Below are 288,358 nucleotides of genomic sequence, written 5' to 3'. Positions count from 1 at the left end.
CATTTATCTGGCACGGGTCTTCCTCAATACGACAAGATATTTTAAACACCATTTACAATGAAGTAATTAAAAACCAGAAATACTATAATTGCACATAGAAACCAGAATTACAAGTCTAATACATGAACACGAGCCAGATGCTTTGTTGACTGAACCTGTGACCAAGACGCATTGTCATTAAGGAAATGTGATTTTTTTTTTTTTTTACCTCCGTATATATTGACGAAAAATACACTGTGATCATTGCAACATCATCCATCTATACATTACACCAACCGAACAGCATCTACTGTCTCACCCAACAGAACAACAACTGCACACCACATGCTCTCACTAGTACTGCTCTCGACATCCTCTCAACAAGCACTCCCACGGCAACCTCTGAACTACTACTGCTCCAGTGGAGGCGGCGGAATAATAATCTTTGTCGCAATCTCTGGCGCTGTGACTCAGTGTAGCCACCTTTCAGAACATTAACGAGCTGCTCGTATAGCTCAATGTGTAGACGCAGGTGAGCCGGACACGGATCGAATACACGCAGCGAACTAACGACCGTTAGTCTGGATCACTGGCCATTCTTATTGTGGTTTTTAGATCGTTTCACACGCTCGTTTAGGCAAATGCTTGGCCGGTTCCGACCTCTGCCTCTGAAAATAAAACATATAAAACAAAGTTTTCACGATTCACAGACAGGCACACTACTTCCACCCCTCAGATTTACTGAAGACAGTGGCGAAAGGGAGAGCATCCGACCATAAAGATAAAAAAAGGAAAAAAATTAAATTGCCAAATCACGAAAGCGGAGGACGCTGTACGATCTTATAAACGCTAGGAAAGAGATGCAACGAAGCATTAGCGTCGACAAGTACTGCGTGTTTTCAACCATTAGCAACAAAGACTTACATGAAGAAACATTTGCAATGCAAAAGTTCCTGACAAGGAACAAATATTGACCAACTGCTAAGAAAGTGTAATTATTTCAGGGAATTTCGCCTAGATAACACTAGAAGCACGTGTTATTTGGGATTTCTTGTATTTTAAAAGGGATTAAAAACAAACCTGACAGCAATAAAATATTTATTTGCAATGGTAACCGGTTTCCGTCAGAATGTGACTATATTCGGACCATTCATACCATGAGGGCAGGCAATGGCGGTGAACTGAGCAGGTGTTGTGGAGTCACGAACGCCAACTGTTGTTCCAACCCAATGGAAAGGGTTAGGTTTGGCGAATGCCTGGAGAACGTTACCAGCCATAATGTGTAGTGTCATTGGGCCGCTGCTATCTATACTTATGACACGTCATATATACACTGAAGCGCCAAAGAAACTGGTATAGGCATGCGTATTCAAATATAGATTTGTAAACAGGCAGAATACTGCGCTGCGTTCCGCAACCCCTGTATAAGACACCATTATCTGGCGCAGTTGTTAGATCGGTTACTGCTGCTACAATGGTAGGTTGTCAAGATTTAAGCGAGTTTGAACTTGGTGTTGTAGTCGGCCCACGAGCTATGGGATACGGCATCTCCGAGCTGGCGATGAAGTGGGTATTTTCCCGTACAATCATTTCAGTGTACCGTGAATATCAGGAATAAATCTCAGACATCGTTGCGGCCGGAAAAAGATCCTGGAAGAATGGGACCAACGACGACTGTATAGAATCGTTCAACGTGACACAAGTGCAACCCTTCCGCAAATTGCTGCAGATTTCAGTGACGGGCCATCAACAAGTGTCAGCGTGCGAACTGTTCACCAATCATCATCGAAGGCCCATTCGTGTACCCTTGATGACCGCACGACACAAAGTTTTACGCCTCGCCTGGACCCGTCAACAGCGACATTGGGCTGTTGATGACTGGAAACATGTTGCCTGGTCGGACGAGTCTAGTTTCATATTGTATTGAGCGGATGGACGTGTACGAGTTTGGAGACAACCTCATGAGTCCATGGACCTTGCATGTTAGCAGGAGACTGATCAAGCTTGTGAAGGCTCTTTGTGTGGGGCGTGTGCAGTTGGTGTGATGTGGGACTCCTCATACGTCTAGATACGACTCTGACAGGTGACACGTAAGTAAGCATCCTTTCTGATCACCTGCATCCATTGTGCCTTCCGACGGACTTGGGCAATTCCAGCAGGACAGTGTGACACCGCAAACTTCCAGAATTGCTGTAGAGTGGCTCCAAGAACACTCTTCTGAGTTTAAACACTTCCGCTGCCCACCAAACTCCCCAGCATACCTGGGATGCCTTGCAACGTGCTGTTCGGCAGAGGTCTCTACCCCCCTCGTACTCGCCTCTCTCAGCTTGGCGCTTGTGCTTAAACCTGCCCTGGACACACCCGTTATCAATGTCCACCAAAAGGTGTCCAAATACTTTTGATCAGATAGTACATACTGAGTAGCTTTCGCTATCGTTTTTTGTGTTCACAAAGACTGCTGTCAGAATTTAACGGAATAACGAGTACGTAAATTTATTTTTCGGTACTAATCCATTCTTCCACACTTGCGTGCTGCTTTTATGTATTCTGCAACGTTATATGATTCTGTTGAAGTCTGGTTTTTAAAGTCCCATCTACTGTCGGCGTAGGACCTATATTTTTTTAATTGTTCTTTTATTAATATCCCCTTAAAATAAGTTCACCTAAGTCATATGTAATTAAAACCCAAGTGATACAGTGCCCATACACTAAAGCCATACTTTTGGCCAGTTCAATACAACGTAAAGAGGCAGCTGTGATTTGTTCCCCACCACGAGATCAAATAATTCACTTTTTTTTCAGTTGCCTGATATGTTACAAGATTTTCAATCGAGAAGCCTCAGCCGCTGCTGAAATCCGTTTCTCTTCATTGTTATCGTTAGTACGTAATATTTTGTCAATTTGAACTGCATAAAATTTTCCACGAATTCCGCTGACTTAAGAGAAAAATCAGCGTTACTTTCCTCAATGGCTGCAACTTGTTAGCTACTTGCTTTTTTTTGCGAAATGCTTCACGGTATGTATTGTCGTCTGTTATGTCCCTGTAATTATTTATTTGCGTGGTATCGAATGATGTTGGGAAAAACAAAGTACTCCGTTTCAAAATATGCTTCTTCAGTTCGGTAAATTAACAAAGTGCTTAGCGTACTCACCTCAAGCAAAACACACACAACAGTAATTTGCTATAGATCGTGTTGTAATATCTTAAATTATATTATGATTATGCCTATAAACCTGCAATAGTTTGTCGGTTCCTTAACAAAACGGAGAAGACGGCTCTGAGCACAATGGGACATAACATCTGAGGTCATCAGTGCCCTAGAACTTAGAACTACTTAAACCTAACTAACCTAAGGAAATCACACACATCCATGCCCGAGGCAGGAATCGAACGTGCGACCGTAGCGGTCGCACGGTTCCAGACTGAAGCGCCTAGAACCGCTCGGTCACAACTGCCGGCTCAAAACGGAGAAAAAATAGTCTTATGTAGTCTGGGACTTTGACAACCACACATGACAAGGCTCAACTTGCAACTACAAACCAGGTAACCAACGGCGTCAGTAGATATTTATCCAGGGATAGAAGCAATAAATAAACTTTAAAAAGTCGCTTATATGGATTTTGTGCTATCTGTAACACAGGGAGGCTAAATAAACTTTCGCTCCTTCAGCCAGTGTGGACGGAAAACTATTTACCGTACGGTTGCCTAACTTTATAAGAACGATGTTCAGAATGCTGCAGTATTTGCGTCGTTGGTAGTGTTGATGTCATGACTTGTCGTTAGGCTCCGGTACTGGTGCAGCGATGTAGGGTTGAGACACAAGCATCAGTGTGCATTATAGTTGCAGACAGCCAACATGGGTCTGGACTGGTTGAGCAGGGTGTGGTTTTACTCATAATGCTGTTTTGCCAAAACAACAGTAGTGCTGCTGCTCTTTACAGGTATCGCCCCACTGAAAGGCGGAGAGGTCCTCTTTCGGCACCTGGGTTGGAGAACGTTGTTCAGAAGTTCGTACTAACTGTCAGTATGCGAATTGCTGCTGGGAGAGGCTGACGGCCAGTTGCGGCACAAATTGTCGGAAATGTTATTGTTGCCACGGCTGAGAACGCTGGACGCAATGGCGATCTTCCAGCAGTGTACGAGGTGTGTCACGACAGTTGAACGTTCCATGGTCCACTGTTTGAAAAGTGTTGCGAACAATTGTGAAATGGAATCTCTATCCCTCACGAGGTGTGGTCTCTCAGACCGCGCGAAAATGTTCGAACTCGCTCTCCAAGGTCAGTTGTGGTGAAATGCTTCTATACTCCCCCTACCCTCCTTAAATTGCCAAGCCTACCGTGTTTTGTTGTCGGTTGCGTTATCGCCTTGTGTGTTTATTGTTGACACGTGTTACTGATAGGTGTCGGAGTCTCCTAGGCCGCGCCTCGTGAACTACGTACCTGTTTTCTTCAGTACGGTACTGTATAGCTCAAAATGTGTTGGCACAAATGTGTCATTTTTAACTTTCCTGACTTTGATGAAATTGTTAGTCGTCTATGGAGGAAGGTGTCAGTGATACAGATCAAAAAATAAACGAAAAAGACTATGATTTTACAATAGCCAGTGATCACAGCTCTGCCATCGAACAAGAATATCATTCAGAGGAAGAACTTCAGGAAAGTTTTGATGGGGATTTGTCTGTTTGTTCAATGAAATACTTAAAGTGTCTGTTAAAATCGAATGTGTTCCGAGTGGTGATAAAAATGTAGTTCCTTAGTCTGTCAGTTTGACAGACTTTCTTTTTGTACCTATCGGGTGGAATTTTTATGTGCAAATTTAAACCCTGGAATTTAGTTTTATTTTGAAATTTATTTGCTACAGAGATTTTATAATTTTTCAGAGTGTAAAATTCAGTATACTAACGTCTATTTATGTGTACTGTTTAAAAGAACCACTCAAAATTATGAGCTTTTTTGTGATAAACAGCAAAATGTTGCAGGCTTTGTTTAGTGCAATAAAATAAACTAGAAGCATTTAAACAACACTTACATAATTGTCAAAATAAATATTATGTAGCATAAACTAAAAATTTCAAATGATTTTTCCCTTTAATCTCGGTTTAAACACAGGGGTCTCAGAGACCCCACCTCGTGGTATACGTTACAGAAAAATCACCTCACGACATAAGGGCTAGCACGGTTCCAGATTGTCACGGATGCAAATGGTCGTTGCATTAAGCAACGTTTGTAACCTGGAATGTAAACATGGCAAGCAGTTAACAAATGTTATCCCGTGGAAATTACAAGGTGTTTCTTTCAACGGTTTACTCGTTATTTCTTTTCTACATGTTCTTACAAATGTTTCCACAAAGTTTCATTGTCCTACTATCATTTATTTTTCATAGGGCGCCCTCTGAAGTAGCGAAAGTTTAATAACATGTATAATCATATGTACGTTGTTGCTAAACATTACATTGGACCATGTCACTGAATTTATTGGACTCCTTTTATAACTTTATTTTTTATGTTGACTAGCACAATCGAAGTGTTGTGAAACCTACATTTTTGAGTTGTTCACGTAAAATGTAACTGAAGACTTGCATTCAGCTAGAAGAATGTGGTAAACCTCCCAAAACCACCCGCAAATTGGCTGACAGAACTGACTTAAAAACCTAGGAGGCCAAGAGATCCTTGCATATTGTGCAGCTGTGACAACTGGGTTGCAGAATTCATATCTGTATGATTGCATGATTCATTGGGTTGCATTCCATACAGTTCAACGGGATGCCAACTCCTGATGAAAGCAGCTTTTACGACATCGAAATTTCTAACATTGCTTCCCTTTTCTGCATCAAGCTTGGTTATTCTCTTCCCTGGCGTTGCGTCTAGATCCACACATGTAGCATAGATAAACACGCCTATAATATAAAATGGCAATATTCTCCAGTCTACTAAAATCGCTCTGCCACATAAAACAATATAACGTCTCCATGCCATCATGGGTCTCGTTAGCACATGAAGAAGGCATCAACTACTTGCCGTTGAATTGTTCTTGAGTGAAATGGAGACAAACACATTACAGCCAAGATTGATGCTTCTCTGCAGCTTGATAAGGGATAAACGAGAAAGTGACAAATGAAAAACGAGATGTGCTATTTCGAGATTGCTCTGTGGCGGTTCTCAGCAGACTTCATTGCAAGAGAGCCTCGAAAGTAGTAGCATCGCACCATGAAAACGCCACGTTTCTCGTAAACAGCTTGACAGACAAGCAACTTAAAGTTGCACAGTGATCGCACTCGGCCATTCTAAACATACTGTTTAGCAGAACTATAGAGTATTATTTCTAGAAAAGCACGAGAACTCTGTTACAAATTAAAAGTATTTATCCCAGATTCATGGGCGTCCACAGAAATTTTACCACGAGGGGAGAAGATCCAAAACTTGTCAGTTTTGATAGTTCCGGTTCGATGAGTTTGAAAATGTGTCGCCTCCCGTACACAAACCTTATTGTATCTCAAATGACTGAGATTTATCTTCTTAGGACTTTTAACATAGATTACTTTGGAACAAACACGGTAAGCATATGACAATAGTATATCTTTTAGCCTTATTGATTTGAATAGGGATGCCACTCTTTCATTTAACAACCTGAAATTACATTCTCTTATGATTATATCTCGGTATCCAAAGGGTTGTGAAGTAGAGCTAGAAAATACCCACAAAGATAATTTATTCATGCTCCCATAGCGTCTACATCTGTATCAGTGCTCTGTGAACCACTGTGATGTGCATTGCAGAAGGTACTTCCTTTGTAGACTAATTCCATTTCCCTCATATTCTACCAGTAAGTGGAAGCCTGCTATCTGCCTTACCCATGACTGAGCCTACGTGATCAAGCCATTTCATGTACCTTTTAAGTGAGGTGAAACTGAAAACTAAAAATCTGCAATAGGAGAAAAGTCAGAACGTTTGAGAAAATCCTTCTGTATATAGTGAGAAACGCCACATTTATATCCCTCGAAGCGGACAAGCATAACATGAATTTTTAAATATACTAATTCAACGTTTATACTATGTGTGACACTTTGTTTGCGTATAAAGTTTCACATCTGTTCATTTTAACAGATCTATTGCATTATTTTCATGATTTCTATTTTTTAGTGTCGGCTGAAACAATTTTTACTGCCGATTAGAACAATGTTTAATGTAGACTGGATCAATTTTTAGTGTCTAGTGGGACAACTGAAGTTGAACAAAATGTATTTTAAAAGCTACATATTTTGGGTCGGTTAGGTAAAGTGTATCCCAGGTTCGGTATACAACTAAACGAATATGGAAAACATCCTAAAACAATTCTCGAATTACAGAATGAAATTTTCACTCTGCAGTGCAGTGCGCACTGTTATGAAACTTCCTGGCAGATTAAAACTGTGCGCCGGACCGAGACTCGATCTTGGAACGAGGTACTGGCGGAATTGAAGCTCTGGGGACGGGTCGTGAGTCGTGCTTGGGTAGCTCAGTTGGTAGAGCACTTGCCCGCGAAAGGCAAAGGTCCCCAGTTCGAGTCTCGGTCCGGCACACAGTTTTAATCTGCCAGGAAGTTTCATCCTCAAATTGGCCGATAGAATCAACTTTTAGCGGTCTGTATCAAGATAATCCTCGTCTCTCCAGTCACACTGTTGTGCAGCATGCCAACTGGAATGCAGAATACATAGCTCTGTGACTGCATGGGGAGCTCTGTTGCACCCATAGACTGACAAGGTACCAATCCTGGTGACTACTTTCTTTTCGATCTTCATCCGTTTTTCCCCTTCTTCTAGCTCAGAAATAGGATCGCTGTGTTCTTAAGAGGGTACTCCAATAGTTCTGTTGTTAAAACAGAATGCAGAATCAGCAAACCATCATGGGTTTCCTTTTTCAACACACAAATGGTAAAGTACTGTCACGATTCCTTTGACCATCGAGGGGCATGGAGAGGAGGCATCTTTATGGGAACTGGGGACAGATCACTGCCATGTACAATGCTGCATCGTTGTGTCTTGGGAAATTGATGTAATCTGTGCACCACGAAAAGAGACCAGTTCCTTTTCAGTTTGGCAAGGTCTGAACGAGGAAGTGGCAGAGCATAGATTGTAGACTTTATTTCAGAGCAGTTCTGTAAAACTTCGTATCGCTTTACACTGCAAATCAACACCGAGACAGCAGCCACACCAGGGGATCGATATAACTTCTTGTGAACAGAGAGAAAAGTAAGAAAAACCCAAGCTATACAGTGATTGCTAAAGCTGCTGTGTTTTTCATCTCGATCGGCAGTATTAAATCTACAGTTTAGTGGAGTCATAGGCCATGACTGCTAGGAATTCTGTAATTAATAAAAAGACTGTACCTATATTCCAGGAGGGGGCAGTACCCCAATTTTGCAAGCACAGTGCTTGGGACAGATTACCGTGATTGGCTGGCAGACGGCTGCTTGCCACTCAACTTTCTGAATAGTCTTTTTGTATACATTAAGGATTAAAAATCCTCAAAGTCAATATCGCAGACAAATCTTATTGTGATTACTAGTTTCAGTTACATACGAAAGATATTCTGATCTAAGATATAAAATTGCACATAAGAATACAGCAGTCCTCAACAGCATATAAGAGCCAAAAGTTCAGATCTAGAATACAAAACTGCACATAAAATCACAGCAATGTTCAACTATATGTAAGAAAAAGGATACATACCATCATTACTGTAATTCCCATAAAGGCTTAACACATCGTCATAAAATTCTGAGTGCCAACATTCATGCAGACTGTATACATGCAATAATGTAATATATCAATCATTTACAATCAATTAGAACGAAGGTCATGAAACAGGAAAATTGTAGAATAAGATAAGGAAGAGGTAGTGTAAATGAGATACATATTTATAAAAGTTGAGTTATCCAGTGGAATAAGTATATCTGTAGTGAGATACAAGCCCAGCGGTTCATGTTTTTGACCAGCTGATTGCGTCAGTCAAGAGTCAATTTCGACACTGATTCCGCAAATTTTTTAAATCGTTGAAAATATTTACTCTCAGGTATCCTGTCGCCCCCTTGTAAATAGCAGAAAAATTCCTAAAAAATTACTTTTAGGGATAAAAATAAGATATAATACAAAATTATTCAAAAAATATTATGTGTTTCATTAAATACTATTCAGTACAAAGAATCACTTGCACAATGTAAAAATTGTGCTGCACTTTGTGTGTCATGAAGTAAATCCAGTTAACTAATCATGTCTAGTTTGTCAGTGATATTGCAATAAATATGAAAAATAGCAATATGGTTAAGTGGATCTTGTAACACTGTTGATCTTAAATAATACTTGAATGGATGTAAAAAAAGAAATACTTAATTCATTTGAACAGGATGATCTAGGAATTGTAATAAGCAAGTGAACAAAGGGCACAAACTCTGGAACTAATCCTCTTGCCTATCATATTTTTAAAAAAAAAAATACCCCAAAACTTCCATAAAGCTTTTATTTGTTCATTTTCTCTCTTCAAAAGTTGCAAAAACATCTCTCTATCGCTTACCAGCCTCTCTCCATCACAACCCGTTGTGTAAAATTTTACAATTTCATCACCATCTGTAGGATATCCGACAGCAAAGTTTTTCAAGGATTTAAAAAATTTGCAGAATCAGTGTCAAATCAACTCTTGAGTGACGCAATCAGCTAGTCAAAAACATCAGAATATAAATTTCTGAAAAGTTCTTGTAGTGTTTTGAATTTCATGTTTCCTTTATTACCTTGATGGGGCACTTCGGAGCTTTGTGCTGACACAGTTCAGGTGCATCGAGATTATGATCAGCAACAGCTTGATCACTTTTACGCCAAATTTCCTTAAAGTTAGAGTCATGAGAATCGCTTAAAACATCAATAACTGCTTCTGTTTGGTCATAAGATTCGATGGCATGTAGATTAGACTTATGTAATTCTGCTCGATGAAAAACTTCAATAGCCATTTAAATTAAAGTAGCTCTTGGACATTTGCAAATAACCGATACCATAGTATCGATTCTCTCTACGACAACAGTCACAATACAATAAAATTCTTAATCGTAATGTATAATGGAGATCAAAAAGTTTCCATTAGAAGGCTGCACAGTCCAGAATCGGTATACCAATTGCACAAAATCAACATCAGCATGGAGGCAATCATGCCACCAAGACACCAGGTTGAAGACACCCATTCGGTAACACACCAAGTCCTGCTATGTGATGAAGTCCATAACTACTTGCTGTACAGCTTCGTCCGACAGGGATCATCAACCATTCAAGGCTTTTTCTAAGGGAAGACAGTGGCAGTCTTGCACTGATATCCTTGTAAATCCATCTCTCTGTCATTTTTTGTTCAATCTCACTGAAATTTTGCACACTTGTGTATAGGGATCCAATATCCTTTAAATAATTTTTACAGAATTGTTAGTAAAATTTTAATTCTGTGAGAGAATTTTGAAGTTTTTGTTAAATTACTATTTTAAGGTACACTTTTTCATTATTTCCAGGCAAATTTGGCGTTTTTTCTATGGCAATATAATCTGCACTAATAAATCTACAATTAAGTGCAGTAACTTTTCGGTAAATTATTTCTATTATTTTCCGTGATATTTTGGATTTGAACTTACTATATTTTTAAATACTTTACCAGGCCTAGGCACTGTAAAAAACGATCAATATATTCAACCTCACACAGAGAATGACACAGTAAACTCTAGGTATAAAGTACAACTTGCTGAGGATGTGAAGTCTTCCCAAATTCCCATCATTAAACACTGCTGCAGCTTCCAGAGTATTCACTACCAAATTGGAAACAAATGCAGTCTTTGGACATCTCTTCCAAATAAAAGCACTGAAACTTTCATTTGGGTTCTGAATTTTGCCATGCAGACATTTTTCTAGCAGTTCTGGTGAATCCAGTGCTTGAAAAGTTGGTTTAATGGCCATTGCAACCTCATAAGAAAGGCTATTTTTATGACTGTAAGCTTCCTCCACTTCCTTGGTTTACCGAAATTTGCCCCATTCATTAGAACATGTTGAGGTGTAGTGTCTTGTCAACAAGTAACAAAACTGAATGGTCCGTACTGCCTTCCTCATACAATCCAAATCTGTGAGGTTATTTCTAACTGTAGCACCACAATAGACTTTCAGGCTGTCAGTTCTTTTCTTTGTCAGTCTGTTTTTACAAGGGCAGTTCAATAAGTAATGCAACACATTTTTTTTCTCGGCCAATTTTGGTTGAAAAAACCGGAAATTTCTTGTGGAATATTTTAAAACATTCCCGCTTCGTCTCGTATAGTTTCATTGACTTCCGACAGGTGGCAGCGCTGTACGGAGCTGTTAAAATGGCGTCTGTAACGGATGTGCGTTGCAAACAACGGGCAGTGATCGAGTTTCTTTTGGCGGAAAACCAGGGCATCTCAGATATTCATAGGCGCTTGCAGAATGTCTACGGTGATCTGGCAGTGGACAAAAGCACGGTGAGTCGTTGGGCAAAGCGTGTGTCATCATCGCCGCAAGGTCAAGCAAGACTGTCTGATCTCCCGCGTGCGGGCCGGCCATGCACAGCTGTGACTCCTGCAATGGCGGAGCGTGCGAACACACTCGTTCGAGATGATCGACAGATCACCATCAAACATCTCAGTGCTCAACTTGACATCTCTGTTGGTAGTGCTGTCACAATTGTTCAGCAGTTGGGATATTCAAAGGTTTGTTCCCGCTGGGTCCCTCGTTGTCTAACCGAACACCATAAAGAGCAAAGGAGAACCATCTGTGCGGAATTGCTTGCTCGTCATGTGGCTGAGGGTGACAATTTCTTGTCAAAGATTGTTACAGGCGATGAAAGATGGGTTCATCACTTCGAACCTGAAACAAAACTGCAATCAATGGAGTGGAGCCACACCCACTCCCCTACCAAGAGAAAGTTTAAGAAAGTTTAAAGCCATACCCTCAGCCGGTAAAGTCATGGTTACAGTCTTCTGGGACGCTGAAGGGGTTATTCTGTTCGATGTCCTTCCCCATGGTCAAACGATCAACTCTGAAGTGTATTGTGCTACTCTTCAGAAATTGAAGAAACGACTTCAGCGTGTTCGTAGGCACAAAAATCTGAACGAACTTCTCCTTCTTTATGACAACGCAAGACCTCACACAAGTCTTTGCACCCGAGAGGAGCTCACAAAACTTCAGTGGACTGTTCTTCATCATGCACCCTACAGCCCCGATCTCGCACCGTCGGATTTCCATATGTTTGGCCCAATGAAGGACGCAATCCGTGGGAGGCACTACGCGGATGATGAAGAAGTTATTGATGCAGTACGACGTTGGCTCCGACATCGACCAGTGGAATGGTACCGTGCAGGCATACAGGCCCTCATTTCAAGGTGGTGTAAGGCCGTAGCATCGAATGGACATTATGTTGAAAAATAGTGTTGTGTAGCTAAAAGATTGGGGAATAACCTGGTGTATTTCAATGCTCAATAAAACAACCCCTGTTTCAGAAAAAAATGTGTTGCATTACTTATTGAACTGCCCTCGTACCTCCCAGAGGCTTCCCATCCTCTAGTAACTTGCCTTTATTGCCTGCAACATGTCTTCTGAGTCGTCCACCCATCCTCTCCTGAATATAGCCTAAGCATTCCAGTTTTTCAATAATGCTGTCTTTTCTATAGGGCTGACTTTTAACTAATTCTTGAAAGCACTAGATCTCCATCTCCTAAATACTGTGTGTACCTTACTCCATACTTTCGCAAAGACATATGAAAATCTGTATCATACTAGCAGCTTCCATCCCACCAGCTGGAGTCTACATAATTCCTACTACAAACAGCTTTGTGAGCTTCTTGCCACTATGATTCTTTACTAGCATAACTATATTTCTTGTACAAGGAACATTCAGAACAATATTTAGACATCACCTTTAAGTATACTATTTTTCAGTGTTGAAGCTAATGACTGTTGAAACTCCATGCAGTGAAGTATAAGAAGTATAACTCTTCTTCATCCAGGAACTGCTACTGATATTGGTTGCATCACAATTTTCTTTAATTGATCCTTGGACTGCCATTTTCATGCTCTGTTCACTTACTTCGGCAATTGCATTAAGGAGAATAGTATTCACTGCAGTAAATTTTAGGGGAGTACCAGGCATGTTCATAATACCACATAAAAGGTTTCCACTATCTCTTCCAATCCCTATACACCTTAGTCCATAAGCAATATTGGCTTCATATATTCTGTTACTGGTCTTCGATGTCTTGAATGGTGTGTCATCATCACAGTCTCGACATAAAATATGCAATATGCAAACGAGACCTTCTCTTTTTCCATCATCAATCAAATCCACATTTCCTCCATGAAAAGAGCACTTGCAGGCTTTTCTAAGTGCCCCTGCCACCAATTCCAGATCCACAATTCTGAAACCCGTATTTCTGTCATGATTTGTTTCTTCTGACACAATGCCCTTCCCCAAGTTTTAGTTTAGATGCACTTGGAGAAAGCTAATGTTTGCATCTGTACGTCTGGCCCTAACTTCAACTTCAGTTTTTTGCGTTATGTTGGAAATATGGGACTTATTATATCTTTAAATACTTTACCAGACCTAGGCGTTATAAAAAACAATAAATATACTCAACCTTACACAAAGAATAACACAGTACATCCAGCTTCACTCAAATTCCATTAAACAGCACAAAACTTGTTTACAAAGCTCCACAGCCTTTTATACCACATTGCTTGCCTGCTAAGATCACAAAATGGCTCCACGGCCTTCTATACAACACTGATGTGTTGTGTACAAAAAATCACAGCCTTCTAAAGCTTCATTGTCCAGGTTCACAGGCAAAATTGGGCAAGAAAATTATTCCTCCACTGGGTACATTAAAAAATGGGCATGGCACATTACACTGCTTATGGTTTTAATTTTTTTATATCATTTGCAGTTCAAATTCCAAAGAAAAAAAATTGTGATAATAATCTCAATTATATTTATTTTCAAATAAGCCAATAAAAAAAATTGTGATTTTTTTCATGGTTTTTGCCACAGTCTCCCCTTAAGGGACCAAACTGATAATAACCACAAAGGCAGAGACCAGGATTACAGGGCGGTTGCTCGAGCGTCTCCCTCTTGAGATGGTGTACCAGCTGCATTATGACATTTGCAACATGGGGACAGTTTTCAACAGATATGCTACTCCATACACACTGTTCATCCTACAATAGATGTCTACCAGCATTTGTCCTTCAGCTGCAGGAAAAGAATAACAGCACTTTGGTCCCAGTTGGAAGCATTTGGTAATAACTTCGCCATAGCTCACTTTTCTGCGTTTACTGCACTCAGGTCAGTAAGACACGAATTCCACACTAATCCCTTTCCAACAAGTTGGTGCTTATACACCCGCATCAGTGTGGCATTGTGTTGCATAAACGCTGCAGCAACACCCCCAAACGGAAGCTTTTTGATCACTCTTTAAATTATACTTTGTTGAACAGTAGGTAAATGTTTCTTTTTCAACTTTAGTCTCCAGCTATTTGAACTGAGCAGAGTGCTTCGGCGAATGTCAGATGAAGTTCATTAAATCATTCATTGTTCCAATAAATTTTCTTGCTGGTAAAAGTTTTTCAGTCCCATCCTGCACAACGTGATAAAGATTATAAGCATCACAGTGCGCAAGCAATGCTCGATATTGCTCTTTGCGTATTTGTGAGTGCAATCACGAGACTTTGCCAGAAACATCTGATGCAGCATCGTAAATTGGTCTCCAAGATCTGAGAAATCTTGTGCAGGACTGAAATGTCTTTGAGAAGATTAAACAAAGCTACTGCCAAAGTACTAACCGCAGGATAAAATCCATTAAAATATTCATTTGCTGTCAAATCTTCAAAAACAAATCCAAGTCAGAGACTTGTTCACTTTGTGATACAGCACAAGTTTTAGCTGATGAAATCAAAAAATATTCAGCAGTTTTTGCTCATCCATATTTCTTGTCAAGACTGTAGTTGCCATCAGCTTGAAAAATTTAATTTTGGTTATCATTGTGAATCCATTTGTAACCATCTCTCTATCCAAGATTTTGATTCTACCACATCTGCTCAATCCTAAAAAAAAAAAAAAAACATCACAAAGTTGGAAATTGCACCATTGTTGGATCCTTATACTGGGAGCCCCCGCCTCGCCAGTGCCTTTAATATGCTAAATAGTTTCAGTAATGCTGTTCAATTGTGCATTATTTGTTTACACGAAATCACGTTGTCGACCGAACGACACTAGTAGGTTCGAGATTTTTTAATGCTTCAGTGCAATTAGTATGAAAAGAACTTGTTGTCTGAGTCCATATCCGTTCTGCTCCATGTTACCAGTTTAAAGATCCATCATCAACCCAAGCTTTCTTTGTTTTTGTGGTTAAATGTTGAAAGTGACTAACTTCTACTCAATTACTTCAGTATGTATTTGATAAATTCCTTTATTGTATCGTCCAACAAAAGCAATGTTCTGTGCTAATATGGATTTTTAATTTGTATTTCAGGTATAATATTAACCAAACAGATTTTTTTAAATTCTTTTTTTTATTTTTATTTTTATTTTTTTTTATTTTGCCTGTGCAATTTCAGAATCACAAATAAGCGTATTAATAATATATTTAATGCTATGATGTACTGTATCAGTTGACATTAACACCTTGCCCTTGGACAAGCACTTCATTCTTCTCAAATACACATGAATTACATACAATACAAACATACAGGAGTATTCCGTTGTACATTGTCCTGGACAGAAAATTTAATCCCACTGGTACCTAGACCTTAGGCAACAACTATGCCTCATCTTCACGGATGCACCCTGCATGACATGTAATTATGCATTTTGCATAATTTTATTCCTAGACATGGTATTGTCTGCCTTGTGGGAAATACTGTAGCGTTAGCTACAAATAAATACATTCCAATAATTAGACATTGAGTAATACACCATCTCACCCTCAAACGAAGATTACTATCACTTTCTCAGAACACATTGCAAGATATAATAATACCAAGTATGTGGTCCATGACAAATAGATTTTGAGTGATCTTAAACTGAGATACTTAATAGTTTGCAACCTAGCCCTCAGATGATTACCTTTTATACTACTTCACCTAACTTATCGCACCGAAAAAGTCTCTGCAGACTAGTTCCTATACCCTAGATATTGAGCAACATTAATATCTAGCCTCTCTGTTATTACCTTTATCCTTTATGCTCATACATAGATAGCAGAACATAACTAGTCATTATTCTATCTATCAATCCAATGTAGATGCCACTACGTATGTTAGTCATCATAACTTCTGAATAGTTTGCATTAGGACATTCAGCTGGACAGTTGGCTGTGGGGCATGATGGGAATTAGTATGTGCATGCATGGTTTGGTTTAAAGACAAAGTCCGCTTTCATTTGGATAGGTTCGTCAATAAGGAAAATTGGCGCATTTGCCAGACTGAGAATCCGCACTTCACAATCGAGAAGTCTCTTCACCATCAACTGGTGACTGTGGTGTGCAATGTCCAGTCATTGAATAATTGGTACGATATTCCTTGATGTCATGGTGGGTCTTGAACGGTACGTGAAGGTTTTTGAAGATAATTTCATCCTCAATATCCGAAGTGACCCCGATTTTGACAAGATGTGGTTCATGTAAGGCCGAGCTTGACCCCATTGAAGCAGGAGTGTTTGATGTCCTGGAGGAGCACTTTTGGGACTGCATTCTGGCTGGCTCTGGCATACTCAGAGGCCACTGGCATGGGGCTTGACTGGCCGCCACATGCTCTGGACCTGAACACATGCAACTTCTTTTTGTGAGGGCTGCATTAAAGACAAGGTGTACAGCAATTTCTTCAAAACCATTGCTGAAATGGAAACAGCCATTCATGAGGTCCTCGACAGCATCGATGTTCCGACACTTCAGTAGGTCATGCAGAATTTTGTTATTTGTCTGCGCCACATCATTGCCAATTATAGTAGGTATATCATACATGTCATTACCAAAATCTGAATATCTGTAGTGACATTCAAATGTTTAAGTGTGTGCACACCATAGTTTCTAACTAACTTACAGTTTTTCCACGTAGTTCAATAATTGTCACCCTGTATGTTCCATAATGGTGTATGTTAATGACATTCCCCATGCTTTTGTTATGAAGGCATGTAATCCGCTGTTATATGTTTTGCTGAGTTTCATTAAAATATCTTAAAACTGTTGCTATGGCCAGTAAACTTCTGTAAATTACCAGCTTGTGGAGTATCATACAGAAATAAACCAATTGGTTAATTAGCCTTAGGAGGCATTGATGGTTCTAATTATCTTATCAGTCTATGCCCTGTTCATTTGTTATTAATATGAATTGTACTGTTGTTAATCATTCAGCTATAAGTACATTTGTACCCTAGATTTCAACTAAATTTATTATATTATTAAGATCTTATGCAAATTACTACACTGATTGCTAACACCACCCAGCAATCTTTGCCTCAATTTAATGGCCGTTAGTTGCCTGTTCACTGCAGTACTGGCCACACACGTCTACATGATGCATATTATAAATGTTATATCACTTGTATGCTGTATTGGTCAACTGCAATGCTATCTTCATATACTGCTCTTCTCCAACATTGACAGTGTCAACAAACATGATTCTGAAGCATTGGTCACAAAGTAATTTCAGTCGAAATAGATTCACTGGCAGCATGGCCTGGATTTCTTTTACAAAAAATACTATTTTGCTAAACAATAAAAACAATCGCACACAAAAGTGTGACAACACATAGTTCCTTTGTCATTCAAAGATCGGAGGAAGGCAGGCACACTACCTCCACATACAATGTTGAAACCAACCTGGGGGTTAAGGGCAGCTATATCTCTTAAATATGCTACAACAAATCACCACGAATTTGGTCGTGATCAGATGTTATGCCACAAGCAACAGACAATGCATAATCAGCTCCCATGAAGAGAATAGGCAGCTGAAATCTTCATCATTGATGCCTTCATCCAGTCACTGCACAGCAACAGGGAGCTGAGTTCTGACTTATGATAACAGTAACTGTGGCAAAATGTATCCCTGTCTCAAATTTGTCTGGAGACTTCAAATTAATAGCTAACCACTGGCCTTTTCATATTCTTTGCAGGCTACTGTGCAGCTGCAAACATAATGGAACTTGGAAATTTGTATCATGTTCTGTCTATAATATATCAGTGACATTTCTCTGCAGGTGTCTCATTTGTCCTTCCACAGATTTCCACATTTGCTGAGTCACACTCCACACTCAGCTGTGGGCCAGAATGAATGAGTTCTCTTGAAGACTGATGGATAGGTGCCTAGGTGCTAGAGATGGATTGTGGTTGTGAAGTAATTCCTCATTTGTGCTTATCATCCTCAAGTTCAAACAGTAAATTGGCTGTACAGTGCCCAGTTTCTCTCTGTGACCACTCACTGGATAGCTTGCTCTTCAGCACCACTCTAGCAGAAGGAACTAGCTGGTTACTGGTATGTATGTTGTCAACCACCTATTCTTGGCCTTGCCACTGGGGGGAGGGGGGGGGGGCATTGTCTTGGTAGTTGATTGTGATTGAGGACACCAGTGCACGTGTCTGGCTTCTGTAGGAAGGAGGGGAGAGGGTGTTCGTGCAGCCTTCAGAAGATATATCAAACTTGCCGCAATCTGTCTAACCACCTTACCACGACAGCTTGACTTTACCATGAAGGCTGATGTTTTCTAGCAACTTTTGGAAATAAAGTTTTAAAAATCCATGCAGGAAGCAGCATTTTGCAGAGGTGTGCTGGCAGTGCCTGCAGCAGCAGCAGCAGCCGCAAACAGGCGATGAAAGTGCGTGGATTCTATACCTGACGCCGATAGGTCCAAATGTTGAAACACTTTTGTACAGCTTCTCAGAGTTTGTAGGAATTGAGGAATACTTTTGTAGAGCTTCTCAGAGCTCGTAGGAATTGAGGACTAGGCTAGCAGCTCTCGCAAGTGTAGGAGGCAATATGTTACATGTCGAAGTCTTAGTTGGGCAGATTTAATGCTGCAGCAAAATGGAAAATTAATCCAGGTCCACAAATACATTCCCAAGTAAATTGCAGAGCATATGTCGTGTAACTTGTCTCATGTGCTGCACATCAATGACAGTACATGGATACCGGCTGCAATCATGAATACAACTTCACACAACACCACAGAAGACCCAAGGACAAGGCAGAGGAAGTTTTGGCATCTCCCACTGAGCACTGTCTCCACTGGCGGAACACAAAGCGAGAATCAATGACACAGAATTAGCCCTAGCAATGCTGTAATGTGTGCTCCATTGTGCATTTGAATGATACCTTCTGACAAGGTAAGGCTTTTAAGAGTTCAAACATGACAGCAAGTAGCATCCGAACTTCCGCTGATAGTACTGCTCAAGAGGGCAATGCCTCCTGCCAGGACTTCTCATGAGTTTTATTCGACGTGTGCTGGAAAACACCTGCTATCATAGTAACATCACTTGTCATTAGGCCAGCATAGTTGGTCACAACCAAATGACTGAAGATGGATTACTGAAAGACAGACTCCACCTTCAGACAGGACACCGCCGACTTCCACCAGATGCCAAGACGACAATGTGTGTAGATGTCACAACTTTCTTCCCCAATAAAGCAATCATTTAAATGAAGTTGCAAGAAAGGAGATGGTTGTGTTATATGACTCTGGTTTCTCCAAGTTAATGCTTTCTTTGCCTCTCTCCTCTTCAGAACTCACTGACTACTCTAATCAGTTTCTTCATAAGCATTTTTCCAAACTAATTTTATGCAAGCTGTTCAGCTTTTGATGTCAGTGTTTAGTGGCGCCAAATTGTTGGCATAGAGAGCAGCACATGAGGCACATATGCAAGACTTCACCTTAAGGCTGAAGAATCCTGCAACAATGTTGATTTGGGGGTACTTCTATGAAAATGTCAGAATGGAAATTGTTTTAATTTACCAATTAACACCTCAGCGTTAATATACTTACCAATACCAACATCATTTCTAACGTTCAGGAAGCTGCGTAACTGTTACAAATCAGTACCACGAGCATGACCCACGTAAATAAGATAAAGTTCAGTAGTACAAAACATTTCAGCATAACATCCTACTGTTATCACTGTATCCACAGGACATGTATCACAAAACTCATGTCAGTTAGAAATCTAGAAAAACTGCATACCTCAGTGAGACCTGAGTTTATCCCAGCATATCAGATAACTTACGAGAATGCAGCCAGTTGTGGACTACGTCACCCGGCTACATTCCTGTAATTTATTTGCACCTATCTCCCTTTTGCCAACATACCCAGTCACTGTTACGTACAGTATTTTGGTGATGTTGACGTTTCTCTCTATCATATGAGATCAATTACTGTTTCACTTGAAATTTTTCAATCTAGCCAAAATAAACACCACGAAGATGACACATGGTCTTAAAAAGAGAGCACTGGATGGCAGATAGTAAGTTTGGTCATGTAAATTTCCTGGCAGAACTTCAAATACTCTTGAAGACAGATCCTATGAGAATTTTGTTGCAATCAATGAGTACTTCACACAAACACTACAGCATACATAAGAGGTATTAAAGCACGGACAATAACACAATCAGCTTTGCTCAGTTTGGAAATGGAACAAAGAATACTTAAATACTGGTTCGTATCACCTCATGAACAACTACATAATTCATTAACTCTAAAGCCACTGTTCACTCCACAGCATGGTGTAGGATGAATATCAATGTTGAAACTACAGTGACTATTACATTTCACAAAACGTATTTAAGGCTTCCAGATCTTGGTTCATTCCAGTTTTGATTTTTTTAGTGTTCATTATGTCAATCAGCCAATTTCCTCAAAAATTATAGAACTTACTCTCAGCCAAGTAGAGAGAAATGTGCACAGCAATTCCTGAACCTGTACATCAAATAAAAAAAACTAATGCAAATTTCTGAAGTATAAATTTGTATTTTTACACACATACACAGTACAATAACTTCAGAATTACTGATCATCATGTACATATTTGTCACAGTGACAATCACAATTTTTAAATTAAGTCTGAAAATAAATTTAATTATATGTCATATATCTTGGAGTTGCTGAGAATTTTGCATATGATTTTATAACTTTATTTACAGCCTCTAGAAAATCTTTCTCAGTTGCAACTTTTCTTCTTGCTCGGATTGCAAACATTCCAGCTTCTGTGCACACAGATCGTATTTCAGCACCTGAAAACAAACGAGGAAAAATACTTGAGTTAGACACTTCGTTTTCAATAACAGCTTTATAAAATTTCTGTCAAATGAATTTACACACCTGTGCTGTTTGGACAGAGTCGAGCAAGTAGTTCAAAACGAATATCTCTCTCAACACTCATAGAACGAGCATGTATCTTGAATATGTGTGTCCGTCCTTCCAAGTCTGGCAAGCCAAACTCCACTTTTCTGTCCAATCTACCTGGTCGCATGAGTGCTGGATCCAGAGTGTCTGGTCTGTTCGTGGCCATTAGAACCTAAAATATACTGTATCTTAGTGTGATACTATAAAGGAAAACTAGTAATAATTATACGTATAACCAACCACTTATGCCTAGAAAATTCCAAGTGACCTTGCAACAAAAAAAAAAGAGGCTTTCAATGTTACTTCAAAATAAGGTGTTATTGCGACAACTGAACAGAAAAGAGAGGAAAAGGGAACTATGAACATAGCATATTGTGTTGGATAGCATTAAGTCCTGTAGTAAGGGGATAAATCTAGCATATTACACCAGGAGCATAATCTTTTCATTTTCCTAGAATTATCAATTCCTGAGAAAGAATTCAGTGTTGAAAGTGTAACTTCTATCAGCCTAAGCATTCCATTACTAAATTTAAAGTACAGTTGTTCTGGGTGAAAATACACTTTCTGTGTTAAGTGACAGTATTCTTTCGCTTGGTACTGTAAAACTTAGCAATTCTTTGAATGGTTAAGGTTTTATACACCGGTGTAGAACTTCCCGGCACTTTAGAAAACTAATTCCAGAAGAAAAAGAGAAAAGCTTTTTGGAAAGATCTTTGATGTGCAGCAACATGTACGCGGCATATTTTCATATTATGATACGACCATACTTTTTTATTACGAAAGTATATACTCGAATTCAACCAAACACAGCATGTTAATTTCTGAAGCACTGAAATGAAGACTGCGAGGCGCTTTTTTTTTTTTTTTTGTGGTTTTAGGGCGCACAACTTCAACGGTCATTAGCGCCCAAACTACGTTAGGAATGCACCGCGAGGCACAAGTTTAAAACAGCAACGAAACGGAAAACACAATAAAAGACAGACTGACAGGCATAGGATTAAAAAAAGAAAACAGCATAATCAAATGTCCTTAGAGAGGGTCGTCAAATTGATAAAATGAAGAACGCGAGCAGCTGCTCGTGGGTCATCCGCTAAAATGGCTTCTAGAGGACATGGCAGGCCAAGATCAAGACGCAGTGTGTTAAAATCCGGACAGGACGTTAAAATGTGGCGGACCGTCAGCAATTGCCCACATGGGCAGAACGGCGCGGTGCAGCCGTCAGCAGATGGCGATGGCTGAACCGGCAGTGTCCAATTCGTAACCGGGCCAAAACTACCTCCTCCCGCCGAGAAGGGCGTGAGGAGGACGTACAAGCCACGGGAAGAGGTTTCAAGGCCCGAAGCTTGTTGTCTGTAAGTGCAGCCCAATCGGCATGCCACAGCGATAAAATGCGCCGACAAATGACCCTGCTACAATCTGACGAAGGGACACAACAAGAAGCTGTCCGAGGCTGGAGGACCGCAGCCTTGGCCGCAGCATCTGCAGCTTCGTTCCCAGGGATACCGACATGGCCAGGAACCCACATAAAGCTAACCGGACAACCGACGTCCACCAGCTGCTGAAGAGAGCGTTGGATCCGGTGCACGAAAGGGTGAACCGGGTACGGATCACTGAGGCTCTGGATAGCGCTCAGGGAATCGGAGCAGATGACATATGCAGAATGTCGGTGGCGGCAGATGTAAAGAACAGCCTGGTAGAGGGCAAAGAGCTCAGCTGTGAAGACCGAACAATGGCCATGGAGCCGGTATTTGAAACTTTGTGCCCCGACAATAAAAGAACACCCGACCCCGTCATTGGTCTTAGAGCCATCTGTATAAATGAAGGTCATATTAACGAACTTCGAACGAAGTTCGACAAAACGGGAGTGGTAGACTGAACCGGGGGTAACCTCCTTCGGGAGCGAGCAGAGGTCAAGGTGAACGCGAACCTGAGCCTGGAGCCAAGGTGGCGTGTGGCTCTCGCCCACTCGAAAGGTTGCAGGGAGTGAAAAATCGAGGTGTTGAAGGAGGCGACGAAAGCGAACTCCAGGGGGTAGCAGGGCAGAGACATACAACCCGTATTGACGGTCGAGAGACTCGTCAAAAAAGGAACGATAAGACGGGTGGTCGGGCATTGCCAGTAGCCGACAGGCATACCGACAAAGCAGTATATCGCGCCGGTAGGTGAGTGGCAACTCACCAACATCAGCATGAAGACTCTCAACGGGACTAGTATAAAACGCTCCGATCGCAAGTCGTAAACCCCGATGTTGTACGGAGTTGAGGCGGCGTAAGATGGATGGCCGTGCAGAGGAGTATACGAAGCTCCCATAATCCAGCTTGGAGCGGACGATCGACCAATATAGGCGAAGTAGGACGGTTCGATCCGCTCCCCACGACATACCGCTGAGAACAGGGAGGACATTTAGAGAACGGGTACAACGGGCAGCCAAATATGACACATGTGGAGACCAACTAAGTTTCCTGTCAAATGTAAAACCTAAAAATTTTGTTGTCTCCACGAATGGGAGAGCAACAGGATCGAGTCGTAAGGACAGTGGGAGAAACTCTTTGTAGCACCAGAAGTTAATACAGACCGTCTTCTCGGCAGAAAAACGAAAGCCATTGGCGACACTCCAGGAGTAAAGACGGTCAAGAGAACGCTGAAGACAGCGCTCCAGGAAACATGTACGCTGCGCGCTGCAATAGATGGTAAAATCGTCCACGAAAAGGGAGCCTGATACATCAGCTGGGATGCAATCCATTATTGGATTGATCGCTATGGCGAAGAGAGCGACGCTCAAAACTGAACCCTGTGGCACCCCATTCTCCTGGCGAAAGGTGTCTGACAGGACAGAACCCACACTTACCCTGAACTGTCGATCCATTAAAAAGGAACGAATAAAAAGAGGGAGGCGACCGCGAAAGCCCCATGTATGCATGGTGCGGAGAATGCCCACCCTCCAACAGGTGTCGTAAGCCTTCTCCAAATCAAAGAACACAGCCGCGGTCGGACGCTTCTGCAAGAAGTTATTCATAATGAAGGTCGACAAGGTAACCAGATGGTCAACAGCAGAGCGGCGCCTACGAAATCCACATTGTACATTGGTAAGTAGGCGTCGAGACTCGAGCAGCCAAACCAATCGAGAGTTAACCATTCGCTCCATCACTTTACAGACACAGCTGGTAAGCGAGATGGGTCGATAACTGGAAGGCAAGTGCTTGTCCTTCCCCGGCTTAGGAATCGGGACAACAATAGACTCGCGCCAGCATGCGGGAACATGTCCCTCAATCCAGATGCGATTGTAAGTACGAAGAAGAAAACCTTTACCCGCAGGAGAAAGGTTCTTCAGCATCTGAATATGAATAGAATCAGGCCCTGGAGCGGAGGACTGTGATCGGCCAAGTGCGTTTTCGAGTTCCCGCATGGTGAATGGGGCATTATAACTTTCACAATTCGAGGAGCGGAAGTTAGGTGGCCTAGCCTCCTCTGCCTGTTTGCGGGGGAGGAACGCAGGGTGGTAATGAGCGGAGCTCGAAACCTCTGCGAAAAAGCGGCCGAAGGCATTGGACACAGCCTCAGGGGCCACAACGATGTCATTCACGACCGTCAAGCCAGAAACTGGTGAGTGGACCTTAGTGCCAGATAGCCGGCGCAGGCTACCCCAGACAACAGAAGAAGGAATAAAACTGTTGAAGGTGCTTGTGAAAGCAGCCCAGCTGGCTTTCTTGCTTTCTTTAATAATACGACAACACTGTGCACGTAATCGTTTATAATTGATACAATTCGCCACTGTAGAGTGGCGTTTAAAGGTGCGTAAAGCACGTCGACGAGCACGTAAAGCGTCTCTACATGCTGCGGTCCACCAGGGGACCGGTACGCGACGTGGAGAAGAAGTAGGGTGAGGGATGGAATATTCAGCAGCAGCGAGAATGACTTCCGTGAGGTGTGCGACCTGATGATCGCAGCTTGTGAAGGTTTGATCCTGAAAGGTCGCCCTGGAAGAGAAGAGCCCCCAGTCTGCTTTGGAGATGGTCCAACTAGATGAGCACGGAGAGGGGGTATGCTGCAGGAGATGGATAACACACGGGAAGTGGTCGCTCGAATACGTATCAGAAAGTGCATACCACTCAAACCGGCGTGCAAGTTGGGGAGTACATATAGAGAGGTCTAAATGGGAATAGGTGTGAGATGTGTCCGAAAGAAAAGTAGGGGCGCCAGTATTGAGGCAGACAAGATTGAGCTGGTTGAAAAGGTCTGCTAACAGGGAGCCCCTCGGGCAGGATGCTGGAGAGCCCCAAAGGGGATGATGGGCATTGAAGTCTCCAGTTAACAAAAATGGTGCAGGTAGCTGAGCAATAAGTTGCATCATGTCTGCCCTGGTAATGGCAGACGACGATGGAGTGTAAACGGTACAAATGGAAAATGTAAAAGTGGGGAGAGTAATGCGGATGGCAACTGCCTGCAGGCCGGTGTGCAACGTGATGGGATCGTAGTAAATATCATCCCGGACCAGCAACATAACCCCTCCATGAGCCGGGATACCTACCACAGGGGGTAGGTCAAAACGCACAGAGGTGTAGTGTGCCAAGGCAATTTGATCGCATGGGCGTAGCTTCGTTTCCTGGAGGGCTACGACGAGCGGACGGTGCAAGTGGAGCAGCAACTTCAAGTCCTCTCAGTTGGAGCGAATGCTGCGAATATCCCAGTGAATAAGTGCCATCGTAAGAAGAAAAGGAAGATGAAAGAAGGGGTCACCTCGAAGGCCGCTGAGGGCCTGGCTTCGAGCGAGCACTGCCGCCGTTATCAGTAGACGAACAGTGATCATCCATTGGGTCTATAGGTTCATCGGCCATCTTGGGAAGATGGCCGGGAGGGGGAGCTTCCTCCGCCGGTGAACGGCCAGATGTTCGGCTACCAGCGGTGCAGCCAGGCGAAACGGATGACGGCCTGGGGCGGCAACCGCTGGGTGGCGCAGGAGAAGAAATGCGCCGTGGCGGAGAAGGAGAACTGTGCTTCCTATGAGCCTTCTTGGAAGGACGTTTGGTGGAAGTACCAGTCGAAGGCTGGGAGGTCGAGGTACGTAGGAAGTCTGCACGGGACGGTTCCTTCTTGAAGGCCCGTGCATCTGACTTCGGGGTCTTCGTCTTAGCAGAAGCTGATGAAGGGGCTGGTGTCTGTGGGGTGATGGGAGGAAGAGGAGACGTCGACCGCGCGATCTTAGCACTGGCAGAACGGACGACCGTGGTGCTGAAGGTCAGATCGCATGTCTGGGTTGCCACCTCCCTGGTAGTCCGAGGAGAGGTGAGGACAGTACTGTATTTCCCCGCTGGGAGCAGCGTGGGCTTCCTACTAGCCAATAGCTTGCGAGCAGCCGAGGTGGACACTTTCTCTTTGACCCGAATTTCTTGGATACAGCGTTCTTCCTTATAGACAGGACAGTCGCGGGAGGATGCGGCATGGTCACCCTGACAGTTCACACAACGAGGAGACTGAGGTGGACAGTCACCCTCATGGGCATCCCTGCCACAAGTGACACATTTAGCCGCATTGGAACAAGACTGTCGAGTGTGATTGAAACGCTGACACTGGTAGCGCGTAGGTGTCGGGACATAGGGGCGAACAGAAATAACCTCGTAGCCCGCCTTGATGCGCGATGGCAGCTTAACACTATCAAAGGTCAAGAAAAGTGTCCGGGTCGGTACAAGGTCATTGTTGACCTTTTTCATGACCCTATGGACAGCCGTCACGCCCTGCTCAGCGAGGAAAGATTGAATCTCCTCGTCAGTCAATCCGTCGAGGGATCTAGTATAGACCACACCACAAGACGAATTCAAAGTTCGGTGAGCCTCCACCCGGACAGGGAACGTGTACAGGAGTGTGGCCCGAAGCAGTTTTTGTGCCTGAAAGGCGCTCTCAGTTTCTAGTAATAAGGTACCGTTACGCAACCTGGTACAAGATTTGACAGATCCGGCTATGGCATCTACGCCCTTCTGGATAACGAAAGAGTTGACAGAGGAAAAATCCTTTCCGTCCTCAGATCGAGAAATGACGAGGAACTGTGGGGGCAGGCGGTAGTACTTTTGTCACTGGTGGCTGGTCATGTTTCCGTTTTTGGGCAGAAGTCGAGAGAGATGGAGTGAAATCCATTGCGGAGGAATCCCCCATGATTGCCAGTGTCTCCGATGGCGCGCTCCTTCCTTGTGGGGACCCTCTCAGAAGGCACTCCCGCCTTAGGTGAATGTTTACACCTCAGGTCACACCTCCCGTGAAACAGACGGAGGGACCAATCGGCATGGTCAGAAGGTATCAGCTCAGGCAATCACCCCTCCCTGGGCCTGGCCTTTACCAGGGGGTACGTGCGTGCCTTACATGTCTACACAGGGCGGGGAATTACGCGTTACCCCATCACCGGCTACGCGTGCGAACGCGTGGGTCGGCCTTCAGGCGCGCACAGGGAGGAAGGAAGAAGAGGAAAAAGAAGAGAGAGAGGGAGAGAGAGGACAGACTGTCTCAAACGCCGAGGCGGAGACCAGAGAAGGCAAGGAGAAGAAGGCAATGAGAAGGCAAGGAGAAGAAGGCAATGAGAAGGCAAGGAGAAGAAGGCAATGAGAAGGCAAGGAGAAGAAGGCAATGAGAAGGCAAAGAGAAGAAGGCAATGAGAAGGCAAGGAGAAGAAGGCAATGAGAAGGCAAGGAGAAGAAGGCAATGAGAAGGCAAGGAGAAGAAGGCAAGGAGAAGAAGGCAATGAGAAGGCAAGGAGAAGACAAGGGAAGGAGTAAGGAAGACAGTGAGGTGGAGAAGAGCAAAGAAAGGAACCAACCAAAGGAAGGAAGAAACGAGAAGTGAAAAAGCAAAATGACCGCAAATAGAGGTCGTGGAACCGTCCGTCTCCGGACGCAGGTGCTAACTACCCCCTTGAGGGGGAGGGACCCCTTTTAGTCGCCTCTTACGACAGGCAGGAATACCTCGGGCCTATTCTAATCCCCGGACCCGCAGGGGGTGAGGCGCTTTTGTAAGCCAATCATAGCTCTTGTCACGTGATCTCGCCAGCCGATGATTACAGATATTCAGAGCGTAGGACACATGATTAGTCAATCAATAGCAATATAACTGTTAAGTAGCGCGATCACACAAGTAGGAGAACATAATAGTTTAAATTAACACACATGGTGTAGCTACAAGAAAAGCTACGCTTTCATATATAATATTGGTCCTTTTTGAGTGTGTTAAGCTTTAAGATACATCACACAAAAGTGCCCGTAAAATTTTAAATCATACATAATTGTTTGGCCTTCTGGGGTCGAAATTCTACGTGGTTGACTCTCAAAGTGTTAAGCTTTAAATGAGAGTCAAACACTCTGCAATTTCATATATCTGAAGTACATTCTCAGATGTAACATAATTCATCCCCTGTAAAATGAAATTTACTTTTTAAGTAACATTTTTCAAAGCACCATTCGCAATATTTTCCTGCGACCTGTTAGAATTCATTTCGACAGACGTCAGGGCACGCCAGACTGGCGTCACTGTGCATGCACAGCTACAATGATGTAGGAAGCCCATATGTAGCATTAAGAGATCTTACATCATGTCAAACAAAACAGGATATCAGAGGCTACTCCAAGAGCATCGGAATTTCATAAACCACACTAAAATGCATAATTCGTATTTCCAGATTCCCAACGTGATATTAAGCTTTTCAGTGCGGTTTTCGGGATGCAAATTTTCTTGGAGTACCAGTACCGTAGTATCTCATGTTTTGTTCTTTATTATGGCATAAAGCAATACGTACCAGATGATGAAAACGTGCTCTTGATATTCAGCAAACTGTTTAAAATAGCCAATTGTGTGGGATGAAACATTTCACTACAAATAAATTGACTGCCTCTGTGGAAAAGATTAATAAAAGCCAAATTTCTTTAGCAACTCGACAAAAATAATTTCATTGTTTTGCAAGGGTCTTAATGCTTGAATACCAAAACTGTGGAAATAAAATAAGATCATAAAACTGAAACTAATAACACATTTCAGCTTTCTGTAATTATGTGAATGTATTTTAATTGACTTAATAGCTTCCGGCCACAGAAATCAGTTTTTTTTTGCTGTAAGCAAAAACATGGGTCACATGGAGACTACCGCCCTCCACAGTAAAACTCAGACTATCTTGCAGGCAGGAATCTGGCAGCTTGGGCATGCCACAAAATTTTCCCAAGTAGCATCTGGCTGCTTGTTGCAACTGCTGATACAGCTAACAGCTACAATTCAAGTAGCCAGAAAAGGGAGAAGATACTGCTCATACCTGACTCAACTGCTCATCACAAGCCAGCTGACAACTGTTCAAATGAACCTAATGCAAACAGTTGTGACATAACGCCCATCGGAAGCAGTTTGTTGTTATGAAGTATTGCATAGTCTTCGTCACAAAGCCTTTGACACATTTTGCTGTTGGCACTGTGTTTTGTTGTTGTAAATGGCACATTTCCTTTGCAACTTTTATTGTCATATTTTTCTCATTTATGTTTTATTGCAGCAGTATTATTCTGCAGTAGCGGGATATAGTAACATTCTTTGTTACGGTATCAGTTTTTACCAGTCAGAATTACAAAAATTTAACTGAAAACAAAAACAATGAAAAATTCCCAGAATTCTAACAAATTTCCAGGTTTTTACCAGATTTCCTGGAGCATATACACCCTGTGTCTAGTAATGGCATGCATTCCCATCATAGACTGCCTACTGACATGCTTCTGGTTTTAACTTAACTAAGTAAAAGATGTCAGAAAACAACCCAGAGAGGTTTTTGAACGATGGAAAGTGCAGGACGGAACAACAATAATATATGAATAGGGTAGACTGCTGCTCACCATACAGAGGGGAATTGGAATCACAGACAGGTGCAACAAAAAGACTGCTATACATTTAAGCTTTCAGCCAAAAGGTTTTCTTCTAAAGTCAACACACGACCCACCCACCCACACATTAACGCAGTTCTGTATGGTGAGTAACACTCTATTCCTTTCATAATAATGTTAATTACTGCTATTGTTGTCGTTTCCATTTGGATTACAGTGTACACCCCCCCTTAAAACTAACTAACTAACTAACTCAAAAACAGGGTGTAATGATGCAGTGCATTAAAGGAACATAATTTAGGAATTAAAATGAAAAAAAATCTACAATAAAATGTCATTATCTCAAAACTCTGAAGAAGAAAACTCTGCTTCTGGTAGTCTAACACCAAATATTCTTCACTACTGCTGTCACTAACTACAACTCTGTATTTGGGAAGCAGAACTCTCTTACCTACCTTTGCATCATTTGTGACCTCTCTCTGTTTACTCTCACTTTGTTATAGTCCAAAAAGCTGCCCAAGACATTATGCTGTACTTACTTTAATGTTACCCCTAGGATCAAAACCATCCAACTGATTTATAAGTTCCAACATAGTTCTCTGGACTTCATTATCACCACCGGCACCATCATCAAAACGTGCTCCTCCAATAGCATCAATTTCATCAAAAAATATAAGACAAGCCTTTTTGCTGCGTGCCATTTCAAACAGTTCTCGAACCATTCTTGCTCCCTATAAAAACAAATGATAACAGTGATATCAAATTTGAATGGCTGTTATTGATTGAAAATTTTAATAAAATTCACTGTTCAAGTTACAGCAGCTACACTGTGCCTCTTTCTAACTTGCTATGACAACAATGAAACAGGTGATAAAATCCCTGTCAATAAAACATTGTGACACAGGAAACAGTACTTGAAAATTATTAGCTGGTGAGAAAACACTGAACACTAAAAAGGTAATTCTGTTTACAAGGACAACTTTAACCTACATAAAAAATGCAAAACTTTCCCCCACAAAACGCCAGTACACTGATCATAATCTTAATTAACACCTGAAATTAGTACTACTCAAACCTTTTTGATAATTCCTGAGCTCAAATCACTCCACACCAAATGGTGTGCGTGTGTGTGTGTGTGTGTGTGTGTGTGTGTGTGTGTGTGAGTGAGTGAGTGGGGGGGGGGGGGGGGGGGGGGAGAGAGAGAGAGAGAGAGAGAGAGAGAGAGAGAGAGAGAGAGAGAGAGAGAGAGAGAGGGGGGGGGGGGGTAAGGTTTTGAAAGAGGGAATGGGATGGGAAGGGAAGAGAAGTATTCAACAGCTATGTTAGAAATATTATTGCTGAAAGTCTGAGACAAATGTGTTTGAAATGCATAACATTTAGAAAGTATACAAATTCAGTTAAGTGTTGAATGCCCCATCCCCAATACTGCCGTCACTCTATTCAACTCCAAAAACATTTTTTATTTTTATTTTTGGGAGCTGAAATTAAGTCGCATCCTTAACCACGCCCACGAATGAAGTGCCCCCTGGAACAAGTTTTACTCCCCTTTGGCATCGGTTTAACTTACTGTTTGTTATCACATTCATTCTGACAAAGACACTGACAAAAATTTTAAAAATAATAAATTCAACTATTTTTTATGTGCATGCAGCAATGCATCTGCATTCCACCTGTCAATGTTTCAACAGCTCTTAAGCAGATGTTTCTGTTCCTGCTGCTCATATTTTTAATGGAATGAAAGTACTGAAATGAGACTGCAGTATGAGACCCAGTTTCTCCCAGCACATACAATGTTCAAATAACTTATAGGAATGCAACCTGGTGATGTCCACAATCGCCAATATTTTGACAGGAACACACACTGGCATTTTCATGGCAAAAATTCACAGGGACGCTTATGAAGAAGTGTTAATGCCTATTCTCCATAGTCAATGGGCCACACCACGGATAATCTGCAAACCAAACAAAAACTTGAAACTGTGCTGAATTCAAAGTAATGATCAACGCACAAAGAAACTTATTCTCTACCAGCCCCAAAAGAACTATCAAAATCAGATCATGGCACCTCGCTCAACAGAATAAAACTGATCTCACAGAAGCATATATTCAAATGCTCTTACCATATGAACTGTGCTGTCATAATCACTTACTCTTTAAAATATCTTTAGTCCCTGCCATATTATAGCATTTTGAGGTTCAGGGCATTCCCCATTGCTCCACACCCTAACTATATTTTGGTCACAGGTGCTAATCCAGAGAATCACCTCTATAACCTCAAGATTTTGTTTTAGAGACTGGCAACAGGAGGACTACTTTGCAACAAGCGTAAGTGTTCTTTTATGCAGCCTTCCTTGGCATAGTATTTGCAGTGTGTGTTACACAAAGCACTAGGCAATGTCCTTCAGACATGCACGCATATCTGCAGGAATACACACTTTCGTGATTAATAGCTGTATGAAACGCATTCACAATTGGAAATACAATTACACTCCAGCTTCACAACTGATCAGCAACAACGAAAATTATCCCTGGACTGGAATTCAAAGCCAGATTTCCCACTTATCAACAGTGGTCATCTCTATCACTTGAGCTACCCAAGCACACCTCAAGGTCTACCCAAACTTTGATACATACTGGGTGCATGTCCCACACACACACACACACACACACACACACACACACACACACACACAGTTGCTGTGATTCCAAACAGGGCAATACTTTCGCTGTTATAGTCAAGCCTTTGTCTAGGCATGAATCGTTTCCATCTTCCCTTAAACATTTCACAAAGCCACAAGCGTCACCAAGAACCCAGTGCTACATCATCCTGTTCACAGTACAATACGGGTGGTCGGACACACCTCCCAAGCCAAATTTCATCCTTGTTGCCCACATTTGCATCAACTACACCAAAATCAAGGGGTTCTGTTGAGGGTCTCAGAATGAGTGCTACAACTACTGCATACTGCCCATCAGGACTTTAGCTGATGGAAAGTTTCATACAAGATGTTTGCTGACCAAATACTGAATGGGTCTGCCATTGTTCAGCCTGTCATGTCCATTATGCTGTATCTTTCAAGTGATTCTCTCCCTGGCCTGACACTGCAGAACTTGGAAGCACATCCACTTAGATTTTGATATCTCATTTTTGGGTTCCATGTTGCTGGACCATGCACCACCTGTGTCTTCTTGTCCAGCAGTTTCTGCTTTGTGCAGAGGAGACAGGGGGGCGGGGAATGTAATGGTGCCACTGGACGCTGCTATACGCAATAATGATGCGAGCAGCCAAGTGTGCACTGCCCAGGTGTTGTTATCCGATCTCTCTCTCTTCTTGTCTCCTGTTTCTTCACCCATACTGTATTTGACCGTATTTGTTCCTACCTACTCCTCAACCACAGATCCTCTTCTCACTCTACATGCACACCACTGTCTTTAACATTGCCAACCTAACGCCAACTACACTGCAACTTTGAGTTATTTTTCAGTTTTACACTATCTTTTCACCTATTTTCATATTTAATACAGTTTTATATTTTTATCTGTTGTCTGCATATTTGTTATGGGCAGCAAACTGATATCTTGTGCTGCAAATTCCAGCTTCTACATTGCACAACGTTAATTGCAATGACTTTCCCTCCTTTGGATATAGTCCACATTCTCACCTCTGTCATATTAACAAATCTCAATCACAACTACTTCTTTCAAAATTGATCATTTACTTATTACAGTGTTTTTCAATTTCTACTTTCTGTCCTCCACATTTTTTCCTCCTCAGATTCACCATACCTTGAGATTTAGAGCATTCACTTTCACTCGCACCTTCACAAAATCCAACACCCAAATTCCTTCTGAAATTCTGAGTAGCACTGAATACCTCTCAATGGGCTTAACTTAAAAATTGCCATCTCTTGGATCTCCCTTCTTTTCAATTTCCTCAGTCTCTAACCTTCACCACCCAGGTGCTATATAATTAAAACACCCAGACACCTCTCCTTAACCTACATCTGCTCTTTTGATAAAATCCTTTTGTTGTTCCAGATTAATTTTCTATATCCTATTTAATTTTCTACAGCCAATCTCCAAGACAGACCCATGCAATCCAATAGCTGTAACATTATACTAAACACCATCTGACAAAGCTATAAAACCTATACATACTTTCTATTTCCACTTAATAACACAAATTTTGATGACCTATTCTACCTCAAACAACTCCATAAACTGCTTCAACTTCACATAAAAAACAATGCTCTCATACACACTTGCTAGACTTTCAACACTACTTTCCAACTATCATTTAAAAACCTGGCCCCTAAAGAAGCCTAAGTGCTCTCTCAGGACCTTATATTCAGCCACAAACACAGGCTTTGTCATTCTGGATTTGTCAAGGGCTCGTTTCCAATGCCTCTTTATCCGTTACTAGCCTTTCCCCAGCATCTTCGCTCACATAAACATACAAAACATATATTGCACACATCTCCTACTGCCACACTGTGTCCAGCTCTTGTGCCCTGTCTCTGTCACCTAATCTCCATACCCTCTCTGTCTCTCCATATCATTATCCTCCCTCTTAGTCCATTTCTGTTGCCCTGTCTCTTTGAACATATTTTCCTCCCCTTCCCTCTGTCCATATCTTTTTCCCTTCCCTCTCTGCTTATCCTCCTGGGCCCTCCTGTTCTCTATACATCTGAAACTTTCCCCAGATGCCCATCCACAGATATATCCCCTGCAAAATACGTCTATAAAGCAGGCCACTACAACTGCCACAACATGTCAGGGGCTTGAAAACTGTTTCTTGCTTCTGAAACCAGGGCTGCATTGCAAAGCAGATCAGTAAGATAGGCCAATACTGTGCCCACACAGTATGGTTGGTTGGTTGGAGAAGGGACCAAACTACACAGTCATCAGTGCCTCCAACCTGAGATTAAGTAAAACCGATAAAATCCCGCATTAAAAGAGGGAACTACAACATCCATAAAGTGATAAACTATTGACAGGGAAGGAAGGAAAAGGACAGAAGACAAGGCGAGGGAAAGAAAGTGACTAATGACAGGAGCATGAAGGAAGAAGCAAAGGAGACAGAGATGCTCAGGGCATAACAGACCCCATGAGGAAAGGAGTGGGAAGGCAGAGGGCCAGGGTGAACCATCAAGCCCAGCTGAAGCCAATCCAGTCGGGGTGAAGGGGGGGAGCACGAAAGGCTGCCATCCCCTTCACTCACCGATAAGGTGGAAGGCCCCTCCCTTAAATAAAGTGATAAAAACCTCCATCACGAATAAAACGTAAAACGAGATCTGCCACTGAGGCATCATCAGCCAACACCAGGGGGAGAGATTCTGGAAAGCTAAAAGTCCGTCGTAGGATGGCTAAGTTGGGGCAGTCCAATAAGAGGTGAGCCACAGTCAACATCAATCCACAACGACAGAGAGGGTGGTCCTCACGACGGAGGAGATAACCGTGAGTCAAAAAAGTATGGCTGATGCAGAGGCGGCAGAGAATGACAAGAGGCCTTACGAGAGGCTCGTAAGGAGGACCGCCATGGAGTTGCAGTATCCTTAATTACCCTGAGTTTGTTCGGCGAAGAAAGGGTGCTCCATTCTGCATCCCAAAGGCCCAAAACCTGACGACGTAATGCCGAGCGAAGGTCTATTTTTGGAATGTCAATAGTGAGAGAGGGCCTGGTAGTAGCTAACTTAACCAGTTGATCAGCAAGTTCATTGCCAGGAATCTCAACATGGCCTGGGGTCCAAATGAAAACCACTGTGCATCCACGTTGAGCGAAGAGAGAAAGGGAGTCCTGGACAGCGATGACCAACGGGTGGTGAGGGAAGCACTGGCCGATAGCGTGCAAACCGCTCGATGAGTCACTCCAGGTAGTGAAGGATAGTCCTGAGGAGGAGTGGATATGGTCCAGTGTGCACAAGATGGCTACCAATTCTGCAGTAAAAACACTACAGCCATCTGGCAAGGAGTGAAGTTCCGTGTGTCGCAAATATGTGTAAGCAAAACCAGTGCGTCCAGCAGCCATGGAGCCATCAGTATAGATCACTTCTGCACCCTGAAAGGAACTGAGGAGACAGGAGAACTGGTGGCGAAGAACAATCTGAGGAACAGAATCCTTTGAATCAATTGAGAGAATCAAGACAGAGTTGCAGCCGAGAGACGCACCATGGAGGGGTACGTGTGTGAGCGGAGAAGAGAGGTGGTAAAGGCAATTGCTGGAGCTCAGAAAAGAGCGACTGAATGTGGACACCCATGGTAAGCCCACATCGTGGTGGCTGCTGTGGCAGGGTGAGCTCCGTGTCTGGATAGAGAAGACCATAATTTGGGTGCTTTGGGGTGCAGCGAATGCGGAGCACGTAAGATATCAGCTGTTGCTGGCGCAAAACTGGTGCCTCTGCAAGAAGGCTAGGTACGGAGCTAGTCCAGAAGGGACCAGTTTGCAAGTCGGAGCTGACAGAGGTGGAACTCTGTGGAACCCCATTTTCTTGCCGATGGGAGAGCTGTAGGAGGAGCCAACCTGGACCCAAAAAGAGCAATAAGAAAGAAAATTACAGATAAAAATGGGCAGAGCCCCACGAAGGCCCTATTCGTGAAGGGTGGTGAGGATGTGGTGGCACCAGGTGGCGTCATAGGCCTTATGCAGCTCAAAGAAGACTGCAAAGAGGTGTAGCCGATGGGCAAAAGCTGACTGGATAGCAGAGTCTAGGAGCACCAAGTTACCCACCATAGAGCGGCCACAGCGAAAACCACTTTAAGTCGATGACATACGGTCGCGGGATTCAAGGATCCAAAACAGCCGCCGACTCACCATGCATTCAAGGAGCTTGCAGAGGGTGTTAGTAAGGCTAATTGGATAGCAGCTATCCAACAGAAGAGCTAACTTCCCTGGCTTCAACACCGGAATAACAATGCTTTTCTGCCACTGGGTAGGAAATACTCCCTCACCCCACAGACAGTTGAAGAGTGTCAAGATACGACGGTGGCCAGCCACCAATAAGTGTTGGAGCATTTGGTTATGTATCCGATCCAGTCCAGGAGCCGCATCCGGACAAAGGGCGAGGGTGCTGGCAAAATCCCACTCACTAAATGGGGCATTATATGGTTCTGAGCAGCAGGAAACAGAAGAAAAAGGCAGTCGTTCTGAACGCTCTTTCAGGAGAAGGAACGTGGGGGTATACTGAGCCGATGCCGAAGCTTGAGCAACGTGTTGAGCAAAATTTTATGCCACAAAGTCCAGATTGGTAACACCACCACCATGTACGGAAATTCCTGCAACCCCGGTGGGAGGACGGTGGCCAAAAGTTCGCTGGAGTTTCGCCCAGACTTGCGAAGAGAGGGTGTGAGGTCCTATGGCAGCTACATATCATTCCCAGCAAATCCGTTTCTGAAATCTGATTAGGTAGCGGGCCTGGGTGCGGAGTCGTTTAAAGACCAGAAGAAGAGCAGTAGAAGGGTGCTGCTTGAAGTGTTGAAGCGCACGGTGGCGGTCTTTTATGGCTGCAGTCCACTAAGGGACTACCTGCCGGCAGGAGAAACGTGAAGAAGAACTGAAAGGATGGAGGCAGTCAAGGTCTGAGTAGATTCATCAACACTGTCGTGTGGCAATACGGGGAGTGGGGAGTAGAGGAGAAGGCACCCCAATCAGCCATAGATAGGGCCCACCTGGGAGGGTGACCGTGAGACACACTGAAAGAAGATCAAAACAATCGGGTAATGGTCGCTGTCACAGAAGTCATCATGGACGCCCCACTCAGTGTGTGGGAGCGCCTATGTTTAGTAAACAGAGGTCAAGCCCTGCCAGAACAGCTTCAACTGTCTTGCCCAGGGCAGTAGTCGTATGACTACCCCAAAGAGGGTTGTGGGCATTAAAGTCCCGTAATAACAGGAAGGGAGAAGGGAGTTGTTGAAGAAGGGTGGTGAGGGCATGGGATGTGGGCGGCCTGTCAGGTGGGAGGTAAAGATTACAGATTGTGACTGGAGTGGCCAGTTGGACCCTGACAGCAATGGCTTCCAGAGTGGTACGGAGGGGAACCCATTTACTAACAATGTCCTTGCAGACTAAGGTGCAAACACCACCAGAAACCCGCAAGGGGCCAATTCGGTTATGACAAAAAAAAAAATTCAAATGTGTGTGAAATCTTATGGGACTTAACTGCTAAGGTCATCAGTCCCTAAGCTTACACACTACTTAACCTAAATTATCCTAAGGACAAACACACACAGCCATGCCCGAGGGAGAACTCGAACCTCCGCTGGGACCAGCCGCAAAGTCCATGACTGCAACACCTTAGAGCGCTCGACTAATCCCGCGCGGCTCGGTTCTGACAGAAAGCGTGGAATCCACAGAGGGTCAGTGAGTAAGAATTGACAAAATGGGTCTCCTGGAGCGCAATGCAAGCAGCAGAGTAGAAGGAAAGATGCTAGAAGGTGATGCAAATATCCATTACAATTCCACTGGAGGATTCTCAAGCCGGAGTCCAAAATGGAAGTGATTGGACCAGAGTCAGTCACGCCATCAAGTCGCTATCCGTTACCGATAAGGATGGGGTAATATCCATATAGGTGGATACGCTGCCGATGTGGAGCAGTAGATCGCCTTTCATGGGGTGCCAGGAATAGGAGTCCTGGGAGGGAGCTCCAGTACCTGCGACTGCCGAAGGAGGGGAGCATTTCTCCGGCGGGGGAGGGGGAGCAGCACCTGAAGAGGGGGTATGGGTACTGAGGGGGAGGGGGTGGGAGAAGGGGGAGGGGAAGGAGGAGGAGGAGGAGGAGGCTGAAGGCATGGGGCGAATGGGGTGGGGCTGGGAAGAGGAGGGGGTAGGAGGGGGAATGGACGTAATTGAAGCAAATGTATAGGTCATAGACACGGGATGGAGCCGGTGATATTTTTGACGAGCCTCATTGTAGGTGAGCCGATCTAAGGTTTTGCACTCTTGAATCCTCCTTTCTTTCACAAACACCAGGCATGTAGGTGAGCATGGACAATGCTGTCCATTACAATTTATACACATGGGCGGGGGAGCACAGGCACTCCCCTCATGGAGGGAGCGCCCACAGTCACCAGAGGGGATCAGTGGTGCAGCGAGAAGACGTGTGTCCAAACCTTAAGCATTTAGAATATCTCATCGCTGGTGGAATGTAAGGTTTTACATCACACCGAAAACCATTACCTTGACCTTCTCTGGGAGGACATCCCCCTCGAAGGCCAGGATAAAGGCGTCCATAGCGATGTGATTGTTTGGAGGGCCTCACTGCACACGGCGGATAAAACGAACCCCTCACCGCTCGAGGTTAGCACGGAGCTCCTCATCAGATTGCAGAAGAAGATCTCGGTAGAAAACAATGCCCTGTACTGAGTTCAAAGGTTGGTGGGGCGTGACAGAGACTGGGACGTGACAAGCACGCAGGGTGTCACGTTGGGCAGCGGAAGATGTCTTTATGAGCAAAGCACCGGACCACATTTTACTCATCAATTCAACTTCGCCATACTTATCTTCAATTGCCTCCACGAAAAACAAAGGCTTGGCCGTGGAAAACTACCACCAAACCAGGTACTGAGGAAAAGGTTTAAACCCAAGTCAGTGAGCTTGCCCCTCCTCCCAGGGGGTGGCCAGGGAGGGGAAGACCAAAGGATCAGAAGGAGTGTCACGTCTGCTACCACTCTTAGAGACGGCCACAGAATGGCCAGGATGGTGAAGCTTTTGTCGCTTCATGTGCAAGACGTCCGCCCTAGTACCACCCACTCTGATCAGGGGCTCGCCCTGTGGGCGCCACCCAGCCACAGCAAGGGCCATGTGGCACAGCGGCCATTGCCGGGAGTCCTGGTGCCCCAAAATGATGAGCATCGACTCCTGGGCAAACACGAGGTATTAACAGCTCAGGTACTAACAGTGTGATCACTGTGGTGTCAGGGGGCTCAGCCAAGTGGGTTCTTAACAGCCCCACCACACGGACTGGTTACCATGCTGGTGACCTAGCAAGATGGGGGCCAGGGTACAAAGGGAAAGGGGAGGGGAGGGGGAGAGAAACCTGCACCATGGAAGCTAGGTAGGGAGTTCATTTCCAAATGGCTCACACTGAACGGAAAATTTTTGGAAATGGAGGTCAAACCCCACGGGGACCAAAAATGCCGAAAAGATGGATACAGCAAACTAAACAATAGCACAGACCAAAACAAAGCCAGGAGGATAGCCAGGTCAACAAAGTCCACTAAGAGGGGAAAAGAGGAGGCAGGGACAAACCAGCAAGGATAGGGAGGGAGAGGAACATGGATGGTAATACAGCCTTCAAAGGAATGGAAAGGAGGCTACAATAGCTCGGGCCCCATGCGCGCCACACACATACCCACAAAAGGACTTGGGCCCCCTGGGGGGGGGGGGGGGGGGGGGGGGGGGGGGGGGGCATGTAGTATGTCTGTTGTGCAGAGCGGCCTATATGCTAGGGAGCCGAGACAAACATGTTTTTGCCTATACCTCCACTCCCATTGGAGCTAGGAATTTATAAACCCTATAAGCTAATACTCTTGAGGGCTGCTGCTTCTGCACCAAACTTGGCTGAAATAGATTCTGAGATTTGGAGGAGATTACAAACAAACACACACACACACACACACACACACACACACACACACCTACCTTTTTACGTGTATAACACACGAAGTAAGTATTTCTTCAACATTTGTCTTTCAAACCACACCCAGTCAGAAATACATGACAAAGTGTGCTTGCCTCCCTTCCTTCCCATCCCCTCCTTCCACGTGTCCATCCACCGCAAAGCTTCCTATAGCTCTCAACCACAAACCTGGAGTAATCTTCCCCAATCAAATCCTTATCCAGTGATTTCAGCATCCCAGTTACACGAAATATAATAAAAAACAAGGGTTTCACAACACCCAAACTGCTGTGAGGAAATACCTGAGCCCACCTGCTTTCTGATACCTGTATTGAGAAACAGTACCACTATGATACCACCTTACAACAGTGTGACCAACAGCTCCTCAAAACTGACCTAAATCATCACAGCTGACTTCTTAATAATCCACAAATGGCAAAATCTTGTACATAAATCTTCTACTCGTTTCCATAATTCAGCATATAGTAAGGGTATCTATCTGTAGGGCATGCAGTGTGAATGATAACTGTTTTGTGTGTGTGTGTGTGTGTGTGTGTGTGTGTGTGTGTGTGTGTGTGTGTACGCACAGGTTCATTTTAACTTCTATTTTCATTATAAGGTCACCTTCAGACAGAAGTTCATAATAACTTATGAAGGATTCCCCTTAACTGGAACTCTTAGAGAATTCATTCATATTATGTTTGCTATGGAAAACTGCCAAACTCGTGTAATGACAAGAATTGTATTAGCTCAATAACAAACAATGATAATTTCAAACAGCATTCAGTACCAAAACTTTAACAACTATTAGGAAATAAAAACTCTTGAAGGTTCACCGATTAATTATTCATACTAAAACTGTGTAAAGTGCAAATATTAGTAAAATATTAAAACAGACACTAACCTCTCCTACGTATTTCTGGACAAGTTCGGACCCAATGACCCTAATGAAACAAGCATCTGTTCTATTTGCAACAGCCCTTGCACATAATGTTTTACCAGTGCCAGGAGGACCAAAGAGGAGGACTCCTTTAGGTGGTTCAATTCCAAGGTTTACAAACTTCTCAGGCTGAAAAATATATAAAATGCTAAAGATATAATTAAGTAAAAAATAACATTATGAAATAAAAAGCTTTATATCAACAATGAAACATTCTTTTACAAAGAGAATTTGTACTTCCAATATCAGTTTTATGTCAAATTCAAGCACAACTACGAAAGTTCACTTACATGCAATAGTGGTGTTTCAACAACTTCTCTTAATTTTTCAATTTGTTCTTTGCATCCTCCAACATCGCTATATGTAACATCTGGTTTCTCTTCAACTTGCATCATTGTGACTGTTGGATCTATCTTTGGTGGCAAAGGTATATGAATTTGATATTTGTTGCGATCCACACTGCAATAAGGAAACATAAAAACATTTTTGTGACTAAGTCAGTATCAGAATGTTGGCAAGTATCATTAAGCTTGACAACTGGCCTCAGTTTGATAGGAAACATGGTGTACAATATTTCTTCAACTACACCACATCTGGCTGATGCCATTCCTTGATTATTAGATTCCAAAAAGCTACCAAACTATGAGGATGTTGACTACTACATTCATCTCTTGTTCCATCCCAGATATTTTCTATGGGATTAAGACCAGGTGATTTACTGCATTTACTCGAATCCAGACCGCACTTGAATCTAAGCCGCACCTGAAATATCAGACTCAAAATCAAGGAAAAAAATTTTCCTGAATCTAAGCTGCACCTGAAATTTGAGACTCTAAATTCAAGGTGAGAGAAAGGTTTTACACCACCCCTCCAAATCGAAACAAAGCTGGTCCATCGTAACATCAAACAATTTAGATCAAATGGATGAAGATACAGCTACAGTAGTTTGGTTCGAGTCATAAGCTTAGCAGTTAAGCTTTGCCAGGTAGCCAATGCTGTGTGTCAGGCGCTCCGTCTGTATTTATACAGGTACCCTTCCTTTTTCACGTGCTTCATCTGGTTTGAAGCGATTGCTTACTTTGCTTTCATCTGATAAGTGCCATTCTCTTTGTTATAGGTGTTTACGTCACTAAGCTGAAAATGCATTATTGTACTGTGTCAAGCACTGTTTGTCGCACTCTGATAATGAGTGTTTACAACCTGTCGCCACTCACGGCATGGCTTGCCTTTGTGCGCGCTACCGCCGCTTACAATAAAAACAGAGGAATTGTCTCATTAGCAAAACAATGGCAAGAGACTGCTATCTGTTGTTACTTACACTGCTGCTTTCTTTGATAATGATCAACAAGAACCAAATAATAGACTGAGTGTGACAGAAGATGTTCTAAACGAGAATTAAGCGAAAATTTTTCTTTTTGAAAATCTTTGCAGGTGCCTGTTTAGTACATTACATTATGCACAGAAATTAGAGTCACCTTAGATTTAAAAAGCTAGTCAATTGCTGTGCTGCATTTCTGACTATTGTTATTCAGAATAAGAATAATACAAATATAAACATGACATGATATGTATATTCTTCTGTGTTTGCTGTTGTGTCACTCGTAGTTTATTAGGCAAACAGGATTTAAATGAGATAGCAGCAAACACGAAAGAATACATGGCATAATGTTTACATTCCTATTATTTTTATGGTGAAGAGAATACTGCATGTGATTCACGATTCGTAAAAGTTCCTATTAGCAACCATCTCTTTGTCACAGGTAGGAAAAAAATTCGGAACGTAGAGTTGGCCATATTGACATACATCCCAAACAGTCTTTCCAGTCAGATTTTCGTAGTAGATTTTTAGGGATGACTTCAAATGCAGAGTGTTGTTGTTGTTGTCTTCACTCCATAGACTGGTTTGATGCAGCTCTCAACGGTTTTCTATCCTGTGCAATGCAGAGTAGCAACACTTATAAAATAAGAATAACAACAACTTACAAATTAAATGCTGGAAATTAAAACAAAATTTTATTAGGTTTGTAAAATATCCTATATGACATGTTTAAAATATCAGTCACGATTCTGAATCACTTATCACTCGATTCTTTGTTGCTCATTTCTTCGTACAGAGCACCATCCTCTGTATCATCTAGTGCATTGGATAATGAACATTTTTTAAATGCTTGTTGCACAGTCAAATTTGGAACACACTTCCATGCATCATAAATCCATTGGCACACTTGCGACAAACTCGCACATTTTACTTGTCGTGTCGGTGTCAGTTGCCTGTCGCTTTTCGAAAGCCAGTCTGTGTACAAGTGTTTAAGCTAGTCCCCAAATGGTTTATTCAAACAGATGTCAAGTGGTTGCAGAATTGACATCATCCCGCCTGGAATTACTGCCAAGTCTGTTTTGCTTTCCTGTAATTTTTGTTTTACTGCAGGTGTTGTCTGGCCTGTGTACGCATCTAATACCAACAGACTGCGTAAACCAAGCATTGCGCCAGGACAACGATCCCACACGCATCTAATCCATTCCAGCACCATGCCCTCCGTAAACCACGCAGTTTCGTTTGCTCATACAATTTCAGTTTTTGGAAACACTTCCAATTTCGGTAAAGTCTTTCACTTGAAAACTATGAATGGGGGTAATTTATGCCCATCTGCTGTGCAAGCAAGCGTGACGGACATCCACTGTTTTTCACCCCCTGATGTAAGGACACTTGTGTCTTTCTTTCCTTTGGCATTAACCGTATAATTTGAAGGCATGTCAAAATATACAGGAGTTTGGTCAGCATTTCCTATCTGACCAATAAGGTATTGCTTTTCTGTGTGCCACCTAATTATAAAACGCTGAAATTCCACAAGTTTTTCTTCATAATTTTTCGGCAGCTTCCATGCAACCGAACTGAAGTTCACCTCAGAAGTGAAAAACCCCAGCACTTCATAAACAAATCAATCCAGCTGTGACTAGCCTTAAAATTTTAGATTTTTTGCTCTCTAGCAATTTCATGTGCTTAATTTTTAAAATTTTGGCATTCACAGGCAGGAATTTCTGACGCTGTTCATAAACAAATTCATTTAAAATCACTTCTAGTGCATGATATCGCCCACACTTTGGCCAACTAAATGCTTGTCTCTCTGCAGTTGCCCATCACCTGACATTGCTCTCTTCAGTCCCAAATCACAGACCTGCAGCACAATTAGAACTTTGTTCTGCAAAAGAAATAACTCTCCTCTTGAATTTGGCACTATAATGAAAGCGCTTCATTATGGTTCTCTAACACCAACAAGCACTTCACGAAATTCCATGAAGCAATAGGTGCCGCTACGTAAAATCTTAATGAGCCCCAGTGTATCAACTCATTCAACAATCCTAAAGCCTTGTGCATTGTTGGTATTTTTGTGTAAAGAAATTATTTTTGTTGCTATGAATATTTGAAAGGCTGCTACATACAAAGATGAAAAATACAGAATTTCTCTTTACTTCATTGGATAATGTATGAAAATGCAGTGGTTGAAACTCGCGGAGAAAAAAGCTCGTCTTCTACCTTTTTTAAAATTTATTTAGTGATGCAGAGGTTTTGGTGCCAGTATTTATCTTTGTTCACAATAAAGGATGGCAGCCAAAAACAGTTGCAGGATAGAATTTTTTTATTAAAATTCTTGACCAAGGTTTCGGTACATATAAATATACCTTCATCAGAAGTACATTTCCTGAATAGAATGACACATTCATTAGAAAAGCCATATCAACGAAAGTGAGAAACAGAAGCTTAAATAACGGTGAAATTGCTAAAGTAATACAGGCACACAATCTTTAGTACTTACTAAAATTACATCATGTACTGGAGAATAATGAAACAATTATGCCAAAAGGCGTCGTCAGTAATTAAAATATCATCTCCATTTGTACAACATGTGTAATGGGTACAGGATCAAAGCGAACAGTTTAACAATGTTACTTCGCCTATGAACTGTTGAGACACGAGTGTGAAGGCACTAAGGTAGATTGTTTCGCCGAGAGAGGGCACTTGCATGTGCCAGACTCGCGCATATTACAATCCATAAATACATACTTAAGCGCATCAAAATTATTAAAGGTTGTGTTAATTCAAACTTTGTCTTAATAAATAAAGCGTATGACGCCAATTAAAGACATTTATGTAAACTAGAAATATAGAACCAAATTTACCTGTGTCCTAGTGTCAAACGGATAAAGCTTGCGCTTGGAACATCTAACGAGAGAGGGCACTACTGTAATGCGCGAGAGTCTCGCGTAACGTAGGCAGTGAAATACATACTAGCGAAACACTCAAAATGTTATAATAAAACGAAACCATCTGTCTGTATGAATAAAACATAGTAGTCATTTGACCACACATACACATTGAAATTCATAATTAACAAACATCACAATATGTAGATCCCAACAAGATAGGAAAAGCGCATTTCACCGGCATCAACAAGCAAGAAAATAACTCCTAGTCAGCCAGACTATATTACATTAAGGCAATGAGGGGTTTGAAACTGTCTAAAAAATTTTTGTTTCGAAGCTGCACCTGTTCATTAAGAACAAAACCATCTTTTAGAGACAGATGCTTGAAAATCTCTAATTCTTCGAGCAAGTCTAGTTTGTCACCTTTATCAGCTTCATGAAGCAGCTCTACGTCGTCCAGTTCTCTTGGCGTGTGCTGTAAGAGCCATAGATGTTCAGCAAAGGTGGAATTATATACGTTTTCCCCATTTTTACCTAACTTGTGTTCTTTATACCTAACTTTAATGGGTCTACCTGTCTGCCCTATGTAATAGTTTGGGCAGTCGTTACAAGTAATTTTGTATACACCGGACTTAGTGCTGAGTTCTTCTCGTGCTCCAATATTATGAATTACTCTACGTTTGAGGCTATTATTTACGGAAAAAGCAACTCTATAACCGTATTGTTTCTGTAAAAGTCTTTTAGTCTTATATGAAACGTTCCCTAAAAATGGAATAGAAATAAAGTTATTACTCTCATAGCTTTTAGCCCTGTTATCTCCTAAAGTAGAAAATTTTACAGCTGTTTTTTTCTTAGCAATTTGGTCAATTAATTTAGGGTCGTATCCATTGTTAGTGGCTATTGATTTTAATAAAAATATTTCATTTTCAAAACAATTCTGTGCTAAAGGTGTGCTCACAGCGCGATGAACTGCAGAATGAAAAAAGGCGATCTTGTGAGTTTGAGGATGACAGGAATCTGCTGGAATAATATTATCAGAAAAAGTTTCTTTACGGAAAATGTCGAAGCTAATGGTGTTACCCGATAACTTAAGTTTCAAATCAAGAAAATTGAGTTCTCTCTCGTTATTTTGTATCTCTTTTGTAAATTTCATTTTCTCGTGGAAACTGTTGAAAACATGAAACAGTTGTTGTAGATCTTGGTCACAACCTTGAAATAGTATGAGTATATCATCAACATAACGAGCATAAAAAGAAATCTTATTGCCTAACGTAGGGTTGTTTTTGAAGAAATTTTCTTCTAGTGTATTCATAAAGATGTCAGCAAAGATGCCAGCTAACGGGCAACCCATGGCTAAGCCGAATGGTTGCTCATACATTTTACCATTAAACTGAAAGTAATTGTAATCTAGTACAACCTGCAGTAGTGACATAAGTTCCGACAACTGTAGCTCACTTAAAGTTTTATGTTGTCGAATGTTACCTTCAATAATCTTAAGAGTGATATCCACTGGAACATTAGTGTATAAACTTACGACGTCAAAAGAAACCAAACGAGAGGAAGAAGTGATCTCTATTGATTTTAGCTTGTTTATTACCTCAGCATTATTTTTAACAGAGTAATTGTTTTCAAAAACAAAGGCTTCTTTAATTTTAGTGTGTAAAAATCTCGCTAATTTGTGATGTGGGCTCTTTATTCCATTAACAATGGGACGAACTGGGTGTTGACTTTTGTGTACCTTAAACTGACTTCTAAGCTTAGGTGCTCTAGGGTTCATGTTAATTAAGGTTTTCTTTTGAAACTCTTTCATAAGATGTTTACTTCTCCTTAACGTATCTCTAATTTGCTTTTGTAACGTAGGGGTATGATCCTGCTCAATTTCAAATATACCATTTTCTTCGAAAAAAGCCAAAGTTTTAGCAATGTATTCACTTTTATAGGCTACAACAAGCGAATTTCCTTTGTCTGATTTAGTGATGAGAGCCTCATTATTTTTTAATTTACGGTTAATACTAGTAATAATGTTACCACCTCTTTGTTTTAAATCACTGTTTTTTTACCGACTTGACCTCTCTTTCTATAATTGCGCTACATTCATGAGCTATCCTATTTTGTTGGGATTTTTCAGTTTTTATGGAGTCAAGACCAACTTTAAGGTCAACAATCAAATTATCTATCACTTTAGGATCGTTAATATCAGGCATGAAATTGTATTTAAAACCTCTCGCTAGCATGGCGCTTTCTTGAGGGGTAAAGCTTATAGAAGTTTTGTTTAGTACTCTGTCGAAAAATTGGTGTTCGCAATTGACAGTTCTTTTTGCATGAACAACATTAGATTTTGGGGTAACATTTTCCAGTTTATGAAGTTTAAAATCATGTCTACACTGAATTTCAACCTTACGATTGTGTAACCACTCATTAACACTATGCCAAACACTGTCTACGTGAAAGTTAAAATAATCTTTAAAAGTTCTAGTAATATAGAGATACAAAGAGTAAGCTTCTTCATTTTATTTAAGCTTCTGTTTCTCACTTTCGTTGATATGGCTTTTCTAATGAATGTGTCATTCTATTCAGGAAATGTACTTCTGATGAAGGTATATTTATATGTACCGAAACCTTGGTCAAGAATTTTAATAAAAAAATTCTATCCTGCAACTGTTTTTGGCTGCCATCCTTTATTGTGAAGAATTTTAACAGTTGCTGCTGCAGCCATGTTTAAAATCTTGAAATATGTACCTGCCCAGGTTTCAAAGGCTGTTTCAAAATACATGGACATCTCATTTAAAATCCTGAAAACAGGTATGGCTATTGACTTCACTAAACAGTGTGAGAGACGCCATTTGACACCGAATTATGTGAAGGCTTTTATCAATGTGAAACAGTGTAAGAAGTTTCCATCTACTAAAGCTGAACTGGTGAAACAAATTATGAGTGACAGAATCAGTGACCTTTATAAGAAGAAAGATAAACTAAATGAAGAAGCTTACACTTTGTATCTCTATATTACTAGAACTTTTAAAGATTATTTTAACTTTCACGTAGACAGTGTTTGGCATAGTGTTAATGAGTGGTTACACAATCGTAAGGTTGAAATTCAGTGTAGACATGAATTTAAACTTCATAAACTGGAAAATGTTACCCCAAAATCTAATGTTGTTCATGCAAAAAGAACTGTCAATTGCGAACACCAATTTTTCGACAGAGTACTAAACAAAACTTCTATAAGCTTTACCCCTCAAGAAAGCGCCATGCTAGCGAGAGGTTTTAAATACAATTTCATGCCTGATATTAACGATCCTAAAGTGATAGATAATTTGATTGTTGACCTTAAAGTTGGTCTTGACTCCGTAAAAACTGAAAAATCCCAACAAAATAGGATAGCTCATGAATGTAGCGCAATTATAGAAAGAGAGGTCAAGTCGGTAAAAAACAGTGATTTAAAACAAAGAGGTGGTAACATTATTACTAGTATTAACTGTAAATTAAAAAATAATGAGGCTCTCATCACTAAATCAGACAAAGGAAATTCGCTTGTTGTAGCCTATAAAAGTGAATACATTGCTAAAACTTTGGCTTTTTTCGAAGAAAATGGTATATTTGAAATTGAGCAGGATCATACCCCTACGTTACAAAAGCAAATTAGAGATACGTTAAGGAGAAGTAAACATCTTATGAAAGAGTTTCAAAAGAAAACTCTAATTAACATGAACCCTAGAGCACCTAAGCTTAGAAGTCAGTTTAAGGTACACAAAAGTCAACACCCAGTTCGTCCCATTGTTAATGGAATAAAGAGCCCACATCACAAATTAGCGAGATTTTTACACACTAAAATTAAAGAAGCCTTTGTTTTTGAAAACAATTACTCTGTTAAAAATAATGCTGAGGTAATAAACAAGCTAAAATCAATAGAGATCACTTCTTCCTCTCGTTTGGTTTCTTTTGACGTCGTAAGTTTATACACTAATGTTCCAGTGGATATCACTCTTAAGATTATTGAAGGTAACATTCGACAACATAAAACTTTAAGTGAGCTACAGTTGTCGGAACTTATGTCACTACTGCAGGTTGTACTAGATTACAATTACTTTCAGTTTAATGGTAAAATGTATGAGCAACCATTCGGCTTAGCCATGGGTTGCCCGTTAGCTGACATCTTTGCTGACATCTTTATGAATACACTAGAAGAAAATTTCTTCAAAAACAACCCTACGTTAGGCAATAAGATTTCTTTTTATGCTCGTTATGTTGATGATATACTCATACTATTTCAAGGTTGTGACCAAGATCTACAACAACTGTTTCATGTTTTCAACAGTTTCCACGAGAAAATGAAATTTACAAAAGAGATACAAAATAACGAGAGAGAACTCAATTTTCTTGATTTGAAACTTAAGTTATCGGGTAACACCATTAGCTTCGACATTTTCCGTAAAGAAACTTTTTCTGATAATATTATTCCAGCAGATTCCTGTCATCCTCAAACTCACAAGATCGCCTTTTTTCATTCTGCAGTTCATCGCGCTGTGAGCACACCTTTAGCACAGAATTGTTTTGAAAATGAAATATTTTTATTAAAATCAATAGCCACTAACAATGGATACGACCCTAAATTAATTGACCAAATTGCTAAGAAAAAAACAGCTGTAAAATTTTCTACTTTAGGAGATAACAGGGCTAAAAGCTATGAGAGTAATAACTTTATTTCTATTCCATTTTTAGGGAACGTTTCATATAAGACTAAAAGACTTTTACAGAAACAATACGGTTATAGAGTTGCTTTTTCCGTAAATAATAGCCTCAAACGTAGAGTAATTCATAATATTGGAGCACGAGAAGAACTCAGCACTAAGTCCGGTGTATACAAAATTACTTGTAACGACTGCCCAAACTATTACATAGGGCAGACAGGTAGACCCATTAAAGTTAGGTATAAAGAACACAAGTTAGGTAAAAATGGGGAAAACGTATATAATTCCACCTTTGCTGAACATCTATGGCTCTTACAGCACACGCCAAGAGAACTGGACGACGTAGAGCTGCTTCATGAAGCTGATAAAGGTGACAAACTAGACTTGCTCGAAGAATTAGAGATTTTCAAGCATCTGTCTCTAAAAGATGGTTTTGTTCTTAATGAACAGGTGCAGCTTCGAAACAAAAATTTTTTAGACAGTTTCAAACCCCTCATTGCCTTAATGTAATATAGTCTGGCTGACTAGGAGTTATTTTCTTGCTTGTTGATGCCGGTGAAATGCGCTTTTCCTATCTTGTTGGGATCTACATATTGTGATGTTTGTTAATTATGAATTTCAATGTGTATGTGTGGTCAAATGACTACTATGTTTTATTCATACAGACAGATGGTTTCGTTTTATTATAACATTTTGAGTGTTTCGCTAGTATGTATTTCACTGCCTACGTTACGCGAGACTCTCGCGCATTACAGTAGTGCCCTCTCTCGTTAGATGTTCCAAGCGCAAGCTTTATCCGTTTGACACTAGGACACAGGTAAATTTGGTTCTATATTTCTAGTTTACATAAATGTCTTTAATTGGCGTCATACGCTTTATTTATTAAGACAAAGTTTGAATTAACACAACCTTTAATAATTTTGATGCGCTTAAGTATGTATTTATGGATTGTAATATGCGCGAGTCTGGCACATGCAAGTGCCCTCTCTCGGCGAAACAATCTACCTTAGTGCCTTCACACTCGTGTCTCAACAGTTCATAGGCGAAGTAACATTGTTAAACTGTTCGCTTTGATCCTGTACCCATTACACATGTTGTACAAATGGAGATGATATTTTAATTACTGACGACGCCTTTTGGCATAATTGTTTCATTATTCTCCAGCACATGATGTACTAAAGATTGTGTGCCTGTATTACTTTAGCAATTTCACCGTTATTTAAGCTTCTGTTTCTCACTTTCGTTGATATGGCTTTTCTAATGAATGTGTCATTCTATTCAGGAAATGTACTTCTGATGAAGGTATATTTATATGTACCGAAACCTTGGTCAAGAATTTTAATAAAAAAATTCTATCCTGCAACTGTTTTTGGCTGCCATCCTTTATTGTGAAGAATTTTAACAGTTGCTGCTGCAGCCATGTTTAAAATCTTGATTTATCTTTGTGCCTGCAAAGCATGCCTGTGTAGCGCTACATATATTCGACAGCAGAAGTTAGCTGTGGCGGCACCTACCAACATTTTTCAGAACTTCCGCTTACTTTGCACTCGATTCTAAGCTGCAAGTGGTTTCTTGGACTACAAAAACTGGGAAAAAAATGCGGCTTAGATTCCAGTAAATACGGTAGACCGCCAGTTGACGTGTGATAGGATACCTGAGCCATCACCAAGTCAGGAACATGTATGTGCAACCATGCAAACATGGCAGTCGTCATCTTGGAAGATGGGAGTGACCACAGCATAGTCACCCCGAAGACTTAGAAGGAAGGGGAACATTTGGTCACCAGGAATATTGAAATACACATTCTAATCTTCTAGTGTTTGAGATGCCAACACTGAGGTCTCACATCTAGCTTAGCACTATTCTGATTAAGAATTCACACACAGGTAAAAATAGGCAAATATTTCCAATTCAATGAGCAGGCCCTTTGTGCTAATGATTGTCACTAAAACAGTTCCTGGTATACTAGAAGAGTCTACACCAGCGATAGTCAAGCTGGTCCCTACTGCCCACTAATGGGCATTTCAGTTTTAGTGATGGGTGGAGGGCAGTAAGTGATTTAACACATTTTCATTGGGTTTTCATAAAAAGTTAACAAAATATTTGCTAAGTTGTTATTACCTTAGTTTACGGACTGTAAGATGCACTTTTTGCTTCGAAAAATTGCTTCCAAAATTGGTGTGCATTTTATACTCGAAATTAGTATAAAAATGTCCGGAGTTTGACTTAAAATTCCTGCCAGTCTTAAAAATGGCCATATTCTCAATGCCACAGGAAATCTCTATCTGGCAACACTGCATTCAACTCTTAACAGGAGTGCATCAACACGACGAACAGGGGTTTCAGGGATCCACAAGCTTGCAAACACTGTCTCCCCCCCCCCCCCCCCCTGCCCCACCATCACCAAACCAGAACACTGTCTTGCCTATGATGCATCACTGCAAGCTACAGTGCCAATGAGCTTTAACTGAAAGTGATTTTTGTTATCAGTAACAGTACAATATTTTTGTTAGCACCATAGCTAGTTTTGTAATGGAAAAATAAGTTACTCATATGATGGGGACCATAAACTGAAAGAAATCACATATACAGAAGAGCCTGGAAACAGAGCAGTTAAGTGGCATTTCAGCCCTCCACCAACATTAAAAACAATTCGTAACTGGCAGGCTAACTACAAACTAAAAAACAGAGGACTGAATGCAAAAGGCCGAAACTAGTAGATGACTATTGAAATGGATTAAAAGATACTATCAAAATTGCATCTGAATTAATACAAAAATGATTCAAATACACGCTCATAAGCTACAGTGGAACTTAACAGACTAGAAGGATGGAGTTGGTTGCTGCTACAGGTTTGTTAAGCATCATGAACTTAGCATGTGAACCAAAACCAAAATATCTCTGAAAACACCACAGGAGTATGAAGAGAAAATATTATCCTTCCATCACTTTATTATTCAATAATGAAAGAAAACCAATGTGGAACTAAGCCAGATAATGAATATGGACAAAACTCCTCTATCATTTGATGTGCCGAGTCACTGAACGGTTGGCATGAAAGGTGCTAAAACTAACTGTGGCCAGGAAAAAATGCACTATGCTGTTCTCATTTCATGATGTGCTGACTGTACTAAACTTAATCCAGTAATCATTTCCAAGTGCAGAACAATTCCAAAACTTTCTGAAATACCACCAGGTGGTGGTGTTCACGTGCTTGACAAGGTTGGCTTGATAAGGCTGGTATGAAATTATGGATTAACAGTGTGGGAGAGGTGGAAAGGTGTTCTTGTGCTAGATCAGTTCAACAGTCATTTGAAAAATTCTGTCAAAGAGAAATTGAGATACGGAAATACAGAGCTTGCTGTTATTCTGGGAGGACTTACTTCACAATTGCAATCTCTTGATGTCTTGACAAATAAACCATTTAAACTGTGTATGAGAGAGGAAAGTAACAAATAGATGATGGATGAAATCCAATATGAATTCACACTGAAGGGAGCTTTAAAATAACTCTTAATCAAAGAAGTGTGTCAGTGAATAAAACAGTCATGGTCTAGAGAGAGAGAGAGAGAGAGAAAGAGAGAGAAGACATTGCTAAATCTTTCAAGAAGTCCGGCATAAGTAATACTCTCAATGGCAGCGAAGACCATCTTATATATGAAGAGGATAACAATGAAGAAGGAAGTTCAGATGAAAATTTTCAGGGATTTTTAAAGTCAGTTCGGTTTTATAAACTAAGATTTTTTTTTAGACTGCCCTTGGAATTTAATAGTAAAAATGGTAAAAATGCTATTTTTAAAAACAGCCTAAAAATTGAAGTGCATCTTATAGTCCACAGTGTCATAGTCCTGAAATACAATATATGCTTCATCTTACTGTAACAAAACTTCAGAAACTTTATAAAGTTACTTCCCTATTTAATAAATCATTAATGTGGAACAAGTGAGCTGTTAGCAAATTTTACTACTAACAGGGATATAAATATGGTCAATAAGTAAGAAAGATTGACTATCCTTGGCCTACACCAATGATATTTTGACATATTTGGATTTCTGTTTGTGGGGTGTACTGAATGAGTACACAAATAGCAAAAACATTTATGGTAGCCTACAACACAAGGTCTATTCAACAGGTATTGGGCTCACTTCAAATAATATTGCTGCTTGCTGTTTCAAACATTTTGAACACATCACAACTACACAGTATTTCACCAAGACCCTATGATGAAATAAATCAACAGAAAATGTAAGACAAAATATAATTATGTATAAGTAGACAGATCATCAAAATTAATGAAAAATAAGAAGCACTGAGTAGCAGACAGGCATGCACACCAGATAATAATAATCTACACTTTCAGAGAAAGTCTCTTCAGAGCTAATTAACACACTCTTCTCAAGACACACATTTCAGGAGAAACTTTCTACTTTTAGGTGTAAACATGATTACTGCACTGATGTGGATGGTTCAGTGACAAGGCTGAAGATTGTCTGAAGTACTTAATGTAATAATCTACAGTTACCTACATATGTTTGTACAAAGAAGCAATAGAGCAGTCTAAGAAGATAATGAACATATATTCATGATAATCCTGATGTGACAATAAGCCGAAACTAGCAGACAATACCCTATTACTGCATATATTACAAAACAATAAAAATAATGGGTCTTAGGAAAAAAGTTGACAATACCAAGTAAAGGAAGCAAAACACAAGATGACCACCAAAAAATACTGGTCAAGAAGCTCCAAATATGAAGGGACTGTAACAGAAGCAAACAGTTCGTAAGTATTTTGTTATTTTATTTGTAGTTGTTACTTTTCAGCAACAGTAGTATATATTTTAGAATTAAATACAGTCACTTGCAAACCATTTGTGTGTCTCTTACCGGTTTTGACAAATTAACTAAATTTTATTCTGAAATAAATATTTTGTCAAAGACAGAAACAAAATTACCAAATATTTGCAGAAAGATAACACACATCCCAAAACACAATGAATAAGGTTTACATGCTTCGTATGAAGGTGTGGTCTATGTACTGCTAAGTTTTGCACAACACATCAGAATTACTGTTTACAATTGAATTTAAGAATTATTGGGCAAGTAGTATTCTGGCACTTAGTAGGTATAAATACCACATATTTCATCAAGTTCCAACAACATTTTGACACAGATTATACCATCAATTACTCTATCTTTATCAATTACACCATTTCAACATCACCTGGATCAGTCCCTGCGCAACAGTAAAGACTCTACGATAAAAGCAGAAAAGTAGGTATTTTTACTATGTGATGTAGATGTGGAGTGTTGCACTGCCAAGGCAGTTATGTCTTCACTTTAAGAAAAATCTTTGAAATCAATTTGTAAATCTATCTGAAGACCCAATAATTCAAATCAGATGAGCATGAAAGCAAGAAGCAGTCACTGTGGCAGAAGAGTAAGTGTATTTGAATATACTAAGCAATACATAGCAGTAAAAATGCAGTACTCCATCTGTCCTATTACTACTTCAGAACACTCCAGTTTTTCCTTCACGAGTCAGAACAGAGCTACTGCTAAAGTGCTAGCTCTCCTCTTTATACTCACAGCTAACAGTTTTAAACACTTCCATTTTGTACGAGCGTGTGTGTATACGTGTGCATGCGCGCGAGCGAGTGCCTGCATGCTCTTGCACCAACTTTAATGCTGAAGAATAATCTGATGAGTTAAATTTTAACAATCCTCAGTCAAAATCATGACCAAACACTATACTAAATTTGTAATTTCTAAATGTACTCCATTAACTTAATGTATGTATGTGTATGCACATACACAAAATTAATTTGTGAAAAAGATTTTTATAAATAGAACTGAAACATTCACCACAAAATTATTTTTCTTACCCAACTCTCATTCCTTCTTCAATGTCAGTAGGTGCCACTGAATCTGCCAAATCAACAACAAACTTCGCAAATTGTTTGACATTTATTATGTATTTTGGATCATCTGAATCAGCATTTATGATTTTTGTGCACCGTGCAACCTGCAAGTATTACAAATATTAAATCACATATTGTACCTGTATTAGTATTTGTTCATATCCCATTACAAAACATTTTTCAAATTGAAACTTAATTGTAATGCTAAAAGTTTATGTTAATGAATGAAAATAGTACTTGTACAACGCACTCAACACACATGACATACAAACCTGTTGGTGACATCAGTTAATAATTAACTGCAGATCTCCTCCTCGATTTCACATCATGTCGAAACTGTTTCTCAGTAGGACAGGAGAAGTCGTTACATCTGCACTATGTATGAATAGTGCAACAGTGACTTTTTATCACATTTATCTGAACATCACTATTTCCTTATTTCTTGTATAATTTTTCATGTATTCTAATGAACAGTAGTATGAAATCATTTGTCTTTAGTATGAAAATGTGACAATTATACTGTGCGTAATCTTTGTAATTCATGCATAGGTATTAAGATAGTAATCAATATTGAAAAGACAGAGGGAAGTCCCAGCATGACTGAATGGTATGCAAGCCAATAGAAAACATGTAACAGCAAGTAGAGTATGCACCAATTCTAGAACAAAGCAAGTAGAGGAGGAGGAAGCACGCAGAGTAACGACCTAGGATAAAGTTCACATAAATTATTCCGAACAGACCACAGATGCAACTGAGTAGAATTCTTAATGATATGGCATATATTTACATGCTCTGGTTTAATATTATAATGCTACGATGAGATTCAGAAAGTATGATGTGAAGAGCCACAGTTGTACCATTATCGTCAGCATCGTCACCACTGCAGCTTAATTCTTTGTCTACCTCCTGGCAAAGTAATGTTTCTGAATTGTAATATTAGCATTAACTAGTAGTTTATGATGTTTATTTAACATACACGTGAATCTGAACTTATTGTGTCAGGCCTATCTTATTCACCTAAGTCATATCACCCGAGTTAGTTTTCCATTCATGTTCCTTTACGCAATCTGAGATTTTGTGAAAGTGGAAATGCAAAAAATTAATTTGCTTTCTTCACTGTGTTAATTACTAAGTGGAATTAGTAGTTTGATCAGATATGCTTCACTTGTTTCAACTTCTCTGCATGCTCGTAAAAGGAAGTTACACAGTTAATACTGTAAAAAGCTTTTGCTTAAGATTTCTCAAAGAAGCACTGTTAAAAGCAATTTTGATAGTACACAAATCTGAGATTGAAAAGAGTAGTAAAACAGGTACTGCACTATGCCAGTTTAAGACCCTACAATTTTACCTGAAGATCAGACAGGTCTGCGTATAGTAAATTTTATTACTGAATATTGTGTACATATTTTCTACTCTTTCACACAGTGAAGGTGTTTGCAAAGGAGTGCTAAAGAGTATCTCACAGTTTAAGAGTCCCCATACTTCAACTATTTTTCTCATGATTACTTAGCATAAAGTCTCTACTTAATGTGTGTGTCAAGATTTAAACAATTCCTTTGAGTGGGAGTTTAACCTAAAGTGAAATAGTTGGCAATAACATATTGTAGGACCTCATATATACATTCTTGATTCCTTCATTAATCAGCTGTTTGTCACTGACAATACTTTGTTTCCACCTATTATGTATGTAAACTAAAGATTTGTTAAAATGTACATTAATGCACTATATTAGAGTTAGGGACATCACATGCAACTATCTTTGTAGCTCATTAGTAGTCTCGGTTGGTTAACCCTTTCACTGCTGTGAACATGTACACTCGTCCTGCTCCATTGGTCCCATGGTGGTGTGGACTTGTATATGGGTGCCCCTTGTTTTTCTACAGTGCTATTTATGTCTGTCTGCATCCTGAGTCACTGATATCTTACTATTGATCTCACTCCTTCCGACCTCCATTTGTTTGGCCCACAATGAAGGAAGTACTCAGTGGTAAGCAGCATATGGATGATGGGGAGGTTATTGATACGCAAGACATTGGGTCTGATGTCAACCAGTAGAGCGGTACCGTGCGGGCATGCAGGCCTCCCCAGTAAGGTGGCATAAGGCTGTTGCACTGAACAGAAATTACATTGAAAAATTAGGTTTTGTAGTCGTAAGATTGGGGAATAATATGGTGTGCTGGAATCCTGAACAAAATCAACCTGCTTTCAGAAACAAAATTGTTGCATTACTTATTGAATGCCCTCATAATTCCCCATTTGCAGGGACAAAGCGGCAAATCACACAGGACTGTCCATTGCGTATAAAAATCAACAACAAGAGAACGAAACAAGACATAGCTCTGCTCTCAGTTTTATTTAAAACTTCGATATCTTAGCTACATTTCACACATTGCAATGTTTTTACCTCTGCAAACTCTACAATTTTGTACAATGTTTTACCTCATTTTATGCGATGTAGTAGCTATGATATAACAAAAAGAAATTCAGTCCTTTATCGAGAGAGTATATCAGACTGTAATATGTGATAAAATCAAACTTTTCAATCATCAGTTTTCTTAAAATCGGATGGTAAGTATTTCTTTGAACATGCAGGGTGCATAACTTACTAGCTAGTGCAAGTTACTGAAACACATTCAGAGTGCTATTAATGATGCATGATTAGCATAATTGATGTTGTTAGCACTTTCTAGACTGTTTTTCTTGTTCTGCGTACCTAACTTGAAGAGGGTACACTGCATAGTGTTCATCCAGGAGTATTTTGAAGTTCATTACCATTTGTGCTGTGACTAATTACTCGATTTGAGCTAACTGTACTGATCATTATTATTGGCAAATTACTGTTTTGTCTGGTCAAAGAACCTCAATTCAAAACCCGTCATTTTTTAGTGTCTTCAGATACATTACTATACATCAGTTTTTCATCACTCAAATACTTAGTACAGTTGTGGCAGCTATAGGTGTGCAGTTCACACTGGACAAAGAGCCCCCCCCCCCCCCCCCCACACACACACACACACACACACACACACACACACACACACACACATTTTCCTTTGCAGGACTGTATTTAATGTCTTATCACTTTTCTGTGCACTATCACTGATAACTTCCAATAGTCTCTTGCACAAATAAACTACCACATAGAGAAACATGCACATATAGAAAATGAATGAAAACAGTCACACAACTGGCCTTAAGAATCATCAGCAAATGATTGGTAATCTGCAGTTGACGTAGCAGAGCAATGTAATAATGGCAAACAGAACAGAGCAACATTCAGCTGGTTTTTGCCATGTGTGTCCTCTTCACATATAACTGTTATTCTAATGCCAACATCAGTTAAGTATTTGTCATTTTGGGCCAGAAATCAAAACCATGGTTGTCAGTCTACTGGCTACTCTAATCTGATACCTACCCCATCTCTTCCTTTCTTGTCCTACTCTGGACATAACAATACATTAAATGTTGCAAGTAATCTGTTTCAAAAATTTTATCTTTGTCTGCTTCTACAATTTGTTCCTCTACTGCTCCTTCTAGCACTAAACATTCAATATTTCTGGAGATTTTATCATGTCGCATTATCTGTACTAATAATAAAACTGAGAAACCATATATATATATAAAAACAAAGATGAGGTGACTTACTGAACGAAAGCGCTGGCAGGTCGATAGACACACAAACAAACACAAACATACACACAAAATTCAAGCTTTCGCAACAAACTGTTGCCTCATCAGGAAAGAGGGAAGGAGGGGGGAAGACGAAAGGAAGTGGGTTTTAAGGGAGAGGGTAAGGAGTCATTCCAATCCCGGGAGCGGAAAGACTTACCTTAGGGGGAAAAAAGGACAGGTATACACTCGCACACACGCACATATCCATCCACACATACAGACACAAGCAGACATATTTAAAGACAAAGAGTTTGGGCAGAGATGTCAGTCGAGGCAGAAGTGTAGAGGCAAAGAAGTTGTTGAAAGACAGGTGAGGTATGAGTGGCGGCAACTTGAAATTAGCGGAGATTGAGGCCTGGCGGATGATGAGAAGAGAGGATATACTGAAGGGCAAGTTCCCATCTCCGGAGTTCGGATGGGTTGGTGTTGGTGGGAAGTATCCAGATAACCCGGACGGTGTAACACTGTGCCAAGATGTGCTGGCCGTGCACCAAGGCATGTTTAGCCACAGGGTGATCCTCATTACCAACAAACACTGTCTGCCTGTGTCCATTCATGCGAATGGACAGTTTGTTGCTGGTCATTCCCACATAGAATGCATCACAGTGTAGGCAGGTCAGTTGGTAAATCACGTGGGTGCTTTCACACGTGGCTCTACCTTTGATCGTGTACACCTTCCGGGTTACAGGACTGGAGTAGGTGGTGGTGGGAGGGTGCATGGGACAGGTTTTGCATCGGGGGCGGTTACAAGGATAGGAGCCAGAGGGTAGGGAAGGTGGTTTGGGGATTTCATAGGGATGAACTAACAGGTTACGAAGGTTAGGTGGACGGCGGAAAGACACTCTTGGCGGAGTGGGGAGGATTTCATGAAGGATGGATCTCATTTCAGGGCAGGATTTGAGGAAGTCGTATCCCTGCTGGAGAGCCACATTCAGAGTCTGGTCCAGTCCCGGAAAGAATCCTGTCACAAGTGGGGCACTTTTGTGGTTCTTCTGTGGGGGATTCTGGGTTTGAGGGGACGAGGAAGTGGCTCTGGTTATTTGCTTCTGTACCAGGTCGGGAGGGTAGTTGCGGGATGCGAAAGCTGTTTTCAGGTTGTTGGTGTAATGATTCAGGGATTCCGGACTGGAGCAGATTCGTTTGCCACGAAGACCTAGGCTGTAGGGAAGGGACCGTTTGATGTGGAATGGGTGGCAGCTGTCATAATGGAGGTACTGTTGCTTGTTGGTGGGTTTGATGTGGACGGACGTGTGAAGTTGGCCATTGGACAGGTGGAGGTCAACGTCAAGGAAAGTGGCATGGGATTTGGAGTAGGACAAGGTGAATCTGATAGAACCAAAGTAGTTGAGGTTGGAGAGGAAATTCTGGAGTTCTTCTTCACTGTGAGTCCAGATCATGAAGATGTCATCAATAAATCTGTACCAAACTTTGGGTTGGCAGACTTGGGTAACCAAGAAGGCTTCCTCTAAGCGACCCATGAATAGGTTGGCGTACGAGGGGGCCATCCTGGTACCCATGGCTGTTCCCTTTAATTGTTGGTATGTCTGGCCTTCAAAAGTGAAGAAGTTGTGGGTCAGGATGAAGCTGGCGAAGGTAATGAGGAAAGAGGTTTTAGGTAGGGTGGCAGGTGATCGGCGTGAAAGGAAATGCTCCATCGCAGCGAGGCCCTGGACGTGCGGAATATTTGTGTATAAGGACGTGGCATCAATGGTTACAAGGATGGTTTCCGGGGGTAACAGATTGGGTAAGGATTCCAGGCGTTCAAGGAAGTGGTTGGTGTCTTTGATGAAGGATGGGAGACTGCATGTAATGGGTTGAAGGTGTTGATCTGCGTAGGCAGAGATACGTTCTGTGGGGGATTGGTAACCAGCTACAATGGGGCGGCCGGGATGATTGGGTTTGTGGATTTTAGGTAGAAGGTAGGGGTGCGGGATGTCGGTGGGGTCAGGAGGTTGATGGAGTCAGGTGAAAGGTTTTGCAGGGGGCCTAAGGTTCTGAGGATTCCTTGAAGCTCCGCCTGGACATCGGGAATGGGGTTACCTTGGCAAACTTTGTATGTGGTGTTGTCTGAAAGCTGACACAGTCCCTCAGCCACATACTCCCGACGATCAAGTACCACGGTCGTGGAACCCTTGTCCGCCGGAAGAATGACGATGGATCGGTCAGCCTTCAGATCACGGATAGCCTGGGCTTCAGCAGTGGTGATGTTGGGTGTAGGATTAAGGTTTTTTAAGAAGGATTGAGATGCAAGGCTGGAAGTCAGAAATTCCTGGAAGGTTACCCCCGGAAACCTTCCTTGTAACCATTGATGCCACATCCTTATACACAAATATTCCGCACGTCCAGGGCCTCGCTGCGATGGAGCATTTCCTTTCACGCCGATCACCTGCCACCCTACCTAAAACCTCTTTCCTCATTACCTTAGCCAGCTTCATCCTGACCCACAACTTCTTCACTTTTGAAGGCCAGACATACCAACAATTAAAGGGAACAGCCATGGGTACCAGGATGGCCCCCTCGTACGCCAACCTATTCATGGGTCGCTTAGAGGAAGCCTTCTTGGTTACCCAAGTCTGCCAACCCAAAGTTTGGTACAGATTTATTGATGACATCTTCATGATCTGGACTCACAGTGAAAAAGAACTCCAGAATTTCCTCTCCAACCTCAACTCCTTTGGTTCTATCAGATTCACCTGGTCCTACTCCAAATCCCATGCCACTTTCCTTGACGTTGACCTCCACCTGTCCAATGGCCAACTTCACACGTCCGTCCACATCAAACCCACCAACAAGCAACAGTACCTCCATTATGACAGCTGCCACCCATTCCACATCAAACGGTCCCTTCCCTACAGCCTAGGTCTTCGTGGCAAACGAATCTGCTCCAGTCCGGAATCCCTGAATCATTACACCAACAACCTGAAAACAGCTTTCGCATCCCGCAACTACCCTCCCGACCTGGTACAGATGCAAATAACCAGAGACACTTCCTCGTCCCCTCAAACCCAGAATCCCCCACAGAAGAACCACAAAAGTGCCCCACTTGTGACAGGATACTTTCCGGGACTGGACCAGACTCTGAATGTGGCTCTCCAGCAGGGATACGACTTCCTCAAATCCTGCCCTGAAATGAGATCCATCCTTCATGAAATCCTCCCCACTCCGCCAAGAGTGTCTTTCCGCCGTCCACCTAACCTTCGTAACCTGTTAGTTCATCCCTATGAAATCCCCAAACCACCTTCCCTACCCTCTGGCTCCTATCCTTGTAACCGCCCCCGATGCAAAACCTGTCCCATGCACCCTCCCACCACCACCTACTCCAGTCCTGTAACCCGGAAGGTGTACACGATCAAAGGTAGAGCCATGTGTGAAAGCACCCACGTGATTTACCAACTGACCTGCCTACACTGTGATGCATTCTATGTGGGAATGACCAGCAACAAACTGTCCATTCGCATGAATGGACACAGGCAGACAGTGTTTGTTGGTAATGAGGATCACCCTGTGGCTAAACATGCCTTGGTGCACAGCCAGCACATCTTGGCACAGTGTTACACCGTCCGGGTTATCTGGATACTTCCCACCAACGCCAACCCATCCGAACTCCGGAGATGGGAACTTGCCCTTCAGTATATCCTCTCTTCTCGTCATCCGCCAGGCCTCAATCTCCGCTAATTTCAAGTTGCCGCCACTCATACCTCACCTGTCTTTCAACAACTTCTTTGCCTCTACACTTCTGCCTCGACTGACATCTCTGCCCAAACTCTTTGTCTTTAAATATGTCTGCTTGTGTCTGTATGTGTGGATGGATATGTACGTGTGTGCGAGTGTATACCTGTCCTTTTTTCCCCCTAAGGTAAGTCTTTCCGCTCCCGGGATTGGAATGACTCCTTACCCTCTCCCTTAAAACCCACTTCCTTTCGTCTTCCCCCCTCCTTCCCTCTTTCCTGATGAGGCAACAGTTTGTTGCGAAAGCTTGAATTTTGTGTGTATGTTTGTGTTTGTTTGTGTGTCTATCGACCTGCCAGCGCTTTCGTTCAGTAAGTCACCTCATCTTTGTTTTTATATATAATTTTTTTATATATAATTTTTCCCACGTGGAATGTTTCCTTCTATTATATATATATATATAAAAACAAAGATGAGGTGACTTACTGAACGAAAGCGCTGGCAGGTCGATAGACACACAAACGAACACAAACATACACACAACATTCAAGCTTTCGCAACAGACTGTTGCCTCATCAGGAAAGAGGGAAGGAGGGGGGAAGACGAAAGGAAGTGGGTTTTAAGGGAGAGGGTAAGGAGTCATTCCAATCCCGGGAGCGGAAAGACTTACCTTAGGGGGAAAAGAGGACAGGCATACACTCGCACACACGCACGCATTTTTCCCACGTGGAATGTTTCCTTCCATTATATATATATATATATATATATATATATATATAGAGAGAGAGAGAGAGAGAGAGAGAGAGAGAGAGAGAGAGAGAGAGAGAGAGTGTGTGAGTGTGTGTGTGTGTGTGTGTGTGTGTGTGTGTGTGTGTGTGTGTGTACACACATGCCAATCTTCAAAGCTACTAAACGAATTTACATATAATTTTCACAGGTAACTTGAGCATTGATTGGGGCAAGATACAGGCCTCATTTCATCTAAATCTGATCACAGAAAAAAAAAAGATATTGTAATTTAAAGTTTTATCTAAAACTGTATGCTCAGCTTAGTAGTTCGCAAGTTTGATCATGATGGCATAATACACCGAAGAACCAATAGATGGTGCTGTTTTTAACTTTGTGGCAGATGTTCCTTCAAAAGTTTACATCAGTGACAGAATAAATGCACAGTATTGTCTTTACAAATGCAAATAATGAATTTAATTGGCTAGGATATATGGAATAAATGATTTTGCTTTGGGTATTGAAAACTTAATGACATTGCTTTGCTTCAGTCTGCTCTGTAACTGTCTACTCAAAACATTTTGATTTCATTTTGTTTTTGATTAAAACATCTAGAAAATGCCAGAGTCTTCCTGAATACGTCAGAACGACGAAGAGACTGGGCACTATGGGGTCTCAAGAACCCACTGATGATTGTGAGAAAAGTCTTGCTAGGGCTTGAGAACATCTGGCTTTAACTCGCTCTTTGGGAAAGCAACGCACGATTGTTAATCTGAAAATGTCATGCATTATCTCTCTTCTCAGAATCTTTCACTCACAGAGACAAAGTTACTTCTCTCCAACATATCATAGAAGTGGTTATTTTGACAAGAAGCGGGGTAGGTGAGCAATTTTTTTTTTTTTTTAAATACTAAATCCTGCTTATCCCTAACGATTAACCATTTTGCTTTAAATGTGTACAATTCCTTGTGTCATGCCATGACCACAAACAAAGCACAAGGCCACACAATGCTTGTTGCTGGTATGGAACCTAATGTACATTGCTTTCACATGGCCATGTAGCACTCTGAATTGTTAGTGACACAAACAGGCTCTTCATTCACGCTGCCAATCATACTACTTCAAATGTTGAATAGAAAAAAGCTTTTTAAGTGAAAAATAAATTCCATATATGCGAAGTCTCACGCACTGCTATAAGTGAGTACCCAAACACCGGGTTTCTCAGCTAGTCCTATAACATGATTTACACAGACTATAATAAAACTGACTATGGTAAGATAAAATGCACTAACTGATCTCAAATAATATGAAATGACTTGAGTCCCAAGTTAAAGAATCGAAACCCAAAAATCCATTACCAACCAGCCATATGAAAATGTATAAATATCAACACATATGAACACTTTAGGTAATTACTACATTTGCTATGGACTTCTTAAAAAGAAAGGCAACAATAAACAATTGTTTGTACTTTCTTTTTGTAATTTACACACTTCAATAAAAGTTTGGAATATCACACAGTTTACTACAATGACTTCTTATATAAGATACACCCATTGAGGTTTGTACGATACCTTATTAACACAATAATAATTCCTTCTGAAAACAAGAATAATTTATGTTACTTACAAAAAAAATCATTACAAAACAAAGCAAGCTGTCTCCTAAACAAACATTTTGAAAACAGAAGCAGTGAAAATCCCTCTCTCATAAAGACGATTATCAGTGTTCAGTAGTATGTCCTCCCCACACACAGATGAGGTTCCATTCTGTGAGGCTTGCTCTGGATGAGACCATCAAGGTCCCACTCCTCTATGGCAGCTTAAGCGAGATCATGACGACTGTCAGGTGGATTCAAATGCTCCGCAATGGCCACCTTCAACAGGTCCCATGCATGCTCAATTGCATTCATGTTGGGGACTGTGCTGGCCAATGGATTCAGTTGATGTTGCACCTTTGAAGGTACCAAGACACGATGCAGTCTTGTATTGTCATTGACTAGGATGAAGTTGTCACCAACATCACGTCTTTAGGGCCTTACTGTCATTTGTAGGACCTCTTTGAGGTATTGGTGACCAGCTAAATTGTCGTACATGGGAACTTAGGGATCCACTGTCCCATCATTATTGCTCTCCAGAACATTACACTTCCACCTGCAAACAGATGGACTGTATTGGTGTTCCTGGTGTCATTTAGTTGTCCTCTAAACGCTAACATATCTAGTGTTTGGTCGCAAACCAGTCCTGGTCTCCTCAGCATACATGACATTACTCCATTCTGCAATGGTCTCATGTTGATCTGCAGGACCCTAGGTCCTTCGATTCCGTCGGTTCCATTTGCTTAGTGCCAAACTTCTCATTGGCCTCCTGAAATGATGCACTGTTTGGTCTGAGATACAAATATCCCTGTTGTCCCAAGAAGACATTTCCAATATTTATAGCAGTTGATGCTGGGCACCTGCGAGCTGACAGTTGGAGGAAATGATCCTGCATTGGTGTTATCATAGGAGGATGACCACTGCGAGGTCTATCATTACATTTACCATCTCTCTGTACTTTCTCCACATCTTAGACATACCACGTTGAGTGTCATGTAACCGACTGGCAAAATCTTGCTGTGTATGACCTGCTGTGTGTGAAACCACTATCTCGACTCTTATCGAAGTGTTGCATGCCTCTATGTGGCACGTTACTGCAGTGCCGAACACTAACAAAGTGAATGAAGCTGTTGTTGATATTGAACTGCTTGCTGTGTGCCGCTGTGGCAGCAGTATGTTTACATGACAGGGAAACTGCCACAAAGCATGCCAGTAGTAAACACCGTCCAGTATATGGGCTCTAACTGGATAATGCATGAAGTGCCCAGGTCAATGAGACCTCTAGTATTTTAGACTATATTTTACGATAGTACTCCAATTTTTTGTTGAGCGATGTATATTCCAAAGATGATTTTGCATGAATAGATTGATATAAGATAGTATTTCCTTTGCTACATGCTGTTATACATAGTTCTTCATTCTTGTTCAGTACAAGTATGGAATGCGAGCTATGTGTGTGTTGAGTTAGCATGGAGGTTCATCTAATTGTATTATGAAGTGAAATGCAATTACTAAAAATATATCTATTTGACAACAGAAACTCAACCAGAGCTCATATTATTTAAGAAAACAAAGCCCAGCATTCCCTAGATCAGTATACGAAGTTGCATTTCAGTATCTAACACCGACATGGATTACAAGCCTACAACTTTCAACAGCGAAGAATAATAATAGATACGCACTATGAAACTGCTGAAATAAATTCTACCATTGTTACCTCTCTCGACAGTGTGTCACTATCTCAGCATGCCAAGTTCTGTGAAACTGTGACCAGCTGCCCAAATTTAAATTTACTTCAAAATGAATGAATCGACTAGGGTTATAAGAGGGTGGTGACAGACTTTATTCCTCACCTTTTTTATAGTACTTTTTAATTTTGCGCTTTCTCAATCTACTTAAATTTTAACACTTTTGCTACATTTTATACCAAATGTTCATAAAATCTTCAGTTTTACCATAATCCAAGTCTACTTCTACATAACACAGAACATCACACAATGCCTTCTCCAATTCTACATCAATATTTGATAGCAAGACTCTTCTTCAACTGTGTGTAATTGCTTCCTTGTTTCAGTGATCCACTAGAAACAATAATCCTTTCTCTCTATCAGGTATCAGCTATACAGCAGTTATATTTAAAATTCTAGATGTACAACTCAAACTTCCTTGGATTCAGGATTTCATTAACTAGTTTGGAATACCCTTTAAATGTGTAAAACGCCCTCCATAGAGACTCAGATCCTTTATGTATGTTTCACTACATAATTTTTAATATAAACTGTAACATCTGAAACAAATGAGATACTTTTCTTAACAGAAAATGATATTGACGAAAGAACAGGCATGCAGACAAAATGACAACAAATATTTTCACATCTATGTCAAAAGTATCATCACACTGAATGAGCTGCTATGAAGAACAACTTAAACCCAGATTTTGAAATGGTTATGTGCCTTTTAATAATACTAATTTCTCCCAGGCCCTTTATAAAATGCCTATCTGTTTCAAGAGAAGACACATACCAAAATCTTTCTTGATACTTTTGAATGCGTCTGTGCTTTGGGAGAATACAAATACACCAACTTTAATGTGTTAAGAACTTTCTTGATACTTTAGCATTAAAGTAACACAGGTAAATATGCAGAAATTAATGTTTGCCAGAAGAGAGCAAAGTCTGATATCAAAGCGATTACTTTGTACATGTCAAAGATATACGGTAATTATTATTTACAGCACATATATTAAAAATTGATGCACAAGATGCAATTCAAAATTCAAAGTACTCAGTGAAAAGACAAAAACTGTTGAAAATAGAGCAATTACTAAAGAAGTCAGAAGTTCATATATATATTTTTTCCTACACAATTGCTATAGTATTCCAAACACTTCTGGTATAGTCAGCAGTTTCTTCAAAGCTTTGGCATAAATTTCTATCATGTAATATTTTAGCCAGTTTGCACAGAGTTTTGCAGTTTATACCTTTAATCAAAATGGTTTGAGGCAAGCCAGTTTCTGAGATGTTAGAAAAGATGAAAGTCACTAGGTATGAGAAAAAGCACTCTAAGGGCGAGTATACAAATCCCCTGTTGAAATTTTTTAATTGTGGGCACTATTGCCCCATAGTGCAAACAGTTTTTGACTGCTTATTGTTTCAGTCACAGTTCTCAACAAAGCTGCCAAGGAAACTTCTGGAAATTCTTGAGAAAGGTGATTTATCAATACTAAAGAATTTAGGAGTAAGAGACCACTCACCTAATAGCTATGACCAGCAACCAGCTGTCCACAAGAATGAATACTCATTGCCAAAACTTTGGCCAGGAACAAAGGTGACCACCCAGTAGCCCAACACAATGTTGAGCATGACATGCATGGTTTCAATGTCCACTTCACAACCCACACCATCTGCTTCTTTCCCTCCAGCACAAGCTTTTCTGAGCTACATAGTGGGGAGTTATCCTTATAACACATCCTTTGTTCCTGTACTACTACTGGCCTCAATCTCTGCTAACTCACTGTCCCCACACCCTCCAACCAATACTTCCCTACCTTTGTTTGTCTTGTGCCCTGTCACGCCTTCCCAATTCATGCCTCCATGTAATCTCCTTTGAGTGCTGCACCATTCCTGGTTTATGTTTGTCGCCTGCTTAACCCATGCATCTACCACCCCTCTTTCTCGCATCACTAGCCTGCACACCTGCGTCCTTCCTCTGCCCCTCTAGTTGTCTGTCACCAATACCCCACCCTTCCTGCCTCCCCCCCCCCTCCCCTCCCCCCCCCACTAATGAACACACACGACGATAACCCTTTCCCCATTAAATAAAATGATTCAAATGGCTCTGAGCACTATGGGACTTAACTTCTGAGGTCATCAGTCCCCTAGAACCTAGAACTACTTAAACCTAACTAACCTACGGACAAAACACACATCCACGCCCGAGGCAGGATTCGATCCTGCGACCGTAGCGGTCATACGGTTCCAGACTGTAGCGCCTAGAACCGCTCAGCCACTTTGACCAGCTTTTCCCCATTAAACCTGCCAAACTGCTAGCCAAGTGGACGCATGTGAGCGCGCGCGCTCGCTATTATATCCACCTGTGTGGCTTATTTCAAAGGTTAAGTGCCAGACTACACATCCTGAAGGATTGAGATTCTATTCCCAGTTGGACCTAGGATTCTTCTTCTTCACAGATCACTTCTGTCACATCTGGAAATGATTTGACAATGTAAAAATTGCCAAGTTCAAACATCAGAGGCAGGGTATATAGAACCATACGTAGTAAAGCACTTCTGCGATCTAACCAACCTTCAGGTTGAGGGTGGCATTATGTGTATTTAAAAATCTAATCCCTGATTGAACCTCACAAGACTGGCCAGAATGGTTGAAACTCACACATTCTGAAACAGTCTTGCAGAATCAAGCAATAATGAACAAGAAAGATATATTCATAACTTACTACGCTCAAATGAACTTATCACTACTGCTAATCACACTTCATACACAATCAATTCCTAGTTTCAAACTTCTCACAATAACCATCTAAAAATTTCTGACCAAGTATCCACTTTTGAGAATACAATAATGTACTTGTTCGAGACTTTAAGAAATGAAAGTGAAGGAAACAAGTAAAAATGAGACAAATCAAACAAAAAAATACAAAGAATATGGAACATGGTATGAAATATACTTCAATCCCAGAACTCAGTTACAAATGTAGATTTAGAGCTTAAAAGCAATTCACACACCTGCAATGGCTGTTCATTCTGCAACGTCTGTTTATCAGCTGCTAAGTCCCACAATGCTGGAGCTGCTAAACCTGTGTCAGATTCTTTTATTCCTGTCAGCTCATTGACACGTTTAATTATGGTCTGGATGTCATCTTCTACTGCTTTTATAGTTTTTGTATACTGTCCCTGGCCCTGAAATACAAAAAAGGATTCTCAGAGAAATAACAACTGGTAAGCCTTTGCTGACAAAAAACCAATGCAAGAATAATTTTAAGCAGATCAAAATGGAGGAAAACTGACTGGTCAGCTAAGTTGAAAAGGGCAATGAATCCTCACACTACACATCGTAAAATATCGTACCTAATACTTTATCAGGAATCTAGATAACCCATAAAACATTAAAACCACTTATCTAAATACAGGGCAAGCCATTAACTAGACAAATTGCTGCCTTTTTTTGTGAATACGAAACATAATCCATCAAAATGTGGTACACCAAAAGACTGTGCCAGAACTACACTTCTCTACGGTGAGGTACGATTACCACAGAGCAAAGAATATACAACACAACCATAGTACCATCATGACTGCCAACAACGCTGATACAATTTTTTGGGCACACAATGTATCAAGTCTTGGGCACCCATACCAAACAGTGGTGAGAGAAGTTTTCTTAAAATGACTGAATGTTTAAAGAGACCCTCTTGTTGCTGTGGTCTTTGGTCCAAAGACTGATTTGATGCAGTCCTCCATGCAACTCTATCCTGTACAAGCCTCTTTATCTCAGAATAACTACTGTAACCTACAGCCTTCTGAATCTGCTTACTATATTCATCTCTTAGTCTTCCTCTATGATTTTTGCCACTCATACTTCCCTCCAGTACGAAATAGGTGGCCCTTTGATACATCAGACTGTGCCCTATCAACAGATCCCTTCTTCTGGTCAGGTTGCACCACAAATTTCTTTTATCTCTGATTCCATCTGTCTTCTTTGACCCGCAACAAAATGATACTGTGGTGTGTGGCGTCACTATGGCACAGAGTTTCTGAGTTGGTTGTATTTGTAGATGTGTTGTATTTGATGGTGCCCTCTGGTGGCGGATGTGGACATGCCGAGTTTAATGTGTGGTATTGAGTTAGTTGGAGTTTTGGTTGTCATTGTACTAATATCGTTTCGAGTTTAGTAGTTGGCGCGGTAACGTGGGTTATGGAAGTGTTGAGCGAGTTAGTAGGGTTTTTTCTTGTTTGTATGTTTGGCATTTTTGTTAGGTCTGATTAGTTTGGTATTTGCTTTGTGGAAAGAAGTCTAATTTTTTTAATTGCATTTTTTGTTAGGTATGGATATTATAGTGAAGCTCAAAGTATATCATTACATTCTGAGACGTGAGATGATATGATGTCTGTCATACAGTTTCCGCAGATGTCTAGTTTTATTGGTTAATATGTTAGGTGGCAACAACATGAGGTTGATGATAGTTCTGGCAGCTCAGACCAGGGACATGTACATGTGACGTTGTCGGCCTGAGAGCGTGCATGCGTGTGGTGGCCAACCTAGGTGGTATTGTCAGAGGATTTTGTTGGTAAGAAATTTCTGTTTTGATTTTACTCTAGTAACTGTGATGTTTTGTGTGTTGTATATTTATGGTATGTTGATTGTGTTTTAATTGATGTAGTGAATGTAGGGTACTGGGTTTTTGAGTAGTAGGTTTTTTGGTTCCACCTTTTTGGGGTTGTAGCTCCCTGCCGCCGTTTGATAAGCAGCAGCCAGCAGCAAGTCTCACTCTTAGCTCACTTACTTGTATTATAGTTTAATTCTTAACTTCTTTGTGTGTTTTTGGGTACTTCCATAGTTTACTTCACAAATCTCGGGTGTATTATAGTATTTGAGAGTTGTAGCATCGCATTTTAGTACCCGTATAGTGTAAATTCGTGTAGTTGTCAGTCATCTGTTTTGAATGGCTTGTGAGATAAAAAGAGAGGAAAAAAATGTTAGGGATGGATAGGGACTGTGCCTGTTGTGTACGGTTTCAGGGGGAATTGACCACCGTCCGTAAACAGCTGGAAGCTGTGTTAGTCGTGATCTACAAGCTCCAGGCTATTGCCTTGGGCCACAGTGACAATGGGACACCCGAGGCGAGTGCTTTGGCACCTCTGGAACCTGTAGAATTTGCCAGGAATCTCTGATGCCACTGCGCCCTCTGATTCGGACATCCCTGCCAGACGGTGATAGGCAAACCATGGCGGGGTCACGAATCCCTGGGCGGAAGGCAAAAGTTGGTGCTGGCCGCAAGGCTGTACCCTTACACCTCTGTAACTGGCTTGAGGTACTGCCCACTGCTGAAACTACTTCTCAGCCAGCAAGGGCAGCCTCACCTGTTGCAGCAGTGGCCGGTCCTTCCTGAGAGGTCCAGACAAGTGCAGAGGGTGGGATTGCTTGTCATTGGGAGCTCCAATGTTAGGCGTGTGATGGAGCCCCTTAGGGACATGGCAGCTAAGGACGGGAAGAAAGCCAATGTGCACTCCATGTGCATACCGGGGGGGGAGTCACCAAGATGTGGAAAGGGTCCTTCCGGATGCCATGAAGGCTACAGGATGCAGCCACCTGCAGGTGGTGGCTTATGTCGGCACTAATGACATGTGTCGCTATGGATCAGAAGAGAATCTCTCTAGTATCCGGCAGCTATCTGAGTTGGTGAAGACTGCCAGTCTTGCTAGTGTGATGAAGGCAGAACTCGCCATCTGCAGCATCGTCGACAGGACCGATTGCGGACCCTTGGTACAGAGCTGAGTGGAGAGAGTGAATCAGAAGCTCAGATGGTTCTGCGACCATGTAGGCTGCAGATTCCTCGACTTGCGTCATAGGGTGGTGGGGTTTCTGGTTCTACTAAATAGGTGTCCACTACACAAAGGAGGTGGTTACACAGGTAGCAGGGGCTGTGTGGGGTGGACTGAGTGTTTTTTTTTTTAGGTTGGAAAGTCTCGGGAAAGATCAAAAAGGGCTCCAGTCTCAAAGGGTACAGGGCAAAGAAACGACGAGAATCGACAAAGCAATAGTCGGTATTATAGTTGTAAATTGTCGTAGCTGTGTTGGAAAAGTACCAGAGCTTCAAGCACTGGTAGGAAGTACTTAAGCTGAAATTGTTATAGGAAAGGAAAGCTGGCTACAGCCAGAGATAAAATTTGCTGAAATTTTTACAGAGGCACAAACTGTGTTCAGAAAGGATAGATTAAATAAAGTAGGCAGTGGTGTGTTTGTGCCTGTTGCTGGTAGTTTATCTTGTAGCAAAGTTGAAATACATAGTTCCTGCAAATTACTATGGGTAGAGGTTAAACTCAACAAATAATAATTGGCTGTGCCTACCAAACCCCATCTCAGATGATATAATAGTTGAACGGTTCAAAGAAAACTTTAATATTATTACAAATAAATACCCCACTCATACATTTATAACTGGTGGATATTTCAATCTACCCTCGATTTGTTGGTGAAAATATATGTTCAAAGCTGGTGGAAGACAGTAAACATCTTCCGAAATTGTACTAAATGCTTTCTCTGAGAATTACTTCGAACAATTAGTTCATGAGCCCACACGAATTGTAAATAGTTGCGAAAACACACTTGACCTCTAAGCCACAAATAATCCTGATCTAATAGAGGGCATCATGACAGATACTGGTATTAATGAACACAAGGTCATTTTAGCGAGGTTTAAAATCAAATCAATCAAAATCACTAAAAATAAACGCAAAATATATCTATTTAAAACAGCAGATAAAAATTCTGCTTGATGCCTTCCTAAGAGCGAGTCTCCATTCCTTGCAAGCTAATTATGTAAGTGTAGACCAGATAAGGCCCAAATTCAAAGATACAGTATCGACAGCAATAGGTAGATTCATACCACGTAAGTTAATGAGAGACAGGACTGATCCACCATGGTACACAAAACACGCCAGAACAGCGTTGCAGAAGCAATGAGAAAAGCATGCCAAATTCAGAAGGACGCAAAATCCCAAGACTGGCTATGTTTCACGGAAGTTCGAAATTTAGTGCAGACGTCAATGCGAGATGCTTTTAATAGTTTCCACAATGAAATATTTTCTCAAAATATGGCAGAAAACCCAAAGAGATTCTGGTCATATGTAAAGTACACCAGCGGCAAAAAGCAGTCAATACCGTCACTGCGCGATAGCGATGGAAATGTTAATGATGATGGTGTCACTAAAGCGGAGTTACTAAATACAGTTTTCCGAAATTCCTTCAGGAAAGAAGACAAAGTAAATACTCCAGAATTTGAAACCAGAACAGCTGTTAGCATGAGTGACATAAAAGTAGGTATCTTAGGTGTTGCAAAACAAATCACTTAAGAAAGGCAAGTCTTCCAGCCCAGATGGTATACCGATCAGGTTCCAGACACAATAGCGCCTTTCTTGGCAATCATATACAACCGCACACTTTATGAAAGGTCTGTTCCTAAAGACTGGAAAGCAGCACAGGTCAAACCAATATTCAAGAAAGGAAATAGGAGTAACCCACTGAATTACAGACCCATATCACTGACAATTTGGAGTAGGGTTTTGGAGCAAATTCTGCATTCAAACATTATGAATCACCTTGAAGAATATGACTTATTGATACATAACCAACTCGGATTCAGAAAATATCATTCTTGGGCAATCTTTATTCCCATGAAGTAATGAGTGCTGATGACAAGCGACCTCAGATCAATTCCATATTCCTAGATTTCCAGAAGGTTTTTGATACCGTTCCTCAGAAGCAGCTATTAATCAAATTGCATGCATATGGAGTATCATCTCAGTTGTGTGACTGGATTTGCGATTTCCTCTCAGAGAGGTCACAGTTCGTAGTGATGGACGAGTAGAACAGTAGTGATATCTGGCGTTCCACAAGGTAGTGTCATAGGCCCTCTGCTGTTACTGATTTATGAAAATGATCTAGGTGATAATCTGAACTGCCCCCTTAGATTGTTTGCAGACGATGCTGTAATTTACCGTCTACTAAAATAATCAAATGATTGATTCCAATTACAAAATGACCTAGAGAGAATTTCTGTACGGTGCAAAAACTGGCAATTGGCATAAAACAAACAAACCTAAGGGCTGTCAATTCAACTAAATACATAGGAATTACAATTATGAGCAACTTAAATTGGAAAGACCACACAGATAATATTGTGGGGAAAGCAAAACAAAGACTGCACTTTGTTGGCAGAACACTTAGAAGATGCGACAAACCCACTAAAGAGACAGGCTACATTACAGTTGTCCGTCCTCTGCTGGAATATACTGCGCGGTGTGGGATCCTTACCATGTAGGATTGACGGAGGACATCGAAAAAGTGCAAAGAAGGGCAGCTCGTTTCGCATTATCACGCAAGAGGAGTGAGAGTATCACTGATATGATACGCTAGTCGGGGTGGCAGTCACTGAAACAAAGGTGGTTTTCTTTGCGGCGAGATCTATTTACGAAATTTCAATCACCAACTTTATCTTCTGAATGCGAAAATATCTTGCTGACGCCCACCTACATAGGGATAAATGATCATCATAATAAAATAAGAGAAATCAGACCTCGAACAGGAAGATCTAGGTGTTCCTTTTTCCCCACACGCCATACGAGAGTGGAATGCTAGAGAAGTAGTATGAAAATGGTTCAATGAACACTGTGCCAGGCACTTAAGTGTGAATTGGAGAGTAGCCATGTAGATGTAGGTGTCAGTTTGTTGGTATACCTGTGGCTGAGCTATGTTCAAGATAAATACCCGACTCCACTTTTTGGGGTTGTAAGTGTTTGCTTTTTGGTATCGGTAGCTGCATTTCAGTATACTTCCCATTCCTGCGATTTTGTTGGTGTAGTGGAATGCTGAAATTTAATTTTTTTATATTATTTGTTTTGGGGTGGTGCAGTGTTTTGTAATTATTGTATATTTAGCTTGTCCCTGCCATAAATCCCCAATTTTCCACAGTTGACAATTAGTTTCATTTTTTGTCATTTTTATTTTTGTTCACATTTGTTGCATGTTTATGTAGTGACATCATTGCCATCATTTTGTATACAATGGAAGTAGCCATTTCTGCCATACTGATGACGTCTTAGGTCAAAGCAGACAGGTGGAATCTGACACTTCTGTAACACCATCACCTCTTCATTAGTTATGTGATCTATCCCATCTAATCTTCAGCATTCATCTGTAGCACCATATTTCAAAAGCTTTCATTTTCTTCTGTCTAAGCTATGTTTTACTTCCACACACATTTACACTCAATACAAATAAAGGGTGTATCAAAGAGAATCATCTGATTTGGCACATCCATATTTCTGAAACTAACAAACATACAATGAATTTTGTTTTTTAATGAACGGAAAACTCAAAGTTTTCTTTTTTTCGTACCTTTTCACAAGTGTTCAATACGCCCTCCTTGAGATGTACGACATATGTCAATGTGGTATTCTAACTGTTCCCACACTGCAGAAAGCATGTCTTAAGTTACAGCTTCCGCACCTGCCATTATGCGATGTCTCAGTTCATTCATTGTTGTAGGAAATGTAGGCACATAAATTGAGTCTTTTGTAAACCCCCCACAAGAAATAGTCACACACAGTCAGGTCTGGTGACCTTGGAGGCCAGTAATGGAAGGTTGAATCATTTGGTCACTAATCCTTTGATTTAAAAATTCCCACACTTCCAGATGGGAGTGTGGTGGTGCCCCATCATGTTGGTAAATGAAATCGTTCGAGTCAGTCTCTAACTGTGAGAAAAGAAAGTTCTCAAGCATATAGAGATATGTGCTTCCTGAAACAGTATTCTTGGCAGAGAAAAATAGACCACATGCCTTTTACTGTGGAACTGCAAAACACATTAAATTTTGGAGAGTCATGTTGTACAACTACATGTAGTTGTTCCATACCCCATAGCCTCACATTATAACAGTTCATCTTTCCATTTAAATTGAATGTTGCCTCGTGACTAAAAAGTAAGCACGGAAAAAAACTGTCATCCTCCATCTTTCCAAGAACAAAATTAGAAAACTCCACACATATTATTGTTTGTCACCTTCACGAAGAGCTTGCAGTAGCTGAATTTTGCATGGTATCACATGTAAATGTCAACGCAACACACGTCTGTTGGACATCGGGGGCACATTGAGCTGTCGAGTTGGGATGTCTGTGTCAGACACTCTGAGATGGCCCAGCGATTTGCCTTACACAAACAACCTGTTTCTCTGAATTGTTCATCCCATCGTCTAATGCTCTGTGTCAATAATCCACACCATACCGAGTACGAAAGTCACACTGTACAGCTATTTACAACCAGCACAACGCAAAATGTAGAACACAAAATGCTTTCGGTTGTCCCCACACCAGTTTTACTAGAACTGAAGTGGGTGCACACTGCTGCTACCTAGTAGGAACCATTTAAAACTGAATAATTTGCTCTTTTCAACAGCACATTGTTCACGCACATATCTCAAATAACATAATAGTAGTGACCTTTTTTAATCGGATGATTCTTTTGACGCATCCCGTACTTTCAGAAAAGGCTTCCTAACTCTTAAATCTGTATATGATGTTAAATTTTTCTTTTTCCGAAACACTTTTCTTGCCACTGCTAGTCTATATTTTATATCCGCTACTTCAGCCATTGTCAGTTGTTTTGCTGCCCATATAGCAAAACGCTTTTACTACTTTTAAGTGTCATTTTCTAATTTAATTCCCTCAGCATCATGTGATTTAATTCAACTACATTCCATTACCCTTGTTTTGCTTTTGTTGGTGTTCACCTTATATCCTCCTTTCAAGACACTGTTCATTCCCTTCAACTGATCTTCCAAGCCCTTTGCTGCCTGACAGAATTACAATGTCATCATCAGCAAACCTAAAAGTTTTTATTTCTTCCCCCTGAACAATTCCTACTCCACATTTTTCTTTGGTTTCCTTTATTGCTTCGTCAATGTACAGATTTAATAACACCAGGGATTGGGTACAACCCTGCTTCACTGCCTTCTCAACTGCTGCTTCCCTTTCATGTTCCTCTACTAGTAACTGTGTCTCCTATCTGTAAAAGTTGTAAATAGCCCTCCCTCCCTGTATTTTACCCCTGCTACCTAACAGAAACCCTGTACTGGAATAAAATATATAACATTTCCCTTGAAGTTCTTTTGCATAGACTTGTGGCCTTACACACAAACCTACACAAAACTTCGTGAAGCTAAATATGTGGCTGTGACGGAACTTGTACCAGTCACTACGATGGGGTAAAGTAATCCTCACATGTCTTCAAATAGGGTACAGTCAATTACTGCATGCCTTTACACTCAGGGGGAGGGTCTTTCATGTGTGATACCTGTTGCATGCCATCTTAATAGAGTGCATTTTATATTCTGATCAGACGGCAGCAGCAGACGTAAGTGGGCAGCCAACTTCTGTTTCAGGTAATGGTGAGTTTAGTGTTGCAAAGCTTTTAAAATTTTGTGAACTGTCTGAACTGCAGTCCAAGGTCTTCAGATGGAGGTAAATTGTAAACAATACATTGAACTGTCCCCTATTCGCAGCCTGATCATGACGACTTCATCCTGTCCACATGATTGGTCCGCTGCAGCTACACAGTTGGTTTCACTAACTGCAGCTTGCTGTCTCTCAGTCTGGTTAGGTTCCGTTGGAAGGTGAATCTGGTTGAGAGTTTGTGAAGCCAATGAATATGGAAAAAGGTAAGAGAATGATTTGTAGTGTAGTCTGGTGCCTAAGATGCACAATATTTGACACACTTTTCATTACACAAAATAAAACTAAGTTGTAAATTCAGGAGACTTAAACCTGATAATGAATATATATCTGACTACTATTTTTATGCCCACCTGTGCACATAAACTACAAAAAATGCAAGTGGAGTCCACTATGCAAGTTTTATCCCTCAGTCCTTGCCAATCATCATCCAACAGTTACACGGCTTTCTGACTCAGCGGTATGATGATAGCCTGCAGGTAAACTGTGCACTGTCACAATGGGTTCCCTGCAGGCCTCCTTAGCTGCTAGTTTATTTCACTTTCCCGGACTGTTACATCTCTTAGAACCTTGCAAAATGCTACCCACTTCTCCTGCTGTTCAAGGACGGGTAATTTGTCCTGTAGTAACTAGATAATTTTGTCTATTGGATACATCTGCTGCAGTGGTTAGCAGGCACTAAGTGAATCAGAGCAGGTGAGAATTTTTCGGCTTTGGTGTCACTTTGTTTGCTGCTATATCTTCAGGTTTGCAAACAGCTAACCGCTAAAAAATGTAAATTGCTTAGGGAGCTGACACCAGAAGACCGTTGTGGAAGACTAATATTAATCAAAGCTATCTATAACATTAAGCAGCACAAAGTAAGGACTGAATTGACCTCATTATTGAAACAGAACTGTTAGTTATGCATGAAAGATATACCAAGAATTAAGAGAAAAAAAGACACGAAAATTCTCTATAACTGGAGGTGAATGTGTGTTCACGATGCAGTACACTTGAGCAGTATTCAAAAATTGTTCACACTAGTGTTCTACATTCGACATTACAGAAGTATACGATTCCACCTGTTGCTTTGACCCACGACACCAATATGGCAGAAACTGCTACTTCCAGTGTATTCAAAGTGACAATGCCGTCACTACATACACAATAATGTCTCACTCCGGAAATAAATGAAACTAACAGGACAATGGCGAAAAATTCAGGGTTTAGGGCAGCGACAAGCTATATATATCACACCGCACCATCCCAAAACAAATATAAAAAAATTAAATTTTAACATTCCCTACACCAGCAAAACCACAGGAATTTCAAATTTCCCTTGCACTATATAGCTCAACCGCATCTATTTTTACCAAAAAAATCAACACCCACAACTCCAAAAAGTGGAACCAAAATCACAACAACTCTAAAACCCAGCCGACCTACCACGAATATACAACATACAAATAAATCAATTACTACAGAATAAAACCAAAACAAAAATCACTTACCAAAGCCTCCGGCAATATCAGCTATGTTGATCCCCCCCCCCCCCCCACCACAACCCACCCACCCACCCACACACACACACACACACACACACACACACACACACACACACACACACACACCAGCACCACATATAGATCCAAGCTGCCAGAACTCTCGTCAAACTTTTATTGTTGCCACAAACGTGACACCTAACATATTCAGCAATAAGACCGAACATCTGCATAAACTGTATGTCTGACATAATAAAATCACCCATCTCAGAATGTAATGATACACTCATGAACGTCACTGTCATATCCATACCTAGCAAAAAAGCAAATAAAAAATTGGAACTCTTTCCCCACAACAAACATCAAACTAATCAGACCTCACAAAAACATCAAACACATAAACGAGAACCCACCGAAAACACTTCCACAATCCACATTACTGCAGCAACTACCTAAACTCAAAACCATGTTAACATGATGACAACCAAAACTAACATGAACCCAATACCACACGTTTAACTCAGCACGTCCACATCCACCACCAGAGGACATGATCACACACAACAACATGACCTCTACAAACACAACCAACTCAAAAAACACTGTGCCATAGTGACATCACACACCACACCACCATTATGTCATGGGTCAGAGCAGACAGGCAGAATCTGACACTTCCATTAACTTCATATGTGCACCACACTTTCTTAAAATTCTGTCAAACCGAAGTCAACCATTCAACCTTCCCTACTACTGTCATCATGTCCCATTTCATATCACTTTGCAACATTATGTCTAGATATTTAACTGACTGTTGAGCATTACACTATTACTGCTGTATGTGAATATATACAAGACCATTTTTCCTACTTATCTGCATTAAGATACATTTTTATACAGTTAGCGTAAGCTGCAATTCATCACACAAACTACATCCACGTCACCTTGTATCCTCTTACAGTCAATGACAACTTCCTATAGGCTACAATACAGCATCATCAGCAAACAGCTGTAGTTGCTGCTCATCCTGCCTGTCAGATCATTTATGTACAGGGCTATTACAAATGATTGAAGCGATTTCATAAATTCACTGTAGCTCCATTCATTGACATATGGTCACGACACACTACAGATACGTAGAAAAACTCATAAAGTTTTGTTCGGCTGAAGCCGCACTTCAGGTTTCTGCCGCCAGAGCGCTCGAGAGCGCAGTGAGACAAAATGGCGACAGGAGCCGAGAAAGTGTATGTCGTGCTTGAAATGCACTCACATCAGTCAGTCATAACAGTGCAACGACACTTCAGGACGAAGTTCAACAAAGATCCACCAACTGCTAACTCCATTCGGCGATGGTATGCGCAGTTTAAAGCTTCTGGATGCCTCTGTAAGGAGAAATCAACGGGTCGGCCTGCAGTGAGCGAAGAAACGGTTGAACGCGTGCGGGCAAGTTTCACACGTAGCCCGCGGAAGTCGACGAATAAAGCAAGCAGGGGGCTAAACGTACCATGGCCGACGGTTTGGAAAATCTTACGGAAAAGGCTAAAGCAGAAGCCTTACCATTTACAATTGCTACAAGCCCTGACACCCGATGACAAAGTCAAACGCTTTGAATTTTCGGCGCGGTTGCAACAGCTCATGGAAGAGGATGCATTCAGTGCGAAACTTGTTTTCAGTGATGAAGCAACATTTTTTCTTAATGGTGAAGTGAACAGACATAGTGTGCGAATCTGGGCGGTAGAGAATCCTCACGCATTCGTGCAGCAAATTCGCAATTCACCAAAAGTTAACGTGTTTTGTGCAATCTCACGGTTTAAAGTTTACGGCCCCTTTTTCTTCTGCGAAAAAAAACGTTACAGGACACGTGTATCTGGACATGCTGGAAAATTGGCTCATGCCACAACTGGAGGCCGACAGCGCCGACTTCATCTTTCAATAGGATGGTGCTCCACCGCACTTCCATCATGATGTTCGGCATTTCTTAAACAGGAGATTGGAAAACCGATGGATCGGTCGTGGTGGAGATCATGATCAGCAATTCACGTCATGGCCTCCACGCTCTCCCGAGTTAACCCCATGCGATTTCTTTCTGTGGGGTTGTGTGAAAGATTCAGTGTTTAAACCTCCTCTACCAAGACACGTGCCAGAACTGCGAGTTCGCATCAATGATGCTTTCGAACTCATTGATGGGGACATGCTGCGCCAAATGTGGGAGGAACTTGATAATCAGCTTGATGTCTGCCGAATCACTAAAGGGGCACATATCGAACATTTGTGAATGCCTCAAAAAACTTTTTGAGTTTTTGTATGTGAAAATATCTCAAATAATGAAGTTATTGTAGAGCTGTGAAATCGCTTCAATCATTTGTAATAATCCTGTATATCTCTCCTACCTGCTTCACATGGTCCTCCCCGCCCAAGTATGACACCTATTTGATGTTCACCATTTCTCTGATGGCTCTATATAAATTTGTCCATATCCAGCCCACTAACTATGAACAGTACCTCAAGTTTGATAGCTACAATATCTCCATACTAAAACATCCCTCTCATATTGTCTGGCTATCTACGGACAACACTTCTGAAGCGTCGGACAATCCCTTGCCCAATATAGTGAAGGTCTTCTTAAAGCTTTCACAGAAACATATTACCCTCCAAACAGTCCACTAGTTGATCATCAGACATACATACAGTTTGTTCCATAAAAGTGGTATGCTGCCACCCACTCAATCTACAAAAAATTCCTATTGCATATGAATGCCACTACGCCAATCTCCTTGGCACATGGATCATATCCCTGTGTAGGATCCAGGTGCAAGAACTGTTCCATGCAACCACCCAGTATATCCTATACCTATATCATGACAGGTATATCCTACCATATCAGTGACAGGGCTACCTATGAAAGCAGTCACATCATACACTAGCTCTGACGTATCTTCTACATAGTATGTTTTATGTAAGCATGACTGCCCACAAACAATCCATACTAATGAATGGCCACCACCAAGCAGATCAGAGTTGACTACACAGCAAAGAAGTCGCTGCTGAATGTAAGGTACTCTACTCCAATGGCTGCTTCAGAATCTGTGTCATCTGGATCCTCCCCCTTAACAGCTGCCTCTCTGAATTATGTTGATGGAAACATGCTCAAAAAACAACCATGAATTTCACAATTCTCATGGTATCAGTCTCTAATATCCCCCCGTCTCACAATCACACTCAGCCCTCAGAAGCCATATGTATAAGTAATTCGTGCACAACTAGCATATTGAGTAACAGCTGTAATTTACTGTTATTCTGAGTCTTTATTTACTCTGATCACTCACAACAATCACAACACACACATCAGATATCAACAGCAAAGTTGACACTGTAAGCTTAAGCAAATATCAAGCGTCTTATTGACATACAACTCCCAGTCAAAATAAACTTTTTTAAGGCAGGTTTTTCAGCTGCATGACTAGTAAAAAGGTGTTACTTATAATAATTAGGTACCTACAAATCACATAATTTTATATAAATGGCTCATACACAACCAAATTTTATGACATAAAAATTTTGGTACTTACATATGTCTTCAGAAGTGCTATATCACCTTCATCCAGAGCTGCAACAGAAGACTTTTCTGTAGTTTCAAGTCTACTGCAATCTTTCGTATTTTATAATCTTTAGTAGTTAATATTCATAATTTATTCAGTCAATGATCATTTGAAAATGATGTATGATTTCACACACACACACACACACACACACACACACGCTTGTTTAATGAAGACAGGACAAGTGGTCAGCACTGGTCTTGTTGAAAGAACCATCCTGGCATTTATCGGAATTGCAGAAACCTTAAATCAGAACGGCTCAACAGATGCATTATCACATTCGTGTATACCCGAAGCACAATTCTTAAATTTACACATCCCTGAAACAAGTTGGCCTAATAACACGAAAAACAATTAACTAATATTCATTTTCTAGTAACAACTCGTGTCTCCTGTTGTCTTGAATGGCCTTGTGATGCTTAAAAGCACGGTAAAGGCTATTACTTAAGGTGTATAAACTATGGTAGAGCAGCATGTCCAGTCAGTGAAGAACCCAACTGCTCAAAATCTAAGCCTCTTGGCTTGCAGCCTTGCTTTTAAAACTTTACGGTATTTTTATACTTTTGCGCACAGAGCTTGTAAAAAATGATCAGAAACATTATAAACTGAACGAAAACCAACCATACATAAACTGAGCACGGATTCTTCTTCAACTTCACACTGCTTTAAAATGTCACGGAACACCAACACAGAAAGAGAGAAATCTTACTGACAATCGTCCATTTATTAAATTACACCCAACGTATGAAAGCTACACCAACCTTTAATCTCTTTCTCTTCTTCTTTTTCCTCTTTCTTCACCTTTCGCATGTCATCTCCAAGAAAATCTGGCATTATCCCTGTTTAATTCTAACCTCAACGAACACAACAAAATGACAATCCACTTCCAATACACACAGCTACATTCAAAGATGCTATACCTCAAAATCGGAAATGGGCAAAGCTCCTAACACATGGTAGTGCACACGGTAGAGCACTTCCGTTGCGCCAAAATGTAGTGGAGTTCGTTTTTCCGCCGGTTTGCGGATTGCCGTTATTTGCGCATGAAAACCGCATATACACTGAGTTTAGAAACATTTTTCTTTTTGCAGTAATGTTCCATACTATGTCCGCAATATGTCTGTATCTACGTTCGTTGCTCGTGTCCCCATCTACAACAGCGGCAAAAGTTTCACCACGTGTATGCCCATCGTCTCCACACCGAAGCTGGCAACAAACATTTCACGTTGTGTTGAAGTATTGTGTACTACGCTAACTTCACGGAAGAGAATGAATTAATTACATGTGGCGCTGCAGTAAGGCCAGTTCACACTTGCTGTCACATCACCTGAAAACATTCCATAAAGCCTTTCAAATGGTGGCTTTGTCACATGCCACGTCGTTGTCATGGTTTCTCGCAACTCCTTGGTTTCTAGAGAGAGAAGGTTTGACGGTGTCGTCGCCCAGTAGCATCGGAAGTTAACCTACTTTCCCCGCATTCACTCGTATTATAGCAGTAGATCAGATATCTGAAAGCGGAAGGTTACTTATGTTTCACAATAAAAGAACAGAGCTTACACTTACACTGTGCATAAATAAGCACATAAGTTGATGAACAACTACCATTAAACAACATTTTAAGTTAAAATGTTATCTCTGTTGAAACAGAAAAATTCAGTTATTTCTGACGTGATCAGTTATGCAAGAAAAAGTAATGGATAAGATAACAAAGCCCTATTTACTCACTTATAAATATTGTTTCATGTGTCTGTATGTATATATTTTCGCTAGGAAATAAATGTCGGTATTCTGAAATGTGGTTTCACTTATTAGTACTTTATCACACAAACTCATCAAGTACAATAGCGATTTTGATCGAGATAAACTTACGCTTCAATGTTCTTCTTTGGTATACCACTGTAGGAGTGTGCAGACAGCATCAGCTAAATGAAAAATCCGTACAATACGGACGTTTATTTATATACGAAAGCCGACTTAGGAATTTCCCCTCGTGTGAGACCGCTTGTTCAAGATCGAGTGTGTTATCATAATGCAAGAGCCATGAATTGTCTCGCCACATTTTCTCACAGGCACCACAATACGTCCTGACCGTACCATCGATTAACAGTTTGTCCTTGTGGCACGAATTCATGGAAGCTAATCCTTCAAATTCAAAGAAAACTATCAGCATCGGTTTAAGATTTGACCAAGCTTCTTTTGGTCTTGGAGAACCTATCCTGATCCATTGTGAAGACTGAAACTTGCTCTCAACGTCATACTTGTATACCTACCTCTCATCACCAGTTATGATTCTCTCAAGAAACATCTCGTTCTCATTCGCGAATCCAAAGCTCTTCACAGACTGCGAGGTGAAGGTCTTCCTGGTATTGACTCATGAGCCTTGGGACGAACTTGGCGGCAACACTATGCATTCCAAGATAATGTGTCAGGATTTCATGACATGATCCAACTGAATTGTTACATTCTTCTGCAATCTCTCGGACAGTCAGTATTCGATTGGCAAGCACATCTTCGTTCACGTTCCTGACATGAGCGTCGTCGGTAGCCATCAGCGGGCTTCATGAATGATGGTGAGCTTTAACTTCCGTCTGGCCATTTTTAAACCATGTGAGCCATTTGTAACACCCAGTATGGCTTAAGCACCCATTAACACAGGCTTCCTGCATCTTTTGGTGTGTGAAATTTATGATGAAAAGTGTTTTGATCAGTTTTCAAACTTAAAAAAGAAATCATGGCCACTGATGATGGAAAATCTGAACCAAGCTAGAAAAAATGGTGCAAGCGTGTTGAGTTGTCTAGCAGCAAAGAGCAGTTTAGTGAATTAATTAAAATTGCTCATTTTTTCTTTGAAGTGCCAGCATATAACACGCGTGCTGAGATGTTGTTCTCCTTAATACAACCAAAGTGGATAAAGGAGTGAAATAAGCTGACAGTTTAATGTGTAAAATTTTATTTGCGCCAACAAAAGGAACTTTTAAACAAGATTCAACTCAGTGAAAAATACACAAGGGGCACAGGATCTAAAAACAATACATATACTTGATGTGTAAGCTATAACCTTTTTATTTTGTTAATTTGTTATCTAATATAGCCATACGATATCATCATAAAAGTGAAGTAACAATGTTTCATTTGGCTGTCCTGAAATGGTTTAGTTTGGATCTCAATAGGAACATCACCGTCACTGTTTTGCAGCAATCGCACTTTCTTATCTAAAAAAGAACCAGTACTGATTACCTGGGCTATACTACAGGTAAGAGGGATAGTAGTCAAACTTCTTTTTTTTTTAAAAAAAAAAAAAAGCGCCTTTTTAGAACAGTTAGATATGATATCACATCAGCAGTCTTCGCCTTATTCTACCATTTTATCAAGGTCCAGACTAGAAGTCTGGATATCAATTCTGTTGTGGAAGTCCACATTTTAGGGTTTCGGGCTATGCTAAGTGTGTCAGAAGTACATAAAAGGATTCAAGAGTTGCATATGTCATGCCTACAATGAACAATGCAGCTTTTACTGGACAAACATTAGCTGATCATTTACTTATTTTAGAGATCTGTGAAACTACTTTCAGAAATGAATAGGTGGCAAACATGTTCAAGTTATGATAATTTACTAATTATCGTTTCACTTGTTTCCTCCTTGCTTTTTTATATGTGCATTTCCCTGCACCTTCTTCTTCTTCTTCTTCTTCTGTCTGTATCTTGTCATCACTTCTTTTATGAAAAAACAAAAGAATTCTATTATATGTTATTGAACAGTGGTTAAGTGAAGGTCGGTTGGACTTGTATGTACTGTACAGGATGGCAGCCAGTCAAGGAATATTTTAGGGAATTGGTCTAAAAAATTTGTTTTAAAGGCCCAGTCGAATCTTTACAAGTTTACTCCCAGAGCAACTTATGCTATGCCTACTTGACACAAGTTGACTGTCTTTCAGAACTGAGGCAGATCTGTCCAGTTAAAGCTGCTGACAAGAGACGCCTTGAGCCTTACACTGATACTTCTAGTGAATTCACGTCATCGGTTTTAGCCAATAGCATGTGTGGGTTACAGGTCACGCGTGTGGACGCTGGAGCATTCTGCAGTGCAGAGCACAGTTGCCTCTCTCTCTTGTGATCCAGACCTCGAGCAGAACAGATGTCTTTCATGGGAGGCAGAGCCTCTGGCTCTGCATTCCGTGAGTGGCCACCAGCATCAGTTAACATGAACTGCCTCCCCTTCCACTGCCCACTTCAATTAGTTGTTTGAGCTACTAGACTGGCCTAACCCTGGTAACTTCAGACCCTAGGCGTGCCCCTTCCATGCCGTACACTGAAATATATTCTCTTTATTTTACCTAATTTCCTGTACTGTCATTCAACAGGAGCCCTGGATGCCTACTTACAACTCCTGACTGCTCGACCTTCTGTACACTGTCATAATAAGTCGGATCCAACAATCATTTCCCCACTTCCTTGCCCATGTACATTGGAGTCAGTATCGCGATTCGTTCCCACCGATCTGTCCATAGGGTGGTCGTTTACTTTTAGTTCATGTCTGATGTTGTCAGTCAGTATTCACTGCTGTTATTGTGCCACGAGTCGAGCCTGTGTGCTCCAGCACGTTGGCTATGATGCCATGCCAGATGTTATATCTGCACATACCAGCACTTGGGGCACAGTCTACTGCCTGACTGTAGCAGCACACAGCACCGACACAAGCTCACTGAGTCACTGAGTTGCACCTCACAGTGCACATGAGTAGTAAGTGCGCTCTGGCGCTATTTGATGGTCGCAGCAGACCCAGCATCCCCATCACTGCCAGCTAACTCTGAGCCAGGTGCGGAAGCACGAAAGGAATATGCACGATATGCCCATGCCACTGCTGTGATTCACGGAGCGCAAGGTCCCCCTATCTATGGTCGGTGCAGTTTCCCTGCCACTGCCGCCGCCATCCAGTTGCGTATTACGCACCTGCATCACCCACTGACGACGCTCGTCCACTGAACGCAGTGTGGCAGGCCACAAAGCCTTGCCACCATGCACTGGCCAAGATACCCGCGCCGCCGGCTCTGCTGTTACTGCCGACCAGCTGCCTGGCCCACCAGCTGAGGCGTCGCTCCACCTTCACAATCGGTCAGCTTCCTGCTGCTGACTCTGTAAGGGTCCTGGTCTCAATGCTCTGGTGCATACTTTCAATGCCGTGCAGCCAGCCGCCAAGCCATACAGTCTGCTGCTACACGAGTACCACTCGCGTACGGCCCTCAGCCGCCGTGCATCCGCCACCACCGTCTCTCCCATGCATTGCGACGCAACAACTGTACTGTGAGTGTTGATATGTGCTGAGGCCTTGCAGCCATTTATCCACAGAAGAACTTAGAGATCAGTAAATTATAGTATAAATTTTGCATCTTACACAAGTATTGCCTTTTGTTTGGACGTGACATTATTTACAAGAACAATTTGAACTTTAAATTTTTGTGAGTCTAAATACTATGAGGTATGCTGAATGTGCATTTGTTCCTAGATAAGCCCCTCAGATGTATGTTGCTCGGATGTTAGTTTAGAAACACACTTCCATTGACCATGTGTACTGCCGTAAATTTCTTATCCTTGTTTTAAATTCTGGTGTCATGGAGGTATGTCATGCTTAGTCGTTGTGATGAGAAATTTCTTAAGGTATATTTTTCAGAGCTTTCAGTTAATCTCTGGGGATATGCAGCTTGCACAATGTGTTTAGCAACCACAAAGTCTCCCAGTCATTCATGGCATTTTCTTACATTTCGTTTTGGTGTCATGATCAACCTTTTTTTTTATTTTGTCTTTCCTATAAGCATCATTTCTGTGTCGTTCCTACTAACTGTTCCACATATGTGAGTGCTTTAAGGGCTCTGTAATGTCCTGTGCCACACCATATCTGCAACGTTTCCGAAATTGTTGGCGCACTAAATCGTTTTACATTCATGAGAGTATGTTTCTGTTGCAAGATGAGGCACAAACGCGAGACCACCGTTTAGGCCTTGTAAGAAAAGCGACAAACCCTTAGATTCTGGCAATCCTGGTAATGTCCATAGTTTATTACTGGTACTAGGTGACTTTAGGCCTCAAGTTCATAGACAGCCGTAATTACATGATTAACACTTGTGTTGCCGAAATCGATAGGACGCTGTGTGACATGTGGATTCTGGAACGAAAGGAATGAACTTTTTCTGCCTTCTCTTTCTCTTCTTCCTGCGTCTCTCTACATTCTCTTTCCCAAACTTTTATTATTTTTCTGTCCATGCCTTCTATTTTCCATAAGTGGTAGTTGCTTGACTCATTAACTCAGTGCACCAAGCTACGATGTATTGAGTGATAGGAGTTATAATGATGAAAGAGAATTTATCTGTTGTACCCCTGCAAGGTGATAAGAGTGGATATGATGACTTCCGTGTGTTAACCCCCAGAGGGCAGCGAAGTAATGTTGATATGATGTGATGTAAGATGTTGTTTTATAAGAAAGGACATGGCAACTTCCAGCTGTTCTCTTCCAGATGACAGCAAAGTTTTTTTTATATGAAGTGATGTATGAGGCTTTTTGGTTGGTTGGTTGGTTTTGGGGAAGGAGACCAGACAGCGTGGTCATCGGTCTCATCGGATTAGGGAAGGATGGGGAAGGAAGTCGGCCGTGCCCTTTCAGAGGAACCATCCCGGCATTTGCCTGGAGCCATTTAGGGAAATCACGGAAAACCTAAATCAGGATGGCCGGACGCGGGATTGAACCGTCGTCCTCCCGAATGCGAGTCCAGTGTCTAACCACTGCGCCACCCCGCTCGGTGAGGCTTTTTCATCAAGGTTATTGGTGAGCAGACAAAAGGTTCTGTGGTTAATGAAGTTGAAGGTAATTATGTTGGATTCGTGTAAATTGCAGTGAACACTTACTATGAGCAGAGACTGCATGACATAAACGTGTGGACTGGCACAGCTGTCGCCTTTGAGATAAGCCAACCATGCCCCTACACACTACCACTTCTCTCCCTCCTCTTCGTCTGGTCTGTCATAAATTAAGTCTAATTTTTATTTGACTTGTAAGTCATTTATTGCATGGGTTTTGAGTGTACTGAGAGTATTATATAGAGCACAAAATATTAAGTAGTTGTAAGTAATAGTTAATATTTTTTGTTAGAAGGAAGACACAGATGCATGCCTATTAGTATTATGTCAAAAATTTAGATATTTTTGAAGATTTCGAGGTGTTTAGAAGTACCGTCTCCTAACTACTGTATAGGTCTCTCTCATGTGATGAATTAAGCTATTCGCATTATTCAGTTTTGTTGTAGAATTTTGGTGTTGTGCTGTATTTTACTTGTAGATCTCTTTTATTGTCAAGGACTCTGTATTGTCTTTTGAAAGAATGCATTACATTTACCTTACTAAAGTTTTTCTGCATTGTTACGTTTTAGAAGCCTATGTCGTTGAATGTTTCATTCCATTGCCAAACCTAGAATCTGCAGCCTTCTTTTACCTGATGACCAACAGCATCACACTCCTTCAAAAATGTTTTGAAATTGATACCACTTCAGATTTATTTCGCATGTAATATATCCGAACGAAACGAGAATAACCATCTTTGAAAAGCACTAGTAACGAAAATTATTTATAGAGTCAATAGACATGGGCCCATTAACGTCTGCATTGATCAATTCTCTGACAGTTTGTGGCTAAATACATTACGGTGGGATTTGTCAAGAACGCATCCCTCACAAAACGATGTGGTATCAGGGCACTTAACTGATATACCGAAACGAGAGAGCACATCTCTTGTATGACATTTATCTTGACAACGGAGTCTCTGATGCCAACATTGTAGTTGTTCTTCTGAAGTTGCTAAGTTAATCTTTACTTGTGAATCTAGAGTACAAACTCTGATGTTCATAATGTATACTCAACCAATTAGTCTTCCTGTTGCAACTATTTCACTATGTCACAGAATGATAACACCTTTGTTATCACAAGTCACATTATATCCACGTTGTGTAGCGTGACAAACAGAGAAAAGTTGGTGTCTGACATCAGGTACATACCAGACATTTTGAAGCAAAGTAGGTGGCCACCTTTTATTTATGAATATTTCAATATGAATTCTGCCAGTCCCACGTGCAAAAATAATTTCTTTGCAAGCTTTCTGTACACATTGTGGAATCGGAAACTTTTCGAATGTAGCGAAATGCCGTTTATTTGATGAAATATGATGTGTCGCGCCAGAGTCCGAAATCCAAGAATCTGCACTATAAAAATTAACATGAGACTACAAGCTAGTGGCTAGAAATGTATCTGGTTTGCTGCTCACTTTTAGACCGGAACTCGAATTATTATTATTGTTAGTTGTCGCTTTTGCTTATTCTGCAGCCATGAGCTTTCGGCAGTTTTCGACAATATGTCCAGCTTTCTTGCAATACAGACATGTACAACTTTCGTTCTTCTTTGGCTTACCCCCCCCCCCCCCCCCTGTCGCAAATTTCTTCTGTTTTTGATGTTGCTCATCCGATTTTGATTTTGTGTAGAAAGCACCAGCTGCTTGTGTAAATAGTGAATTCTCAATCTAACGCAAATTCTCAATAAGAAGCTTTGTCGTCTGCTCAGGTTCAAGAACACAATACCAGGTTGACCTGTAAAACTGATACTCGGATCCTAACGTTTTGAATATGCGATGGTGGAGCAGCGAAAGGAGCAAAGTTACATTTGGATTAATTCTGTTCAGTTCACTGCACATGTCATGGAAAATGTTCGCAAGTAGCGACGAGTGTTTTGTTACAGACATGACGTCATCTTTCGACGTTTCTTAGAAACAATCGAAAACATATACAGTCGCTGCAATGACGATTGTTCATACAGTGACTTAAGGGTATCCCAAATTTCTTTTGCGTCAGTCTTCTTTCTTATATAAATAGCAGCGCCGTTCCAATGATACGAGTTGCCCAAGCATTATCCCGTTGTGTTGTGGGTAAATTTATGATATAATTTATAGCAAGAACACAACACTTTTAGGAACAGTGACCGTTTTCCTTTAATATCGGAAAGCTAGCATCAACAGCAACTTCTTAGAGTAAAACATCGAAAATAAAAGAAACTCTTAGGAGCAAAGAAAATCACACAACACAAAACCAAGCACCACCATAGGAAAAGACAGGAAACACACTGTTCTAATTTATGTAGCTTAACAGTATCTACCCTTGCACTCTGCTCAAAAAACCAATTCTATTCATAGTTTACGTGCCATTACATAACAAAACGTTTGCGTTAGTGCGAATGTCACATAATTCCAAGCATTCAACGGTCATTGCTAACGTGAACAAACCACACCTCTGCTGCTGTAAGCAAAATTGGACTTTCAGATCTAGCGTTGTGGGCACACCTTGGCAACTTGCAGTAATTTATGTAAATACTGCCTTCGTGCACTATCTAAGCAGCTAACGCATGGAAGCAGCTGTTGTTTCCAGATACGCAATACAAAGTCATTAGAAACTGCACTAGAATTAATCATAGTATATAGATGTCTCCAAAGTTCCGATGGATTTTTGCCATCTCGTTTTTCGTGATACAGCACTTGTTTAAGCTTTCAATTAGACAGTTTAGTCCAACTGGCAACTAAAGCCATGTTGAGAGTAAGCTAGGCTCGTTCGTGAGGTGGGTGCAAAATAATGTCCAAAACTGAAATGATTGCTCTCTGGTCTATTTTGATGATTGGCAGTGTGCACTACCCTTGGTCTTACATGATATGCTGCTGTGCATAAGTCTTCTCCAGAACTTGTGAAGACATGGTTATTTCCGATATATATATATATATATATATATATATATATATATATATATATATATCTTGTTTTTTCCCTTTTTTCCGTCTGTTCATATATCTTTGATGTTGTAGCGCATTTTTCGTTTGTCTTGTAGTATAGAGATAAAAGTTGTTTTCTTTTTTGTAAGTAGATAAATATGTTTAGAGTTTATTGACTGTGGAAAGCTTTAATTTCTTTGTTTATCGTTTACTGTAATAAGTTTGGTAGAAAATAGTTGTGTAAAGATATATGTAATTTACTTTGATGTTGTATAAACTGTGGGCGAGAGCAATGAGAGAGAACAATATCGAATGTCCATCCAACAAAGCGGGGGTGTGTTGCTGGGTAGCTAGAGAGGCGGACACATGTTTTACTTTGGGAGCCGTGACTTTTACGAGCTGGTGAAGACTGAGTTTAGTGGCAAGCGATGTACGTTTTTAATGACTGTTTTATATCAGGACGTGATATGATAATAGTGAGTGTAGAAACTGGGCGAAGTAAATTCTGAGACTGTGCCGTGAGACGAAGTAACTTTGACAATGCAACCGAGAATGGACGGTATTGTAGCTCTTCTCGCGTCCGTCGGCCGTCGTAATTTAATATATTATTATTGTTATTATTATTTTTTGATTGTTGCCGACTTACGTGGTGGGCCTTAATTATAAATGATATTTCAATCAATTTTGATTTCCGGTTGAATGCTTTTGTGAAGTTCTCCTTATTTACAATATTAATCTTAAATTATTTGTTACGTTAATGAATGTTGTACTCGCTGAATCTTAAAACATGAGCATACAAGTTGAAACATTGGAATAAACTTTTCATATTAATTTCCTCGGCTAGTCAGTTCACTTCAAAGCAAAAGATCTTTAGTTATTAATTACAATTGCAGCCCACACACGCGCGAGAGTATTTTTTCTTACATCCGTTAACCATTGCCATGTAGTCAGAGTCCTGGCTCTGGCTCTCGGCTATGGTACTGAAAATAAGAACCTTATAGCTACGTATTTCTGCAACTTCGTGCGGCTGTAAAGAAAAATTAATATTATGTTAATAGCGGGCGAGTTTTTCGCTTCCGCTAATTTTTCATAAGTTAATATCGCCACGTAATGGAGTCGTTGGCTGCATCGGCCGCTGCGATTGTTGAACTGTAAATTACTTGAATGCAGGTTAATTCAAGGAAGGCGGACATGAAATCGGGATCACCTCTTACAAATTAAAAGTGCACAATAACATTAAATGAGTATATATATATATATATATATATATATATATATATATATATATATATATATAATCTGCTTAACTCATACAAATATGCTTACATTTGCCAGCACTCGCAAGATGTCCGTCTATACACAATCAAGACAAGAGAAGAAGTGAAGTCGACTAAAAAATTAGCTCTTCTCGCGTCCGTCGGCCGTCGTAATTTAATATATTATTATTGTTATTATTATTTTTTGATTGTTGCCGACTTACGTGGTGGGCCTTAATTATAAATGATATTTCAATCAATTTTGATTTCCGGTTGAATGCTTTTGTGAAGTTCTCCTTATTAACAATATCAATCTTAAATTATTTGTTACGTTAATGAATGTTATACTCGCTGAATCTTAAAACATGAGCATACAAGTTGAAACATTGGAATAAACTTTTCATATTAATTTTCTCGGCTAGTCAGTTCACTTCAAAGCAAAAGATCTTTAGTTATTAATTACAATTGCAGCCCACACACGCGCGAGAGTATTTTTTCTTACATCCGTTAACCATTGCCATGTAGTCAGAGTCCTGGCTCTCGGCTATGGTACTGAAAATAAGAACCTTATAGCTACGTATTTCTGCAACTTCGTGCGGCTGTAGAGAAAAATTAATATTATGTTAATAGCGGGCGAGTTTTTCGCTTCCGCTAATTTTTCATAAGTTAATATCGCCACGTAATGGAGTCGTTGGCTGCATCGGCCGCTGCGATTGTTGAACTGTAAATTACTTGAATGCAGGTTAATTCAAGGAAGGCGGACAAAAAATCGGGATCACCTCTTACAAATTAAAAGTGCACAATAACATTAAATCAGTATATATATAATCTGCTTAACTCATACAAATATGCTTACATTTGCCAGCACTCGCAAGATGTCCGTCTATACACAATCAAGACAAGAGAAGAAGTGAAGTCGACTAAAAAATTAACAAAAGAGTGTATCTTGTCGTCTCTTTAGATCACTTTGTTATATTTCTTTGCATTCGAAACTTAGACAGAGAAGTTATTGTTTTAAGGCTACATGATAAAAATATATTATTCAATTTTTAAATGTCTCTTCTTTATAAATACTGTTTTTTTAAGTCTTTTCGTAATATAGCAATGGGGACACTATACTCAGTGTCTGTGAACTGAACTGCGCTTGTATTTTGACTGTGTTTTCGTACACTGAAGTACTGTGAACTTACGTATTTATTCGCGTTTCGATTAACTGTGCACATACGGACATCTGTAACAACAATTACATCGACCAGCCTGTGGCCTGCAAAACGCCACTGTAATCAGATTTGCAGCTTAATGAATACCACCGGCCGCCCGATTACGAGGAAAAATCATCAGCTGCAATCACATGACCGTGGGAGAAGCTCTTAACGTTTCACCAGGACCAGCCAGCTGCCATCGATATCGCGACCATCGTCACAACACACAAGATAAGATTTAAAAGCAGCGCTCTCCTCTCAAAGGCTCAAAATGGTGTGTTCTATGTAGACATTGTTGACTTTCTTCAGCAGTAGCCATTTCCCTTTTAATTATTTCCATTTCTTTAACATTTTAAATCCGCTGCCGCTGCATCTATAATTTTTATAACTTTTGGAGTGTATGTGTCTAAATTCGTGTGCCATAACATTCTCAGAAGTATTGTAATGTTTTGCAACTTGGACAAGGGCGCCAGCCATTAATTTCTCAAACGTCGACCAATGACAGTGAAGGTCGCTTGCTATTGGTGCTAACATTCTATAGTGGGTAATTCAAAGGTGGGTAGCTGTCAAACCACACAGGTTGTGATTACTTTGAATGAGAGTCGTGTAAAATTGTGGTTTTATCACTCAGCATTGGTATTCTTTTGTTTATCGATCTTAGAAGCGATTTTTTTTGGTCAATGTTATTAAATCTTACTTAATATGGTTATTCTATGCTAAACTGGGATAAATGCACGGTCAGATATTGTGTTGGGAAGTAAAATTTGGAGAAACGTATATTTAGATACGACATGATTTTGACTGCATTAGTTAACACGGTACTTTTCGGGTAGTTTGGCGATACTTACTAATAGGATAGAATCGCAGTCGTCACATAAGGCGACTGTGGAGTGACAGGACAGGGTATTTTGACGCTGTCTTAAAGAATTGCAATCTTTGGATCTCAGTTTCAAAATTTTGATAATTAGTGGAGTGGTTTGTTTGAGTTAGGATCAGAAAATAAACAAGATGACTATTAAAGAGGATGAACGTGTAGCCAGTTCTAAAGTGTAGGATGACATGCAAAGGGAAAATAAAGAACATGAGATTGCTATGGAAAAGGTGGAAAAGGATACAGTAACTAAGACAGTACCAGAGGTTAATAAAGATGTAGATGGAACAGGAGGGGTAAAGAGTAGGTTTGCTGTACTGTTAGCGGAAATGAGAGGAATGAAAGAGGGCCATAAAGGTTTAAGAGAAGATATAGAGGGTATAAATAAGAAAATGGAAGAGGCACATAAGAAACTGGAAGCTGCTGACAAAAAGGTGGATGCTGTTAGCAAATCACAAAAAAATATGGGAGTAGAACTAAAGAATTTAGATAGGAAATTTGGACAAAGGTTTGAGGATCTGAAAAGGGAACTTGATGATGGGATTGAAAAGAGGATTTCAAATATAAAGTTGGATATAGCCAAAGATTTTGACTAATTAAAGATGATGTTAAAGAGACATTTAAAGAAACTGAATTGGAGCTGATGGAAAAGCAAAAGAGCTTTAGGGAGGAGGTAAATGGAAGGGTAGATTGCTTGGATCAGAATATTGTAGCACAGGCTGATGTGTGTGATAAATGACAGACAGAAGTGAAGGAATATTGTGACAGAAATTTACAGTAACATAGTAAGAAAACTCAAGTAGAAGTCGAAAGAATCAGGGAGTCCACTTCTGTGATTGAGAAAAGAGTAGGAACTTTGGAAAGAAAAGTAGAAGATAGGAATTGTACAGCTCCATCTGCGGTAGTACATATGAGAGATGGTAGGAATTTTAATAATATAGTATTTGATCCTAAAGGCAATGTCCATCCAGTGGCTGTTGTGCATAGTTTACGAAGTCAGTTTACTGTAGAGTGGATTGACAGAGATACATTGAGGAGGGCAAGTGCATGTTTAAAGGGTGAGAGTTTAGATTGGCGAGCAGATGCACCAGATAGATATGTAGCTTTTGAGGATTTTGTATCAGCTTTTCTAGCAGAGTACTGGTCTAAAGAAAAACAGTGTGATGTAATTGAGGCTTTTAAGAAGGAACCATGGTATGATAACCGAAATAGGGAGAGCATGAGAGAATATTGTGAAAGATGGATCAATAGGTTGAAGCATTTGGACAGTACTTGGAGTGATCGAGATACAATAGAAGTATTGATGGGGAAGTTACCTCCTAACAGGAGATGTGGATTAATAGGGAATAATAATAATCTGAAAGATTTTCTGAATAGGGTGAGAGATGTGGATAGATGGCAGACAAATTGTTCTTTTAATGAAAATAGAGATTCTTGGAGGTACCAAGAGAACAGGGAACAGTCCAGTAGAGTGAATCAGGTAAATGTGAGAGGTAGGGGAGATAGAGGTCGAGGGAATTTTAGGGATAATGGTAAAGGTTATGATAGGAGAGGAAGTTTTAATACGGGAAACGGTACCCCACAAAAGTAAAGGCCCATGCTTGGGGGGGGGGGGGGGGGAGGGAGGGAGGTCAAGTATCAGGGCCTACCAATGTTGCCAGTTGCCACAATGATGTCAGATGTTTAGGGATGTGCAGCAATAGTAATACTAATCATGGTGATTGGGGGTGTGGAAGTCAGAACTTGGTAACTGAAGAGATAGGGCCCAAGATTAAGTGTGGAAATAATATAGAATCGAGAGGTTCATGTATGGAGGTATTTTCTCATATGTATGATGGTGTTACAGAATATGGAAAGGAGCAAATAGAGAGGGAGAAGGAGAATGAATTGATACAAATGGAAAGTATTGAAAGTGAGGAGGAAGAGACAAGTGGTGGTAGTAGTGACAGTCAAGGGGGAGAAGAAGAGGTACCAGAGGATACGTTTTTTTTGCAGAGTAATTTGCATAGGAGTAACGGCGAAGAGAACGGACCAGTTTCTGAAGTTATTGAGGGAGAGATTTCTACCGATTCCTTGAACCCTGGTGTAGATACTGATGAGGAGGAAAAAATTAATGTGTGTATTATTGGCAAGGATAAGGATGTGGCAACTTGTAGCGAGGAGGAAAAGAGTTTATGTGCAATTAGAAGGGAGTCAAGAGAAGAAGAAAGCTCAGAGATAGGTTGTAGAAAATGGGAATATGATAATATTGAAAGAGATTTGCTACATGAAGATGAAGATGTGGGGGATATTAAAGCTGGACAACCTTTTGTGAAAATGAAAACCTATGGTAGGGAACAAAATGCTCTTTTGGAAACGGGGAGTGAAATAAGTGCTGTATCAGAGGAGTTCTATAACTGTATAAAGGAAGGTAATGAGGTAATGGACGTACCTGTGTTGGGGTTAAAAATAATGGGTTCTACGGGCAAGTTGAGCAAAGTGGTCAAGCGACAGATCAACTTAGAATTTGAACTTGGGGGAATAAGCTTGGTACATAATTTTTTTGTTGTTCCTGGACTCAGTGTGGAAATTATCCTGGGCATAGACTGGTTGATAGAGTGTAAAGCAGGAGTAAATTGTGGGGATGGTTTTGTCACTTTTTGTAATGAAGGATTAGAAACAAGTGTGAAGTTTTGATGGAATGATAGTGGGTAGAGAGAGTTAGTTGGTCAGTTGTAAATGAGGGTGATGACAGTAGGAGTCAATATGGGAGATCTAGAGTTGGACTTGGATTATAGGGGTAGCAGAGAGGAGAGAGGGATAATAGAAGAATTGAAGAACCAGATAGACAAGGTAGAAGGGATTAAGTAAACAACAGAAAGAAGAGTTAAGGAAAATATTATGGATAAATAGGGAGGTATTTTCAGACAGACCTGGTAAAGTTAAGAACTTTGAGTGTAAATTAGATGTGAAACCACATGAACCCTTTGCAAGAAAGCCAATTTCTATACTATTTGCGTTGAGGGAAGCTGTATATAAAGAGATTGAGAGAATGGTAGACTGTGGAGTTATAGAAAGAAGCAACAGTGAATACAACAGTCCCTTAATAGTGGTGGGCAAGAAAGATGGTAGTGTAAGAGTGGTTATTGATGTTAGAGCTTTGAACGAGAGAGACCGATCACCCTGAAAATATGGATGGCGTATTACAGAAGTATTGTAATATGAACTACATGACTAGCCTCGATCTCATGGCCGGGTACTGGCAAGTTCCACTTGCGGAGGAGTATAGGAAGTATATGGCCTTTTTGGTAAATGGGAAATGTTACCAGTATACTGTAGTACCCTTTGGTTTGAATATTAGTATGTCCGTATTCATTCGAGCAGTATACCAAGTCTTGGGACCAGAGTTGAGTTTCAGAATAACTGGGTACGTAGATGATTTGTTGATTGCCACCGGGTCATGGGAGGAACATTGTAGTTTATTGGATGATGTGTTTCAGGCTTTGATAAAGGGGGCATGACGCTTAGACTTAAGAATTGTGAGTCTGTGAGAAAGGAAATAAAGTTTTTAGGTAGAATCTTGTCCACTACGGGTATCAAAGTTGACCCGGAAAAGATCAAAGCTGTTAAAGAATGTCCATCTGCGAAGAATCGAAAACAATTGAACTCCTTTCTCGGTTTATGTAACTTTTATAGAAATTTTGAATCAGGTCATGTATTTAACAATCCAAGTCTAAATAAGTTATTGAGTCCTAAAGTGAGTGTCAGGAAGCTTTTACGCAGCTTAAGGGAGCTTTAAAAGAGGATAAAATTTTACATCATCCAGACCTTATTAGATCTTTTTGTTTGGGGACTGATTCTAGTGGATATGGTATTGGAGTAGAGTTATTTCAGGATTTTGGGGAAGGTGGGAAGGAAGATCATAGAACAATTGCATTTCCGAGCAGGTCATTAACTAAGTATGAAAAGAATTATAGTGTGAAAAAAGAAGCTTTGGCAATAATCTGGGGATTTAGAAAATTTAGGGATTATCTGTGGGGAAATAAAACCATGATATATACTGATCATAGGACTTTGATATTTATCAAGAAATTTACATTGATGCGTACTAGGTTGACAAGACAGGTACCGTTCATGCAACAGTTTGAATTTGAAATCAAGTATGTTAAGGATACTCAAAATAAAGTTGCAGATGCATTATCCAGATTAACTTTAGGGTAAAATGGGGAAATAGGACAAGATATAGATGAAGAGGATGTGAAATTATTCTATATTAAGGGAGTTCAAGGGTAAAATAAAATAGAAAATATATGTAAATACATGAGGAGGTATCAAAACCATGATGAGATCTGGAAAATGATTAAGAGAGAGTTAGATACGCCAAATGGTAATGATAAACTGCCCAAATACTATAAAGTGCATGGTGGGATCTTGTTTAGGCGAACTAATGAAAGTTCAAAGGATTTGAAGGTGATTGGCCTAGTGACTGCATTGATGAAATCATTGACTACATTCATTTGAGTTTTGGGCATATAGGTGCAAGGAAATGTATACAGAAATTAAGAGAATGTGTGGCCTTTGACAACATGGTAAAAAGAGTAAATAACAGGATTAGGACATGTGATAAGTGTCAGAGAGCCAAGGTTACAAATCAGACATGCCAGCTTCCTATGCAGAATGTAAAACCTAATGATTTGATGGAGTTATTAGCTATCGCTTTCTACAGCCATTTGCCAAGGACAAAAGGAGGTTTTGCCTACATTTTTGTGTTAATGGAAATATTTTCTAGATTTATAAGGTTATTTCCTTTGTGTAACGCCACTGGTAGGGCGATTCTAACTAAACTTGAAAAGGACTATTTTGAAAAATTTGGTAAGCCAAAAGCAATACTTTCTGACAACGGATCCCAGTTTACTAGTAAGCAATGGAAGGAAGGTCTTACTGACCAGGGAATAGCGGTAATATATACGTCAACTTACCACCCAGCCGGGAACCTGGCAGAGCGCTATATGAGGGAACTAGGAAGGTTATGCCACACGTATTGTAGTAATAATCACAGTTCCTGGGGAGATGTTGTGGAAAATATTGAGGATGTAGTGAACACAGTGCCTCATGATGTAACTGTGTTTACCCGTATGAGATTATGAAGGGAGAAAGATCCTTGAGTTTTGTAGAGGAGAAGTTGTCGTTTCCACTGAGGGATGAGTTAAGTTGGAATGAGAAGAAGAAAAGACTGCGAGAATTTGTGGAAAAGAGGTTAGAGGAGAAGAGGAGACGGAATGATGAAAAATTAAAGAAGGTTGAAATTAAGGTGGGAGACTTGGTATTCGTGAAGACTCATAAAAAACCTAAGGAGATTAACAATGAGATATCAAAGTTTTTTGATGTGTATAAAGATCCGTTTGAGGTAGTGGGTATACCACATCCGAATGCTTATGATCTGGTGTATTCAAAGTCAAGAAAGAAGTTTGGTCTGAAGAATATAGTAGATTTGAAACCATATAAACCCAGTGTGTAGGTCCTCAGGGGATTCACTACACTAAGTGAATATGTGCCGTAGCATGCACAGGGCCCCGAGCTGTAGTAGTGCTATTTCCCTTTTAGTTTTCTGCACTGCTGTGTATTCTTTTACTATTCTTTGTATCTATCAAAAAACTCTTCAACTATCAATCTATCTAGAAAAGGAGTCAGTAAAGAATAACCAGATATGACTATTTTACCCAAAAGTGACAGTTTTCAGGATATTCATGAATTGACGGGGCTAAAGCCAAAGTGGTGTAAGTCACGTTTTTAAATTTATTGACTTATGTGCTGCAATACAATTTTGAAATATAGATCTCTTCAATGGAAAAATGGTGTAACTCACAGTTTTGTTCTTATCCCCATAGATGGCATTAGCAATTTAACTTGTGAATGAAACGGCCGCGTTGTTTACAGGCATTGTGGTGCAAGTCAGACTTTCGCCATTATTCCTCTAAGTGCTTCTAAGGTGTGCTTTCTTCCTGTGTAGTTTACATGTTTTGGTTAAGATGGATCCTCAATTTGATGAAGACACAAGTAGTGAACCCAGTATATTGCAGAATGCAGGATCTAGTGATGATTATGATCCTTCAGAGAATGAAATGTTTGGTTCTTCAGGTAAGTTTAACTCATGTAGTCTATCATTTGGCCAATTACGTTAGTAACACATTATCATGTCTTTGAAGTTTAACAATGACTGGCCTATAAACGTAATTTCACTGAAAATAATAGCAAACGTGCTGTGTGAGATAAACGATGTAACATAATTTCTGCAACACTATTCGTAAAAATAATAACAGCCTTGATACACAACCTCAAAACGTCGTAGCATAACATTCAGAAAATAACTATGAGTGTTTGTTTGGTTACAGAGGAAGAAGTGGAAATAACACAACATGAATTACCAAATCGAAGTAGAAAGAGGCAAAAAACGGGGAGTACGAAGCAGGAAAGAAAGAAAAAAAGAAATTTGGGTCAGACATATGAAACTAAGGAAGGGAGAAAGGTTCCTGAAAAGTCGTTCTCAAACATAAATTGCGAAACATTTTGGAATTTAGGTTCTTTTTCCTGTCAGAATGCTTTTCTATGTGGGTTAATTAAGCAAATAAGTCCCCAACACAGGCGTCCTAGAGATGGGTCAAGTTGCCAAAGTCAACCAGCAATTAATTTTATATTCAAGTTGATGGAACTAGTGTTAAAGTATGCAAAAAATATTTCCTTTAAACATTCCAAATATCAGATGGGTGGATGACCAGAGCTGTATAAAAGTTGAAAATGGGAGAGCAACCAGGATCGGACAATCGAGGAAGTGGGATACCCGTGAACAAAATCTCTGATGAAAGAATGGATATTGTCTGGAAGCATATTTCATCATTCCCCTCATACCAGTCTCATTATATAAGAGCTCAAAATCCAAACAGAAAATATTTATCCCCTGACCTTAATGTACATCTTATGTATAACTTATACAGAGAATACTGCAAAGAGGAAAAAATCTTACCTGTTAAAGAGCCCATTTATCGCAGATAATTCAGTCATGACTTCAACTTGCACTTTCATGCTCCATGTAAAGATACCTGTCCACTTTAGAAGACGCAATAGAAAGAAAGAACTTGGAAGTACAACACCAACAGTGGAGGCTGCTAGAACATCCATGAAATTAGATAAAGAAAAGTCACAGAAAGATAAATTGTATTATGCCTACACTTTTGACTTGCAGAAAACTCTACCATTCCCCAAACTGACCATTTCTGTGGCCTATTATAAAAGAAACATGTACTTATACAATCTTGGCTGTCATGAGCTGTCAACTGATATTGGCTTTATGTACACATGGGATGAGACAATGGCCTCACGTGGGTCACAAGAGATAGGTTCTTGTGTTACAAAACATATTACTACAAAAGCTTCAGCTTCAAAACATGTTGGACCATGGACCATAAATTTATGGTGAGTGGCCACTCCTATCTCCCTAATGATTTAGATTTTGGATCTATAGAATCCTATGCAAGAGGTAAAACAGTTTATGTTCCTGCTGATTGGTGCTTCATAATCGCAAAATCAAGAAGAAAGAAAGCTTTTATCGTTACGCAAATGTAACATGAAGCATTCAAGTCTAGGAAGAATCTTGAACAAGCTATTACAAGCAGAAAACAAAATGTCGCTAAAAAAACCAGTGTCGTGGCTTAATATGCAGTGGATTCGTATACTGAAGAATGAACCTTTTATGCTCTATTATAAGGAGACTCTTAATGAGGATTTTCCATTCTCCGCACTATGTCTACAGCCAGCCAAACCAGGACGGCCAGTTTCACTTGGACATATTGCTATGGAAAACCTATACCATGAACCAAGACCTGTAACCAAGGAAAAGAAAAGGGACATGCTAGATCTAAGAAAGCTAAGAAAGGATATTTCGTTGTACTGCTCTTAGTTATTTCCGAAATATATCATTTGTCATTAAAGATACATTTTGGTTTTATTTAAATTTACTGCAAATACAAGATTGGTTAAAAACAAAATGGTGTAAGTCATTTGGGCCCTTCAAAAGACACATAATTTTGTATTAAACTGTTTTCAATTATGAACACATTGAAACAATGACACCTTCCTGTGATGTAAAACACAAAAAAGTGGTATTGATTTCTTGTGGAATTTATTATAATGCTTCTCACAAAACCTTCTGTTTCTCAAAATGCATGAAACATGACTTACACCACTTTGGCTTTAACCCCCTCAATTAGAGATAGAGAAGTGGTTTGGAAATCAAGGAGTAGAGGTAAATTGTTTGTGAACTTGTTTGTATGGAAAGGTAGTAGGGTGCTGTAGGAATAATTTTGGCTTGAAGCTGTATTATTTATTCAGGAATAACAAGGAATGTGAGGTATTTGTTGCTGTGTAATTAAATCAATATTTAATAGGAAAAGTCTGTGATGCATAATAAGTATGGAATGGAGAATAATAAAGAAGCATGATGGTTTTGCTGATGTGGGTGGTTGAAAACGTAATATGTGAGTGCTGAAAGAATCAGGAATTTTGATGAACAGTGGTAAGGAAAATTATTAGGTAAATGGTGAAATGAGGAAGGAATAATTGCGAATAATAAACAGGCAATCAGGAATTAGTGGAATATGATGAGAAGTAGTAGGTGTAAGATTTAAGAGTAACGGAGAAGAAGTAAGATGAGAGGATAAGTGAGGAGGGTTATAGGTTGAAGTTGTTAGGGACCTTCCATAATGTAGTCAAGAGGACTGAGTAGAGTTCGGTGATATGGAGTAAAGTGAAAATATGTTTTGTGGTATCAGCAAACAACATGGAAAGTGATGGTTGATTTAGTGTTTTGTATCATGAGAAAATGATGGAAGGCTAGGAACTCAGAAGATATGCACAGCAAAGGTAAGCTTCAATTGGTTAACACCAGTGAACAAAACGAAACACGGTTTTATGGAATTTGTCCATAGCTAAATATATTTGCCCACTAACTATGACTAGAGGGAATGCTTAGAGGAATAACAGAGAACAAAAATTTTGAAACTAAGATACTTAATGAGTGTAGGACATGAGGTTTGGGTGATGAACCCCTTCCCCCTGTTCTTTTCTTTTTTTAAAAAAATCTGAATCAGAATTTAATGAACTGGGGGACATGTTTAAGGAGTATAGGATTATATTAGTCGCTATAGGGAATCGAATTTGAGTTGTAGAACCAATTATCAGCGTACATTAATATACACAACATTATGACAGACTCGATAATTAAGGGCCATAAATTATGTGTGGAAACATGACTTGTTACAAAGACTCAAAGCTGTGTGATAAAAAGTGATGTGTACAGCGAAAAATGAACTAACGAGATTAGTCTTCAGTTATATTGTATAAGTTTGCTGTAATTATTTGTATATAGGGGAATTTTTTCAAATTGTTACTGCTCATTCATTTCTTAGTGCTGTATTCAGAATGTAAAATGATCATTGATTTATTTGGTTTGCTTAAAGAAATCATTATTCTGTAGGAATTTTGTTGAATACTGTTTTCATGATTGTCAGGTAGACTAAATGTTATTAATTAATACAAGAAATTACTGAGGTGACATTTGTAAATAGAAACTTTGGATAATTCAGGTCAACATATACCAGAATATTATCTAGTTTTATGAGGTCAGTTGTCTCATTTGGGTCATGGACATTTTATCTTGAGAGGTTTTTGGGAACACCTCATGGTAAAATGGGGGGCACATGTGAAGATATCGTTATTTGCGATATATATATCTTGTTTTTTCCCTTTTTTCCGTCTGTTCATATATCTTTGATGTTGTAGCACATCTTTCGTTTGTCTTGTAATATAGAGATAAAAGTTGTTTGCTAGGTGTAATATGTAACTGGGAATTATTTCTTTCTTGGAAGCAGATAAATACGTTTAGAGTTTACTGATTGTGGAAAGCTTTAATTTTTTTGTTTATCGTTTACTGTAATAAGTTTGGTAGAAAATAGTTGTGTAAAGATATATGTAATTTACTTTGATGTTGTATAAACTGTGGGCGAGAGCAATGAGAGAGAGCAATATCGAATGTCGATCCAACAAAGCGGGGGTGTGTTGTTGGGTAGCTAGAGAGGCGGACACATGTTTTACTGTGGGAGTCGTGACTTTTACGAGCTGGTGAAGATTGAGTTTAGTGGCAAGCGATGTACGTTTTTAATGACTGTTTTGTACCAGGACGTGATATGATAATAGTGAGTGTAGAAACTGGGCGAAGTAAATACTGAGATTGTGCCGTGAGACGAAGTAACTATGACAATGCAACCGAGAATGGACGGTAATGTAGCTCTGTGTCTGTGAACTGAACTGCGCTTGTATTTTGACTTTGTTTTCGTACACTGAAGTACTGTGAACTTACGTATTTATTCGCGTTTCGATGAACTATCGGACGCCTATAATCAGTAACAGTCGTTCTGAACTTATGCGAACTGTCTATTGTGTGTGAGTACATTCCCGCCCAGGACGGTTTTTCGCGATCGCGGCACCCATAATACGAATTGACTTTCTACAGAATTCGCGGTCGCCAAGTTTTACAAACTGTGTATGGCATAAGTAAACTTAAATTGTGTGCGCCAGAAAAATTAAAACTGTGCACATACGTACATCTGTAACAACAATTACATCGACCAGCCCGTGGCCTACAAAACGCCACTGTAATCAGATTTGCAGCTTAATGAATACCACCGCCCGCCCGATCACGAGGAAAAATCATCAGCTGCAATCACATGACCGTGGGAGCATATCTTAACTTTTCACCAGGACCAGCCAGCTGCCGTCGATATCGCGACCATCGTCACAACACACAAGATAAGATTTAAAAGCAGCGCTCTCCTCTCAAAGGCTCAAAATTATCGCAAACAATTTTAATTTGTAATTTCTTTTCCTTTTGTCTGACATTCACATAACGTTTGTCTTCTTTAGAATAAAAGTGTTCTCCACGAAATGGTGTGTTCTATGTAGACATTGTTGACTTTCTTCAGCAGTAGCCATTTCCCTTTTAATTATTTCCATTTTTTTTACATTTTAAACCCGCTGCCGCTGCATGTATGATTTTTATAGCTTTTGGAGTGTATGTGTCTAAATTCGTGTGCCGTAACATTCTCAGTATTGTAATGTTTTGCAACTTGGACAAGGGCGCCCGCCGTTAATTTCTTAAACGTCGACCAATGACAGCGAAGCTTGCTTGCTATTGGTGCTAACATTCTATAGTGGGTAATTCAAAGGTGGGTAGCTGTCAAACCACACAGGTTGTGATTACTTTGAATGAGAGTCGTGTAAAATTGTGGGTTCATCACTCAACTTTGGTATTCTTTTGTTTATCGATGTTAGAAGCAATTTTTTTTGTCCATGTCATTATATCTTATTTAATATGGTTATTGTATGCTAAACTGGGATAAACGCACGGTCATATATTGTGTTGGGAAGTAAAATTTGGAGAAACGTATATTTAGATACGACTTGATTTTGACTGCATTAGTTACCACGGTAGTTTTCGGGTAGTTTGGCGATACTTAGTGACAGGGTAGAATTGCAGTCGTCACAAACTGCAAACTATATACGAGGTTATGCAGGTGCAAATGACAAGGCCCACATTTGTAATCGTGGCACAAGAGAAGTGCTTGAGCCAGTAGGCATAAAGTATATACTTTGTGAGTGCTCTTGCCACACAGACTATAGCACCAGAACAGCTAACTTCGTTACGTTTCGTTTGATGTTACTTCTTTGTGTAATGTGTGTATCCAATGATCTCATGGAATTGTGCTCATTTACTGCTGTACAGCCGAAGAAAGTTTCAATAACTCAATCTTTTGCTGCAGTTGCTGGATCTTACTGCCGATGGCGTGTAACCGTTCATGCTCATCTTCCATGAGAATATCGTATTAAAGGGCAAATTAAAAGCACTTTTCCAACGTGAAACAACTCTTACTTTGGTATCAATAGTTATGTAGGCGGAATTAACATTGACATATAAACATAATTGCTTTTATTTAACAGATCAGCCGGTACGCAGCTTGACAAGAATAAACATATCGCAGAGTTAACAAACACCAGTCTCAAAGAACAAATATCAAACTCCATGAATCAGTAACTTATTCTCACATGAGTCTTAATAATAGCCGACACACTAGGTGTCAAGGGACTGTCATATAAAGTCATGTCATACCGGGGTGTATTCGCACTGTGTGTGCTTATTCCTTTATCAAAAATACATTCCATTCCAAAGATAAGCTTGACAGTGCAGACATCCAAACTAGAACGAAGTTACCATAAACCAATGAAGACTTTCGACGCGAATCTCCTGGAAATTAACTTCTGGCGTTTACAAAACATTTGTTGTTGTTGTTGTTGTTGTGGTCTTCAGTCCTGAGACTGGTTTGATGCAGCTCTCCATGCTACTCTATCCTGTGCAAGCTTCTTCATCTCCCAGTACCTACCGCAACCTACATCCTTCTGAATCTGCTTAGTGTATTCTTCTCTTGGTCTCCCTCTACGATTTTTTCCCCACCACGCTGCCCTCCAATGCTAAATTTGTGATCCCTTGATGCCTCAAAACATGTCCTACCAATCAATCCCTTCTTCTAGTCAGGTTGTGCCACAAACTTCTCTTCTCCCCAATCCTATTCAATACCTCCTCATTAGTTACGTGATCTACCCACCTTATCTTCAGCATTCTTCTGTAGCACCACGTTTCGAAAGCTTCTATTCTCTTCTTGTCCATACTAGTTATTGTCCATGTTTCACTTCCATACATGGCTACACTCCATACAAATACTTTCAGAAACGACTTCCTGACACTTAAATCTATACTCGATGTTAACAAATTTCTCTTCTTCAGAAACGATTTCCTTGCCATTGCCAGTCTACATTTTATATACTCTCTACTTCGACCATCATCAGTTATTTTACTCCCTAAATAGCAAAACTCATTTACTACTTTAAGTGTGTCATTTCCTAATCTATTTCCCTCAGCATCACCCGATTTAATTTGACTACATTCCATTATCCTCGTTTTGCTTTTGTTGATGTTCATCTTATATCCTCCTTTCAAGACATTTGTGTGTCAGTAAATGATTAGAGAAACAAAAGAAATATTCGCAACGAAACGTACCAGTTCGGCAAACCGTGAAACTTGGTGTGTTGCCTCCTTGTACCCCCACTAAACCACGACTCACCTTGGCATTTTATATTTTGAGCCCATTAATGCTGTAATATGGAATTCAGTGAATCTGTGCAGCGTAAACATTAGGCACCAGTGAAATACGAAATGGGTATTCATAGCCCCACAAATCCCCCCCATGAACCATAGACCTTGCCATTGGTTGGGAGGCTTGCGTGCCTCAGCGATACAGATAGCCGTACCGTAGGTGCAACCACAACGGAAGGGTATCTGTTGAGAGGCCAGACAAACGTGTGGTTCCTGAAGAGGGGCAGCAGCCTTTTCAGTAGTTGCAGGGGCAACAGTCTGGATGATTGACTGATCTGGCCTTGTAACACTAACCAAAACAGCCTTGTTCTGCTGGTACTGCGAACGGCTGAAAGCAAGGGGAAACTAAGGCCGTAATTTTTCCCGAGGGCGTATGGATAAATGATGATGGCGTCCTCTTGGGTAAAATACTCAGGAGGTAAAATAGTCGCCCTTTCGGATCTCCGGGCGGAGACACCTCAAGAGGACACCATTATCAGGAGAAAGAAAACTGGCGTGGATCGGAGCGTGGAATGTCAGATCCCTTAATCGGGCAGGTAGGTTAGAAAATTTAAAAAGGGAAATGGATAAGTTAAAGTTGGATATAGTGGGAATTAGTGAAGTTCGGTGGCAGGAGGAGCAAGACTTTTGGTCAGGTGAATACGGGGTTATAAATAGAAAATCAAATAGAGGTACTGCAGGAGTAGGTTTCATAATGAATAAAAAAAAATAGGAGTGCGGGTAAGCTACTACAAACAGCATAGTGAACGCATTATTGTGGCCAAGATAGACACGAAGCCTACACCTACTACAGTAGTACAAGTTTATATGCCAACTAGCTCTGCAGATGAAGAAATTGATGAAATGTATGATGAGATAAAAGAAATTATTCAGATAATGAAAGGAGACGAAAATTTAATAGTGATGGGTGACTGGAATTCGCGAGTAGGGAAAGGGAGAGAAGGAAACATAGTAGGTGAATATGGGTTGGGGGAAAGAAATGAAAGAGGAAGCTGTCTGGTAGCATTTTGCACAGAGCATAACTTAATCATAGCTAAAAGGCAGTATGCTTCCTATACTCCTCTGCAAGTGGAACTTGCCAGTACCTGGCCGTGAGATCGAGGCTAGTCATGCAGTTCATATTATAATACTTCTGTAATATGTCATCCATATTTTCAGGGTGATCAGTCTCTCTACTGACTATGTCGTTCAAAGCTCTAATATCAATAACCACTCTTACACTACCATCTTTCTTGCCCACCACTATTAAGAGACTATTGTATTCATTCTTGCTTCTTTCTATAACTCCACAGTCTACCATTCTCTCAATCTCTTTATGTACAGCTTCCTTCAACGCAAATGGTATAGAAAATGGCTTTCTTGCAAAGGGTTCATGTGGTTTCACATCTAATTTACACTCAAAGTTCTTAACTTTACCAGGTCTGTCTGAAAATACCTCCCTATTTATCCATAATATTTTCCTTAACTCTTCTTTCTGTTGTTTACTTAATCCCTTCTACCTTGTCTATCTGGTTCTTCAATTCTTCTATTATCCCTCTCTCCTCTCTGCTACCCCTATAATCCAAGTCCAACTCTAGATCTCCCATATTGACTCCTACTGTCATCACCCTCATTTACAACTGACCAACTAACTCTCTCTACCCACTATCATTCCATCAAAACTTCACACTTGTTTCTAATCCTTCATTACAAAAAGTGACAAAACCATCCCCACAATTTACTCCTGCTTTACACTCTATCAATCAGTCTATGCCCAGGATAATTTCCACACTGAACCCAGGAACAACAAAAAAATTATGTATCAAGCTTATGCCCCCAAGTTCAAATTCTAAGTTGATCTGTCGCTTGACCACTTTGCTCAACTTGCCCGTAGCACCCATTATTTTTAACCCCAACACAGGTACGTCCATTACCTCATTACCTTCCTTTATACAGTTATAGAACTCCTTTGATACAGCACTTATTTCACTCCACGTTTCCAAAAGAGCATTTGTTCCCTAACATAGGTTTTCATTTTCACAAAAGGTTGTCCAGCCTTAATATCCCCCACATCTTCATCTTCATGTAGCAAATCTCTTTCAATATTATCATATTCCCATTTTCTACAACCTATCTCTGAGCTTTCTTCTACTCTTGACTCCCTTCTAATTGCACATAAACTCTTTTCCTCCTCGCTACAAGTTGCCACATCCTTATCCTTGCCAATAATAAACACATTAATTTTTTCCTCCTCATCAGTATCTACACCATGGTTCAAGGAATCGGCAGAAATCTCTCCCTCAATAACTTCAGAAACTGGTCCGTTCTCTTCGCCGTTACTCCTATGCAAATTACTCTGCAAAAAAAAAACGTATCCTCTGGTACCTCTTCTTCTCCCCCTTGACTGTCACTACTACCACCACTTGTCTCTTCCTCCTCACTTTCAATACTTTCCATTTGTATCACTTCATTCTCCTTCCCCCTCTCTATTTGCTCCTTTTCATATTCTGTAACACCATCATACATATGAGAAAATACCTCCATACATGAACCTCCCAATTCTATATTATTCCCACACTTAATCTTGGGCCCTATCTCTTCAATTACCAAGTTCTGACTTCCACACCCCCAATCACCATGATTAGTATTACTATTGCTGCACATCCCTAAACATCTGACATCATTGTGGCAACTGGCAACATTGGTAGGCCCTGATACTTGACCTCCCTCCCCCCCCCCCCCCCCCCAAGCATGGGCCTTTACTTTTGTGGGGTACCGTTTCCCGTATTAAAACTTCCTCTCCTATCATAACCTTTACCATTATCCCTAAAATTCCCTCGACCTCTATCTCCCCTACCTCTCACATTTACCTGATTCACTCTACTGGACTGTTCCCTGTTCTCTTGGTACCTCCAAGAATCTCTATTTTCATTAAAAGAACAATTTGTCTGCCATCTATCCACATCTCTCACCCTATTCAGAAAATCTTTCAGATTATTATTATGCCCTATTAATCCACATCTCCTGTTAGGAGGTAACTTCCCCATCAATACTTCTATTGTATCTCGATCACTCCAAGTACTGTCCAAATGCTTCAACCTATTGATCCATCTTTCACAATATTCTCTCATGCTCTCCCTATTTCGGTTATCATACCATGGTTCCTTCTTAAAAGCCTCAATTACATCACACTGTTTTTCTTTAGACCAGTACTCTGCTAGAAAAGCTGATACAAAATCCTCAAAAGCTACATATCTATCTGGTGCATCTGCTCGCCAATCTAAACTCTCACCCTTTAAACATGCACTTGCCCTCCTCAATGTATCTCTGTCAATCCACTCTACAGTAAACTGACTTCGTAAACTATGCACAACAGCCACTGGATGGACATTGCCTTTAGGATCAAATACTATATTATTAAAATTCCTACCATCTCTCATATGTACTACCGCAGATGGAGCTGTACAATTCCTATCTTCTACTTTTCTTTCCAAAGTTCCTACTCTTTTCTCAATCACAGAAGTGGACTCCCTGATTCTTTCGACTTCTACTTGAGTTTTCTTACTATGTTACTGTAAATTTCTGTCACAATATTCCTTCACTTCTGTCTGTCATTTATCACACACATCAGCCTGTGCTACAATATTCTGATCCAAGCAATCTACCCTTCCATTTACCTCCTCCCTAAAGCTCTTTTGCTTTTCCATCAGCTCCAATTCAGTTTCTTTAAATGTCTCTTTAACATCATCTTTAATTAGTCAAAATCTTTGGCTATATCCAACTTTATATTTGAAATCCTCTTTTCCATCCCATCATCTAGTTCCCTTTTAAGATCCTCAAACCTTTGTCCAAATTTCCTTTCTAAATTCTTTAGTTCTACTCCCATATCCTTTTGTGATTTGCTAACAGCATCCACCTTTTCGTCAACAGCTTCCAGTTTCTTATGTCCATCTTCCATTTTCTTATTTATACCCTCTATATCTTCTCTTAAATCTTTATGCCCTCTTTCATTCCCTCATTTCTGCTAACAGTACAACAAACCTACTTTTTACCCTTCCTGTTCCATCTACACCTCTATCAACCTCTGGTTCTGTCTTAATTACTGTATCCTTTTCCATAGCAATCTCATGTTCTTTATTTTCCCTTTGCCCGTCATCCCACACTTTAAAACTGGCTATACGATCATCCTCTTTAATAGTCATCTTGTCTATTTTCTGATGCTAACACAAACAAACCACTCCCAATAATTATCAAAATTTTGAAACTGAGATCCAAAGATTGCAATTCTTTAAGACAGCGTCAAAATACCCTGTCCTGTTACTCTACAGCCGCCATATGTGACGACTGCGATTCTATCCTATTAATAAGTATCGCCAAACTACCCGAAAAGTACCGTGTTAACTAATGCAGTCAAAATCAAGTCGTATCTAAATAGACATTTCTACACATTTTACTTCCGAACACAATATTTGACCGTGCATTTATCCCAGTTTAGCATAGAATAGCCATATTAAATAAGATATAATGACATTGACAAAAGAAATTGCTTCTAAGATCGATAAACAAAAGAATACCAAAGTTGAGTGATGAACCCACAATACACACAATTTTACACGACTCTCATTCAAAGTAATTACAACCCGTGTGGTTTGACAGCTACCCACCTTTGAATTACCCACTATAGAATGTTAGCACCAATAGCAAGCGAGCTTCACTGTCATTGGTCGACGTTTAAGAAATTAATGGCGGGCGCCCTTGTCCAAGTTGCAAAACATTACAATACTTCTGGTAAGTGTTATGGCACCCGAATTTAGACACATACACTCCAAAAGCTATAAAAATTATACATGCAGTGGCAGCGGATTTTGTAAAAGAAATGGAAATAATTAAAAAGGAAATGTCTACTACTGAAGAAGGTCAACTGTGTCTACATAGAATACACAACTTCGTGGAGAACACTTTTATTCTAAAGAAGACAAACGTTATGTGAATGTCAGACAAAAGGAAAAGAAATTACAAATTAAAATTGTTAGCAATAATTTTGAACCTTTGAGAGGAGAGCGCTGCTTTTAAATCTTATCTTGTGTGTTGTGACGATGGTCGCGATATCGACGGCAGCTGGCTGGTCCTGGTGAAACGTTAAGATCTGCTCCCACGGTCATGTGATTGCAGCTGGTGATTTTTCCTCGTAATCGGGCGGGCGGTGGTATTCATTAAGCTGCAAATCTGATTACAGTGGCATTTTGCAGGCCACAGGCTGGTCGATCTAATTGTTGTTACAGATGTCCGTATGTGCACAGTTTTAATGTTTCTGGCGCACATAATTTAAGTTTACTTATGCCACACACAGTTTGTAAAACTTGCCGACCGCGAATTCTGTAGAAAGTCAATTCGTATTATGAGTGCCGCGATCGCGAAAAACCGTCCTGGGGGGGAATGTACTCACACACAATAGACAGTTCGCATAAGTTCAGAACGACTGTTACTGATTATAGGCGTCCGCTAGTTCATCGAAATGCGAATAAATACGTAAGTTCACAGTACTTCAGTGTACGAAGACACAGTCAAAATACAAGCGCAGTTCAGTTCACAGACACAGAGCAACATTACCGTCCATTCTCGGTTGCATTGTCATAGTTACTTCGTCTCACGGCACAGTCTCAGTATTTACTTCGCCCAGTTTCTACACTCACTATTATCATATCACGTCCTGGTACAAAACAGTCATTAAAAACGTACATCGCTTGCCACTAAACTCAATCTTCACCAGCTCGTAAAAGTCACGACTCCCACAGTAAAACATGTGTCCACCTCTCTAGCTACCCAACAACACACCCCCGCTTTGTTGGATCGACATTCGATATTGCTCTCTCTCATTGCTCTCGCCCACAGTTTATACAACATCAAAGTAAATTACATATATCTTTACACAACTATTTTCTACCAAACTTATTACAGTAAACGATAAACAAAAAAATTAAAGCTTTCCACAGTCAATAAACTCTAAACATATTTATCTACTTACAAAAAAGAAAACAACTTTTATCTCTATACTACAAGACAAACGAAAAATGCGCTACAAGATCAAAGATATATGAACAGACGGAAAAAAGGAAAAAACAAGATATATATATATATATATATATATATATATATATATATATATCGCAAATAACGATGTCTTCACAAGTTCTGGAGAAGACTTATGCACAGCAGCAGATCATGTAAGACCACGGGTAGTGAACACTTCCAATCAACAAAATAGACCAGAGAGCAATCATTTCAGTTTTGGACATTATTTTGCACCCACCTCACGAACGAGCCTAGCTTACTCCTAACATGGCTTTAGTTGCCAGTTGGACTAAACTGTCTAATTGAAAGCTTAAACAAGTGCTGTATCACGAAAAACGAGATGGCAAAAATCCATCGGAACTTTGGAGACATCTACATACTATGATTAATTCTAGTGCAGTTTCTAATGACTTTGTATTGCGTATCTGGAAACAACAGCTGCTTCCAAGCGTTAGCTGCTTAGATAGTGCACGAAGGCAGTATTTATATAAATTACTGCAAGTTGCCAAGGTGTGCCCACAACGCTAGATCTGACAGTCCAATTTTGCTTACAGCAGCAGAGGTGTGGTTTGTTCATGTTAGCAATGACCGTTGAATGCTTGGAATTATGTGACATTCGCACTAACGCAAACGTTTTGTTATGTAATGGCACGTAGACTATGAGTATAATTGGTTTTTTGAGCAGAGTGCAAGGGTAGATACTGTTAAGCTAAATAAATTAGAACAGTGTGTTTCCTATCTTTTTCTATGGTGGTGCTTGGTTTTGTGTTGTGTGATTTTCTTTGGTCCTAAGAGTTTCTTTTATTTTTGATGTTTTACTCTAAGAAGTTGCTGTTGATGCTAGCTTTCCGATATTAAAGGAAAACGGTCACTGTTCCTAAAAGTATTGTGCTCTTGCTATAAATTTTATCATAAGTTTACCCACAACAGGTTATGGGCCCAGGTTTGAACGTTTCAGGTTCTGAGAATTATAGTATTCGTTTGCCAAACTGTTTTTCCATTTACTAGTTTATTCGTGAACTGCAAAACGTTTGGAATGGCAGACACAACGCTTCAGCTGAGTGATGATAGTAGTCGTACAAACACTCGCAAATTGTCAAGTGATGATCAGTGGGAAACATGGAAATGGCAGATTCAACTTTGTTTAAAGGAACATTCTCTTTATTCGATTGGAGATGTTATACGCCAGTGTCCGTCATTATCGGAAGGAGACGAACCGTCCAACGCATATCGGCGCTGGCAACGGGACAATGCTTGGGCAACTCGTATCATTGGAACGGCGCTGCTATTTATGTAAGAAAGAAGACTGACGCAAAAGAAATTTGGGATACCCTTACGTCACTGTATGAACAATCTTCATTGCAGCGACTGTATATGTTTTCGATTGTTTCTAAGAAACGTCGAAAGATGACGTCATGTCTGTAACAAAACACTCGTCGCTACTTGCGAACATTTTCCATGACATGTGCAGTGAACTGAACAGAATTAATCCAAATGTAACTTTGCTCGTTTCGCTGCTCCACCATCGCATATTCAAAACGTTAGGATCCGAGTATCAGTTTTACAGGTCAACCTGGTATTGTGTTCTTGAACCTGAGCAGACGACAAAGCTTCTTATTGAGAATTTGCGTTAGATTGAGAATTCACTATTTACACAAGCAGCTGGTGCTTTCTACACAAAATCAAAATCGGATGAGCAACATCAAAAACAGAAAAAATTTGCGACAGGGGGGGGGGGGGGGGGTAAGCCAAAGAAGAACGAAAGTTGTACATGTCTGTATTGCAAGAAAGCTGGACATATTGTCGAAAACTGCCGAAAGCTCATGGTTGCAGAATAAGCAAAAGCGACAACTAACAATAATAATAATTCGAGTTCCGGTCTAAAAGTGAGCAGCAAACCAGATACATTTCTAGCCACTAGCTTGTAGTCTCATGTTAATTTTTATAGTGCAGATTCTTGGATTTCGGACTCTGGCGCGACACATCATATTTCATCAAATAAACGGCATTTCGCTACATTCGAAAAGTTTCCGATTCCACAATGTGTACAGAAAGCTTGCAAAGAAATTATTTTTGCACGTGGGACTGGCAGAATTCATATTGAAATATTCATAAATAAAAGGTGGCCACCTACTTTGCTTCAAAATGTCTGGTATGTACCTGATGTCAGACACCAACTTTTCTCTGTTTGTCACGCTACACAACGTGGATATAATGTGACTTGTGATAACAAAGGTGTTATCATTCTGTGACATAGTGAAATAGTTGCAACAGGAAGACTAATTGGTTGAGTATACATTATGAACATCAGAGTTTGTACTCTAGATTCACAAGTAAAGATTAACTTAGCAACTTCAGAAGAACAACTACAATGTTGGCATCAGAGACTCCGTTGTCAAGATAAATGTCATACAAGAGATGTGCTCTCTCGTTTGGGTATATCAGTTAAGTGCCCTGATACCACATCGTTTTGTGAGGGATGCGTTCTTGACAAATCCCACCGTAATGTATTTAGCCACAAACTGTCGGTGAATTGATCAATGCAGACGTTAATGGGCCCATGTCTATTGACTCTATAAATAATTTTCGTTACTAGTGATTTTCAAAGATGGTTATTCTCGTTTCGTTCGGATATATTACATGCGAAGTAAATCTGAAGTGGCTAACAATTTCAAAACGTTTTTGAAGGAGTGGGGTGCTGTTGGTCATCAGGTAAAAGTATTGCGGTCTGGCAGTGAAGGATACTTAAATTGTAACGCGCTAGCTGCTGTGCTACGAGACACTGATGTTGAGTTTCGTCTTACGTGTCACGACACTCCTGAGCAAAATGGTCTTGCCGAACAAGCATGTCAACATAGAGTTGAATTAGCTCGCTCAGTGTTAACGTGTAACAAGTTACCTAAAGAATTTTGAGCTCATGCATGTGACACTGCCATTTTTCTACTCAATCGTAATGGGAAGCGTTGAAGGTAAAACACCTTTCGAATTGTGAACTGGCAAAGTGTTTAAAAGTTGTAGCTATCTACACATTTTTGAATTAAAATGATATGTTTATTTGCAAAAGAAATTTCGTTCTAAGTTCAATGAAAAGGCTACACCTGGCCATTTTATTGGCTAGGAGATTGACAAAGTGGTTACAAAGTGTGGATTCCATCAAAACATCGTGTGATGAAATCACGCAATGTTTATTTTCAACCAGGAAAGCTATGTGCAATTGGAAATTCGATTGAACTGGAATTTAACTCCGTACCTGAAGAAACGACAGAGAAAAGTGAATCTACTGTTGATCTGATTGAAACTAGTGACCAAGAATATTCGAACGAGTTACCAAATCGACGGTATCCAGTTCGTGAAATACTTCCCACAGTAAAATTTAGTGAAAATGAATTACGGTAACAGCCTCACCACACTCAAGAAGCAAATGCATTAGTTTGCCTGACAAAAGCAATCCATGAAGAGCTTGCACCAACAAACTTCAGTGAAACTATAGAAAGTAGTAATTCCAATACATGGTTTAATGCGATGAAACAAGAAAAAAAGGCATTTGAAGAAAATGATACCTGGGACTTCGTGGCACGCGTTGTCGATAATCGATGGGTACTTCATATTAAATATAAACATGATGGATCGATTGTTCGATACCGTGTTCGCTTGGTTGTGCGTGGTATGTTTCAATGTGCCGGACTTGATTATGGTGAAACTTTTCGTCAGTTGCTCGTTACGACGCTATTCCTGCTGTAATAGCGATTGCAGAAGAAGAAATTTTAAAACTTGGTCAATTCGACGTTAGAATTGCATTTTTATATGGTGACTTGGATACAGAAATATACATGGTGATTATAATTAAATTTTAACTTTCAAAACGCTGTGGAAATGCTGTGTAAATAACACCATTGGTCAGAATGACATCAAATTACAACGGAATATTATCGAAGCAGGGGGAAAGCGTATGGCAGAAGAAAAAAATAGTGTGGAAATTGATCAATAGATGGCGCTGTGTGTGTCAGAATACGTAAATGAAGACACCTGTCATGCTGACGACTTATTGAGGTTGGTATAAACATGCCAGGTACAGCGCTCGAAAAGACGCGTTCTTTTAGTGTGCAGCATGGTAGAGGGAGGAAATGAATTGATTCGACGTCAATGGAAGCAGTGGCCACAGCAATGCTGGAGGAGACGAGTGGTGATGTGCAAACGTGTAGTGCATGGAGAATTGTTCGAACATTGGACATAATTTTGAGCACAGTGCGTAAAATCCTACGAAATATACCTCTTTGCTACCCATTCAAAATTACCCATGTGTACGAGTTGCTTCCTGTTGACCTGCCAGCAAGAGAGACCTTTGCTTTAGAATTTCTTGCTCGCATAGAAGTGGACAAGGTTGGCTGTGGAAGATTTTGTGGACAGACGAATCCCACTTCCATCTGACAGGATATGTCAATACACAGAATTGTCGAATATGAGCAACGGAAAATCAACATGGAAATCAACCAGTATCACTTCATCCTGAAAAGGCCACTGTGTGGTGCGGGTTTATGGCATCATTTATAATAGGGCCACATTTTGTAGAAGAAACAGGTGCTTCCGGTCCTGTTACCTGTACCGTCACTGGTAAGTATGAGTGCCTACATCTACATCTACATTTATACTCCGCAAGTCACCCAACGGTGTGTGGCGGAGGGCACTTTACGTGCCACTGTCATTACCTCCCTTTTCTGTTCCAGTCGCGTATGGTTCGCGGGAAGAACGACTGTCTGAAAGCCTCCGTGCGCGCTCGAATCTCTCTAATTTTACATTCGTGATCTCCTCGGGAGGTATAAGTAGGGGGAAGCAATATATTCGATACCTCATCCAGAAACGCACCCTCTCGAAACCTGGCGAGCAAGCTACACCGCGATACAGAGCGCCTCTCTTGCAGAGTCTGCCTCTTGAGTTTGCTAGACATCTCCATAACGCTATCACGGTTACCAAATAACCCTGTGACGAAACGCGCCGCTCTTCTTTGGATCTTCTCCGTCAACCCGATCTGGTACGGATCCCATACTGACGAGCAATACTCAAGTATAGGAGGAACGAGTGTTTCGTGAGCCACCTCCTTTGTTGATGGACTACATTTTCTAAGGACTCTCCCAATGAATCTCAACCTGGTACCTGCCTTACCAACAATTAATTTTATATAATCATTCCACTTCAAATCGTTCCGTATGCATACTCCCAGACATTTTACAGAAGTAACTGCTACCAGTGTTTGTTCCGCTATCATATAATCGTACAATAAAGGATCCTTCTTTCTATGTATTCGCAATACATTACATTTGTCTATGTGAAGGGTCAGTTGCCACTCTCTGCACCAAGTGCCTATCCGCTGCAGATCTTCCTGCATTTCGCTACAACTTCTCTGTATACTACAGCATCATCCACGAAAAGCTGCATGGAAATTCCGGCACTATCTACTAGGTCATTTGTACATATTGTGAAAAGCAATGGTCCCATAACACTCCCCTGTGGCACGCTGGAGGTTACTTTAACGTCTGTAGACGCCTCTCCATTGATAACAACATGCTGTGTTCTGTTTGCTAAGAACTCTTCAATCCAGCCACACAGCTGGTCTGATATTCCGTAGGCTCTTACTTTGTTTATCAGGCAACAGTGCGGAACTGTATCGAACGCCTTCCGGAAGTCAAGGAAAATGGCATCTACCTGGGAGCCTGTATCTAATATTTTCTGGGTCTCTTGAACAAATAAAGCGAGTTGGGTCTCACAAGATCGCTGTTTCCGGAATCCATGTTGATTCCTAAAGAGTAGATTCTGGGTTTCCAAAAACGACATGATACGCGAGCAAAAAACATGTTCTAAAATTCTACAACAGATCGACGTCAGAGATATAGGTCTATAGTTTTGCTCATCTGCTCGACGACCCTTCTTGAAGACTGGAACTACCTGTGCTCTTTTCCAATCATTTGGAACCCTCCGTTCCTCTAGAGACTTGCGGTACACGAGGCACGAGCACTACCGGCGAGTAACTGCCGCCGCGCGGCCGACGTCCAGCAGTTGGTAAACAACAGCAAACTTCTCATTCGACTATGGCCACCAATCATGGCACGTAACACAAGAGCCAATGGACAACAGAGGTCACGTTCTCCCTCCACCGCAATAACCTATTAAAATAAAGTTCCCTCTCCTTCTTCCTTAAGTGACCAATAAACTAACTACCTTTTTAAAATTATGACGTAATGGCACGCGCAGTGAACACTAACAACAAAATATAAAGGACACTGCATAGCTAGAACGCACCATTAGACTCAGAAGAAGGCCGCTGCAATCGTGGCCGAAACGTTGGCTATTTTATAGCAGCAGTAGTTTTTACATTATGACGCGGTACCAAACCCAGAAAACTTTTATGTTTACTGACTCTGGCCGCGGAAGCCTACGCAATTATAATGTATTTTGACTTCTTATTTTTTATTTAAATGTTATTCAGAGCACGACGGTTTGATTTGGGGAAAAGTGTTGAAGTAAATAAATCAGAACTGTGTGTGTGTGTGTCCTCTCCTTTTCTCTCCTATGGTGCTGCTTGGTTTTGTGTTGTGTCAATTTATTTGATCCTAAGAATTTCTCTATAGTTTTACTCTATGAAGCTTTTGTTGTTGCTAAGTCATCTCTTCGATATTAAAGGAAAAAGACCGCTAGTGTTGTGTTCTTCCTATAAAATAATATCGTAATTTCACCCACAACACATACAAGAACATGTCAACCAGAATAGAACAGGACCAACATATGGCCTGTTACTGCCAGCATCAGCACACTATGCTGTAAGTAAAATTTTACCAATTTGACTGCTGTGATGGCCACGAGATCAGCAATTATCAATGTTCCACCTGAATACCAGTGACAAATACCCAGGTCACCTGAAGGCATGTCGCCTCACTGTGTCACTGCTTCGTGCTATACTCACTGATCATATCCAAAGACCTCCAAAGTCTATGTGCTGTGGCTGAATCGATTTTTATACTGGCACTTGTTTGAGACGCGTATCAAATAGGACTAACTGGGGATATTGAACGTATACAAAGAAGGGCAGCACAAATGGTCACAGGTTTGATTGATCCTTGGGAAAATCTTACAGAATTGCTGAAGAAACTGAGCTTGCAGACTGTTGAAGATGGACAAACTATCTCAAGAAAATCTATTAACAAAGTTTCAAGAACTGGCTTCAAATATACTACAACCCCTTATGTATCACTCACATAGAGACCGGCAAGGACGAGATTAAAATAATTCAGCACACACGGAGGGATTTAAACAATCATTCTTCCTGTGCTTAGTGCGTGAATGGAACAGGAAGAAACCCTAATTGCTGGTACAATGGGACATACCCCCTGCCATGCAGTTCACGGTGGTTTGCAGAGTGTGGATGTAGATATAGAGGGAGACTTCCATGCAGTTTAGGCATTATGGTTACAGATGGCAGCTCAGCAGCAAATATGCGAACTATAGCAGTACGTCATCTGTTCAAACGAATCTGATGAGCGCTAATTCTGCTGTGCAATACAGCGCCATGGCAGTTAAATATTTCTGCTAAAGTTTCTAGTTTGATTCATTTAATTGAAACTGGCTCAGAGGTCAGCACACAGCCTGCCTTGAGTGCAATTGACGTAACATTTAATGATCCTTCACTTTTATGGCTGTAAACAACTTTGTCATCCTCACTCATGGCCACAGGAATCTTATGAGTGAAATAGATTTTGCTGCTCTTTCCAGGTAGACTTTTGTTGTCACAGACATCACTCAGCGTGCCTTAGGTGCTGATTTTCTTTTACATTTAGCATTTACAGTGGACTTTTACAAATACATATTGAATAAATGGTATCAGTGGTAACAAAGCGATGAGAAATGAGGGCTATTCTGCAGCTGGCATGGTGAGAAGAGGCAACAATACAGGATGAGTCAAAAAGCATCTTACAACTTTGGAATAATTAGAAATTTATTGAGATAACATACAGAATCTGTAGATGCGTCATTTTCTAGCAAACAAACTCAAGTTTGATTCGTATAGTGCATTAAGCCGGCAACAAAAGTATCGCCACTGCTAATGGCGAACTGCAGTTGCTTTGTAGTTGCATGTGTGAGCTCCTAGTTTTCGGTGGCGCCATTTAAGTAGCGCAACTTTTGTCACGCCACAAAAAGTTGAACTTGGTTCTACTTTGTTGCGCCATTTTGCCTTCTCCACAATCGAATAACGTCATTCGATTGCTACCTCGCGGCTGGATTCAAACCTTTCTAGTGCGTATTCGTTCGCAGATAGTGCTTTTGTTTGTGCGTTTGCTATTAATATGTCGAAAAATGGCCAACAGCGACAATTATGAGATTCTTGGAGGTGTATCAAGAACGAGAATGCCTTTGGAACCACAAAAGCGAATCATACAAAGGCAGAAATTTGAGAGATGCTGCATTAATTGAAATAGTAAACAGTATGCGTGAATATGTATCTGGAACTGATGTAGTTACAACAAAATTAAAAATTCGAAATGCTTACATGAATGAACCTAAAAAAGTACTGAAATCACTTAAGAGTGGTGCGTCTACAGACGGTATTTATAAACCCAGCCTTGCTTGGTTTGAAGCTGCAGACCGGTTCTTAAAACATGTAGTCGAGACAAGAGAGACGAGAAACAGTTTGTTAAGTAATATTTTACATTTCTTATGTTTCCTAAACATATTATTTAGTAATATGTACAGCCGTTTAATCAGCTGAGACAGGTGACGCCATTTTGCAAACTGCGCAATTACGAAGAATTTGTGGCGTCCTGTGTGAACGGTAGCTCACAGCGCCACTCCAGAATGACTTGACTTGTGGCGATACTTTCGTTGCGTGTGTGAACTCGGCTTTAGTACCATATTCTGTCACCAGATGCACCAGTGTAGTGTTGGTGCAGAACATGCTCACTTGGTGCGAAGCGGAAACTCGGCTTTAGTACCATATTCTGTCACCAGATGCACCAGTGTAGTGTTGGTGCAGAACATGCTCACTTGGTGCGAAGCGGAAACTGTCTGGGCTCATAGAAAAATAACTTAAGGGGGTCACTATATAAGAGGTAAAGTACCAGTGGTTACAAGTGACAGAACACCAGTTTTTTTAGTGTAGGGAAGGCAAAAACAAAAGATGTTCAGACACAGGTTGAAAATGGCATTCACATTGATAAAACAAGCAGCCAGAAAGCAAATTTTAATGTACACAGTTCATGCAGACAGCCCGTGACTGAAACTAGAGACACCCCAAAATTGACAGAAAAATTAGGTTCATCCAGATAACAGATTGGGTACAAACAGTAGAGATAACACATACTTCAAATAAATCTAAACATTTACTAAAACACTTATCAGAACCAAAATACATTAATATAGGGGATCTGCACGGTAGCATATTAGGACCAAAACTGTTCCTGATATTCATCAATGAATTTCCCAGTAGTGTTACTCATGGTGAAAAAATCCTCTTCGCTGATGACAGCAATATTATAGTCACTGCGAAAATAAGAGAACTCCTTGCTAAGAAAGTAAATGAAACTCTCAAACAAGTTTATGATTGGTCAGTAAGTAATAAAGTTACATTGACCATAGGGCCTAAAGAAAACTAATGCCATGAATTTCTGTTTGAAGAGGAAAAATGACGATGTTAAATTAAATGTACATGGCACCTCTATAGACTGTGTAACAAATGCAAAATTTCTAGGAATGAATATTGGTTCTCAGTTGAAGTGGTGTGAACACACAAAGGTACTCGCAAATAGAATGTCATTAGCATGTTATGCCCTTAGAATCCTATTATCAGTGTGCAACATGCAGTGTCTTTTAGTTACATGTTATTCACATGTACACTCAATTCTTAGCTATGGCTTTCTTTTTTGGGGAACAAATGCACAAAATATGAACACAATTTTCAAACTCCAGAAAAGAGCCCTAAAAATAATAACCAAAAATACTAGTTGAGCTCATTGTAATGATCTGTTCAGAACACTGGGGATTTTAACTGCTCCATGTCAATGCATTTACCAGTCAGTTGTACACATCAAAAATAACATTGGTAGTTATTTCACAAACAGCTCTGTCCATGACCATGCAACAAGAGATAGACTCAACTTACATTTACCAAGAAGAACATAAAACTCAAAACAGCATTTTCTACCAAGGAATAAAATTGTACAATAAATTAGCAAAAGAGATTAAAGAAATTGCAAAAATAAACGTATTTAAAAAGGCAGCTAAAAAGTACCAGTTATGCAATACATTTTGAAGGATTACTTAGCTAAAACAGAGTAGGGGTTTTATAAAAATGTTATACAAATAAATAATAATAATATCCAGCATTCCACATAACACCTTCACTTTATGTTTTTTCCCTTCTTTTTTCCTTTCTAGAAATACTTACCCCCAAACTATGCAAGACAGAATACTAACACCTCTGCCTCTTACTGAGCTCAACATCTCACTCATTATGGAGGGATGCTGACTCAGTTTTTCAGGATAGCAAATGGGAAGTTGCGGTACAGAAAATGGCCCAGAGATCACTTGTGTGTGTGTGTGTGTGTGTGTGTGTGTGTGTGTGTAGTGTTGTGAAACAATGTGTGTATAGTGTGTGCAGTGACTGATAGTATACCAGGAGTAAATCTAATGATTGTCTCTAACTAGAAGTCTGTAAATATATGTGTATACAAATTAGCTTATTTTAAATTGATCTAAATTTGTAAATACTTTGACATTTCCTATATCCTTGTAAAAAGAGATCAATGGATGAATAAAGCTACTACTACTACTTTTACTACAGTTGTATTCAGCCAGTGCACAAAATCAGTTGTCCTTATTGCATCAGAATATCCAATGACTAAGGAATAAATTTAATGAGTTGCTTATCTGTGTTTAAGAATTAGAGATGAGCTGACCAATTGATGTACTGTGCCTCTCTGAACATTATGTAAGCACTGGTATAGATAATTTAAATTTTACAGGATTCAAGTTAGCTTCTTACTTCTGTAGAGAAAGAATGGAGGAGGGAGTTGCCACATTTGTCAGAAACTGTTTTGATTTCGAGAATATTGATATTAATAAATTTTTCTCAGAGCAGCGCTTAGAGACTTGTGCAACAAAGGAAGTATTTCATAATAATAAATCTGGAGATCTGTTGTCCCATCTCACAATAAAAAACGAGGAAATAGTGGTTGCTGGTAATTTTAATGTGGGTTTATTGAAAAGCTCTGTCAGTGAACAGTTATTGTAATCAGTAACACTGTCATTAAATTTAGTAGAAAATGTAAAGAAAAAGGAGTTGTTGCCATTTATGTTAAAAATATATCACACGTAGAGCACTGTAATTAATGTGCAGGATTATTGTTTAAAACAACATTTGGAAGTGTGTGACACAGAGAACTGTCCTTGAATAATTCCCATATATCAATAGTCACAGTATACAGACCACCTTCAGGGAACTTTAGTCTCTTTTTGAATAAGCTAGATCCTCTCCTAATATACATATTCAAACACAAAACACATGTGATGGTGCTTGGGAACTTCAATGTTAACTTTCTAATAAATTCTAGAGACAGATTAGACCTAGAAAATCTGATGTTCACATATAATCTGGTTTCTGTGGTTAGTTTCCCTTCTAGAATAACTTCGTTTACAAGCACACTGTTCGATAATATATTTATAGACCAAACCAAAATAGGTGATATGACTACCGGGCAAGTCATGAATGGTCTATCTGACCATGGTGGACAAAGTCTCACTATAAACAGTACAAGTATTTATGTGAATGATAGTAGCCCCAGTTGGAAAACAGTTAGGACAGTTAATGAAGAAACTATCCAGATTTTTAAATCATAATTCCAAGCCACAGACTGGGCACCTATGTATATTTTAGAAAATGCCAATTCCAAGTACAATTTTTTCAGCAATGAAGTGGCGCTGAGATTTGAAAGCACCTTCCCAAAAAGGATATATAAGATCTAAACCACAAAACATACCAAAAAGCCCTGGATAACCACTGGTATTAAGATTCTATGCAAAAGACTGAGCTGTACATGGGCACAAAAAATTTAGACAACCACACACAAATAAATCACTATAATAAATACTGCAAAGTACTACGTAAAATTATTTTGATGTCAATAAGTTTGTATCTGTGCTCCAAAATTAATAAATCTAGCAACAAAATCAAAACCGTATGGGAAGTGATAAAGACTGGTGCAAATTGCCCCAGTAGGTCCCAAAACATTGTTCTCAATAATGATGATAGACAGGTACAAAATCAAAATACTGTGGAAAAAATTTTCAATGAGCATTTTCTAAGTGTTGCTGAGAAAGCAGCACACAATGGCTCCTAAGAAGAAGCATTAAAAATACTAAAAGATCATTTCCCAAACTCCATAGAGCAGATGGGTATAGCCCCTATAACTGTGCAGGGAGTAAGAAAAGCCGTTATTTCTTTAAAAGCAAAAAATTCAACTGGTGTTGACGACATCCCAACCAAATTGCTAAAAGCCTGCTGCAATGAGTTCAGTGAAGTCCTAGATCATATATTCAATGCATGTCTCAAACAACGTATCTTCCCTGAAAGGATGAAATATGTTATTGTAAAGCCCCTCTAAAAAAAGAGGCAATGCCTCACATGTTACAAACTATCAGACTATCTCTCTTTTGACTACATTTTCTGAGGTTCTCGAAAAGCTAATATATGCCAGAATAGTCAGTCTCCTAGAAAAACACGCAATAATTAGTAAAAACCAGTTTGATCCAGAGAACGTATCTCAACAACTGAAGCAATATTTTCGTTTACGAATAATGTTTTGGAATACCTCAACAAAAAGACATTGCCTGTGGGTGTATTTTGCGATCTGTCTAAAGCCTTTGACTGTGTTAGTCAAAGAATATTTACAGAGAAAGCATGCCACTATGGACTCCGAGGACAAATGGGCATTTGGCTCAAATACTACCTACAGGAAAGACAACAGAAAACAGTGCTAGATAGTATCAATAGTCACATAGGAGGGGTAGAGTCCGACTGGGGAACAATAAAATATGGTGTTCCACAAGGTTCTGTCCTTGGTCCCTTGCTATTCCTCATATACACTACTGGCCATTAAAATTGCTACACCACGAAGATGACGTGCTACAGACACGAAATTTAACCGACAGGAAGAAGATGCTGTGATATGCAAATGATTAGCTTTTAAGAGCATTCACACAAGGTTGGCGCCGGTGGCAACACCTACAACTTGCTGACATGAGGAAAGTTTCCAACCGATTTCTCATACACAAACAGCAGTTGACTGGCATTGCCTGGTGAAACGTTGTTGTGATGCCTCGTGTAAGGAAGAGAAATGCGTACCATCACGTTTCCGACTTTGATAAAGGTCGGATTGTCGCCTATCGCTATTGCGGTTTATCGTATCGCGACATTGCTGCTCGCATTGGTCGAGATCCAATGACTGTTAGCAGAATATGGAATCGGTGGGTTCAGGAGGGTAATACGGAATGCCGTGCTGGATCCCAGCGGCCTTGTATCACTAGCAGTCGAGATGACAGACATCTTATCCGCATGGCTGTAACGGATCATGCAGCCACGTCTCGACCCCTAAGTCAACAGATGGGGACGTTTGCAAGACAACAACCATCTGCACGAACAGTTCTATGACGTCTGCAGCAGCATGGACTATCAGCTTGGAGACCATGCCTGCGGTTACCCTTGACGCTGCATCACAGACAGGAGCGCCTGCGATGGTGTATTCAACGACGAACCTAGGTGCACGAATGGCAAAACGTCATTTTTTCGGATGAATCCAGGTTCTGTTTACAGCATCATGATGGTCACATCTGTGTTTGGTGACATCCTGGTGAACGCACATTGGAGGTGTGTATTCATCGTCGCCATACTGGCGTATCACTCGATGTGATGGTATGGGGTGCCATTGGTTACATGTCTCGGTCACCTCTTGTTCGCATTGACAGCACTTTGAACAGTAGACGTTACATTTCAGATGTGTTATGACCCGTGGCTCTACCCTTCATTCAGTCCTTGCGAAACCCTACATTTCAGCAGGATAATGCACGACCAGATGTTGCAGGTCCTGTACGGGCCTTTCTGGATACAGAAAATGTTCGACTGCTGCCCTGGCCAGCACATTCTCCAGATCTCTCACCAATTGAAAATGTCTGGTCAATGGTGGCCGAGCAACTGGCTCGTCACAATACACCAGTCACTACTCTTGACGAACTGTGGAATCGTGTTGAAGCTGCATGGGCAGCTGTACCTGTTTGACTCAATGCCCAGGCGTATCAAGGCCGTTATTACGGCCAGAGGTGGTCGTTCTGGGTACTGATTTCTCAGGATCTATGCACCCAATTCGTGTGAAAATGTGATCACATATCAGTTCTAGTATGATATATTTGTCCAATGAATACCCTTTTATCATCTGCATTTCTTCTTGGTGTAGCAATTTTAATGGGCAGTAGCGTATATCACTGACCTACCACTGTCCTCAAATAAAGCGAGCAATTTTACAATGTTTGCTGATGACACAACTATTGTGATAGACAGTAGGGTACCCTCTGATCTAGAATTAAATCAGTAAACCTCAGCAAAACTAATTATATCCATTTACATTCTGGTCACAAAAGTCCACAGGAAATAAACATTATACGTGAGAGCCAGCAGACAGACAGAGTAGACTGTTTGAAATTCTTGGACATATATATAGATAGCAAGCTTAACTGGGAACAGAAAATCAACCAAACCCTGAAAACGCTTAACTCAGCAACATTTGCTATTCGGATAATCGCCAAAATCGGAGACATCAATGTCTCAAAATCTGCTTACTTTGGATACTTTTATTCACTTATGTGTTATAGAATAATCTTCTGGGGCAATTCACCACTATCGAAAAAGTTTTTTACAAGTCAGAAATACTTATGCAGTGAACAGTCAGTCTTCATCTGATTGGGAATTAATTACATGTAGTTTCCTCAAGGTTCCATCCTGGGCCCATTGCTTTTTCTTGTGTACGTTAATGACCTCTTGTCTGTTACATTGCCAGATGCTAAGCTCTTTTTGTTCACATATGATACAAACATTGTAATAAGTAGCAGGTCAAGTACAGATTTAGAAATAACTGCTAATCAAATTTTCACTGGCATTAATAAATGGTTTAAAGCTAATTCACTGTGACTGAAATTTGAAAAGACCCACTATATCTAGTTCAGAATCTGTAGGAGATTTCCTTCCAGTATGTCTGTAACATGGAGACATGCAGATCAAAGAGGTTGACTGTGTTAAATTTCTGGGATTGCAACTCGATAATAAATTCAGGGCATACCACAGAATTGCTGAAGCACCTAAATAAGTCTATATTTGCGGTGAGAATGATGTCAAATATAGAAGATACAAACCTAAAAAACTTGCATACTGTACTTTGCTTACTTTCATTCTATTATGCCATATAGTGTCATACTCTGGGGTAACTCATCAAACCAAGGAAAGGTTTTTAGTGCACAAAATCATGTAATAAGAATAATTTCGCCGGCATTCTTGGGCACACTTGTAGACCTGACTAAAGCTTCGACTCTTTCAGCCACAGAATTCTATTCAAAAAGCTTTACTCTTATGGTTTTAAAGGCAAAGTTCTATCCTGATTTCATCTAGTGAAAATCCAGATGTAACTCTGGAACACATTTGTGACAGCCCCAAAGTTAATGTGTTTTCTGCCTATAGAAAATGGAAGATGTGTGACCCTTTCATTTGATGAAGAAAACTGTCACTGGTATTGTGTATTTGGATATGCTTGAACACTTTTTTATTTCACAGATTGATTAAGATGATCATGTTGGGATAGTTTACTACCAGCAAGACGAGAAATGTAAATGTCGTGTGACTAGGGCCATCCGTTGGGTAGACCGTTCGCTGGGTGCAAGTCTTTTGATCTGACACCACTCTGGCGACTTGCGCATCGATGGGGATGAAAGGATGATGATTAGGAGAACACACCACCCAGTACCTGAGCGGAGAAAATCTCTGACCCAGACAGGAATCGAACCCGGGCCCCTAGGACTGACATTCTGTCCTAGCAGCTTTAGTTCTCCAGTACCTCGTCTCCTACCTTCCAAACAAGGTACTGGCAGAATTAAAGCTGTGAGGACGGGGCGTGAGTCACGCTTGGGTAGCTCAGTTGGTAGAGCACTTGCCCTCGAAAGGCAAAGGTCCCGAGTTCGAGTCTTGGTCCGGCACACAGTTTTGATCTGCCACGAAGTTTCATATCAGCGCACACTCCACTGTAGAGTGAAAATCTCATTCTGGAAACATCCCGCAGCCTGTGGCTAAGCCATGTCTCCGCAATATGCTTTCTTTCAGGAGTGCTGGTTCTGCAAGGTTCGCAGGAGAACTTCTGTTACGTTTGGAAGGTAGGAGACGAGGTACTGGCAGAAGTAAAGCAGTGAGGTCAGGGCATGAGTCGTGCTTGGGTAGCTCAGTTGGTAGAGCACTTGCCCACGAAAGGCAAAGGTCCCGAGTTCGAGTCTCGATCCGGCACACAGTTTTAATCTGCCAGGAAGTTTCATATCAGCGCACACTCCGCTGCAGAGTGAAAATGTCATTTTGGATGTAGTTGTCCAATGACTTCCTCACCACAAATGTCTGAATGTCTGAAATGTCACTGGAAGGAATATAGTGTTGGTGAGACTTTCAACAATATTATACCCTGGTCCAACTGACAAGAAGAATCTGTAAATGGCATGAATAAATCTATTTTTGAAATAGGAGTTTGTTGAAACAATACCAGAGAAGGAAGGTTGCTACTCACAATATATAGCGGAGATCAATTAAAGCTTTTGGCCATTAAGGCCTTTGTCAGCATTAGACACACACACACACACACACACACACACACACACACATATATATATATATATATATATATATATATATATATATATATATATATATATATATATGTCTGCTTGTGTCTGTATGTGTGGATGGATATGTGCGTGTGTGCGAGTGTATACCTGTCCTTTTTTCCCCCTAAGGTAAGTCGTTCCGCTCCCGGGATTGGAATGACTCCTTACCCTCTCCCTTAAAACCCACTTCCTTTCGTCTTCCCCTCTCCTTCCCTCTTTCCTGATGAGGGAGCAGTTTGTTGCGAAAGCTTGAATTTTGTGTGTATGTTTGTGTGTCTATCGACCTGCCAGCGCTTTTGTTCGGTAAGTCACCTCATCTTTGTTTATATATATATATATATATATATATATATATATATATATATATATATATATATATGATCTGCTTGTGTCTGTGTATGTGTGGATGGATATGTGTGTGTGTGCGAGTGTATACCTGTCCTTTTTTTCCCCCCTAAGGTAAGTCTTTCCGCTCCTGGGATTGGAATGACTCCTTACCCTCTCCCTTAAAACCCATATCCTTTTGTCTTTCCTTCTCCTTCCCTCTTTCCTGACGAGGCAACCATTGGTTGCGAAAGCTAGAATTTTGTGTGTATGTTTGTGTTTGTTTGTGTGTCTATCGACCTGCCAGCGCTTTTGTTTGGTAAGTTTCATCATCTTTCTTTTTATATATATATATATATATATATATATATATATATATATATATATATATATATATATATATATATATAAAAGCAACTTGCACACACGTCTGCAGTCTCAGAGGGCTGAAACCACATTGCGAACAGCAGCACCAGAGCATGATGAGAGTGGCGACTGGGTGGGGGTAAGGAGGAGGTGGAGGGATAGTATGGTGGGAGTGGTGGACAGTGAAGTGTTGCAGTTTAGATGGAGGGCAGGGGAGAAGGTGTGGAGGGGGGAGGGGGTAAGTAGCAGAAATGAGAGAAATAAAAAGAAATTAAAAGACTGGGTATGGCGGTGAAATGACGGATGTGTAGTGCTGGAATGGGAACGGGGAGGGGGCTGGATGGGCGAGGACAGTGACTAACGAAGGTTGAGGCCAGGAGGGTTATGGGAACGTAGGATGTATTGCAGGGAAAGTTCCCATCCGCGCAATTCAGAAAAGCTTGTGTTGGTAGAAATGATCCATATGGCACAGGCTGTGAAGCAGTCATTGAGATGAGGGATATCATGTTTGGGAGCAACAGCGTGTTCCACTTGTTTTTTGGCCACAGTTTGTCGGTGGCCGTTCATGTGGATTGACAGCTTGTTGGTTGTCATGCCTATATAGAATGCAGCACAGAGGTTGCAGCTTAGCTTGTAAATCACATGACTGGTTTCACAGGTAGCCCTGCCTTTGATGGAATAGGTGATGTTAGTGACCGGACTGGAGTAGGTGGTGGTAGGAGGATGTATGGGACAGGTCTTGCATCTAGGTCTATTACAGGAGTATGAGCCATGAGGCTTATGGCTGCATGAATGAGTAATAAGTACGATAAAAAGAAAGTTTGATGACAACATTTAAGCCAAGGAAAAGAAACAATGAATAACTGTTTTTCCTGTTATTAATCCAACTTGTTCTAAGCATGTAAGGCAATTGTATGTTGGTTACAATGGAATGAGGTATGTAGTGCAATTTTTAAGATACTGGTCTCAGATTCAGGAGGATAAAGGCTTATGCTGTACCCAACCACCCTGATGTAGGTTTTCTATAGTTTTTTGAAACCACTTCAGACAAATAGTGGGATGGTTCCTGCAGTTAAGGTCTTGGCTGACCACCTGTCTTCTACTCACTGATCACATGTATTTTCATATAACTGACATTTTTTTATATGTATTAATCTTGCAAATTATCTCTAATACTATACAAGTATGTCAGTGCAGCTGTGATTAGGATTGCTAAATTTTGTTAGGTGTGTATCTTCTAAGCCTGCTAGGGTGTGTAAATTATCTACTCTGAATTACGCAGAACAAAATTTTGTCACTCGGAACAGTGAACAATTGCACTCAACTCACTTATGAACAGTTGGGAAACATTTTACGAGTGTAAAATCATCTCTTAAAAGGGTAAAATAGTTAATGATGAATCAGTAGTGGAGCTATGTGTAACTACATACAATCTCTCCGAGAGTGCTCGAATATCAAGAAATAAAGAGCACTGTTGCTGGAACATCAGCTGTGGCAGTGTGCACAATTCCACTTGACAAACATGATGACAACGCACAGCAGACAACAGCAAATGACAATGATGTGTCACTACATCAGCCCCCATGGTGGAAGCGAAGGGTCACCTCTGAAACATGCAGGGAAATGCATGTGCTGTGTACACTGGCTGTGGAACTGAGTCAGACAGTTGCTGAGCCTGCAGTTGCAATTGAGTTGAAACTGTCCACTTGCAGTATTGGCCAACAATACATCGTTAAAGACATATGCTGGTTTGACATTGTCAATGGGGATATTTATAGTCTTGCTGTTGATGGAAATATCTAACATCCTTGCACCTCTTTGTAACACATAGTGTGGACCCACGTATGGGGCTTGTAGAAAAGATTTCACACCTTCTGTGCCTAGTGTAATGTGTGAACAGCTGGCCAAATTGTGTTACATATAACAGGGTGGTGTGCTGTGTCTGGAACATTGATGCGGATGAGAACAAGCAATGCCCTCTTGCAAGTGACACAGAAAGTCTGGCTGATCTTGCATTATGGACTACAGAGAATCGGTGTCAACGAATTCACCTGGAAGACCTTTGTTTCACTGCCAATGAAGTGTCTTGTCTGGTTTGTAATCATTTCATAAACTAAGTAACATAACTGGTAGAGCAGTTGTCCAAGTCATGTCATGACACATGAGAGCAACTCTGAGCGATTGATGCCTTCACTCTATCAGACTGTTGCTTGCTCGGTGGCAACTTGTGGTTTTATGATAAACATACCCACTGAAAATTGCAATCTCTTCAAATAACTCTTATTCAAATTGCCTTCTACGATCTGTTGTTATGTGCAGTGGACAATCAAATCTTGATAACCATGTGGACACAAAGGCAGAGGCTAATGTTTTCGTCGTGATGTCCAATGGTACTGTCTCCAGCCCTCAAGTGAAATGATCCATGAAAGCCAACAGGTATTGTTGACCATCTGATGGAGGTAATGGACCTGTGATGTGTCGACGTACATGCAAAAATGTGAAGTGATATTGGGGAATTTGCCCACTGGTGCAGTTCATAAAGTGGTGAGACACTTTGCTGCGTTGGCATGGCATACACATGTATATCCATTCATGGGAGTCCTCCATTCTTGACCAGACAAAGCATATCAATGTCAGATGGAATGTCAGACGTGCTCTGGGAACAGACAAGCTGTGTAAATTGTGGAAGGCTTGCTTGCAAAACTGAGGAGGCAGCAATGGTCAGGATCTTCCTTTTGAGACATCACAATATATTTTAATATCTGTGCTAGGGACACTAACAAGTTGCAACTGTAATGACAAGCTGTAATCGTTCAAGAAAGTGTGAAATTCTTGGTCAGTCTGTTGTGCCTGTGTGAGTGTGTTGACGTCAGTGCGGCTTGACTCATGAAACAGAGCTACCATGTTGTCGACACCACAGATGTGCCTGATGTTGGTGGTAAACTGGGTAGTAAATTACAGATACTTATATTGTCACAGTTGATAGTTATTGCTATTCCACCTGAACACATACATTAATAGTTTATGGCCTATATAGATAGGTAGTGAAATCTCTTGCTTCTGTTTGTGGCTGGAAGTATTTCATGGCTTTGTATACGGTGAGAAGTTCTCAGTCATGAGTACTCCACTTTTGTTATGATGATGACAGTTTATCAGATAAAAGACAAGCGGTTGCCAAAAGCCATCTGTTCATTGCTGTAATACAGCATCTATATCTATTAGGCTTGCATCAACCTCCATCGCTAAGGGTTCATCAGGCTTAGTATGTACATGGAGTGCAGTGTTTTCCATGCTTTGTTTAGCAGCATCAAAGGTGGAGCTCATTGCCTTAGTCCACAGCAATGGAGAGTTTCCTTTAATCTTACGGCCAGAATGTGCTACAGTTAATGGTTCTTGTAGCTCTGCTGTCCATGGTAGATACTGGCCATCCTGAGGAACCAACATAGGTTCTTGACAATGCTTGGCTCCTGTATTCTCAGAATAGCTCCAACCTTGTCTGGTAGGGGAAGGGAGCCTGCAGTAGATATACAATGACAGAGAAAGTAGATACAATGACAGAGAGAGTAGACTCCAGGTTGCCCAAATACATATTTGGCAGTGTTCAAAATGACACTGTATTCTTTCAACCCTATGAACAGATCACTGAGATGCTGTTGATGTTCTTCTTCAGTGGTTGAAATGATCAAGGTAGCATCAAGGTAGGTAAAGCTGAAGGATAGGATTGGATTGGATTGTTTGGGGGAAGAGATCAAACAGTGAGGTCATTGGTCTCATCGGATTAGGGAAGAATGGGGAAGGAAGTCGGCCGTGCCCTTTCAAAGGAACTATCCCAGCATTTGCCTGGAGCGATGTAGGGAAATCACGGAAAACCTAAATCAGGATGGCCGGACGCAGGATTCAACCATCGTCCTCTCGAATGCGAGTCCAGTGTGCTACCAGCTGAAGGATAGGCCTTGTAGTATAGAATCAATAAATCTTTGCCAGGTTTGAGTTGCATTGCAAACCAAAGGTCATAAACATACTCACGAAGAACCCAAATGGTGTAATAATTGTCGTTTTTAGTATATATATATACTGGTATTCGAGTGTAAGCCTTGGCACAATCCAGTAGTAGTGGTGGTGATGCTGCTGCTGCTGCTGTTGCTGTACTGCTGAATGGCTCTGCCACAGCACTAACTTGTGCAGAGGTGAAAGCCTCTTGTACACAGTCTGCAACTTCTGCAACAGCATCCAGTCATCCAGTGCCATCTCTGTTTGAGATGCTTTGACTGCCTTAACTTTTGGCAGTAGACGGTTGTTCCATATTGTACATAGCAGGTTATGAACAGTAACGATGTTCACCATGCTCTGCAAGTGCCGGAGGTACTGGGATGGCTTATGATCCATAATGTCTTCTTGTGAAGGGGCTACTCTTTGGATGAGGTCAGTTTTTAGCGTCCTACAAGAGTCTTCCACTGGTGCTGTTATACCTTAACTTCTGCAACATATTGATGGGCTAGTTGGCTCACTACCAAGAAAAACGTTGTTGAATCAGCAGAAATTCATGCATAATAAAAGCTTGCCTCCATTTGAGTGAACTACAGTAGGGGATTGTATGGCTAATCATAATACTCTGGGTTCTTCTTGCATAATTCTTTAGGCCTGAATTCCGTTGGGGTCACCAGTTGTCAGTGCAGCTATGAGGCAGTCTGCTCAGCTTTGTTAGGCATGTATCTTCCAAGCCTGCTAGAGCGTGTAAATTATCCACTCTCTGAATAATGTAGAACAATAACATTATTTATCAGAACAGTGAATGACTGCATTCATCTCATTTAGGAACAGTTGAGAGAAGTTTTACATGAGTGTAGAATTTTCCCTTAAAGCGATGAAACAGTTAAAGGTGAGGGAGTACTCAAGTTACATGTAACAAGGTAAAGTCTCACTGAGAACAAGTGAAAAGCAAGAAATAAAGAGCATTGTCGCTGCAACATAATCTGTAGCAGTGCTACAAGCCCTTTGAACCCAAATGGATACTGTCCAACTATTTTATTTTGTGAAAGGTGCCTTATGCTTCTTGCATGCACAATCTTTTTCAGTACCTTTAAGGAGTTGGTAGATAGTGAGACTGGTCAGTAATTATTAATAATCTGTCTTTCTACCTTTCTTGTATAGGGATCTGATAACAGCCTGGAAACAAACCCCATGACGGAGATCTAGTGCACATTTCACTGAATACATTGCATGTATGTGAAGAACAAAATTTTTAGTACTTTACTTGATATGTGTTAAGCCTGAGGGACTTTTTTCTTTCTTTAGGTGTTACTTACATTATTAATGTTTTTAGCAGAACAGGTTGTAATTGTACTTTGTTTGTTTGCATGAGGTATTTCTTCTTGCATATATTCTATTGATTTATCCCCTGAATTATCGATGACAATTTTCTGAGCTATGAGGGTGGTTTGAAAAGTTCTCAGTATTACCACGAGAGGTCAGCGCTAGTGCAACGAGCTGTTCACGTGATATTCATATTCATTCGACTGTTGCCTGTAAACAAGTGCCACATCAGTGCTCTTGGAAAAGAGCTGTGGCAGTGACGTAGCTCTGTTGTTGTTCCCGCGTAATGATTTGCGAAGATGGGGGAGGGGGGGGGACGGGGGGGTGGGGGGGTGGGGGGGAATCGAGATCCAAGCAGTGATTAAGTACTTTGTAAAGAAAGGTATGAAAGCAAAGGACATTCATGCTGATTACCAGAATGCACAGGGGGACTCTGCTCCTTCATATTCAACAGTTGCCAAGTGGACAAATGAATTTAAATTTGGTCGGGAGAGCTTACATGATGATTTGCACAGTGGTCGGGCAAGATGTGTCACTACTCTAGAAATCATTGCAAAAGTGCACAAAGTGGTCATGGAAGATTGCCAATTGAAAGTGTGTGAAAATACTCACGCTTCCCAGATGTCATCTGAAAGGGTATCACATTTTAACTGAAGAATTAGAGATGAAAAAATTATCTGCATGATGGGTGCTGCGACTCTTGACCCTGGATCAATAACGTGCTGTTGCCAAGGCAAAATTACATGAACTAAGGTGTGAATTGTTGCCACACCCATCTTATTCACCTGATCTGGCTCCGTCAGACTTCCAACTCTTCCAAAATCTGAAAATTTTTCTCGGAGGACAAAGATTCACTTCAAACGAAGAATTGATAGCTGGAGTTGACAACTATTTTGCACGCCCGGAGGAAACTCATTTTCAAGATGGAATCAAGGCACTGGAACATCATTGGACCAAATGCATTAATCTACAAGGAGACCACATTCAAAAATAAAAAAAAAGTTTCAGTGATGTAAGTACTTTTTTTCTATTCCATTCCGAGAACTTTTCAAACCACCCTCACACTTCAAGAAAGTGATTATTAAATACTTAGGATACCAGATTGCTTTTATTTATTATTTTACTAACTGCTTTAATAAAAAGGTCCTCACATTTCTAGTTTCTTTTTTTACTATTGTCCTTACAGATATAATTTTATTACTTGAATAACTGATTGCAGACATTAAACACAGAGTTTTAGATCTTTTAATCACTTTCCTTAGGACAGCACAGTATTTCTTGTATAATGTAATCAGTACTATTCCACTGCTTGTTCTCAACATTTCAAACGATTTTGCTTCTCCTGCACATGACCTTTTGATTGTAATTTATAGCTTTTTTGTTGTCTTATTAGTGACGTACTTCACCGTTTTCTTGGGAAAGCAGCTGTTAAAGATTGATAGAAAACTGACTATCAACACATTAAATTTGGAAGTGACATTATACCCATCCCCCACTCAGCTTCCTATAAGGCTGCCTTGAAACTTTCTTTTGCCTGTTCATTGATTACTGTGTATACCAAGTTCACTGATTAGGACATGTTTAGTATGGGTAGTTATGCATCATGGTGAGAGAGGCCATCGACTACTGGCTAAATATTTATATCAATGATTAAGTGTTCACTTATGAAAACATTGCCTATTAACATACTGCTTTCCTGTGTAACTCTAGTGGGGAAAATTGACAAGAGAAAACATGATGTGTTTCTTTTATGTAAATATTTCAGAAAATTAATATTAGAATCTCCACAGACTATAATTTGCTTTCTTTTGTCATCTAGGTTGCATAATAATAGTTCAAATTTTTGTTATAATATTTGAAAGTTTTCCAGTTAGGTTCTATATACCGTAATATTGTTATGATTGACTTTTCGGTAACAGCAATTCACAAATAAAAGCATCCAATTATTGGTATAAGCATAAACCACTGGTATCAATTGATTTGGGCTTGATTTCATTTTTACATACAACACCTCCTTTGTTCATTTTCCTACAGAAATGGGCTGCTATTTTATAGTCTTCTATGTTTAAAATACGGGTTCCTGTATTTTACATGCTGCTCAAGCAGATATAATACATCAGCTTCCTTTTGACAATCTACGTAATGTAAAAAGGTATGAAATTTGTTAACTATTTTTTTAGTCCTCTACAACTCGGACAGACAAAATATATTAAATTCGTTTTGACAATCTGTACTGTATAAAATGTAGGAGATTTGTTAATGTTTTTCAGTTCTCTAACATTCTGGTGTATAATGGTAAGGTTGTTCAAGGAAAGTTTCTTTTGTGTGTGTGTGTGGTGTGTGTGTGTGTGTGTGTGTGTGTGTGTGTGTGTGTGTGTGTGTGTGTGTGTACAGTAATTCTGCTATTGGTGACAGTGTCCCCTTACATTTTAAGCTATCAGTTCAGCTAATCTATCTTTCCCTTCCTGTTAAGGTGTTGGCAAGGTCTTGCACATCCCCATCTCCCTATAGCAGCAACTGTCACAACACTGATGTGAGTTCAACGCAAAGTCAGTAGCAACTCAGTTACTCTCTGGTTAACTCAATAATGGCTTCAATCATCCAGGGTTGATCGTGCCACCACAGAACGTCAACAAAGTTCACAACTATGTGTGATGTTGCAGCACTTAGCTACTCCAGGTCATTACAACACCTATATCTACATCTACATCTCCATTTCTACTCTGCAAATCATACTTAAAAGTCTGGTAGACAGTTCACTGAACCACCTTCGCAACAATTCTCTATTATTTCACTCGCAAAAAAAGTACTCCATCTTCAGGTCACAAGTGGCCCATCGGGACCATCCGACCACCGTGTCATCCTCAGCTGAGGACGCAGATAGAAGGGGTGCGTGGTCAGCACACCGCTCTCCCGGTCGTTAAGATGGCTTTCTTTGACCAGAGCCACTACTATTCGGCCGAGTAGCTCCTCAGTTGGCATCACAAGGCTGAGTGCACCCCATAAAATGGCAACAGCACATGGCTGCCCAGATGGTCACCCATCCAAGTGGCAACCACACCCGACATTGCTTAACTTTTGTGATCTGACAGGAACCGGTGTATTCACTGCGGCAAGGCCATTGCGCCCACTAGCAAAGTGCGCACAGGAAAAATAAACATCTATACCTTTCTGCGAGAGCTCCAATTTCAACCTATTTTATTATGATGATTGATTCTCTGTATGTAGGTTGGCATCAACAAAATATTTTCACATTTGGAGAAGAAATTTGGTGATTGAACTTTTGTGAGAAGATTGCGCCACAATGAGGACCGCCTTTGTTTTAATGATGTCCATTCCAAATCCTTTACAATGTCCATGACACTCTCTCCCCTATTTTTCAATAATACAATCAATTGCCAATTCTTGCACCATAAATCTAAACAGTTTGCAATTGGTTTTGATCTCTGGTGACTTTACTAGATGATAAACGACAGCATCATCTACAAACAACCTAAGATAGCTGATCAGATTGTCTCCTAAATAATTTTTACAGATATGGAACAACATGGGCCTCTAATACTACTTTGGGGAGCATCAGAATTCACTTCTGTTTTCCTCAATGACTTTCCATCAGTTGGTACGAACTGTGACCTCTCTGACAGGAAATCACAAATCCAGTCACATAACTGAGATGATATTCCATAAGTACGCAATGTGATTACAAGCTGCTTGTGAGGTACAGTGTCAAAAGCCTGCTGGAAATCTAGAAATACAGAATAAATCTGAAATCCTTGCGAGTGAAAAGCTAGCCGTGTTTCACAAGAACGATGTTTTCTACGTCCATGTTGACTGCGTCAATAGGCCATTGTCTTTGACATTGTATTCTCTATTCTTGGCCAGGCTGTTGCTTGCTCCCATATCTATCAATACCTAGTCGTCTTCTCTTAGATCCCTAGTCTGTGCCTCAATAGCCTCTACCTGTTAGTGTACTGACAGAAAGTAACTCATTTCAGAGCTTCTTAACTCAGTTAATCAACTTTTGTACTTTGTGTCACTGCAAGTCTGGAAGAGACATAAAAAGTACTTTGATTATTTTCATCAAATAATGTTCTTTGAAATTATGTTGCAGAATAACTAAGCTTAAAGAAAAAAAGTACTCATTGCTCAAAACTAGCAGTATGAATATCTACAATGCTTCTTTATAGTACCTTATACACAACTGTTTGAACTGTTACAGAGTCTAACTAAAGCATCACAAAATTCTTTCAAAAAAGTTGTTCTAAATTTGGAAGGAATAATAGATGGCAAATGGCTCTGAGCACTATGGGACTCAACTGCTGTGGTCATAAGTCCCCTAGAACTTAGAACTACTTAAATCTAACTAACCTAAGGACAGCACGCAACACCCAGCCATCACGAGGCAGAGAAAATCCCTGACCCCGCCGGGAATCGAACCCGGGAACCCGGGCGTGGGAAGCGAGAACGCTACCGCACGACCACGAGATGCGGGCAAGGAATAATAAAGTTTAAGTTACTACACCAAGAGAAAAACTGATGTGGATTATTATTAATTACAAGTGAGTTAGGTCACAAATTTTGAATCTGTTATCTAATGATCGAATATGGATGACAGACAGAAAGACTACACTGGAAAAATAACTGATGAACAAAAGTTTCTCTGGGCAACACCATTTATCCCAGAGAAATTGAGGTTTTCAAATCTCATCTTGTGCAGCCCCGAAAATCAGTCTTTCCTTCTCATTGCATCCACTAAGTCTCCCCTGACCTGGGGTTCTGGACAACTTTTTCAAACTCTACCCCTTTTCCTAAAGCTCACCAGTCCTTTTTGTTCACCCCACTTCTTTTCCCTTAAACCCTCCTGCCAGAACAAGGAGCCATTGGCTCCAAAAGCTTGCAACTTTAATACCTTTTATATTTGTGTTCTGCTGCGCCGCTTGGTGTGTAGATTTTTTATCCAATTACATTACATTTTCAAAAATGGATTATTTTTGTTGATATGTTACGTTGTAATGTACAAATTACTCATGGCACATATAACTAAAATAAACTACCACCCAAGTTAGAGATATAGTATAAATCTCCAACTTGACTGGTGCCAAATGTACTGCTCTCTTATACTGAAGACATGAATATAGCATGTGGGGTGCTGCACCACACACAGGTTCAAATTTCTGATGATAACATTAATCTGCGCCTGGCTGTGACACGGCACAAAAACCAGGAAGGGTGCTGATAGAAGCTCAGTGATATAGTACCAGATTACAGATCCAAATGTCATGGGTTCAGTCCCCAGTCATCAATCCTTTCACTTCTGGCAGTGTTTGCTAATCTGAAAAATGCAAAGTTGCACCACAGTCCTGAGTCCATGTTAAATTGTAGGTCCCCTTATAATTGGCTGGGTGAGACAATTCGAATCTTCAAGGAAGGCAACAGCATACCACCTGAAACAGGACCATGCACTGCGGGATTCAAACCAGCTTTCAGGTTAATGAGAGCTTCCCTTCTCTGCCTCCTAACCCTCAGTCAATCAATTTAACATTAAGCCCCACAAAGTGGGTCACTGGTCAGATTTCGTGGTGTAAATAGCAACTACTGTTTTCAATACTCCTGTTTATGTCACACATACTATCAGTATATGGGAAAATAAGTTTCTACACACCTTAAGCAAATAAAATCTGCAGCTTGAAAATAAATCAGCTCTTTAACAGTTCCGCAGCAGTATCACAGAGAGGTTTTTAAGTTTATCACATGGCTAAACATGAATGTTCACGTAAATGCCAAAATTTTGTACATAAAGATGAAATTATTTACATGTAAATTAAATGATATATTTTTAAAAAGAATTTCATATAAAAATACATTTGCATGCATTAATCAAGTCACATCTTTATTACTCCTTTCAAACTGTAGCACCACAACAAATATCCTCTTTGAACTCGATTTCCTCCACAACATCTGCAAGAAGGTTGTCGCTGCTGTCATTCAGTTCATCAAAGAAATCCTCCAAGGTACTTTGTGTTTTATCCTATTAACAAACAAGAAAGCTTTTTGAGTTTTCATTTCTTTAAGAGACAAATTCAATAAAAAATCTTGGAAATTTTAAGTAAACATCAAAACAGAGAGAGACAGACACATCACAATAGTGAAACCCAATTCAGAATCTTATCATAAGGCATTCTGTGCCTATATTACAGGCTCCGCACACCTAGGTGATAGAAGTCATGGGATATTGATATGCACATAACAGATGGTGGTAGTATTGTGTACACAAGATATAAAAGGGCAGTGCATTGGCATAGCTGTCATCTGTCCTCAGATGATTCACGTTAAAACGTTTCCGATGTGATTATTGCCACATAATGGGAATCAACAGACTCTGAACACGGAATGGTAGCTGGAGATGGATGTGTGGGACATTCCATTTTGTAAATCATTACAGAATTCAGTATTCTGAGATCCACAGTGTCATGAGTGTGCTGGGAATACCAAATTTCAGGCACTACCTGCCACCATGGACAACACAGTGGCCGACAGCCTTCACTTAACAACTGAGAGCAGCAGTGTTTGTGTAGAGTTCTCAGTGCTAACAGACAAGCAATATTGTGTGAAATAACCACAGAAATCAATGTGGAACATACAATGAAAGTATCCATTAGGAGAGTGTGACAAAATTTGGCATTAATGGGCTATGGCACCAGATGACCAAAGTGAGTGCCTTTGCACGACACTGCCTGCAGCGCTCGTAACCATATCGGTTGGATCCTACATGACTGGAAAGCTGTAGATTGGTCAGATGAGTCCCAATTTCAGTTGGTAGAGCTGATGGCAGGGTTTGAGAGTGGTGCAGGTCCCAAGAAGCCATGGGCCCAAGCTGTCAACAAAGCACTGTGCAAGCTGTGTGGGTTGTGTTCACATGGAATGGACTGAGCCCTCTGGTCCAGCTGAACCGATCACTGACTGGAAATGGTTATGTTTGGCTAGTCTCAGACCATCTGCAGCCATTCATGGACATAATGTTCCCAAACAATGATGGAGTTTTTGTGGTTGACAATGTGCCATGTAACTGGCCCACAACTATTTGTGACTGGTTTTTGAAGAACATTCTGGGCAATTCGAGCAAATCGTTTGGCCATCCAAATCATCTGACAGCATCCCACTAAATATTTATGGGGCATAATCAAGAGGTCAGTTTGTGCACAAAATCCTGCACTGGCAACACTTTAGCAATTGAGGAGTGTTTCTTCAAAACTTGATATATGCAACAGATACAGTTTTTCATAACATGTGTTTGTGTGTTTTCACCCCAGACAGATATATTTGAGCATTTGAATTTTTACATTACTACTAGATCTTACTGACATTAATACAGCATTGTAATGAAGTATATTAAAATTTAATTTTTATAACAGTATATTATGGAGTAATTTTTCCAGGTGTTTTTTTCCCCCCCAAAACTTAATAATTGCTTATAATTATTGCTGGTATCAGTTTCGTTGCCTTCTGTAATTCAGCGTATTTTTTTCTCACGAGTAATATTTTTATGTGCTGTAGTGTTTATTATATGTCTACATAGTTGTAAAATGCATATTCTTGCATATATTATTACATACAGGAGTTTTTTAATTTACAGTTTCTGGCTTTGTTGAAATCACAAACAATAACAGTACAAATATAGTAGCATAATATGATAATAGCGGTAATAACTATTTTAACATAATTGTTATCTTCTACCATTATTATCAATACTACATGAAGTACGAAATAAATACCACACAAAGTATTGTGTGTTACAATCACATTGTTATTGTCAAGTTTTTCCAGTTACACTGACACATTATTTGTCTAGAACATCTTTGTAAAACTTTGTATCCTCTGAAATTTCAAAATATTTTAGCAGGGCAGGGCAGAAACATCCTCCTTCTTTCCTTTGCTTATCGTATTTTGTTTTGCTAAAAAGCTGGATGTTAGTACTGTAGGATGGAATGGTTTCTTCCATCTCAGGGTGTCAACTTGTATTGGATCTCCAGTGTACGTATGACTTACTCGCACATTAATTATCTTCTTTGCTTTCTTGTGTGAGATGACACACTGACTGTACATTTTGAATGATAGCTTGGATGTTAGTACTTTCTCTCCACTACCTTTTAGATTTTTAACACTCCAGTCTGTGTTTAGAACTCTGAGAGTACCAAGCGCTTCTAAAATATCATGATATTCTTTAGGACACAAGATGCTTTTTGTTTTTCTGCAAGACTTCTCAATTCTACCATACACTTTGTCTGGAATCACATAGCTATGGCCACGAACAGGAATGAAGTGACAAATATTATTGAATGGGAGATAGAAAACAATCAAATGATGGCATCAATGCAGCCAAAGCAACTTGAGTGCAGAAGATTCTGTAGAAAATGATGCTTTTCCTTTTTTTCCCCTTGGTATGGGTCATAATGCCTGCCCAGTTGGCCGTGCGGTTTAACACACAGCTTTCCGGGCGCAAAGGAGCGCCGGTCCCCGGCACGAATCCGCCCGGCGGATTTATGTCAAGGTCTGGTGAGCCGGCCAGTCTGTGGATGGTTTTTAGGCGGTTTTCCATCTGCCTCGGCGAATGTAGGCTGGTTCCCCTTATTCCGCCTCAGCTACACTACGCCAGCGATTGCTGCGCAAACGAGTTCTCCATGTACGCGTACACCACCATTACTCTACCACACAAAATAGGGGTTAACTCTTCTGGTGTGAAACGTTCCCTGGGGGGGTCCACCGGGTGCTGAACCGCACAATAGCCCTGGGTTCTGTGTGGGGCGGCGGAGGGGTGATGGGGACTGCGGTAGTCGTTGTGGGGCTGTGGACCACTGCAGCTGTGGTGGGGACGGAGCCTCTCTATCGTTTCTATGTCCCCGGTTAACATAACATGGGTCATAATGCACAGATTGTATAACCATACTTGTCTAGCATAGGAAACCTCACTGACCGATAGTTTTGCAACAGGCTGGTTTCGTTGCATGTCAAAGCAAATCTTAATGACAGTAGGATTATCTTCCTTCATTATATCATAAAACCATTTTGCATGAATTTATGTAATCTGTGTCTCGTTCGTAGTTCATTTTCCTTCTTCTTCTTCTTCTTCTTCTTCTTCTTCATCCTTAATGGCAGTAGTTACCTCCTTATGATCCTTTCTTGTTCTGTCGCCTCTTCTCCTTTCCCTTGGCAACCTTCCTCCTTCACAGAACCTGCAAGTGGATAGGTTAACCTGTCCTTCAACATGCCAGATACTCCTTGGCAGCACGAACAGGCACCACTTCACCACTCCTTTTTCTAATGGTATACTTCACTCTCACTGTTTTCTTCCTTTTTTCATTCTGGGTGTCCACTACTCTGCACTGAAGTGAAGAAATATTAAGAAATTTTAACAGAAACTTATCTTGATCCATTTTATTTAATGATGTTATGTGATGATGAAAGTGGGAAATATCTTCATAGCAGAGTTCAGCAGCTTTGCATTCTTTCATTCCTGTAGCTTTTGAAGGCGAAACCTCAAGTCCATGATTGCATTTAATGATAGATTTCTTTTTAAACTTTTTGCTTTGCGTAGCAGGTCAATGTAAGCTCTTCATGAATCAGGATTTTCTCCCACCACAACATTCTTTGACCTGTATGCCATCTTTATAATCACAAGAACCATCATCCATTCTGTTTCCGCTTGCAATACTTCTTTGTAGACATACACAAGAGTGTCAAGTGAATACTTATCTAAAAGTAACCTGCAGGTGTTTTCATGACAATGAAATCTGGTTGCAACACTATTCCCACCAATATATATTGTTACAACAATGAGTAATATCACTTGAAGCAACCAGTATACTCCATTATTGTTAACTGCTTGCAGCAGAAAGAGACCCAAGACATGAGAGAGTGATTATATTGCATTTGTCAACTTTTTTATAATTGTAGGAATGCATTTATTGTGTTTTTCTAAAACCTTGTGATTTGGAGTGTTCATATACACAGCAGTATAGTCGACTTTTGTTAAAACTTGGTCCAGGGGTTTATGTGAAAGGTCAACATTTTGCCATTAACACACCTAACTCAATTTTAAAACTTTTGCGTATATTGAGTTTTGGAGGGGGGGGGGGGGGGGGGGGGGGGGAAAGCTCCTCAATTATGGGTTGCTAAAGAGGCAGCATGGCTCAATTTTTCTGCAGGGGACTTCCAACAACTTGTGGAGTCCATGCAGCATCAAGCTACTGCACTATGCCAGGCAAAAGGAGGTCCAACATTATATTAGGAGGTTGTTGTTGTTGTTGTTGTTGTCTTCTTCTTCAGTCCTGAGACTGGTTTGATGCAGCTCTCCATGCTACTCTATCCTGTGCAAGCTTCTTCATCTCCCAGTACCTACTGCAACCTACATCTTTCTGAATCTGCTTGGTGTATTCATCTCTTGGTCTCCCTCTACGATTTTTACCCTCCACACTGCCCTCCAATACTAAATTGGTGATCCCTTGATGCCTCAGAACATGTCCTACCAACCGATCCCTTCTTCTAGTCAAGTTGTGTCACAAATTTCTCTTCTTCCCAATCCTATTCAACACCACCTCATTAGTTATGTGATCTACTCATCTAATCTTCAGCATTCTTCTGTAGCATCACATTTCGAAAGCTTCTATTCTCTTCTTGTCTAAACTATTTATCATCCATGTTGCACTTCCATACATGGCTACACTCCATACAAACACTTTCAGAAATGATTTCCTAACACTTAAATCTATACTCGATGTTAACAAATTTCTCTTCTTCAGAAACGCTTTCCTTGCCATTGCCAGTCTACATTTTATATCCTCTCTACTTCGACCATCATCAGTTATTTTGCTCCCCAAATAGCAAAACTCCTTTACTACTTTAAGTGTCTCATTTCCTAATCTAATACCCTCAACATCACCCGACTTAATTCGACTACATTCCATTATCCTCGTTTTGCTTTTGTTGATGTTCATCTTAGACCCTCCTTTCAAGACACTGTCCATTCCATTCAACTGCTCTTCCAAATCCTTTGCTGTCTCTGACAGAATTACAATGTCATCTGCGAACCTCAAAGTTTTTATTTCTTCTCCATGGATTTTGATACCTACACTGAATTTTTCTTTTGTTTCCATAACTGCTTGCTCAATATACAGATTGAATAACATCGGGGAGAGGCTACAACCCTGCCTCACTCCCTTCCCAACCACTGCTTCCCTTTCATGCCCCTCAACTCTTATAACTGCCATTTGGTTTCTATACAAATTGTAAATAGCCTTTCGCTCCCTATATTTTACCCCTGCCACCTTTAGAATTTGAAAGAGAGTATTCCAGTCAACATTGTCAAAAGCTTTCTCTAAGTCTACAAATGCTAGAAACGTAGGTTTGTCTTTCCTTAATCTAGCTTCTAAGATAAGCCCTAGGGTCAGCATTGCCTCACGTGTTCCAATATTTCTACGGAATCCAAGTTGATCTTCCTCAAGGTCGGCTTCTACTAGTTCTTCCATTCGTCTGTAAAGAATTCGTGTTAGTATTTTGCAGCCGTGACTTATTAAACTGATAGTTTGGTAATTTTCACATCTGGCAACACCTGCTTTCTTTGGGATTGGGATTATTATATTCTTCTTGAAGTCTGAGCTTATTTCGCCTGTCTCATACATCTTGCTCACCAGATGGTAGAGTTTTGTCAGGATTGGCTCTCCCAAGGCCATCAGTAGTTCTAATGGAATGTTGTCTACTCCGGGGGCCTTGTTTCGACTCAGGTCTTTCAGTGCTCTGTCAAACTCTTCACACAGTATCATATCTCGTATTTCATCTTCATCTACATCCTGTTCCATTTCCATAATATTGTCCTCAAGTACATCACCCTTGTATAGACCCTCTATATACTCCTTCCACATTTCTGCTTTCCGTTCTTTGCTTAGAACTGGGTTTCCATCTGAGCTCTTGATATTCATACAAGTGGTTCTCTTTTCTCCAAAGGTCTCCTTAATTTTCCTGTAGGCAGTATCTATCTTACCCCTCTACATCCTTACATTTATCCTCTAGCCATCCCTGCTTAGCCATTTTGCACTTCCTGTCGATCTTATTTTTGAGACGTTTGTATTCCTTTTTGCCTGCTTCATTTACTGCATTTTTATATTTTCTCCTTTCGTCAATTAAAGTTAATATTTCTTCTGTTACCCAAGGATTTCTACTAGCCCTCGTCTTTTTACCTAATTGATCCTCTGCTGCCTTCACTACTTCATCCCTCAAAGCTACCCATTCGTTTTCTACTGTATTTCATTCCCTCATTCCTGCCATTTGTTCCCTTACGCTCTCCCTGAAACTATGTACAACCTCTGGTTTAGTCCGTTTATCCAGGTCCCATCTCCTTAAATTCCCAAACCATAATGAAGAAAATGAACATGAATTATAATCACTGGTACAGGATTTATAATTAACTTTGCCAAAAAGTGAATTGTCATTTTCTTTACTTCAACAAATAAGATAATAATAAATCCCCAATGAAGATAATAGATAATAAAGAAAATGTTAGTCTCTCCAATGAAATTCTGCCCTCAGCAAATATTGAAATTTTCTAAAGATTTGTCCTACCTGCTATCTCACGTCTGCCAGTCTCAGTCTCTCAGTCTCTCTCTCTCTCTCTCTCTCTCTCTCTCTCTCTCTGTGTGTGTGTGTGTGTGTGTGTGTGTGTGTGTGTGTGTGTTGGGCAGGGGGGTGGGGGGATTACACACATGCCATTCTTTTCAAGTTCAACAATATGTTTTTAACTTCAGCAAAATCTCACAGAACTTTTACAGTTCCCACATTATGAAGGGTAGTTAGGAGATAACAAGCCATGAACTATGTGCATGCACCTGACCTACTGTGTGGCTCAACACAGATGTTCGCAAAGCGGCTTCAATTTCCTCTTGCTTCTCACCTCAATGGAGGTATTTACTTCAGAACACTAATCTGCCAAAAGACTGTCCTAATTTAAGCTCCCAGATGGACACAGTACATTTCTGTGCTACTTATGGTTTATGAGGAGGTATTGAATAGGATTGGGGAGAAGAGAAGTTTGTGGCACAACTTGACTAGAAGAAGGGATCGGTTGGTAGGACATGTTCTGAGGCATCAAGGGATCACCAATTTAGTATTGGAAGGCAGCGTGGAGGGTAAAAATCGTAGAGGGAGACCAAGAGATGAATACACTAAGCAGATTCAGAAGGATGTAGGTTGCAGTAGGTACTGGGAGATGAAAAAGCTTGCACAGGATAGAGTAGCATGGAGAGCTGCATCAAACCAGTCTCAGGACTGAAGACCACAACAACAACAACAACAAACATGGTTTATGAACTTTAATCAGTAATAGTAGGTTTTTGATTAAGATCATATTCCACTGACCATGTGATTTTTTCTCAGTAAGATGGCCTGAATGACTATTCATACTCTTTTTCGACTTCATTTAAATCTTGGAGAGAAAGAACTTACGTATGGGAGAAAAAGAAACAATGTGTCCACCCTTTGCGGTCACAATTTGAATGTCATCCACGTAGTGCAAAAACAAGCATGTTTTACAATTTGTAAATTGTAAGAATTTTATTCAAATTCTTCCATAAGATGTTAACTGTTACACTGAACGAATGTCTGAGATTACTGAAAATTATTTATAACAATGTCATTTACAAACTGGGCACTCTGTCAGAATTTTCCAAGAAGTGCAATGATTTAAAAATCACAAGATATCCATAATGCTGAGAAGTTCTCATAGTTACAGATATGGTTCTTTTTGGGGCTACTGAAATACACAAAAAACATACCTACTGAAGTACACAAGAAAGGGATTTACAGAAATTACATGTTGATGTCCCTTTGTATTGTCAAAGCTCATAAATTTATTGCAGAGCAAATGTCTGCTGGTACAGATTTGCATGATCCACAATGCCCAACAGTTTGAACAGCACACACAAGGAATCCATGATTAAATTAGACGTTACAAAGGCTCAACGAAAAGCAACAGTCTTGTTTACACACTCAAATCATTTTCCCACATATAGATTTGTGAACAATAAAGTCTATTACATTCAAAACGTGCATTAGTATTTCTGTGGTTTACTGATTTTGACTGGGCAGTCATTTGCAACAGATGTTAAGGCCACCACTCATTACATGGGCTACTGCAAATGACTATGCAGTCAAAAGTGAAAAAGCCCAAAAAATTTTTGTTAGTCTTGATTGTAAAAAACTTTTTTTGTTACTTAAGTGTACTCACCATACATCTACATCAAGTATAAAAAATGTGAACATAACACGTTCATCCAATTTCAAGCAGATTTTTTGCTTCAATTGAAAGCAGCATGATGTTTATACTACATACACGGTTCAACAAGTTTACCACGTTTAAGACTGTGAGACACTACTTTTTCCCCTTACATGATATTATTTTCCTTCAGTTTTTTACATTTTTCAACTTACTCACTTCTTATTCATGTAGAAAACACTCTTTGAATTGAATCTTAAACAAGGCAGAGAGCTTTTACCACACTTCACAGTAGCAGTAATACTGTCAACCCTTATTCACTTCTTGTTTATGCCTATATTCCACTGGAACTGTAAGGAATTTTTGCTTTTGCTCTAACCGTGAGGAAGCTATCAGGTGATGTTGTATACCATGGCACTAAAACTTTAAAACATATTTTGGCAACTGGCATACAGGTTCATCAGGTTGTCAGTTCTCCTTAACAACAATTTGTCTCTTAACACATTGTAGCTTTGGAAGTGACTTTATCTTTTTCCTTTTTTTTCCATGTCCAGTCAACACAATGAAGACCTGGAACTTTCATAATATACAACACCTCACTGTTGTACCAAATGGGAACTACACAAGTATGGACAGTGTATATGGTATTGTGGAATTAGCAGTAGTAAAATGTTATCAGCTCGTGGGCTGTCAATGATTATCACTTAACTCACACTAGGGACAGACAGCAGTAATGTGCCAACAGTTATTATTGGGTCAATGTAATGTGACTTCAAGTTTTGGAAAGATTCTCAAGCAATATCATTATCTTCACATTACTAAATTGCAACTTAATTATTTAAGAATCAAAAAGTTGGAGTAGTGGACATGCCCCCGCATCCTATGTTCTTTGACTTGTGTTAAACTGGCATTCATATTCATATACATATATTAGCTGTTACGTGTCACTTGTAGATAGAACATGTTAGTTGGTTTAAAAACACACAAAAAGTTCTATGTGCAAAAGTTAGGAATTGAAAAATGTAATGTTTCATTATTACCTTCACAACAGCTGTGTCAGACTGCATGAAGCTGTCTTTACTTAAGCCAGCTTTATGGAGAACATCCAGTTTATTTTGGATCATAGGCCATAGATGATCATCTGCTGTCCCTTTAGCAATGAGGTACTGTACCAAAACACTGTCTCTCTGGCCAATTCTGTGAGCACGATCTTCAGCCTGAATTAAAATCTAGAAAGCAAAAACCAGAAAACTTTAACTCTCTGCTACACTCCAAAAACTGAAACTTCACACATTCTGTAATAAATACTCATTATACTGTAGTTTTTAGTTATGAAGTACATTAAAAAACATCAAAAATAATCAATTATTGATAATATAATGTAAATGGACAGATAAAAAAATCTACTCACAAAGTGGCAGCAGGCGAACACACACACGAAAGGATTTAACTTTTACAACCTTTGGAGCCAGTGGCTCCTCTTTCTGATGGAAGAGTTGAAGGGGAAGGAAGAGGGGTGAAGGAAAGGGACTGGAGAGGTTTACGGAAAGGGGTACAATTTAGAAAAGTCGCGCACAGCCCTGGGCAAGGGAGACTTACTGAACGGAATGAGGAGGAAAGACTGATTAGAATTTTAATTTTAGTACATCTGTACCAGTACAAGTGTTAGCATGCACCTGTTCACATTAAATAAGTATAAAACAGTGATAATCTTTTTGCTTCAAGAACAACAAAGCTACTAACTATGGTGTTGTATTAAACAACATTAAATATTTTACAAAGTGCAGTACACAAAGTGTTTGCTAACTTCGTATTTGTATATGAAATGCAGGTTAAGCTGATCTCAATTTCTACTAAATCAAATATCAGAAACATTATTTGTTCAAATATTTAGAAATATAACATTTAGCTAACTCATTAGCATTTGTGTATGACATGCACAAGTTTTTTCTGTGAAATAAGAAACAAAAGTTAGTTTTTTATTAAATAAATAATAAAATTCACATAATCACAATTTTTATTGAGTAACTACAGCCAAAAATCAGTGTAGATAAAAGAACACACATAAAAATATAAAAGTAACAAACAAATAAAGATCACAATGGATAAGTTTTGAAAGAGCCACAGAACAGCAGGAAATAGTTAACAGTTTGAAGGCAGCCTGCACTTTTTTCATTTGTATGCTATCAAGCAATCATCTGGGATGGAAATTGGATAGCCCTTCACACTGTATAAGTCCTGCTTATCACTCCAAATTTATGGAGAAGGAGCACTTGATCTTAAAACTCAAAGCTGATGTGGCAGTTGAACAAACGGAACTGGATATGTAAAGAGCTGTAGTTAGCAACAACATGATTAACGATACATTAGATAACTGGAACATCCAAAATGATGTAAGAGTCTCGAAGTAGTCTGCTAGCTTTAGCCTAGACATCTCCAACAGGAGACAATGGAGAAAATTGCACAGACAACCCAAGGAGTTCAGGAACACTTCAAGAAGACATGGAAAAAGTGCTACACAAGGTTAATAATAATCACAGAGTTAAACAGACTCAGATATACTTCTGCTAGGAAGTGACCATGAAAGAAGAGTTTCCAGATTAATACAGTTCTCCCTGGGTTCATAAGACCACGTAACTAATATTTTTAATCTGTGATCTAGGTTCTGGAGTAAGACAATAGTAAGGAAAATCTAGTAGTAATTATTGGGGGTAGCAGGGACAGTTTGGACTGCAGCTTCAAGTACGCAACTGGAGAAATCAGGCACATCACTGAGATTGCTCACAAAATATGAAGACTGTGTCATTCACTGAGCAATATGACATGTTCTGGACAAGACTAGATTCCATTAAGAAATTTGTGCACCATGACCACACAACAAGCACTGCAAACAAAGGAAGCTCCAGTGTAGGTCATACAAGCATTTCGATTTCAATCACAGTGGTCATTATCTTCGGTGCAAGACTAAATCCCATGGTATCATACATAATCATGCACAAAATGTAACACACGGATGTTCATAGTAAGAAAACATTTCAACTACAGGTAAGATTTAAATACCCATGTCATTTAAATGAAATATTCATCAAATATATGCTAATTAACACACCTAACTGTCATTTTCAAAAAATACATGCCTTCTCATTTCTAATCACATATCACACACAAAAATTCAGTTTTCATTGCAAACATAAATTTTTAATTACCAATCTTTTGAGAAAGATTGTCAATCAAGATTGTTTCAATAAAAAAAATTAGAAATTAAACTTTTTCAACCTCTATGTATTTTACGCTTCACAGAAATGCTCATAGAATATGTACCCACCATATAGCAGAGATACTGACCCGCAGATAGGCACAACAAAAAGACTGTCACTTTTGGCCAGTCAGGCCTTCATCAAAACTAGATCTCGATCTCTCTCTCTCTCTCTCTCTCTCTCTCTCTCTCTCTCTCTCTCTCTGTGTGTGTGTGTGTGTGTGTGTGTGTGTGTGTGTGTGTGTGTGTGTGTGTGTGTGTGAGAGAGAGAGAGAGAGAGAGAGAGAGAGAGAGAGAGAGAGAGACTGACGCAAACGTAACTCTCTCACACACGACTACAGTCTCAGACAACTGTTGCCACACTCCAAGCAGCAGCACCAGTGCATGATGGGAGTGGCGACTGGGTGGGGGTAAGGAGGAGGCTGGAGCAGGGAGGGGGAAGGATAGTAGAGTTGGGGTGGTGGACAGTGAAGTGCTACAGCTTAGACGGAGGGCAGGGGAGAGGTGGGGGGGGGGGGGGGGAGCGTAGTGGAACAGGAGAGAAGTAAAAAGACTGGATCCGATGGTGGAATGAGTGCTGTGTAATGCTGGAATGGGAATAAGAACAGGGTTGGATGGGTGAGAACAATGATTAATGAAGGTTGAGGCCAGGAGTTTTACGCGTATGTAGGATGTATTGCAAGGAAAGTTCCCACCTGCACAATTCAGAAAAGCTGGTGTTGGTGGGAAGGGTCCATATGGCACAGGCTGTGTAGTGGTCCTTGAAATGGAGGATGTCGTGTGGTAGTGTGCTCAGCAACAGGGTGGTTCACTTGTTTTTTGGCCACAGTTTGCCAGTGGCCATTCATGCGGGCAGGCAGCTTGTTGGTTGTCATGCCTACATAGAATGCAGCACAGTGGTTGCAACTTAGCTTGTACATCACATGACTGGTATCACAGGTAGCCCTGCCTTTGATGGGATAAGTGATGTTTGTGACTGGACCGCAGTAGGTGGTGGTGGGAGGATGTATGGGACAGGTCTTGCATCTAGGTCTATTACAGGGGTATGAGCCATGAGGTAAGGGGTTGGGAGCAGGGGTTGTGTAGGGATGGACGAGTATATTGTGTAGGTTCGGTGGACGGCAGAATGCCACTGTGGGAGGTTCAAATGGCTCTAAGCACTCTGGGACTTAACATCTGTCATCAGTACCCTAGACTTGAACTACTTAAACCTAACTAACCTAAGGACATCACACACACCCATGTCCGAGGCAGGATTTGAACCTGCGACTGTAGCAACAGCAGCGTGGTTCCAGACTGAAACGCCTAGAACCGCTTGGCCACAGAGGCCGGCCACTGTGGGAGGGGTGGGAAGAATAGTGGGCAGGACATTTCTCATTTCAGAGCATGATGAGAAGTAGTCAAAACTCTGGCAGAGAATGTAATTCACTTGCTCCTGTCCTGGGTGGTAATGGGTTATGAGGGGAATGCTCCTCTGTGGCCAGATGGGTACTTTGGGAGGTGGTGGGAGACACGAAAGATAAGGCACAGATCTGTTTTTGTGCAAGGCTTCGGTGACACCTTTGGTATAATTCGAGAGGGACCGCTCGTCACTGCAGATGTGACAACCACGGCTAGGCTGTATGGAAGGGACTTCTTGATATGGAACTGATGGCAGATGTCGAAGTAGAGGTATTGGTGGTTGGTAGGTTTGATATGGACAGAGGTACTTATGTAACCATCTTTGAGGTGGAGGTCAACATTTAGGAAGGTGGCTTGCTGGATTGACTAGGACCAGGTGAAGCAAATGGGGGAGAAGTTGTTGAGGTTCTGGAGGAATGTGGATAGGGTTGTCCTCACCCTCGATCCAGAATTCACAAAAATGTCATTAATGAATCTGAACCTGGTGAGGCGTTTAGGATTCTGGGTGTTTAGGAAGGATTCCACTAGATGGCCCATGAATAGGTTAGCACAGGATGGTGTCATGTGGGTGCCCATAGCTGGACCCCAGATTTGTTTGTAGGTAATGAAGGCATTACCTACAAACAAATCTGGGGTACGGCTTTGGGCACCTGCATGACACCATCCTCTGCCAACCTATTCATGGGCCATCTAGAGGAATCCTTCCTAAAGGCATTACCTACAAACAAATCTTGGGTGTCATAACAGGTGATGAATCTTATGTCAAAAGATTATGACCCTGAAACAAAGCAGCAATCATCACAATGGAAAATGCATCTTCTCCTACACTGAAAAAAGTTCAACAAGTTTGCAGCAACGTGAAGTCAATGCTGATCATTTTTTTCGACAGTTGGGGGAATAGTGCACAAGGAGTTTGTTCCACTTGGCCAGATTGCCAATAGGCGTTTTGCTGTGAGGTTTTGGGGTGACTGAGGGAAAATGTTTGGTGCAAATGGCCAGAGTTATGGAAAAAGAAAGACTGGTTGGTGCACCATGACAACGCAACCGCACACCTCGCTCGTTGCGAGGGAATTCCTGGCCAAGATCAACATGGCTATGGTCCCCCACCCTCCCTACTCACCACACCTAGCCCCCTATGATTTCTATCTGTTCCCAAAGATAAAAATCACACTGAGAGGGCAAGAAACTCAACTGAAGACATCCAAGTGGAATAATAAGGGGTCCTGAATACCCTTCACACTGCAAACTTCCAGGAGTGCTTCCAAAAATGGGAACAATCCTGGGATCGTTGCATACATGCCCAAGGTGACTACTTTGAAGGTGACGGGAGACATTATGAAGGAAGTATAGTTTTCTAATTTTTACAATGAAATTCTCTGATAATCTGGCTAACACCTTGTATGCCCGTGCATAAGTCTGTTACAGGTACCTAACAAGCACCAAGCAAGAAACTGAAAATCCTCTGATATTCAAAAACAAAATAGTCCTACAATTTACGAGAATATTTGGATTTAGTGAAGTAAATTCCTCATAACTCTGATATGTAATACAAACGGATCTTGATTTTGTCAGTATACAGACAACTGAAAGTGGTCTGTGTAGTTACGCAAGTTCTTCAGAACTGCAGATGAGTAGCAAAAGAAAAGGATCAGAACCTATTTTTGAAGTAGCAGTTTTTCTCCTAATATACGAGGGTGAATCAAATGAAAACCTTAAATATTTTTTAAAATATTATTTATTGTGCAGAAGTGGTACAAAGCTGTATCACTTTTCAACATAATCTCCCCCACGCTCAATGCAAGTCCTCCAGCACTTGGAAAGTGCATAAATTCCTTTAGAAAAAAATTCTTTTAGTAGTCCACACAACCACTCATGCACCACGTGGCATACCTCTTCATCAGAACAGAACTTCTTTCCTCCCATTGTGTCTTTGAGTGGTCCAAACATATGGAAATCACTTGGGGCAAGGTCTGGTGAGTATGGTGGATGAGGAAGACACTCAAAGTGCAGGTCTGTGATTGTTGCAACTGTTGTACAGGCAGTGTGGGGCCTTGCATTGTCATGTTGCAAAAGGACACATGACAGAAATCCACATTGCTTTGATTTGATTGCAGGCCGCAGATGATTTTTTAGGAGACCTGTGTATGATGCACTGATAACAGTGGTCCCTATAAGCATGTAATGCTCCAAAATGACGCCTTTTTTTGTCCCAAAAGAAAGTCAGCATAACCTTCCCTGCTGATGGTTCTGTTCGAAACTTCTTTGGTTCTGGTGATGAGGAATGGCGCCATTGCTTGCTCACTCTCTTCATTTCGAGTTGGTGGAAGTGAACCCCGGTTTCGTCCCCAGTAACGATTCTTGCAAGGAAGCCATCACCTTCTCGTTCAAAGTGCCGAAGAAGTTCTTCACAAGCATCAACAAGTCGTTCTCTCATTTCAGGAGTCAGCTGCTGTGGCACCCATCTTGCAAACACTTTGTGAAACTGAGCACATCATGCACAATGTGGTGTGCTGACTCATGACTAATCTATAAACATGCTGCAATGTCATTCAGTGTCACTCGGCAATTTTCCTTCACTATGGCTTCAACTTCTGCAATGTTCTGTGGAGTCACAACTCGTTGTGCCTGACCTGGATGAGGAGCATCTTCCACTTAAGTCACACAAGTTCTGAACTTCCTACTCCATTCGTAGACTTGCTGTTGTGACAAACATGCAACACCGTGCTGAACCTTTATTTGTCGATGAATTTCAATAGGTTTCACACCTTCACTATGCAAAAACCGAATAACAGAACACTGTTCTTGCCTGGTGCAAGTCACAAGTGGAACAGTCATCTTTATACTGATACTGCGACAGTATGTGTGCATCTGCACTATGCTGCCACCTACAGGCCATTCTGCCTGCTGTTTGTAGCACGCTTACCAACTTACAAGGTAACGGTGCAAAATTTTGATTTGTTATTACAAATTTAAGGTTTTCATTTGACTCACCTTCATACTTAAACACATATACAGTAATTTAGAAGTAATTCACATAACTGTCATTAGGGACATAATGTATGAATGAGAAAATGTAATCTTCACTGTAGTGGAATTGTAATTATCACTACAGTGGAAATACAATGGAAGTGGACAGGATATGTTCCCAGGCAAGTAGATAGCAGATAGATTAACAAAGTTCTTTGCTGGTTTTCAAGAGGTGCAAAAAGGCCTTGATGATGACCAAATGTAAGACAGGTACACATCATCAGATGACATGGATGAGCAACATTAATACTTTTAGTGGAAGAGTTGCAACATAAGACAGTCATAACAGATGCTGAAAATTAATATCTTAAAATAAAATTTTTGTATCTTCTTAAGCAATGTGTAATTATTTTTGCTACTGGTGGCAACAGAAGCTACTGGCCATTACAGCCGTTAAATAAGAAGAAAAATTCTACAATACAAAATGTCAAAAATAATTAAAAATTTGCAGTTTCAAGTATTTATGGAACTCTTACACCATGACTCATATTCGTATGTCAAATTCGTGTGTGTGTGTGTGTGTGTGTGTGTGTGTGTGTGTTTCGTGCATTTGTAAAAAGTAAACAATTGTAATTAACTTTTTAAGGAGAGACTATTGTGATACAAAAACATGAGTATTTGTTAATTTTAAATATAACACTCATTCTACCATCCAAACTATGCCCCAGGGGCACTAGCGCCTGCGATTGCCCAAGGCCACTGCCCTGGGCAAATTCGTATATTGTTACAGTGGCCAAGCCATGTCGCTTAGCTGACCGTGCAGTACACACACAGCACCCCACCATGCCGCCGTATGTGCGCTTGATACGGAAGACAGACTGCCATGCCAGCAGCAGTCAAAAGCATTGATAGGCCACAAAGCCTTTAGTCAACAGATGTAAGACTACAGTGGATTGAGAAAAATGGTCAACAGCAGCAGACAAAAGAAAAGAGGAGAAGTGGCGCGTCCGCACTATTTAAACCCGAATGGGAAATTAATTTCTTTTGTACTGCTGACAAAGATCAGTTCGAAAATTTGTCACAAGAGAAACACCAGTGTAAGCTTGAAGAACTGAAAGAAAATTTCGAGCAGCATTACAGTGAAGTCAGGCAGCTGCAGCCGGCCAAGACAGCCACAGCAACAGGAAAGTAACTGATTTTGTGACTTTTACGAGTTCCTAAGCAGGGGCAAATTTTGTAATATCATCTGTGTGCTTTAATTGTTTAGTTTCTTGAGTTTCTGCATGTTAATTTAATATCTAATAGCCACAGTTCTCACAGTTTCATTTGTGTTAGAAAGTAAACCGATTTTGTCACAGTTCCGATTCAGGGGTGAATCATTTAGTTTCACCTGAGTGCTTCGGTAGTTAGGTTTTTGAATCTCTGAGTATTAATATAATTTATTAGACAAAGTTCCTGCATTTTCGTCAGTGTCTACAGTAGAGTTCTGCAGCATGTGCCGATAGTCCGTTTATCTGGGTAGTTAAGTTTTCCATGATCTTTAGTATGGGTAGGGATGGGGATTGCTGTGTACGGATGCGAGCCGAGTTGGTGACACTTTGCTTTCAGCTCCAGGCTGTGATGGCTTTGGTTACACAGCTTGAGGCTGCAGTGGATGGGCACCACTGTTGTGGGCCGGCTATGGGTATCTAATGGACGTCCTGCACATCCGAGTCCTCTAATTGGTCCTCACAGTGGCCAGCCCAGTTACTGCTTGCACTGTGCTTGGCCCCTCACTGCAGTTGAGTGGGAGGTCGCCCTGGATTGTAGCAGGTGGTGAAAGATTTGCCAGGCAGCTGCACGTAAGGCCTGTCCAGTTTGTCTGACAAACAGATTACAGGTGCTGTCTGTGGCTGACACTGTCACTGAGACAGATGCCGTTGCCTGTCCTGTTTCAGAGGAAACCTCTCAGGTCTTAAGATCCGGACAATCAAAGAGGGTGGGATTATTGGCAGTTGGTAGTTCCAATGCACAAGGCACATTATTGGACCCCTTTAGGACATGGCTGCCAAGAAGGGGAAAAAAAACCAATGTGCCCTCTGTGTGCACACCGTGTGGAGTCATTCTAGACGTGGAACGGGTCCTCTCAGACGCCATGAAGAGCACAGGGTGCAGCCAACTGCAGATGGTGGCTCACATCAGTACCAATAATGTGTGTCACTTTGGGTCAGAAGAGATTCTCTCTGGTTTCGGGTGGCTAACAGAAATGGTAAAGGCTGTCAGTCTTGCTTGCGAGATGAAAGCAGAGTTGACCATTTGCAGCATAGTCGACAGGACCGATTGTGGATCTCTGGTACAGAACCGAGTGGAGGGTCTGAATCAGAGGCCCAGATGGTTCTATGACCATGTAGGCTGCAGATTCCTCGACTTGTGCCAAAAGGTGGTTGGGTTTCAGGTTTTACTGAATAGGTCTGGAGTTCACTAAATGCAGGAGGCAGCTACTCGGGTACCAGAGGCTGTGTGGCATGGACTGGGCAGTTTTTTAGGCTGGAGGGTCTTGGGAAAACACAAAAAGAGCTTCAGTCACAAAGAATGTAGATACAGGAACCATTGGTATAGAGTTGTATATTGCCGTAGCTGTGTTGGGAAAGTACCAGAGCTCCAAGCGCTAATAGAAAGCATTGATGCTCAAGTAGTTATAGGCGCTGAAAGCTGACTAAAGCCGGAGAGACAAGCTCAGCTGAAATTTTTGCCAAGAACCTAATGGTGTTCCGAAAAGATAGGCTAAACACGGTTGGCAGTGGTGTGTTTGTTGCTATTAGAAGTAGTTTATCTTGTCACAAAATTGAAGCGGATAGTTCCTGTGAGTTAATATGGGCAGAGGTCATTGTTGACAAAAAGAGAAAAATAATAACTGGATCCTTTTACCGACCTCCCAATTCAGATGATACAATTACTGAAAGATTCAAAGAAAACTTGAGTTTGATTTCAAACATGTACTGACTCCTAGGATTATAGTTAGTGGTGACTTCAATTTACCCTTGATATGTGGGCGAAAAAACATGTTTAATTCCGGAGATACGCATAAAACATCATCTGGAATTGTGCTAAATACATTCTCTGAAAATTATTTCGAGCAGTTAGTTCATGAGCCCATGCAAATAGAAAATGGATGTGAAAACACACTTGACTTCTTAGCAACAAATAATCCTGAGGTAATGATGAGCATGAAAAGGGGTACAGATGTGAAAACACACTTGACTTCTTAGCAACAAATAATCCTGAGGTAATGATGAGCATCAAAAGGGGTACAGTGATTAGTGAACATAGGGTTGTTGTAGCAAGATTGAATTTTGTAACCCCCAAATCCTCCAAAAATAAAAGAAAAATATACCTATACAAAAAAGCAGAAAAAAATTCACTTGACATCTTCCTGAGAGACACACTCCACTCCCTCCAAATTAGCAATATAAGTGTAGACCAGATGTAGCTTGAATTCAAAGAAATAGTATCAGCAGCAATAAAGAGATTCTGGTCATATATGAAGTATGCTAGTGGCAAGACACAATCAATGCCTTCTCTGTGTGATAGCAATGGAGATACTATCGAAGAAAGTGCAGCCAAAGCAGAGCTACTAAACACAGCCTTCCAAAATGCCTTCACGAAAGAGGACACAGTAAATATTCCAGAATTCAAATCAAGTACAGCTGCCAACATGAGTAACATAGAAGTAAATATCCTCGGATTAGTGAACTAACTTAAATCACTTAATAAAAGCAAGTCTTCTGGTCCAGACTATATACCAATTAGGTTACTTACTTAACAATCATACACAACTGTTCACTCAACAAAAGATCTGTACCCAAAGACTGGAAAGTTGCACAGGTCACGCCAATACTCAAGAAAGGTAGTAGTAGTAATCCACTAAATTACAGGTCCATATCATTAACAGCTGAAAGCAAGCGGAAACTACAGCCGTAATTTTTTCCGAGGGCATGCAGCTTTACTGTATTGTTAAATGATGATGGCGTCCTCTTGGGTAAAATATTCTGGAGGTAAAATAGTCCCCCACTCGGATCTCCGGGCGGGGACTACTCAGGAGGATGTTGTTATCAGGAGAAAGAAAACTGGCGTTCTACGGACTGGAGCGTGGAATGTCAGATCCTTTAATCGGGCAGGTAAGTTAGAGAATTTAAAAAGGGAAATGAATAGGTTAAAGTTAGATAGAGTGGGAATTAGTGAAGCTCGGTGGCAAGAGGAACAAGACATCAGGTCAGGTAAATACAGGGTTATAAATACAAACTCAAATAGGGGTAATGCAGCAGTAGGTTTAGTGATGAATAAAAAAATAGGAATGCGGGTAAGCTACTACAAACAGCAAAGCGAACTTATTATTGTGGCCAAGATAGATACCAAGCCCACGCCTACTACAGTAATACAAGTTTATATGCCAACTAGCTCCGCAGATGACAAAGAGATTGATGAAATGTATAATGAGATAAAAGATATTACTCAAACAGTGAAGGGAGACGAAAATTTAATAGTCATAGGTGACTGGAACTCGATAGTAGGAAAAGGAAGAGAAGGAAAAGTAGTAGGTGAATATGCAATGGGGCAATTTTGCACAGAGCATAACTTAATCATAGCTAACACTTGGTTCAATAATCATAAAAGAAGGTTGTATACATGGAAGAAACCTGAAGATACTAGAATGTATCAGATAGATTATGTAATGGTAAGACAGAGATTCAGGAACCAGGTTTTAAATTGTAAGACATTTCCAGTGGCAGATGTGGACTCTGACCACAATCTATTGGTTATGAGCTGTAGATTAAAACTGAAGAAACTGCAAAAAGGAGGAAATTTGAGGAGATGGGACCTGAATAAACTGAAAGAACCAGAGGTTGTAGAGAGCTTCAGGGAGAGCATTATGGAACGTATGACAAGAATGGGGGAAAGAAATACAGTAGAAGAAGAATGGGTAGCTTTGAGAGACGAAATAATGAAGGTAGCAGAGGATCAAGTAGGTAAAAAGAAGAGGGCTAATAGAAATCCTTGGGTAACAGAAGAGATACTGAATTTAATTGATGAAAGGAGAAAATACAAAAATGCAGCAAATGAAGCAGGCAAAAAGGAATACAAACGTCTCAAAAATGAGATTGACAGGAAGTGCAAAATGGCTAAGTAGGGATGGCTAGAGGACAAATGTAACGATGTAGAGGCGCATATCACTAGGGGTAAGATAGATACTGCCTACAGGAAAATTAAAGAGACTTTTGGAGAAAAGAGAACCACTTGCATGAATATCAAGAGCTCAGATGGAAGCTCAGTTCTAAACAAAGAAGGGAAAGCAGAAAGGTGGAAGGAGTATATAGAGGGTCTATACAAGGGCGATGTTCTTGAGGACAATATTATAGAAATGGAAGAGAATGTAGACAAAGATGAAATATGAGATATGATACTGGATGAAGAGTTTGACAGAGCACTGAAAGACCTAAGTCGAAACAAGGCCCCGGGAGTAGACAACATTCCATTAGAGCTACTGACAGCCTTGGGAGAGCCAGGCCTAACAAAACTCTACCATCTAGTGAGCAAGATGTATGAGACAGCCAAAATACCCTCAGACTTCAAGAAGAATATAACAATCCCAATCCCAAAGAAAGCAGGTGTTGACAGATGTGAAAATTACCGAACTATCAGTTTAATAAGCCACGGCTGCAAAATACTAACACAAATTCTTTACAGACGAATGGAAAAACTGGTAGAAGCTGACCTTGGGGACAATCAGTTTGGATTCCGTAAAAATGTTGGAACATGTGAGGCAGCACTGACCCTACGACTTATCTTAGAAGAAAGATTCAGGAAAGGCAAACCTATGTTTCTAGCATTTATAAATTTAGAGAAAGCTTTTGACAATGTTGACTGGAATACTCTCTTTCAAATTCTAAAGGTGGCAGGGGTGAAATACAGGGAGCTAAAGGCTATTTACAATTTGTACAGAAACCAGATGGCAGCTATAAGAGTTGAGGGGCATGAAAGGGAAGCAGTGGTTGGGAAGGGAGTGAGACAGGATTGTAGCCTATCCCTGACATTATTCAATCTGTATATTGAGCAAGCAGTTATGGAAACAAAAGAAAAATTCAGTGTAGGTATTAAAACCCATGGAGAAGAAATAAAAACTTTGAGGTTCACCGATGACATTGTAATTCTGTCAGAGACAGCAAAGGACCTGGAAAAGCAGTTGAACGGAATGGACACTGTCTTGAAAGGAGGACGTAAGATGAACATCACCAAAAGCATAACGAGGATAATGGAATGTAGTTGAATTAAATCGGGTGATGCTGATGGAATTAGATTAGGGAATGAGATGCTTAAAGTAGTAAAGGAGTTTTGCTATTTGGGGAGCAAAATAACTGATGATGGTCGAAGTAGAGAGGATATAAAATGTAGACTGGCAATGGCAAGGAAAACATTTCTGAAGAAGAGAAATTTGTTAACATCGAGTATAGATTCAAATGTCAGGAAGTCTTCTGAAAGTATTTGTATGGAGTGTAACCATGTATGGAAGTGAAACATGGACGATAAATAGTTTAGACAAGAAGAGAATAGAAGCTTTCGAAATGTGGTGCTACAGAAGAATACTGAAGATTAGATGGGTAGATCACATAATTAACGAGGAGGTACTCAATAGAATTGGAGAGAAGAGAAATTTGTGACACAACTTGACTAGAAGAAGGGATAGATTGGTAGGGCATATTCTGAGGCATCAAGGGATCACCAATTTAGTATTGGAGGGCAGTGTGGAGGGTAAAAATCGTAGAGGGAGACCAAGAGATGAATACACTAAACAGATTCAGAAGGATGTAGGTTGCAGTGGGTACTGGGAGATGAAGAAGCTTGCACAGGATAGAGTAGCATGGAGAGCTGCATCAAACCAGTCTCTGGACTAAAGACCACAACATCAACATCATTAACATCAATATGCAGCAGGATTTTGGAACATATACTGTGTTAGAACATTATGAATTACCTCGAAGAATGTGGTGTATTGACACACAGTCAACATGGATTTAGGAAACACAACTAGTTCTTTACTCACATGAAGTGCCGAGTGCTACTGACAAGGAATTTCAGATTGATTCTGTATTTCTGGATTTCCGGAAGGCTGTTGACACTGTACCATGCAAATGGCTTGTAGTGAAATTGCGTATGGAATATCATCTCAGTTATGTGCCTGGATTCGTGATTTCCTGTCAGAGAGGTCACAGTTTGTACTAACTGACAGAAAGTCATTGAGTAAAACAGAATGATTTCTGGTGTTCCCCGAGGTAGTGCTATAAGTCCTCTGCTTTTCCTTACCTATACAGACAATTTGGGAGACAAGTTGAGCACCCGTTCTAGGTTGTCTGCAGATAATGCTGCCATTTATCATCTAGTAAAGTCATCAGAAGATCAAAACAAATTGCAAAACGATTTAGAAAAGATATCTGTAAGGAGCAAAAATTGGCAATTGACCCTAAATGACGAAAAGCATGAGGTCATCCACATGAGTGCTAAAAGGAATCCGTTAAACTTCAGTTACACACTAAATCCGTCAAATCTAAAGGCTGTAAATTCAACTAAATACCTAGGAATTACAATTACGAACAACTTAAATTGGAAGGAACACATAGAAAATGTTGTGGGGAAGGTTAATCAAAGACTGCATTATACGGCAGGACACTTGGAAAATGTATCAGGTCTACTAAGGAGGCTGTCTATACTACACTTGTCTGTCTTCTTTTAGAATACTGCTGCGTGGTGTGGGTCCTTACCAGATAGGATTGACGGACCACATTGAAGAAGTTCAAAGAAGGGCAGCACATTTTGTATCATCGCAAATAAGGGAGAGAGACCGTCACTGAAATAATACAGGATTTGGTGTGGACATAATTAAAACAAAGGTATTTTTCGTTGCAATGGAGACTTCTCATGAAATTCCAGTCACCAACTTTCTCCTCCGAATGCGAAAATATTTTGTTTATACCAACCTACATACGGAGAAATGATCACCATGATAAAATAATGGAAATCAGAGCTCATACGGGAAGATACAGGTGTTCGTTCTTTCCGCCCGCTATACGAGATTGGAATAATAGAGAATTGTGAAGGTGGTTCGATGAACTCTCTGCCAGGCACTTAAATGTGATTTGCAGAGTATCCATGCAAATGTAGATGTGCTTCCTACCATATGACTCTTTATTATTTATAAAGATGATAAATAACACTATATTTTATAATCAGGTATGTTACTTAGCAATGTGCCAGTTATTGAAAATGGAGGTTGTCAGCAACAAGAAACATTTCTTTTCAGTTAATTGTTATATTTGGGTTGCATGAAATCATGTCATTTTCTAAAAAGCCATCACAAACGCTCACTTGTACAGCAATGTGTCATTAAGAGTCATCCTTTGTTTTTGTGTATTTGTGTTTTGATGGGTGGGAAAAGATATGTTGTAGTTTGATCTACATTTTCAATTAATTAAAATGTAAATATTCCAATAGATCAAAATTTATTTTGCAAGCACAGTTTGCTGTCCTTACTAGCGTCTATGACTGCTTTTCAGAGGAACTGGGGGAAAACACAACTAAAACCAACCTTTTTTGTTAGTTTTTTTATTTGGGTTTCACTGAATGAAACAATTAATTGTTAAAATTAAAATGCTCACTGAGAATTGCAAAAGCAGGGAACCATTTGCGGCTGTGAATGTCATCAAGGATTGCCTGGTCAACTTGGCGGCTTGTATTTGTCCAGCAGACCTCACAGAAAAATTTGAAAAAATAACTCTTTCATCTCAAACTGTTGCTTACTGAGTTGAAGATGTGGCCTCAGGTATGGAGCAGCAATTAATGGACAGAGCAGCAAACTTCGTTTCATTTTCTATCACTCTTGACGAGACCACAGATGTTGGGGGTATATCTCAGCTCATCATATTCATTCGAGGGGTCAACGACAATCTGTATGTCACAGAAGAATTTCTCAACCTTATACCTTTAAAAAACACAACCGCAGGTTTTGGCGTTTTTCTACCGTGGAAAATTTGTTCGAGTCAATGGGTCTCAAATGGGAACACCTGATCAGTGTAACAATGGATGATAAATACGCCAGAAGGGATACGCACTGGAATCCTGTGTTACATCAGGTCAAAAACGGCTGAAGTTGGCTGTTCCTTATTCGCAGCAGTCCATTGTCTTGTAGACCAGGAGGCACTTTGTGCAAAGATTGTCAACACAAAAAATGTTAAGGACATAGTTGTTCGAACGGTATCTTTGTTCACATGGACTCGCACATTACCAATTTAAAGAATTTCTGGCTGATATCGAAACAGAATACCCAGACATCTCCTACCGTGCTGAAGTAAGATTGCTGAGCAGAGGGAAGGTGCTTCATCAGTTTTGCTCCTTGATGAATGAAATCAGCACCCTTTGGAAATGAAAGGACGTCCAGAAGAATTACTTCGTGATCCAAAGTGGATGGCGAACTCGGCTTTTTTGTATGACCTAACTGGTCATTTAAAGACTTTGAACATTTCACTCCATGGCAAAAATCACTCTGCTGTTGATTTAGTGCAGACGATTCAAGCATTTAAAAAAATTCCTTTTTGGGAAAAGCAGTTGCGCATGAAGAATTGTGGACACTCCCCTACATTAGACAGCGTTAAAAAAGATGTGGATTTTTCAAATTATGTTCAAATCATTTGCAAATTATGATAAGAGTTTGGAAACAGATTTTTTGAGATAAGTGAGCTTCAGCCGGTCTTAGATATATTTGTTCACCCATTTTCCCTTTGGCCAGAGGACATCTCACAAGTGTTTCAACTAGAGCTGATTGACCTCCAGTACAATATCTGCCTGAAGGACTGCTTTCTTATGTGTAAAACTTTGGATGATTTTTAAAGCTGTTTTCCATGAAAGAAGTATTCTCTCCTGCACAAGCACACAGCCAAAGTTCTTCAATGTTTCAGTCCATGTATATTTGTGAGCACTTTTTCTCCCTTTATACCTTGCTAAAACTCAGCAATAAAAATTCGACTAATTCTTTGAGGTTAGCAGTCTCCCGGAATATTGTACCAAACCTAGACAAAATCATTTCCTCAAAACAGAAAAAGGTGTAAAATGTTAATTGTCTCCTTTAACAATGTTGATTGTAAGGATTAAAGGTCTTTATAACCTTAATTCTATTTTTTAAATAAATTTTCAAACTTGGTCAATTAAAATTATTGTGTCCAAAACAGCAAACTAAGGATCTGATGTCTAAGCTCAGAAAAGGGACACAAAAAGCTGTAGCACAAAGTACAACAAAAATATTTACTTGTAACTACTAACAGTAAGAATGAGATTTTCACTCTACAGCGGAGTGTGCGCTGATATGAAACTTCCTGGCAGATTAAAACTGTGTGCCGGACCGAGACTCGAACTCGGGACCTTTGCCTTTCGCGGGCAAGTGCTCTACCGTTTGGAAGGTAGGAGACGAGGTACTGGCAGAAGTAAAGCTGTGAGGGCGGGGCGTGAGTTGTGCTTGGGTAGCTCAGACGGTAGAGCACTTGCCCGCGAAAGGCAAAGGTCCCAAGTTCGAGTCTCGGTCCGGCACACAGTTTTAATCTGCCAGGAAGTTTCATATCAGCGCACACTCCGCTGTACAGTGAAAATTTCATTCCAGAAACATCCCCCAGGCTGTGGCTAATCCATGTCTCCGCAATATCCTTTCTTTCAGGAGTGCTAGTTCTGCAAGGTTCGCAGGAGAGCTTCTGTAAAGTTTGGAAGGTAGGAGACGAGGTACTGGCAGAAGTAAAGCTGTGAGGACGGGGCATGAGTCGTGCTTGGGTAGCTCAGACGGTAGAGCACTTGCCCACGAAAGGCAAAAGTCCCAAGTTCGAGTCTCGGTCCGGCACACAGTTTTAATCTGCCAGGAAGTTTCAGTAAGAATGAGACTCGCGCGCGCGCGCGCAACACTATTGAATCAACCTGTGCGTCAGAAAACTACAAAGTTCTTCTTCGATTCTTGTTTTGGATATTATTTTCTAAAGCTATGCAGTGATTCTGCCACAAGAGCACTAACTGTTACCTAAACAGTAAATTGTTTGCCTGTTGTACCACTCATCGACCACTTTTACAGAACTGCGGTTCCTCTGTTATTTTGTTTACACTGGATCTGACCAAGGGGACAGTCCAGCACAGAGCAGTGCTGTGCGCTCCCACTCACTCTGGAGCTATCTCTCTTGCTCCTATGCCGACACCAGCAACACACAGTCACATACAGGGCATTGAACTACACTGCCTTGCACCCACAGAGCATGGCCACACCTGCCGGGTGCAATTCTTGGATGAGCCTGTTTTAAACAATAGAAATATATCTTCATCAAAAATTTATAAATGAAACTATAACATGCTTACTTACACCAGGGTTCCAAAAAAGCTCTGCAAAAACGACAAGTTTGGCAGCTGTTAGAGTTATTCCAGCATTAGCTGCAGTAATTGACAAAAGAGCTGCAGAATAATTGTCATCAAATTGGAACTTGTCACATAAAGCCTTCCTCTCACTGGCTGTAGTTGAGCCATCAATTTTTATGTACCTGATAAAGGCAAATATATATACAAATTTCTGCCTTAAGATGTTTGTAGAAACAGTAGATAGTTTCAATTTGTGAAAATACTTACGAGGCTTTCTTGTCTTCCATCGTTTTTGAAAGACCATCCATCACAACCTTATGGTGAACAAAACAAATGAACTTCTTCCCAGCCTCTAGCAAATCGGCTATGTAATCCCTGAGGAAAGCAAGGATTATCAATCACTATGAATTCTATTACATGACTTCAATATATATTCTGGAAATATATTTTAGTTTAGATTCCAGAACATCTGAACGTAATTGTCATTTATTATGCACCTTATCTATTTCACAGATTTTCAATTTTCCTGTACAAATTATTGTCAAGTTAATGCAGAATGATTCTAAAGTCTCAGTTCATTAAAATGTGGCTGAAGCTATGAAAATCATACACGTTATCCTCTTTACAGAAGTTAGTTTTAATGCTCTCATGATGTTTAAACAAAAAGACAAACTTAAACATTCCTTATCACTGTACATTTTCAACTGCTCTTTAATGAGTCCACGTCTTAACCCCATTTCGAAATACACTCACTGGACAAAACAGCCCTTAATATTCTCTGTATACAATTAAATTCCTGCCATTATCTTTCATCAGATTTTAAGATTACTGTACTGTTTTTTAACTGTATAATATGTATAAAATTTCATACAATCATACGCTGATGTTTGAGTTGTACCTAGGACAGGGCTGCTGTTTCTATCAGTAGTAATACCACACAATAACCAGAATAAAATTTAAGTTCCAGTAGTCATATATTCAGGCATAGGTAAAAATGGGGTTCAAGGCAGGCAATCACTAACTGCCAAACAAAATATCAAGTGAAAAGTATAAGACACTGAACAAAGAAACAATTCTTAACACTGAAACACATTTAAGAATTTCACTTCTGATGACACAGTGGAAAATGGAAAAGCCACCATGACTGAAATTCCAGAAACTGATTTGAAGGCAATCAATAGACAGAAGATGAGAAGTGGTGAAGATACAGTGAAATGGTGCAGGAAAGAATCAGTAGACATCATACATAAGGAAGCAGTAATAAGGGAGGAGTGAAAGAACACAGAGAACTTCCCAAAAAATAGTAATAAATAAAAATTGTAAGGAAAGTCTGACCCTTGTTTATAAAGCATGGTTGGTTGTGGTCTTCAGTCCTGAGACTGGTTTGATGCAGCTCTCCATGATACTCTATCCTGTGCAAACTTCTTCATCTCCCAGTACCCACTGCAGCCTACATCCTTCTGAATCTGCTTAGTGTATTCATCTCTTGGTCTCCCTCTACGATTTTTACCCTCCACATTGTCCTTCAGTACTAAATTGGTGATCCCTTGATGCCTCAGAACATGTCCTACCAACCGATCCCTTCTTCTAGTCAAGTTGTGTCACAAATTTCTCTTCTTCCCAATCCTATTCAACACCACCTCATTAGTTATGTGATCTACTCATCTAATCTTCAGCATTCTTCTGTAGCACCACATTTTGAAAGCTTCTATTCTCTTCTTGTCTAAACTATTTATCATCCATGTTGCACTTCCATACATGGCTACACTCCATACAAATACTTTCAGAAATGATTTCCTAACACTTAAATCTATACTCGATGTTAACAAATTTCTCTTCTTCAGAAACGCTTCCCTTGCCATTGCCAGTCTACATTTTATATCCTCTCTACTTCGACCATCATCAGTTATTTTGCTCCCCAAATAGCAAAACTCCTTTACTACTTTAAGTGTCTCATTTCCTAATCTAATACCCTCAACATCACCCGACTTAATTCGACTACATTCCATTATCCTCGTTTTGCTTTTGTTGATGTTCATCTTAGACCCTCCTTTCAAGACACTGTCCATTCCGTTCAACTGCTCTTCCAAATCCTTTGCTGTCTCTGACAGAATTACAATGTCATCTGCGAACCTCAAAGTTTTTATTTCTTCTCCATGGATTTTAATACCTACTCTGAACTTTTCTTTTGTTTCCTTTACTGCTTGCTCAATATACAGATTGAATAGCATCGGGGAGAGACTACAACCCTGTCTCACTCCCTTCCCAAAAACTGCTTCCCTTTCATGTCCCTGGTTTCTGTACAAATTGTAAATAGCCTTTCGCTCCCTGTATTTTACCCGTGCCACCTTCAGAATTTGAAAGATAGTATTCCAGTCAACATTGTCAAAAGCTTTCTCTAAGTCTACAAATGCTAGAAATGTAGGTTTGCCTTTCCTTAATCTTTCTTCTAAGATGAGTCGTAGGCTCAGTATTGCCTCACGTGTTCCAACATTTCTATGGAATCCAAACTCATCTTCCCCGAGGTCGGCTTCTACCAGTTTCCCCATTCGTCTGTAAAGAATTCGTGTTAGTATTTTGCAGCCGTGGCTTATTAAACTGAAACTGATAGTTCGGTAATTTTCACATCTGTCAACAGAATTTTGCCTGTCTCATACATCTTGCTCACCAGATGGTAGAGATTTGTCAGGACTGGCTCTCCCAAGGCTTTCAGTAGTTTTAATGCAATGTTGTCTACACCCGGGGCCTTGTTTCGACTTAGGTCTTTCAGTGCTCTGTCAAACTCTTCATGCAGTATCATATCTCCCATTTCATCTTCATCTTCATTTACATCCCCTTCCATTTCCACAATATTGTCCTCAAGAACATCGCCCCTGTATAGACCCTCTATATACTCCTTCCACCTTCGTGCTTTTCCTTCTTTGCTCAGAACTGGGTTTCCATCTGAGCTATTGATATTCATGCAAGTGGTTCTCTTTTCTCCAAAGGTCTCTTTAATTTTCCTGTAGGCAGTATCTATCTTACCTCTCGTGAGATAAGCCTCTACATCCTTACATTTGTCCTCTAGCCATCCCTCCTTAGCCATTTTGCACTTCCTGTCGATCTCATTTTTGAGACGTTTGTATTCCTTTTTGCCTGCTTCATTTACTACATTTTTGTATTTTCTCCTTTCATCAATTAAATTCAGTATCTCTTCCGTTACCCAAGGATTTCTATTAGCCCTCTTCTTTTTACCTACTTGATCCTCAGCTGACTTCACTATTTCATCCCTCAAAGCTACCCATTCTTCTTCTATTGTATTTCTTTCCCCCATTCCTGTCAATTGTTCCCTTATGCTCTCCCTGAAACTCTGTACAACCTTTGGTTTAGTCAGTTTATCCAGGTCCCATCTCCTTAAATTCCCACCTTTTTGCAGTTTCTTCAGTTTTAATCTACAGTTCACAACCAATAGATTGTGGTCAGAGTCCACATCTACCACTGGAAATGTCTTACAATTTAAAACCTGGTTCCTGAATCTCTGGTTTACCATTATATAATCTATCTGAAACCTTCTAGTATTTCCAGGGTTCTTCCATCTATACAACCTTCTTTCATGATTCTTGAACCAAGTGTTAGCTATGATTAAGTTATGCTCTGTGCAAAATTCTCTTTCATTTCTTAGCCCCAATCCATATTCGCCTACTACGTTTCCTTCTCTTCCTTTTCCTACCGTCGAATTCCAGTCACCCATGACTATTAAATTTTTGTCTCCCTTCACTACCTGAATTATTTCTTTTATCTCATCATACATTTCATCAATTTCTTTATCATCTGCAGAGCTAGTTGGCATATAAACTTGTACTACTGTAGTAGGCGTGGGCTTCGTGGCTATCTAGGCCACAATAATGCGTTCACTATGCTGTTTGTAGTAGCTTACCCGCACTCCTATTTTCCTATTCATTATTACCCCCCCCCCCCCCCCCCCCATGAACCATGGACCTTGCCGTTGGTGGGGAGGCTTGCATGCCTCAGCGATACAGATGGCCGTACCGTAGGTGCAACCACAACGGAGGGGTATCTGTTGAGAGGCCAGACAAACATGTGGTTCCTGAAGAGGGGCAGCAGCCTTTTCAGTAGTTGCAGGGGCAACAGTCTGGATGATTGACTGATCTGGCCTTGTAACATTAACCAAAACGGCCTTGCTGTGCTGGTACTGCGAACAGCTGAAAGCAAAGGGAAACTACAGCTGTAATTTTTCCCGAGGACATGCAGCTTTACTGTATGATTAAATGATGATGGCATCCTCTTGGGTAAAATATTCCGGAGGTAAAATGGTCCCCCATTCGGATTTCCGGGCGGGGACTACTCAAGAGGACGTCGTTATCAGGAGAAAGAAAACTGGCGTTCTACGGATTGGAGCGTGGAATGTCAGATCCCTTAATCGGGCAGGTAGGTTAGAAAATTTAAAAAGGGAAATGGATAGGTTAAAGTTAGATATAGTGGGAATTAGTGAAGTTCGGTGGCAGGAGGAACAAGACTTTTGGTCTGGTGATTACAGGGTTATAAATACAAAATCAAATAGAGGTAATGCAGGAGTAGGTTTAATAATGAATAAAAAAATAGGAGTGCGGGTTAGCTACTACAAACAGCATAGTGAACGCATTATTGTGGCCAAGATAGACACGAAGTCCACGCCTACTACAGTAGTACAAGTTTATATGCCAACTAGATCTGCAGATGATGAAGAAATTGATGAAATGTATGACGAGATAAAAGAAATTATTCAGGTAGTGAAGGGAGACGAAAATTTAATAGTCATGGGTGACTGGAATTCGTCAGTAGGAAAAGGGAGAGAAGGAAACATAGTAGGTGAATATGGATTGGAGGGAAGAAATTAAAGAGGAAGCCGCCTTGTAGAATTTTGCACAGAGCATAACTTAATCATAGCTAACACTTGGTTCAAGAATCATAAAAGAAGGTTGTATACCTGGAAGAATCCTGGAAATACTAAAAGGTACCAGATAGATTGTATAATGGTAAGACAGAGATTTAGGAACCAGGTTTTAAATTGTAAGACATTTCCAGGGGCAGATATGGATTCTGACCACAATCTCTTGGTTATGAACTGCAGATTGAAACTGAAGAAACTTCAAAAAGGTGGGAATTTAAGGAGATGGGACCTGGATAAACTGAAAGAACGAGAGGTTGTAGAGAGTTTCAGGGAGAGCATAAGTGAACAATTGACAGGAATGGGGGAAAGAAATACAGTAGAAGAAGAATGGGTAGCTCTGAGGGATGAAGTAGTGAAAGCAGCAGACGATCAAGTAGGTAAAAAGATGAGGGCTAATAGAAATCCTTGGGTAACAGAAGAGATATTGAATTTAATTGATGAAAGGAGAAAATATAAAAATGCAGTAAATGAAGCAGGCAAAAAGGAATACAAACGTCTCAAAAATGAGATCGACAGGAAGTGCAAAATGGCTAAGCAGGGATGGCTAGAGGACAAATGTAAGGATGTAGAGGCTTGTCTCACTAGGGGTAAGATAGATACTGCCTACAGGAAAATTAAAGAGACCTTTGGAGAGAAGAAAACCACTTGTATGAATATCAAGAGCTCAGATGGCAACCCAGTTCTAAGCAAAGAAGGGAAGGCAGAAAGGCGGAAGGAGTGTATAGAGGGTTTATACAAGGGCGATGTACTTGATGACAATATTATGGAAATGGAAGGGGATGTAGATGAAGATGAAATGGGAGATACGATACTGCGTGAAGAGTTTGACAGAGCACTGAAAGACCTGAGTCGAAACAAGGCCCCGGGAGTAGACAACATTCCATTAGAACTACTGACGGTCTTGGGAGAGCCAGTCCTGACAAAACTATACCATCTGGTGAGCAAGATGTATGAGACAGGTGAAATACCCTCAGACTTCAAGAAGAATATAATAATTCCAATCCCAAAGAAAGCAGGTGTTGACAGATGTGACAATTACTGAACTATCAGTTTAATAAGTCACAGCTGAAAAAAAAAAAAAATACTAACGCGAATTCTTTACAGACGAATGGAAAAACTGGTAGAAGCGGACCTCGGGGAAGATCAGTTTGGATTCCGTAGAAATGTTGGAACACGAGAGGCAATACTAACCTTACGACTTATCTTAGAAGAAAGATTAAGAAAAGGCAAACCTACGTTTCTAGCATTTGTAGACTTAGAGAAAACTTTTGGCAATGGTGACTGGAATACTCTCTTTCACATTCTAAAGGTGGCAGGGGTAAAATACAGGGAGCGAAAGGCTATTTACAATTTGTACAGAAACCAGATGGCAGTTATTAGAGTCGAGGGACATGAAAGGGAAGCAGTGGTTGGGAAGGGAGTGAGACAGGGTTGTAGCCTCTCCCCGATGTTATTCAATCTGTATATTGAGCAAGCAGTAAAGGAAACAAAAGAAAACTTAGGAGTAGGTATTAAAATTCATGGAGAAGAAGTAAAAACTTTGAGGTTCGCCGATGACATTGTAATTCTGTCAGAGACAGCAAAGGGCTTGGAAGAGCAGTTGAATGGAATGGACAGTGTCTTGAAAGGAGGCTATAAGATGAACATCAACAAAAGCAAAACAAGGATAATGGAATGTAGTCAAATTAAATCGGGTGATGCTGAGGGAATTAGATTAGGAAATGACACACTTAAAGTAGTAAAGGAGTTTTGCTATTTAGGGAGTAAAATAACTGATGATGGTCGAAGTAGAGAGGATATAAAATGTAGACTGGCAATGGCAAGGAAATCGTTTCCGAAGAAGAGAAATTTGTTAACATCGAGTATAGATTTAAGTGTCAGGAAGTCGTTTCTGAAAGTATTTGTATGGAGTGTAGCCATGTATGGAAGTGAAACATGGACGATAAATAGTTTAGACAAGAAGAGAATAGAAGCTTTCGAAATGTGGTGCTACAGAAAAATGCTGAAGATTAGATGGGTAGATCACATAACTAATGAGGAGGTATTGAATAGAATTGGGGAGAAGAGGAGCTTGTGGCACAACTTGACTAGAAGAAGGGATCGGTTGGTAGGACATGTTTTGAGGCATTAAGGGATCACCAAATTAGTATTGGAGGGCAGCGTGGAGGATAAAAATGGTAGAGGGAGACCAAGAGATGAATACACTAAGCAGATTCAGAAGGATGTAGGTTGCAGTAGGTACTGGGAGATGAAGAAGCTTGCACAGGATAGAGTAGCATGGAGAGCTGCATCAAACCAGTTTCAGGACTGAAGACCACAACAACAACAACATATTAAAGCTACTCCTGCATTACCCCTTTATAAAGCATAATATCAGCAATACGAAAACATGATCTGAACTGAAATGAAAAAAAAAAAAGGTAAAACTGAAGCACTGGAGCATGAAACTGCAGTGCAGTGCAAATAATTCTTATGCTCCCAAATTTGACTGTGAAGTATTATGGATAGACAGTTGTAAAGTATTTGGCAACAGCTTCTTTTTTAGAGAAATCCTGATTTCATTTGGACTAGAATGGCATCTCCATCTGATTGAGGTGAGCATAAGGCTTTACTTTCCAACAAATATTTTGGACTCCGAAACAAGCAGAGATTGAAACATTCTAACATACACATATCATTTGACACGAAGACTGCCTACATGCTCTTTGATATCAACTTCAAACATCCATACGTTTTGCTTCTCACTGCCAGCACTAACAGTGGCACCAACACCAGGAGAACTCCACTGATGGGAGCTTGCTTTACAGCACGTTACTGGTATGTACCACCCACGAGACTTCAACATACAATATTATTATTTACACCCCCTAGCCACCTCTATTGTCCTTTCTCCACTAAATACTGTCATCTTTTACTCATCTATTCAACATTTGCCTAGATTACCATTTCCCATTATTAGCAATATAATGTTTTCACTGTTTTCTTGTTCTCTTGTGCCTCTACTGGCACAGCATGTATTTCCCACTTTAACTGTAAAAGAGTCCACTGCCTCCATTCCTTTCTTCTTTTTTCATAGAGTAAGAAACCTCTGAGCCTGAAAGCTCATGTTTCTGTCTCCTGCTTCTTCTGTCTGTGTTTGCTATCCTCCTGCTAATTAGTTTTTGTTCTATCTGACTACAGTTCCATTCTGAAGATCAAAGTTCTTCAGACAGGGTGTTTTCCTTAGTAGTGCTTCTATAGTAGTAATCCGATGATATGTGTGTAATGAAGACAGAACTTAAGTTTGCTAGCAATGGAAACAACTCTGCCTCTTTCTCACCTCATTTAATTACATCAAACTTCCTGGCAGATTAACCTGGCGTGAGTCAGGTCAGGTACGTCATACCCGAGATGTTTTGAAGCGCTGATTATTGAATGCCATTGTTGCCATACAAATCTTGCTGGCACAGTAGCTGGAGGTAAGGTAAGGGAGAGGCGGGCAAGATGCAGTGTTGAATTTATTGTTGCACCAGAGTCAGAGGTAGATACACGTGTGCAAAGGTGGAGGATATGTCACACCCAACCTTGTAGTCCGTGTTATATTTTCGAGCTGTCAGCAGGTTTATGAGAGATATAGTTATTTACATTATTCTTTGATTTATTTACAGATCTTATATTTCTCAAAATGTCTTGTGAAAAATATGAACGTCAGCTACAAGAATGACTATAAGTTTTAGGAACTGTTCAAATGCTACTTCCTGTGACTCCGGGAGTGAAGGAGAGTTTGACAAAGTTTCTCAAAGAAGTGAAGAAAGTGATTCAGAGTAAGAGGGTATTTTGGATGATTTAGAAGAGCCAAAATCTGCGTTAGTGGCTCCTAGTCAGTCACCTGAGGTACATGGGATATTTTTTATACTTCCAAAGATGGTACAAAATGGATGAAGGATTGACCTAGCAAAGTGTTCGTATTCATTCAGAGAATATTGTTACCAATTCTCCAGGTGTAAAAGGTGCTGCAAAACTTGCCAAAACAGAGACTGAATGTTGGAGTCTTTTTATAACAAACAGTGTGTTGAATACTGTACTTAGACATACAAAAGATCAAATAAGGAATAACATGGGAAAATATCCAGTAAATAAAGAGCAGTACCACATGAACAATGCAGATTTGGAGGATTTGAAGGTATTTATGAGACTTTTTAATGCAGTGGGCCCGCTCAGACAGACAAAACTTGAACGTGGTGTACAGATGGTACTGGAGTTGCAATCTTTCGCACTACAATGTCACTGCCGAGGTTTTACTTTCTCCAAAATTGTTTGAGATTCAATGATAAGAAAACCCAGGACAAGAGGAAAAAGACTAACAATCTGGCTGCTACAAGAGATATTTTTGATAATTTTGTTGAAAATATTTAACAGCACTACGTGTCTGAGAACCTTACTATTGATGAGATGCTGTTATCTTCCCAAGGGAGATGTCCTTTCCGTGTACACACGCCAATCAAACCAGCCAAATATGGCATAAAAATATATGCTCTTGTAGATGTGAAGACATTCTGCATCCTCAAATTGGAAGTATACTCGGGAAAACAACCACCAGCACCTTACCAGCTTAGTAATAAAGCATATGATATTGTAAACTGTTACTTGGAGCCAATAATGAAAACAAATAGGAATTTGACATTCGGTAATTGGTTTACTAGTTACCCCCTTATGCTCCATCTCTTGAAAGAACATTCATTGACTTTTGGCACAGTCCGTAAAAACAAGATGAGTGTACCTGAGATGTTCATAAAAGAAACAGAAGTATATAGTTATCGATTTGGGTCCCAGAATGACGTTACATTGGTGTACTACGTGCCTAAAAAACAGTTGTGCTGTTTATGTCAACTTTACACCATGATAAAAACATACACTAATCAACAGGTGATAAAAGAAAACCGGAAATGATTACTTATCACAATGCAACTAAAACTGGTGTCGCTGTCGCAGATGAACTAAGTGCCACTTATGATGTTGCTCGCAACGGCAAACATTGGCCTATGAAATCTTTTATGTATGCTCAATATGGCTGCCATAAATGCCATCACAGTCTACAGAGAAAATAACAAAGGTGAAAAAACATGCATGAAGCACCGAGATTTCATTCGTAATTCAGATTTGAATCTGGTAAATGACAGTCTTTGCATTAGACAAGAAAACATATGTCTTTCAAGGGAAATTCAAAAGACGATTGCTGATCAACTGGGAGAGAGAGAGAGAGAGAGAGAGAGAGAGAGAGAGAGAGAGAGAGAAACTGGTAGATATGTCAGGTGTATGTTGAGATCCCCACCAGGTCAAATTAAAGGAAGATGTCAAAGCAATCATTAGCAGTAGTTCGATCAATGTACAGGTATTAAGGAGATGCTTCATGAATTCAAATGGGAATCCCTGGAGGAAAGATGACATTTCCTTCGTGAGACATTATTGAGAAAAGTGAAGAACCTGAATTTTAATCTGACTGCCACCAATGTACATTTTGTGTGAAGACCACAAAGATAAGAGAATTTAGGGCTTGTACTGAGGCATATTGACAGTTGTTTTTCCCTCATCCTGTTTGTGAATGGGACAGGAAAGGAAATGACTACTACTGCACATGAAGGCTAGGCTAAAATTAGAACCAAAAAATCCATGGTCCAACCAAGATGTGATCCAGGGACCTCTCGGTTTACAGGCATGCACTTCACTGCTGGACCACCGGACCCGAAGTTTATGTGGATAGTTCATCTATGTGTTTCGACAAATGAGTTTGCAAGTATCAAAATAAGTGACATATGGCCTTTTCTTCTCATTGCATTGACTCAAAAGCTTAAATTATTTACACTACTAAGGGACCTTGGACCTTAGTACCCATACATATTATAAAAATGTATGTATGTGTGTATGTTCAAAATCTCCTCTTAAACCACTAGAACTATTTCAACCAAACTTGATAAACTTAACTCTTACTGTCAGACAACAATCACCATGGGGGTAAGAACCATCAACTTATCACAGTTCAGGAGATATGACATCACAAAAAATGTGATGCATACAGAACTCCTGCATGTCTCATGATATTTAAATTTATTACTTCTTTGCCATCAAGTCTATTCACAACATACTTTGCAGACAGTATCCACATATGCCACTGAATGTACCTACACAAATATATCATTGTAAGACATACAGCTCATGAGATATGGTGTCACAAACACTGAGATGCATGACAAAATGCTACTTCATGAATAAAGTTTTAATACATTCAAGGTCAGTTCACACTGACTGTCACATCACATCACATCAATTTGTAGCACTCCACTATGCATTTTAAATAATGGCATTCTTATTGGCCGTCATGTTGTGTCATGGCACCATCAAGGTTCCTCAGGAAGAAAGTTTTCATCAGCTGACATCATTGTCCATTGCTGATCTTGTGACCCTGAAGCTCATTTCCTCATGATACACAGCTGAGTGCTCTTCTTCCATACTTCTTTTCATTGTCCACTTCTTGTAAATTGTTTCAATCATCATTCCTTTTGCTAAAGTTTATAATGTTATAATGAATGATAGGTGATTAAAGCTGTGAGGAGCTAGCATGAATGGAACGATATGAGTGATTTAGGAGGTACTCAAATTCTGTTAGGAAAGGATTGAAGCAGTGAGGAAGCAGCATGAATGGAACAATATGAGTGATTTAGGGGGTACTCAAATTCTGTTACGAAAGGAGCATAGTGGAACAAATAAACATCTTAACCTTCTCATTTTGCACTGTAATTCTCAAGTGCCAGAAGTGCATATTCAATAGCAGAGGCATGTTATCAGGCATTTGTAATGTCTGATAAAGAAATGGGCTGAAAGCTTCAGACACTGCAAGTGGCAAAATGCTTTTTTTGTTAAGTATACAAGTACTGTATCACAGTTGTTTAAATATGTATTTGTGGCAGGCCTATTTAATGTTATATTTATCTCTGTATTTTGTGTGGAACACTTTTGCAAGCATCAATGGTCAATATTTATGATGTTTCACAAGCTAATGCCGGTACAAATAAGACACTTGACCTCTTAAAAGCCAAATACAAGATGTAAAAGAAATCCATAAATCTTGAAGGGGAAGGTACTGAGAGAGATGACTATTACAGAAAAATTTGTGCTGGACTGGCAACTAAACTTAGCCTTAAACAAATCAATTTTTCACGGGGTGTGATGGTACCTCATAACACTGTGTTACTCTTTGTAATTCCCTTCATAATGATATCACCTTTTGGATCCACAAACTTTTTTTTGCATTGCTTCGCACGTCTGTCTTCCTACTCTAATACACAACTACCCCTGCAAGTTGCAGAACCTTATGAGGCCAATAAATGTTATTTTCATACAAATGTGGACTCCAGCTACTGCTACTGCATTGCGTAAGTGCACTTCAAACATAAAAACAGTAGAGCATCATCTTGCAAAGACTGCAATTCCCGCTAGAAAACAGCTGAGGTCAGCCATGCGAGAAGTGAGGACAGCCTTATGAGTTGAGATCACATGACTTGAATGCCTCGATGTGACAGACAATGTGAATACACACTCCATGACATATTCTTTACTAATGAGGCTCTCCAACAGTCGAGGCAGCTTTAGGAAATCCCCAACTACTGGTAGCGCTTTTGACAGTTTTCAACTGCGAGGGGCAAACAGCTATTGGCAAAAACAATAGCTTTCTGTAAAGCTTTAAAGTGGCATTTCATAATTTCAAAGGTATTTTCACGAATACACAGAAATGAATTTTTTTTTTATATTGCTCTAGAAACACAGTTAGTTTTTTTCCATTTTTAATAGAAAATTGGCAAAATGAATCCCCAGCCAATGTCAAGGTTGTCAGTTAGTTTGACTAAAGTTTCAGCTTGATACCTCTATCCATTCCTGCAAAAAAGGAACCTTTACAGCAAGACAAAAAAGTGAGACATAATTACAATCGACAATTTTTGGTTTTTCCCCTATATCTGTATTGTAAAACCTGCTTCTCACCACATTTTATGATTATAGTTCAATAAGAAGTAACCTGTGGGTTCTGACGAGTGGTTTTCGAACTATCAAAATATGTGACATTACTGGATCTCAAACGCACTTACTTTGACGTTTAAATTTTTCACACTACCAAGGGATTGTAGGCCTTAGTAGGTGACATAAATTTACACTTGATACCTCTACTGTGCATTAGAAAAAGGGGTCTTAACAGTCAGCCAGCCAGTCACTCAGTCTGACAGATGGACAACAAAGTGATCCTATATGGGTTTCGTTTTTACCAACTGAGGTATGGAACCCTAAAAATGGTGACAAAATTAAAAACACATGAATTGTGTTCCTAAAAATATTTCTGAAATTGCGCTCAAAATACTTCACAGAATAATGTTCTGCTAGGGAGAAATTTGTAGGCATGGAGGTAAAGGATGACCTCCATGAAACCAACAGCAACTGTGTACAAACTCCTAGTCTGTTGCACCTCATAGTTCCAATTGTGATATTTTCAATGGCACTGATGTACTAGGAAGGCATTTTATAATGCTGCTGCAGTGTAATTTATTAGAACATGGACTCACCAATACAGTCAAATGCAGTACAAAGTCTTTCCTCATACGAAATAAAAAAGTGACTTCTGAGCTGTGACACTTGTCGCAAATAAGATAAATGAACTTCTAATTTCTCTCTTCATAGCTTTACGCGTAGTTAATTCAAACACAAATTGTTAGAAAAATTTAAATATAATGAAATTAATATCATATCAAGCATGTAATTTGGAATATAGTTAGCTAAATGTATTTAAAAGAGTGATGTACCATGAAGGAATCCGTATTAAAATCAATCCAATCAGGACAGTAACAGAAGAAATAATTATCAAAAGATTTCGAAAGAATTATTAAGTGATTTTCTGTAATAGTGTGTACCCCGAAGAAAAGACGAACTGAATTAACACATTACACAACTTCACAAACAGCTAAGTTCAACATTTGTTCTTCACATAAATGCTACGTTCTGCAACAAACAATCGGTATCTCAACATTTTTATGTTTTTCTGTTCTTCAATGCCTTATGTGTTATGGGGTACTATTCTAGGGTAACTCATCAGTTACAAAGAAATTACTGACTGCACAAATACAAGAAGAGTGAATAGTATGCAATGTAAAAAATGGCCCTCAGTACTTTATCACTGGAGCTACCGCAGACTCAATACATTTGTCTAGCTAATATATTTAAGCGATCAACACTGCAAGATCACAGGTTAACGTAAGTGCACAGTAAGCTAGTGTAAATGTGAGCTGCTGATACATTAATAACCAGTGCTGACTGCCACAATGTGGAGCGCAAGCATGCAAACGTACACACATTGTGTTGTACAGGTGCCGGATGTCAGTTTGTGGATGTAGTTCCATGCCTGTTGCACTTGGTTGGTCAAGATGGGTATGATTAATGCTGGTTGTGGATGACGCTGGAGTTGTCGTTTGAGGATGTCCCATTTGTGCTCGACTGGAGACAGTTCTGTTGACTGAGCAGGCCAAGACATGACGAAACTCTGTAGAGCATATTGGTTACAACAATGGTATGTGGGCTAACGTTATCCTGTTGGAAAACACGCCCTTGAATGCTGTTCATGAATGGCAGTAAAACAGGTCACATCACAAGATTGAAGTACAAATTTGCAGTCAGGATGAGTGGGATGACCACGAGAATGCTCCTGCTGTCATACAAAATCGAACTTCAGACCATAACTCCAGATGTGGGTCAAGTGTGAGTAGCACACAGACAGGTTGGTTGGAGGCCGTCCACTCAAGGCCATCACTGCCACCGGGGCAGGACCCGCTTTCACCAGGAAACACAACAAACCTCAACCCTGCCCTCCAGTGAGCTCTCGCTCGACACCACTTAAGTCGCAAATGGGGCTGATTTGGGGTCAGTAGAATGCACGCTACAGGACATCTGGCTTGGAGTTGTCCTCACAGTAACCGATTTGTAACTGTTTGTTGTGTCACTGAGGAGCCAACTGCTCCTAAAATTGCTACTGCAGATGCAGTGTGGTGCACCAGTGCCATATGCCAAACGTGATAGTCTTCCCTCGTTAGAGTGCCATGTGGCCACCTGGAGCCCAGTCTTCTTGCAACTATACATTCTCGTGACCACTGCTGCCAGCAATCATGTACAGTTTCTACATCCCTACTAAATCTTTCTGCAGTATTGCAGAAGGAACATCCAGCTTCTCATAGCCCTATTACAAGACCTTGTTCAAACTCAGTGAGGTACTGATAAAGGCATCTTTGTTGTCTTAAAAGCATTCTTGGCTAACATCAACTCCCCACGTCCTATCTCAAAGGTAACTAATGCTCATGACCATTATGCAAGTATTTAATGCAAACCTGATTTGCATCCACATAGTGGCGCTACTAGCACCAGTTTTTGCATTTGGCATGAAATCTGAACAGACATCACCCTTCAGATGTAGAAAAATGCCTACCAACTTTCATTTATGTTGCACAATTCTTTCTTGGTGTTGAAATTTTTTTCTGTCAGTGTATATTTTTATTGAAAATAGTATCACATGTATTATAGAAGACAAAAAGTTTACTTTTGCTTTTAAATTTTATTTTGTTTTCCTAGCAGCATGAGTAGTATTAAGGGCTAATATGTACAATTTTATTGAATCTAAGGCATTGTGCAATTTAATCATATGTAGATGGGCATATACACACAAATTGTGAATACCTAGCCTATAAACTGACTTGCTCAATGTCATTCTAATAGAAAAAAATAAGGCAACTGATCAATAGAACATTGAATCAATTAATTGACTAAATACATACTTAACAGCTTTTAGTTTTACATTCCCTGTGGCTGCAAAAAATGACAGAAGAGCTCCTCTCCTCTGCATGCCACTCAGTTGTTTGGAATGTAGTCTTTTTAACCAGCTTTCCACTTCATCACTCTTCATATTTATAGAAGAAGGATTCAAAACAACAACCTGCCTGTGAAAGCAAAAACCAAAATTAATATAACATCACTAGGGCTTCCTTAAATTTTACAAAGGAAGTACAATATTTGTTTACCTCATTTTTGAAGGCAGCTGGGTGATGACATCAGATTTCAAGCGCCTAATCATGAAACGATGTTCGAGCAGGAGCTGTAGTTCCTCCATGTTTGAAGAGCCACTGAAGTCCCAGCCCCATTTAGTTTGTTTACCTGCACAATATCTGATGCCATATGTTTGAAAACTGCAACAATCGAGAATAAAATTACTACTATGGTATGTTATGATCTAAACATTGCCTTAGGCATAAATACCGATACAGAGAGAGAGAGAGAGAGAGAGAGAGAGAGAGAGAGAGAGAGAGAGAGATTGTATGTGAGTGTGTAAACACTGCTTCTAAGGAATTTTATGTTATAATTAATTGAAGAGTACTGACAGAGAAGCAGATCTTTTATCTAAAATACACACACTTCCCACCAAATAAGTTGTATATAAAGGTACTATAGCAACCAGTTTTCCCCTTCACCATCATGCATATGTAGTACATCCAATGAAAAATGATGAAAATTGTTTCTCTAAACTAAATTTCACTACAGACACCATCATGTCTCAATATCTTCTCACATGCCTTTTTACTATTTATTATCCTTTTAGTCCGTGTATTCCTGCTTTCTGCAACTATCATCAGACAAGTTTGCCTGGTTATTTTGGTACTACTGGGGCATCTACAAGTCATTATATAGACAATAACCTCATCATGTATTTCAATGCACTGCTGCAAAACTTTTTCATCACCCTGTGACTGAGTGATGGGTTCGGTAATCACTCAAAGTGTTCTCTTCAATTGTAACCACGTACTTCAGTTAAGGCTCTCCTACAGGATAAAAAATAACAGTATATTTCTTTCTTCCTCCTCCTTTTTTTCACAATATACTTATACTATATTGAACTACTAAGTCATTACTGTCATCAGCATCCATAAATAAAGCCCAACACAGAACATTCTGTGTCATGAGTTAGAGACAAATAACAATTACTTATGGTAGAAGGTAATGACAGAAAGTACAAAATTTTAGAGGGGATAACAGAAGCACTGAGTTGTCAACAGGCACACACAAGAGAAAAAAACCTGACTTGCTTTTGGAATCATTTGTCAAGTTAAGAGTACACACACACACACACACACACACACACACACACACACACACACACACACCTGTGCCCCTACACATTGTACCGGCTGGGCACATAATGCCAGAATTGAGTTGCAGCGGGTAGACCAGAGTCTGGTGGCGGTTGTGTCAGGTGGGGTTGGAGTTGGGATTGGGTTGGGTGGGGTGGGTAGGTTAGGGGGAGCGAGAGTGGGAGTGGGAGAGAGGTGAGAGACAGGAACAGAGGCTGCATGTTGGTAGCTAGCAGCTTGGAGGGAGGCAGCAGTTTTGCTAGCTAGGAATGTGGGAGTGAGGGGTGGCAGACACATGGGCTAGGAATGTGATGCAAGGGCATCAGAGCCAAAGGGATGCAGTGCACAGTGAAGGTTACATGGAGACATGGTTTGGGAGGAGGTGAAAGGACAGAGGAAAGGTAAACTTTTGGGCGGAGGGTGTGGGGCCAGTGGGCTAACGGAGACTGAGGTCAGGGGGATTTACAGGAATGATGGATGTATTACAAGGATAGCTTCCATCTGCATAGTTCAGAAAAGCTAGTAGTGGAGGGAAGGATCCAGATAGCCCAAGCTGTGAAACAGTCACTAAAAACAAACATGTTGTGCTCACCATCTGGATGTCGTTCAGAGTTTGGCAGGGCCATTCATTTTTGTGGATAGTTGGTCGGTTGTTACATCAACATAAAAAGCTGTGCAGTGACTGCAGCAGAGTTTGAATATGACATGGTCACTTGCATTGGTGGCCCTCCCTCTGATGGGGAAGAGTAAGCCTTTGACAGGGCTGGAGTAGGCAGTGCTGTGTGGGTGGACTGGGCAGGTCTTGCACCTGGGTCTTTGACAGGGATTTGACCCCTGTGGCAAGCAGTTGAGTGGGGGAGTTGCATAGGATGGACCAGGGTGTTGTGTAGGTAGGGTGGCGAAGGGATACCACTTTAGGAGGAGTGGGGACGATCTTGGGTAGGATTTCCTTCATTTCTGGGCATGATGATAGATGAGATAATGAAAGCCTGGGAAAGGATATGGTTCAGTTGTCCCAGTGCAGAGTGATTTTGGGTGATGAAGGGATGCTCCATTGTAGCTGATTCTTGGATGTGGTGGGAGGATTAGGGATGTGTCAGGATGTGTCATAGGAAATATGTCAGTAGACTAGATTTGGAGGGTAGTACTGGTCTGTGAAGGCCCTTGTGTGACATTCAGCAGAATGGGCAAAGGAGTTCAAGTCACTGAAGATACGATGTACACGATTCACATGGCTGCATGGGAGTGATTTTCTGGGTGTGGGAGGTGGGTTTGAAAGGTGATCAAACACAGGTTGCATTAGGCAGACAGGTAAATCAGTGCACTAACTAAATGTCGTTGGAAGGTAAAAATGAACTCCATATCAGTCCTGGAGAAAACAACGTCATCAATCAATACACCTGAGGGCTTAAAGTATACATTGGCTGGATAACAAGTGAGACTGTGGCAGTCCATGGCAGCCCTTAAATCTGCTGTGGTAATCTGGTGCCAGCAGGTGTATCCTTCCACGTCACGCCTAGTAATTTAGCCGGATGTATGGATAATTACATCGAATAATCCCCTGATCTGTCCAGTGGGATTACAAGTCCAACTAGAGTGACACACATTACATTTTACAGAGATAGCAGTGGGGAACAAAATTTTCATGTTATCTGCAGCCTTCTATTCCTTTGTAATCTGTGTGTCACAAGAATGGCCAATGACCATGTATACACTCATATATTGAACCTGTCATTACATTAACTGTGTAACATACCAGACATTTTAGAAGTCACAGAAGCAATAATACGTTTTCCCAATGCTCCCTTCATTTTTATTTCATTCATGAATTTACCCTTAGTTTTTACACAACATAGTAATGGTGCTTTGTTACCTCTAGTAATCTAGCTACTGACTGAACTTTTTCCATCAGAATGCATCTGTAGTAAATGACTAATCCACTGCCATCAATTTCAAAGATTTAGGTGAGTGAAGAAATACTTAAAGATATAAGGATTACCCTTAACTTTTTAAATTATTTTAATCACAGCAATAGAGTATCTACTATCTTATCTGATGAAATGCAAAACCTGCCACCTATAGCTGACTGCTGCGAGATGCACAGACACATGATCAGAGACTTCCATAGCTTCCAAGCTACTACTCTTTTCCTAGTGTAATAATGCACCTGCATGATCCTGCCCAGTTGTGCACACACAACCACCACCCCCACCCACCCGGCTGTATTCTCTCTCTCTCTCTCTCTCTCTCTCTCTCTCTCTCTCTCTCTCTCTCTCTCTCTCTCTCTCTCTCACACACACACACACACACACACACACACACACACACACACACACACACACACACGTGCTTTGTAGCAGTAGCCACACTGACATTTTATGAGTTGATGCTTGGGCTGAAAGAAATGGGGGGGGGGGAGGTGGTAAGAGCGAAGGAAGAGGGAGGAGGGAGAGGGGGAGGGGATGGGGGAAGGGGGAAGGGGGGGGGGGGAGAGAGAGAGAGAGAGAGAGAGAGAGAGAGAGAGAGAGAGGCGGGGGCGAGAGAGGGAGGGAGAGAGGACGGGGAGAGGGAGAGAGGGAGGAGGTGTAAAATAAGTACAATATGGAGTAGTGCAGAAAATGTGGGAGTAAGAATATAGGAGAAAGAACAGCTTTAAACCAAGAGACTTACAAGAATGGAGGACAGTTGCCCCCTATGAATTTATGAGGAGATGCTGCTAGGGAGGAGGATCCAAATGGCACAGGTACTGAAGAGCTATTGAAATCATTGATAGTATTGTGTGAAAAATATTTAACAACTAGTATAGTAATGTTTGTAGTTAACCATAGTTCATAATGGTCATTCCTGCAGTCACACAACTGGTTAGCTTGTCAGACTCACATAGGACACTGCATTTTCAGGGTAACTGGTACAAAAATGTGACTGCTTTCATATATGGCACTACCTTTTACAGGACAGAAAATGCCTGCGACTCTATGGCTGTAAGAATTGATAGATGGGCTGACAGGACGGGTTTAATGGGGGAAAGTAGGGGGTGAGAGGTTTCGTACATGACTGGGAGCAAAGGTTGCAAAATATGGAACAAATTATTGCATTGGTTGAGAGAGCAGTGGACAACTATTTTGGGTGAAGTAGATAAAATTTGGGATACAATACATCATCACAGAGCAAGATGACATGTTATGAAGGCCACGGAGAAGAATGTGGTTAAGTTTTACACCACCTTGGTGATATCAGGTGATGAGTGGGTACTCATCAGTGTCTGCTTCACTGCAGCTTCAGGTTCGTTGATATGACAGAGAAAGTTGACATAAGAAAGCTGTTACTAGACTAGATGGATAGCAGATGTTTCGGCTCTGGCAAGATTATTCGTGTATCTGGCTAACTCCTGCTTCTCACTGCCAATGGTGTGTTTATATGTGCTAAGGCAGTAGGTCACATCCTTTTTAATGTGAAAAGGGTCACAGCTCTCAAAATGAGGATACTGTTGATGTTGGTGGGTTTTATGGTAACAAATGTTTTTATGGAGCCATCTGAGAGGCAGACTTCAACTTCTAGGAAGGCAGCTTGTTAAGTTGAGAAAGACCATGTGAAATGGATTTTGGGAGTAGATGTTGAGGTTCTGGGGAGACATGAGCAGAGAATGTTGTTGCCCTGAATCCAGATACAAAGATATCAATAAATATCAGCCAGATAAGATATTTTGGGTGCTGAATGGATAGGAATGATTTCTCTGTGCAGTCCTTGGACAAATTAGCTAGGCACAGTTCTATTGACTTCTTTGTAGTCTCATAAAATTTGTTGTGTGTAATACAATACTATTCAGATATAACAGTGTCCATAATAATTTCCATGGAAACAGCTGAGAGACAGATTAATGAGCAGAGAATACTGACCTCCAAATTTCATTTGGGAAAACCAAGTTTATAACGAACATAAATTCACCACCAAGGGAGCTTAACGTATAAGCACAGAAGACTGGCCTCCAAATTTCATTTGAGAAAACCAAGTTTATAATGAACATAAATTCACCACCAAGGGAGCTTGTAGTGGGCCAAGTCAAAATTAAGCGAGTTGTAAAGTTTAAATATCTCGGAAAATGGATAACAACCACCTTATCACAGAACCTTATCAGAGAATGAAGCCCTCATATCAAACATGAACAAAATGGAAATGGTGTTCCATTTAACCAAAAACATCTGCAACAAAAGATCAGTATCGTTAAATGCAAAGTTAAGGCATTACTGCAGTGTTATCTGTCAGGAGGTCTTATATACTTCTGAATGCCTAGCAATGAAAAAAAAAGGCCTAATCAAAAGACTGGAGGCCAAGGAAAGGAAGATTTTGAGAAAGATCTTAGGCCTAGCAAAGAGAATGGGAAATACATAAGATGTCATAACCATGAACTGTATTCCCACATAGAGAAGATAACCGATACCATCTGGAAAAGAAGGATTATGTTTTATGGACATATGACTTAAATGAGCCCTGGAAGACTCACCAATTGTATGAACTCACCAATTGTATGATCACCTACTTTCAGGAGAAGAAAACAAAATAGGCCTGGTTCACAGAGGTGGAGAAAGATCTTAAAGAAGTGAGAATCACCCATGATATCTTGGAGTGTGTCCCACTCAAGGAGAAAGTTATGGTGGGGCAGGGTTTCCAATAAAAGCCAAAACTAAAAAAAGGAAAGGCTTGGACCCAGGAGAGGAAGGAGCAAAACCCAGAACGAATGCAGGAGCACTGGGCAAACATCAGAACACGTCAAGCAAGACTGTTGAAACAATGTGGTCTAAAGATGGGCGATACAAAATGAATGAATAATACTGAGAATAGGCTTTACTACATTTAATCACAACTGGCTTTATATCAGAAAGGAATGAATAATGTAAGTACCAAAGTCTTTGATTGTTTGCCGGATGATGTATAAAGTGTGACTGACAGCACTGCCAAATTTGAAACTAAGGTATTAATGTTCATTTTGGATAACTCTTTATATCCCACAGGGGATGTTTTGTTTACTTCCATTATCAAATTTAATATATTTTTTCTTGTTCTGGGGGGGGGGGGGGGGGGTTTCTTCTGTAAGTGGTAAGCATTTGGCCACAGTTAAATATAAATTAAATTAATTCATTCCACCTCACCATAACATCCAAATGACCCATAAGACACATATATAACTAACTCCACCTTCGGCTGTCAATTAACATTGCCGAAAGAAGAAAATAGGCACACACACACACACACACACACACACACACACACACACACACACACACACACACACACAAAATTGGAAGCAATATAATGAGACTAAAGGTAGTACAATTTGTCCACAAAAGATCATTCCTGAAAAACAATGTCACTTAAAAAATGTTAGTAGCCAAAGAGGATTCCTTAGGTCAAGATCACACTGGACAGATAATACCAAAAGAGACTAATAAATTAAGAGACAGATTGCTGCATAGTAATTACCTCCAGAAGGCAAAATGTGTAACACTGCCTACAGACACAAAGTCTACCATCACACACACTACAGGTGAGTCACTCTCACCAGGGGATTTGAGAGTCCAGCCCTTCCTGTTTAAACCTTCCCCGACATATTTCTCTCCACTCCCAAAGGAAGGAACTATTAATTCTGAAAATTAGGTAGTGTGTCACTTTTACTTGTACACAGGTCAACTGGCACTGCTCCTGGAGATAAGTAATGACAAGCAACTCTGTCTTATAATTTACTAATTTTCTCAATTGGGTTTTTCTTTGACATAATTAAAAGTCCTGAAAAAAAGACAACTGCAGAAATGAAAAAAGCTATCATCAACATATCAGGATGAAAGTACATGATCAGCCAACTGTAGCTGAACATAACTGAACATAAGCCACCACCTTATTATGCTGATAAGACAAAAGCCTAAGCAGTAACACATAATCACAAGAGACCACCACCATTTCTCAGGAGAGTCCAAATTTTTCAATAATCTGTTAACCTGTTGAGAAACACCAAGCTGATGAAATAGAACATGCCACAATATGACTTTACAGTAACACTCAATTAACTTTAATTTTGTTATGAACTTTTACCATAAATGAACAGAAATTACTTCTTTCAGGATTAAGTTGGATGAAGTGGTCTGTATTATAACAAGGTTCTTATAGGGTATTTACAACTACAAAATGCATGTCAAGTGGAGTGGTGTGCAGTAATACAGGTGACATATTATGCAAGGAACACATGGAGACATGGAACTGCTGTAAAATTAAAACTCTCACCAAAACTAGCAGTTCATCATGTGGTGAAATGATGATCAGCATTCCATATCTCCCAAGTTTGAAGTATTTATGCTTTTTTTAAATAGCAGAACTGGCCTTGAATGTTTTGTGATTAGTAAAATGTCATGACTCGTAATTTTTTTCCTCCGCTTTTTTTCGATATATATATATATATATATATATATTGCATCCCAGTCAAGAAAAGGAAGTGCAGCTTTCGTTGTAAATCAGTTTTATAACTCTTAGTTTGTGCATACTATTTCATTGGACCCCTGATAGTCAGACTTTCATCAAGGAGCGCAAGGTAAGAATTAAAAGGCAGCAAAAAAACCGAACACCACACAAAACAAAGTGATGAAATATTAACTTGAGGTAACAAGTTTAATAACAAATTTAAAGCAACATGATGATGCCTCCAATTGGAAATCAACATTCATTCTCATATGACGAGGAAGAATAGGGCTCTGCTGGTTTTATGCTATTGGCATCCACCCAACAATTCTCTTTTTGACATTTGCACTGTGACCCAGTTAAATGTTTTGAGTGTTCGAAAAAGTACTTGAAATCATGTTCAAACAAATTACAAAGCTTTACCGTTGACAGTATCTACATACAAAAATAACAACTTTTGTTTTTTTCTTACATTTCAAAAATAAATAAATAAATAAAATAAAATGGTTCAAATGGCTCTGAGCACTACGCGACTTAACTTCTGAGGTTATCAGTCACCTAGAACTTAGAACTAATTAAACCTAACTAACCTAAGGACATCACACACATCCATGCCCAAGGCAGGATTCAAACCTGCAACCGTAGCGGTCGCTCGGCTCCAGACTGTAGCGCCTAGAACCGCAAGGCCACTTCGGCCGGCACATTTCAAAATTTTCATGTGATACAGTCGTATATTATAATCTACTAATCAAATACCTTTCTGCCCATATGAAAGAAATACAAGGACGTAAAATGAAAAACAAGCCAAGGTTGCAAATTTAACTTTTTTTTTTACTTGTTGACTAGTTTCAGGCTGGTACCCATTTTCAGATCATCCTACAGGACAGAAAATCATATTTACACTCATTTACAATGCAGGTATTACCTATTTTTTTAGCACATATCTAAAATACAGAAAATATCATCTCAAGACTATGTAACACATAGTTGAAATGGTCTACCTGAAAATGCAAAAAATGTGTCACAAATACATACGTATTATGAAGTGCAAATGAACAGTTACAGTGCATACCGGTAACTGGCAGTCTACTCCTCTTGCTGCCATAAGGAAACCTTAGGGAAGGGGATGCACAATCAGGATGTAGGAAACCTTTTTTATTTATTATTCTCCAACCGTAAAAAATACAACAATTAGTACCATAACAGTACAAGTCAACAATAAAATTAATACTTTTAAAATCTTTACCAAAAGCAGTCAGTTACTTAAAACCACTGAACATTAAAATATAGCAGTGCCACATAAAGTGCTTTTAACAAAGTTGTAAGCCAAGTTGGCACGTAAAAATGATTAAATGTGAACTACAACATTAGTATTAACAGAAAACAAAATAACAGTCCATTAAAAATTCCAACTCTTTCCAAGCATGAAAACTTTACCGTAACAAACTTAAACACACTAACAGGCATATAAGGTGGAAGTAGGGCTGTAGAGGGAGGGGAGGGGGAAGAAGAGAGAGATTGGGGGTTGGGAGGAGTATGGAGGGCTGGGAAAAGGGTTGGTGGGGTTGCAGGGAGGGGGGGGGGTGGAGAAGGGGAAATCAGTTGGTGGGGTTGGGGGGATGTAGAAGCATATAGATGAAGTCAAATGGGTAACAGGGCAAGGATGGAAATAACAGTTTTTCAGTATCAGTAAAACAGACTTACTGAAACTAGACAGCAAATGACTATTTGCCATTTTTATAATCAAATAAATAAGAACTAATATAGATTAATGGATTCAATAAAGAAACCATACACCATATGTTACTTAGATGTATCCAACAGATAATATATGCTAACAAAAAGGAACGCAAACAATATTTTTTTAATAATTTAGGAAGACAACAAAATTAACCAGTAAACCGAGATTCATAATCTGCCATACACATCATACCATTTTTATGGTTTAGGGTGCAAAACTGCTACGGTCATAAGTGCCCATTCTGTGGCTTAGGGAAGGGTAAAAAACCTAATGTTAAATCAGCAGCAATGGGAGCAAAACTCAAAAGGGAGGGAGGAAACTAAAAACGGAAGGAAATCTTAGAAAACTACTATTGAAGAGGGGTTGTTGTCCCCAAAACAAGAGCTTCAAGTGACCAATGTCATCTCACTGACACTGATAAATCCAAGGATGTGATCATCTGAGTGTATGTCATCTGCTAAAAGGGAAGATATATCAGGCGACAGCTGTAATTGAGCGTGTAGTGGATTTAAAATAGGGGCACTGAAGTAAAAGGTGTCTCACCATCCATGGTTGAGAGAATGGGGACAAAGCAGGGGAGGATCACCACTTAAAAGATGCCAATGGCTAAAAAGATAGTGCCCTATCCAGAGTCTAGATAAAATTTCCTCCTCCCGATGACGAGGCTAGGAGGAAGAGGTCCACGCACAGGGAAGAGGTTTTATGTCCCATAATTTATAGACCAATGTGTGCGCCATAAAAGAGCAACACAATGACATAAAACGCTCTGTAGATCGGCTAAGGGAACCACGCGTATAGTGCGCCGAGGAAGAGAGACTGAAGCCTCGGCTGCTATATTGGCTACCACGTTTCCGCGGATTTCAATGTGCCCCATGATCCAGAGGAATTCCACAGAGACGAGCCCCCCCCCCCCCCCCCCCTCCCAAGTGGAGCAAGTGGAGGCAGTCCTGAATCTGGTGGACCAGAGGGTGGACAGGATAAAGAGCTTGGAGGTTGAGGAGAGAGCTGAGGGAATCCGAGTCATGTAATTTACTGTAGCCGCTTATGACGACAGATGTATTGGACAGCCTGGAGAACAGTGTAAAGCTCCGCAATAAAAACCGAAGTTTGGGAAGTCGAAATCGATTAGGGGTGTCACCAACAATATAGGCATTCCCAACACCAAATGTGGTTTTTGAACCATCAGTGTAGATAAATGTGGCATACTCCATTTGTGCACATAGAGCAGCAAATTCCCTTGGGAACCTGACAGAGATCTCGGAGCAGGCAGGTCCGGGGTCGAAGCCAAGGTGGTGCCTTACCCACATTTGTCAAGAAAGTTTTAGGAAAGTGGAAGGAAAGAGAACATAGCAGTTGACGGAAGCAGACTCCCAATGGTAGTAGAGAGGAAGGTGGTCTGCACACCCTAAATCCAAGGAGGCGTCGAAAAAAAGGGCACGGGTCGAATGAGCAGGCATGGAAGACATGACTACCGTAACGACTCAGTAGGACAGTGGAGGTTCAGCAGTCTCAGCGTAAAGGCTCTGCATGGGGCTGGTGTTAAAAGCTCCAGACGCTAAATGCAATACATGGTAGTGGAGATAGTCGAGACGCTGAAGAATAGACGGCCGTGCAGAGGAGTAAACTATGCTTCCGTAGTCCAATTTCGAGTGCACTAAGGTGCGATATAGGCAGAGGAAGACCACTCAGTCCGCTCCCCAGGAGGTACCACTCAGAACACAGAGGGCGTTGAGAGATCGCAGACAGCGAGCCGAAAGATATGAAATGTGAGATGACGCGCACAGTTTTCTGTCAAACATAAGGCCCAAGAATTTGGCAACGTCCGCAAATGGAAGGTCAACAGAGCCTTGATGGGAAGGTGGAGGAAATTCTGTATGATGCCAAAAATTTACACAGATGGTCTTACGGGGAGAAAAGTGGAAGCCTGTTTCGATGATCCATGAATGGAGGCATTTGAGACATCCTTAAAGAAGTCATTCAAGAAGGCTGGTCGTTAAGAGTTGGAGTAGATCACAATATCGTTGACAAAGAGGGACCCAGAACATCGGGAAGGACACAAACCACTATTATGGATTTATGGCAATGGCAAACAGTACTACACTTAGCACGGGGCCCTGGGGCACCCCATTTTCTTGGGAGAAAGTATGGGAGAGAGTAGTGTTCACTCGCACCTTAAATGTGCGGTCTGTCATAAATTCACGAAGAAAAAGGGGTAGCCGACCTCGAAGGCCCCAAGAGAACAGTGTGCGGAGGACGCCTGTCCTCCAACAGGTATCGTATGCTCTCTCCACATCAAAAAAGATTGCTACCGTTTGGTGTTTCCTGCGAAAATTTTTCATGATGTAAGTGGAAAGAGCAAGAAGATGGTCAACTGCTGAACGATGCTTTCGGAAACCGCATTGTACAGGTGTTAAAAGATTTCGGGACTCCAGCCACCAGCCTAAACAGCAATTCACCATATGCTTCAAAACCTTACATACACTACTAGTGAGAGATATGGGGCAATAGCTAAAGGGGAGGTGTTTGTCCTTTCCAGGATCTGGAACAAGAATGACAATAGCTTCCTGCCATCTTCTGGGATACATACTGTTGGTCCAAATTCAATTATAAAGGCGAAGGAGGTAACGCACACTACAGTACGATAAATGCAGCAACATTTGCACGTGGATGCCATCTGGTCTGAGACGGAAGAGCGAGAGGAAGAGAGCGCGTGTTGGAGTTCCCGCATAGAGAAAACAGTATTATAGCTTTCGCTATTTTGAGAGGAGAAAGCAAGAGGTCGCACTTCTGCTTCTTGTTTCTTCGGGAGAAAGGCTGTTGGGTAATTTGTTGAGCTCGAAATCTCAGCAAAGTGTTGAGCCAAAGAGTTAGAAATTGTGACTGGGTCCATTAAGGTATCATGCGTGACAGTAGCCCAAAGATTGGGGAGAAACTAGACGTGCCAGATAACTGTCGAATATGACTCCAAACTACAGAGGAGGGAGTGAAGGTGTTAAAGGAGCCGTTAAAGAAGTACCAGCTTTCCTTGTTGCTATCGTGGATGATGTGACAGCATTGCACACGTAACTGCTTAGAGCGGACACAGTTGGCCAATGTAGGATGGTGGCGGAAAACACAAAGAGCACGTCTCCGCTCACGTGTCTTTCTGAAACTGATTGCTGACAAGCCCTAACGAGTCCTGCAGAGATACTTTCATAAATAAAGATATAATGGCAAAGCTAACCAAAAGATCTGATGGTTGTAGCTTAAGTGCCTTCAGGCATCTTGTGAAGCCCTCTGAATTCCGGATATGGTGGTTGTACTTGCCTATGAGAGGTCCAACATGTAGTAATTGTTTAGTCAGAAAATAGATAGGAGCTCCAATGTTGCTCACTACTGGGTGAAGAGTTATCTCATCCTTATGTATCTTCGGCACGTCATACAGTCTTTGGAGAACTGCAGCCTGCTGACATAGGCTTTTCAAGATTTTAGAAGGAACACTTTTCTTGAGAAGACCTGATTTTTTTTCCTCTGGATTTTGCCAGTTGGATCCTCTCTTAGTTTGCAATAAGCAGGTTCGTCAAGCAGCATCTCCATCTTGCTGTTGTATTCAGCTTGTGACAGAAGGACAGTGGCATTCCCCTTGCCAGCAGGTAAAATGAAGAGATCTTTGCCCGCTCTCAAGTCTCGCAGAGCCTTCCTTTCTGCTGAGTTGATGTTAAACTTTCTTTGTGGGGCTCATGTTACAATTTGGCACGTGTCCCTCCTAATTTCTTCCGCAACATCAATGGAAAGCTTCAAAATTGTCTGTTCTATGCTATGTTATGACATCTCAGACTGGAGCTGTCTGTGGTGTTGTTGCATAGTTCAAATCTTTGTCGAGCACTGTAACAGCTCCGTCGTGCAGGATTCTACCTGTGAGATCAACCCGGTGCTTCAACATGGTGCATTCCCTTCTTGCGGCTGGGCCAAAACACAAGCACACATTGGTATTTGTCGAGACTTGGCTTGTTGTTTTGACTAGATACTATGTCCCAATGTACCACCAGCTTTTCTGTAGACCGTGACATTCAGGAATGGTAAAATATCATCTTCCATTGTGAACTGTATATTCGGATGGAGTGAGAGCAGATACCGGAGAAACACACGTAATGTCTCAATTCTGTGGGGCCACACTATAAATGTATGATGTACCTACCACCAGAGACAGAAATGTTTGTGACTTGCCAATTGCAGTGCTTTTTCCTCAAAGTTTTGCTTAAAATAGTTGGTCACCATGGGAGACAGAGGACTTCCCACTGCAACACTGTACATTTGCTCAAAACACTGGACACTGAATAAGAAATAAGATGAGGTATGCACATGTTTAAACAGTACCACAGTGTCTTTCTCAAAGTGACTGCTGACAAGCCCTAACAAGTGTTGCAGAGATACTTTTGTGAATAAAGATACAACATCAAAGCTAACCAAGAGATGTGATGGTTGTAGCTTAAGTGTCTTCAGGAAACCTGTGAAGTCCTCTGAATTCCGGGCATGGTGGTCATACTTGCCTATGAGGTGTCCCAGCAGCATAGTAAGATGTTTGCCCAGAAAATAGGTAGGAGCTCCAATGTTGCTCAGTACAGGGCAAAGAGTTGTCCCATCCATATGTATCTTCGGTAGTCCGTACAGCCTTTGGGTAACTGCAGCTTGTTGGCATAGGCTTTTGAAGACTTTAAAAGTATTAGAACTCTTCTTGAGAAGGCTTAATGTTTCTCTCTTAGCTTGCTATAAGCAGGATCATCAAGCAATGCCTCCATCTTGCTGTTGTATTCAGCATGTGACAGAAGAACGGTGGCTTTCCCCCTGCCAGCAGGTAAAATGGTGAGGTCTTTGTTTGCTCACAAGTCTTCCAGAGTCTTCCTTTCTGCTGAGCTTGTGTTAAACTTTCTTTGTGAGGCTCGTGTTAAAATTTGCCAGACGTCCCTCCTAATCTCTTCTGCAAAGTCAATGGAAAGCTTCAAAATTGCCTGTTCTATGCCAGGTACGACATCTCAGACTGGAGCACTGCAATGGCTACATTGTCCAGGATTCTATCTGTGAGATTTAACTTAGTGCATCGACCTGGTGCAACCCCTTCTTGAGGCTGGGTTCTCGAGACAAGAAAAAATTGACATTTGTTGAGGCTTGGCTTGTTGTTTTGACCAGTCAGATAGCAATCAGGTGGCCAAATATTCAGTTCACAATGGAAGTGGAAAAAATGAGTTCACAATTGAAGTGGAAAAAATGACATATTTCCATTCCTGGATGTCATGGTCAGAAGAAAAGCTGATGGTACCCTGGGACATAGCATCTGGTCAAAACAACAAGCCAAGGTTCGCCACATATCAACATATACTCATCTCGAGGCCCAACAGCAAGAAGGAAATGCACCACACCAACACACCATGTTTAATCATGCAGGTGGAATCCAGAACATGACTGTTGCAGTGCTTGAGAAAGGTTTGAACTATGCAACACCACCACACACATCTCCAGTCTGAGATATCACATCTGGCAAAGAACAGGCAATTTTGAAGCTCCTCAGTGAAATTGCAGAAGAGACACCTATCAAATTTTAACCAGCCCTAGTGAAAGAGGATACGTTATACACGATGGGTACTGTACATGGTGTCCATGAAATTACTATCACTGCATCTGAAGATCTCTTTAAACTCTCAGCTATGTCCTGGGATAGCTGACTGGTAAAAACAACAAGTCAAGGCTTGCCACTTATCAAAGTATACTCAACTCGAGGCCCAACAGCAAGAAGGGAATACACCACACCAACACACCATGTTTAACCTCACAGATAGTATCGGGGACAATGTGACCATTGCAGGACTCAAGAAAGGTCTGAACTATGCAATACCATCACAGTCAGCTCCAGTCTAAGATGTCGCATCTGGCAAAGAGCAGGCAATTTTGAAGCTGCCCAGTGAAGTTGCAGAAGAGATTAGGAGGGACACTTTCGAAATTTTAACACGAGCCCCACAAATGAAGTTTAACATCAGTTCAGCAGAAAGGAAGGCTCTGCAAGACTTGAGGGCAGACAAAGACCTCATCATTTTACCTGATGGCAAGGGGAATGCCACCATCCTTCTGCCACAAGCTGAATACAACAGCAAGATGGAGGCACAGCTTGACGATCCTGCTTATTGCAAGCTAAGAGAGGATCTAAATGCCAAAATCCAGAGAGAAACATCAGGTCTTTTTAAGAAGAGTCCTATTCCTACTAGAGTCATTAAGAGCTTATGCCAACAGGCTGCAGTTCCCCAAAAACTCTACGGCCTACCAAAGATACTGGGCAACATTGGAGCTCCTACCTATTTTCTGGCCAAACATCTTACTACACTGTTGGGCCTCTTACAAGCAAGCATGACCACAATATCTGGAATTCAGAGGACTTCACAGGTTGCCTGAAGACACTTAAGCTACAACCATCACATCTTTTGATTAGCTTTGACACTGTATCTTTATTTACGAAAGTATCTCAGCAGGGCTTTTAAGAGCTTGTCAGCAGCCAGTTTGAGAAAGACACAGTGGCACTGTTTAAACAACTGCTTACCTCAACTTATTTCTTATTCAGTGTTCAGTATATTGAGCAGGTGGGCAGTGTCACCATGGGAAGTCCTCTGTCTCCCATGGCGGCCAACAATTTTATGTAAGACTTGCGGAAAAAGCACTGCACTTTTCAAGTCACAAACCTTCCTGCTTCCGGTGGTACGTACATGATACATTTGTGGTGTGGCCCCAAGGAACAGAGACATTACCTGTGTTTCTTCGGCATCTGCACTCACTCCATCCGAGTATACAGTTCACAATGGAAGTGGAAAATGATGGCATTTACCACTCCTGGATGTCTTGGTCAGAAAGAAAGCCAATGGTGCACACTGGGACAAAGTCTCTAGTGCAAATCAACTCACACAGAGCTGTATTTGCGGGCCACAAGTTGTCATCACCCTGCACAATGCGATAGTGTTTTACGTTCTCAAGTGCATAGAGCACTTGCAGTCTGAGATGCCAACAGTCTACCTGGTGAGCTACAATACCTAAGAATGATATTCCAACAGAATGGCTATTCTGACAGACAGATACACCACGCATTGCATTCTAAGCAAATTCAAAGCAGGGATGTAAACGAAGATGCGGAGACACCCATTGCAATGGTGTCCTTGCCCTTTTTTGGCAGCATATCCTCAAGAATAGAGAGAATCCTCAAAAGGCATGACATCAATTGTGTTTTTCAGCCACCAGCAAAATTGAGGAATTTATTGTGCTTTGTCTAAAATGGCTTAGGCCTTAGGAAACATGGCATGTGTACGATCCCATGGCAATGTGGATAAATCTTATATGGAACTACATGCTGAGTCATGAAAGAATGTTGTGTCGAACACCATAATACATGCCTGGGGAAAACTGAAAAATCAGTGATAGCAAAGAATTTGCCGAACATGAGGCACTATGTTTTCTGAAAAGACTGAAATTTTATCCCCAGCACCATATTTCTGGGACTGTGTTGTAAAGGAAACTGTAAATATCCACAGAGCAGACAATATTAACAATACAAGAGGGATGCAGGGTTTCAATTAAGTGCCACCTGGATCCAGCATTGGCAGCCATTACATCAAAAAAAGGGAAAACAATAACTTCTGTTTCGTGATTTGACACAATGCACTGCTGAGATTTAATTCGGCTTTTAACTACAGGAGTGTCGGCAGCATAGTCGTTGCCCACAGTGCCCTAGTGGCTCCAATCAGGAGGCACTAGGGGCACTGCTTTCCTTTAACTGTAAGCATTTTCCCACACATGCATATTACCTGCTCCTGGCATCATAAATTTCACCACCATTGTGCGCTTCTCATCAGTCACATCCTGCAGCAATGACAGCAGCAACTACCACCATCCAAGGATGTCTAGCAGTTGCATCGATGAAATATTATGCGATTTACAGAATACGATCTGGCAGCCAACACGAGAAGTGTATTTGCAACAGATCCATAGGGAAAGCCTGAAAAGTCTAATGTTGTTGATGTTTTCATGATTGTGAAGGGCACTTATGATAAGATTGTGTCCAGTCAATGAGCAGCAGCCAAAGATTAAGTACACACTGGAAGTTGAAGTGGATAGGAAATTGAGTTTTCTGGATCATCTTACTATGAAAAGTGATGAGAGTCTTGGCTTCTCTATTTTTCGGAAGCTAACCCACTCTAATGCTATACTATGCACTGATTCCACTCATCCCATTACACGTAAGGTAGCCTACATTCGTAGTATGGTAGCACGACTGTCGAGTTTGCCTCTAAATGAGGACCAAGTTAATAAAAGAGTTAAATATTTTGAAGCAGGTTGTGGTGACTAATGGCTGTAAGCAATTGCTGGTTTCCGTTTTGTGCAGAAAGGACAGGCAGATGAAACCACCGTGGACAGATCATACAAAAAAGTACGTAATGTTGCAATATAGGGGACTCCTTCCCAAAAAGATTTAGGATAGGATACCGTACAAGTGGGCAACTAAGGTATAAGTTGAAACATAGGCTCAGCAATTGTGGTGGGGGTCAGGGGGATGGTAAATATAATTCATCAGGCATATGTAAGTTACAATGCAGATCCTGCAAATCATTTTATATTGGACAAATGGGCAGAAGGTTTGTCATCTGTTTTAAAGAACATGTGGGCTCCTCTAATAGGATTGTGTTCGGAAAGCATTTAAAAAATGGTCACCGGGTTGGTATTAAAAATAACACATTTGATGATTTTGCAGCATGCATCAAAAGATATGCAGTTGGATATTTTGGAGGAACTTGAGATCTTGAAGAGCAAAATAAAGGAGCTGGATAAAATTCTGAACAACCAAGCCAATTTTCGGTTTAGCAAGTTCTTTGCTCTGTTTCAAAATGATGTATAGGTCATGTTCCCTTCCCTTACCACCAACCCTTGATCACAAGCTCCTGTACACCTGGTCCTCCCTCTCCTCAATTCCTCCCCCCCCCCCCCCCTCTCCTCCTCAGCTCTCCTTTTCTAATCTTCTCATAGTTACATTTTGTTCCCCAGGTTGATTGTCATGCACTGAGTTCAGTTTCTGTTCCGTTGCTGATATACTGAGGAGTATAACATTTTGATCTCTGGATGCACTATTGTCTGTGGTGCCTATATGATGCTGCTGGTTGGATACGGTTTCTGTTTTTGTTGAACTTTTACTCTGTATATGCGGTATGATGTGTGTTGTAGATTATGAAGCTCTGTTTACTGGTTGATTATGTGGTCTTCCTAAATTATTAAAAAAATATTGTTTCTGTTCCTTTTTGTTAGCATATACTATCTATCGGATACTTCTGAGTAACATATGATGTATGCTTTCTCTATTGAATCTGTTAGTCTATAGTAGTTCTTATTTATTTGATTACAAAAATGGCAAACAGTCATTTCCAGTCCAATTTCAGTACGTCTGTTTTTCTGCTACTGATAATACATCATTTCCATTCTTGCCATGTTGTCCATTTGATTTCATCTTCATGCTTCTCCACCCCTCCCCCCCTTCCTCCAACCCATTTCCTCACCTTCCATCCCCCCCCCCCCCCCCATTTATCTCTTATTGCCCTTCCCGTCCCTCTACAGCCCCACTCCCACCCTATATGCCTACGAGTGTGTTTATGCTATGTCTTCTCCCAGGAGGGCAAGTACATTTTTGGCGTTTTGTGGAAGACAACTTCATAGTTTTAATGTGTGTTTTTACCTAGAACATGTCAGAAACAACAGTTTTATCTTGATATATTTTGCAACATTTGTTAATGTAAAGTTTTTATGTTTGTAAAGGGTTGGAAGTGAAGAAGAATTTTTTAATGCCTTATTGATATTTTTTTAAAATACTAATGTTGTGGTTCACATTTACTGATCTTTATGCGCCAACTAGTCATACAACTTTGTTAAATGCATTGTATGTGGTGCTGCTATATTTTAATGTAGAGTGATTTTAAGTAACTGTTTTTGATAAAAATTTTAAAAGTATTAATTTTATTGTTGACTTCTACTGTTATTGTATTAAATGTCGTACATAAAAACAAGGATGAGGTGACTTACCGAACGAAAGCGCTGGCAGGTCAATAGACACACAAAACAAACACAAACATACACACAAAATTCAAGCTTTCGTGATCTACCAACTGACCTGCCTACACAGTGACGCATTATATGTGGGAATGACCAGCAACAAACTGTCCATTCGCGTGAATGGACACAGGCAGACAGTGTTTGTTGGTAATGAGGATCACCCTGTGGCTAAACATGCCTTGGTGCACGGCCAGCACATGTTGGCACAGTGTTACACCGTCCGGGTTATCTGGATACTTCCCACTAACACCAACCTATCCGAACTCCGGAGATGGGAACTTGCTCTTCAATATATCCTCTCTTCCCTTTATCCACCAGGCCTCAATCTCCGCTAATTTCAAGTTGCCGCCACTCATACCTCACCTGTCATTCAACAACATCTTTGCCTCTGCACTTCTGCCTCGACTGACATCTCTGCCCAAACTCTTTGTCTTTAAATATGTCTGCTTGTGTCTGTATATGTGTGGACGGATATGTGTGTGTGTGTGTGTGTGTGTGTGTGTGTGTGTGTGTGTGTGTGTGTATACCCGTCCTTTTTTCCCCCTAAGGTAAGTCTTTCCGCTCCCGGGATTGGAATGACTCCTTACCCTCTCCCTTAAAACCCACATCCTTTCGTCTTTCCCTCTCCTTCCCTCTTTCCTGATGAGGCAACAGTTTGTTGCGAAAGCTTGAATTTTGTGTGTATGTTTGTGTTTGTTTGTGTGTCTGTCGACCTGCCAGCACTTTCATTTGGTAAGTCACATCATCTTTGTTTTTAGATATATTTTTCCTACGTGGAATGTTTCCCTCTATTATAATCATATCATTAATTTGAACCCAACAATTACGTTTGTTATTGTTGCTGTTGCATTTCGAAATCCTTCCTGTCATCTTATTTTCTCTTTCTGTTTTTACCAGTAGTCTCACTTTGTATTCACCTTCCTCTTTTTACTGTAATACAATTTTATCCCGCCTATATATACTCAATAATACGTAACCCAGTTCCAAACCATAACCAAAAAAATTTTTATTTTCCGCTTTCAACACTACCGCTGCTATAAAATCCACCGTTTCTAGTTCAATAACAGCTGCTTTCACATATTAAACAACCATTTTGGCTAGTTCTAATAACTTTCACTTTATTTCCACTTCCGTTTTTCGCACATCACTGATCATTTTTAGCCGCTCCCCACAGGTTTTAACGTCATTATTTCTTCGTCAGACAATTGTTAGCCCCATTTTCGTAATCTTTCACCACAACACCACTCCTTTTAATACATTTACATGTTTTTTTCGAAATTTTCCCGAATTTCTCCGTCCTTTAACGTGTTTTAGCGGCAACACACCCACCTAACCTTTATGCACATCGCTGTCTACCAACCCAAGTTCACCACATGATCAACTTAACCAACACTTTTTCGCCTTTTTTCATACCAGATCTCCAGTTACTTTCTAGTTCACCCTTATCTCTCCCCATATTTTTATCTTTCATTTTCATTTCAACCTCATGTTACACTTTCCACCTTCTAATACCATGTCACCCTCACAACACCCCCACAACGACCCCATTAAGTTTTATTTACATTCCCTCCGCAAACATGCCTTCACCCTAGCCAGATTACGCTCGCATATTTTATTTTCTCAGGCTTGTCTGACATTTGGCATAAGCCCCAAAGGCCTCACACTTAAAGTTCCCATCTCTGGCTGCAACCCTTCTTTCCATCAGTTCCAAACTGAACAATCCATTGCCCTCACCCACTTAATCCTTCACCTACACATCAACTCAGCCAATGAACACACCCGTCAACTCCTATCCTTAATAAAAGTCCTCAATCTTTCCTCTCCCACATCGACACCGGCTATTCAGAGCATCCTCCTACAGTCCAACTGCAAATTAGAACAGCATGCCACCCTTCACCTTAAAAAACTATCCAATCTCCTGGTTTCCCACCTTCGGAAAGGCACCTCACTCACCCTTCACAACCTTTCCAGCAAACCTCAACCACCTCTCATTGCACACAAACCCAGTCTCTCCCATTTACTCAGTCTCCCACTTCCAGCTCCACTCCCACCAAAACCTCAAAATTCCAATCAACACAATCTGGTACCACAACACCCTAATTCAGTAGTTAACCTTTCCTCCAAACCTCTCTCCCAATCCGAAACCTCTGACCTATCCAAAGGCCTCACCTTCAGCCCCACTCCCAGATTCAACCAAACAGCACTCGTCAAAGATTTACTGTCCTACACTCGTACTCTCTGCTGGAAGTATCACTTTGCCACCAAGAAAAATGATCCTAAACCTACCCCTAATGATCCAACTCCCCAAGACACTATCCAAATTGAACCCTGCCTGGAACAGTTCCGTCCCCCGTCACAGCGGGACCCACCTCCTCTTCCTTAAAATCACCCTCTCCAAACCTTCCAGGAATTTCTGACTTCCAGCCTTGCCTCTCAATCCTTCTTAAAAAACCTTAATCCTACTCCCAACATCACCACTGCTGAAGCCCAGGCTATCCGTGATCTGAAGGCTGACCGGTCCATCGTCATTCTTCCGGCGGACAAGGGTTCCACGACCGTGGTACTTGATCGTCGGGAGTATGTGGCTGAGGGACTGCGTCAGCTTTCCGACAACACCACATACAAAGTTTGCCAAGGTAATCCCATTCCTAATGTCCAGGCGGAGCTTCAAGGAATCCTCAGAACCTTAGGCCCCTACAAAACCTTTCACCTGACTCCATCAACCTCCTGACCCCACCAACACCCCGCACCCCTACCTTCTACCTTCTTCCTAAAATTCACAAACCCAATCATCCCGGCCGCCCCATTGTAGCTGGTCACCAAGCCCCCACAGAACGTATCTCTGCCTACGTAGATCAACACCTTCAACCCATTACATGCAGTCTCCCATCCATCATCAAAGACACCAACCACTTTCTCAAACGCCTGGAATCCTTACCCAATCCGTTACCCCCAGAAACCATCCTTATAACCATTGATGCCACTTCCTTATACACAAATATACCGCACGTCCAGGGCCTTGCTGCGATGGAGTACTTCCTTTCACGCCGATCACCTGCCACCCTACCTAAAACCTCTTTCCTCATTACCTTCGCCAGCTTCATCCTGACCCACAACTTCTTCACTTTTGAAGGCCAGACATACCAACAATTAAAGGGAACAGCCATGGGTACCAGGATGGGCCCTTCGTACGCCAACCTATTCATGGGTTGGGTAGAGGAAGCCTTCTTGGTTACCCAGGCCTGCCAACCCAAAGTTTGGTACAGATTTATTGATGACATCTTCATGATCTGGACTCACAGTGAAGAAGAACTCCAGAATTTCCTCTCCAACCTCAACTCCTTTGGTTCCATCAGATTCACCTGGACCTACTCCAAATCCCATGCCACGTTCCTTGATGTTGACCTCCACCTGTCCAATGGCCAGCTTCACACGTCCGTCCACATCAAACCCACCAACAAGCAACAGTACCTCCATTACGACAGCTGCCACCCATTCCACATCAAACGGTCCCTTCCCTACAGCCTAGGTCTTCGTGGCAAACGAATCTGCTCCAGTCCGGAATCCCTGAAGCATTACACCAACAACCTGACAACAGCTTTCGCATCCCGCAACTACCCTCTCGACCTGGTACAGAAGCAAATAACCAGAGCCACTTCCTCATCCTCTCAAACCCAGAACCTCCCACAGAAGAACCACAAAAGTGCCTCACTTGTGACAGGATACTTTCCGGGACTGGGTCAGATTCTGAATGTGGCTCTCCAGCAGGGATACGACTTCCTCAAATCTGCCCTGAAATGAGATCCATCCTTCATGAAATCCTCCCCACTCCACCAAGAGTGTCTTTCCGCCGTCCACCTAACCTTCGTAACCTCTTAGTTCATCCCTATGAAATCCCCAAACCACCTTCCCTACCCTCTGGCTCCTACCCTTGTAATCGCCCCCGGTGTAAAACCTGTCCCATGCACCCTCCCACCACCACCTACTCCAGTCCTGTAACCCAGAAGGTGTACACAGAGCCACGTGTGAAAGCACCCACGTGATCTACCAACTGACCTGCCTACACTGTGACGCATTCTATGTGGGAATGACCAGCAACAAACTGTCCATTCGCATGAATGGACACAGGCAGACAGTGTTTGTTGGTAATGAGGATCACCCTGTGGCTAAACATGCCTTGGTGCACGGCCAGCACATCTTGGCACAGTGTTACACCGTCCGGGTTATCTGGATACTTCCCACTAACACCAACCTATCCGAACTCCGGAGATGGGAACTTGCTCTTCAATATATCCTCTCTTCCCATTATCCACCAGGCCTCAATCTCCGCTAATTTCAAGTTGCCGCCACTCATACCTCACCCGTCATTCAACAACATCTTTGCCTCTGCACTTCTGCCTCGACTAACATCTCTGTCCAAACTCTTTGTCTTTAAATATGTCTGCTTGTGTCTGTATATGTGTGGATGGATATGTGTGTGTGTGCGAGTGTATACCCGTCCTTTCTTCCCCCTAAGGTTAGTCTTTCCACTCCCGGGATTGGAATGACTCCTTACCCTCTCCCTTAAAACCCACATCCTTTCGTCTTTCCCTCTCCTTCCCTCTTTCCTGATGAGGCAACAGTTTGTTGCGAAAGCTTGATATATATATATATATATATATATATATATATATATATATATATATATATATATCAACAGTTTGTTGTGTCTATAGACATGCCAGCGCTTTTGTTCGGTAAGTCACCTCATCTTTGGTTTTTTATATATATATATATATATATATATATATATATATATATATATATATATATATATATATATATATATCAATGTAATATGTATGCGTCTGTTTGTGTTTCTATCGACCTGCCAGCGCTTTCGTATGGTAAGTCACATCATCTTTGTTTTATTTTCTGTATTTTAGGCATGCGCTTAAAAATTAAGTAATACCAGTATTGTACGTGAGTGTAAATCTGGTTTTCTGTCCTGTAGGATGATCTGAAAATGGGTCCAGACCCGAAACTAGTTATCAAGTAAATAAAAAAAGTGAAATTTGGAACTCTGTCTGGCTTTTAATTGTACTGATTAACAGAAGTTTCTGAGCTGCAATTTTTCCATCATGCTGGAAGTTCATAAAAATAACAAGGGTTGCAATTATCAAAAGACACTGTAGCATATCTACCTTGGGAATGCGTTATGTTCAATGGCAGCAATCTGGGTGTATAGCTCACATGGTCGGGAAAGTGCCGGAGTTCCACTTAGCAGCACTACTCTTCTACACCCCCTAGCTACAAATAATGCTGCCTTTGTTCTAGCTGTTTTTATGTTCTTCAAAAAATGTGATTCATCCTAAGAGGTGGAAAATAAAATGCATAATTAGTGAAAAAAAAACATAGATACGTTTCTCTCTCTCTCTCTCTCTCTCTCTCTCTCTCTCTCTAAGTATCATGCATTCAGAAATCTATGTAATTCTGTTACTGGAGGAAAGCAGGAAACAAAATAGATGGTAACACACAGGGATGCATACTTCTACTCATGGGAAGCTGCATAAAGAGAGATTCATCACAAATAAGGAACCATGCAACTGGAAAGAAACTAACTCTCATTACTTAAAACTGGATACAAAGTTTAAATATTACTGATTGGTAGTATTTTATATTTATACTTAGTTATCACTTTCTTCTCACTACATTAATTGCTTAAAAATTAAATCTCACTTGATACATGTACTTGTTTAAATTCATTCTATTAAGAAACTTTAACATCTTTTATTAAGCCAGATTATTTCCTTACTTCCTTTCTCTCTGGCCTGTGATCATGAATCTCCATTTCTTTCAGCTTGGCACTGTTTTCTTAAAGACTATTGCCAGCTGATGTTATAGTTCAATTCTTTTATCTTGGCGGCTCGCGCATGCCCGCCCAGACGCGGGAGATTGCTGCGTTGCCAGTTGCACACGACGCACGCGCCAATAGAAGCAGCGTCATAGTATAGCATAGTTCGCAAGCTTACGTTTAGGGGGGAGCGCGCAGTTGATGAAGTAAAGCCACCACGGCCGCATTAACCCTTTCGCTGCTACAAAGACGTGCTCCCTGCATTCCGCGCTGTGCGCGATTTTGTCACTGCACTGCTCGCCTGTGCAGACACATCGTGTTCCGACTGCTTTGACACTCTTATCAATCGATTCCACAAAAACTATTTGGGCCAAAAACCACTGCACGAAATTTTGGAGAGTTTGCAGAGGTAGAAGTCCATAGCGTACACTTTCCGTATGCTCGATTTTAGTTGCCACAATGTTGAGAATGAAATGTGGACAAGATACCCAAATTTCATATAAAATTTACTGTATAACAATATCTCATTTAATAAGTACGACATAGGTGTTGTATGTAGTATTGAGAAATATTCCGTCTTTCGCGACTGTAATAAAAGTATTATTTACACTGGACACGTTTGGATTTATTTTAAAGTACTTCAATCAAGGAAAGGTATGGCACATACACAATGGTACTCATGTTCTCTTTCTTGTTTTTGTTCCACAGTCGCAATTTTACCAATGGTACTGCAAAATATTCCTCTTCTGCAACTGTAATAAGGGGCTTATTTAGACCAGACGCGTTTCTCTCTTTTGAAGCATCTTCAGTGGACAGTATTTTGTCTCCTCCATTGCCAAGTCACCTTTTGTAGTTTTGTGCTGCGGTACCACAATATTCAACGTTTGTGTTGGCAGATCAGTGTTTTAGCAAATAAATGATGTTTGTGTGCGCCACACACAAAAATTATATTTGACATAGCTCAGAACACTTCACTGATAGACGGTATATTCAAGTCCTAATGTTTTTGTAAGTCCACAGTTTTGTTTAATGTATTTTGTCTACTTCCTTTTGATTGATTGAAGTGCTTTAAAATAAAGCCAAACGTGCTAGGTGTAAATAAAACTTTTGTTACAGTCGCGAAAGACAGAATATTTCTCAATATTACATATGACACCTATGTGGTACTTAAATGAGCTATTGTTATACAGTAAATTTTATATGAAATTTAGGTATCTTGTCCACATTTAGTTCTCAACATTGTGGCAACTAAAATCGACCATTCGGAAAGTATACTCTATGGACTTCTACCTCTGCAAACTCTTCAAAATTTCGTGCAATGGTTTACTAGATTTAATGCTGCATAATAACTGCGTTGAACATCGAAACACAATTAAGTCATTTATGGGGGGAAGGTATCAGTCAAGAAGATGTGTAAACATCAAATTTTTGGGCCAAATAGTTTTTGTGAAATCGAATGATAAGTGTGTCAAAGCAGTGGGAACACCATGTGTCTGCACAGGCGAGCAGTGCAGTGATGACAAAATCGCGCACAGCACGGAATGCGGCGAGCACGTGTCTGCAGCAGCGAAAGGGTTAATGAAGAGAGAAAGCACTAGAAATTTAAAAAAATTGCATTCAAACGAGTAAAATTCGCGAAGTAAGGCACTTCGATATTATTTTTAAATAATGAAAATATTAAGCACCACACAAGGTTTGAACTCATAACCTTCCGCGCAGCAGCCCGACACCTTATCCGTTACGCTAACGCACCACGTCTGACAACATAACGCCATTAGGACTATAACACGGCGTGCAAAATACTGACAAACACTGTTGGTGTGACTATGAATTACTCACGCTTCGTCGAAATACAATAGGAAATAAACAATTACCGCTGTTCTTTATTGCGAAAAAGTGGTTCGTGAGTGTGATACAAACACCTTTCCTTGCTGTTGCCTGAATTAGGAGTCTTATTGCTTGTTTGGTTTAATTAATTAATAGAATATGAAGCAATTGGTATAAAGAATGCTTTCTCCAAACTTTCTATAAAATAATGTCTGCTATCAAGACATTGCTTTTGTTCTATTACTTTATTTATGACTGAACGTTTCTAAAACTGAAGATACTCGTCCATGCTCTACACTTCAGTCGAGATGTGGCAACGTCGTCGTCTGTTCATTGGCTGACTGTGTTTTGTGACGTCAGATGCGCAGAACGAACCTAAACTTGGCAGCCAACATAAATGACGCGCACTTTAGTGTATCAGTTTACTGACCACTGGTTTAATTCAACTGCTATAACTAAAAGCATCAATAGCAACAATTTTTAACCGAAACAGCACAAGAGGTGTGTGAATTAGCTGTCTCTAAGAGCACTCTTCATTAATAACAATGAATGAACTGGTACAATGTTAAGATACTGGTATCACTTTTGGGAGTTGTGGAATTCATATACCAGCCAGGTGTTCCTGATTTATATTTTCCAAAATCACATAATCTGAATGCCAGTAGAGTTCCTTAAAAGGAAGGGGATATGGTGGATTTCTTCCCCATCACTGACCAGCTGAGCTGCAGCTTGGTCTCTGACAAACCTGACATTGATGCAGGTGCAAAACTTGTGGCATTATAAGCAGCTGGCTTGCAGGATGGCAGACACTGGCACGTATTTAACAGTGCGGATAACCAGTCAAGGTGGGGGGGGATAAGTGAGTAACCAGGCCAGGCTGGGTTTGGAATGCAAGGCATCCAAATGCCTAGGAGACCAGATTACAGCTTTTCCCTGAGACAATTGTGTGCATACTGACAAAGGAGGATTAGACAATGTCAGCTGCAATGGATGAAACTTACGATGAAATGTATATATTTTCAATGTAATTACACTACACACCCACACACAGCATAGAAAAACCACGTACACCAGAAAAATTCCAGCGATGAGATTAGCTCATTGCAGAGTCAAGTACAACTCCAGAATGAATATTGGTTTTAATTATGACAGATTATAAAATCAGTACCAATTAAACCAGTGAGGCAATTATAAGCATATGCTGCATCATATGGAAGCTGATGATCTCACTAAACACCACAACAAGCTACATTTCAAATCAGGCTATGGACGAGTTTATTACAAATTTATATACAAATGTGCCAATGCAACTAATCCTCCACTGTAACACGTAATATAAAGGCAGCATGAGTTTCCCAGATCTTTACCTAGTATTCCTAGTGGATGAGTAACCAAAATTTAATGTTTCATAAACATTTATAATTTCCCATAAGTTTTGTGGAGTTGCAAAACTGGATGCAGACAAGCATTCTGAACTTTGTCATAACTTTGATACTGAGCTGATATTTCAATGAAATGTTGCAAAATGACCACAATAATGTTGTTTTATAGTATCATGTATGTATTTGTAATTAGATTTACATTTAAATTGTGGTCATTATTTAAGTAACTAATTTGGATTCAGTAATGTGTCTTATTTTTATAAGATAATTGAAGTGCAAGCACTTGGAAATGCAGCTTCTTTTGTTTGTGGTTTATTGTTGGTATTGATGAGTGTGTTTTGGTAAAAATACTATACAGCTGAGCATCCACATGCGAGTTAAATACTTTAATATTTGAGTGGACTCTAGGTTATCATGGGGCTTACATTATTTGACAGTGTTTTACGGTGATCGATTTTATGCAACTACACAATCTTTTAATCTTCCTTACAGGATTTGAGGCAGATGTGAACAATTTGCTACAGTTAATACGTAAATTTCTGTCGTTGACAGACTTGATGTTTTTTGACAATGACTATTCAGTACAATGAATGTTAGCTTACATTGCAAGTAATAATGGAAAGAATGTGCTTTCGGACTTCGAATGTTTGCAGGGGCATTCCTGAATTATTGGGTAGTTAAATGAAATTTGCTTGCACTCATTTCTGTATTCAATGGTCTGTTCACATGACGTACTACAAAATTAATTACCGTTTAATTTTTTTATTTAAATATGCAATCCATGTGAGTGCATTATTGTCATTTGCGTGAACTTTGTTTAAATAAAGATTTAATAAATATTTATTTGGTTGAAAATGTAACATTCTGGTTTCATCAACATATACTAATCCTACGGGTTTTACCCAGTCACTGTGCTTATTTATTTCTATTTTTTGATAATTCACTTAAATGCTAGAAAGTGTTTCAAGTTTTGTGTTAAAATGTATGGAATTTAAAGCAAAGATACACAACTGACCCCTCAGATTAGTACAAATCAAGCCAACAGTTTATGGTCATGCATTTCCCATACTGACAGCAACCCATAAAACTGCTGGTGTGCTTTTAACTATTATCAGCATACCTTACAAAATTGCTACAGTTAATAAATTCCCAATTTTAAAATTTTAAGAGAAGAAATTGCAATATTTTTACACTACTTATGGGGCACAAATAAGCAAGCAGCAATATTTTACTCATTCAAACAAAAAAAAAAAAATAACAAATATTATCTAAAATAATCAAAAAAATTTCATTCACTGACATTAGTTATAGCATAATGAATACAATTAATATTTCTTCAGTGTGAGCTGGAAAGGCACGTGTAATGTGTTAGACATCAGCTTCACATCAAAGTATTCACAGACTGTTTGTCTCTAGTATTAACAGTTGTTCCCCCAAGTAAGTAATAGTGTGGTACTAAATGAACATTACAGAAACTAGCAATTACAAAAATAATAATTTCTATAAAATGAAAGTGGGACTATATAAAACAGACTGAATGCACAAAAAAGTACAACTAATACCTGATAAACAAGCACATACCACCCCCAAAATCTTGTTAAAAATAAAATACTTGCAACAGAAATTAAAAATTCCAAAGATAAAATTAACTGAGAGAGAGAGAGAGAGAGAGAGAGAGAGAGAGAGAGAGAGAGAGAGAGAGAGAGAGAGATCCAGACGTAGAGCAATTCAGATAATGTATGGGAAAGCATGGAAATCAATTATGTACAAACAGGATCATGAGCCCAGAGATGCTCAAATGATGTCAAACATGGGCCTATTTCTTGACCCAAAATTAGGTCTAAATGCAAGGTTACTCCTGTGGCTCATTCACTTCCCACTTTAGTTTGCTTACATATATCTGCACACCATAATGTTGGAGCAGCTTTCTCTCTTTGGTTTTCCATTTCCGGTAAAAGATTTCAGACACACTAGTTGGCTGTTTACAGCTGCACTGTGCTTACTTCTTTGACTCAAATTGGTCACAGCCAGAGAGCTAATTACTTACTTGTTAAAGACAATCTGGAATCACATTGTCATCTTTATTCTTGAAAGTGTACCAGTGTTTTGTGCGTTAGCAACATAAATAAAATTTGGCACAGATTGTCCCTATAGAATAAAACTAACTAGGCTGTGTACAATCTGAGATCAAGATACAAAAAATGCATGGCTTTACAGGACATTTAGTAGGCGAGTGTAAAATGTCATGTGACCTCAATGACAGTTTTGGTTAAATTGAAGACAGCTACCATAAAGAGATACTGGCAGAAGTAAAGCTGTGAGTACCGGGCGTGAGTCGTGCATCAGTAGCTCAGATAGTAGAGCACTTGCCCGCGAAAATCAAAGGTGCCGAGTTCGAGTCTCGGTCGGGCACACAGTTTTAATTTGCCAGGAAGTTTCATATCAGCGCACACTCCGCTGCAGAGTGAAAATCTCATTTTACAGCTACCATAATTTGAAAAAAACAATTTCATGTCAAGATATTCTAATGATAACAAAAAATTTTGTGGTTATATGTTGTGACTGTGATAAGACTTCGCTCTTACTCAGCAAGTAGAAATTTGTTCTACCTACTTCAGTATAATTACATGTATGCGTTCCTTTCCTTACAAATAAAACTTTAAATTATGTACCATCAAATCATACCAAAATTACGATTCCAAATCTTGACAGATTAAGGTCTTTGTGATGCCTCGCTAACAGGTCATAAGACAGTATCACAACTCTGGCATCACCAACGTAATCTTTTCCAGTGTTCATTACTTCGACATGGTGAAGTGGTACAGAGGGTAACCAAGACAGAACAGCCTCTAACCACAGATACCTGCAACAATCAATAAATGTGGTCATATCAACTTGTACATGCAATTATAAAATTACAAAGAGACGGGAGACAAAATTTCAGCACTGCTAAAACACAAACGAATGTGGAAACACTAATCCCAGCTTCCAAAACAATTAATTCTTTCCTCTACAATCAGAGTGGCCCACCTGTTGTGAGGATGCGACACAAGGGCATTTTCCTGTCAATCTTCACAACAGGCGTCCTGTCTGCCAGTTTGGAAATTAGGAGACGAGGTACTGGCAGAAGTAAAGCTGTGAGGACGGAGCGTGAGTCGTGCTTGGGTAGCTCAGTTGGTAGAGCACTTGCCCTTCGAAAGGAAAAGGTCCCGAGTTCGAGTCTCGGTCCGGCACACAGTTTTAATCTGCCAGGAAGTTTAATATCAGCGCACACTCCGCTGCAGAGTGAAAATCTCATTCTGGACTAATAAACTCATCAGAAGATCAAAACAAACTGCAAAATGATTTAGAAGAAATATCGGAATGGTGCGAAAAGTGGCAATTGACCCTAAATAACGAAAAGTGTGAGGTCATCCACATGAGTGCTAAAAGGAACTCGTTTAACTTAGGTTACATGATAAACGAGTCTAATCTAAAAGCCATAAATTCAACTAAATACCTAAGTTTTACAATTACAAACAACTTAAATTGGAAGGAACACATAGAAAATGTTGTGGGGAAGGCTAACCAAAGACGGCGTTTTTTTGGCAGGACACTTAGAAATTTAACAGACCTACTAAGGAGACTGCCTACACTACGCTTGTCTGTCCTCTTTTAGAATACTGCTGTGCGGTGTGGGATCCTTACCTGATAGGACTGACGGAGTACATCAAAAAGTTCAAAGAAAGGCAGCACGATTTGTATTATCACGAAATATGGGAGAGAGTATCACAGAAATGGTACAGGATTTGGGCTGGAAATCATTAAAAGAAAGGCGTTTTTCGTTGTGATGGAATCTTCTCACGAAATTCCAGTCACCAACTTTCTCTTCCGAATGCGAAAATATATTTTTGACACCGACCTACATAGGGAGGAACAATCACCACGATAAAATAAGGGAAATCAGAGCTCGTACAGAAAGATATAGGTGTTCATTCTTTCCATGCGCTATACGCGATTGGAATAAGAGAGAATTGTGAAGGTGGTTCAATAAACCCTCTCTGCCAGGCACTTTAATGTGATTTGCAGAGTATCCATGTAGATGTAGATGTAGATGAATTTGTGTTTGTGTCGGGAGAGAGCATAAGAAACTACAGTTGAACTATGTTTGATATTTATAGCACTGAAAGCATGCACACAGTACTTCCTGTTCTTTTTCAGTTTTTTTGAGCTTTAAATAATGATAAACCACAATACACTACATTCAGAAGAGCTCATTATTGAAACTGAAACATGATTCGTGCTGCCTTGTTGCTCGTCACAAGGCAAGCCCATTGCGCATCATATCGCATATTGTATCATCCCAGTGGAACACCAGTTTAACAGTGATAAGTGTCATGTTGTGCAACCTATATTGCTATGCATTGTGTCACGTTTTGTTATCATCTGTGAGAACTGCACCTTAGAATAGTACTGCAATACATGCAATACTCTACAGCACTAGAAATGTAACACCCACTTGCTTATCGAGTCACAACGAAGAATTACTGAAAAATATAATTTAAAAGCAAGATTTCTTGCAGACCTTGCTTTATTGTGGTGATAGAATTGTTTAGAGGACACAGCATTGAGGTTATTTTGGATAATAATTAAGTCTGCCAAGATGTAAGTGTTTAAATGACGAAGTATTAAAAAACTGTCCTCAAGTAAAAAATTAAATATTTTCCTAGAACTTCTTACATGAGAATACACACACACACACACACACACACACACACACACACACACACACACACACACAAGCTTGACATATAATCCATTCTTTAAAAAGGGCTTTGATAATCATTAAACAGCTCAAAGAAAAATATATCAATATTAACACACTACAGCAGTACACATGGCTGTCCGACAACCAAACTATAAGTGGGTGAACCAGCTACACTGCTGCACTACACAGTAACACCTATATTGTAAGAGCTTAGGCTGAAATGAGGAGAACTAACAAAATTTTAAAATGTACACCACACTCATCTAGTCATCAGCTAAAACAGATGGCACATCCTTGATTAAGTTTACTGATGCCAACTTGTCAGAGTATAAAACACACCCAGTTAAAATGTGGTATTCTGAAATGTGTAATCTACAGGCTGCACAAACTGGAGGATTCCCTCTGCAACTGGAAGAACTGCTGCAACCGGACAGTAGGTTTTGGTGAGCACAGCTTATCTTCTGTCACTTCCAGCCATTCTTCCTCTCAATGGTTTATACCCTTCTGGCTCAATAGTGAGGAAATACGAGGGCGGTTCAGAAAGTAACCTCCGATTGGTCACAGTGCGGGTTGTGGGGGGAGTAGCGACGCCATCTGTGCGTTCACGCACTCAACAGGTCAGTCGGCATCAAGCCGTGGTCGAGTGAACGTTGTACCTGCGCTAATTTAGTTTTTGTGGCAGTTTGAAATGTGTGCTGCAATAGAAAACCCCGCCAAATGTGAAGTGCGTGCTGTCATAAGGTTTTTTACAGCCAAAGGATATTCTGCAGCAGCTATTCATCGTGAGCTTTGTGCCGTGTACGGACCAAGAGTTATGAGTGAAGGAGTTGTCCATGAATGGGTACGTTTATTTAAAAGTGGACGAGAAAACGTTCATGATGAAGAGAGGAGTGGTAGACCATCATTGGTGACTGACGAACTCGTTCAGACAGTTCATGCAAAAGTTCGTGAAAATCGACGTTTCTCAATGTCGGAGTTGTCTACTGGTTTTCCACAGATTTCTAAGACTCTCTTGTACGAGATAGTGACAGCAAGATTGGGTTACCGTTAAGTTCTGTGCACGATGGGTGCCCAAAATTCTTACCGACCACCACAAAACTCAAAGAATGGCCTCTGCATTAGACTTTCTGTCACGTTATGAGGACGAAGGAGAACCATTGTTAAACAGAATCGTGACCGGTGACGAAAACTGGATTAAGTACGTGAACCCTGAGACAAAAGAACAATCAAAGATGTGGGCACATTCAAATTCGCCTACCAAACCAAGAAAAGCCTCGCAAGATTTTTCTGCCAGAAAACTGATGGCAACGGTGTTTTGGGATGCCAAAGGGGTGTTGTTGGTTGAATTCATGGAACGTGGTACGACCATTAATCAAGACGTGTACTATGAAACAAAAAAAGTTACGACGGGCTGTACAGAACAAACGCCGTGGTATGCTGACTTCCGGTATCGTTTTTTTGCACGATAACGCCCGTCCTCACTCTGCTCGCAGAACAACGGCCCTTCTTGAGTCCTTCAAGTGGGACGTTATCAACCATCCACCTTACAGCCCAGACGTGGCGCCAAGTGATTATCACCTCTTCATGCATTTGAAGAAATGGCTCGGGTCACAGCGGTTTGATGACGACGAAGAGCTCAAAGATGTGGTCACAGGCTGGCTCCAGGCACAAGCGGGTGATTTTTATGCAGAAGGAATTTCAAAGCTTGTGAAGAAATACGGTAAGTGCCTCAATCGCTATGGAGACTATGTAGAAAAATAGTGCAAAGATGTAGTTGTAAGATGTATATATTAAAATATTTTTATTTAACTTGGTGTATTTTTTAAAATCAACCGGAGGTTACTTTCTGAACGGCCCTCGTAGCTTGCACAGAAATGACAAATCTCTGCAGAGTGTCTCCCCTAACTTCCTTATGTGCTTTCTCACCTTCCTCATTTCCCTGGACAGACATGCCCTAGTACCCAGCAGAAAACTATAACCTTTCTCAATTCATGCAGTTGAATAACACAGTCTGAATTATCTGAATTATTTTCTCCACTGAATAAGATGTGAAATCATCTGGACAATCCTGAGGGACTGAAGAGACGAGAAAATTCTTCCCTCAATCACATCTAATTCTTCAGGACAGTATACAGTTTTGCACTGTAGGTTACGAGTTTATTTTATAAGTGAATCCTAAAAGAAAGGTCAGGAAAAACAGCTGAACTAACAAGAGAGTCAACCTGCTTAGATCCATGAGCCTACACTGAAATGAACTTGTTAAAAGATGATTTAGAAACACAAAATATGGTACATTTTTCAATGGGCATTGCAGAAATTTGCTTCAATCTTGGCATAAAATATTAATATTTGCAACTACAATTTCTAAAAGATAGCTCTTGCAGGAATCTAATAGAGCATCCGATGCTTGAAAATAATAATTAAAAAGTTGTTCCAAGTGAGCAACAGCATGGTGTACATGTGATTGCTGTAGGGAGAATGTCTTGTATACCTCCCACATCATGAGAAGTTGCTACTTGACAAGAAGTGATGGTTCAACAGTGTCAGCACAGAGGCTTGGAATACCATTTGCCAGTTACACGATGCGCAATTTTTTTCAATTACAGGCTTCATGTCCAATGGATATACTTTACATGTCTTCAGTGCAGTATTTTCTTTCCAGAGTCTTCTGTATCATCATGTCGTTGATCATTGCCGATTCCGCGCCGCATTTAGGGCCCATCTCCCACCCCAAGAGCAAGGGGATTGGTACAATTTACTTCACATCTAAAATGACAGATGTAATGTCACATTAAATTAGACATACCTAACTGAAGATGGAGTGACAATTAGAAGAGGCCAGTCAGAATAGTAATAATGAGCTATGCCGAGACCTTGAACAGTCTTTCCAAGTCCCATATCATCTGCTATGAGACATCTGCCTTTTCTTGATATTCCAAAACTGCAACATCACAAAGACAACAAACAGATTATTGTTAGAGTTATTAATAACAATTAAACATTAAAACTTCCTTTTACAAAACAATAAAAAAACATAGTAACGTCTCTTTCATATAATTTATCCCATTATTGGGGGTCAGGTGTATTCATAATTTTGCAAAATTTGCTGTAGGGTGTCTACTGTATTCATAATTTGGCAAAAGTTATTTATTTAACGCTGTGGCCAGATGCCCTTTGTATCACGACAGCCATCAGTTAAGGAGGAGAGTCATGTAAATTTTGTTGTCTCTGTTGTCATATTTTACCATGTATTGTATTTTATGAGGCAGAGATTGGGGATCAGCCCATCATCTACATAAACTGTCTAAAACTAGACTCAGGATGGCTAACTGAAAGTTAATAGTCTGTCTCAAGGATTCGATCCATGTTTGGTTCACATCCTTGGTTAGTGCACTGCATACTGAGCCATACGAGCCACTAGAGGTCAGGAATTTCAACAACACAAGGGTGGAAAAGAAAATCAGTTGTTGTCAGGGTGAAGTATGACCTGTTAATTTTCGTATTTTTTCTGGAAATGTATAACAAACCAACCTCATATTTGCCTTCATCATTTAAATGCAACCATAGAATATGAAGACCACGTTGTCATCATCAGTTTATTGGGGATAAGTCTGTACGTGTTCTCTGAGGCACATAACAAATTAGAGCTTTAAATAGTGATGAATCTAACATTTTATGCTAGCCAGTACCAGCAATCCATCTAAAATAACAGTTAATCAACCTATCTATGAAGAGCATTGACTTCTTTTTGTATGTGCACAGCCAGCTCTCTGTGAAAGTCAACACTGATGTTAAGAACAAAACTATCTCAAATGTGCTGAAGTTCCTTGGACTGGTTTGAAAAAGCATAGAAAGACCAAGACTGTTCATCAGATAATGACAGTAACAGGGGAGAGAAGGTTCTCTCTCTCTCTCTCTCTCTCTCTCTCTCTCTCTCTCTCTCTCTCTCAGCACAAAAAAGTTTCCCTTTACAATCTTCATGTGAAATACAACAGTTCCGAAAGAAGATCAGTTCATCCAAACACAGTTCATTTGATTACATTTACATCTTTTCTACTACTTTTAAATCTAGCCCCCAATCAGCATCTATGAACTGGCAAAGGTCATTTTAGTATTTGAATCATGGCAATGAATCCATTACCAAATTTCTTTCCTTTCTTGCACTTTGTGTCTTGTCTGATCAAGATTTGAAGTGGCTATTCCTTCCCTCTAGCACCTGCAAATGTTACACTTAATTTTTTCCTGATACTATAACCTGCCTTCTCCTTACCAATGAACTGCTTACAATACCAAAACCAAAAATTAATCTCTCTTAATTTACATCTGTGTTGGGTATATTGCAATTGTTCAAACTTCACCAGCAGGCAGACGGATACTTCTTTCCTGTTTCAAGCACTTTTGATTTATGACAATAACAAATGCTGAGTTACCGTGGCAACCCAACAGTCAGCAATCAGGTAGAACATCTCTAAATGGACGAGTGAGCAACCATGATGACCTTAGAGATTTTCTTAGAGACAACTGTACAATACTGGAATGGAAGGCGACGAGAGGTGGGGGGGGGGGGGGGGGGGGGGGGATTTGTAACATTCTGGGTATGGTCCCATCCAGTTCAAACTAAAAAATGAAGATACTAAAAGGGATCAGATAGATTATATAATGGTAAGACAGAGATTTAGGAACCAGGTTTTAAATTGTAAGACACTTCCAGGGGCAGATGTGGACTCTGACCACAATCTCTTGGTTATGAACTGCAGATTGAAACTGAAGAAACTTCAAAAAGGTGGGAATTTAAGGAGATGGGACCTGGATAAACTGACTAAGCCAGAGGTTGTACAGAGTTTCAGGGAGAGCATAAGGGAACAATTGACAGGAATGGGGGAAAGAAATCCAGTAGAAGAAGAATGGGTAGCTTTGAGGGATGCAATAGTAAAGGCAGCAGAGGATCAAATAGGTAAAAAGACGAGGGCAAGTAGAAACCCTTGGGTAACAGAAGAAATATTGAATTTAATTGATGAAAGCAGAAAATATAAAAATGCAGTAAATGAAGCAGGCAAAAAGGAATACAAATGTCTCAAAAATGAGATCGACAGGAAGTGCAAAATGGCTAAGCAGGGATGGCTAGAGGACAAATGTAAGGATGTAGAGGCTTATCTCACTAGGGGTAAGATAGATACTGCCTACAGGAAAATTAAAGAGACCTTTGGAGAAAGGAGAACCACTTGCATGAATATCAAGAGCTTTGATGGAAACCCAGTTCTAAGAAAAGAAGGGAAAGCAGAAAGGTGGAAGGAGTATATAGAGGGTCTATACAAGGGCGATGTACTTGAGGACAATATTATGGAAACGGAAGAGGATGTAAATGAAGATGAAATGGGAGATATGATACTGCGTGAAGAGTTTGACAGAGCACTGAAAGATCTGAGTCGAAACAAGGCCCCCGGAGTAGACAACATTCCATTAGAGCTACTGACAGCTTTGGGAGAGCCAGTCCTGACAAAACTCTACCATCTGGTGAGCAAGATGTATGAGACAGGCGAAATACCCTCAGACTTCAAGAAGAATATAATAATTCCAATCCCAAAGAAAGCAGGTGTTGACAGATGTGAAAATTACTGAACTATCAGTTTAATAAGTCACAGCTGCAAAATACTAACGCGAATTCTTTACAGACGAATGGAAAAACTGATAGAAGCCGACCTCGGGGAACATCAGTTTGGATTCCGTAGAAATGTTGGAACACGAGAGGCAATACTGACCCTACGACTTATCTTAGAAGAAAGATTCAGGAAAGGCAAACCTATGTTTCTAGCATTTGTAGACTTAGAGAAAGCTTTTGACAATGTTGGTTGGAACACTCTCTTTCAAATTCTGAAGGTGGCAGGGGTAAAATACAGGGAGCGAAAGGCTATTTAAAATTTGTGCAGAAAGCAGATGGCAGTCATACGAGTCGAGGGGTATGAAAGGGAAGCAGTGGTTGGGAAGGGAGTGAGACAGGGTTGTAGCCTCTCCCCGATGTTATTCAATCTGTATATTGAGCAAGCAATAAAGGAAACAAAGGAAAAGTTAGGAGTAGGTATTAAAATCAATGGAGAAGAAATAAAAACTTTGAGGTTCGCCGATGACATTGTAATTCTGTCAGAGACAGCAAAAGACTTGGAAGAGCAGTTGAACGGAATGGACAGTGTCTTGAAAGGAGGGTATAAGATGAACATCAACAAAAGCAAAACGAGGATAATGGAATGTAGTCAAATTAAGTCGGGTGATACTGAGGGAATTAGATTAGGAAATGAGGCACTTAAAGTTGTAAAGGAGTTTTGCTATTTGGGGAGCAAAATAACTGATGATGGTCGAAGTAGAGAGGATACAAAATGTAGACTGGCAATGGCAAGGAAAGCGTTTCTGAAGAGGAGAAATTTGTTAACATCGAGTATAGATTTAAATGTCAGGAAGTTGTTTCTGAAAGTATTTGTATGGAGGGTAGTCATGTATGGAAGTGAAATGTGGACAATAAATAGTTTAGACAAGAAGAGAATAGAAGCTTTTGAAATGTGGTGCTACAGAAGAATGCTGAAGGTTAGATGGGTAGATCACATAACTAATGAGGAGGTATTGAATAGAATTGGGGAGAAGAGGAGCTTGTGGCACAACTTGACTAGAAGAAGGGATCGGTTGGTAGGATATGTTCTGAGACATCGAGGGATCACCAATTTAGTATTGGAGGGCAGTGGAGGGTAAAAATCGTAGAGGGAGACCAAGAGATGAATACACTAAGCAGATTCAGAAGGGCGTAGACTGCAGTAGGTACTGGGAGATGAAGAAGCTTGCACAGGATAGAGTAGCATGGAGAGCTGCATCAAACCAGTCTCAGGACTGAAGACCACAACAAGTAAAGTTTTATATCTTGATATGTAACTGTATGAATATTACAGGTTTCCTACACTTATAACTATTTTAAACGGAAAGTAGAATGCAAGATTAAAAGGCATAAGCAAGCAACATATTAGTGAAAATACAAGGTTTTGTTTCTTCAAGGGAAATATGTGCAGGACATTCACACATGTTACAAACAGTAAGGGGGAACTGTTTTTCCTTCAGCACTGTAAAAACCTGGTTCTATAATTCTGAAACTAAACATTTCGCTGTTGAAGATGAACTCTGCAGAGCACAGCCAACAACACCAACAGACCCAGCAACAGTCTATACTACCCACAAGCTAATTCTTCGGGACCTGCAAAAATTGACTAAAAAGCAACGATATTGTACATCTCCTGGGAACATATTGTTTTCATCATTAACAATATGCTAGACATGGGGAGATTCCTCTGGAAGGGTGTTAAAATATTTGAACAGTGACCAGAAAGCATGAGTTGAGACATGTGAAGGCGTTTTGATTTATTTTGGTGTTACAAAAGAATTTTTGATTATGTAACAGACTGAGGGTGAAACCTAGCTGCATGATCGCAGAATCAAGGAACAGTTAAAAGAATGGCATCACAGTGAGTTCTCGCAACAGAAGTTCCACACCCTGAAAGTGGCAAAGACACTTTTCCAACGCCCTAAAATCTGCCAAGAAACTAGTCTGACAACCTGAAATCGGCAATTATGATGAAAAATTGTGGGGAAAAAAGAGCTCTTTTTGTTGCAGGACTTAAGTATTCGTCCTACGTTGTGGCTGCAAAGCTGAAGGCCTATATTTGCAATCAGCCAATTATCCTCCCATTCAGCTCTGACCTGGCCACATATGACCAGAAAAAATAGCTGCAACAATAATTTAACAAGTGCAACAGTTGGAGGGAGTGGAGGGGGGTATACGATCAATAAATGTGTACTGTCAAAGCTCTAATTAACCCAACTACTTTACAAGCCCCTTCCTCATACAGTATCACACACAAACAAAAAATGTTTATCCTCTATGGGCAGTACATCAAATTCAATTCAATAAGAAATATATCTTGTCCATTATAGATAAGGCAACCTTTGCCTTTCCACTATTGACTATACCAGATGACACAACTGAAATGTGATATTACTCACGCTTTAAAAATATCATTTGTTCGTCTTCATACAATGGCACCTCAGAAATTGATAATGTAGTTTCAAGGAACAATGTTGACATTTACCATACACAAGACTTTGTCAAACGGAATAGCTATAAACAAATGAGCTGGAAGTTCTTCAACAAATTCCCAAGAGCAGCCCACTTGGTTCCCTTACACACGTTTAAAAAATTTTTAGAAACTTCGCTAAAAGAGGATGAATTAAACCCAGTTGACGAGTATATGGAGTGTGGCTTTTCAAGAGTTGTGTCTTGAGGAGCTGTAATTATCAGTGAAATTGTATTAATAATCATACGATTACAATCATGCATTTATATATATTTGGAAATAAGTATACTAGTATTTTTCATTGCTTCAGGTAACTTTAAATATTGATAAACTGGAAACATAAGGCCCGTCCACACGTTACGATCTGTCTGCGCAAATGTCTGCGCACATCACATCTGCGCAGACAGATCGTTGCGTGTGGACAGAAGATTTGCACCAACCTGAGGTGTGTGCAAACCTGGAAGTTGGAGTTGGAGGTTTGAGCGAAACCTCTCAAATCTGTGGGTTCAAACCACATCTGCGCAGACAAGTTGGAGCGTGTGGACAGGAGATCGCCGCAAATCTGGCGCGAAACAGCTGTTTGCTCAGTCTAGTGTTTGCGTGCACAGGGCATTAAATTGTCTGATACTCGTCAGTGTTCTCAAGAGTTTGTAAGTGAATTCATTGAAATATGTAGAAACCACCCATGTTTGTGGAAGATTAAAAGTAAAGAATATAGTGACCGAGACAAAAAGACTGCAGCATACAATGCTCTAATTGAGTTATCCAAAGTTCAGAAATCTAGATCTGGTGTAGGAGTAGATCAAGTATACCAGCCAACGTTATGGTATTTTGATCTGCTTGGCTTTCTTAGTGATCAAGAAACGCCAAGACCAAGCAGGAGTACAATTGAAGATGAAATTGGAGTGTCAATGTTACCGCCAGCCGTTCATGAGGAGAAATTGCCCTTCTCATACAAGTATTTTTTCTCATAATATGAAGGGTTACAAGCTTTAAGAGATAATTATAAGTTTCGACATCCATCCGCAAATAATTTCGCCAGTCGTTAGGTTCGTCCTGCAACTCTCTCAGTAAATTTACGTGAGAAAACTGCTTTCGCTTTAGCAGCCACTGTCTACACCATTTTGCCCGCTTTCTCTGTTTACTGCGCTTGGTCTGAATGTTTTTTGCAACACAAGTTGCGAACACAGACCACAACAGAACTTCCTCCATTTCTATATTTCAAAATAACTGAATTAAATGTTTGACGTTTGCGGGGAGTGTAGTCGCTTGCCACTGATATTTCTTTTCTACACCGACAGATGGCGGGCGAGTAGTATATTGGGGTTTGTGTCGTGTGAACACACCACATTTGCAGCGATCTTTTGCATGTACAGACATCTGCACCGATGTCTGCGCAGACAGATCGTTGCGTGTGGACCAGGCTATATGACATTAATATGTAAATGAGTGTTATTACCATGCCATTGTAACTAAGCATTTATATATGAGTAAACAAGTGTCCCCGTAACCTACATATAGCTGCTAATACATGTACTAGGAACCTGCATTGTCCTCTGTTTATAAGAACTTTTATTTGCTCATAGAGCTGTACCATTAACTATAACTATGCCTTTCATGTCAACAAGGCCAATTTTGAAAAAAATTATCTAACAGCAGACAATAAACTTTCTAATTCTGTCTATGTGACGTGCTACTGGCGGCCTCTGACCAGAGCTTCACATTACTTGCAGGTGACACCCTCCCAACGATATCAATGGCTTGTTGGTCTGAAATAATGTTAACATCAGGTGAGGACACTAAAATATTAGTTCTTGCATTGATCTCATGTTGCCAAAATGCGTTAAATTCTGTTGTGGCATTGAGAAAATTCAAAATTTTCCATGAGCAGGGAGCTTTCCTTAATAAAAATGACATCCAAAACTCACGCTACTAAAAATTCATTTCTTTATAGGTATTCTAACACTTCAGATCAGCAAAGGATGGTAGTTTCATTATTGACAAAGGGCCTGGCTTTCATCTAGGTTATGATGACAGTCACATTCCTCAATAAACTATAAAATGGACACAGAGGTAACACTTACTTAATGTGACCCCACTGAAAATTACGCATCATCTGCAGTAGTATAGTCAATTGAGATTTCAAGGTTTGTGATGTCATGTCACAGTGTACCACTCAGTAGTCTGGTCACCTTCATGGCGTATGGTAAGATACATTTATAATTTATTTTTGCTCGCTGATGATTTTTAGGTAGTAGTAATTTAATACAAAAAAAAAACTAGTAAGTGCTTTGTCTATTTTTCTTTGCTGCACAAGGATTTTTTGTTGCCTGATGAAATCTTTATTAGGTTCACAGCCACATACTGCGAAAATAAGCGAGAGGCTGCATTCCACTGCTATGCCCATCATTTTAAGAGGTTAAAAAATAAATAAAACCATGGATGTAAGGTAAAATTTTCAATATCAGTCTGTATCTGTCCATGTTTGACCATGCTTGCTTATACACAAATGAATTTCATGGCACATATAGTACAGTTTCAAGTATTTACAGTATTTGAATTTCTGCAAGTAGACAGAATTCAGAACCCTTTATTTCTAATTATGCTCTCCTGGATACTTAAATGAAAATGGATTATTTTGAAAAGAAAATCCTAGGGAAAAGACAAAGCTAATAAGACCTCCGATTTTGCTGTACTGTGATGGAATAAATTTGTGATACATTATTTAATATTTTATGAAAAGAAGGATGCTGTAAGTGACATAACACTGAAAAGTACACTATCAATTATTATTATTATTATTATCTTCACTTTCTCAGACGCTAAGTCCGGTTAAAAATGGGGTGACGCGGACCTTGATCAAGCGTCACTTCCTTTTAACTGTACGGTATGTGTTATATTGCATTTAGGAACTTTCGGGTAATTGAACATGTATCAATAATTACGGATTTCTGTAGTTGTATATATATGTTTGGATGTAGCTGTATTGCATTGATGTACTGGTGGATATTGTGTGGTATGACTCCTGTAGTTGATAGTATAATTGGTATGATGTCAACTTTATCCTGATGCCACATGTCTTTGACTTCCTCAGCCAGTTGGATGTATTTTTCAATTTTTTCTCCTGTTTTCTTTTGTATATTTGTTGTATTGGGTATGGATATTTTGATTAGTTGTGTTAATTTATTCTTTTTATTGGTGAGTATCATGTCAGGTTTGTTATGTGGCGTTGTTTTATCTGTTATAATGGTTCTGTTCCAGTATAATTTGTATTCATCGTTCTCCAGTACATTTTGTGGTGTATACTTGTATGTAGGAACGTGTTGTTTTAAAAGTTTATGTTGTAAGGCAAGCTGTTGATGTATTATTTTTGCGACATTGTCATGTCTTCTGGGGTATTCTGTGTTTGCTAGTATTGTACATCCGCTTGTGATGTGATCTACTGTTTCTATTTGTTGTTTACAAAGTCTGCATTTATCTGTTGTGGTATTGGGATCTTTAATAATATGCTTGCTGTAATACCTGGTGTTTATTGTTTGATCCTGTATTGCAATCATGAATTCTTCTGTCTCACTGTATATATTGCCTTTTCTTAGCCATGTGTTGGATGCGTCTTGATCGATGTGTGGCTGTGTTAGATGATACGGGTGCTTGCCATGAAGTGTTTTCTTTTTCCAATTTACTTTCTTCGAATCTGTTGATGTTATGTGATCTAAAGGGTTGTAGAAGTGGTTATGGAATTGCAGTGGTGTAGCCGATGTATTTATATGAGTGATTGCCTTGTGTATTTTGCTAGTTTCTGCTCGTTCTAGAAAGAATTTTCTTAAATTGTCTACCTGTCCATAATGTAGTTATAATAGGAATGACTCCTTACCCTCTCCCTTAAAACCCACATCCTTTCGTCTTTCCCTCTCCTTCCCTCTTTCTTGATGAGGTAACAGTTTGTTGCGAAAGCTTGAATTTTGTGTGTATGTTTGTGTTTGTTCGTGTGTCTGTCGACCTGCCACACTTTCATTTGGTAAGTCACATCATCTTTGTTTTTAGATATATATGTCCATAATGTAGGTTTTTTTATTTCGATAAATCCCCTTCCTCCTTCCTTTCTGCTTAATGTGACTCTTTCTGTTGCTGAATGTATGTGATGTATTCTATATTTGTGGCATTGTGATCGTGTAAGTGTATTGAGTGCTTCTAGGTCTGTGTTACTCCATTTCACTACTCCAAATGAGTAGGTCAATATTGGTATGGCATAAGTATTTATAGCTTTTGTCTTGTTTCTTGCTGTCAATTCTGTTTTCAGTATTTTTGTTAGTCTTTGTCTATATTTTTTCTTTTAGTTCTTCTTTAATATTTGTATTATCTATTCCTATTTTTTGTCTGTATCCTAGATATTTATAGGCATCCGTTTTTTCCATCGCTTCTATGCAGTCGCTGTGGTTATCCAATATGTGATCTTCTTGTTTAGTGTGTTTTCCCTTGACTATGCTATTTTTCTTACATCTGTCTGTTCCAAAAGCCATACTTATATCATTGCTGAATCCTTCTGTTATCTTTAGTAATTGGTTGAGTTGTTGATTTGTTGCTGCCAGTAGTTTTAGATCATCCATGTATAGCAAATGTGTGATTTTGTGTGGGTATGTTCCAGTAATATTGTATCCATAATTTGTATTATTTAGTATGTTGGATAGTGGGTTCAGCGCAAGGCAGAACCAGAAAGGACTTAATGAGTCTCCTTGGTATATTCCACGCTTAATTATTATTATTATTATTATTATTATTATTATCATCATTATTATTATTATTATTAATGAAAGTGCTCAGAATGAAAATCAAATCTTCAAATTACAATCTAAACATATTTGGGAATAGTTGATCAGCATACAGAAAGTAACACTAGCTGCAGTGCCACAGCACTGGATTATCACTGGGCATGTGACAGTACCTTTTCCATTAGACGTTTGCAAGCAAATATAAGTCTTGGCTTCAGTTGTCTAAGTATGATTCCACAATGCATCGTTGTCGGCTGCAGAAAATGACGTGGTCCAGCGTGTTTCTCTCATTTTGGTGTTTCAAATACAGTTTCTTCAAATGTAGTTTCTTCTTTTCAGATAATACAAAAATAATAGTAACATAATTCAAAATTATTTATGGCGGCGACCTTCACATTGTTCCTCCATCAACACACACCAAGAGTTAGCTGGGCTCTATGGTTACGGAAAATCAGTTCCACTAACATGCAGAATCTTAATTTGAATTTTGGGTCAATTCAAATAAGAGGGCTTCATGCCCACATTCTACAGAGTTATCAATCAGAAAAAACCTACAGATTTACTTAACTTTAAGTAAAGTGATCTTCAATCAGAAAATGGTGTAACTATTTTAATTCTGAAGCAATGAAATCCAAATAAGTCTGACACACAATGAGCTTACACTAATTTGTTCAATCATCTGAGCTTGCAGTTCAGCATTGTATAACATGCAGGGAACAAAAACATCAGGTTTATCTCATAACTATATACAACCCCATGACATGCATGGAAGATACAAAATATAAAACGCATAATAAAGAATAATGAAACCAGAACACATGTATGTAAGACAGGGTACCTTCTGGTGTCTGGCATGAAATGACTGGCAGCGCTTTTGTAAACACATGCACATGACACTACATAACTGCATGATGTCACCACATCAGCCCCATAGTGGAAGTGGAGCATTACTCCAAACAGGGGCTAGAAAGTGGACATTGAAACCATATCTGTCACGACGTGTAATAGATGGCCAAAATGCATCACCAAATATGACACAAAAGCGAAAGTTGTCCATTGGAGCAGCTTCCGGCCAACAGGTGTAACAATCTATCATTGAAAGTATGTAACGCTGGATGTCATACAATGGCAACATATGAACATTGCCAATGTAGATATGATTGAAACAGGTTGTCATGATCGGACACGTGGGGCAGCGTATCTTACTCCATTGGCATTTCAGGTAACACCTCACTCATTCACAGCAGTCTCTCTGTATTCTCAGCAACATACGATTCGTTATTAGGCAAGAAGTCAAATGAATGCCAGGGTGACACAGGTCACATAGCATATTGAAGATGGCCCTTCTGAATACAAAAAGTAGGAATGACTGCGATTTTGACATGATCATGTCACGACACAACATGACGTCACTCCCTGGAATTTGGATAAGTTGGATATCCAATGCCAATGTTCCTGTTGATAAATGTCCTTGTAGTTCTTGATCTGATTGTTGAGCAGCAGCAAGTTTGGTATAATTGATCCTACTAGCAATGTTTCCGATATGAGAATCACAACCGGTTGAACACTTCTGTCAAATGCTGCTGGTGTTGCTCTGCCAATGATAAAAGAACTAAAATAGCGTCCAGGAAAGTGAAAGAAAAAGTTAGGCCCTGTAGCACTGAGTCAATGAAGCACTGTGATATTTAAGCAGCATTCCCGAGTCCAAAAGTCATAAATTTGATCTCCAACAGGTCAAGTGGAGTGATGACTGCTATCTTGCGAGTATCTCGTTCAGCTACACAGATCTGTGTGTACACTTCTATGCAGTCTAGGACACTCAAAGTAACTTGGATATCTGTCCGGTATTTTTCTGGCATTCAGAGCTCTGTGGCCACCATAAGGCCACCATACACCACCCTTCTTCGGGACCAAATGTAGTGATGAAGACCAGGGACTATGGGAAGACCACATTACACCTTTACAAATCACACTGTCAAACTCTGCCTTCGCAATTTTAAGACGATCTGGAGCCAAACACTGTGGTCTGCAAAACATGGAGGGGGGAGGAGGGGGGGGGGGAGGGGGGACCGTCGATCGCCTCGATGTATCGAACTCTGTCGTGCCTTACCTCCTTAGGCACTTCAAATGGTTGTGTCAAGAGCAGGGAATTCATGTGGCAGCTCCATGTACTTGCCATCTGCCACTTGAATTACTTAGGCTGTATGAACGGCCATGCCCCATTGAAATCTGGATGGTGTTACGCTTGCTGTGTTGTCAACTAGGAATAAGTTCTTCATGTCCAGCAGCAGATTGTAACAAGCAGGAAAGTTAGGCATGATGACAGGTTTGGCAATATCTGCAATGTAAAATCCCATGTGAAGGCTTGACGTAAACCACAGTCTAGTTCTAAGTGCAGACGACAGTACACTGTTTCGACCACGTTGTCTGCAGCGGTCAGACATAATAATATGGGCGCTTGCTTGCTTCTTACTCAACATAGTCCACGGATGCATGGACAAAATGGAACCAGTATCTACACTGCTCAGAACAATTAGGGGATCAGGTGAGATATCATACACAATAGACAGATGGTACCATATTTTATTCAGATATTGGTTACAATTATAATTTGTGTGTGATAGAGTACGATATTTTGCTGTCTCAACTCTTTACTTGAGGTTTACATGGCGTTTACATAGAGTGAGGCACCATGGGGCTACCACAATAGTGAAAGTCATTCTTGTTGCCCTCTAATGTGGTGTGTGATCACCTAGGACAGCCAGTACAGTTGCACACCTGCGTGGCATGGACAGTATGAGGTTATCAATCAGCTCTTGAGGGATATTTGGCTATTCTTCCATGAGTGCAATATCCAGCTCTGCAATCGTGGTGTGAGGTGCTGGTTTGGCTGTAATGAGTCTGCCAAGTGCATTCCAGTCATGCTCAATCGGGTTTAAGTCTGGTGAAAAGCTGGCCACTCCATTTGTACAAATTCCCTCAGCTTCAAACATGTTGTCCACCAGTGCAGCTCCGTGGGGACAAGCATTATCGACCACCAGATGACACCCTTCTCCTATGGCATCAAAAGGATGAAGGATGTTGTCTCTACACTTCTGAGCAATCAAAGTGCCAATCTGAACGGCACAGAGGTCCGTATGTCCGCCACTACTGACTCCTGCCCACACCATTCATCCACCACCATGATATGGTGATATTTCCTGCACATAAGCAGGATTGTTCCAAGTGCCACATTCTCTCCAGATGAGGAAACAATGACTGTCTGGCTGAACTCAAAATCTTGACTCATCTGTGAACTGCACTCAGTGCCGTGCATTACGACTCCAATCCTGATGTTGCACTGCCCAGTTTCTGCGGGCTAAACGGTGATGTGGTTTTCAGGGGACACACACCATAGGCCTCCGTGCGTAGAGGCCACATTCCTGAAGGTGATTTCGGACTGTTTGTGTTGATATTGTGTGTCCTGTTGCTGTCTGGAGGATGCATTGCAGCTGAGTTGCATTCAGCCTTCTGCCTCGACGGTCTGTTAACTGGAGATAACGGTCATCTCCTGCTGACTTTATCCATGAACGACCTTAGCCTTGCTTCTTTTAATGGTTCCTGTTGTCTGAAATCACATCCAGGTCCTGGAAATTACACTTTGGGACACTCCAATAGCTGTGTCTGTCCCACTTCCAACTGTCCTATGGCTCTCCATGCCAAAGCTTCAGGTAAGTCACATTGTTATTGCATTGCACTACCTGCTCACTACAATATCTGAACCCAACCGCTTGTGTAATTTGTTTGGCAGAATAAACACAAGTCAACACCAACCTCCTCTGCAGCAACTTTCCGTTATTACCACTATCTCAGTGATCATAATATTGTTGTCTCCACTCCATGGAACAAACAATTGTTTTGACCAGTGTATTAAATATTTCTGGCAGGGCAGCTGATCACTAACAAACAAGTGCAGAGACACTGATCAGCAATAAGAGGAGACCCCTCCTTCCGATCACCGGGGTAGGAAGTTGTGCATCTGCACACTTGCTTCCCAAATTTCTGGTGATACCAGCAGGTACATTGCTACTCAGGGTCAGCTGTGGACTAGGTCATCAATGATCTGCCGTGCGAGCATCAGCAGTATCAATTCTGGCCTCTGTCACTGCTCAGGTCATGTCAAGGTAACAGTTCACTGATTTGCTGCATCAACAGATCTATCTCGGCCACCTAGGCCTTGTAACCTACACATGAAACAGTTGGCGTTGCGCCAGCACACTACGTGGTGATTGTGCTGACAGGAGCTAGTGTCATCAAGTCTTGGATATCTGCCAACTCCACTACTGTGTCAAGGAGTGTGCCAGCCTGTGACGCTATGACTGCTTTGACGGATGATGGCAAACGACTGCTCCATATTGTGCACGGTAACCTGTCTGGAACAGTTCTCATATCTACTTTGCTTCTTAGGTGCTGCAGGTAATGTGAATGCTTTCTGTCTCCAATATCTTCCTGAGTAAGAACTTGAGAGATTCACTCTTCCTGTGATGCTGACACATGTCACACCAATTATGCTTTAAGCCAGTCATAGTAATTAGCCTCTGTCGGTGAGGTAATTATATCTTGCACTTCCATGGTGTACTGGTAGTCTAATGGCTTACTACCTGCACAAAGTTGGTAATGTCCACTGAATTAAAGAATAGAAAAAAATTGGTCTCCACCTGCACAAGCCACAAAGCTGGATTGTGTGGCCAGAAAGGTGGTAGTCTTACAGCCAGTTGTGACATGATGGGATTAATGTCAGTCATTTTACAAATCTCTTTCATATGAACTCATTAATCCAATGATACTATGCAGGTATATTGTGTGGGGTCACCACATTGTCAGTACAAGCTGTGCAGATTGTTGTTCAACAGTTAGAATCTGCATGTACTTGATACACTGAACCAAACTACACAAAAAGCCCCTCAGACAATTAATGGCAGCTTTATTGATCGCAGCTGCAGGAGATGACAAAAAATACAATGGATTGTTTAATCGATCTACACTTTCAATTCAACCTCAGATAACACGCAGGGAACAAAAAACATCAGATTTATCTCATTACTATGCACAACCTAATTACGTGCATGGAAGATACAAAATATAAAAAGCATAATAAAATAATAACAAAACTGAGCAACAGAAATCTAAATAAAACTGAAACACATATAACGCAGTGCCTCTGGTGTCCGGCACAAAATGTTTGAAAGTGTGGTGTTTGTAAACATATGCACATGACCCCACATGACAACACTACTTAATTGAGCAGTGGTGCCACAATTCCAATGAAAACTGGTAAGTTTGTCAACTTTTTGTACAGATCAAGACCAATACAAAGGAAAAGGCATTTCACAGAGAGATAAAAGAACACAAACTGCCCTTATACCACATCTGACTTAACTACGAGGGCCGTTCAGAAAGTAACCTCCGGTTGATTTAAAAAAATACACCAAGTTAAATAAAAATATTTTAATATATACATCTTACAACTACATCTTTGCACTATTTTTCTACATAGTCTCCATAGCGATTGAGGCACTTATCGTATCTCTTCACAAGCTTTGAAATTCCTTCTGCATAAAAATCACCCGCTTGTGCCTGGAACCAGCCTGTGACCGCATCTTTGAGATCTTCGTCGTCATCAAACCGCTGTGACCCGAGCCATTTCTTCAAATGCATGAAGAGGTGATAATCACTTGGCGCCAAGTCTGGGCTGTAAGGTGGATGGTTGATAACGTCCCACTTGAAGGACTCAAGAAGGGCCGTTGTTCTGCGAGCAGAGTGAGGACGGGCGTTATCGTGCAAAAAAAACGATACCGGAAGTCAGCATACCACGGCGTTTGTTCTGTATAGCCCGTTGTAACTTTTTTATTGTTTCACAGTACACGTCTTGATTAATGGTCGTACCACGTTCCATGAATTCAACCAACAACACCCCTTTGGCATCCCAAAACACCGTTGCCATCAGTCTAATGCAGAGGCCATTCTTTGAGTTTTGTGGTGGTCGGTAAGAATTTTGGGCACCCATCGTGCACAGAACTTACGGTAACCCAATCTTGCTGTCACTATCTCGTACAAGAGAGTCTTAGAAATCTGTGGAAAACCAATAGACAACTCCGACATTGAGAAACGTCGATTTTCACGAACTTTTGCATCAACTGACTGAACGAGTTCGTCAGTCACCAATGATGGTCTACCACTCCTCTCTTCATCATGAACGTTTTCTCGTCCACTTTTAAATAAATGTACCCATTCACGGACAACTCCTTCACTCATAACTCTTGGTCCGTACACGGCACAAAGCTCACGATGAATAGCTGCTGCAGAATATCCTTTGGCTGTAAAAAACCTTATGACAGCACGCACTTCACATTTGGCGGGGTTTTCTATTGCAGCACACATTTCAAACTGCCACAAAAACTAAACTAGCGCAGGTACGACGTTTACTCGACCATGGCTTGATGCCGACTGACCTGTTGAGTGCGTGAACGCACAGATGGCGTCGCTACTCCCCCCACAACCCGCACTGTGACCAATCGGAGGTTACTTTCTGAACCGCCCTCGTATTATACATATTTTCTTGTTTACACCCTTGTAGCTTCCCATTCCAGTATAGTATCATACTTTGACAGAGATATGGAGTAGGTTCGCATCTGACTGCCTGAAGAAAAGAAAGAAGCTTTTAGAGTTTAATGTCCAGTAGCTAACATGACAGTCACAAAAGATGGAAACTAGCTCAGTTTGGTAATACTGGTAAAGAAAATCGGTCATAATATGTTCATAGGAATCGTCGTATCATTTGCCGGGCCAGGAAAGCTTGGGCGAAACTGTGTCACTGTTGGCATAGTAATACTGTGTGCTGGTATTTTGTGACATTGTTTTTATCACTCAAGGAGTGACTTGGATGCTTACAATTAATACTCACAAATCTCTAACATCAGCAAGGAATAAAAATGAATCTGTTTCTGGATTTTCTGCACTTAAAAGCTTCTCTCTAACAATTAACTATTTGTCTCTCTATACCTACAATTGTGATTACAGTTGTCTGTACCTGTACTTTACTTCTGATTATACTTACTACTAACTGCTGCTGTACCACTATCACTGCAATAATAATAATAACAGTAATAACAATAATAATACTGGCATGATAACTGTATAGACTATGATGACAGTCTCAAGCAATTAAACCATTGGCAGGGCTGAAATTCAAAATAGGATATCACGCATTTTGCAAAATGCGTTTAAAATGCAGGTATTCTGATTCAAGTCCAGGTCTGGTACACAGTTTTAAATTACCTATTTACTTTCTGCACAGGTCTGACTCAGCTCTCATTAGTTACTGACAAAGGTATTACACATATTTCCACTCTCATTAGTCACTGGCATAGGAATTACAAATATTATCATTTCTTCTCTCTGTATTTGATTTCATCTGACTAATTTCCAAAAACCTATCATTCCACATTATTTGTCATCATTTGGTTAGCTTGTTACATCTTCTCCTACATTATATGTTGCCCTCCTTCTCTAGAGGAAAAAAAATTAGGTGCTTCATACATGTACGAGTGAATATTAGTTTATATTAAAGAGTGAAATAATCCGCTTGATTTCAACTTACCATATACCTTCTCTTTGAAATGGCATCAAGTTCTCGACTAATTGTTTATCTATTCGACTTAAGTCGATCTCGTAATTTACTGGTGCAGGAGGTGTAGATAAAAATGTCTGAAACATGAGAATGATCATTTAAGTTTTTACTACAAACATAATAATTGTCTTTTATAGTTTCACAATTATTTTTATTCAAAATGAAATCAAGAAAATATGAAACTTACAAAATTTTTTTGGCAGTGTAGCATTACATGACATTCATCGAAGCAATAAAAACTGTATTAGAACTGGCAAAATATCAATTTTAAAATACTGTTTAAAGGCTAGCATTAAGATTTTCCCAAAATTTCATATTAGTGCTGGACCACGACATTACTGAAGCTGTTGAAAAAGTTAGTACAACCAGATCGCAAAGAAGATGACATACTGTCCCTTACGCTGCAAAAGTTCAGCATTTTTTTAAAATCTTTCTGTATAGGAGACTCACAACTGGCTAACTGAAAGCCATCGAAACATGTGTCAGCACAAGAGGATACAGAAAGATCCCTTTCCCCTACAAAACTTACATTCAAATACTGATGAACGTCAGCAGAAGAGTAACCAAACTTCCGCAAAAGTAGGAAATCTGAAGAGATTCAGTACATTCAGTCTCAAGAAAGGAATGGAATACTGACTTGATGCAACAGTCAATCATCACCTTATTCCAACACGAATCAGTAGTACTGTTTGAGCAATATCATCAAATTGTAACAGTTTAGGAGCTACTACTCTGGAATCAGCTGTCTGCAACATCTACCACCTCAATACAACTAGGTAAGCAGACATCTGCATTTGTCACCAATTTCAGCTGCCCCACAGGTTTCACAATTGCACATATACTGTTGTGACCAACCATTTTTAAATGTTGTATATACATTAAGAACTGTATGTAGAGGTTTCACAAAACATTTAAGAATACCATTACGAGCCCTTGTACCACAGTGTTCGGAGAAGTAACCTCCAACTTCATCCCCCTTCAAGATAATGTTTCTGCAACTGACACACTAGACATTTGCTTAAATATCGGGATTATAATATTAAGATGTAAAAGCTACAGATAAGCTGAGGCTCAGGAGATTTAGATGTTAGCATGAGAAAAAAAGATCACAGTATGTAAAATTGATAAACTGAAATCATTATTAGAAAGTAAAGCACAAATTAATTAAAAGAAAAATAGCTGTCTGACACATTAGGTATGAATCCACAACAGTAAATGCAGGATGAATAAAAGAAATAAAAGATGACATCCTAAACACTTTCATTTAATTGTAGATATGATGGATTTACCATTTAATGAGTTAACTGGACCTGACTCCTTTACACAGTATACAATTTTGTAATAAATTATGGTCATAGGGAAAATGTGAAACAATGGGCAGCAAATTCTGGTTTAGACAGAACTACAATACATCTCATTATAGTTTAGGCAAATGAATAAGCAGAAATATACTGGAATAAGATATGAAAGTAACTGGGCTGGACAAGATGGCCTCCAAAAACTCTGCTGGAAAGAAGGAGCCTGCAGTCAATTCAAGGAGATTATGTATCAGACACCATACAAAGAAAACAAGGAATGTAAAGAAAAGATAACAAACAAGAAGTAATAAGCAAACAAAACAATGCAGGTATTAGATACAAATGTGGGGCCAAGTATGTATTCCACAATAAAAACAGAGTTGTGAGTAGTGCAACAAACTAGGGAAAAAACAATCTACAGAGCTGAATTAATTCCATGAAACTAAAAGGCCTTGCCACCAGATAAGGAATATCTTAAGTGATTATACTTACTTGACTTAGGATAAGGGTAGCAAGCTGAATGTTCCTCATAAGTACCCTACATATCAATGAGGTGGCATTGCTTTTAGAAGACCTCGTCAACATTACTAAGGTTGAGTCACCTCAAGAATGTCACAAGAAACAAGAGAAAGAATTAACAGGCAAATACATAGTGCAAACTCAGTAACAATCAAAGGAAGAGGGGCTCTCAGAGTATGCCACATGAAAATAGAAGAAAGGCTGACCATAATAGGATTATATACAGCTTCTTCTTCATCTTCGTCTTTTTCCCATTTCACTGTGGAGTTGGCATTGTTATATCAATGTTGCCAATTATAGTGGCAGCTGGTGACCAGATGCTCTTCCTGCTGCCACCATTCCCCCTGAGAAAGAATCTACGTACATCATCTGTCTGCATCTAGTGTAGATCTCAAGTACATGAGTGGTAATGGTTTCTAAGTTTGCATAGAGTGTAACTGAGGAGGAACGTGGATAACTGCTTGGAATTTACATTGTTAGATGTGGAAAACCACCTAAAAACTGTATCCAGGCTGGCTGGCTTACCAGCCCTTTTCATTAATGTAGGAGGCTGAGTCAATTCTTGGCTGGGTCACCTACCTGTGTCCCAGAAGAGGTGCATTAGTTTGTTTGGCTATCTCCAAGAATGTAGTATTACATACAGCTGAATAAGACCTATTCCACCAATTAAATGACAAGGTGACCTACATAGACAGAATCAGGTCTGAGACAAGTCTAATTCATGTCTTACAGTGGACATAGTTTACAAGCTTCATATACCATCTTCGGTTGTTATTCTGATATAAACATTACTTTATGCATCCAATTTCCACATTTGATATGTAAATGAAGATAATAAGGGAACACACAGAACCTGTGTCTAATGCCAGTGGAGCACCAAACAGGTTATGGTGTGACCTTTTACCACAGTGGCATCAAATTATCAGCTGTCATATAATGGTACTGCTGATTTACACTCTGTACCAGAGCAATGACTTCAATACCAATCGATGCTCTGCTCTTGGCAGCAGTGGAAAATGAAAGAAAGACAGAGAGAGAGAGAGAGAGAGAGAGAGAGAGAGAGAACTATGCTAGTCTTCATTATTTTCGATAGAGAATTCTATTTTGAGGGGAAAGGGTGGGGGGTGTTGTAGGTGATAAAGCATTCACTTTGGATACAGAAGCTCCACACATTAAAAAAAAAGTAGCTGTGGAACTTATGTTTAAAAAGCAAATGCTTTAGCAACTACACACACCCAAACACAATTCTCCTTCAAAGATAATGGAGAAGAGCATGAAGAAAACTCTGCTGTTCATCAGGCTGATTGACTGAACAAGATCTTGGTTAATACTTGATCATTAAGTGTAATATCCGCTCTCAATACCCAACTAATATGACAGAACAACAACACCCATCTTCGTAACGTAACACAGGTAGTGACTGAGGTACAACAATATGGAACTACGGTGACCTCCTTTTGTACTAGTCCACCAATGCTTAAAAAAGATATGTATGCCACCTCACAAAGGATACAATGTACTATGGGCACTTACATATCACTGGTTTTGAAGTGCCTAAATTTAAAATGACATACAACTTGCAGCAAGAAGGTTGGGAAGAAACGTTACGACAGATACCACCAGGGCTATACTCTGCGACCTGAGGCACCAAGACGATCATAGTTTACAAATTGAAAAAGTGGCAGGAAGTCTGTAGCATATCATTAAAATGCATTTCCATGGAAACTACTCCAACAATATCCACAGAATAGTTATCAGAAATTTTTTAAATTGTTTATGTGACTTAAGACACTGCTTTAAATCATGTACTTTTTTGCATGATTGTATCACAATCAGCAGTTCACTGTGTGCAATAGACTAAGCAACTTGAAACACCAATTTATTACTAATTCTACCATACCCTTGCACAAGAAAATACAATAAATTACAAAACTGGCACAGGCTTATTAAGAGATTATGGCATGCACATGTATTGAGTTAATTTCCATGTTAAGCTATAGTATCATAACACTGACTGTAAGGCAATAGTGCAGTATCACATTACTGCTAAAGCTTCACCTTATGGGAGCCACTGTAAAATCACAAGAATTTTATTTGTTGCCTTTTTATTATTAGGTGTTATTATGATCTGCTAGTATGAACTTGTTTTAATACTTTGATGTCCCACTTACACAATATTGTGCTGGTTGTGTGTAATGTACGCCAAAAACTAATAAATGTACAGATTAGATTTTTCAGCAAGAAATCTAGGCTATGTTAATGAGGGTATCATATACCACAAAAATGTCATAAGTCCCTTAATTTTGTTCTTGTAATAGTATTTGAAAGGACAGATAGGAGAAAACAAAGAAAATGATGAATTATAACCAACTAGTGACTGGATGTAATTGCCCAATGAGAAAATATAAAATTGCAGCAAATGAAGCAGGCAAAGAGGAATAAACATGTATAAACAATGAGACTAGCAGAAAGTGCATAATGGATAAGCACGTATGCCTGGAAGACAAATGCAAGGCTTCAGAAGCATGCATGACCAGGGAAAAGATAGGGGAATAAAATACAGGGAGCAAAAGACTGTCTACAACTTGTATAGAAACCACACTGTGGTTATAAAAGTTACGAGGACAAGAAAAGGAAGCAGTAATTGAGAAAGAAGCAAGGCATGATTGTGGCTTGTAATCTGTACAGCTATTATTCAACCTGTATATCGAGCAAGCCATAATGAAAACCAAAGATAAAGTTGCAAAAAGGAATCAGAGATCAGTTTGTTTTATTTTAGGGCACAAAAACAACTAAGGTCATACATGCCCATGTCAGAACCGTACAACACAATCGATGGAAGGAAAGACAGCTACAAACAGGGACTTTCTCTACGAGAAAGGGCCATAAAATACACAATAAAGACAACAGAGGTCCTGAAATAAAGATTAAATGTCCTTCGCCATACTGCTACAACGTATAGAAAGTAAAACATGATCAACAGCCTGCGCATCATTTGCTAAAACAGCGGATAACTCGGACGGCAAACATAAATTAGAATGTAAGTGGTTAAAGAAAGGGAATTTGGTCAGAAAATGACGAACCATCAAAGGCTGAGGACAATGAGCACAAAGTGGTGAGGGATCACCACCTAACAAATGGCGATGGCTAAAAAGACAGTGCCCAATACACAACCTAGCTAACATGATCTCCTTGTGGCGAGAGGGCTGAGATGAGATTGGCCAAGCCACTGGGAGAGGTTTAGCCCTCCAGAGCTTGTTCCCATGAATGGAAGACCAGTGTTGATGCCAAATTGACACCACCTGCTGACAGAAAGCAACACAGAGATGATCAGAGGGAATGGAAGAACCAGCGTGCCAATGTACGAGGACTGCAGCCTTGGCAGCATCAGCAGTCTTGATTCCATTCAGACCACTTTAACCAGGGACCCACATAAACATCACAGTGACTCCACGAAGAATGAGCAAGTGAAAGCTTTCCTGGACCCATTGCACTAAGGGATGGACAGTGACGGCACACAGAGGCTCTGAAGGGCACTGAGGGATGCGCCCCATACTGGTGATCAAAGGAGTCATCAAAGGAGGAGGCAAGGATGGCTGGCCAAGCATGGCAGACAAACAGCATGCGTATCTGCTGAGGACAAAATCATGGCAGTTTGACAATGGTAGTTCGGCAGCTTCTACATACAGATTCTTCAACTGGGCTAGTGTAAAAGACGCCACTGGCCAAACAGATGCCATGATGTTGGAATGTATTGAGATGGCATATGATGGACGGACATGCAGATGCATAAACAAAATACCCATAGTTTAGTTTCGAACAGACAAGGGGATTGTACAAACAGAGGAGGGTGGCCCAATCCGCTCCCCATGAAGTACTGCTGTGGATACGCAGGACGTTGGGGTACTGTGTACTCCAGCCAGCAAGGTAAGATATGTGTGAGGACCAAGGAAGTTTCCTGTAGAGCATGAGCACCAGGAATATTGTAGTTTCAAAGAAGGTAAGAGGAATACACCAAGATGTAAAGACAGTAGAAAAAACCGATTCATGGCCAGAAATTTATACAAAGTTTTGTCAGAGGAAAAGTGTAAGTCATTGTCAATGCTCCATGAGTAAAGGTGATTGAGACAACACTGAAGATGCACTAAGGAGGCAAGTCTGTGGAGAACTGCAATAGATGGCAAAATCGTAAACGAAAAGAGAGCGGGAGGCAGGCCATAATAGGGTTAATGGCGATACCAAAGAGAGCGACACTTAGTATGGAATCCTGAGGCACATCATTTTCCTGGACAAAGGTGTCCAACAATGCAGAACCCATACGTACCTTGAAAACTCGGTATTTTAAAAATTCCTGAAGGAAACAGGCCAGGCGGCCTCAGGAGCCCCATGTGTAGAGCACACATAGGTTAACAGTCCTCCAACAGGTGTCTTAGGCTTTCTTCAAACAAAAAAACACAGCCAAAGTCTGGCATTTATGCTGAAAAACATTCATGACATGGGTTGACAAAGTGACGAGATGGTCAACTGCAAAACAGCACGCTCAAAATCCACATGGTGCAGGGGTTAGTAAATTGCAAAACTTTAGCCACGATACCAGACAGTCACGAATCGTATGTTCCATCACCTTGCAAACACAACTGGTGAGAGAAATAGTGTGGTAGCTAGAAGGAAGATGTTTGTCCTTATGAGGCTTAGATATGGGTATGGCAGTGCTTCTCTGTTAGCATCTGGGAAACATGCCTTCGGCCTAGATGCGATTGCACATATGAAGGAGTAAGTGCTTGCCTGCAAAAAAAAGGTTCTGCAACATCTAAATATGAACACTGTCCAGTCCTGGGGCAGAGGATCGATGAAGTGAGAGCACGATCTAGCTCCTTCATAGTAAAAGCAGCATTGTAGCACTCATGATTCTGAGAAGAGAAGGGTATCGCCCTATCTGCCTCCACTTGTTTTTGACAGAGAAGGCAGGGCGATAGTGGGTGGAGCTCAAAATCTCTGCAAAATTGCGACCTAACGACATCATCTGTTACAGTCATGATGGAAACTGGGGAATGGACCTTGGTCCCAGAGAACCAAGGTTGGTCCACACGACAGAAGAGGGAGCGGAACTGTTCAAAGAACTACTAAATGAAATCCAGTTAGCTTTTTTGCTATCCCAAAGAATGCAATGACACCGTGCACACAACTGTTTATAACAAATGTAGTTTGCCATCGTAGGATGACAGTTAAAACCAGAGAGAACACACGTCCACATGTGAGCTGCATTTCAGCATGTCTCAGTCCACCAAGGGACTGGAACACAGTGCGGTAAGGATGAAATACGAGGAATGGAACATTCTGTGGTGGTAAAAATAATGTCGATACGGTATTCTATCTGGTCATCACAACTGGGGGAAAGTCATTCGTCGAAGGTCACCAGGGAGAAGTAAAGCCTCCAGTCCACCTACGAAAGCCACCATTTGGGTTTGACGTAGGTGGGGTAGAATCAGCAAACAGATAGCACACAGGAAATGGACTCTCAAATATGTATCAGAGAGAATGGACCACTCGAGATGACGGGCAAGCTGGGTAGTGCAGCACAAGAGTTCCAAATGGGAATGGGTGTGCATAGTGTCTGAAAGGAACATGTGTGCTCCAGTGTTCAGGTGGATGAGATTGAGATGGTCAGGAAAGAAGGCAACTCTCTGACAAGTTCTGGGAGAGCCCCAATGGGGATGGTGCGCATTTAAGTCACCGAGCAGCAAAAGAAGGTGAGACAGTTGCCGAATAAGCTGGAGAAAGTCTGCCCTGACGACAACAAATGACAGAGGGATGTAAATGGTACGAAGGGAAAAGATGAAGTGAGGAAAGAAAATGCGGACCACAACAGCTTGCAGGGAGATGGTGTGACTACGAGCATCATCTCAGATGAGCAGCACGACTCCCCCATGAAAGGGACTGCCATCCTCAGGGGGAAGATCAAAACAGATCAGAAAGAAATGCAAGAGGTCATGAGGATGCAATTTTGTTTCCTGGAGGCAGAAAACAAGTGGACACACACACACACACACACACACACACACACACACACACACACACACACACACACGGCCCAAGGATGACTCAAACCTCCGATGGGGGGAGCCGAGCAAACTGTGGCAAGGCACCTCAGACCCCGCAGCTACCCCACACGGCTGAAAAGACTCTCTGCTAGAGTGTGCAGAGCCTGGAGATTCCGATGTTTGTTGGCTGGAGGGACTTAAAAAGTGTTCAGTTTCTGGCCTGCTGGTAATGTAGCACGTGATTTTGCCATTTGAGGCAAAAACTGAGTGGCTTGTTGCACAGCTGGAGGAGAAGAAGACGGGGCTGCTACCATAACACTGGGCGATTTTACAAGTGCGGTGCTGAATTTGAGGTTGCATGTCTGAGTGGCCATGTCCCTCGTGGAGCAAGATGTAGTAAGAACGATATTGTAAGTGCCAGATGGTAAAAATCAGGGTTTCCAACTAGCCAACAACTTGTGAGCAACAGGGTAAGACACTTTTTCCTTCACCTGGATCACCTGCATGGCCTGCTCATTGAGATACACAGGACAATCTTGAGGGGACGCTGCATGGTCCTACTTGCAACTGATGCAACAGGAAGAAGGAGGTGGACAGTTGTCCTCATGAGAATGTCTGCCACAGGTTACACATTTGGCCAGTTGATGACAGGACACTTGAATGCAGTTGTAATGAAGACACTGGTAGCAGCGCATCGGGTTCGGAATGTACGGACGGACCGTGATAACTTCATAGCCTGCTTTGATCTTGCATGGAAGCACTGCTCTATCAAATGCAATAAACAGTGTGCGTGTGGGCACTAAGGATGCATCTATCTTTTCCATCATCTGATGGACTGCAACGACACCCTGATCAGAGAGGTAAGTTTGGATTTCTGCCTCAGTCAGACCATCGAGAAGCCTACTGCAAATAACATCACGTGAAGAATTCGGTGTTTGATGGGCCCCAACACAAACAGAATAGCCTGGAGGAGCAAAGCTACAAATAGTAGTTGTGTTTGAGAATCACAACTAGTCTCCAAAAGCAAAGTACCATTGCGTTAACGAGAGCAGGATTTCGCAGAGCCAGCAATTGCACCAACATCTTTCTGAATAATAAACGGATTAACCATAGCAATGGAATGGCCATCTTCAGCACATGAACCCACTAGGAACCAAAGTGTAGATGGGAGGGTCTTTGATTCATTAGCCTTATTCCAATTACATTTAGTAGATGTGGACTGAGAAGGAAATGTTTGGTTCATTGCGAGAAACTCCCCCATGATTGCCAGCATCTCCTGCACTCTGCAAACTCTACCTGTCAACCCAGGGCTGTGAATTACACGTTACCCAGGCACCTGTTATGCATCAGATGCATGGGCTGGCCTTTACGAACACACAAGAAGGAAGAAGAAAAAGAGAAACCTCAAATGCCAAAGTGGAGGAACGACAGAGAAGGGGGACAAAAAAGGAAAGAATGAAAAAACAGTGAGAGGGACTGTTCTGATATTGGTCTATGGAAAATGCAGAACACATTCCCAAGAACATCCCAGACATGTTCCCCAAGGGAGGGGAAAAAGAACTGCAAGAGGATAGACATGCAGCATGGAAAGAAAAAGATAGGACAAATGCTGAGCCCCATAGGAGCCAAGCACACACTTGCCAAAGAGTAGTGAGCCCCTTGGGGGGATTAGAGATCAGGGAAAAGAAGTGAAAACACTGAGCTTCCTGGATGATGTAATTCTCTCAGACACGGCACATGACTTTGAAGAGCAATTGACCGGAATAGATGGTGACTTTGAAAGAGGACATAATATGGATATCAACAAAAGTAGGACAAGGGTAATGGAATGTAGATGAATGAAATCAGATTATGCTCCCCCAAGAACCATGGGCCTTGCCGTTGGTGGGGAGGCTTGCGTGCCTCAGCGATACAGGTAGCCGTACCATAGGTGCAACCACAACGGAGGGGTATCTGTCGAGAGGCCAGACAAACATGTGGTACCTGAAGAGGGGCAGCAGCCTTTTCAGTAGTTGCAGGGGCAACAGTCTGGATGATTGACTGATCTGGCCTTGTAACACTAACCAAAACGGCCTTACTGTGCTGGTACTGCGAACGGCTGAAGGCAAGGGGAAACTACAGCCGTAATTTTTCCCGAGGGCATGCAGCTTTACTGTATGGTTAAATGATGATGGCGTCCTCTTGGGTAAAATATTCCGGAGGTAAAATAGTCCCCCATTTGGATCTACGGGCGAGGACTACTCAGGAGGACGCCATTATCAGGAGAAAGAAAACTGGCGTTCTACGGATCGGAGCGTGGAATGTCAGCTCCCTTAATCGAGCAGGTACGTTAGAAAATTTAAAAAGGGAAATGGATAGGTTAAAGTTAGATATAGTAGGAATTAGTGAAGTTTGGTGGCAGGAGGAACAAGACTTTTGGTCAGGTGAATACAGGGTTATAAATACAAAATCAAATAGGGGTAATGCAAGAAAGAGTAGGTTTAATAATGAATAAAAAAATAGGACTGCGGGTAAGCTACTACAAACAGCATAGTGAACGCATTATTGTGGCCAAGATAGACACGAAGTCCACGCCTACTACAGTAGTACAAGTTTATATGCCAACTAGCTCTGCAGATGACAAAGAAATTGAAGAAATGTATGATGAAATAAAAGAAATTATTCAGATAGTGAAGGGAGACGAAAATTTAATAGTCATGGGTGACTGGAATTCGGTGGTAGGAAAAGGGAGAGAAGGAAACGTAGTAGGTCAATACGGATTGGGGCTACGAAATGAAAGAGGAAGCCGCCTGAGAATTTTGCACAGAGCACAACTTAATCATAGCTAACACTTGGTTCAAGAATCATAAAAGAAGGTTGTATACATGGAAGAAGCCTGGAGATATTGACAGGTTTCAGATAGTCGTAGGGTCAGTATTGCCTCACGTATTCCAACATTTCTACAGAATCCAAATTGATCTTCCCCGAGGTCGGCTTCTACCAATTTTTCCATTCATCTGTAAAGAATTCGCGTTAGTATTTTGCAGCTGTGACTTATTAAACTGATAGTTCAGTAATTTTCACATCTGCTTTCTTTGGGATTGGAATTATTATATTCTTCTTGAAGTCTGAGGGTATTTCGCCTGTCTCATACATCTTGCTCACCAGATGGTAGAGTTTTGTCAGGACTGGGTCTCCCAAGGCCGTCAGTAGTTCTAATGGAATGTTGTCTACTCCCGGCACCTTGTTTCGACTCAGGTCTTTCAGTGCTCTGTCAAACTCTTCACGCAGTGTGATATCTCCCATTTCATCTTCATTTATACCCTCTTCCATTTCCATAATATTGTCCTCAAGTACGTCACCCTTGTATAGACCCTCTATATACTCCTTCCACCTTTATGCTTTACCTTCTTTGCTTAGAACTGGGTTTCCATCTGAGCTCTCGATATTCATACAAGTGGTTCTCTTTTCTCCAAAGGTCTCTTTAATATTCCTGTATGCAATATCTATCTTACCCATTGTGAGATAAGCCTCTACATCCTTACATTTGTCCTCTAGCCATCCCTGCTTTGCCATTTTGCACTTCCTGTCGATCTCATTTTTGAGATGTTTGTATTCCTTTTTGCCTGCTTCATTTACTGCATTTTTATATTTTCTCCTTTCTTCAATTAAATTTAATATTTCTTCTGTTACCCAAGGATTTCTACTAGCCCTCGTCTTTTTACCTACTTGATCCTCTGCTGCCTTCACTATTTCATCCCTCAAAGCTACCCATTCTTCTTCTACTGTATTTCTTTTCCCCATTCCTGTCATCTCCTTAAATTCCCACCTTTTTGCAGTTTCTTTGGTTTTAATCTACAGTTCATAACCAATAGATTGTGGTCAGAGTCCACATTTGCCCCTGGGAATGTCTTCCAATTTAAAACTTGGTTCCTAAATCTCTGCCTTACCATTATATAATCTATCTGAAACCTGTCAATATTTCCAGGCTTCTTCCATGTATACAACCTTCTTTTATGATTCTTGAACCAAGTGTTAGCTATGATTAAGTTGTGTTCTGTGCAAAATTCTATCATGCGGCTTCCTCTTTCATTCCTTAACCCCACTCCATATTCATCTACTACGTTTCCTTCTCTCCCTTTTCCTACTACCGAAATCCAGTCACCCATGACTATCAAATTTTCATCTCCCTTCACTATCTGAATAATTTCTTTTATTTCATCATACATTTCTTCAATTTCTTCGTCATCTGCAGAGCTAGTTGGCATATAAACTTGTACTACTGTAGTAGGCATGGACTTCGTGTCTATCTTGGCCACAATAATGCGTTCACTATGCTGTTTGTAGTCGCTTACCTGCACTCCTATTTTTTTATTCATTATTAAACCTACTCTTGCATTACCCCTATTTGATTTTGTATTTATAACCCTGTATTCGTCTGACCAAAAGTCTTGTTCCTCCTACCACCGAACTTCATTAATTCCCACTATATCTAACTTTAACCTATCTATTTCCCTTTTTAAATTTTCTAACCTACCTGCCCGATTACGCGATCTGACATTCCACGCTCCGATCCATAGAACGCCAGTTTTCTTTCTCCTGATAACGACGTCCTCTTGAGTAGTCCCCGCCCGGAGATCTGAATGGGGGACTCTTTTACCTTCGGAATATTTTACCCAAGAGGACGCCATCATCATTTAACCATACAGTAAAGCTGCATGCCCTCGGGAAAAATTACGGCTGTAGTTTCCCCTTGCTTGCAGCCGTTTGCTGTACCAGCACAGCAAGGCCGTTTTGGTTAGTGTTACAAGGCCAGATCAGTCAATCATCCAGACTGTTGCCCCTGCAACTACTGAAAAGGCTGCTGCCCCTCTTTAGGAACCAAGCGTTTGTCTGGCCTCTCAACAGATACCCCTTCGTTGTGGTTGCACCTACAGTACGGCTATCTGTATCGCTGAGGCACGCAAGCCTCCCCACCAACGGCAAGGTCCATGGTTCGTGGAGAGGAAAGTATTTTATGAAGGCGTTTATCTGAAATGTAATCCTGTACTGAAGTGAAGCATGGACTACATGCAGTTCAGATAAGAAGAGCACACAACTTTTTCAAATGTGACTCTGAAGAAGACTGCTGAAGATTAAATGGGCATATCAAATAATTAATGAGAGGTTACAGAGTTGAATGGAGAAAAAGGAGAAATTTGCGGCACAACTTGACTAAAGTATGGGATTGGTTGAAAGGGCACTTTCTGAGGCATTAAGAACTTGACAATGTTGGTATGGATGTAAGTGTGGCGGTGGGGTAAAAACTGTAGAGGAAGATCAAGGCTTGAATACAGGAAGTGTGTTCAAGTGGATGTACGATACAGTAGTCATGTAGATGAAGAAGGTTGCACAGGATAGACTTACATAGCGGTAACATCAAACCAGTGTTCAGACTGAAAATAACAACAAAAACATAAATATAAGAGAATGGTTATTGTGATTTAAGAAAGTATTCACTACATTCAAAAAGCTTAAGAATTCTATAGCAATTGGACCACAAGGAAAGTTCTTCATTACGTTGATGACGAAGTAGTATTCGAGTCCTCTCTACATGAAAATATCAATTGACAGGAGTTGTAGAGTGAATAAGAGCATGAAGCCTCTAATTACAAATAGATAAATGTGAGTTTCTCTAAATGAAGTAGCATATCCAGGATAAAAATTTTGACACTGTGATTAACCCCTTAGCTGACAATGTCGTGTGAGACATAGCATGCTGACCTGACCAAACATCTCCTAGACGTATCAGAGACGTGGTATGTTTACTGCGCCGAACAAGCGCAAGTCGTGTGAGAGACGTAGCGTACCGACATGGCCAAAGATCAACCAGATGTATCGGAGACGTGGTACGTTTACCGCGCCAAACAAGTGCATGTTGTGTGAGAGACATCATCGGTCAGCAGTGCCAAATGTAAACAGAACGTCTCTGACATGTTTCGGAGCTGATCGAGTACACGTGGCATACACAAAGTTTTCTTCGCCGCATTCAGACCTGCCAACATATCAAAAATACTTTCACAATGTTCCTGACGTGTAGCAAACGTGTTCACAAGGAAAGGGAGACATGTGGTGGCATAGCCAACAACGATTTTGCAGGATATTTTGACAGCGGCAGTGACAGTGGTAGTTATGTTTTACCTCCTGTATGAAAACAGGTGTAAGCGACTGGTGATGGAAGATGATACTGATGAAGAAGAGCAAACCTACCAGCAACAATCAGAGTCGTGGATGTGGCAAAAGGAAGACAATGAACCAACAATCTCAACGTATATAAAAATTCCCGGAATAAAGGAAGCAGCTTTACAGTACGTGAGTACAGGCAAAAGAGAATTAGACGTTTTCTATGTAATATTTAATAGTACATTTTGGGAAAACATCATAACTGAGACGAACAGATATGCACAAGACATACTGTACAATTAACACAAGAGACGAAAAATAGACCAAAAGTGGTCTCCTATCAGCTGTAATGAAATAAAAATATACATTGCACTATGTATAATCATGGCTGAAGGAAGGAAACCATACATTCAGATGTATTGGTCTAGGAGGGCCGCTATAGAAATGCCAATATTTAGGAAGACGATGCCATTCAGGAGATTTCTGCACATAAGTAGATTTCTGCATCTAGCGACTAACAGTTTAGCCAACAACACACATAAGCTGTACAAGCTAAGTCCAGTCATAGATATGTTCAATCAAACATTTAAGAAAGTGTACACAATGCAAGAAAATATTGCCATTGATGAATCATTAATGAAATTTAAGGGGCACTTATTCTACAAACAATTTAACCCATCAAAAAGAGTGAGGTTTGCTATTAAAATTTATAAATTGTGCGAGTCAAGTTCAGGATACTGCTATGATTTTAAGATATACATGGGTAGTGACAAACGTGATGCTAGTGGTAGTGCCTCTGAAAGTGTAGTTCTAAAACTACCACAGACGGTATTACACAAAGGGCATACTCTATATTTAGATAACTGGTTTTCTTCACCGAAACTTTTCAAAACTCTCCTTACCAATAAAACTAATGTGATTGGAACAATGCACTCAAACAGAAAAAATATGCCCACAGACTTCCTGAAGGCAAAATTAAAGAAAGGAGAATATACAGTGAGTAGTTGTACTGGAATATTGGCACTAAAATGGAAATATAAACAAGACGTTTACATGCTTTCCACAAAACATTCAACAGAAGAAATGATTGCCACAGACACACATCTCCGTAATGCGTCGTGGAAACCAAAATGTGTCATCGAATACAATACAGGCATGATTGGAATTGATCGCCAAGATCAGATGCTCGCATGCTTCCCTGTGATGAAAAAATGTATGAAAGGATACCGCGAGATATTCTTTTACCAATTTGATGTTTCTTTATTTAACATATACATTTTGTATTACAAAATACATTGCGGCAAATGATAGAGCTACGCAAAATATAGGATTTACATTGCAGGATCAGTGTTGAAAACTACACCTGTTGCGGAATATAATCAGAAGGGATGATTAGCATCCGGCGATATACCACAAAGACTGGACGCACAACATTGGGCACATTTTCCCAAACATATTGATCCAACACCATCAAAAGTAAATCCTGTGAGAGCTTGTGTAGTGTGCAGAAAGCATAAACGATGCAGCGAAACAACATGGGAAGACAAAAAGTGCAGGGTTGCATTACATGTGCCAGATTGTTTTGAACGATATCATAAAATCGTGTACATGTCATTGTGAAGACGTTGCGTTTGAAAATATGTTTGCCAAAGTACTAACGTAACAGGTCCCAGAATGTTTTGAACAAAATATTATACATTGCATTGTTGTGTATATTATTATTAAGATGTATTTCACCGATGTATGTTTGCTTATAAAGGGAAATAAAACGTTTGTGAATATATCGTTGCTTTTGAGACAATGAATGTTTCGTTTCCAATGGGCAACTATTTGTCATTATTTATGATACCTGTAGAAATGTCACGTTACTGGTACCTCACATACGTACTTACAAATCCGATGGGCATCTGCACGACTTCGGATGCCACCAAGCTTAGTACACCGCAGCCTTCGCGTGTGTAAGTGCCGGAAATCGTAAGGCACATCCATACCTTGCAGCCACTTACGGCTCACGCTAATGGAACTTAAATCGTAAGGCAAAGGGTTAAAATCAGATCCAACAAAAGGACTAAGAGTAATTACAATTTCAATATAAAGCAGAAGGAATTCATAAATTGACTGAAGAAGCAGACCTGCATCTGACAGAATCACACCATCTTATCGATCACCATCGTTACCACTTTCTTACTCTACAACACTACTAGCCATTAAGCAACTGCTGGAAGAGCACAATGTATGAACCACTCTCTCAGCAACCAAAGCAGTCATCACCACAAATGCATGATGGCTGCCCAAAAAACAAAATGCACCACAAGGATTGCAGGTTACCGTACTTAATGTACTCACATCTCAGTTAAAAAAAGCCTACTACTGTAAACCATTAGAAAAACATTAACAAGAGCTCTACAAGTAATAGAGACATGCATCCAGGCAAATCATTTACCTTTACTTTCACTAAAAAGAGAGCAAGGAGAGCGCCGTGGGAGGTGGGAGTGAAGGTTGGTGTACACAGCACATCAGAGGTATCGTAATCCAGCAACTTCTGTCCCTGTTCCTAATGCAAGTTTGTTTTCGAAGATTGCAACCACTGCCATCAGTTTGCTACTAGTCCCAACACAATAGGAAATCACCTACATAAATTAGCAATAGTTGCTCTTGGATTATAACACAGCCATCTGCAACAAGAGGGTTCCAAAGTTAGCATGGAAATGACCTCTAAAACACATTACATACCCCCAATTCCACGGAAGTCAATCACTCGTGAGTGGTCAAGAAGACATTGCCGGTTCCCAAAATGTGTTGCCATCAGTAGCTGAGGCAAGCAATGCCAAATGAGCCCAGATGAGATAAAACAGCAAAGGTGATGGGAAGGCACTTCCATAACCAAGACTCCAAATATCATTAAGTCAGGTTTTTTGTTTCAGTAAAATAATCTAGAGCATTTTGGATGATTATCCTTACTTGCCTGAGGCTTAAATCCTAATCCAGTAACTAAAGTATTTCTCCGAAAACTGCTCACTTGCTTTCTGATCATAACAACTAGGAAGAGCATCTCTTTAAACCAAGGCCCTTTGCAGCCGTTTAAGGTACATCCCTTCCTCCGACCTTGACACTTAGGATATGACAGCAGACTGCTTTTTATTTGCTTGTGTTTCTAAGCAAGTTAATTTATTTATAATGATTTTAAGTCCATACAAAGTCAGTGTGGCAGAAGATGTTAAGGAAATTTAGAGACATGATTTTTGTCCACCATGTGCTGCGAAGTGGTGTGCAGGGTATAACTATTAAAAACAGACAAAGAAAGCCCCAGGCTTGCCTTTCACCCCATCTGTGGATTCTTAAAAAAAGTTTAAGAGGGAATAATTCAGCATAGTTACTGTCACATCAAAATAAAGCACAAGTGCAGTAGTAAGTTGACTTGGAATAAAGGAAGTACAGACAACTTGCCAACAGTTTTTAGGACAAGCATTCTGAATGAAAATTCAAAAATATCACTCTTTCGTTACCTTTCAATCAAATTGATACTGCACAAACACAACTACTTTTCTTTGAAAGTTCCTGTTCCTAGGTGTTATGATTCACTTTTGCAGTCAAACTTTTTTTTTTGTTTCTGAATGTGATCATGGAATGAGGAAGACAATGAATTGTCATATTTACATCATTCCAAAAGTGGCTCTCACTGATGGAAAAAGAAAAATGTTGCACAGGGATGGAAATAGGATGAAATGTTATGATAGAAAATACAAATATAGCTATAAATGTGTGAAATAGCTGAAACGATGTTAACATGCAGACAAAGAAGTTTGTACATTTGAGAATGGAGGGGTTATTGTGTACGTGTTCCAATATCTAGGACTGGTATTTATCCTCAGGCTTTACATCTTTTCTCATGGAATGAAACACTTGGGACGTAGGCAGTTATCAATTTCTTGGATGGGGATGTTATTTTAAATTTAACATTTAATGCTGTTTAAGAACAGTAGGATTTGTGCTGACAGTGTTTCCCCTTTCTCTATATCTTCATGAACAATACGCAAACGGCATTATAGCCTATATGCACCCATCAGTATCATATGACTTACACAATTAAAATTAAGAAATCTGACACGCAGGCTGCCAAATTGGCATTAACTAAAGAAGTTTGTTCCCACTTGTCAGCCGTATTGATACAGGCATGAAACTGTTTAAATAAGTCTGCACTTATTATTAATTTTTTTAATGAATAATGCTGCCAAGGTTAGACAACCTATTTTTATTTACTGCAGTATTCCAAGTACTGGAATCATCAGATTTATAAATGAAATTAAAGTAGCATAAAAGTAAGAAATGTTATACATACACATATGAAAGCACATTGATAGAAATTGTAAAAAGCCATAAGAAACAAAATAATGTGGGAAAACTCTAAATATCCTACCCTTAAAACAATGTCTGGTAACTTTGATATAGACAAGTCAGGCTCCGCATCCAGTACTTTCAACAACAAATTGTGGTCTTTTATATGGAAACTCCATCTTTTGGAAGGTGCATCTGCAATTAATTACAATAATAACAAAGCACACATTATCCATATTATAACATCATCATACAATAAAAAGTAAGATTTTTAATAGAAATTGTTGTTTGGGTAACAATCAATGAAAAAGCTAAGAATTTTGCATCTCATTGGCATGTGGGCCATTAGAGATGGAAATGATCACCATGTTACAATCTCACAAAGTTTCAGTATTGCAATGGAAGCACAGTTGTGACTGTGCCACAATACTGATGAATCCTAAACAGAAAAAAGATACATCTATAAACTAAATGACACACTTCTCAAAAGTGAACAATTATTCATAAAATTTGCAGCTATAGCTGTAGTCAGCTGAAGAGAAAGTCTGTAAAATTGGTAATGACAAAAGATCCACATTAACAATGAATTTACAGTAAGAACAAAGCAATGTTTAGGTTGTATCAGGACTTCACCAACAAAACTGAGGAACCATAGGTCACATATACATGATTACTTTTTGTTCAAAAACCATCTTTTTAATCTTATGTTTATAAGTTATGCAGGCAAGAAAGCCACAAAGCTCTGAAAATAGATAGAAACAATCATACACAAATTACTTTCTATTAAAAGAATATTTGAATAACTTAATAGATGTCCAAACAGTATGACTTGAAAACTCTTTATTACATGTTTGCTGCTCCCACAGCAATAACCTTAAAACTCCTCAAATGACAAAATTTCTGCCATCAATGGTAGAAACTGATTGTAGTGCCTGCCTGGTGGGGGCAATGTGGGGGGGGAGGGGGGGGGGGAGCTATCAATCATGGCACGGTTCTATTTCTTGACATGGAATGTGCTTTGATTTGGACAATCAGCTCAGCTCTGGTAGCAACCGAAGCGATGTACACCACACTTGAGTCATGCAAATGTGATGGTCACACAACAGCTCGGCCTATCCAATATGCTCCAAAGCTGTCATTTAGCAGTGCTTCTGCATTGGCACTGAAATGAGAAATGGCTTTAACATGCTGGAAACAAAAGTTGCCATGCTCAATAAGTAGTACTGTACCCAGCTGTTTTGTAGATTTGGTATGCATAAATTGTGGGTAAGCTGCTATAGAAAATTGTACTATCAGATGTATAGGTTTTGCAAAACGCTTACACATCATTCCATGGCAAACAAGCACAGAAAACATTAGCTGGTGATACCTAACAGGTATGATGCCTTAATGTTCCATAGTGAGGAAGTCTTCCACTACGTAATTTACACTTGTAGACAGCATGAGCACCTCTTCCGGTCTCCTTCTCCTCACCATAATTCATAATTATATCAGTGAACCTAAGTAACTGGCAGTATATTATGAATGTTAATAACTGGTTAGGCAGACCGAAGATTTAGAAACAGCACTACAAAATGAGTATGATACACTGCTTTCATGACTAATTCACATCATTCCTATCTGTATCTACATTGTTGGCTGACAATTTGGATACTATGACACAGTATTGACTATTCCATGACATGAAAGCTGTTAATCTTTTGTTCTACTGCATCTCAGTGAAATGCTTGAGTGCCCAAACAAATGACAAAATTTACCTACATATAACCATTTTTGAGCCGTCAGTCTTCTGACTGATATGATGCAGCCCACCACGAATTCCTTTAATCCATTTTTAATTATTTATCTTAACAAATTACAGACAATGAAAGAAAGGGTTTTTTTTTGTTTCTTTTTACTTACCATATTTTGCACTTCCCATAGTTTTGAAAATGTCTATCATACGCTTATGGTAGCCAACATCTATAACAAACCTATCTTTTGAAACAAGTTTACAATATCCTGTAATTTTATTGGAAGATTGTGATTTGCCAAAAATGTTCTGATCATTGTCAGCACGCACGTTACTGTGGGCGGCATTATTAATCCACAGATCAGTAGAAGATGTACTGTTTTTATTTGAACTAGATTGTATGTTACCATAAAAAGGCAACACTGTTTTAACTCCTTGAAGTCTGTTATCTCCTGTTTCAGAAGCTACTCTCTTAGGAGATTGTGCTTCAGGACATGGAACGGTACTTGATGAACTACGCTTCAATGTATCTTGTCCCACTGTGACCACATCTGAAGCCCTTTTATGATGGGTATCTGAGAAACTATTCTTATTATTTTGATAAACAGTTGCTGAGGCACTCTGCTGGTTCAAAAGTTTACTTCTTCTCAGTTCCTGTGCTCTTCGTTTGTTTTCTTCAATTCTCTGCAGCTGTTCCGGTGTCAATGTGGCCATGTCTAACAACTGAAAAAAAAATTACATTTGCACACTTAAATATCGCTTGAATAAGTAAATACATCTCCCCTGCCCAAAAACCTAAATGAGTGCTAAGGTCCATGAAGTCACTGATTAATGATTGCGTAAAGGGCCATAAGACTAATAACTAAATGTAACCCAGCCCACTATCAGGAAATATTTTAAAAAATTGGCACCCCTGAGTTCATCTATTAAAAAAAAAGACTATATTACATGTGAATAGAAAGAACAAATAAAAAACTCAGAACATCATTTTCCACAAAGGGTTAAAACTATGCAGTTATTTCCCCAAGGAGATTAGAGATTCAACTAGAACACATTTATCTAAAGAAGCAGTCACTGGGTACCTCATAAATAATGCATATGATTTAATAACAATATCAAACAGGAAAATCCAGGATGGAATCGAATAATATTATAAAGAAGAAGGTTGCTACTCACCACACAGGATCGCTGACAGGCACAACAAAAAGATTGTCACAAATAAGCTTTTAGCCCTACGTAAGGCCTTTGTCAAAAATAGATCTCACACACACACACACACACACACACACACAAAATCATGAAAACACAACTCACACACACATGATTGCAGTCTCTGGCAACTGAAGCCATACTGTGAGCAGCAGCACCATTGCATGATGGAAATGGTGACTGGGTGGGGCTAAGGAGGAGGCTGTGGTGGGGATGGCAACGAATAGTATGATAGAGATGGCAAACAGTGACTTCCTGCTGGGGAGCACACAAGGACAACGTGGAGAGGGTGTAGTCGGGAAATTAGACAGAGGGCAGGGGAGAGGTGGGGAGGAGAGGGGGATAGAGGAAAAGGGAAGAAGTAAAAAGACTGGGTGCGATGGTGAAATGAGGGTTGTGTAGTGCTGTAAAGGGAACAGGGAAGGGGCTGGATGGGTGAGGACAATGACTAATGAAGGTTGAGGCCAAGAGTGTTCTGGGAACATAGGATATATTGCAGGGAAAGTTCTGACCTACAAATTCAGAAAAGCTGGTACTGGTGGGAAGGATCCATATGGCATAGGTTTTGAAGCAGTCACTGGAATGAAGGATGTCAAGTTTGGCAGTGTGCTCAGCAACAGGGTGGTCAAGTCGTTTCTTGGCCACAGTTTGTCAGTGGCCATTCATGTGGACAGATAGCTTGTTGGTTGTCATGCCCACATAGAAGGTAGCACAGTGGTTGCAACTTAGCTTGTAGATCACATGACTGGTTTCTCGGGTAGCCCTGCCTTTGATGGGATAGGTAATGATTGTGACCAGACTGGAGTAGGTGGGGGTGAGAGGATGTATGGGACAGGTCTTGCATCTACATGGATAAGAGCCATGAGGTAAGGGTTTGGGAGCAGGGGTCATGTAGGGATGAACAAGTATATTGTGTAGGTTCAGTGGACGGTGGAATACCACTATCGGAGGGGTGGAAAGGATATTGGGCAGGACATTTCTCATTTCATGGCACGACGAGAGGTAGTCAAAACCCTGGTTGAGAATGTAATTTAGTTGCTCCAGTCCTGGGAGGGGGTGGTGGGGGGGAGGGGGAAGGGGGTTGCTGAATTGCAAGGGGAGTGCTCCTCTGTGGCCGGTCGGTGAAACTTTGGGAAGTGGTGGGAGACTGGAAAGATAAGGCACAAAAGATTGGTTTTTGTACAAGGATGGGAGGATTGTTATGGTTTGTGAAGGCTTCAGTGAGACCCTTGGTATAGTTTGAGGGGGAATGCTCATCACTGCAGATGCGATGACCACGAGTGACTAGGTTGTATGGAAATGACTTCTTGGTATGGAATGGGTGGCAACTATCAAAGTGGAGGTATTTCTGCAGTTAGTGGGTTTGATATGGATGGAGGTACTGATGTAGCCATCTTTGAGATGGAGGTCAACATCTAGGAAAGTGACTTGTTGGGATGAATAGGACCAGGTGAAACAAATGGGCGAGACGGGACCAGGTGAAGCAAATGGGGGAGAAGTTGTTGAGATTCTGATCCAGATTGCAAAGATGTCATCAATGAATCTAAACCAGGAGAAGGTTTAAGATTATGAGTGTTTAGGAAGGATTCCTCCAGACGGTCCATGAATAGATTGGTATAGGATGGTGTCATGTGGGTGCCCATAACCATACCCCAGATTTGTTGGTAGGTAATGCCTTCAAAGGAAAAGTAATTGTGGGTGAGGATATAGTTGGTCATGGTGACAAGAAAGGCGGTTGTTAGCTTGGAATCCGTTGGGTGTTGGGAAAGGTAGTGTTCAATAGCGGTAAGGCCATGGGCATTAGGGACATTAATGTAAACAGAGGTGGCATCAATAGCCACAAGCAGGGCACCGTGTAGTAAAGGGACAGGAACTGTGGAGAGTTGGTAGAGTAAATGGTTGGTATCTTTTATACAGGAGGGTAGGTTCTGAGTAACAGGCTGAATGTGTTGGTCTACAAGAACAGAGATTCTCTCAGTGGAGGCACAGTAACAGGCCAAAATGGGGTCTCCTGGGTGGTTGGGTTTATGGACTTTAGGAAGCATGTAGGAGATAGGAGTGAAGGGAGTGGTAGGGGTGAGCAGAGAGATGGATTCCAGGGAGAGGTTCTGGGACGGACCTAAGGATTTGAGGAGTGACTGGAGATCTTGCTGGTTTTTGGAATGGAGTCATTGTGACTAGGTTTGTATGAGGATGTATCTGACAGCTGGTGGAGTCCTTCTGCCACATGATTTTGTATCTCATACTACGAACCCCTCCCAACCCCCTACTCTTTCTCCATTCTATCCCAGTTCACTCCCACTAATTCCACCTCATCCAGTCACATTGCCGTTGCCCTTCCTCATATTTATCCACACTCAGACCTGCTAACCACAATAATAAATACATTTTTATTATTTATATCTTTTCTTTGATCTCATTGTGGCCACACACCAAGTTTAGTGAGTTTTCGCCTTTCGTTATCATCGACTCCTTCAGATTTTATCTTATTTCCCTGTTTTGCATCCATTTCTTCCTCTTTTTCATACATAATTTTACAATATTTACGTATTTTTTTGTATTTTTTCCACCACCATGGGTCCTTGCTCCAGTTTCCTTATCCCTAGCCCAAACCCAGTCCCTTATACTGTTCCTGCATCATTGCTTGGCTCATGGAATCCCACAAAATGGCCTTACCATCAAATTACCCATCTCCGGCTGCGATCCCTCCTTCCACAATGATCTCCATCTGTTCAGATTGCGCTAATCCTTAGCCCTCACCAACAATGCCCTGCAAAACCATATCGGCCAAGCCCAAACCTCCTTGCAGTACCTTCTCTCCATCTGCAAAATTCTCCTGCTATGCAATCCTAAGTTCCTGGAACCCATCACACACACAAACTCCTGCCATCCAGGAACTAGAGCAACACACACAACAAGCTCTCCACCCTGCTCAATTCCTACTCCTGCCTTGGAGTACCAGCGTCAACCACCTCAACGACAACCTCCAAACCTCCCCCACGTCCCCTCATAGCTGACAAACCCTGTCCCGCAGGCCTACTATGAGGGTGGTTTGAAAAATTCTCAGAACAGAATAGAAAAAAAGTACTTACATAACTAAAACTTTTTTATCTTTCAATGTAGTCTCCTTGTAGATTAATGCACTTGGTCCAACAATGTTCCAGTGCCTTGATCCCATTTTGAAAATGAGTTTCCTCCAGGCCTGCAAAATAGTTGTCAACTCTGGCTACCAATTCTTCGTTTGAAGTGAATCTTAGTCCACCACGAAAAATTTTCAGTTTTGGGGAGAGATGGAAGTCTTATGGAGCCATATCAGGTGAATAAGGCAGGTGTGGCAACAATTCATACCTTAGTTCGTGTAATTTTGCCATGGCGACGACATGCGTCTGGGTGCGCGTCAAGAATTGCGGCACCTATCTTGCAGATAATTTTTTCATTTCAGATTCTTCAGTTAAAATGTGATATACCATTTCGGATGGCGTCTGGCAAGCACGAGCAATTTCATGCAATTTCAATCAGTGATCTTCCATGACCATTTTGTGCACTTTTGCAATAATTTCTGGAGTAGTGACACATCTTGGCCGACCACAGTGTGGATCATCATTTAAGCTCTCCCAACCAAATTTAAATTTATTTTGTCCACTTGGCAACAGGTGAATATGAAGGAGCAGAATCCCCTAGTGTATTCTGGAAATTGGCATGGATGTCCTTTGCTTTCATACCTTTCTTTACAAGGTACTTAACCAAGGCTTGAATCTTGATTTTTTCCACCTTCACAAAGCACTACGCGTGAACAACAACAGAGCTACGTCAACGCCACAACTCTCTTCCAAGAGCACTGAAGTGGCACATGTTTACAGGCAACAGTCCAATGAATATCACGTGAACAACTCGTTGCGAGAACTTTTCAAACCACACTCGTACATTTACCCTGCCCTCCAAAACCCCCTCCCACCACCACCACACAGAATCCAGAAACTAAACAGACCTGAAACACACCTTTCCTCCAGAAGCCTTAGTCCCACAGAAATATCAGTTCTTACCAGAAACCTCACCTTTTGCCCCACTCCCAAATTCAATCATGCAGGACTTGTTAAAGACCTTCTCCCAGTCCCTACAATGGAAACACTTTTTTGCCATCAGCCCTATCAATCATTCTACCAAAGACCAATGTTGAACCCTGCCTAACTCAGTTCACTCCTCCACCCAACTGTGATCGATCCCCACTGCCCCCAAATCACCCCCTATTAACTTTCCAGAATTTCTTAACCTCAAACTTTGCTTCACCATAATTTCCCAAATCAACATGCAAACTAACCTTACATTTGCAAAAAGAACTGCAGTCCACCTTCTAAAAACTGATCCTGACCCTATAATCCTACCTGTGAACAAAGGCTCCACCATTGTTGTTTTGAACCGCTATGATTACCTGTAGAAGGACTCCACCAGCTGTCAGATACATCCTCCCAGAAACCTCGCCACAAAGACCCCATTCCAGAAATTCAGCAGGATCTCTAGTCACTCCTCAAATCCTTAGGCCCAGCCCAGAACCTCTCCCCAGAGTCCATCTCCCTGCTTAACCCTACCACTCCCCGCACTCATATCTCCTAAATGCTTCCTGAAGTCCATAAACCTAACCACCCAGGACGTCCCATGGTGGCCAGTTACTGTGCCCCCACTGAGAGAATCTCTGCTCTTATAGTCCAAAACATTCAGCCTATTACCCGGAACCTACCCTCCTGTATAAAAGATACCAACCATTTCCTCCACTGCCTCTCCACAGTTCCTGTCCCTTTACTAGACGGTGCCCTGCTCATCACTATTGATGCCTCCTCCCTGTGCACTAACATCCCTAATGCCCATGACCTTACCACTATTGAACACTACCTTTCCCAATGCCCAGTGGGTTCTAAACCGACAACATCCTTCCTAATCACCATGACCAACTATATCCTCACCCACAATTACTTCTCCTTGGAAGACATTACATACAAACAAACCCAGGGTATGGCTGTGGGCACCTGCATGGCACCATCTGCCAATCTATTCATGAACCATCAAGAGGAATCCTTCCTAAACACCCGGAATCCTAAACCCACTCCTGGTTCAGATTCATTGATGACATCTTTGTGATATGGATCGAGGGTGAGGTACCCTATCCACATTCCTCCAGAACCTTAACAACATCACCCCCATTTGCTTCACCTGGTCCTACTGTAGTGTCACGGAATAGTAAAGAGTTGGAAACGTGGAATATTGTCAATGTTTTGTTGCCTATACCGAGAGCCAGAGGCGGTAGGTTAGCCAAGAGGTAAGAGGATTGCACATGTATCGGAATGAGTTGCCACGCAGGGGCAATGGCCTGGTTACACACAACAGGCCAGATAGAATTGCTTAGCACGCGGGTTAGTGTTAGACGGAGACTTTCGTAGAGTGTAAGACAGAGGTACAGCGTCAGCTGTACTGCATTACAGGGTTATTACAAATGATTTAAGTGATTTCACAGCTCCACAATAACTTTATTATTTGAGATATTTTCACAATGCTTTGCACACACATACAAAAACTCAAAAAGTTTTTTTAGGCATTCACAAATGTTCGATATGTGCCCCTTTAGTGATTCGGCAGACATCAAGCCGATAATCAAGTTCCTCCCACACTCGGCGCAGCATGTCCCCATCAATGAGTTCGAAAGCGTCGTTGATGCGAGCTCGCAGTTCTGGCACGTTTCTTGGTAGAGGAGGTTTAAACACTGAATCTTTCACATAACCCCACAGAAAGAAATCGCATGGGGTTAAGTCGGGAGAGCGTGGAGGCCATGACATGAATTGCTGATCATGATCTCCACCACGACTGAGCCATCGGTTTTCCAATCCCCTGTTTAAGAAATGCCGAACATCATGATGGAAGTGCGGTGGAGCACCATCCTGTTGAAAGATTAAGTTGGCGCTGTCGGTCTCCAGTTGTGGCATGAGCCAATTTTCCAGCATGTCCAGATACACGTGTCCTGTAACGTTTTTTTCGCAGAAGAAAAAGGCGCCGTAAACTTTAAACCGTGAGATTGCACAAAACACGTTAACTTTTGGTGAATTGCGAATTTGCTGCACGAATGTGTGAGGATTCTCTACCGCCCAGATTCGCACACTGTGTCTGTTCACTTCACCATTAAGAAAAAATGTTGCTTCATCACTGAAAACAAGTTTCGCACTGAACGCATCCTCTTCCATGAGCTGTTGCAACCGCACCGAAAATTCAAAGCGTTTAACTTTGTCATCGGGTGTCAGGGATTGTAGCAATTGTAAACGGTAAGGCTTCTGCTTTAGCCTTTTCTGTAAGATTTTCCAAACCGTCGGCTGTGGTACGTTTAGCTCCCTGCTTACTTTATTCGTCGACTTCCGCGGGCTACGCGTGAAACTTGCCCGCACGCGTTCAACCGTTTCTTCGCTCACTGCAGGCCGACCCGTTGATTTCCCCTTACAGAGGCATCCAGAAGCTTTAAACTGCGCAAACCATCGCCGAATGGAGTTAGCAGTTGGTGGATCTTTGTCGAACTTCGTCCTGATGTGTCGTTGCACTGTTATGACTGACTGATGTGAGTGCATTTCAAGCACGACATACGCTTTCTCGGCTCCTGTCGCCATTTTGTCTCACTGCGCTCTCGAGTGCTCTGGCAGCGGAAACCTGAAGTGCGGCTTCAGCCGAACAAAACTTTATGAGTTTTTCTACGTATCTGTAGTGTGTCGTGACCATATGTCAATGAATGGAGCTACAGTGAATTTATGAAATTGCTTCAATCATTTGTAATAGCCCTGTACATAACTTCGCATAAGTCTGCCATAAGAACACCTGTCGCAAGAACACCTAAGGGGCGAGTACGACAGATGAATCAGCAGTATAAGTGGAATGAATGTGTTCATAACAAACGAGCATGATGTCAGGACGTTGCTCGTGCTTCCTTTAAATACGCCAGCTTTGATAGCAACATGGCACTCGCAGTTAGACTTGCAGTTAGATGTGTACTGGGTCGCTGCGTAGCGCTCAGCTCGGTGATCAACATGTTAATCTTTATTAAGGAGATATTGCAGTAAGGGTGGCCCATCCAGCAGCAGACATGAGGGGAGAGTACCAGCTCTGATCCTCTCTGCTGCCACTGTCAATCATCAACCCAGGATTAGCAGACATCGCGGCAGACTCGCTTGCCGCCAATGCTGACCACATCAGTGAGCCGTCGTCGAGATCGTGCGGGGCCTAGGCCCTGTGCAGCCGCCGTCACAACCGGGTGAGCCGACGACGCTGGGGAATTGCAGCCAGTCCACCCGTCCACTGCAGACGAGCCACCAGGAGGAGCAGGGAAGAAGACGGGGTGGGATAGAGTACACTCCGCACTACAAGAACGCCTCTTATGCCGACAGCGCCAGGACTCCAACCAGGAGCCTCCTACGGGCAGAGGCCTGCTGTCCGCCACCGAGCCGGCCGGCGAGCCGGGTGCCGCCAGCCAGGCATGGCCGAAGTAAGGGCATTCTATCGCTACGTCACAGCACGTGGCGCTGCGCTAGCAAGACTAGTGCGGCCCGGAGCTGGTGTCATCACTCCGAGTCAGCGAGGACTCGGGGAAGGTCGTTGATATCACCAAGCTCAGCTAGCCTGTGTTACGCAGGCCCCATTGTACTCGGCAGGAATAAAGGTGTCATGAATTAATAATGTTTCTTTGGCTTTCTGACACGTTCACAGTCATTTCCCAGCGTCCTGTCAACTGGAGAGGTCACCGCTCGGCTTCCAGTCCACCGTAGGCGACCGGGACCACCGGGGTGCCTACACTACTCAAGCCAACAAGCCACCTCCCTAAATGTTGACCCTCACTTCAAAGATGGCTACATCAGTACTTCCATCCATATCAAACCTACCAGTAATACCTCCACTTCGACAGCTGCCACCCGTTCCACACCAAGAAGTCCTTTTCATACAGCCTAGCTACCGATTGTGATGAGCGGTCTCTCTCAAAATATACCAAAGGTCTTACTGAAGACTTCACAGACCGTAATTATTCTCCCAACCTTATACAAAACCAAATCTCCCATGCCTTATCTTTCCAGTCTCTCACCACTTCTCAAAATCTCACTGTCTGGCCACAGATGAGCATTCCCCTCGTAATTCAGTACTGCCCAGGACTGGAGCAACTGAATTACATTCTCAACCAGGGCTTTGACTACCTCTCGTCATGCCCTGAAATGAGAAATCTCCTGTCCACTATCCTTCCCACCCCTCCCACAATGGTATTACACCATCCAATAAACCTACACAACGTACTTGTCCATCCCTACACAACCCCTGCTCCCACCCCTTTACCTCATGGCTATTATCCCTGTAGTAGACCTAGATGCAAGACCTGTCCCATACATCCTCCCACCACCACCTACACCAGTCCGGTCACAAACATTACCTACCCCATCAAAGGCAGGGCTACATGTGAAACCAGTCATGTGACCTACAAGCTAAGCTGCAACCATTGTGCTGCATTTTATGTGGGCATGACAACCAATAAACTGTCTGTTCACATGAGTGGTCACCAACAAACTATGGTAAGAAACAAGTGGACCACCCTGTTGCTGAGCACACTGCCAAACATGACATCCTTCATTTCAATGACTGCTTCACAGCCTGTGCCATATGGATCCTTCCCACCAGTACCAGCTTTTCTGAACTGCACAGGTGGAAACTTTCCCCACATCCCCGTAACCATCCTGGCCTCGACCTTCGTTAAGTCATTGTCCTCACTCATTCAGTCCCTTCCCTGTTCCCTTTACAGCACTACACAACCCTCATTTCACCATCGCACCCAGTCTTTTTACTTCCCCCTTTTCCACTATCTCCCCCCCCCCCCCCCCTCTCCTCTCCCTTGCCCACTGTCTAATCTCCCGACTGCACTCTCTCCACCTCATCCCTGTGCACTCCCCAGCAGTACTCCAATGTTCGCCACCCTTACCCTATTATCCCTCCCACTCCCCGCCACAGCCTCCTCCTTACCCCCACCCCGTCACCTCTCCCATCATGCAATGTTGCTGCTGCTCGCAATGTGGCTTCAGTTGCCAGAGACTGCAGTCAAGTGTGTGTGTGTGTGTGTGTGTGTGTGTGTGTGTGTGTGTGGTCTATTGTTGACGAAGGCCTTACTGGATGAAAGTTTATTTGTGACAGTCCTTGTGTTGTGCCTATCTGTGACTCAGCACCTCTGCCATATGTTTAGTAGCAACTTTCTTTTTCATAATATTAACCCTTTAACTGCTCTGGATGTGTTAACGCGTGCGCCTTTGTACCTGTCCCTGTGTGCTCTGAACGTGTTTACATGTAGACACGTTCAGAGTACCAGGTAGAAGTACTGGTGGCACGCGTAAACACGTTCAGAGCACACAGGGACAGGTACACAGGTGCATGCGTTAACACATCCAGAGCAGTTAAAGGGTTAATAATAATAATAGTAATTGTAACAGTATATGAAACAGCAATAATAATAATAATAATAATAATAATAATAATAATCAGTGATTGCTAGTGAACAATATTAATGTCTCAACATTCTTCTGAGATCAACATACCTATCGTGCTGACTCACTTTTTAGAAACACAGATGAGAAGAAATGGTAGAAGGAACAGAGGTGTTGCAGAATGGTCAGGATCCTAAAGTCATCTGTAAACATGTGGGGTGTGTGCAGTGAACAATGTTGAGAGACTACATGAGAGTCTACAATTCTTTTTTTTTTTTCATTCAAGTTAACTTCTTCCAAGTGTGTACAACATAAGATAATTTTACAATAGGTATGATCAATGAGATAGTGCATTTGTTAAGATAGATTCTGGAGGATGGGCATTTACTGTACGTCAACAAGACGGCGACCAATGATCTGTCCTCTCACCATTTCACAGGTGTGCACATTCATATGCCTGGATATGGCACAGGAAAGTGTGATAGGACCCATGCTATTCATGGCATGGCAGACCATATTAACAGTAAGCTCAGACTTTTTGCAGATGATGCATTTATCTGTAACAAAAGATACTGGGAAAAAGCAATTACTCTACTAAGGAACTTGCTTACAAAGGACTCACACATCTCATCTTAAATTATTACTCAGTGCGTGAGAGACATCCCACAGAGAACTAACAAGGGAACTGAATGTATCTAAGAAAGGTTCAGATGATCATAGGTTTCTTACATCAACAGGAGAGTGCCACTGAGACTCTTTAAAGATAGACATCAATTTTCTCCGAAAGCCTTCTTACAAGTTTCAAGAAACAGTATTAAGAGAGTAATCAAGGAATATACTACAGCCTCTAGTATATCACTCCCATAGTTATCATGCAGATGATAGTAGGCTAACTACTGTCCACACAGAGATATTTAAGAAAGCATTCTACCCACAGTTTGAAGAAAAAAGAATACAAAGTAAAATAGGGAAGTGGTCTCTGCCACAAACTTCCCAATGATTTTTCAGAGCACAGATGCACACATGACTGATGTTTTCCTTGTAAAGAGTTGATAGTTCCTATATCATTGCAGAATGATCCTCTGTAAGAATAAATCACCACTGCCACCAGGACTACTGTGCTACAACATCATGAGACCCCCCCCCCCCCCCACACGCACACACACACAAATTGAGTGGGTGCCCCTGAGATGATAAATTCTGTATTACACTAGATTTCAGCTTACACGCCAGTCCACGTACACATAAAAAAACTAATTTCTTAAACAACCCCTCATTCTTTTGAAGTACAAGAAGTATATGCATGGCAGTATTCATTCCACTACTCTTAGCTGCAGAAGTGTCATGAAGAGGACTGGTCACAGGATTGTCTGTTGCTTGGGGATTGATGCCCCTTAGATGTCACACGTGTCCTAATGGGAGGTTTTAGTTGAGTTCTACAGAGCTCACTTTGCTTCCAATTACACACAGATTAAATCATAAGGTGGCTATTCGTAAAGTAAGTTCTATTTATTTAAAAAAAATGTGAATGAAGTTACAGAATTTGTTTTACAACACTGCAAAAGTACACACTTTAATTTATTTTTCCACATAGTTTCCAGCTGCACTGAGACATCTGTTGTAGCATGTGAAGAGCTTTGACGTTCTGCAATCACAAAATTCTTTCGCCTTTGACTGAAGCCATCCTACAGCCCTGACTTTCAACTCTCTGTCATTGCCAACATAAAAAAATATTAAGGTAAACTAGGGGGATGATAAAGTCAACAAGCATCCATTTCACTGCCACTTGCTTAATTGCATTGATCGCTCAACTGGTGGTCGTGATTCTGGATGTGGGGCATTAAACAGCTTAGTGATCAGTGTCCTTACAAAGAGTCAGCAAGCCATTCTTTTGAGGGGAGGGAGGAGGGGGGGGGGGTGGTGTAAAGGGACCAAACTACAGGGTAGGGTCACCAGTCCCTTTTCGCTGACGCAAACAATGTTCAAGATAAAACAACTCCCAAAATTCGTCTGGGAAAGTAAAAGGGTGTAAAAGGAGTGGGAAACCACACCAAAGGAGAAAATGAAAGAAATGTACAAAAAAAGGAGGGTGTACACAACAAGGAAAAATAGAGGAGGGTTTTAAAATCATAGAGCAAATGGTCTGGGCTGGCTGATCACAAGAATAAAAAGGACGAGCCAGCCACTCTGTAACACACTAAAATGTCCATCCTAAAGGGCAAGGTGAGATGAGCACACATAGGGAAAAGACGAAAACAAGGCAAACAAAATGCAAAGAAAGGGTGACAGAGAGTTAAAATGGAGGAAGAGTGGAGGCCTTGGAGAGAAGGCTAGACACCCACCCTTAGATTGCCTGATAAAAACCCCACAAATAAAACATAAAACTACATCTGCTGTTGAGGCATTGTCATCCAGCACCATAGGTAGCGTGCTGGGAAGGTTAAGAGTCCACCGCACAGTGGCTAAAATTGGGCAGTCCAACAAGATGTGGACAACAGTCATATGGGAGCCATAGTGACACTGAGGTGGGTCCTCACGATGGAGAAGGTGACCATGTGTTAGCCACGTAAGACCAATGTGGAGCCAGCAAAGGACAACAGATTCCCTGCCAGTGGCTCACATGGATAACCGCCACACATTCGTTGTCTCCTTGATAAGACGGAGTTTATTTGGCATCGCAAAAACTTTGCGGCAGAAGACCAATCGCAAATCTGTTTCCGCCAGGCCAATCTCCAGAGATAGTTTACTGGTAACTGTTTGGCCAGGTGGTCAACAAGCTCATCCCGACATGTCCTGAGGTCCAAATGAAGGTCACTGAACGTCCACTGTTGCAGAGGACATAAAGAAATTCCTGGATAGGCATTACCAAAGGATATCGAGGGAAGCACTGGTTGAGAGGTTGTAGGCTGTTTAAGGAGTCAGGAGGACACACTGACGCAGGAGCGGATATGCTCAAGAATGCAATAGATGGCTACCAACTCTGCAGTGAAAACACTGCATCCTTCCAGCAAGGAGCGCTGTTCTGTATTGTAGTGTAGTGTAGGCGAACCCAATAGACCATCGACCACTGATCCATCTGTGTAGACTATTTCTGAGCCCTCAAACTCACTAAGAAGAGAGAGAAATTGCCAGTGGAGGGCTTGAGAGGGAAAGGAGCCTTTTGGGCCGTGCGATAGGTCCACCGAAGCCGTGGCTGAGTTATGAACCATGGGAGTGTACGTAAGTGGTAGAGGGGAAGCATCGACTTCAGTAAGATGCAACCAGACATGGATTTCAAGGGGATTCCCAGTTCTGGGCCGCCTTTGTGGGAGACGTATTACTGTTTTCGGGAAAATGAGATGGTAGTTTGGATGGTGATCCTGGAGCAGTGTGTCTGGCCGCAGACAAGCTGACTCCCATTCCCACACAGAGAATAGAAAATTGTAAACCTTCCCATTATACAAGAAGAAGTGGGGCCTTGTCATCTCCACAGTCCTATGGAACATCTGAAAGTCAGGAGCTTGTCTGGGTGACACAGTGACAGCAAAAACAGCTAAAATCTGAGCCATGTCTTTAGGCGTGTCCACCAAGACCCCATTTCTCAACAAGGCCATAAGGTGAGGTGTAGTGCACTTCCTGAAATCTGCCTTATTGAGTCCCAAACACATGGAGTGAAAGTGGACAGATAACTGGAAGCTACAGATTCCTTACAGGACTTCCTCTTCTATTCTTTTATCACTTGCCTCACTTGTGCTCTTGAAAAACATGAAGGCACAAAGGTTTTCTGTAGTTGGATGGTGTTTGAAGTGCCATCTGAGGTGGTTGCTAGATTGGGTTCCAAAAGGTTCCTTCTCCTCTCTTGTTTTTCATGAAAGTGCTATTGTAGATTAGTGCCTGTTGCTATAATTAAGAGCCTTCTTCTTGAGTGGACTGACCAACCGAGATCTTTTTGTGTATGTACTACCTGATGTTACACCTATCCCATCAGGAGCAGATGTGAATTAATGTCATTCCATAAGGATCCCAAGAGCCACTAGGGAAACAAGCATTGACCCAGGTAGGGCCCTGGCTTGTTAGCCTTACACAACTGGAAAAGTAGGGGAAGGGGGGGTTTGCAAGTGCCTCAGAGGTTGACCTATTGATTTACCTCAACAGCCATTCACCCCATCAACATGCAGCACACCATAAGACTGAGGTTTTTCTTGGATAGAGATGTGTATCTTCCTTCCAGTCCAGGTGGTGAAGTGAAGGCCTCCATTCTTTGGAACACACAACATTCCACCGCTGCTTTCGCAGAGGGAAGGAACACTAACCAAACGACACTTTGAAAAATCTTCAACAACTTGTGGGAAAATCTATCACCATCTCCATCAAAGTCTAGATTTAAGGTGACATATGTTTCCACAACACGAGGTCTGGTGGCACTGACTATTCCCCAGCTCAGGGAAACCCAGGGTTAAAAACATAACCCTACCATCTCTAAGTTGTGGGGTACTCTTTGTCAGGCTCCTCTGCTGAGACTGTCCAGCTTGCCAGAAGCTATGTTACTGCTGGCACAGCCCTCAGTGTCACTGAGGCAGGCAAACCCTCCCACCTGGTGTTGGACGTGCCTATGATAAGGCTGTGCCCCACGAGAGTTGACCACTCAAGCCACAATTTAGTGAAGAACTGTCATCTCTTGGTCCACTCTCAAATTATTGATATTCTACACTGTTAACTTCATTCCACTCACATTGGGAAATAAACAATTTTACCTTAAACCTTTGGCACAATTTAAGAGGAAATCAAAAAACAAACCTGTGCTGAGGTGGACTGTAACAAACAGCATAGTATAGCCTACAACCCTCTAGTACCCACAAATATTTACCTACTGAAGTTAATCACAAGTTGTTTTTCTTTTAACACTGTCTTTACATTTCCCATTGCTAGAAATGCTGCCTGTCCATGGATCTGTAGTTAGTCACCACTTTGACATTTCCTTAGACAAACAATTTCATTGGTAGCTGAAGATCTGATGCAGGTATCAAGATATAAAGGCAACTCTTCCAGCAACTGTCACAAGTGTTATCATACCATCTATAGTGTTACTCTGGTGGATTCTATTTGTAACAAATGGAACTCTGGTATACAATATTGTGAATAAACTCCATTGTTTCAGCGTGGCAATGACTTGAGATCTGTGACTTGTGCAAACAGGACTTCAAACAGTTTTGCAATTAGGCATGGGTACAGGCCTTCAATCATGAAAAATTTACAATAACACCTACCACAAATTAACCAGTTATCAGGAGCTAGCAATAGCTATACTACAGGCATTGCAAGCATTTGCTAATGTTGCAGATACATTTCTCGCACTACCCCTGTTTATGGCTTTTTAAATACGGTATTTAATGAACAACATGGAGAATGGGATGCTTACCGCCAACAATTGCAGTAGCTACATTTTACAGCTCGTTAAATTTCTGTGATTTCTGATATTGAAAGAAGAAAAGTCATATTCTTGCGATGAAATCCTGAATTGTATAAGCTAATACAAAAACCAGAGCCATTAATGAACTTGGCAGAACTTCAGTTTTCTACAGTGCTTTCTTTATTGCAATAACATTTTTCAATAGAGAAACAAATTATTGCAGCCACCTGCTAGATAACCATGCATGTTAAGGCACTGTTTCTGGGACAAGGAGGTGCACTGTCCACGGTATGAATTCATCCTGCGGATTATTAATGACGAGGGTCAGTGTCACAGCATGCCTGGATGTGGCTTTTAGGTGGTTTCCCACATCTGCCTACATGAATACTGGGCTGGTGCCCAAGTCATGCTTCAGTTACATGCTTTGTAAACATTTGAAAATCTTTCACAAACTTTTACGACTCACATTATGCAGACAGTTGGGATACACACATTTTGTCCCAAGGGTAAGGGGATGGTGACAGGAAGAGCATCTAGCCATCCTTCACAATTAATCAAGGCAAATCCATTCACAACTATGCCAATCTCATGCAGATGTGGGACTAAGGCACAAGACAAGGACAAGAAACAAATTGTTGCAGCCAAGTCAGAAACCTGGCAGCGAAAAATGGGCCGCAATCAATCACATGTGAACTGGGCTTACAGTGATGTGGACAGGACTATGTGGACACACTAATCAGGGACGTTACAGTGTGGTTTACACTCCAACTCTAAAGTAAGGAACCAAGTACAGGCGAAATCAGATCTGTTTCTGTTGGAAATCATGCAATTAGCTCAAGTCCACGAAACTGTTCACATAACCCAGAGCTCATTTCTGATGGAGGAAGATGTTGCGACAGTCAACTGTCTGGACTCATTACGCAGGACATAATGCCAGCTCCGGCAGGACCCCTGCCACCCTGTAATGTCATAGGCAAACACACTAGCTATGACATGTTGTGTCATCAGGAGCAGTGTCATTGCCTGATTGTAAAGAGTTTCCTTCACCACACACACAGCACATGCCCACAGCAGCGAGTGATATGCCTCAGGTGTGACAAAATGGACACTTGGAAGAGGTATGTTGTAGCAGCTTCAGTGCAGATACACCCCAACCTATGGAAGGGATTCAAGTGAATCAGCAATCCACAGAAATGTCAGTTTCTCGAATCACAATCTAGTAACTGTACTTCGTTGCTGTAATATGGCTGATCAAGCTAGACATTATGAAGTGGGCGATACCAGCTATTAATAACTGTCGCGATACATGATTTTCTAGACTTCTGAAACGCAATTTACATCACTGCATCTTCCGAGCTATATTGTCCAATACAAAATCACGAGTAACTGTAAAACTCAGTAGAATGTTTAGCTGGCACAGCAAATTTCAAAAGCTACATTGTAAACAAGCTCCTATACTCATGGTTTTTTCGATCTTGACTTCTTCTGTTAAAAGCCAACTACACAATTTAGATGTGCACAAGGACAGAAAGCTGAATATACTATATTTATATACACTGTATAACAATACGCGCTGTAATTAGTCTAAGCTTGTATTTGGGATCCCAATGGGAGCAATATGTAGGATGCTATAGTATTTTCTTCACTAAAACGGATTCTTATTTTTTTGTAAGTAAGCTTTCCCGTCCACGATGAGAGCATTAGAAACGCAATTCTAGCTTGAATGTCATAAGAAACGGGACGGGAAATTACTGTTACCTTTACAAATGAACCATCCCCGCGTTCGCCTTAATTTACTCGACGGAGCTTTAAAGAAATATAGGGGTGGACGAACGGGAGTTTGAAAACATGTTACCGAACCAATATCCGATGACTTAATTATTGCGCTGCCTCGCACAGTAATGACTTTCAAGACTTGACGACAAGTATCCCCTTACTTCGTCACACGTAATCAGGATTGAACTAAACGATGATTTAGTTCACAATCACTTATCACAAGCGTAATGAAAGTTGCAAGTGCAAACTAACAGAGGTCTGTACAACCAAGCTTACCTACAAGAAATTATTACAGTTCTGAAATGTTTAAGTCATCGTCAACTTTCAAATGGTTGTTGACATGTTAAGAGTCATTTTGATAGATGTGTTGATGTTTAAGGTGCTTTAACGCACAAACTTCTTGTGACACCACCCGAAAGTTAAAAAACATTAACACTTTGATTCACTTCATAACAATTTCCAAACAGGTGTCCCACTGATCTGACACATTGTACACATTACACAAAACATTGGTACACAAAACAACGCATTTAAACACACCAGAGATTTTAATATTACTAGCAGAAAATGTCAACGATACTATACGTCATGTCATTACAGTAACCGCCACAAACATAGGCCACCTTCCCAATGTCCTTGAAAACTTGTACATAACCCTCCGTGCTTGCCTGTAGAGACAGTGTTCTTCTTCGGCACGACAGCGCAGGAGTATGCACAGTATCACCCAAGGGAAAATCCGTGCAATACGCACGTTTATTTATATATAAAAGCCGATTTCGGAATTTTCTTTTGTGTGAGATCGCATGTAGAAGAACGGTGTACCGATTTGAAGCTCTAGATTCACTTATTTTACTGTTCCCGTCGCTTCTGCATAGTCTTTCATTAATTGTACCAATACCCGTTTGTATTGTGATATATTGTGAAACATCAAACTTTCGTGAGTGGTGCGATAAAATCGTACTGTTATTGTCAATTATAGGCTTAAAGTTAATTTTACTCTTTTAAGATTTTTGAAAACAGTAGGCTTATCCTCGTTCGAAACATATGTTTTCTAATGTCATTGAACAATTATGTAAGAAACAGGTTATTTTTGAAAATTTTCGGTCGCTTACAACACTATATTTTCGTAAGTTACCGTACCGGTACGAGTAGTTTGGAAACATAATTTATTTCGTAGCAAATCAGCGTTTCTGGTTCGCAGTTCTGCCAAAGAATACATTGTATCTGAATTTCATTGTATATCAGTGCCACTAAAGGTGCGTTTTCCAGAATTTTCGGAAGCTACCATTGTCCTTTGCATAGTCTACAAGCAATTTGCAGTAAATCGGGGTTTGTGATTTAGTTAGTGTAGTAGAGATTCTAGCTAACATATTATGTTGCATCTCGTTTTTCCTTAAAGAGAAGTTGCCCTATATATTGTCTGCATTTATCGTAAATTAACTCTGCATTCGAGTTTGCAAACAACTGTAATTAACCTAAAAACGTTTTAGGAAACTAGAAATTTTTACCACAAACTTTTGTCTTGGCTTAATAGAAATCTTGTTTTGTGTATTTGCTTCAGTTCTTATAGGAAAATACCAACTTTTAGCTCAAGAGATTAAAAGATAATCAACGGGCTTAATTTTGAGTTATTTTTTATTAGCTTGTAATACATTGCACCAGCCAAAATAAAGCCCCACTGTGAATGCTGTCCTCAAGCATGGGATAAATTGGTTGACATTCATAGGCAGCTACAAATCGCCCTGACTTGTGTCAAACGATTGACTGTTGCTTTGAATCGATGTATTGGAAGAGCTCCCGAGAGTCATGTACCTGTGATACCGGTACCAGAGGTACTTCAAGTACTATCTTCTCCTGTGGATCCTGTCACCTCTGCAGAAAGTAAAGGATCTGCCATTACTCGTTCAACTGAACGTGAGTGGCTTGTCAATGATAGACCTAGGCATTCTGTACAGGGTGGATGGGGACCAGGGAGGACTCAGAGTGTCGCACCAGTCTCGCTAACCAAAGAGTTTGAGATCCAAACCTGTTTTGTCTGGTATGAAGAGGAGGCAAACACAAAATGGAGGGGTCTATTAATTGTCAGCAGTTCGAACATCCAGCAAATAATAGTACCCCTAAGCGAAATAGCAGCAAGGGACAGGAAAGGACACCAGGTGCACTCAGTGTGTATGCCTGGGGACCTCATTCAACATGTTTACGAGGCTATTCCAGGATTCATTGAGGGAACAGGGTGCAACCGTCTGCAAATCGTGGCACACGTTGGAGCATATGATGTGTGCCATCTGGGCTCTTTGGTCAAATGTGGGTCATTCCAGTGACTGGCAGAGAAGGTTGCGAAGACCAGCCTTGTGCATAGATTTTCAACGAAGCTCACAGTTTGCACCATAGACCCCTGAACTGATCATGGCCCTTTGGTTCTGAGTCAAGTGGCAGGAACGAACAAGAGGCTTTGAAGGTACTGTGATGAGCTAGACTACGACTACATGGACTTGCGCCATAGGGTTGAAAACTATAAGGTTCCCCTAAATGGGTCAAGGATTTGTTAGATTCGGTGACTCTCCATCCAATCCAGATAACGATAGCTATAGGTAACCTAGAAGTATCAGTGTAAGATGGAATGAAATGCCTCCCACAGGTGAGAGTATTAAAATCCTAATGCTAAAGTGCCGAAGCATTTGCAACATATTGACAGAGTTTGAAACGCTCATGAAAAGCAGTGAAGCTTACATGATACTGGTTGTATCAAAAAGAATAATTTGGTTTAAAAAATGATAACTATAATGTTATTTTATGTATGTGCAAGAACAACATACTGTTGGAAAGAGAAAACTTCGAGTTTTACATGGTTCCCGCCAGGCAGCAGCAGTGTGTGCCACTTCAGTTCTAGTAACAATAGTGTCAGAACAATAGAGAGCATTTTGTGTTTACGTTTTGCGCAGTGTGGGTCAGTAACAACTGTCCAGTGTGGCTCTCATACTAGGTATGGTGTGGATCTTCCTACAGCACAAAGTATTAGATGATGCCATGAACAATTCCGAGAAACAAGTTGTTTGTGTAAAGGAAAATCGCCGGACCATCCTCAAGTGCCTGACACAGATGTAGAACGCATCCGCCATAGTTTCACAAGGAGTCTGCAGAAATCTGTTCGTCACGCAGCTCGACAGCTCAACATGCCCCTGATGTCCATCTGGCACGTGTTGTGTCGACGTTTATACATGAAACCATACAAAATTCAGCTCTTGCAAGCTCTTCCTGAAGATAACAAACAACAACGTGTAGAGTTCCGTAATTTCGTTCTTGGCAAGATGAAGCATGATAGTTTTCTTCCATGCTTAGTGTTTAGTGATGAGGCAACATTCCATATGAATGGAAAGGCGAACTGTCATAATGTGAGAATATGGGGTACAGAACAACCACATGTAGTTGTACAACATGAGAGGGACTCTTCAAAATTTAATCTGTTTTCTGCGCTTTCAGGGGAAAAGGTATATGGTCCATTTTTCTTTGCCAAGAACACTGTTACAGGAAGCACATATCTCGATATGTTTGAGAATTTTCCTTTCCCACAGATGGAGAATGATCCGAACGACTTCATTTACCAACGAGATGGGGCACTGCCATACTGGCATCTGGAAGTGCAGGGATTTTTAAATCAAAGGATTATTGAATGGCAGATTGGTCACACTGGACCAAATGATTCAACCTTACATTACTGGCCTCCAAGGTCATTGGACCTGATTGTATGTGATTATTTCTTGTGAGGCTTTATAAAAGATTGTTTCTATGCCTCGGTTACCAACAACAATGAATAAACTGAGACATCACGTAACAGTAGCTGTGGAAGATTTAACTCAAGACATGCTCGCTGTAGTGTGGGAACAATTTGAATACCGCATTGACATACGCCATGCATCCCAAGGGGGGCATATTGTACAACTATGAAAAGGTATGAAAATAAAGAGAAGGTATGAAAATAAAGCTATTTGAGTTTCCCATTCATCAAAACATAAAATTCAGTGTATATGTTTATTAGCTTCAGAAATATAGACGAGCCAAATCGGATGATTCTTTTTGATACATCCTGTATTAGGTACAGAAAGCTGGTTGAAATCGGAAATTGATAACAGTGAGATTTTTGGTGGAAATTTAAGTGTATATCGGAAGGAGAGGAAAATGGAAAATTGAGGTGGTGTATTTGTCACACTAGACAAGAAAATCGAATCCACCAAGATAAAAATTGAAGCTACATGTGAGATGGTTTGCGTAAGACTCAGGATCAGAGGGGGCATAAAATGATAATTGCATCCTTCTATAGCCCACCAGACTCATCTCCTAATATAACCAAAAACTGTAGAGAAAATCTTAGTTCCCTTGAATGTAACTTCCATAATCAATCTGTAATCATTGGTGGAGACTTTGCCCATCCAACAATTGATTGAGAAAATTATTTTGTTAGTGGTGAGTGTGCTAAGACATCCTGTGAAACATTACTAAATGCCTTCTCTGAAAACTACCTAGAATAGATAGTTAGGAACCCCACACATGATGGAAATATATAGGATGTAAATGCAACAAATAGACCTGACCTCTTTAGGATGTCCATATCGAAACTGGTATCAGTGACTGTGAAGTGGTTGTGGCAATGATGATTACCAAAGTACAAAGGACAACTAAAACAAGCAGATATTAATCCTCATACCACTGAAAGGATGAATGAAGTATGCACTAGTGTCAGTGGCGATGAGAAGCAGCTGAAATCGCTGAAGTTGAACAAAGCTTCAGTGCCCAATGGAATGCCTGTCAGATTCTATGCTAAAATTGTAACTGAGTTAGGCCCTCTTCTAACTGTAATGTACTGTAGAGCCCTCAAAGAAAAAACTATGCCCAATTCTTGGAAAAAGGGACAGGTCATACCCATCTACAAGACACGTTGTAGAACTCATCCACAAACGCACCATCCAGTATCCTTGACATGGATTTGTTGTAGAATCTTATAACATATTCTGAGCTCAAACTTAATGAGGTGTCTTGAACAGTATGACCTCCTCAATGCCAACTAGCATGGATTCCGTAAACATCGATCAAGTAAAACTCAAGTACCGCTTTTTCACATGTCATACTGAAGGCTTTGGATAAAGGTAGTCAGGTTGATACAGTATTTCTTGATTTCTGTAAAGCATTTGACTCAATATCACGCCCACACTGCTTGTCACAAGTAAGATAAAATGGGGTATCAAGAGAAATTTGTGACTGGATTGAGGAATTTTTAGTAGGAAGGACACAGCACGTTGGATGGAACGTCATCGTCAGATGTAGAAGTAACTTCAGGTATTCCCGAGGGCAGTGTGTTGGGACCGTTGCTGTCCATGTTGTACATTAAAGAACCTTCAGACAATATTAATAGTAACCTAAGACTTTTTGCAGACGATGCAGTTATCTATAATGAAGTACTATCTGAAAGAAGCTACATAAATGTTCAGTAAGACCTTGGTATGATTTCAAAGTGGTGCAAAGATTGGCAACTTCCTTTAAATGTTTGAAATGCAAATTATGCTTTTCACAAAACGAAAAAAACGTAGTACTTTGTGACTGTAATATCAATGAGTCACTGTTGGAATCATCCAACTCGCACAAATACAGTATGCTGAACGTAAAACTAGTCCATCATATGCAATGCAAAACTAAGCATTTGCTCTGACGCACCTACACTGCGCGGTATTTTGTTGTTGTGTAAGGCAGCTGCGGCCACAGCCAGTGAAGAGTGTCAAAACCAGTTGAGAAAAAGGCCTCACTGTGTCAAGTCGGATTAGTGTGTGTGTGTGTGTGTGTGTGATAATGTATCCGCTACCTGAGCGTTCTGCCAGTGTTGAAGTGTTCATTCGCACTGGATATTTTGTGCAAACAAAAAATTTGTTTTGGGAGAAATTTCCAGGACTTCCTGCGCCAGCATGAACACTATATAGGAATTGACTGAAAACTGGCAGCGTACACGATCGGTTTAAAATGCTTCCAGGAACAGACCACCACCTGTCTGCACACCTGAATTAAAGAGGCACGTGCAGGAGATAATGACAAGAAGTCCTCGTAAGTGAACCAGGAGATAGAGTCAACAGGTTCAAGCAAGTGAGGGAAGTTGCAGACGTGTTTGAAAAGGACAGAAGTTAGCACTGTACCAGATAGGTGTTGTGCAAGAACTGAAGGAGCCTGACCTGCAGAAGAGAGTGCATTTCTGATCATGGCTCTTGAGAAATGTTGCTAGTAGCGTCTGGTAGCCACTAAGTGTCGTCATGAGTGACAAGGCGTGGTTCTACCTGTCTGGGTGCATAAATTCTCACGATAACCGATACTGGTCGACAGAAAATCCACACGCAGTCTACCAGGTACCCATGCATGACGAGAAGATTTGTTTTTGGTGTGCCATTTCCGCCACACGTGTTATGAGGCCCATATTCTTTGATACGACGGTGAACAGGTACGTGTATTTGGGAATCCTGGAGCTGTTTTATTCAAACTTGACAGGAGAGGAGTGGCAGTTGTGTTACTTTCAGCAGGATGATGCAACATGCCACACATCAGCTGCATCATTGTCCTATGTGCATGAGGTGTTTACACCAGAGAGGACAATCAGCAAAGGCTTGTGGCCTCCTTGGTCTCCAGATTTGTCCACTTGTGACTTTTACTTGTGGGGACTGTTAATAGGGAATAATATGTGACACAGATCTACACACAATTGAAGAACTCAAGCCCAGGATCCTGGATGCCATCAATGGTATCACAGCACAAGAACTGACAAGGGAATATATGAATCTCCTCAAGCGTGCTAACATGTGTGCTGAACAGGAAGAGGGCACTTTCAGCACATACTGTGAAGGTGAGTAATCATATTCAATTCTTTTAATTTCATTTTATGTTCATGTGTTGAACGTATGGGCCAGTTTTACATGCTGTGCCCTGTACCTGATTGTAGCACTTTGTAGGGATATGAAATGGAATGATCACATAGGTTCAGTCATGGATAAAACAGGTGATAGACTTCAGTTTATTGGTAGAATACTGAGAAAGTTCAATCAGTCTGCAAAGGAGATAGTTTACAAATCAGTCATGCGACTCATTCTAGAGTATTTCCCAAGTGTATGGGACCCTTACCAAATAGGACTAACAGGGGATATTGAATATATACAGAGTAGGGTAGCTCGAATGGTCACAGGTATGTTTAACCTGTGGGAGAAGGTCACAGAGATACTGAAGGAACTGAACTGGAAGATTCTTGGAGATAGATGGAGACAGATGTAGATCCTACTGTCACTAAAGCAGATGGAGACAGATGTAGATCCTACTGTCACTAAAGCAATCATGGAAACTGGAAAATTAAAATCCGTTTAATTTAAGATGTGTTTCCTCTGATGTTTAAAACTTCCAAGTGCATAGCTTCGTCAGCTGTCGTGACAGCCAACTTGTCTTACATAACAGACACTGTCATGCT

General features: G+C 40.6%; 2 protein-coding genes across 2 annotated transcripts; both read right to left on the bottom strand.

Annotated features, from left to right (window-relative positions):
• Positions 1 to 20,970: 20,970 nt before the first annotated feature.
• Positions 20,971 to 85,477, bottom strand: LOC124776246 (26S proteasome regulatory subunit 7). Its single transcript, XM_047251111.1, has 9 exons — positions 85,327 to 85,477; positions 84,536 to 84,573; positions 70,981 to 71,154; positions 56,537 to 56,676; positions 42,048 to 42,216; positions 41,722 to 41,886; positions 30,743 to 30,934; positions 21,346 to 21,541; positions 20,971 to 21,257 (listed from the first exon to the last, which is right to left on the bottom strand). The coding sequence occupies exons 1-9, from the start codon at positions 85,397 to 85,399 to the stop codon at positions 21,100 to 21,102; spliced, it is 1,305 nt and encodes a 434-aa protein (XP_047107067.1). The 5' UTR covers positions 85,400 to 85,477; the 3' UTR covers positions 20,971 to 21,099.
• Positions 85,478 to 145,727: 60,250 nt separating this feature from the next.
• On the bottom strand, positions 145,728 to 281,422 carry LOC124776379 (SWI/SNF-related matrix-associated actin-dependent regulator of chromatin subfamily A-like protein 1). Its single transcript, XM_047251343.1, has 13 exons — positions 281,149 to 281,422; positions 263,190 to 263,742; positions 261,370 to 261,482; positions 242,924 to 243,030; positions 225,214 to 225,348; positions 220,346 to 220,523; positions 213,802 to 213,968; positions 189,223 to 189,387; positions 188,980 to 189,141; positions 173,479 to 173,586; positions 173,219 to 173,393; positions 155,219 to 155,407; positions 145,728 to 145,946 (listed from the first exon to the last, which is right to left on the bottom strand). The coding sequence occupies exons 2-13, from the start codon at positions 263,731 to 263,733 to the stop codon at positions 145,821 to 145,823; spliced, it is 2,169 nt and encodes a 722-aa protein (XP_047107299.1). The 5' UTR covers positions 263,734 to 263,742; positions 281,149 to 281,422; the 3' UTR covers positions 145,728 to 145,820.
• Between the last annotated feature and the right edge of the window lie 6,936 nt (positions 281,423 to 288,358).

Source organism: Schistocerca piceifrons, chromosome 2 (assembly GCF_021461385.2).
Source record: "Schistocerca piceifrons isolate TAMUIC-IGC-003096 chromosome 2, iqSchPice1.1, whole genome shotgun sequence".
Lineage (NCBI taxonomy): Eukaryota > Metazoa > Arthropoda > Insecta > Orthoptera > Acrididae > Schistocerca > Schistocerca piceifrons.
The sequence above is the reverse complement of the archived record's forward strand: the minus strand, read 5'-3'. Positions and strand labels throughout refer to the sequence as shown.

Bases quoted from the DNA above. Each gene is read 5' to 3' on its own strand.
- LOC124776379 (XM_047251343.1), bottom strand. From the start codon at position 263,733: ATGGCCACATTGACACCGGAACAGCTGCAGAGAATTGAAGAAAACAAA. The intron at 261,483-263,189 runs GTAAGTAAAAAG...AATTAATTGCAG, and splicing joins TATGGGAAGTGCAAAATATG to ATGCACCTTCCAAAAGATGG. The intron at 173,587-188,979 runs GTATGTATTTAG...TGCTTTCCTCAG, and splicing joins GTAAAACTAAAAGCTGTTAA to GGATTACATAGCCGATTTGC.
- LOC124776246 (XM_047251111.1), bottom strand. From the start codon at position 85,399: ATGCCAGATTTTCTTGGAGATGACATGCGAAAGGTGAAGAAAGAGGAA. The intron at 41,887-42,047 runs GTAAGTGAACTT...TATATTTTTCAG, and splicing joins TTGAAACACCACTATTGCAT to CCTGAGAAGTTTGTAAACCT. The intron at 30,935-41,721 runs GTTAGTGTCTGT...TTGTTTTTATAG, and splicing joins TCCAGAAATACGTAGGAGAG to GGAGCAAGAATGGTTCGAGA.